Below are 254,419 nucleotides of genomic sequence, written 5' to 3'. Positions count from 1 at the left end.
AGGCCAGCTTGGGGAGTCTGTTGGGACATTAATAGCAAACAGGTGGCTGATGGTGCTTACCCACCTGAACTTCTTTCAACATCTTGTAAAAATATTGACAACAGGTGCATTGGTGGTGAGGAGAAGGGGAGCTCGTTGGACAAAAAGTCCATTTTTTTTATCAGAACCTGGTCTGGTTGCCTGATTTAATTCACCACAGGGTCACACAGATGCCAAGCTCCCCCAAAGGCTGGAGAAGACAGGGAAAAGTGGTCTTCAAAAACTGCAGTGGCCTAAATTACTCTTCAGATTTCAGTGCCAGGTAGACAGAGAAAAATATGCCATGTGTAGAGGAATATTGAATTTAATCATTTCTGAAACAGTCCTTTCAATAATTTGTGTGGGTTTCTGAGGCTAACAGGTGTTCTGGAATGGAGGCTTTAGAAGTGATAAAAACACACTGCAGTGGGTTCTGTAAACATTTTGGTAGGCAGGCTCATGTTTTGCCAACGAGTCAATGCTGCAGAGCTGTGCTAACTGCATCTCACTGAGTTATCACCTAGATTCAGCACATTATTTAGACCACTCCAAACTCCACTGGAACTAAAAAATTTTGGCTACAACCTCGAAGAGCAACAAACCTCGCAGAAATGCTAAAAATAGGGTGAACGCTGATCTAAGGCTGGGCAGAACCAAACCAGTTTTGTCAGTGTTCTAGAAAGTGTTTCTGGCATGAAATCCCACTCCTGGTGAGATGGAGAGAACTTTTGTCAGCCTGGCCAGGATTCCAGCCTTGAAGTGGCCCCTGTGGAGCACATTTGGGCTTCTGAGAGTTGGGCACTGCTGCCCACTGACACCTGAAGGTGTCACGAAGCTTCCAGAGCTGCTTTTCAGCCTCCTGGCTCCAAAATCTCCCCCACAGCACATCCTGCATCACACCAGGAAGGTCTGGCAGTGTGTGTAATATGCTACAGCCTGAAAGGGAGATCCTGCAGGTGCATGGCCTGCAGCAGGATATCTGACTGTGGCTCAGAAATCCCCCTTTTGGGTGAACAAAAGCTGTCCAGCATGTTTAGTGCGCAGCACAAAGAAGATAAAAATGCAAACATTAAAGTAAGACAAAGCCTGCCTCTTGAGCGATGAGGAAACTCAACCAGTCGTCTGAGAAATAAAGAGGAAATAAAGGAAACACTCAAAGAGATCTTAACGTTTTTATCGCTATTTATGGTAACGCTGGCTTTATGCTCCATAGGCCTTGACTGAAAAAAATAATCTGGAAATGTGTCTTGAAAAATATGGAGATGCATTAATGTGTTCCTTTCTAGACACAGCTGCACTCACTGTGTTCACGGAAAGGGTAAGGGATGTATCAGAATGAAGTTTTAAAACACACTGTATTGTTTGGAGGAAAATGAAAACCTCCTTCCTGAGCTGCGCTACTGCCAGACGGAATGTTTGGGTTCTTAGAGTAACTTGTGAATTTTAATGAGAGTACCCCCATCTCTGTACCTGTTAGGTAACATTTTAATGTATATTTCAAGGACTGCTCAGCATTGTTAGTGTTTGTACCAGTTGTGGGATGGGTCACTATAGAAATCTCACTTCGCTCACCAAGGTAAATGATGAAGGGCCTAAAACATGAAAATAAGACACAATAAAACAAGGTGTGCTTCCTTACTTTGAGTCTCCAGAAAATACTGCTGGACTCCTCAGAATGTGCAATCACAGTTAAAATGACAATACTGTGTTAAGCTGGGAAAAGACAAAATGTCATTTTATTAGAGAATTGATCATGTTACAGTAGTTCACAAAGAGATGCCTGTACAGCTGGTTGCTTTTTCCTCATTGTCCTTTGTCATGCAATTTGTTAACTGGATAAGAGAGCAAATACATTAAATGAGTCATTTTTATGGCATATGTTATTTACAAAGGCCCATTATGAAATGAATATATTTACTTTTACAAGCATCACTTGCTCCACCACCACCAGTGCTCCAAAGTCAGTCATGCCTAAATGCTTGGTCTGTAACTGGATGATGTCAATCAATTTTGCACTGAAAACACACAACCCACTTTGTTCTGGCCAAAACCAAGACTTTAAGATCTGCTGCTGAAGACAATTTCATACGTTCACAGCCTTTGCCTCAACACATGTGATGGTGGAACTGCAGCACATCTTCGGGTTTTAATTTTACACCCCCTAATTTATGTTTTCCCATTTTAATCACATGCGTTGTCCCATTGAAATCGGAGTGCGCAGTCTGTGTGTAATTCCTGCATGCCCTCACACCCACCCCAGAGTCACCAGGCACACCCTGGGGGCTGAGCCAGGCCTGCTGCTTCCAAACATAAAAAGCCACATATAAACCCAGCCTTTTCCAGCACGCATTTATCACCTTTTCCTGCTGCAAGGCCTCGTTGTGAGACAAGCTTGAACTATAGCATTAAATAACCCTAAAAGGATGATGTGGGGTTTGGAGCGTCTCTCTTTTGAGAGCACGTGGGAGCTGGGTCCGTTTAGCCTGGAGAAGGCAGAGAAGGGATCTCATTAATGCACATAAAATATCCCAGAGGAGGGGGCCAAGGATTTGGTGCCAGGCTCTTTTCAGCACTGCCCAGCAATAGGATGAGGAACGACGCACATGAACTGAAGCACAAAAAGCTCCACCTCTGCAAGAAGAACTTTTCATTGAGGACAAGGACGGCAGAGCAGCAGAACAGCCGCACAGGGAGGTGATGGATGCTGCCTCTCTCCAGACATTCCAAACCCACCTGGACGCGTTCCTGTGTGCCACCTGCTCCAGGTGACCCTGCCTCGGCAGCGGGCTTGGACTGGGCGATCTCCAGAGGTCCCTTCCAACCCAAACGGTTCGGAGGTTCTGTGAAAACCCCTTGTCGTAGAAAGGGGAAAGAAAAACCCCAGAACGGCGTCGGATTCAAAGCGGGGAGAGGACACGGGAGGGGAGAGGCTCCGCATGCCGCGGGGTGCTCAGCTCCGGCCGGGCACCGTGAGGGACCTGCCGGACACCCGGCCGGGCACTGCCGGACATCCTGAGGGACCTGCCGGACACCCGGCCGGGCACTGCCGGACATCCTGAGGGACCTCCCCGTCACCCGGCCGGGCACTGCCGGACATCCTGAGGGACCTCCCCGTCACCCGGCCGGGCACTGCCGGACATCCTGAGGGACCTCCCCGTCACCCGGCCGGGCACTACCGGTCACTCTCATGGACACCCTGAGGAACTTCCCCGCCACCTGTACACACGCCCACACACCCATACACACACCCACACGCCCACACACACGCCCACACACACGCCCACACGTCCGTACACACGTCCGTACACACGTCCGTACACACGCCCGTACACACGCCCATACACACGCCCACACACACGCCCGCATGCCCCCACGCCCGCCCCCACGCCCGCCCCCACGCCCGCCCCCACGCCCGCCCCCACGCCCGCCCCCACGCCCGCCCCCACGCCCGCCCCCACGCCCGCCCCCACGCCCGCCCCCACGCCCGCCCCCACGCCCGCCCGCCGGGGCTCCCTCACGACCGGCCCAGCCCCACCGCTTCCGTCCCGCCGCGCCCCGCTCGGCCGCCTGACGGCTCGGAGGGCGGAGTGACAGCGCGCTCAGCCAATGGCGCTGCGCCGCTGCCGGGGGCGGGGATGGGCGCTGGAGGAGTGACGGCGCCCTCAGCCAATAGCGCCGCGCCTCTGCCGGGGCGGGCGGGGCCGGCGCCGTCGGTGGGCGCGGGTCCCTGAGGGCGGGCCCGGAGCGCGGCGGGACCGCCGGGGGAACGCGGGGCCATGGACGAGGCCGAGCCGAACGAGCGCAGCCCTTTGCTGAGCAGCGGCGAGCGCGGCAGGGCGGCCGTCAGCGCCTTCCAGGGCCGGCGGCTGGCCTGCGCCGCCGTGCTGCTGGCCGAGCTGCTGGAGCGGGTGGCCTTCTACGGCATCACCTCCAACTTGGTGCTGTTCCTCAACGGGCCGCCCTACGGCTGGGAGGGCGCGCAGGCCAGCCAGGCGCTGCTGCTCTTCATGGGCATCACCTACCTGGTGTCGCCGTTCGGGGGCTGGCTGGCCGACGCGCTGCTGGGCAAGTTCGGCACCATCCTGCTGAGCATGGCGCTCTACCTGCTGGGCATGCTGGCCTTCCCCGTCATCGCCGCGCCGCACACCCGGCAGGGCCTGTGCGGGGACGTGCCGCTGTTCCCCGTGGAGAACTGCTCCTCGCCGGCCGCCAACGCCACGCCGGCGCCCTGCTCCCAGGTGGGAGCCACCCGCTACTGCGCCGCCGCCACCTTCGTGGGACTGGTCCTCGTGGGGCTGGGCGTCGGCTCGGTCAAGGCCAACATCACCCCGTTCGGGGCGGACCAGGTCAAGTATGGACGGTGTGGCAGCTGCTGCTGCGGGTGCCCCAGGGGCGGCAGAGGGGCTTTGCCTCGGTGGGGTGGACACTGCCCGGCTGGCTGATCGCTCTGGAGGTTGATCGTGTCCTCTGGCAGAGGATCGCACCATCCTGCTCTGTTCCCTGCGGAGTGCAGGCTGTTGAGTTGTGCCCTGTTCGGTGGAATTGTGGTGCCTGTGCGGTGTCAGATCCATTATGGCCTTTGGTTACCCTGCCCTAGCGGTGCTGTCTGCATTCACTAAGCCATCACCGTGTTGAGGACTTGCGTGGGACACTCAATGGCCATTAAATGGACTGTTAGTGATCCTCCCTGCTGAGTTTGCCCCCAGTTAATTTGACCTCGCAGCCCATCAGATGCAGTACAGGAGACACGTTTGAGCTCTGACAAGGATGACTGGGCCGCCTTTAAGGCAGTGTCAGAGGCCTTCACCATCCTGTGGTAAAGGAGGGCGACAGAACAATCAGTTTCTGTGCTTTAGGAATCTGTGCACTGCATTGCCCTTGGGTGGTATTTTCGTGCAGGCTCATGCTGCCTCACATGACGGGGGGAAGCTGCTCTGGCCGTGGTAAATATCTCCTGGGCTGTTCCCATAAGGACACGTCCTGTCAAATGACCTTGTCCAGCCCCACTGCAGTGATATCATCCATTGGGTCATCCCTGCAGAGCCCGGTGGATTCACAGAAAACATCTGACAGGCCACTTGGAGTTCAGTAGCAGCTGGAATGCTCTTCTGTGCTTCTTTTACAGCCCTGTGCTAAGGCGGTGTGCTGGCTGTGGGTGTGGAAATGTCATTTCTGCTTTACCAATGGAGAGTTTCAGTGTGCTCAGGTGCTGCGGAGCAGCTTTTCCAACCAAACTGAAAGTCCAGCTGCACATCTGTTTACTGGCTCGCTGAGTTCTGGTTAGAGCAGGCATGAGAAATGCCATGAGTTCTTTGTAAGAACTCATGATCCACCACGGGATCACTGCCAAACACACCTCTGTTCTCTGCTGGGCCGTTTGCATTTGTCATTCTTTGGCATTTGACGTATTCTGAATCCTGGAGTCCTGGCTGAAAGGCAGTATAGAAATGTAAAACATTATTACAGCCCAGGATTGTGTGTCCCCAGTGCATTAGTTCTGCTTAAGCCAGCCTGAGCCCATCAAGTGAAATAGCTTTAATATGACTTTATCTTGTAAGGTGTTTTTCAAAAGTGACTGCCTATCCCCAGAACGCTTTATGAAAGTTAAACATGGGAGATAAATAATGGCAGGAGCAGAGCGAAACAAGAGCCACTGCCAATGGAAGTGGAGCTGTTGTAGCTGGATTTTGTGAAGGCTTTCCTCCCAGGATTTCAAGGAAAGCAGTTTCTGGCTGGGCTTGCAGATAATTCACAGTGATTTATGTAGGGTGAAGCAGAAGAAATACTCCTTTCTGGGCCATAATAATCAGTGGAGCTCTGCTGAGGACTGAAGTTTTCCCCTTCTCTCTTTTCCTGGCTTATCTCTTGTTAAATCTATTCCAGCATGCCACTTACCTTGGAGTGCAGTTTGGGGCCCTCTTGGTGCCTTCTCCCTGCGCAGGGATGGAGAAAACTGCTGGGGAGATGAATATATATCTCTATATCTATATATTTATATAGATATATATCTCTGTCTGTCTGAGAATAAAGTCTGTCTCCCAGAGCCACGTTCTTGGGAGGCCAAAGCACATTGCAGACGTGTTTTAGGCTGGATGTGTGCTGATAAGATTTGTCCTCTTTCCCCTAAGGACCAAAGGAAAGGATGGACTGTATGTCATGTACTTCAGTTGGCACAAGCTGAAAACATTTCAGGGTATTAGTTACATTTCATTGCAGATCTCTTAAAAATGACTGTGTGAGTTTTTCAGCTTTAATGCGTGTATAGAATTTGGGTGGAGAGCTCTAATGTAATGACAGGTTTCTTCATTTAGGATCACTTGGTGGAAAATCAGAAACTGAATTGCAGTACTTATTTTTCTCTGAAGTTGAAAGATGTGGTTTCTAACTAACTCTCTGTTAAATGTGTGCTGTTAGAAGTGCTGTTAGAGTAGAGTTAGTATGGAGTAACTTCCACTAGTCAGCTTAGCAAAAAAAAGTTCCTGCAGAGTTGGGACAGAGCAGCTTTTCTCAGCTGTTCATAAAGGTTTTTCTGGAAGCTGCAGGCTGACCCATCCTGCTGCTGTAAATGTGAGCTGCTGGTTCTGGGAACAGCGTTTCTGTCATCATGTGATCCCATAAGCTGGCACTTTGCAGTTCCCCTTTCAGGAGCAGTGCTCTGCTGTCACTTCCTGTCCACGGAGCACTCTGTGACTTTCTGCAGTGAGGAAACAACGGGGCTGTTGGTCCTTTATTGTGAAAGCTGCCTCAGCTGCACCACTGAAGCCAGAATAGAGCAGACTCCTAATCCAGTATCTGCCCTAATCGTTCTAATTATAGCTGGGTCTCTTTCAGGGTTCCAGCGATTAGAGAGGCTTCCCCCACACTGTGCCTGCCCTCTGAGCTGCCTTCAGAGCTAATAAATTACCAGGCCACAACTGCCAGAGATCTCCTAGCTCTGCTAGAACTGTTGTTTTACAGTTGCTATTGGAAATTGCTGCTGTAAAGATGGCTTTAGAGTGATTTTCAGCCTTTATTTATCTGCAGAGCACAGGTTGTTCAGCCTCTGGATGAGGATGGGGAACCACGGATAAAGATTTGAAGGTCCCCTGACTGCAACTTATTTTGTTGTTGCTGCTGTCAAACTTCTTACAAGCCCGTGGACCTCGAAGGATGTGCAAAGAACAAGACTGAAACAAGCTGTGGCATTCACAAGGCCAGTAAGAACAGATGGGAGAGGAAGCAGGCTTGGGGACTTGCCGAATTTCAGTATAAAACTTGGAAATGATGTAGCAGCTGAGTAATGCTGTAGCTGAGTTAACTGTGGAGCCCCTGGCCACGGGATGTTGTGGATTCTGAGAGCTGACCTGGCTTCAGAGGCAGGTTACACAGCTCATGGAGAGCAGAGCTACTGCATTGATTTAGCAGAGAGGAGCCATCCTTGGCTCAGGTAGTTTCTCAGGAGCTCATGGTTGGAGGCTGGGCTAATGCCTGACAGAAGCCTCATGCTGTGCTTCCCTGTTCTTATCTGCATCAAAGTTTGCTTTCTTCTCCCAGCTTTCCTTTGTGGAGATGTCAGCAGGGTCATGTGCAAGGGGGAGGATGAGAAGTCATCTTCCTTGCAGAAATAAAGAGAACCGAGACTTTGTGATGGAGAAATGGAAACTTCATCAAACGGATTGCCAACACTCGACACAAGTTGGAGCACTGTGTTCCATGTAATTGTTTGCTCATATCCTGCTGCTCATTGGGCTTCAGGAGGAATCCCTAGATTGACACACTGCTGCAGTTGATGAAAGTTAGGAATTGAGTACCAAGTTGGAGCTGGAGAGGGAGAATGTCCTGGGTTTGGTCTCCAGGATTGAATTTGCCATTAACTATGCACAGGAACAGAGACTTCAATATTTCCTTCGTTGGGCTTGGCTGAATGGTCCAGATGGGTTTGTGCACCACAGGGAAACCTGAGGCTGCTAATCAGAACCGACAGTGTTAAAAACTCATTTTAACACACAGCTTGTTTTTCATATTGCAGACTAAATACGGATCTCGTGAAGATCTGGCAAATGAGGGGAAACTTTCAGTTACAGATGAAATTTAACTGACTTGCTGGTCACTGTTAGTGGCTTTCAGTCATCAGCCACTGACAAATACAGTATTGGGGATTCTTCTACAGACTGCTTGGTCTTTTTAACGTAGTTCAAATTTTAATATGTGTGATTTCTCTTACATCACCTTTTATGAGTGATGCTGGGTTCCTGGGACTTAATTACAAAATGTGGGGTATCTTACAGCAGCAATATTAAAGAGGGATGGTGAAAAGTGTACAGGATAGTTCTGTAAACCAGGGATGTCTTTCCTTTCACTGGAGAGACACTGAGAGCTTCAAGCAGAAAAATAACACCATGAACAGCACTGGCTTAGAGGCATAAATACTTACTGGGGCCTGGTGATCCTCAGGCAACCCAAATTTAATTAAATTTTTTTAAAGATCAGAATGACAAGTCTTCAATTTATGTTCTGATAAGAGGCATTAAGACTGTGTTAAAATATAAATTTGTTGTTTAATTAGCAAGTATTCATTTGAGGCTCAGAAAATGGAATAGTATTAACTGTTATGTAAATACTGTTAGAAGAAGCAGTTGTGGCAATACGTGAACTTTTAGGTAGCTTAACTTTTTGTTACTAAAAAAAATAGTTACTTAAACTCCTGTGGACTCTGGGATGTTAATGTGAGGGAGCTTTTTGTAGAGAAAGGACCCAGTGAGAGTCAGTGCAGTAGAAATAACGATGGCCTGCCTGGAGAAGCTGTGTCTCTCAGTAGTGTGCTTTTTTTGTCCCTGTGCTGAGCTTCTGGAAGGTTTCTCACATAATGGTGCAGCTCACTGAGGTGTCGTTTCATCAAATACCACGTGAAACCCAATACTTAAATCATTCCAGTGTGACTCTAAACGAAACCCGAGCTCTTCGGTGTGTTGAACTTGTTTGAATTCTAACTCCAAGATTCTCCTTCTGTTTAGCCTTATTTCCTTCACAAACCGAAGGCCTTGCTTTGCATCTTTCCCAGGTCAAAGACCGGGGCCCGGAAGCCACGAGGAGGTTTTTTAATTGGTTTTACTGGAGCATTAATCTGGGAGCCATCGTGTCCCTGGGAGGCATTGCATACATCCAGCAAAACGTCAGCTTTGTCATCGGGTACAGCGTCCCCACGGTCTGCATCGGCATCTCGTTCATGGTCTTCCTGTGTGGGCAGAGCTTCTTCATCACCAAACCCCCCGATGGCAGCGCCTTCACCGACATGTTCAGGATCCTCACCTACTCCTGCTGCTCCCAGAGGGGCCACGGGGAGCACTCAGCAAACAGGTTTGTCATGGCCTCTGCTCTGGGCTTTTATCCACTCAGCCTGGCACTGGAACTCCTTTGTCACGATGGGACATGAAATACATGCTTGACTCCAGTCAGGAGGCAGGAGAAATCAGAAGGTTTATTTACAATTCATTCAGCCCTTTTATAACATGCCGAAAAAGCACATTACTGGTCCATAGGACTGACACCTCTCCCATTGGCTCAGTAACAGAACTAGCAAACAACTCCTGTTGACATGGGAAAGGAATGTTGTTTGCACAAGGTTGTTTTGGGAAAAAGAAAAACTGTTGAAAAGTTTCCCTTGGGAAGAGCTCAGGCTCAGAAAATACCGAGTCCACACTCCTTAGTTCAGGCTGGCTGGGAGTAACTCCCACCAGAGGCTGCAGGAGAATGAGCAGCTTTGCTCTGAGAACTGGAGTCCTGGAGATGTTTTCTGGGAGTTGAGGGCTGGAAGACAGGCACACTGGCTCTCTCTGCAGCCAGATCCTGGTGTCAGCTGAGCCCTGTGTCCTGCCAGCTCAGGCTTCCTCAGAGTGTCCTGTAACCTGACTGTGCACCAGTTAACTTTCTTCTCTGGTAGATGTGTTTGTGGATGCCTTCTGGTTTGAAAAGCACTCTCCTCTGCATTTAATGCTGTAAGTAGCTTGATGGGGAGCCAAAAGTTTGCCACTCCTAAGGGCTGCCCGTGGAATACTGGTGGTGGAATTGAACCACCGGTGAGAGATGTCAGGTGCCTCCTCTGCAGTGTGTGTGTTCACATTGCCCAAGAGCTCCATGACTTAACAAGCAATGTCACAAAATACAGGTTACTCCAAGTTCTGCCAGTTATTCAGTGTGGGAAGTGGATTTGTAGGGAATTCCTAAAGCTGGGCTGTGTGGGGAGGACGGGAAATCAGGAAACTCTGTCACAGAAAATTTCCCCTCGTGTTCCCGCCTGCTGGGGATCCATTCTGGCCCAGCTGCCTCGCTGTAACTTACACAGATTACTTCTTTTGGAAGTATGTTAGCTTTTTGTAAGGAAGACAAGGCACCAGCTGTGTTTAACTGAACACTTCCAATCGTTTTCCCAAGTGAAGGCCAGGGAGTGCTGCACCCACCTCGCAGGCAAAGCCTCTTTGAGATGGCCAAGCTGTCTCGGGGGGGGCCCTTCAGAGAAGATAAAGTAGAAGATGTCAAAGCTCTTGTCAAGATCATCCCTGTCTTCCTGGCTTTAATACCTTACTGGACAGTGTATTTTCAAGTGAGTAGTTCCAAATGGTTGCAGTTATATTTTACAGAATTTCTAATTTTAACTTCTTTTTGGGGTGTCCTCTCATAAATGGGAAACTTACCTTGAAGGTGAGAGATGAAAAACGACTACTGAGGAATACTCTCAAATAATGTTTTGACCTAATAACAGAAAAAAGATAAAGTCATTACAGTTGTGATTAAGACTCAGAGTTGTACAAATTCACAGATTTTAAATGCTCTGCTGTGTTTCACCTTGCAGTTGTTAGACATAGGTTAGGGTAATTCATGATTCATTTTAATTTTCAAGTTCTCTCTTATGGAGATGATTTGGGCTATCAAATACATTTTGGGCAAAAAAACCCCAGTGCAGACATTGTTTTCAAAGACACACAAAGGATTCTTTGTGTTTTCAGTAAAAATAACTGTAAGGTTAAACAATTCTGACCATAATTCTTTTCAGTTTGCTGTGTTAGCATTTTCTCACCTGTGGTATAATCTTTGTTAATTGTTATAAAATGAAAAACACCTTGCTCTCAGCAGTCCTTGTCCAAATAATCTCAACCCCTCTTTCCTAATGCTAGATGCAGACAACATATGTACTGCAGAGTCTCCACCTGAAAATTCCTGAGATTTCCAACGACACCAACTCCATCCACACGGTAAGCAGAGCAACACAAGGGCAAAGGACCTTTCCTTAGCTGAAATTCTTTAGTGTTGTACAAAAATTCCAGGAAAATCAAGCGGTGCCTTTGGGGATCAGTGGCCTCAGCCTCTGGGGATTTGGGAGCATGATGCTCATCCCAGATTTTGTCCCACCACCCTGTGCAGGTGACTCTTGCTGCTTTCACCCAGAGTTTCTTTATCCTTCAGTGGCCAAAGGCTGACCTGTGAAGAAAGCTGATCAGTCTCCATGCCCTGGGTTTCCACACCAGGACAGAAACATTTCTGCCAGCCCAGAAGGAATGAATATCCTCAAGTGATACATCAGCATTTGGAATTTGAGACGCATTTGTTACTTCAGGCTGCCTGATCAATAATCACTTTACCTTTAGCGCATTGAAAGGAGCTGTTCCATCAGTATTTTTTGAGAGAGGCTGCCTGGCATCATGTGATTGCAGAAATGGTGCAGAGGAGTAAAACCAAGGGATTTACAGAATATTATATGTGCTACACCACCTTCCCTATTCATTGGACAAGTGTAACTTGATTTTAATTGAATTTTGCATTCACATTAGTGAGACTCTGTTTCTACTGTTCTGTGGCATATTTCTGATAGTTCTAAGCCTAACAGAAGATCTACAGAGCTTGGCTATTAAATACTTCCCATGACTGAATTAGGTAAAAAATTTAATTCTATCAAATGATAAACTATGCTCACAGATGTACAAGCAGCCAGATTCAATGAAAACCTGAACAGCTGAATATTTTCTTCCAGCTTTTAAACACTCTTATTTGACTTTTCACAATGTCTGCCAGTGCATTGTTGTTTATTTCGGATCAAAGTGTTCAATCAAAATCATTTTTTGTAAAATAACAGTAAAAATCAGCTCCTAAGTATGAAAATGCCAACTGGAGTCGTCTCCCCTTTCAGTTTCCAGCAGCCTGGCTGACCATGTTTGATGCAGTGCTTATCCTGATCCTCATACCCTTAAAAGACAAGCTGGTGGACCCCATTTTGAAGAGGCATGGCTTGCTGCCCTCCTCACTGAAGAGGATTGCAGTAGGAATGTTCTTTGTGATGTGCTCTGCCTTTGCTGCAGGTAAGAAAACCAGCTGGAGGTCTCCTGACATTGTGAGTTGTTCAGCTCACTGCAACTGCATTTAAAAAAAACCCCAAACCCTGTGTGGATATATAATTCAGCATTATTCAGATCTTTATTCGTGGGATAGTTGGAATGTGCCTTCATGGATGCATTTCCCTCAATAAAGGGGATTGTATCCAAAAATTTACTAAACTGTTCTGAACACTTGCAATAAAATTGGAGCCTTTTCTCCTGCCTGAAGTAGACTTTGCATATACCCATTAAAAACGTTTCTTCATGCATTCTGACTTCCAGGTATTAAAGAGCTGAAATTTGACCTAGAATCCTTTCCCCCTGCTCTGAAATAATAAAGTTAGGTTATGGCTGAACAAGAGTTTGCTCCCACTCCGGGTTTTCTCTCCCCTCTCTTCCTGTTCCCTAATGTTTGGGAATTAGTGTAGTGTAAAACAGCTCAGCTCTAGCACGAAAGGGAAAAGATGGCAACTCTGCTGGCCCCATAAATCAGCTGCTTTTGAGGTGATTTCAGGTTGTTAAATGCTGCTGATGTGGAACTGAGCATCTCTGGGCACTGCTTCACAGGATCTATTGCCCTCGCCAGCATCACTGTAATGAACATATTGATAAAGCATTGCTGCATTAAATAAATTCATTGCAGCACTTGGGATCCCCTGTATTTTAGGGAGAGGGACACTTTATGTGGTTATTAAGATTCCTTTCAATGAGAAAGGTAATTATTAGGCCAAGGTCACTTTGTGGGCAAGCAAAGTTCTTAAGGCAAAGTCATTTAAAGTTAAACTGGAAGTGTTTTCTCTTAGTCCACGTTTCTTAGGGCACTGCTGCTGCAGGAGAGGGTGATGTAAAACACGTAAATGTCAGCTCCTTAAATAGAACCTGTGGGCTCACATGTAAGGGAATTCAAAACCAGCAATATCTGTCTTTTCTCCTGCTGGGGAAGAGCTCATCAGGCTGTGGTGGCTGAGTTGAATGGGTTCATACAGCAAAATTCCTTAAAATTTCAAATGCTTTGTTCAGTTCACCTGCAACATGATTTTCTTGGTTTGATCCTCCTCAGCTGCTCCCCAGTAGAAACTGAAAAGGTGAATTCTTTGGGTGATTATTTGCAATCTGCTTGGAAAGTTTAACCTTTTGGAGTATCTTAACATCTCTCTATCATGGCAGGAGTTTAAGAGCTGCACTTGTGACAGATTTGGGGTTTAGGAAAGTGTTTATTTCTATCGAGGTTTATATGTTTCATTCAATTTTTATTTCCTCCACAAATATCACTATATTTATAGCTGCAAATTATTACATATTAACATAAATATGTATTTTTTTTAACATTCTTGAAACACATTATTTCTTCCAACCATTGCTGCCTTGGAGAGGGACACTGAATAAAATCTTAAACATGAAAATGTCCAGGATTTGCAATCATGGCAATACCTTAATGATTTCTTTGTGCCACATTTCCACTTTGACTTGCTTATCTAACAGCCATGAGCTGTGGACACTACTCAGGCTGCCCATTAGATCGGTTAGATTGTATAAAATATTTTATAAACTGTGTTAAAATACAACTGATTAGATTTAATGAACATCTGCTGTGCTTCGTGCATCATATGGTGAATCCTGAGCAGCAATGTTCAAGGTTATTCAGCTGGAAAATCTACTTCATTTATAGAGTTTAAACCATTACAGTAAGAAGTTCAGATTATTTTAACTACTCAGAGTGTAAAATGAAACATGAACCTTGTCTATCAAATTCTTAGAGGAAGAAAATCAATAGATTCCAGATTCTGAAGTACTTGGAAGATGAATTTGTGAATTTATGAAACCAAAGTTTGGTGTATTGTGCTCCTAGGTGGCTCAATGTTTATTTTGTAAGAGTATAATAAATACATTAAGATCACTTGATGTTTTGAGGTGCAGCAATTCCGTGTTGAGTGTAAATAAATGAAATTACATCTGAGCTCTTAGATGACTCTACTGCTTTGTTTACGTTTTAATTAAGTTCTACTCTGAAATGTTTGGCAGCTGTATTAAAACGAAAACATCAGGAAACCCAGTTTTATTTTAATTGCAGCAGCTCCTCATAGTTCAGAGGGCACTGAGGTAGCTGAAGAGCTCCAGAAAGAGGCATAAAGATAAGATGGGTCACCTAAAAAGAGGTGAGGAACACAGAGAAAACGTGGTGGCTGGCCTGGCATGAAGAAGGAAGCAGTGTCAGTACCTCAGTCGTGCTCCTCTGAATTGTGATGAATAAATTCACCTTATTTCCAAGGATAAGAGATGAGAGTTCTTTTATAGAGGTCTCTTTTGGGTGAAGCAGGGAGTTTTATTAACTATTAGCTATTCTGTGTGTTTTATGTAATTCTGAGTCAATTGTTTCATCTGGGCAACTCCAACAAAACCCCACAGCATTATCTGATATTCACTTTTCCTCTAAACTGTTGTGCTGAGCAAGCTAAAAATGCTGATATTTTACCCTCTCATGTCTCTTTTTCACTCCATATGAAGTACTTTCTATGCAATGTATTGCTTGTAAATCAAGCTCTAATGAGCTCCTGGATCTCTTTGGATGAAAAGTGTCACAGAAATGTCATAATCATATTCATAGAGGGTTTTCAGAGCTCTACAGGACTGCTGGAGCCATTTCCATAAGCAAAAGAGGTTCTAATTTATGAATAGTGTGGTGGCAGTTGAAATGGTTCAACAGTGCAAAGTAGTAGTTTGTGGAAATGAGATTGTCTTTAAAAAAACCCAGCACGGTGTCCAGGGGAGCTCTGAGCTGATCCATCCAGAAATGGGCTGAGTGCTTGTGTAATTATTGCTGCTGAATGAGAATATAATCACTAATTCTATGGCAGAACAACTGTATGTCTTGAAATAACAACCGCAGAAGCAGTCTGCAGTGCTTTATGCCAGGAAATAAATACATATTCCTCTTGTACCATTCCTAATTGAAACGCAGGGCTGAAATCCTAATTCAATTCTTAATATGGAGAAACAGTGTTTGCATCTTAGCTCAATCTTTTCCGCCCCCCCCCTCCCCTTTCACACAGGAATTCTGGAAAGCAACAGGCTGAAAGTTGTGAAGGTGAAAACAATTAACCAGACAATTGGGAATGTGACATACCACGCTGCAGATCTGCCAATCTGGTGGCAGATCCCTCAGTATGTGCTGATTGGATTCAGTGAAATATTTGCAAGTATAGCAGGTAAGAGCCTTGGTGTGCTTAAATCTGCTTTTGTGTCTTATCATGAGAGAATCTTGGAGAAGAAATAGTTCTCAAATCGTTGGAAGTCAGCTCTGATGTTCCCAGATACATTTTTATACAATATTCTCAATTGAAGTGGCAAAGCTCACCGTCGTCTTGCACATTTGAAGCCTGGCTATGTAAGATTGTGCTTCCAAAATTGAATTTCAAGCAGAGTAACACCTAAAATATTTGTGTGGCATCCAGTCGGCGCTGGATATTTGCAAGCCCTAATGGAAATCAATGCATTCTTTCAATATTGTATTTTAATGCAGTTTTGAATCTTCCACGGTGTTGGAAATACAATTTGTGCTTTTTGATTTCTTTTTTGGTCTTAAAAACTGAGCTCACAGTTTAGAAAGTCGATTAGTAAGTGGACACACCTTTCTGAGGGCAAAGGGAAGAAATAAACCACATTTACAAAGACATAAATTCATGTTACTTGAGCTTTTTCATCTCCAAAATAAGAAAAGTTTTTGTGAGTATTAATAATGAAGTAGCTATTTTTACATCATTTGATCTATTTATTTCTGGATCACTTTTTCTGTAGCTGTTCCAGCACTTCAGCATGACACTAAGCAAACTGAAAGACTCAAATTCTGTGTGTCTTGAACAAATGCAAGAGCTCTTAAATTCCCTGATTGCCTGTGTGGTGTAGTGGACAGCTGTGTGCTCACACTGATTTTTCAGCTGAGAGTGAAGTGGGAGGAGAGGGTGAACAGGACTATAAAATCAGATTTTCTGGCCTGTTTCCTGTTCGTGCAGGGCTCATCAGCAGGAGGGCAGCGCTCTGTGCTCACTGTGGCTTCCCTGACTCTGATTTCCTGGTGAAATAAATGCTCCTGGGAATCTCTCAGGAGATCGGAGCAGGGCTTGGTTACCAGTAAGAGAAACACCTCTGAGTGTCCAGGTGCCTCTTCAGTGGAATTGTGGAGCTCCCTGATGCAACCCATCCAAACTCCTCCAGTGACTCGGTGTAAAAATCATTTCTTTTTTTTGCTGGACCACAGTTACTTCTTAAAGTGTTGAAATTCTCTGAGCTGTGAGGATGATACACTCAAACTGGCAATACCTGCAGCTCTTTTCCCTCCATTCCCCCTGCCAGAAGCTGCTGTTTCATTTCCCCTCTTGGGGGGAGTTTACTTTCATTCCTGGGCAGTCCCAGGGAGGTTTTCTGCTTGTGGAGGATCTTGCTGGGCCCAGCTGTCACGTGGCCCATTTGTTCCCCTCCCAGTGGAACAGAGAATTCCTGCTCCCTCAGGTTTCTGGTTACACGTGTTCTGCTGTCATCACACTTGTTAGGAAATAAAATAAGGTGCTTGGGTTGCTTGGCAAGGAGGACAAAAGTGGGGTTTGCTATTTTTTCCTCTCAATTGCTGGCCATTTCATTATGTGTGCATGGCGCCTGTCACAAGTGCTAACACACAAAAATCTGAAGAGAAAACCTTGCCTGATTTCATCTCTTATTCAAACCAAGGCTGTGTTTAGCATTTTTATCCAAAGAGTGACATGAATTTCTTGTAGCCAGTTTAGTGATTGCGCCACTTAAATCCTAACTCAGGTAAACAGAGGACTTATCAGAAATACAAGTGTTCATGGAAAATTAAACCACTTTCTTCCCTCTTACACAATCTTCTTTCTCTCTCAGGTGCTATTAATAGTTTATAGGTGTTTGCAAGGAGAAAAATAGCAAACCTGTCTGCAGGCAGTGGAAAGGTCTTGGAGCATTCTGTGTTTGCTGAACTCCAGGCTGAGGGGACTTCAGTGGAGTTCCTTGTGCGAAGTCTTTCAGGCTTACACAATTCTTATGAGAATATTCAGCTCCTTCTTATGGGAATGTTCTGCTGTTCTGCACTGCTGGGTCTGTACCAACAGCGTTAGAAACTTCAAAAACTCTTGGTCAGGGTTTGAAAAAAATGTACCAGGAATTCTGTGCAGAGCTCAATTGCTTTGTGTAGTGCACTTTCATTTGATTTTTTTTTTTTTTACAAAGGCTCTTTCCTGTCTTCTGATTGCTATCTGAACATAATTCTTAATATTTTTAAGAAGGCCTCTCAAGACTCAGGGCGTGCTTCACCAATTCAGGATTAAACTTGATAAAGGCATCTGCTGTGCTATGCAGTTCAGCCTTAAAACAAGCAAAGTGTTAATGGTTCCAAAACCATAATGATGTGGAAATGTTTGTTGTGAGCAGAGAGGGACTAAACATCACAGGAGCTGGAACACACCTCTGTTTTTCTGTTTACTGTAAAACTAAACATGTTCTTATTAAGCCACATTAGTTACACTTGAGGTACCTTCAGGAAGATGACACACACACTGCATTAATCTTTTGTATTATCCTGTCAATCCTCCTCCAGCAGCCCTGTTTAACTGGGGATTGAAATCCCACATGACAACACCAGCCAGGGGCTTTGGTTTCGGAGGTGCTTCTTTGCAGGAGCATGAAATCATTATCAATGGCTGCCAGCAGCCTCAGGAGCTCTGAAGGCAAAGAAGAGGTTTCATATTCTTTATGCCAGATTAAATATTAGTGCTGCTGTAAAAGTTACCTTATTTTGTTGCAAAAAGTGCTGGGTTACACTCCTGTTGGTTTTTGTTCCGAGTCTAAAGGTCTTTTTCCAGCTGGGACAGTCAGATCCTGTGTATCTGTAAAATGAACAAAGAAAGAAACAGTCCAAACTCTTTCACATGTTACACCTGAGCTTAACTTCTACAGAACATTCAGAAGCCTGCTGACCAATGTGCCTGAGGCTCAGGAGACCTGTGGCAGCTCTGATAACTTAAATCACCCACAAGCTGCTGTGTCCTCAGAGCAGTCTGCTTATTTTTTCTTAAAATGCAATTGGACAGATAAATAAATACTCCTTGGAAAATCTGAATTGTTGTATTGGTGGCAGAGCCTAGAAAACAAAGGCACTTCTAATTCTGGAAAGAAATCTCATTTTTCCTCCCTGCCCTGCCTGTTGGCAGCTCTCTGTCTCTGGTTAGGTCTGAATTTAGGGAAGCCTGTCCCATCCTCTGGTTAGGTTTGAATTTAGAGAAGCCTGTCTGATTTCTTTGGTTGGGGTCTGAATTTAGGGAAGCCCCACAGCTGAGCTGGGTGAGGAGTTTCAGTTCCCCCCTGGGCTCACACCCAGCTCTCTGCTGGCCCATCCTGCAGAGGGAAGGACAGCAGGCTGGTGGCCCCAGCTGTGTCCCAGGTGTTGTCACATCCCTGAGAACACCCAGCTCTGCTGCTTGCCCTAAAACAAAGTTCCTCCCTCTCAGCAGCCAGGTTCCCTGTGTGGCTCCAAGCGTTAATCCTTTTGCTGAGAAGAAATGCCCCTGGGTTTCTGTGAAAGCCTGGCTGGAGCAGTCACACAGCCCTGCTGGTGTAAATAAAGCTTGCCTTTATTCTGCCAGACATCAGAGTTATGCAATTTCAGGTCTGTAATGCTCCCCTTGCAAAGAAAAATGTTAGATGAGGTGGCATTAATTCTCAGTGTGAGCAGACTGTTTTGAAACAAGCATTTCACCTGTCAGAAAAAAAGCTCTGCAGTGGAAGGTATTTGATTGTCTCTTGTGAATAATCCCATTTGATTTTTGACAGGAGTATTATTCTGAAAAGGAGAGTTAATTGTGGGCATTAATCTTTGCGTGGCAGAGCCCAACCCAGCGTGTGCTCTCGGTAGACAAATTCAGTAGCACAGATTTGCAGGTGGATGGTCACTGGTTTGGTTTTCTGGGGTTTATTGGGTGAAATTTGAGGAAAGACAGCTGAAAGTTCAAACCCTGTATCTACAAATCTTCAAAAGAATCGCTTGCCAGCGAGCAATGAACTCAGAGAATTCTAGCTCAAAAGTAAATTAAATTAAATTAAAATAATGACTGCCTTTCAAGTTCCAGTTAATTTCTCTGTCTGCACATTCAGAAGTAGAGACACTGAGGCTGTAAGAAATAAATGTTCGTGACCAATGCAAGAGTGACTTTTTCCTTTGTCCTGCATGTTCTGCCCAACACACAGGGACCAGGGAAGCAAGGGAGATGGGAACGTGGAATTGCCGCGTTTGAGGTGGTTTAATACATTTCTTGGAGGGATAATTTTAGACAGAAAAATGAATGTGTGGGTTGAGAAGATTTTTTGATTTTACACATGGAATATAAATAAGATCAAAGTCTGTGTCTCAAATTTCGTCCATTTAATGGGTCCATTTAATTTAATTTAATTTAATTTAATGTCCATTGAGGACCTTCAAGACAATTCATAAAGCAATTAAAAGGACCTGGGAGCTGCTGGAGATTCACTCCACACCTGTAACTTCTAGAACACTTCCAGAACAATCTGCTCTCATCTCTTACATGCTCCAATAGCATTTTTTCCTCTTTTAACACAGGCCTAGAATTTGCCTATTCAGCTGCTCCCAAATCTATGCAGAGTGCCATTATGGGACTGTTCTTTTTCTTCTCGGGCATCGGGTCCTTTGTTGGCTCTGGACTGTTGGCACTGGTGTCTATCAAAGAGATTGGCTGGATGAGCAATCACACAGATTTTGGTAAGTGGATTTTCCAGTGTGGTCATGGTCTGGAAAGCAGAAGTTTCAGTCAAGCATCAAGGATGTGGCACTGCTGAGTTTTAACACTGTTACTATTTTCAAAATATTAATTTGTCTGCTGCTCTGTTGAAGTTTCATTTTGCTTCTAAGTATGAAATAATGTGACTGTGCTAAAGAACTCACTGCCCTCGTGAAAGCACGAGAGAACACCTCTGTGAAACCTCAGTTACTTGCTCAGCTCTTACTGCATTTCATCACTAGAAATTACAAATATTTTCATTTCAGTGAAAAAGCATTTAAATCGCGTGCGGCAGAAGAATTTATTTGGTGTAAAGCACTGAAATTGCTTTCTGTGGTTATGGGAAGTAAAATGTACCCATCTCTCTCCAGCTGATGATTCAGCTTCCTCATTTCTGGTGACTTCATTGAAATTACCATGAGCTAATTCTGCATTTCTGTCCGCCAGCTATTTATATTCCTAAAGTTCAACAGATCACCTGCTTTCAGTTAAAAATAATTATTGGCACCAGTAGGTGGCACCTTGGGAATTTCAGAAAATCCTCCCATCCTCAGTGGGCTAATTAATTGGTTCAACCAGGAGGAGTGTGAACAGTCCTTAAAATGTCTGCTGGACCTGCTGGGTGTACATGGCTGAACTTTACATTTGCTCTAAGAGAATTTGCCATTTCAACTGCCCAAAAGCAATTGGTGTCTGATTCCTACACGTGCCACCAGTTGGCATCTGGGGCTTAAAGCTGTTCTTTAAAAACTGCAGAAGAGGACAAGTGGCCTGAACCTTATGGAGGTGTCCTCCCCAGATGAATATTTCACCCCATTGAGGCTTCTTCTCCCCAGTCCATTTCACAATTAGAAAAGGAACCTTTCCTGCAGCTCCCTGCAGAGGGAATTCAGCTGATAAGGGCTCGATGGGGGATAAGAATTTCACACAGATAATATTGATGGTGCTTTTTCAGCCCCTTGCCTTTGTTCTCTGAGGCAGCTGATGAGAGGACACTGCCAGCTCTCTCTGTAAGATCCTTGGGCTGTGTTAAATCTCCCCAGCACTGGAAGGGGTGGCCTTTCCTGAGCCATTGATCATTTTGAGGAGGCTGCTCAGCTCCTGGCCTGTGGATTTTGTGCCTTTCAACACTGCAGGTACAGACACACCTGGACCTGCAGCTCCCCCAGCAGCCCCTGCCTCAGCCCTTTGGAACTTTATACCTCAAGTTTCATGTGGTGTGGCGTTATTGAATGCTGCCAAATTCACATCTGAACTTCAGCTGGGTTTCCCAGGGTGGGAATTGCACGGAGGAGTCACTCAATGAATGATCTCATCTTTTTCATGAGATGCTGTTTAATGACTATACCCCAAATTTCTGCTGTTTCTGCCAACTCATGACATCACTGGGGATGTCTGACTGCCTCCCAAATCTCCTGAGGAAGTTCCCTCCCTGCCAGCACTTCAGGGGTGGCTGCTGCCACTGAATCGACTTGTTTCTGCCACCAAAAGGAAGATTTCATGGGTTTAATATCCCATCTCATAAAGGATAATTACTACTCTTTAAACACATCTGCTCTTGGAATGGGGATGCACATGTACATTGTATTTTAAATGTCAAGGAAAGGCTCAGTTTAATTTTATTGCTCTTTATCATAAGTTCATTTAATTGAATCTTAAGTTTCAGTAATTAAAGTAATTGAATCTGCACGTTTATAGGCTTGCTGCAGGAACAGCTGCTCAGGGTCCATGTACACATCACTGTTTTAGTCCCTGCAGCCCATTTGATAATTGTAATGGTCCAGTTGGCTGCTCTGTGCTGGAAATGAGCCACAATATATTGTTCTTGGAAGTACAGCGAGATGTTTCCTAACAGAGGAATGATGTTTTAGCAGTGAGCTTTCTTCATCTGACATTGTTTCATGTCCAGAGCACTGATTTGTGACAGCTTGGAGGGAGCAGCAAAGGTGAAGTCACTTATATTTTCATGAACTCTAAACTATGTCCCCAAAAAGGCTGAGAAACAATTGCAGTCGTGGCTTTTTTTTTTAATATATCTATGGAGTTGCCAACTTCTTCCTTTACAGAGTTCATTTTTTGGTTCTTTTACTTTCTTTTGACTTGATCTAAGGCGTTGGAGAACAAAAGAAAACATTCCTTATCCTGTGCACATCTTCCTCAGCAGTGCCAGCCTTTGCTGTGGATAATTAAAGATGACCTGTGCCCTGGGATGGAGACGTGAGCTGGGTTTGGTTTGCAGAAAAGCCTCCACCACTTAAACCCGACGAGATTCACCTTTTCATTTGTACCAGATTCATTAATTTGTTTGTTTGTTTGTTTGCTTTCTCCCTTCCCCAATTCTTTCCAGGTAACATTAATGGCTGCCAATTAAACTATTACTTCTTCCTGCTGGCTGCAATCCAGGGAGCCACCCTGCTGCTCTTCCTGATCGTGTCGGTGAAGTACGAGCACCACAAGTCCAAGGGCAGCGAGGCGGCTGCCAACGGGAGGCTCTGAGCCCTGTGCCAGCAGCCCCCAGGGCAGGGACAAGGGACACAAGGGACAGTGCCAGGAGCTCTCGGCCTCCCCAGGGGACTGTGCAGCCCTGGGGGAGCTCTGGCCCTGCCCTGTGGGATGGGGAAGTGCCTTAAGGCAGGGGCTGTTCTCTTGCACTACGTCCTGCCAGGGGACAGCAAACCTTGGGAGTGAATCCGCTGCAGGCCCTGCAGCTGCTCTTTTGGTCCTGGGGAGATGTTTACTGCGCTCCTGAAGCTGGGACACTTGGAAGTGGAGCCTGAGGAGCCCCAGGGACTGTTGTGACCCAAAGAGAAACACCCAGCAGGTCAAGCCTTCCCTGAGGACACAGGAGAGAAACCAGCTGACAGAAGCCTCAAGCACTGCGTGGATTTGCAACGCTGGGAGTCATTTTGGGAGGAGACACAGGGACAAATTCAATTTCAAATTAGCCAGATTAAAAAGGAGTATCGTTTTGTAACTGCCCTGTCACTGACAGCGTATCAGGGATTTAAATCCAGACTTGCAGTCAGGTGTGGGTCTGATATTTCGGGGTCTGAGAGAGTTCAACCTGCTAGCAGCTGCTGACAGACTAAAATCCCTCAGACCCAGAAATACCAGGCCCACAGTCAGGAGTTTCCATGGCTGAGGACTGAATCCTAAACCCCAGCAGCTTGTCACACAGCTGCTGCAGACTTTGGTGCACAATTAATGAAATTGTTTGACTGCAGCAATGGTTTTACTTTTAAGCCTGCATTAGATGTATTAGGACAAGGCCCTGTTCAGTCCAACACTGTTACTCCCCTAAAGACTATCCCAGATATCTGCAGGAAGCCAAGTGAGCTGGAATTCTGAGCAGATCAGTGCACAGTAGCCATTTAGCAGCCTTTAGCCAGGTCCTTCAGTCTTGTCTTACTTTTAGTTAACGCGCTCCAAGGTTTGGATCTTTCAGCAACACATTCCTCCAGCAGAGCAAACAAATGGCTTTATGTTCCATTTTACTGATTCTAACAGCTGTACTTCAGAGTGTGTGCAGACTGGCGTGGAAGGTGCAAGGAATTATGCAGAAAGAAAAGAAAACCTCTTTATTAATGTGTTGAATTTTTTTATAGTTTTCCTTTGTCTGCAGTTCTGTTGGTTTAAAATGTCCTTATTTTGTACATGGACATCTTTTTAATGAGTTTACAAAATAAAACGAACCTCCATGCTGTGACTTTTGACCCTTTCTAGGTGAATAAAATTATCCTGGAGCTGTTTTGTTCTTTAGCCTTTATTTCCTGAAGGCTGAGTGGAATGGGCTTGGATTTGTGAAGGTGCACAGGTACCCCGTTAATGCTGCCAGGCACCACAGCAGTGTCCTGTCCTTGCCCAGATAAATCAGCCAAAAGCCTCCAGCCTTGCATCCCTTAGGATGATTTAAAACTGGAATGACTAAAGAATAATGTCTCAGTGAGGAAAAACTAATTTCTTTTTCCAGCTCTGTTTGAGAAGCTCCATATGCTGCGTTTCTGGAATATCCCATTTACAACCAGCTAAAAAAGCTTTAATATTGAGGGAGTGGAAGCTGCGTAAGGGACAGAACAGGGACCAAAGAATTTTTCCCTTTTTTTGGTCGTTGTTCCAAAAAAGAAAACCACCCCAAATTTGTGTTTTTACATCTGCATCGTTGATTCCCAAAGCTCCCAGAGGCCAGGAGAGAGCTGGGCTGTGCCTCCCTAAGTGCAGTTCTGGGAGAGTGGTGGAGATTTGGCTTCCAGAAGTGTTCCTTGCTCTGAAGGACTGGCCCTACAGGCAGAGCCCCCAGAGGAGCCCTGATTCTGCCCCTTCCTCATCACTGAACTTAATTAAATGCACTGTTTCCCCCCGAGTTCTTCAGTTTTACCAACAGCGTTCATAAACGTCCCATCTGATAGGGGATAATCAAAGCTGACTATAAGGACAGGAGAATGATCTGCAGATTGCCAAAGAAATCAGGTGTCTGACAGTGTGAGAGGCAGTGCAGGCAAGGAAATGATTCAGTACAATTATTATTTAGGGGAAAGGACAGTGAGTAACTGCTGGCTCAGCCTGCTCCAGATTTAGGCAGAATCTGCCCTGGTCCAGGCACGCTCAGTGTCAGTGTGGGGCTGCATTGTCCCTGCATTGTCCCCAGCAGAGCCCTTCCACGAACAAGGGAGAACAAGGAAAACGCTGCCCAGGCTCTGCAGGTGGCACTCCCAGCAGACGAAGCAGTTTGTGACAGCTGAGAGATTCCTGTGGTCACCCTGAGTGCCAGCCCTGGGACAGCCCTGGGACAGCCCTGGGACAGCCCTGGGACACTGGTGGAGTCTCCTCTGGAGCTGATCAGCCTGGGCCACCTGCTCTGGGGACCCTGCAGGGCCTGCACCAGCTGCAGAATCCCCTGCAGCCCCCAGTCCTTTCTGATCCACCCTGGAGCACTCCTGGCTGTGATCCGAGGAGAGCCCCAGGCCCAGATCTGGCTGCTGTAGCCATGGAAACTGGTTAGCGCAGTGCCGGCTCCCAGGGACTGGGGCGTGTTTAAGTTATAATAACAAATAACCTGAGCCTGATGACAACTGGCTGCACTGTCAGCAGAGATGCTCTGAGTGCAGCTCTGAGAGCTCAACATCTGTGAGGAGATCTGCTCAGCTGGGAGAGGGGGGCTCCAGGGAGGAGATGCTCAGGGCTGGGATCTCACTCCCCGTTCCAGGCAAACACTGAGATCAGTAAATTGTGGGAGAGGGTTCCCATTGACTGATGGCACACTTTGGAACTTTGTCAAACATACTGAAAGTCTAGAGATGCCTTTGCCAGAAAACCCCTTTTTCTGACTCAGAGATGGGGCTCCTATTTCTCCAAAATATCTGCTCTATTTGCAAAGTCCTCATGTGAAGCTCGTTCCCAGTTCCATTTCTCTCTCAGCAATGTCTGTCCTGTCCCGTGGCCGTTCTCAGTCCCACACTTCATCTCAGAGTTTGCACACAGGTGCACAAGGCTGGGTGAGCCTTCTGCCAGGCTTTGGGAATTCCCCACAAATCCCTGATTCCTGTTCTAACAGACCTGAATCTCTCTGGTTTCACCTTTACACCTTCCTCCTTCACTGTCCCCACTCAGCTGGGCAGGGATGAACACCAGACACAGCCACAAGCCCTGGCACTGACGCCACTGCAGGCTGGCCAAAGTTTAATAACTCCAGAAATTACATTACACACGTGCACAATCCTCGTCATTTCTGAATTCCAGCTCATCGAACTGATGAGCTTTGACGCGATGGAATCGTTCTGTGTGACACAAAACTGTCCAAACTCGAGTCCTTCTGAAAGCACAAAGCCCTGGGATAATTTCAAGTGGGCTTTTCAAAGCACTCTCATGCTGCTGCAGCACTTCAAATATTTTTACAAGGATGTCAAAGCAGAATATGGTCAAAAAAAAGCAGAATATGGTCAAAAGAGCAGAATATGGTCAAATAGCCTTTTGAAGTAAAAGCAGGAGACATCAAAACATCCTCCCCAGACTGAGAAAAACACTTGGAAGTGTCTTGAGGAGCAATAATCGCAGCTCATCTCCAGCTTGCAGCTTCCTGGAGCAGAAGTGTGTTGTTGGTGGGGTTAAAAGCAGGAGGTTTGGTCCCTGTGGGTGTGGGAGGAGGGTTCAGGCCCTGGGAATATCCACCTGCCAGAGCTCTGCCCATCCCCAAAATCTGCTCTCACACCTGTGCACACACAGCAGCTCCGAGATCCTCACAGGACTCCTCACAGGATTCCTCACAGGATCCCTCACGCTGGATCCACAGCCTGCTTCTCAGGGGGTTGGGAGGAGATGGCCAATTTGGGGTACAAATCCATTCTGTTTGGTGTTGCAGATACCAGTAGGGCTTGACAGGAGCTGCTTCCAATTAAATTCGTGCCGCAGAGCTACGGAATGTAGTAGGAAAATATGCCACGATAACATCCCCCTTCAATTTCCTCTTTAATTTTTGGTACAATAGCTGGATCTTTCTCCTGCCTTCTGGAGAAGAGACTAATGCATCCCCGGAGTTAATAAAATGAGACGGGGTCATTTTTATTGAAAGAAAGTTAAACATCTGCCGTGCCTATTGCAGCATATTAACCAATATTTTATTATTCTCACTTCCCTGACATGATTCATGTCCCTGGCAGGCAGGGAGCCCCGTTGTTTGCTTTTCATATACATGTAGCGAGTTAAAAATGTGCCTGTGAAATGAAACCTGGAGATAAATCCCGGCTGCAGACACGCAGCAGTCAAGGACGGGGGTGGGATGGTCCCTGGCTGTGCCCAGGGCAGGGCTGCTGAGCTCATTCCTTCCCCTGCAGCAGCTCTGGCAGCTCCTCCATCCACTCCGGGGGAGCACATGGGCAAAAGGGGAGGCACATGAATATCTGGAGTCGGTTTTTTTCATGTCGTGATGGAGGCTGGGAGCAGGAAAGGCAAGCACTTCAGTTCTCATTAACATTTCCTTCCTCCCACTGGGGAGGGCAGGGGATGTGCCAGCAGAGGCACAGAGCTGCAGCAGCCCTGGGCTGAGCTCAGGGGAGCCAGGGCAGCTGCCTTGGTGGGTTTGGGGCAGGATTTCCTTGACCCTGAACCCTCTCATTCCAACACCTGAGGAGGCCACAGAGGATCAGCTGCCACGGGAAGAGAAGCGCAGCTGCTCTGAGGTCTCCTGAACCACCCCTGGGCAGATCAATCCTTTCCTTGCCTTCTCTCAGCGATGAGGAGGGCATCCAGCTTTTCCTCAAGGGGCGCAGTTGAATTTCAGACTTGCACTGACCCTGTCCTACCCCGTTCCCTTTTGCTCTCCCGTTCCCAAAGCTCTGAACCAGCCAAGGAGCAAAGGCACCTTGTGCTCCCTGCAGAAATTCAGGAACAAATGCGGGAGTCAGTGCTCTCAGCGGCCTGCCTGGACAGCAGGGACACCCGAAGGAAACATTCTCCCTCCCCCGAGTTGTTCCCACCTAAACCCTCCACTAACATCAGCCTGAAGTCTTCCAGCTGGGAAATCCAACCTGGTTTTCCCCCGGGGCAGCTCCAGCAGGTGAGAACTGCTCAGCCACCGGCAAATTCTATTACACCGCGAGCTCTCCTCTCCTTTTGCTTCCCATCAAACTGATTTTCCAGCTCTGCTCTGGATCAGTCAAAGCTTTTGCTTCTCTCTTCGGTGCTCGTCAGGCACGCCGAGGCTGGGAAGTGCTGCTGTCACCTGGAGGGACACGGGCAAGGCAGACATGAAAACGCATGTCCCGAAATATTAAAAAATCATCTGGCCTCCGGGTGAGCTCTCAGAGTTCCCGGTCATCCCGAGGCAGCCACGCATTAAATCGGAAAGCCGCTTTATTGAATGATATTGGAAAGGTTGCTTGGGAAAAAAAAAAATTAAATAAATAAAGGATGGAGAGTATTGAGCTCCAGCGGTGGCATGAATCCAGCTCAGGCAATTCATTAACTCCCACAGTCCTGGGATTTTTACCTGAATCAACGCGGGTAGGAGAGGTGTCGGTGTTCCTCGAGCAGCTCAGACAAAGCCAAAGCTGCGCTGGCATCACTCAGAGCCACAGCCCTGGGGGACAAGGGACAGGGAAAACCAGGAGAGGCTGCCTGGGCGGGGATTCCTGCAGCACACGGGATCCCATTCTGCGGCCACTTCAGGCTCTCAGAGAGAAGAAATATTTAGCTGGAGTGCTGCTTTAAAAGAAAGGGAAAAAAAAGAAAAAGGAAAGGCAGCACTCAGAGAGTGTGATTGTCCCACAGGCAGACCTGGAGCAGGACTGAACACAGAGAACCCCCAGGAGACCAAAGGGAAGCAGGTGAGGAACCCCCAGAGATATTTTGGTGTCTCCAGGCTTGGCCTGGGTCAGTTCTAGAGCAGGACTGAACACACAGAATCCTCAGGACATCAAAGGGAAGCAGGTGAGGAATCCCCAGAGATATTTTGGTGTCTCCAAGGGGCTGAGCAGCCTGGCTGGGGCAGGGGACTCCTGAGGAGAGCTGCAGGAACTCCTGAGCAGGGCTGGTGCCACCAACACCATCCCAGGAGCTTTTTTCCTGCTACTGAACCAAACCTCCCGGGCTGCTGCATTTTTAGAATATTTCTTTGAAGTAAAACAGAAAGAAGAAAACTTCAAGGCAAAGCAGGAAAAGTTTCCTCTTCTGAGGCTCCAGCCCTTCCCTCTGACATCACGAGCAGTGGGAGAGGTGAAATAAACTGGATAATGAGGAACAGGAAGATTAATAAGGAATGGGAGAGCGAATGAGGGAAATAACTCCTGCACTGTTCCAATGGCGCTGGTGGCAGCTTTATGGCAACTTATCATTCCTATTTAAAGCCTGCTTTGGGGGCTGTAATCTCTCAGCTGTTTTCTGTACCATCTGGCTGAAATTTAGCATAAAATTTGTTATCTCGGAGGTAAATTAATTCTTTTCCCTTTATCAAAATTGCTGGATTGGGGCAAAAAAACCCCCAAGATACAGAGACCCACATTCAGGAGTGTTTTTATCAGCTAAAGATCCATCTTTGCTTTCCAACAGCTCGTTGGGATAATCCGTGTTCTGAACACTGTCTGTGCTCCTCAGGAGCTGCAGGTGAGGGCTGAGAGCTGGGACAGCCCCCAGGGCAGTGCCAGGGGACAAGGACATCCCTGTCCCCTCTGTCCCCTGAGCCCACGGGGGCCACGGGCTGGGGCTGCCCGGGGGACAGACAGCAGCACAGGCTGGGGCTGGGAGAGTCTGGGGCTGCCAGGACAGCTCTGTCAGAGCCAGAGACGCCTTCAGTTTTATCTTTCACGTATTTCAGGTTCTGGGCTGCCCAGGGGTGCAGCTCTGAGCTCACAGTCAGTGTCACTCAGCTCTGCACACAGCAGGGACACAAAACTGACGCTGTTTTACACGACAACGACACAGATCCCGAGCTTCAGGAGGCTGAAATGACTCCTTGATTTCTGGGATGTGTCTCCCTTTTATACTATTTCACACAGACCAGTTGGATTGGTGACACAAAGACAAACCTCTTCACTCACACTGGTCAGAGCAGAGGGACAGCAAGGAGAAGCCCCGTTCCACATCTGTAGCCTTGAGATGTTTTGTTTTTCTGAAATTCCTTTCCCAGGGAATTTTCTGTCAACAGGAGAAATGTTTTTGTAGCTTTACCTTTGTTATTCATCCCTTTCCCTAGGAGGGACTTCTCCTTGCTGTCCCTCTGCTCTGACCAGTGTGAGTGAAGAGGTTTGTCTTTGTGTCACCAATCCAACTGGTCTGTGGGAAATAGTGTAAAAGAGAGACACATCCCAGAAATCAAGGAGTCATTTTCAGCCTGCTGAATCTCGGGGTCTGTGTGGTTGTGCTGTAAAACAGCGTCACACATCTAAACCTTTCTTTTCCTGTTAACTCCCAGACTTTCTGATTCATCTCACATTAACCTCGTTATTTCACTGCTCTGCTCCACTATCATCTGCAGCCATGCCTGGAGTTAGAGGTGTTCAGCTTTATCTGCTGAGAGAAGTCTTCATTTTCCAGTCTGGACTGCGATTATTCAGAAAATAACACAGCTCAGTGGAGGAGGTTTGCCGGAATAATTTGTATCTTTCTATACAAACTGATAACAAAAATTCAGCTCCTTGATGTATTTTTCTCCCTTAAACTGTAGCTGTGTTTCCTTCAATAGAGGAATGCAAGATAAATTCAATTACAGCATAATTTCTCCCGGGGTGAATAACCTTTAAATCAGCTCTGATCTCCAAACACGCTCTGAGATAACACTCTGTCCATTGCATTGCTGAAACCGGGGCTACGGCACTGCCTCCACTTGTCACGGTGAATATCAAATTATTTGTGTTCCTCTTTGCATCCCTGAATGCCAAACGAGCTGGGGAGCTCTGGGAGGAAGGAGCCCAGTCCCAGGGCTGATTTTCAGAGGAGGGAAGAGGCGTTTTTGCCTGGCAGCTCCTCACACTGCAGGGCACTCCTCTGACCATCCCAAACCCAGCCACAAAAGACAAAACATCTCAAATCACAAGAAACAGTGAATCCGAGTGAGATGGTTTGTTTGAAAGGCGGAGCTCTGCACCACAGTCAAGAGAACTCTGCAGAACAGGTTTACATGTATTGATGGTTACAGTGACAGTGTCAGTGATGGTGCCTTGTGGACTTCACTGTGCACAGCAAATGATAAATAAAAGCCACCAGAGAGGTTTTTTTCAGTTCAGGAGAAAGGGGGAGACGCGGGAAATGGGGATTTGTGGGGAATTCCCAAAGCCTGGCAGAAGGCTCACCCAGCCTTGTGCACCTGTGTGCAAACTCTGAGATAAAGTGTGAGACTGAGAACGGCCACGGGACAGGACAGACATTGCTGAGAGAGAAATGGAACTGGGAACGAGTTTCAGATTATTACTTTGCAAAGAGACCAGATATTTTGGAGAAATAGAACTGTGAAAGATGCACTGCAGGAGGACCCACGTGGGGTATTTTAATAGATGATTGATTTAGAAGCATTAACAGCATTGTGTGGCAAAAGCTGACAGGCCAAGAAATGCTTGTCATGGATTGTAATTAGGAAATATTTTGGCTTCTGATTGTGATGGCGTGAATTGCAACATCTGTACAGTCTCACCCTCCTCATGAGACTGAAAATGGAATAAAAGTCTTTAAAACCCTCTCAGGAGCCCCGTCTCTGGGTCAGAAAAGGGATAATAGGACAGAGCACCATCCTTCCGAGGTGCAGCCTCACCTGAGCTCCTGCTCCTGGCTCACCCTGCGGGGACAGGGCTCAGGGGGGACACAGCAAAGCATCCTGTGGGATTTCCACCCCAACAGCACTCAGGGCATGAATTTTTCAGCCAGCATCAGCACTCAGAACCAAATCCCTGACGTTTTTTTAATGGAAGAAAGGGAATAAAAATGTAAAGCCATTCCCAGCAGGGTCAGGGAGAGGAGGAGAGGCACCCTGGCAGGGATCAGATGATGGACAGACGTGGAGCCAGGGGAGGCAGCACCATCGGGGCACCAGCGGTGACAATCCAACTGCAGCAGCCTGATCACAGCCCAGCCCTGCTGAAAAGGTCACGGCATTGCTTTCACTGGCTTTGTTTTTTCTTAATTACAATTGTCTCTTCCCCCCCCCCCCCCCCCGCCTTTCTCTGCTACACAGCATCTCACTTTGCCTGTTCCAAGGTTTGTTTTCTGTGTTTCCTATCAAGGTTTGAACCCTGCCAGAGGATGTGAAGCTGGCGATGTTTTCTTGCCGCAAAGAGCTGCAGCTCCACCTTAAGCACGGCACATCTCCCTCATAATTACACTTTTCATCTTCGTTTTTAAAATCATTCCCAGCTCAGAACAAACCCCTCTGCTCCTGCCCACACACCCCCGGTTATCCCGGGGCTCCCAAAGACAGCACAGCCATCATTTCCCAGGGGCAGCTGGAACAATTGACAATTCCAGTGGAGCTGTTCTGTCCAGGGAGGCACAGGGAGATCCCTGGTTTGTGATACAGAACCTGGACTGTCCCGACTGACCTCCCCAGGTAAGTATTTCAGCAGCGACTTCTTGCAGAAAACACAGAATAAAACAGCAATAAAGGCATTTTCCTGCACCGCAGATCCCTTTCAGGCACCGAGGGGCCCCACAGCTGAGGCTGCACTGGGGACAGGGAATTCCCTCCTGGGGACAGGGAATTCCCTCCTGGGCTCCAGGAGCGCACAGAGCATCGCCCGAGGGACGGGAGCGGCTGCCGGGGGAGCCGGGACATGTCGCACGTCGGGCTTCGAGTGCCACCTCCTGGCTCCCGGCCCCGGCATCCCCGGCAATCCCGGCGCGGTCCTGCCCGGGGAGCGCCCCGAGCTCCCTCTGCTCTGCCGGGCTCACCCCGAACATCGCCGGAACTTTCCCCCGGGACATTCCCCCGACATCCCCAGGGCATCCCCCGGAACATCCCTCGGACTTTTCTCCTGGACATCCCCCGACATCCCGGGTGTCTCTCCGGACCCAGCGGCTCCCCATCCCCATCCCGGTTTCCTCGCCCCCGGGATCTCGGCCCTTTTTGCCCGAATGAGCTCCAGAAGGGTTTTTCTGGCCCGGGACAGGCAGTGCCCAGTCCCAAAGGAACCAGGGGATCCCAAAGGAGCCCGGGGGGATTTCAGGCAGGAAATCGGGAATGCTCCAGGGGAGCGGCCCCAGCCGAGCTGCCTGACCCAGAGCCGGGCACTCGGCACCATCCCTGAGCTCCCCTTCCAGCAAAGGATCCGGGCACGGCCGAGGGAAAATCTCCCGTCCCCAACAGCCCCGGCAGCTGTCCTGTGCTCGGCAGCGTTCCCAATGCACCCCGATTCCTAATGCACCCCAATTCCTAATCCTAATTCAGCAGCGTTCCCAATGCACTCCGATTCCTAATGCACCCCAATTCCTAATCCTAATTCAGCAGCGTTCCCAATGCACCCCGATTCCTAATGCACCCCTACTCCTAATGCATTCCTAAAGCTCTCCAATTCCTAATGCACCCCAATTCCTGATGCACTCCCAATCCTAATACACTGGCAATTCCAAATCACCAGCATTTCCTAATGCACCCCAATTCCTGATGCATCCCTAATGCACCCCAATTCCTAATGCACCCCAATTCCTGATGCATCCCTAATGCACCCCAATTCCACCAGCCCGAGGCTGCGAGAGGCATTTCCTGCAGCTCTGCTGGTAACGGGGGGCTGCACCAGCCTTTAAGCCGCATTTTTAACCATTGCCTCACCAATATCTGGAGGGGATTCAGGAATTCCCAGTTCCTGAATTCAGCAGCGCTGTCGGAAGCTGAAACAATTTCCTTTGTCCAGTATGAAGTCACAGGGTTTGATGGGAAGTTGGCAGGCAGCAGATCTTCAGGCCTCTTTAGAGCCAAACCTTGTTCAACAGTTCCTGTTTAACCCCACCGGTGCTGGGTGCTCTGCCCTGGGCAATCCCTGCATTACCTGGGAGCGAGGCCCTGCTTTCCAGCAGACTCTGTTTGGAAATCCAGTATTATTTTGGCTCCCTTAGTTTGCCATTCCTGCTGAAGGGCCACCAGTTTGTTTCTGGACCTGGGGTTCCCTATGCCATGAAATCCTCCAGTCCATACAGGCCTCAGATGGACAAATTTGCAGAGAGAATTTGAATTTAATTTATTCTAAAGAGCAAGACAACCTCCTCAAACACCTCCAAAGCACGGATGATGACATTACACCTTTTAATTTCCTACTTTAAGGCACGGAATAAATGTTGTAGAAAGATGGTGGATGAGAGAGGAGACAAATGGGCTAATTAAGTTAACACTTTTCCTTAAAGTGGCTCCTCAGCACACGGAGGTTTTTATGTCCATTACCTCAGCCAGAAGCTGACATCAAGCTTCCTGGCTCTCAGAGCGTCGCTGCAGGAACATTTGCTCTCTGGGCAGGTTTGGGGCATTGGGAAGGTCACTGCCGAGTGCTGGGCTGGGCTCTGGGGGGACGTGCAGGCTCCTCACCCCTGCCCGAGCTGCCCGGGGTGGGCTCAGCCTCCGCCCCTCACACACAGCCCCGGGCTCCCCCTCTCACCCACCAAGGGTCCAAGGAAGCTGGGGTTGATATATTTATTTATACATATTTCTATATTTATTTCTATATTTCTCTAGAAATACATCTTTTTATATTCTATATGAATGTATTCTTATAGATGCAGACGTAAATAGACTTTATATCTATAAAAATACATTTTTATATATTTCTCTGTACATATATAATATATATTTATTTATATATTGATTTTATATCCAAAGATATTTATTTAGATATTTTTAAGTATATTTATATAAATGCATGTTGTTTCATATATTTGTATATTTATATAATTCTTGTATTTTAATTTACGCATTTTTATATATTTAGCTATGCATTTTTATATTTATATATTTATTTATGTATTTATTCGTATGTTTTAGATATTTATTTGTGTCTATTTTTATTTATACATTTTCCCATATCTATTTTCATATTTTTGCTGTATTTTTATCTATCCATCTGGAAAGCTGCAGCTCCCTCAGTGTCTCCAGGGCCAGGCTGCTGCAGGTGCCAGAGCAGGGCTGGCACAGAGCAAGCCCCTCCCAGGCCGTGCAGGTGCTGCCGGGTTAATTCCATGTAAAACACGCGCCAAGCCAATTCCTGCCCCCGTCCGCAGGGAGGGGCTTTCCTGGGAACGCCGGATTCCCCGCCCGCAGCAGCCCGTGCTCCTGCCCTGCCCAAAGCTGGGGCCACCAGCTCGGGGAGCTGGCCTCTCCACAGGGTTTTTCAATGAAAATAACTCGGCAATCCCTCTTAGCATCACCCCGCGCCGAACCTGATCACCTGCTGCTCTCATCTGGGGAGTGGTTCATTCGGATCTGCTGGTTTACGGACTCAGTTCCAACCGCAGCCCCTGACGGATGCATTATTCCCCTCTGGTAGCTCAGCGGAGCTGCACTGGGGTAGTTTAGTAACGTGCCCGTTCTCTTCTTTGCCTTTTTTTTTTTTTTTTTCTTTTTTCTCTTTTGTGCTGTTGGGCAGAAAGTTGTCCCTGGTGTGCAGCAGGAGGAGGATTTGTTTTGTGTCCCTGCTGTGTGCAGAGCCCAGTGACACTGACTGTGAGCTCAGAGCTGCACCCCTGGGCACCGCACAACCTGAAACACATGGACGATAAAACTCAAGGCATCAGTGGCACTGAGGGCAGAGCTCGCTCAGTTCCCTTCCCTCCCTCACACCTGATGGAGAACACATCTGGATTTATCCTGGTTGTTTCTTCCCAACTGGCAACAAATCCCTTTCGCTCCACATTTGGGGAAATTCCCATTTTAATTCTGCTTGAAGTGGGTCTGCAAAGTCCTCGAGCCGCCCTGCTCATTCCCCTCAGCCCCCAACGCGACCTTGCATTTTATTTTTGTGATGGCAGGGCTGTAAAACGAGACACAGTTCCCTCCAAAGCAGAGAAGACCTTCCCGGAGTGCTCCCACCAAGCCTGCCCGGCCGATGGGTGTGGGATGACGAAGCCGTGATGGAAAAAGCAAATGGCACATCCCAAAACACGGGGCGGGAGTGGAAGAACGGGAAACGGTGCCTGGATTTGCCAAAGTGCTTCTGCGGGAGAATATTAATCCTTTCAGACAAGGCCTGGAAAGGCCCTGTAGCAATATCATATTAAATTAATGGAGTGCCATCGTTATGGGGGGCTCAGCTCGGTTTTATGGGATGTACAGTGTCATCACACCCGAGAGGAGTCCCTGGGTGATCCTGCTCCTGCGGCAGCTGCTGCTGAATGGCACTGACGTGACAGTCCTGAACGTTTGGGGGGCCTGTGTCTCACCTGGGGCTTTCCAGCGGCACTGCAGCCGTCCAGCAGCGGCCTCACAAGCTGCACAGCTCAGTCTGGGAACCAAAACCTTCCCCAGCACCTGAGAACACTGATCTGACAGCCCTCACCATCCGTACTGCCCACCCCAGAGCTCCCCAGGGGCTCACCCCCAAAAGCAGGAAAATCATCGCTCCAAACCAGGAGAGACCACAGCAGGGATGGAAATGACCCAAAGATGGCAGAAAGCAAACTAAGCAAACGACCCCGCCCTTCACACAACTGCTCCCTCCTCCTTCACTTCTGCAATAAAACCTGCCCGCGCCTCTTTCCACCTCCCCTCTCCCCAAAAACACGAAGCACGAACTCGTACCAGTTTCATCAGCAGAGCTGACAGCTCAATCTGCAACCGCAGGACATGAACGGCAGCTCCAAACCCCCAGCAGTGCAAGGAACCGTCAGGGACCCAGCAGGGTGTGACACAGACCTGGCAAGCCCCAGCCAAGGGCCCCTTCCACCCGGAGATTGTGGCAAAACCCCCCAAAACCTCCTGCGAGGTTCCCCTCCCACCCGCCCTGGGAGGCAGGCAGAAGGGCCCAGATAATAACAGGGCTGCAGTCTGTCCACAAAGGGTTCCAGCATGAACTGTGGCTCCCAGGAATTCAGCTGCTACTGCCATTATTTGAATTCAGGGCAATAAACCTGTCCCGGGCAGTTCAGGGGCTGGGAAAGCTGCTCCAGCAGCCACAGGTGCCCCAGTGTTTGCTGCACGCTCAGTGGCCACGGAGCAAAGCGGCTGCCCCAAAACCTTCAGCTCCAGGGGAAAACGAGGGGGAAAGAAGCCACCAGCTACCTCGGAGCACATCACCGCACCTCCAGAAACGGGCATGGGAGTGCACAGGGCGACCCCTGCAGCGGCCCAGGGACGGGCACGGGATTAGTTCAGGGGGTCTGAATTTAGCTCAGGGTGCCTGCAATTAGCTCAGGGTGCCTGCAATTAGCTCAGGGGCGCCTTTGCAACTTGACGCGGCTCAGCTGAACATCAGACAGGCTCCGAGATGCTCCAGGCTGCCTTTGACACTGTCGCTTCACACAAAGAGCTTTAATTCTGAACATAAGCGTCAAGAAGAATGGGTCTGAGTTTGTCCAAAATAAGTAATCAGGAGGGAGAGTCACTCGGTAATTTCCATCATTATCTGTCTGCTGCCGCATCTCTGCTGACAGCTCGTTTTTGAGCCCTGAAATCCGGCCTGGGAGCATTTCAAACCACGGCAAATCCTCTCGTTGCCGTGGCCGCTCGGTCTGGGAGCACGGCAAGGGAAGGAGGAGGAGATGTGGAAGCTTTGGGGGTCAGTGTCCCGTTCCCACCCCAGCACAGCGGGTGGAGCACCAGGAACTCACCGTCCCCCTGCTCTCCAAAACCCAGAGCCTGGTCCAGGTCACCTCTCCCATTTAATCGATGTCAGAGAACTTCCAGAGCAGAGTGAGAGTGCTGGGGAAGGAGCGTGGAGTGGCCAGCAGCTCAGCAGAGCCTGGAATCCAGCAGGATTCAGGATGTTCCCTGTGGATGCAGCACTGGGCAGGGGCACAGCCATGGGTGTGCGCCTCATTCCCTTGTCAAAGGCATGACAGGACAAACACAGCTCCTCCTGCCGATTCCCACACTTAGCACGCTAAAACCATAAAACTTCCCCGTCCCTCCAAGCAGAACTCAGTAATAAAAAAAGAATAAAAGCAGGACTCACTTTTTTTCCCCCATGGAGCGTCTCCTGTCGCAGTGCCTCGGCAGCAGAGGAGCTTCCCTGCCCTTCACCTGCTCTCCTGTCCCACAGCTGCCTCTCCTCACACCCATCACAGCTCCCACCAGTCCCGGCTGCCCTCCCCACCTGCCCGGGCTCGTGTTCCAGGTGATTTCACTCGGCTCCCCTCCAGCAGGCAGCTCCAGGAAAAGGGGAACGTGTTCACCCAGCCCTGTCCCCTTTGGGGACACACAGAGTCACTCCAGCCCGCTCACATTTTCATCCTTTACAACGGCAACTCACCGAGCTCCTCGGACGACAGGCTGTCCTCTGAGTGCAAATTACGATTAATGAATTTCTCTCCTGGCTCCCTGACAGGAAGATGTGCCTGGGAGCGTGTTATCTCTGCAGCCACGCAGGGCTGGCAGGGGCAGGTGTCCTCTCCTGGCAGGTGAGCACAGAGGGAAGCTCCAGCAGCTCCCGCTGCCCCATCCCAGTGCCTCTGGAACCCTGGCATGGCGCAGCTTCAGAAATGGAAATCCTGCCATTTGACCCGGTGGGAATTTCTCAAATAAATGATATTTCACGGCCCAGTGGTTCCCTCCCTGCTGAGATGGTGGTTGATGGTGGCTCGCTCGGAACGGGGCCGGGACAGGATTTTTGGTCAGTGCAAGAAAATTGAAAAATTTCAGTGTGGGCCTCTGAAGGCCCATGCTCTGTAGCTTCAGAAAAATTAAATGCAAAGACAGGGCTCAGATTTTTTTTTTCTTTTTTTTTTTTTTTTACCTCCTCCAGTTGCCTTTTCAAATGCAGCCTGTCCTCCTCTGCACAGAGCCACGATTTGGTCACCTTGCTCCTGTCCAGCCACCAGCACTGAGCTCCTGGAGGTGCCACCCCTCGTGGGTGCTGCACAGGACACCTTCCTTAAAGATGCCCCTGGAGCTGGGACATTCTGTGCTCCCACAGTGCATTATTTCGTATATTCTGTGCTCCCACAGTGCATTATTTCGTATATTCTGTGCTCCCACAGTGCATTATTTCGTATATTCTGTGCTCCCACAGTGCATTATTTCGTATATTCTCTGCATTATTTCTGCCCCAGCACTGTATTTCTCACTCCTCTGCTGTTGTCTGCTGGAGCTCCATGCTGTAAATGCCTTTTCCACCTCAGGGACACCTGTGTTCTCCCAGAGCCATGTAATTCATTAATTAATAAATTAATTATTAATGAATAAATTAATTATTAATGAATCCCAGGTGTTGCCCAGGCCAGAGGCAGAGCCCTGGAGCTGCTGGAGGCACGGGGATGAACGAGATGGATCGTGGCTCTGCCCTGCCCTGTGCCTGGCTGAGCTGCTCCTGCCATCCATCATCATCACCACCCTTGCTTCACCAAGGAAGGGTCAAAAAACTTCCCATACATCTCTGTTCTCCCTCCAGAAAGTGACTGAAATCATCTCCCAGGGCAGCACTCCACAGAAACGACAGAGCAGCCCCCGCCCTGAGGAAAGAGAGGTTCATTTGTCAAGCCGTGTAAAGCATTTTAATTACAATTCATATAACATGTATAAATAAATATTACATTCTTTCAGTCTACAATGCATACTAGGCATATCTTGTTAAAACGTCCATCTATGTTATTGGGTGGCAGGATTGACTTTGTCCAAGTAAAATAAAAAAATAAAATAAAAAAAAAAAAAAAGAAACAAACCAAAAAAAAAAATCTACGGAGTTTAGTAATTAAAAAAAAAAAAACCCCAAAAGAACCAAACACGTGGCAAAGACAGGACGATGCAAGTGCTTCTGGCTAACAGTCAGGACATAATGCTGCTCTCCAAAGGCTGGATCCACCACCTCCTTTCACTCAGGAGAGGTTTGGGAGGACAGTGGTTTCCTCACTGAATAGATTTTGATCTGTGTCCTCCACGAGTGTGAACTGGCACCGAGTCAGTTCTGCCAGTTCACACCACGAATTAAATCTCTGTTTTGTATCTGCTTCCCATTTGTTACTGGGTGGGTGTTTGTTTATTCAAAACATCAGATTTACAGGCTAGTCTTAACTTTTCAGTCTTAGCTGGTCCAATGGCAAAAAAAAAAAAAAGAAAAAAAAAATCTATAAAATAGCTCCAGATATTTCCTGACCTTGCTTCAGGAATATTTCCCTCCCTCCCAACACTGTTCCCAGAGGCCAGCTCTCCCAGCATAAGGGAATAAAAATTTGGGGGCAATCAGGGTCTTTCTGTCCATTCCTCTTCTGGCTTTCAGAGCTTGATGAGAGCTGGTGACATCAGAATAAACAGCAAATTACAGCACAAAATGATGAATTCCTGAACCCAAAAAACAACAACCCAACTCCAGGCTGTGGATATTCATATTTGGCCCGTAACATTCACCACACATTTGGCCTGTGAAGGTCTCAGTTCCAGGTACATTCAGGATGCACCAGTGGGGCAACTCCCATTCCTTGGTACTTGTGGAAAGCTTTAACAAAACCCAGCACCTTCTTCCCTTGGTGAAACGCAGGAACTTTGGTTGTGGAAACTTAAAACGAGCAACTAAACAAACAATTCCAAACCTGAAAGGAAAAAATGAAACTTCTTCCCAACAGAACAGGGTGAGATGGAGGCTCAGGCTTTCAGAAGAGACACCACGTGGAAATTATTAGTCAATACTTATCCCCTGGATTCTGTAAATGACAGGAGACTGTTTACAGCTACCTTAGAAACAGAATGTTCTTGCCCCACCGTGAACTTACTGAATTTTAAATTTTCCTGTTTTCAAGATATTTAAAAGAAAAATACAAGAGGGAAAATGATTCTGCTTCAATTTACAAGACAAATGGAAAAGTAAAAAATGAAAATAACCAGGTATTTTCTTCCTCCTTCACGTGTAATGCCAAAGACACATCTTCATTTCAAATGAATGAATGAAAAAAGGGCTTGAGTACCAATATAAAAAGTCTCCTTGTGGGTCGTATGTCCGTAACTGTGATGTTTTATTGGAACCAGAACAAGTTATTGTTTGCCTCTTGCTTATTCTTTTCATGCTCTTATGTTCTCTTGTTTCTTTTCTTACAGATATTTTTTGGTACTGTGAAATATTACTACCATTATTACTTGTATGACCCATAGAAACGAATTTTCACCACCTCATCTTGCCCAGGTCATCATATTGGTCATACCATGAACTTGTTCCTTTCTGCTATTTGTGTTCCACTCCCTAAATCCACCAGTAGCAGAATAACCGCTGGGAAAGAAACAAACAAACAAACAAAAAAAACAACAACAAGGAAAAAAACCCAAAAAACCCCCAACGAAACGAAGCGAAGAACAGAACCATGGACAGTTTGGCAAATTTCTTTCCCTGATTATAAAAACTGCCTCATCACTTCTCTTGGCGACCCCTTCCCCTCCCCATCGCCCATCCCAATATATACTGTAGAACTGAAGGCATCAAGGTGTGGTTAAACCCCCCCCAAAAAAAAGAAAAAAAAAAAACAAACCCAAACCCCCTGGGCGGGGGAGCTACGCTTTGTCCTTGAACTTCCCCACGTAGTTTCGTATCTCTTTGGAGTCCCCCAGGTCCATGTCCTGGCACACCCACTTAATGTCATCGTCGTTGCCGCCCAGGATGGAGTTGACGGTGGGGCAGCCGTCGTCGGGCGGGATGGTGGTGAACGTGGTGAACTTCACCCGCTTCCTCTTGGACGTGGGCGAGTGCAAGGGCTCCCCCGCCTTGTGCTGCTCCTTGCCCGGCCTCCCCCCGGGGTCCGCGGCCCTGTGCACCTGGCCCTGAACGTTCCTCTGGGCGCTGCCGTTGAGCAGCAGCAGCTGGCCGCCCTCCTGGCTGCCGCCCGAGCCGCGGTCGATGACGGTGGTGCGCTCGTCCTGCTGCGGCGACGCCGCCTCGGCCGCGTTCTCCAGCAGCTCGGCCTCGTTGCCCAGCCACACCCAGTCGTGGGAGTGGGTCATGGCGGCCTGTCCTTCCACCAGCACCTGCTTGTGGCGGTACTTGAGTGCAAATGTTGCGCAGTTGATGAGGAACACCAGGATGGCCAGGCAGAAGACGCCCAGCAGGGCGTACATGCCGATCTCCAGGTCGCTCAGGCCCCGCGGCGTCTGCACCAGGTCGCCGTCCTCCAGGCCGGCCCCGCCTTTGGGCAGGTCCACCTGGGCCGGGAAGTTGGTGAAGTCGATGGGGATGTTCTGCAGCTGGCTGTCGTCCGACAGCTTCCCGCCCTCCAGGCGGTTGTTTTTGATGACTTTGTTCTTGAGGATGGACTTGGCCGTGGTGCTGGCCTTCCTGAGGGGCCCTTCCTCCCTGTCGGCCGAGGAGCCGCCGTAGTGGCGCCCATCCTGCTCGGGGCCCTTGTTGCGCCGGTCGCTGGCGCGGTTCTCGATCTCGTCCGTGTCGTAATCGCCGCCCGCCTCCGCGTCCGCGTCGTTCTGCCCGAACTTCACCCTGATGCTGCCGCTGCCCACGGCCAGCACGCTCTTCCTCTTGGATTTCTGGCAGGCCTCGGAGATCATCATGTCCACCTTGACCAGCGTGCCCTGGCCCTCGCCCTCCGCGGCCACCACGGGCCAGGGCAGGGCCGCGCTCTGGTGGACGGAGACAACGGCGTCGTCCAGCGACACGGCCGACAGGGAGAAGTCCTTGGGGTCGTAAATGTCCAGTGGAGTAACAGAGCTGTCGCTGAACTGGATCCAGGTGCTCACCACGGCTTCCTGAAAGGACAGGGACATGGTTTAAAGACAGGGCCCTCAATAAATCAGCTCAACACGCTGCAGCTCATCAATCTCTCAGCTCGGACCGGCAGCTGGAGGAAATGGGACACGGTGACTCTGCACTGCACGAGCCTCGACTGACGGGGCACAAAACTGGCCACATCTGTCACTAAAGGTTCCACTGTTACCCTCCCTGCAAATGTTTTGCACAAGGACATAGAAAATAACTGATAAGGGATGTCTTTATTACCAAGGTACCCATTAGCAAGGTACAATTTTACAGGCTCGGGAAGGAGAGTCATTCCTGTTGTACAAAAGCCAAAAGAGGCAAATCACAGAAATTACTAGAGGCACTTGACAGAACACTTATTTTCCTCGTGTTCCACATGCACAGGTGTCATGAGGAGCTGTCAAATTAAGGCATAAGTATCTCAGCAGGAGCAAGGAGCTACCACAGGATCCTGGAAATGGCTGGAGCAGAAGATTCATCTGGAAGAAAAAGACTCACAGAACAATTGCCACTTTGCTGGAGAAAGATCTGTTTTAAGTAAAACACATTTCATCCTCGAGATAATTAGAAAGTCTGTCTTTCTGTGTCAAGAAGAGGAGGAGGATGGGGATTCTGGCATGATCTCTACAATAAACATACAAATGGCCTGGATTTAATTGGGCTGTCTTCGTGCCCTGCAGGTAGCACCGTTAGGAGTCATCATTAGAAGCAAACACAAAGCCAGAGGTCAGCTCTTTGCCATGTGAAATCCCATCCAGATGACACAGATATTCTCTTCTCCACACCTCAGTAGCTTTCTTTGCAGGACATTTCCTTAATTTTTCATTTGTTCTGTGTCTTGCCTGCGTAGCCAGCAGACGGCCAGGCAGATTGCCAGAGTGCAACTTCCCACAGAAGTGAAGTTCTTTCCTTCCCACACTTCAGCCACAAATGGCTCTAATAACTTCACACTTGGGCACATCAGAACAACTGGGCTGAAAATCCAGCACTGGGGAAAAAAACACTGCCACCCCGTTAATGTCCAGTCATAATACAAATTTACAACTTAATATGGTTTTCAATTGGCTGCAATTTGTTATGCCATGGTTATCAACAAAGGGAATTGCTACCCTTCCACTTGGATTTAAAGCTTTTCAATGAAAACAGCAAGGGGCATTTAGCTGGGCAGAAGGTTGGGCCTTACTGAATGTTTGATTTCCAAAGCACTATCAGCAAGTACTGGAGGGACTGAAAGAAGAAAAATAAGTTGTGGCACGACAGGAGAGAAGACGAAGTTCTTGGTGATTCAAATTTACTTCAAAGAGCTGAGACGGAGCCAGGGTAGCTCAGAAGGCGGGAAGGGAGAACTGCATAAGGAAATTAAAACATCTGATCTTTCACTAGAGAAACAACCCTGAAATGGCTGAACAGACAAACACAAAGCTGCAGGGCACAGCTCGAATTTCTATCATGGAAATCCATAGTAGAGCAACCCCGGTCATAGGAAAGCAAAGGGTTGTTTTTTTGTTTTATAATGGATATGTGCAGAGAGAAAAGGATTCACCTCCTCAGGCAATTCAGTTCCCTGCTGCCTTCCTTCTCCCTGAAACAAAGGTCAGCCTCATGTGCCGCTGGGGAAGACACACTGACTTTTCATCAGCCAGTGCCAGGGAAAACACCAGCATCACTTGCAGCACATCCTGCCAGTGGTACCCTCTTCTGGAGAGCAGGGTGACAAAAGAAATGCAGGGTTTTGTGCAGGAAGGGCTGGAGATGATGACACCTGAGCCTCCTTCCCAGCTGGGAACACCCACAGCTCCTCACCTCCACCGAGGGATTGACGTCACTGAACCCTTGGTGCATTTGGACAAAGTTGCCAGCAACTTCAAAGCAACTTTTGTTCTTTACGCCGCTGCTCTGCAATTCTGCATTCCTGGTTTTATGAAGCAGAGACAGAGAAAAATGAGATGGCAGTCAGCTGGAATTTGCAGGCACACATGTGATTTACTGTAGATAACAGAGGTGTGCACTGGCTTAGCCATTATTTTCCACCAGCATTGACGTTTTTTATTTCCGAGAGAATGTTTCTTCATAGGAGGAACCAATTTTTTTTCGCAGAACAACGTTGTCATGCTCATACTGTGGACAACATTAATTAAAAGGGAATGAAAACAAACGAGAGGAAGAGGGAGAGAGTTTAAAATCCTGCCAAAACACATTGTATCAGCCCAAATATTCTATTTGGCAAGAGATCATCTCCTCTCCCTCACATCATTAAAGGAAAGCCAAAGGCAGGGCAAGGAAGTGAATTTCCCAAATGATTATAAATTCTGAGAAGCTAAAAAGAAAAGAAGAGAGAAAAAGGAAGTGATTTAGTGCCATGTCCTTCAAGGAGCTGTTTCTGCAAATCCTGTGTACCACATCCATAAATCCCCTCCAAACCTCTGACAAGGTCCTCCAGTTACTCCCAGAAGATGAAGATGGATTGGAGCCTTCTCACCTGCAAAGCTGCTGCCCCTCGTCTCATGCCCTCAACACTGAGGTGACAAATGCTTGTGCTCTTTAATTATCAAGCACAAACCAGGAGTTTGAGAGGTTCTCTTGTTTTCCAGCCTTTCTTTACCCCGATTTCCCTCTCTTCACACACAGAGGTGCTCAGCTGCACCCCCAGAACAGGTGACCCTCAGGGACACATCAGCGCCAGCGCTCCCCTCAGAGCAGGAGGACCTGCAGCGCTGACTGCGATGTGAATTGGTCAGAGAAGGTTCATTAGGTCACGTTAATGACAGCAAAACCCAGCCCAGACATGTAAAAACTGCCTCCCACGACCACTGTTGGTTATCACCAGGCCTTCCTTAAGCACATAAAAAGCTTTATCAAGACGTGTTTTGTCTGAATGTTCCCTTGGTGCCTTTGCTGTTCTCTTCTCCCATTTCAGGTGTAATTTCAGCTCTTGATCTGTGGCAGGTCCGCCACCTTCTCTGGCCTTGAATTACATCGTGGCTTATCACTCCCAAGACACCATTTGATAAATCTTCTTGGATGAACTGGTGGCATTTTAGAGAATTCTGCTGCTTAGAAACACAGGTCAGGATATTTGATTTTATTCCACGCTCAGAATAAAGCGGCCTTTTAACGGTCTTCATTCACTGCAGCACAAATAAAAGTATTTGTGAATAAGCCCTCAGTTGCTGGGGTCAGCTGCAAGGGTCCTGGAGTGAGGAAGGACATCAGAGGAAAGAAATGGTTGGCTCTGCAGAAAACAAATACATCCCTCCCTCAAATAAAGGCAAAGGAACCCTGTTCCCAGCAGCTTCTCTTAGACCAGCTCTGATTGCTCTGTCTGGGGACTTGAATGCTGGAATGGATTTCCCCAGCAATTTTATCACACGAAATATCAAAGTATTACATATGCATTTATTTTCAAGCCTGTGGCTTGTGTAGTAAAGATTGGGCTTGATGGTTATGATGTGGAAATGAAAGGCAGCCAAGACTCAGATCTTAATTCAAACCATGCATTCCCCCACTGTGTATTTCTCTCTCTCCTTTTTGTCCAATCTGCTAATGTGACATTCCTTTCCAGTGGGAATTTGCCTGTATTTGCAAGGGAAGAATTCAGATTCTTATCTAACAATGCAGCCCTTCTCCCTTTCCCATGCTGCTGAATTCCTTTGTCATTCCTGTGAGCCATTCCATTGCTCTGCCAGCTGAAAGAAGATACAAATACAATTCAAGTGAAACCTACACTGCCAGGATGGGGTAACGAATGCACACCATAAAAACACTCCTAATATCTGTTATTAACTGTGAGATGCCAGTGAATTCTCAGGAGTGGTTTGAATGAAGGTTTGCCACGAGCTGAACCAGATCATCCAAAAGGCCGGGACAGAGGAATGACCCCAGGCTGTTCCCCTGACCAGGGGAACGAGGCTTTCAGAAAGCACCAAGATTGCTCTTTTTCCCTGAGAAAACCTCTGCAGTTCCCCAGCAGCACTGAGAGATCCATTAATGCATGCAGCTGTTTATTAAAGGCTTTTTCCTCCTCCCTTCACTGACCCATTTCAGCTCATTAGACCCCATGCAATACCCCACAGTGACAAAAAAAAAAAAAAATCTGGATATGACTGTGAGTTTCCCTGCAGAGCCAGCTGAGCTTTGAGAGCCCTTGAAGCTCACTTAGATCAGGGAACACTTAAACGCTGTAGGTTTTCTGTTGTTTACATTTTGGAGAAGCCTTTAAGATGATGGCGTGGATTTAACAACCCTCAGCAAGCCAAATGGAACAGCTTTCCTACCTGAGCAGATGGCCACCCAAAATAGATCACTCACAGCTACAGTCTCCAAATTTTCAGAGGATACTTCATCTTGGATATTTAAAAGTTGGCCAACCTGTGTCTATTTTTAGGCACCTGAATCACCGATCCACTTTTCAGTGCCCATGAGCTCCCTATTGATTAAAAAATAATATATAGGCTCAGCATCCCTCAAGGTCACCTTGTCACAGCAGATAATTAGTTGCTCAGCTACAGATGAAGGTATTTAACTGAAGGTAAAAAAAAAATATTGCCTTATCTTCCTCACAGAGTGCTTTGTATTTATGGAGGAACTGCCAACTTTTCAGGACTTGTGTTTTGGCTGCTTTGTGCCGCCTGTGCAGACAAGGCGTGGTCATAGCAATTAAGGTACATTAATTAAGGTAATCCAGTCATTATGGTCACTGAAAGAAAGCCACAGCAAGGATTCTGAATTTTGTTTTTTCACTTGCCATCAGTAAGGTTTGCGTGAGTTATTTGGGCCTTTTTATAAACTTGCTTGAGAGGAAAAGACACAAATAATGAAGTCCTCACAGTGTTCAAGGACAGGCTCAGTCCTGGGCTGTCTCCTTGGAAAAAACCCTCTTTCAAAAGGGCTTGATTTTCAGAAAACACTCAGCATTTGCCTTCACAATTCGAGCTCAGTCAGGATCTCAGCTGATGCACTCCAAACCATGAGTCACTTCTTGCAAAATTTAGCCACAAACATTCCCACATTTGCATTAATTTTTCTAAGGGAAAGCGACTCAAATCCTTCATTCAAGCTGCAAATGAAAGGAAAAGATGTCTGTGCCTCTGCAGGTCACTCCTACGCCATTTCCCTCCATTTATTTCCCACTGTGAAATCTATTCCTGTCTTGTTTTTTTGGTGGTGGAAACGCACTGCTCAGAACCCGAAATTGTCCTGCAGAGGAACAGCACCTTAAACCAAACATCTCACCGCAATAATTTCAGGATTCAGGTGCCGGGAAAAAATAATTTCAACCCAAACCACGTTGACACGTTTTTCACTCTTTGTTTTAGTTCCTAGCTTGCCAATTGCAGTGACACATCCTGACATGTCACATCACATTGCCACGAACAACAGGAGGTGTCACCACGGGCCCCACTGGCACAATCTGCCACAACCTGATGCTGATAAATGGCTTTGCACACTCAGGACGGATCATCCATAAATCTGAGGAGCTGACAGTGGCACTGGGCAGCCTCTCCAGATTCACCAGCTCTGTTATCTGCACTCAAATCCACAGTTCTTCCAGTGCTGCTGCAGATGGTGCTCTGTCCTACAGGACAGGATTGGGCTAGGAAAGCTCCAGTTTTTGTTTTCACAGCCTTTGTCTAAAGGCAGTGTGCCAGATGTGGTTTCTAAGCCCTGAAGAAGGGTACAAATGGGTTAATTACATAAGATCCTTATTTTTACAGGATGCAACAAATGGAACAGACGGGCACCGTGTCCTTCTGGTTTGGACATTTTCCTGTCACTAAGTTATAAAACAAACTAAATTATTTTTATGTCCCAGAAAATTAGGTAGCAATAATCATGAAAATGGGCCATAAAACTTGACTTGAGATCTCTCCCTGTCTATGAGAGAGGAAAAAACAGTTTCTGCATGAGGAGTAGCTGTGGACAGATTTAATTGCATGGCCCCCAGCCCCAATCCTCAAATTAACAGCCCGAGGAAGCAGGTTCCAGGGCCGACCCTTGGGTTTACTCTGGGCCACAGCCACTGCTTGACTTGATCTGGGGCTGTTCTCCAATCTTCTTCTCCACAGAGGTTGTGACCTGAGACAAGCTGTTTGAAAGACCCCCTTTAGGGAGAAGGGAATTTGCTGGCTTATATTAAGATCAGCCCATGAACTGGACGATGAAACCCCCGAAATCCATATGAAAAATAAAAGGAGAGATGAGCCTGGCAGTGTGCCATGGCTCCAGGAGGGAAAAGAAATGTATGTGGCCATCTTCTGCCTCTGTTTTACAGCTCTTCAAGATATTGTGACACACTGAGTGAGCTCTGTGCTCCCCAGCACAAAAAACAAGGGCGTGCTCGTACAGCAAACCAGGAACCGTGCAGTGAAAACAACTCAGGTTCATTAGCTAAAGCAAGGGCATTAAAACTGTAAATAGCACAAACTTCAGTGTAGTTGGAACTCTGACTGCAGGTGAAGTCCCTCCCCACATTGGAAGGGAAGAAATGACAAGGCAATTCCAGTATCTGGAGGGAACAGGAATTAACATGGACACGGACTACAGCTGGAGTCTGAATTCTAAACTTGCTGTGAGTTACCATGTGTACTTTACAGTGATAAAATCCTGCCCCACCCCAGAAGTAAACCCAGCAAATTCAGAGTGTACATCACCTGCTTGGGAGTGTGCAGCAGCTCTTGGGCCACGGCTGTGGCCACAATGGCCCTGCTGGTGGCTGCACTGGGCTGCAGGAACAGGGACAGCCCAGACACCAGCTGTACCCCGAGGTCTGTGATGGTCACTTTGTCATCCAGCACAGTCACTGTCTTCTCCGCCAGGATGGAGTCAGACAGAGGAGACAAAACCTTCGGGGAAACACAGAAGAAGCAACTTAGGAAAAGGCTGATCAATGAATGGAACCTTCCTTAAGGTCATCGTCCATTCTTGTCTCCAAAGCTTTATGTACAGAAATGAAGGGCGCATGGAAAAGGGAGTCTGAATCCATCAGCAGGGTCAGGAAACCTGAGTGGAGAGTTATGGCTGAGAACCACCCAAGACTGACAACTGTCCTATCCCACCTGTGTTATTTGCATTATTCCACCACAAGAGTGGATGTAAAATTCTCTTCTCCTGTTACTCTGTCTTCCCATGGGGATGAGCTCATTAAACCTCCCAAGTACTTCAAAGGGAGGTCACCAGCCTAGGACCTGTCCTTCATTTCTTGGCTTGGAAATTCTTGTTCCTCCATTTTTTTTGTTTCTGATGGAACACCAAGACAGTAGAACATCCTTCCCTTTGCTGAAATCACGGGCCATGCTGCTCTCCTTAGGGCACTACAGAGAGCCAGTTCATGCACACGCTGTCTTCTCCACCCTCCTCACACCCACAAAGATTATCTCCATTCCCCCTCTGTGCCCTGGCTGTAGTAAGGATTGGCAAGTCCAGCCATGTCCATGTTCATACACATGCTGTCTTCTCATACCCACAAAGATTATCTCTATTCCCCCTTTGTGCCCTGGCTTTATGTCCAATGTCCAACCCCACCCCGAGGCTCTCTGTGGGGCTGGCAGTGTGTGGCAGCCACAGAAGCCCCCCAGGAGCCCTGCCCAGAGCAGTACCTGCATGGTGGTCATCCCCACTTCCCGGCCGATCAGGATCCTGCCCTCCTGCAGCTTGGCAACGTGAGGATCCTCCAGCTTCATGAAGTCCCTGACCAGGTCTGTGATGTCAAAGTGCCAGTCAGGGCCCAGCAGGTAACTGAGCTGTCCCCAGGGCCCCGAGTCCTCGGCCACGAACTGCGTGAGCACCCTGACCATGGCGTGCTGGTACTGCAGGGTGCAGCCCCTGCCCCTGCGCTCGTCCTCCTCGTCGTCATCGCTGTCCCTCGTGGGCCTGGTGGCAGCACGGAACAAAGCATGAAGAGATTTGAGAACCTGAAAACTTGAGAACTGCATGAGAATCTTGAGAACAGCATGAGAATCTTGAGAACTGCATGAGAATCCTGACAACTTGTTGTCAAGAACATCAGTGAAAATTAACACTCGGGAGTGCTGATGGAGAGTGTCCCCTTCAACAGAGCTCCCCCGTTCAGGATTTTTGGACTGCAGAGGACCCTCGGCCACCTCAAGTGACGAGGGAACATACAACTGGGCTGTGCCACTTTTTCCTCTGTGCTGCCATCTCCAAACAACGGCTCTGCTAGGGGACCTCACCAGAGTTCCACGCTGTGTTTTGTTGCCCTAGACAGACACAGAAGGAAAAATCCCACAGCTTTTAAAGCTTTACTGCCTCTGCAGACACCCAGTGCACAGCTGGGGGTTCCAGTACTGCTGCTCCTCAGGGGAAGAGGCTGCATCGGGGAGCGTTTCCTTTTACAAGTCACCCAAGAACTCAAACCCACCTTCTGTTGGACACGACGGGGACTCTCCAGCCTTTGATCTGGCTGAGCTCGGTGTCAGAAATGTCGATCTGGAGGGGCAGGCGTGGCACCCACACGGTGATCTGCAGGGGAGCGCTCAGGTACTGATAGGTGAAGTTCACCAGAGCGTTCACCTTGCCTTTCATCTCCTTGCCGTTGACAAAAACGTAGTCACACCTGTCAGAAACCTGAGAGGGGGGAGAGAGAGGGGAAGGAGGAAAGGTGACGGCTGTGACACGACAAGCTCCCAGTGTAACCGTGCCAAAACAAGCCGAAAAGGCTCCCTCCTCTTGGTGCATGTCAATGGTGGCCTTTCACAGAGGGAACACGAAATCCCCCCTGGCTCAGGAGGCAGATTACGCTGGAGACGCCTCAGGACTGCATGCTGTTTATGAAGCCCGAGGTTGATTTTCCGCCTGCGATGCAGCGAGCCACAAACCCAGTTTGTGCTGGGGAATTCCGAATGAGCAAAGCTCCTCCCCAGCTCGGGCAGGAGGAACCCAGCAAACCCAAACTGGGCTCCACCGCGGCAAGCAGCCCATCAAAGCTCTGCCCTGAACACGACCTCCTTCAGGGGGTGATGCTGCTTTCAAGGCTGGCTCCGCAGTAGATTTCACCCACTGAAGAGTAGCAGAAGTCGACTCATTTCCTCTGCAATAAACATTATCTGTTTATAAATGTTTACATTTTGATTAAAGCTGTAAAGTATTTCTAAGCACTACAGTAGATTTATCATTAATATGTAAATGCTGTCCTGAAATATAAGCAAGCATTATCATAGCTGTGTAAGAGTTATATCAGTAATCACTCCCTTAATCAGTGTTGTAATTTACAGACCATTGAGTTTTCTCATTTATTATGTTACTGAGTACCAGTGATAAAATCACTCCTGGATATATAAATCATTAAGAGAGATGCAGATAGTATGAAGTGACTCCATGTGATAAAGTCATTGTCATTTCTATTCCTAAAGGTGTCATAAATGTCTGGGGGAATCCTGTGGCACATTAATCATCCATTAAGTGGTGAGCAATGGGAGCTGTTACATTACTAAACGAGCTGGTATGTCTGCAGGAATTAACAGCAGATCCCAACTCCTGCTCCCGCTCCCATCCTGTCACAATTCTGTTTCATCTCCCCTAACGAGCATCGGTGGTGGTGGAAATGCATCTCCCCACCTGAACGTACACTTATATTATCATCTGCTCCCTTTTACCCATTCCCAGTGCCGTTCTATTCAAATGAAGACTATCAGCCGGCAGTGCTGATGTCCCCAGACCAATCCAACAGATGGATGTCCTCTGTGGCCACAGAGGCAGGAGCTGAACCGCTCCAGTCTGACACACACTCCCCGTTTGGTTCCTCTCTCGGGTTCAGGCACGGCTCATTTTACTACAGTAAAATATTCAGTGATGAGATTGCAAAAAGAAACTTCAGAGAACATAACACAGACAGTTCTCTGCCTCCTCCCCTCAGAGGTTGTGCTCCAACAGCTCTGTTGGCTGCAGCACCACCACGTGCTGCAATACCCGACCCATCCCTCTCTTCAGGCTTCTCCCTCAGACCACCCGAGGCCGGTTTAAAAGCCTGAGGGGGGCAGAAACATTTTCATTTTAGCACTAGGAATGAATGGCGTGGCCTAATTTCCCATCATTAACTTGAATGGCAATAGAGAAAGGGGTTCCGCTCACACCAGGCTGTTTCAGAATGTCTGATCTCATCTAATAGCACCGTGCGGCAGAGACCACGAGGAACCCAACAATGTGTATGATGTCCTATAGAACACCAGGCAGCAATTCAGAACACACCCCTCGGTGGGCTGCTTGTTCCTCCTGTGGTGTCTCTGCAGCAGCTTCACCCCGGGAGAGGAACCATCCTCAAAACGTTTCCCGTTAAACAGCTCCCACTGCAGCGAGCAAGGGCTGCACTCAGGAGCCCCAGCCCCGAGCTCCTGCCCAGGGAGGTGTTTGTGCCTGGAGCAGCGAGCAGGGACACTCAGGGACACTCAGGGACACTCAGGGACACTCAGCCCCTCTCTCTGAGCTGCTGGTGTCCATCCTGGCTCTGCAACATCCGACCAAGCAGCTCCAGATCGACCTCCTGGCTCTTCAGCCTCACCTTCCTTCGAGCAGAAGTTTTTGGGAGGCTTGTCAGCAAAAACCTAACTGAGCTCTGTCTGGAGCGACAGCCATTGCTGCCCTAGAGCTGGATCCACCCCACTCATTTCTATCCAGGAGTTCAACCCAAAGACAAAGTGAACTTTCTGGTTTAGCTGTGCAAGTTGCTTATTTATGCATCGTGCAAACCACTTGCACGTGCCGGTAAAAGATTTCTGACCACATCCTCAGCTTCAGACTGGTCAGGTCTGGCCCAGATGTGTGATTTTGTATTGTCTAAGGCTCAGTGCTGTCAGTAACTGAACAAATCTAACTGCTGGGGAAAGAAAGAGAATAACAATAGCAGCAAAACTGCAATTCCACAATGGTTCGGGGCTGACATCCAGGAGGAGAGAGGAGAGGAGAGGAGAGGAGAGGAGAGGAGAGGAGAGGAGAGGAGAGGAGAGGAGAGGAGAGGAGAGGAGAGGAGAGGAGAGGAGAGGAGAGGAGAGGAGAGGAGAGGAGAGGAGAGGAGAGGAGAGGAGAGGAGAGGAGAGGAGAGGAGAGGAGAGGAGAGGAGAGGAGAGGAGAGGAGAGGAGAGGAGAGGAGAGGAGAGGAGAGGAGAGGAGAGGAGAGGAGAGGAGAGGAGAGGAGAGGAGAGGAGAGGAGAGGAGAGGAGAGGAGAGGAGAGGAGAGGAGAGGAGAGGAGAGGAGAGGAGAGGAGAGGAGAGGAGAGGAGAGGAGAGGAGAGGAGAGGAGAGGAGAGGAGAGGAGAGGAGAGGAGAGGAGAGGAGAGGAGAGGAGAGGAGAGGAGAGGAGAGGAGAGGAGAGGAGAGGAGAGGAGAGGAGAGGAGAGGAGAGGAGAGGAGAGGAGAGGAGAGGAGAGGAGAGGAGAGGAGAGGAGAGGAGAGGAGAGGAGAGGAGAGGAGAGGAGAGGACATATGCAGATCCACTGACTCTGCTACAATTTACAGCTCCAGCAAGGCCCAGGGAGGGTCTGATCTGCTGAGCAGATCCCCCTCACAAAAAAAGGGGTACAGGTGGTGTGGTGGCTCAGCAGAGCCCCAGCTCAGACCAACTGAGGTGGAAATAACATCCCAGACAACTTGGTGCTGGAGTTCTTCAATGCAGGCCTGGCTAAACTGCTCTGATCTGTAAAACGGAGGGAAGACCAAAGGCAATGTCACGTGGAATCATGGAGGAAGGACCGAAAGCAGATTTAAAAAATTTAAAAAAATTTAAAATGGGTCACATTAGAACTCAAAATATTTTTTTTTTTTAATTAAAAAAGTCTATTTGTTTAAGAGTTTTTGACAGATGGAACTACTTTCCTGTTTTCCTCCGGGCTTCTGGGAGGTCAGGGAACAGGGCATGGACAATCTCTCAGCCGTGGGTCCTGCCCACTCCAGGTCAGGAAGTTTCCAACAGAAGCTGGAGACTCTGGGAGCAGCGATGTGTCTCTCATCTCCTGGAGTATTTATGCTTTTACTATGAAAACATCCTCCCTCTCAAAGTGCTTTTTATCTCTGGCATCAGAAGAAGTGAGCAATGATGAAGGGAAAGCCTACTTCGCCACCACCTTTAAGTGATTGGGATTTTTCTTTCCTGCTTAGCAGATCAGCACGAAGTTTTGCATTTTAAAGAGCTCTCTGATGCCGTTTCAGCACTTTCTTTCATTATTAAGCTGCATTCAGCTACTTTTCCCTTTTTTCTATTTTCCTAACTTCTTTCTCCAGATGAAAACTAAAATAAAGAAGCAGACAACAGAAGACAGGGCTAAGCACCGTTCCCTGGAGGCTTCTTCTTTGTCCTTTTCCTGGCATTATATTTTTGTGCCCCCCTTGCAACAAAGGCCACTGCCTTTCCAGATGACTTGGAGAGAGTCTCTCTGCAACAAATCACATTTTATTGAGCTGACAGAGGAGACTGCTGCCTGGAAATCCAGGGAGAGCCACTCCTGAGCCTCTCCACCTGTGGCACTCTGTGATGTGGGGAGGGAAGGTCCCTCTCCCCTTGGCAATCAGCAGATTGGCTCCAGGGAATTTACAGGATAAATTCAAAAGCACAACCTCTGGGTCTCCCTTCACCTCCTCACTTCAGGTGAAGGTTTTGATCCCACCTCTGTCCTGCAGGGCTGCAAGAAGGGAGCACGAGCTGCTGGAGGTCACCACCAGGGAGGTGACACGGACACCACAGAGGGGCTGGTGGCACCTCTGGAGAGCACTGGTTCTGCTGGGTTAAATCCCACTACAGATTCCCGAGAAATCTTCCTTTCCATTACTGGTGGAGTCAGGCAGTTTTAGGAAGACAAATTTCCCGTCAAACACAACGTTCAGGCTGCCTGTCAAACCCTGGTGAACCCAAGGCACACTGTCTGTCCTGGCTCGTGTCTGTTGTACAACGCAGTGGGAAGAATGACAACTATAAAACCTAAAAATAAACGAGTGATTGCCTCTGTCAGTCTACTCTAGTCCAAGCTTGTTTATTCTCCCAGCGGTTTTCACCTCCGGAGAGACCAGCCCAGTCTCAGAAGGACAAAAAAAGAGAAGTTTTTAATGCAGCAATCCTGGTTTATGGAGACTGAAGAGCTGAGAGGCATCAGTCCATTTTCTAGGGAGAGGGCTGTGAGGTTCCAGGACCGAGCAGCAATGAGGAGATGTGGTCACCGAGCTCCAGGGCAAGTCCAGTCACTGGAGCCATCAGCAGCTCCTGGAATGGAGGTTTCCATCCTAAAGGCTGCTCTAGCAGTGGCACAAAGCTGTAAACAGCATGGAAGAGCTCTCAGGTCTGCAGCTTTAACTTTTATCAGACTTAAAAGAGTTTAATTTGAAAAAAACGAGTAAGTGTGGGCCTTGAGACAGCTTCAGTTTTCCACGAGGTTACTGATTATTCAGGATTATGCAGCCAGGCATTGAAATCCTTCTTAGGAAGCCTAATGTTCCTGTAGCAGAGGATTTCCTTTGTGTGTGAGACCATGGTATTTAATTGGAACCAAGGCTAGAGAGCTGCACCGAGTCTCTCTCTCAAAACCTGCAGAATTTAATAGAGGATAATTCCCTTTCCACAGAGGACGTTTTTCAAAAGAAATCTCGGGAGGAACTCTATAGCAAGGACACAAATATCCAAAAAAGCTCGTGGTATGATTATCAGTGTCTAATATTTCCTACAAATGACGTGTTGGTCTGGGGTGAATCAGTGATCCTGGAGCCCCATGTTCCTTAAGGGAATGAGTGGCTGCTCCCAGAGCTTGACCTCCACGAGCCTCAAGCGCCTTCCTGCTGTGCCAGAGTGATGACACCGAGCTAAACACAAGGAGTCTCATGTCTGAAAATTGCTGAACACCACTATTCTTTACTGATTATCCTGTAATTTATTTTTTTTTCACTGAAATTGAGATTCCTTTAAGAGGCACTGGGAAAAAAAGCTCTCTGCTCACAGAAGTGCTGTCATAAATATTTAAACATTTATGTAACCTTTGAATATCTTAGCAGCGTTTACGTGAGTGTAACAGAAGTGGGTCAATGGGTTTACACACAGAAATTCAAGATTCTGAACCTGATGGATACAAGGAGGACAATCCACTGTCCTGCCTGTAGTGGTTTGGGAGGTGCAGGCAGGGGCTGCCAGCACAGGGGTAAACACAGCCCTGCAGGCTGCCAAAACTCTCACCCCAGCACAGGGAAGGCTTGGCTTGCTCACATTAAGTCCAAGAATAACCACGAGAGTTCCTTTCACCTGTGACCTCTAGCCCTGGTTCCGTGCCTGAGGTGTTTTGGTTTTCTGAAATTCCTTTCCCAGGGAATTTTCTGTCAACAGGAGAAATGTTTTTGTAGCTGTACCTTTGTTATTCATCCCTTTCCCTGGGAGGGACTTCTCCTTGCTGTCCCTCTGCTCTGACCAGTGTGAGTGAAGAGGTTTGGCTTTGTGTCACCAATCCAACTGGTCTGTGTGAAATAGTATAAAAGGGAGACACATCCCAAAAATCAAGGAGTCATTTCAGCCTCCTGAATCTCGGAGTCTGTGTGGTTGTGGTGTAAAACAGCGTCACTGACCCACCCAAAGGATGAATCTGTTTCTTGAAACAGCTGAGGAATGATTCCCATCCTGGGCACAGGGAGCAGGGCAGTATCACCTTTATTAACTGATTTCAGTGCTGAGCCCCCCAGAATTAATCTGCAGCTCTCAGTGGGTGCCAGGGCTGTGTGCTGGTGGAGCTTTGTGCTGCCACATCACAGAGGTGGCCTCAGCCCCCGGGGCCAGTCCTCAGGCAAGGCTCCCAGCAATCCACATTAACACAGCACAGGGATGGAGCCCCAGCATTGAAAAGAGGAGAACTCTTCCAAAATAAGTTTAAAGCCAGGGCCACGGTTTGGCTGCAATTTGGGCTCTCTCTGCTGAGCAGGGCCCGCATTTTCAGTATCAGCAGCCAGATTAGCAAAACTGAGCAGAAAGCCCCCAAAGCAAGAGAGCTTTTCTTAGGGAGAAGGCTGTACATTACCTAATCTCATTACTGAGATTTCAGAGGCAGCCTTGCAGAGCAGCAGCAGTACATTTAACTCACTGAATATCATTCACCACGACAGAACTGAGAGAGTAAAAGGGGCACAAAATGCCAGCTGGGGCTGGAGGGCATCTCCTCGCTCCCAAATGAGCAGCTCCGGAGGCTGAGCTGTAGCTGTGCTGAGCCACGGGAGCTCTCTGCAGCTCACATTATCACAGAACCCAAATCTGCCTTGCTCTGTGCACTCTCCAGCCAATTTCTGGGAGTGGGGACGAGCAGAGAGCTTGGCTCCAGCTCACTGGGGATAGACCAGCCCATATATGCAGCATGGCCCCAAATTTCTTGCTTGGCAAGGCAGGATCCGGGGTGAAAGGACTTTTAATTCCATTTACACTGTTTGGGCAGCAGTTGTGCATTTGAGACCACCACAGTGCTTGTCATTTCTTAACTCAGCGTGTATCCACAGCACAGGGATTCACAACGAGTAAATTACAACCAGGGGCAGAAAAGCAGAGGAGAATCAGACCATCCTGTCCTCTGACTGCATTTCTCAGGAAGGTCTGGAGCGAACTGATCATCCTCCCGTCAGACCTGCAGCTGCCACAAGGCTGCTGCTGTTTCTCCCATTTCCTCTCCCAGTCTCGATCTCGAAGCTTTGGAGGTGATGCTGAAGCACTTTCTGTGGAACCTGAGGTGCTGTTACTGCTGCTCTGATTCTTCATCTGGGCTGTTCTGGTTCTCCATCCCCAGAGCAGGTCGAGAGCTGGATAACAGGCAGGGAAGTCTGCGAGGACACGGTTTAAAAGTTTCTCCAGCTGCCCTTAATTCTTTTTTTTCCCCATTATGTGATGGCAAGGTATTTACAGCTTCTATTGCTGGATGTGTCTCGGTCCATGCCCATTTTGAGTTTGAATTTCCACAGGGGCTGGCTGCTGGGGGAGTGGTGGTGGCCGCTCCTGACAGAACATCTCCTGTGAAAGCTCCATTTTTATAACGCTCCTCTGAAGTTCTGCTGCTCTGCTGCCGGGTATTGATCCCATAAATCACAGGACCATGGGAAGGATGGAGGAGGGCAGGGAGGTGGACTTTCTATCTGTTATCCAGTTAAGAATATAACATAACGGATTTGCCAGAAGGAAAACCTTCAAAGCCACGGGGCTGCAGAGCAGCAAAAGAATGGCATTTCCATGCGGGGGCTTTTCTTCCCCGTGTTTTAAAGCTGTTCAGCCTCACACAAATGGCTCTGTGTTCACACAGCATCAGAAGGGGAAGGAGGAGCCACCACAGAGCCAGGCTGCTGGGTCCGGGCTCACAGAGAGCTGCGGCTGCTGCTTTCCAAGGCTTCCAGGCTATTTTTGGGTGTGGTCAGAGGGAATTGTATTCGCAGCTCATCAGCTCCTGAGCATAAACCACAAACCTTCAGGGGAAGGGGATTGTTGTGTTCTCCGCGGTAGGAAAGCAACACCTGTTCCTGCAGGGAACCCTGGGCAGGGTTTGCTGCCGAGCAAAGAGCACAAAAGCATCAGCAAAATCAGCCACGTGTCTCCTGAATTCCCAGCAGATGGGAACTTGCCCGTGCAGGCAACTGCAGTTGCTGTGAATGGATCCAGGCTGATGGATTCTATTGGTAAATTCCACCTTAGCGAAATGGAATTTGGCTTTTGCTTCCTCTTGAGCGCCAGCGTAAATTTCGTGTCCACTTTTAAGAGGTTGGACCTCCGTGTGAAGGTCCAAGAGCACTCAAAGGCATTTAAAGTTCATGAAATCGGCTGTAAATTCGGAAGTAAAGGCTGGGAACTGCGAGACAATAAAAGAAGTAAAAAAGGAGTAGCAGTCAGCACATTCAGACAGGACACAAACTGTGCACTGAGCTGCCCTGGGACCATCGCTGGGAAAATGTTACCTGCTCTTTGCAGATGGATCTTAAATTCAGATTTCCACGGGGCTCTGAGAACAATCCAGCCCAACTGAAGTGAAAATTAATACAAATAAGCTTCGAGCTGTTGGTCAATTGCAGGGCAGGAGCATTACCTTTAAGCTCTTTACATGAACCACACAAAGGGAATTATTAATTTGTTTGATAATTAAATGTTACAGGCCAAGTGCAGACAGGCACTGAGCATCTTCAGCTCCTGGCCTCACTCTGTCAGGTTTGGCTGAATCCAAATTACCAGAAATTCCACACAATTCAAAGCACACAAAAATATCTGCCTGAGCCTCTAGATGATGATATGAGCAAGTATTAAATAGCTCCCAATAGCTCTCATCAATAAATCCTTTTTTTTTTTCTCCTAAGTTTGTGGTTTAAGGTAATCTTCAGGCTTTACATGAACTATAAAGTCATGCACACAGCCCTTGTACCATGGGCTTTGCCCAGAAGACATAATTTATCATGACTGGATTTTATTTTTAAGCAGAAAAGTTACTCCCAAAAAGGTCTCTACACCAGGATCTCACAGAGGAGGATATTTCTAAAGAATTGAACATAAAAGCTTGATGGAGAATTTCAAAATGAATTAGGGATGAAAGGCCTCTGCGCTCATTTGAAGCTTTCTGAGTGCTTTTTAAAATCTGAACCAACTGAAGATGTCAATTTGCCTTGAACCCCAAACCACTTCCCCATGCAAAGAAAGAAATCTCGTGGAAACGAGAACATTCTAGATGGGGGGAAAAAACCATAAAATTACAAAGCCTTTTTCCCCTTTCTGATGAGATGAGAAAACCTCTTTGTTCCAAGCATTTAACGGAGCCGTGTTTTTCAGCCAGCTGTGTGTTTTACAGCAGTTAGCACTCATCCCTCCAGAGGTTCTGCATGTATTCCAAACACACAGGAGACAGCTCCTCTCAGCGTCTGAGCAATTTCCAACCAGCTCTGAAGAGAAAGGAATGACACCTGGAAAACGTCCCTGGCTGATGGCAATAACTGCTCGGTGTTAACCTCCGGTTATTTGTTCTACTTCAACTTCAGAGTGCCCCAGGCACTCTGATGGTGCAAACATCGTTTTAAGGAGCCCTTTTAGTTGCAGGTAAATTATTTCTGCAGAAAATAAGAGCAGAGCACAGCAGGTCCCCCCACCCAAGTGCTAATGAAAGGACGAGGTGCTTCAGGAAAACATCCTTTCCAAACAAATTGCTGGAGAAGTGCAACAGCCCGGGCTGTGCTGCAATTACTGCAGGAACATGCTCTGCTCCTGTAAGGCTTGGGGGTTTCATTTCTTCTTGAGGAATATGTTCCAAAGCTGGAACAGCCAGAAGCCATTTCTCCAGAAGGATTTTTACTTGAGAAATAATTCTGCTGTCATTTTCTATGCATTACGTATCACGTATTTTCTTTTTCCCCTGACTTGAGTCTTTCTCTGAGTGGAAGGACTTAATACTGGTCATTCTCACTGTTGGAAAGAAGGAAATCCCCACGGGGCTGGAGTTATTTGGTGGAATTGTGTGAGCTCTTAAAGCAAGATGGAATCACAACAGTCCTTTTCTGATTTTTTGATATTAGTATTTGTTGTAGCCCTGGTTCCGTGCCTGAGGTGTTTTGGTTTGCTGAAATTTTTTTCCTCAGGGAATTTTCTGTCAACAGGAGAAACGTTTTTTTAGCTGTACCTTTGTTATTCATCCCTTTCCCTAGGAGGGACTTCTCCTTGCTGTCCCTCTGCTCTGACCAGTGTGAGTGAAGAGGTTTGTCTTTGTGTCACCAATCCAACTGGTCTGTGTGGAATAGTATAAAAGGGAGACACATCCCAGAAATCAAGGAGTCATTTTCAGCCTGCTGAATCTCAGAGTCTGTGTCGTTGTGGTGTAAAACAACGTCAGTTTGTGAATGTTATCCCGTATTTTTTTTTGTTTTGACTCAGGGAAGTGGTTTCTGATGAGGTTACAACCAGGACGATCCCTAAACTAAATTTCAGTTCTTACCTCCATTTGTGATTACGTGACTGCCTTAGGAAAAAAACATCAAACAGGAATTTAATTCCAAAGGGAGGCTCTGGCTTTTCCCTGGAGGACACCTGTCCTTCCCAAACTCAGACACCAAGGCCATTTTCCTTTGGTGTGAACACGAAAAATAAAAAAAACCCCAGAATTCCGCAATGCAGAAGCCACTGGGTGCGGCATGAACTGACCTTGATGACGTCCTCCCCGGAGGATTTGCACTCCACGGACTCGGAGATGTCCGTGACAGCGCTGTTCTCCTCAATGGACACCACCTTGATGGGCACTGCCACCGTCCTGCCCGTCAGGATGGCCGTGTTCAGGATCTCCGTGTCCTGCACACAAAACAAAGCACAGCTCTGCTCACACTTGTTCCGAGAGGATGAAGGCCTCAGCTCATCTTCAAAGAGGTGCTGATGCCTTGGGAAGACACCTGGAACAGAGATTGGACGGAGCTGGAGAAGAAAGTAGAGATTTATTAAAAGGCCTTTAAGGTACACCTTGGGCAGGACAAGAGCCTGGCCTGGGCTACACCCAAGGTGGACCCAAAATAGTCACAAAATGGACCCAGAATGGTCCCAAAATGCCTGAGATGGTCACAAGATCTTACATTTTTATAAGTTCTGGTCCATTTGCATTTTGGGGTTTAATTGTCCAGTTCCAGCTCCAGGCTGTGGGGTCCCATCCTGCTTGTCCCTCCCTCCAGCCCACCCTTGTTTGTGCTCTTGGGCAGAAAGTTGTCCTCGGTGTGCAGCAGGAGAAGGATTTGTTTTGTGTCCCTGCTGTGTGACTAGACCTGACTAACGCTTAATATGAGGCTCAGAGCTGCACCCCTGGGCAGCACAGAACCTGAAACACAGGGAAGATAAAACTGAAGGCATCCTGCTAAAAGGTAATGAAAGCCCAGCCGTGTTTTGGCTGCTCAGTAAACTCCCGGTGCTGCACTCTGTCCAACAGCACCATCACTGCAGCCAAGTTCAGGTCAGGCACACTCCATAAGCATCTTCTGCTTTTGAGACACGTGGGGTTATTCCCAATATTCACCTTCCAGCCTGTGATTTCAGAGTTTTTACCAATGTAGACTTGACTGGCAATGTTTGGGTAAGGATTAAAGAGCCTCCCCAAGTAAAAATGTGGCTCTGTGAATCCAAGCCCATTGCAAAGACCTCTCCGTGAACTTTGTGTCTGGAACTGTTTCAAGATTATTTAATTTCCTTGATATGGCCAATGAAGCAATGTAAGGAATCCAGAAGGAGTCAGTGATGCTGTTAACTGCAGAGGAAATAACAAGGAAATTTGAAGTCTGAACTGGGGTTGTGGCACATAAAAGCCTTTCAATGCACCATCGACCAGGCCAACACTTGGAACTCCTGCACTGTTTCAGCATCACTGTATTCCCAAGATTCCCATGCAGGAAGAACTTCAAAGTTTTCCCCAACTTTTCAGCTTTCAATATAAAGTGAATAAAATATTCAGCAAATTCCTCAGCACTGAAGTCATGAGGACTGCAGCCCCTGATGTCAACAGCAGCAAAACGGGGACTGATGCTGATGATGGTGTTTTCAATTCAAGTTTAGTGAGTCTGAAATTTAGGTCAGGTTTCCTTTTCATCTGGCAACTCGTTATTTCTCAGGTTCTCCTGCAGCTCGCACAAGAGATCCCATCAAACTTAAAAGGAAATGCTAAAAAGGAACGTTGACTGTTCCAGAAATGCAGGAACCCTAAATTATTTCTATTTCAGCATTAAGAGATTCCCCAGCACTGGAAGGGGTTGGTGCCCTCCCAGCCACAGCTCTGAGCACAGATGGAAACCTTCTGCCTCCACCTCCACTGAAAGCAGCCATAACTCCTGGGTATTTAAATAGATTAAGAAATACTGATGTACAAGCAATTAATATATTACACACTATACTAAAAGCAATTTTCAGCTCTGCCACTTCCCTTCCTCAGGCTCTAAGTGCCCTGTGATACTTAAAATAAACCAGAAAAAAAAAAAAAAGACCAAGGAACAAAGCTTTGATTTTATTTTATTGTCTTTTTTTTTGTTTAGAACTGAAATAGAAAAGGATGTATCCTCTATCCCTGGATACGGAATAGCCTCATGGCACAACTGCTGCCTCCTCTGTGTTCCCTTTTTATTGCTGCAATAAAGCCAAAGGCAATTCAGGGAGAAATCACCCACTGCCTGCGCCACACAAACTGACAGAGAACTCTCAACAGCACAGCAAAGCATCCGCAGCCTCCACTCCTCAAAAGCTGGACTGAAACAGAGAAAAATGAACGGAGCTCAGACAGACTCCATCCGTCTGTCTGTCTGTCTGTCGGAGCTCAGCACACAGATTTGTTTCCTGCATCCTCACACCTCCTGCAACAGCCCTGAATATCCACTGCTAAGGACAAGCAGCAGCCCCATCTTCAAGAGAAAACATCAGGGGAACAATTGTTCTCCCAGCAAGCAGCACAGGAAATCCACCAGCCAGCAGAGCTGGTGGCTCCTGGGTCCCATCTTTAAATGCAATATACTGCCCTGATTGCAGGCTGAGCACACAAACAACATTCCTAAGGAACTTTCCGAGAGACTGGGAATTCATTTAAAAGGAAGGCACTTCTCAAAATCACAATATCTTGGCCATTTCCACATCCTTTAATTTTTAAAATCCCCCCAAGAACTAATCTACTTTCCGGTGCAGGCAGCAAGTAGAGTTTTAAAATGAAATTTATTTTGTGTGACAAAAAGACTGAAAGCATCTGACAGCAGCGTTTGGACTTGTTCCCCAAGAAATTCAAAAATGTAGAGTAAATTGAAAAAAAACCGAAAAAACCAGAAGGAAGATGCACCGCAAGTCAGCATCGATATCCAGGTCAGAAAGAAGTTTCTGTAAGGGAAGTGCAAACTCAGAAAAAGCCAGGACTGGCACTCCCACAGCTGAAACAGAGAGAGCTGCACAGATAATCCTCGTGGAAACAACGGAGGTTGGAGCTTTGGAAGCCTCCAAGCGTCTTGGCAGCACGATGCCCAAATCCCAACAACATGTGACTCTGGTATCACAGACATCAATTGCTTTTCTTGCCTGAAGAACATCTACAAACTCCCAGCTAGGATGGCTCTTTCCTCTCACCAGGGCATGCCTTCAATGGATGCAACATACAAAGGAAATAATTACTATTTAAACGCATTTAATTAACAAACAGTAGAATTAAAGCGCAAATTTTCCTCTAATGATTAGAGGAAAACTCTAGTGGTTGTGCTCAAGGAGGTATCAAAGCAGATATCTGAAAGCAGATCACTGAATTTTGTGTGTAAGGAATTACTTTAAAATTTATTGACAGGATTTGATGCAAAGCCACCACTCTTGCAGGAGATCTCCAAGCTTTACTCCTTGGAGCTGCTCTTACAGCTCAGAGCACCAGAAACCTCCCCTCGCGCTCTGGTCTTGCCCGTGTCAGGGTTAATTTGGATAAAGTCCACTAGCAGCAGTGCTGGCCTCAACGTTTCCTTCCACAGCTGCACTCAGAGCAAACTCTGCAGGACTGCTTTTCAGAAAAATCACTTCTTCCTTAGAAAGGGGGAAGAATACCCCTAAAGCCAATGTGTTCCAGGCAGAGCTGTGCTCACATTTGGCCATTCAGAGCCGGGTAACCCCAGGGCTGACTCTGCAGCAATCCCACTTTTTATTCCCTCCCTTTTCAGCCAGGCAACTTGCACTGCTGGCAGCGGGAGCTCTGCACAAAGAGCAAGAATACAAAGTATTGCTCGGGCTTAGCTGAAGAGCAAACCCGATGTCCATCCAACCTCTCAGCTGTGAGAAGGCAAGCATTCAGCCATGACTGATTCAGGAACTAATTCAACATTAGATTGTGGCAGAATGAGGAAGCAAAGTGACAGCTGTTTAATTAAACTCCAAATCCGATTAGATGGTGTTATCAAGAGAAATCCATGGCAGCCTGAGGTCATGAGAATGGTCCAGTCTGCTGGCTGAAAATTCTGGGAGTGGAGTCTCCCAGGGTGATGTTAATCATGGCCCAGCATTCAGATTTGTCCCGCACACAGCCACGACACCTCTCCAGTGACAAACCTGGGGCACAGACCTGAAGGACTGACACAAAAATGCCATTTATGTTTGGAAAGGGGAAAGTTGCTTGAAAGAACACGTGGGAAAGGGGCAGTTGGGCACTGCCCACCTTAAAATGAGCCCAGCATTTGTCTGACAGAACCAGCACAGAGCCAGGGCTGCAGGCAGTGGAGATAAATCCCACCCAGGAGAGCTGCAGGAGCTGGGCTGTGCTTCCAGCCGAGGTTCCTCCATCACTCTGAGGAACACTGACACCCTGGCAGCACCTCTGCAGGAGGACGAGATGGACACGTGGGAGATGCAAACACCCCGGTCCTGGTCACTCCAAGGGACTTCAGGGGAGGCAATTAGGATCCAATGCTGGGCAATTAATGATTTCTTATCCATAAGAAAGCAGTTGAGATCAGTGTCCCCACCTCTCCTTCACCTCCCTCCCCTCGGGAGATGTGTGATCATGTAAAGGAATCAGACTGCCGGTACAACTTTGCCTTAAAGCAGACTGAGGAAGTGGTTTGTCTTTGGAGCCATGATGCCACTGGGCTTTCATTCAAATTTAGAATAATTTATTTAGAATAAATGCCGAAACCGGGCCTGTTACAACCCACACCAGCACTCAAGCCTGAACCCAAGTTACGCCACTTAAACTTGAGCCTAAAATTTATGAAGCTGGCCCACAGGTAATTAGAAACTCACGGCAATAACAACAACAACTGCCGTTTAATCCGGAGTGGTCCCTTAAACGTGCTGGACTGTTAATGTAAATCACTATTTCAGAGGTGAGGCCAGCCCGCTCTCCATTCCCACAAGCCTCTTTTGGGGGCACGGAGCTGCGTGCCCAGTTCCAGAGCTGCACTGCACTGCAGGCACTGCGGTGCTGATCCCTGGGCACACAGCGGGTGTGGATCCCAGCCATTCGTGCCGCTCAGATTACAGCTGATTAACGGAATCACATTGTTAGGCTGCAGACTCCGTTTATCTCCATAATCCCCCGATTAACAGGAAATTATACGTTGTGCTTTCTGCCAACTGGGTCCCCTGGCGCTCCACATCCACAGGCACCGTGCACAGGAAGGGAAAGGAGCTGATATTCTCCTTTCTCAGTTCTCAGCACAGCCTGAAGAGGATCAGGAGCAGGAGTTTGGATGACTGGGGACCCACCGAGGCAGAGTCACCCTCTGGCAGGACTGGGGAAGGGCAAATTCTCTTGTTGGATTTTGGGCTGCTCTTTCACTTGATTCCGACACCATTGGCCCATCACATCTCAATCCTGCTGTGCTTCATTTACCACTTTATAATAAATGTAAGGGCTTTTACTTCATGAGCGATATCAACTGCAGAAGAGACAGGGCAATGCTGCTCAGGAGTGACAGCAAAAGGGGACAGCCTGCTGCTTTAACAGCATCCCTGGGTACCCAAACACGGATCCAGGAGGAATCCAGGTCTCTCCATCACTCCAAGGTCCACACTGCCAAGGAAAATGCCAGCTAAGGAACAAATTAACTGCAGAGAAAAATCAGGCCGTTCCAAATCTACATAAGAAACAGACTTAGTGAACACAAGCTGCTGTTTCTGCAGTCTGCCTCTGACGGGGACAGGAGAACAAAGGGGCTCAAAGTTTCTTTTGGATGCTGATTCCACCCACAGCCAGCACTGTGAGCTGTCCCCTCTTTGGGAAAAGCCTTTGTTAAACGGCACAGGAATGAGGGGCAGCACCTGCCCCAAGAGCAAACACAGCCCAAACACCTCCCGTGGGCACACCCAGAGCTGCAGGCTCTGCTGCCCCAACAGCTGGGACAACACCCCAACATCTGCCCCAAGAGCAAACACAGCCCAAACACCTCCCGTGGGCACACCCAGAGCTGCAGGCTCTGCTGCCCCAGCAGCTGGGACAACACCCCAACATCTGCCCCAAGAGCAAACACAGCCCAAACACCTCCCGTGGGCACACCCAGAGCTGCAGGCTCTGCTGCCCCAGCAGCTGGGACAACACCCCAACATCTGCCTGCAGACCCTGATCAAGGTGAGTGCTGGGGGTCTCCAGGAGCCTTGGAGAAGGTGGAGGGAGGCCTGGTGATGTATCTGAATAACTTTGGCCATTCTGTGCACCAGCCCAACTGTAAGTAATCCCATCAAACCACCTGCAGGTTTTGGTATCAGAGCTCTCCAAAATTCATCGAAGTTACTGAGACAACAACAGGGCCAAAAATAAGAACGAAGAGCCTCAAAAACTAACTGCCAAGAACGCAAAACCTAAACGAAAGAAGCACAACATAGTAATAAACTGTAACCAATTCAGTATCCTGAAGGGAAAGCAAAGCTGGGACGGGAATTTGTTGGGCTCAGCACAACCTCCCCTGTAGCTCCTGTGGACGGTGTAATTTACGACAGAGATCCAAGTGTCTCTCCAAACTGGGGACTCGGTGTTCTGCAAATGCAGTGCCCTTTTTCAACCAAGGATCTTGTCTCTGTTTAGTCTCCACATTAAGATAAATCTTAATTACTGGCCCCCTACATTAGCAACGGCCCGTCCCGTTTTCTCCCCTGCTCGTGCAGTTTTCAAACACCCTGCTGGTGGAATTTTGGAGCCCTGATAAATGACGCTGTGCAGACAGAAAAGGGGGGTGCAGAACACATTGACAGGGATGCAGAGGCACATCCCTGGCTCCCTGGATGACTGATCCCCACTTTCCCTGCAGGGAATCCACCCCGTTAGCATTCAGACGTGCAAAAGGGAGCATCACCAGTGATTACTCTGATTTAGCAGAGGCAGATTGTGTTGCTCAGTGTGATTCTCTCACCTGTCAAAAGTGAGCATCCCTTACAAAAGGAAGAAGAGACTGCAGCGCTTAATTGCTTTGTTCTGTTTGCAGTTAGTGACGTAAAATGATTTTTTTTTTAATTCATTTTTTACTCACTGTGTGTGGGCACCAAGGCCACGCTGACCCAGGGGCAGGGACACAGCTCTGGGCTCTCCCCAGGGTATTGTGACAGCAGGGATTTTGTCATTTGGAATAAAAAAGTTCAGTTTTATCAGCATTCCATCTGAAAAGGCCATAAAAGATGTTGTGGCCTAGCAGGAAAAGGAGCAATGGGCACACCCCGGGTTAATGATCAGGATGAACCTTCCAAAAGGGACAAACTCTGAGAAATTCTGCTTTGAGCTGAGGGCTGATGAACGCCCCTCCTGCAGAGCTCATGGGAAAGGAATTACCCTGGCAGACAGGGCAGCTCTCTGTGACCTGCTGAAGGGGGTAACCAGCCCTTCTCCTCGCTTTCAGCTTGGGAACCAGGTGGAATAAAAACCCTTAGTGCCCAGCAGGTCCAGAGAGGCAGAACCACGATGCCTCTGAAGCTCCTGTCACTTCTTCCACTTCTGAAACAACTGAGAATCGAATTCAGATTCCTTTCAACAAATTCCTAAGTAAATATTTACTTCACTCTATTTGTTATACTAACTCCATGGTATGCAGTTCATAAAACCAATTCAGAACTTCATTTTGGAGCTGTACGAGCTTGCCCCAGGCACTGAGACTAACCAGGAAATCTTATTTCCTCTCCCTCGTGAAATAAGGATCTCAGCACTTGCATTAATATTTCTACCAGTAAAGTTCCACTGCCTGAATGTGAATTCATTATTTCTCTGAGAGCAGCCCCACGCTGGCTCCACGTGCTGGGTGTCAGTGCTGAGCAGAGGCTGTGGTGACACTTTGTGCACCAAGGAGGTAAAAAAGAGCACCCAGACACTGTTTGGGTTTTCTTGCTGAATAAAACACTCAAAAAAAAAATATTGTTCCAGTTTGCTTCGGTTTGTTTTCCAAGTATATTTGGGGAAATGCACAGCCCAAAAGTTAAATCAAAACAAAGGAAAGAAATTGATTACTCCTATTTATAAGGTATAGACCTCCAAGTACCACTATTGCTAAGTGGGTCTTGATTTGATCCCTTATGGCTTTTGGGGTTTTTTTGTTTGTTTGTTTTTTTTGTTTTGGTTTTTTGTTTGGTTGGTTTTTGTTTTGGTTTTTGTGTTTGTTTTTTTTTGTTTCTTTGGGGGTTTTTGGGGGGTTTTTGGGTTTTTTTTGTGTTTTTTAATATATTAAACCTCTACTTTATCTTAAAACCTGCAGAAAGCTGACAGGAAAAGTGAATTAATAAGGACATGGAATAAAATCAATGTTTTCACGTTAGATTGTGCCTTCCTCCAGCATCTTTAAAGCTGTGAATGGCTGCAGTTTGTTTTTTGTGAGTGTCTCACCAGTGCTGAGCCTCTGGCTGGGGCCTCTCTGCCCTGCAGCAGCTGTGGCACCAAACTCCACCAGGAGCAGCTCAAATATTAAATAATAATAATAAAAATAAATAGAATTAGGTCTATAAACCCCAGCTATTACACCAAAGCTGTCTCTGCTGACTGGAACAGCCGTGTCAGGATTCAGTGGCCAAGCTGTGTTTGCAAAGAAAGATGGTATTTATTTCCTGCTGGGGGGAGGAAGAGTCTGGAGCTGAAAATTACTTCAAAGGAAACAATTCTGGAACCTATTAAAACCTAAGGAAAAAAAATCTTAAGGATTTTCGTTGCAGATGGGAAACAGAACGCCACATTTCATCTTTCTATAGCCACTTAAAATATGGAATAAGGAGATAAAAGTGACTGGAGAAGATGGGAAGCAGAAGCCTACAGTCCATTTCTCCAAGCATATACATAAATTTAAAAAAAAAAGACCCAGAGTTTTTTGAAAGATGCTTATTTGTAACACAGGGAACTACCTGCTCCCCTTTGTGACATTTCAGTCCTCACTTTCAATATTTTGCTAAATCGACTTAGAAATGAAAATGAAAGCACTCACAGAGGAAACACATTGCCTGGAGAGAAAAAAACCTGTAGTTATGGCTTGAAATGTGAGTGATGACCTGAGATATCCCAACTCCAGCACCATCACTGGCTCTTTTTAGCATAGAAAATGGAAACTGATGAAAATCTGTGAAGTGACAGGTTAAAAGCCCTTATCCTGAGAACCACTGCTGCTTATGGATGGAAGTGCACTCGCAGGTACTTCTGAACACACTCCCACTTGATAAATACAAGCAATAAACTGCCCTGAGTCCTCTTGAAAACTTCTTTTTCATGCATTTATGCAGTGCATAAATTATACACATTTCATCTCCGGCAGACACACAAAAACACCTACAATACGTGGAATTATATACAATTATACAGATATACATGTACACAACACAGAATTTTTTATCTAATAACCCTTAGACGAGTGCTTGGAAAACAGAGTGGAGAGAAACGTATTAAGGGGATTAAGTGAGTGAGTGCAGCCACTTAGAGCATTCCCAGGAAAAGAGAAGTATTTCTTACAGATACCAATGCCAGAGCCTCAGAAAGTGCAGCACGTTGTGGCCTCTGCCATCACCAAAACACCTTTCCATCTGCTCACACACCCCAGGGATAATTGTCTGGGGCTCTCTCTGGTGTTCTCTGAGCTGCTGAATGGTCCCATCAAGGCTCTCCCAGACGGGAGTGGGGATTTGGGGATGTTTGGGGGCACAGGGGGCTGATGTGCCCAGGGCTGCTGAAGCTGTGCGATTATCTCCCTGGTGACATTCATTCCAATCCATCCGGATTTCAGTGCGCGGAGACCAAGTTTCAAACAGCGCTGCAAACCCCACTGATGGTGAATGCATCACTCCGTTTGGAAAGTCAAGGCAGAATTTTATCCAGCCTGGTTGTTCCAAGGAAAAGGCACTGGACTGATCGGAGTGACGGGTGGCCTGAACCCTGAAACTGAGGTGAAGCCGTTTTAGATGCTTTATGGACTTCAAGGATGAAGTCTCAAGGACAATTCCTGGTTTTAAGCCTCTGGGGTCCTGCATTGATACATGGATGATTTTTATGGCCGCTGTGAACTTGTTTTATTTGGGTGGGTGAATATGCCATGGATTATTAATGAGTTGCTTTCTCCTTCTAATAGCCAATGTTCACGTCCTACAAGTTCCTGAAGTCCCTCAGCTCTTGGCCATGCACTTGGCTGAAGTCTGTGGATGTCAGAGCCCTATTTAAACCACAGTGGAAGTGAAGCAGGCAGCTCCTGCTTCAGTATTTCAATTTAATTTAATCAGCGAGAGGAATTTTCTCCTCGCTCTTTTCCTTATTTTGGCTGCACAGTTTTAATTTTCGATAAGCAAAAACCTGTAACAAAGAGAGCACGAATTGTTGTGCAACCGCCATGAAAAAGTGGTGATAAAAAAGCAGCAAATAGTCATTATTATTTCCTCTCCTTGTACCTAGATTATTTTTCCTTTTCAAATAGTTTATTGATTTCACAGCAGCTGAAGCTGTGCTTTTACATAAGCAAAGCACACGGAGGGCAGGGCCAGGATTATTGCATTAATGCGAGCAGATACTGCACAGCCATCAGAAACTCACTGAGGTTAAAAAGATGAGAGGGTGACACAGGGAAATTAAATTATTGATCAGACACACGCCTGATAGACTGGTGGGCCTCATAGAAACTAAACCTGGCATATATCTGGAAGGAGGAAAATGAAATATATCCAGTGTGTATAACCGCAGATGCAATTATCTCCCTCTTCCTCAAGCAGAAGTAAGTTTTACCTTCAGGGGGTAAATGTCCAGATCCTGCTGGGGGCTCGTGGCTGGAGCAGCATCCCTGAAGAGTTTGCTCTGATCGTTGTGTAAGCCAGGGATGTGACAGACAAAGGGATCAAACCCATTTCGTTAAAGCACCGTTTCCTTTGTCAGCACAACCCGGAGCGCTCCCGGTGACCATTAACTTTATCTGGGCATCTCACAGGCCGAAAGAGGCTGGAAACATGATCTGTGTCCTCGGCTTTTTGTCCCCAGCTCTACTGGGTGGCCTAATAAAAGACATCACCTCTAGCCACAAACTTGGCCTCACCTATGGAATTACTCTGATTTTCACTCTTCAGGGCTACAACTGCCCTGCCAGTGCTGCAGCAGGGCAGACCAGCACCCGTGTCTGAGCGGGGAATTTTCCTCCCTGAAGGATCAGCAGCACAGGATGATGCTGTTGCACTGTACCACAGGAAACACGTGGACATTTTAGAGATGACTCAACTGCTGTGGGTCGGAGCCAAAGAGCCAGGAGAGGCAGAAACCAACTGCAGACGGACCTGTGGCTCCCACCCCGCCAGACAATCCGTTTTTGTGTTTTTGCCTCCCAGGGCTTAATGAGCAGCCCATCATTTGGATGAGGTAAGAGGAGGAATGACTGTGCCTGGAATGACTTATTTATCACCACACCCGAGCCGACTCCTGAAGCTTGCAGGCATCCTTCAAACATATGCCCCGGGCTACCTGTGCCAGCTGGCAGCTCCCCTCTCAGCCCTGCTTTTCCACTGACATTTTATCCCAGCTCCAGCAGCCAAACCAGAGGCTCCTCTGCTGGCCCAAGCGAGCAGCAAGCCGTGGAAAAACTTCAAATAATAACAATTTTTAAAAAATGCACGCAGGACCCCTGGACAAAATGATTGCTGAGGACTCCCAGGTCTGGGATGGATGGCTTTGGTTTGTGCTGCTGACATGATCTGTGCTGCAGGAGGCCTCCTGCCTTCTGTCAGCTCCCCAAAATGAGAGCTTCAAGAGCACAGAGAGGTTACAGCAACCTCCTCTGGACCTCAGCCAGCTCCTGAACACGAAAGGAAGAGAATTCACCTCTCAATCACACCAGGCGGTTTTTGCCCGCCTGCTTTTCCCCCAGGCTAAGTCCTGGTAAAGTCTGGTTTATGCAGATGAAAATAAAACTGCTATGCCGAGGTAAAGAAACGTCCACATTAAGGCAGGGAAAGAGATGAAGTGGTTCTCCCTGGCATGGCACAGCGAGGCTGGAGCTCAGTAATGAACCTCGGGGCCTGAGCCGCCAGCAGCACTTTGGGGGCAGAAGGTGTAAATAAAAGTGCAATTCTGCAGAGCCATCCTGCCTGTGAGCACATTATGTGGCGCAGCAACACTCTGCCGTGTCTCCAACACGGCATTTACAGGCTAATGTTTCCCTCCGTCGTTTTCTCAAACTTCCCAGTGAACCTGAATTATTCTGACACTTATTTCGTTCAAGCAAAACCCTCGTCCCCCAGCCTCCAAAGGACACGGAGCTCTGTCCCTACAGGACCTTGGGGAGCAGAGCGCAGCCCAGTCACTCCTCTGGTACTGACACTCGGCATTCAACAGTCACCTGCTGCAATTAACAGAACTGCACTGCTGCTATTTTTCACTAATAGAGGATTTCCAGAAGCAAATTACGGCCATAAATTACATCATTGCAGCCCGTATTATTGTTCTGTGAGGTAACAAATCTTGCAGAAAGACAATCAGCTCTGCTAGAGGAAAAAAAATACAGAGGACAAATCAGATGTTGGGACCTGATTAAAATTAATGTCAGTGGTACATTTTTCTTTCCATTTGCCTGCTGAAATTCCCTCTCTCACCAGCGTGCTGGTGGGTCATGCCATGGTGCTGGAGCATTAAATATTTAATGTTTCTGAGGGGGAAACCCATCTTGAGCAGCCCAGTGTTTGCGTGGACACCCCACAGCAATGGGGCCATGCAGTGCAAGGGTTGGGATGGAAATTCTTTCAGTATTTGGGAATAACATGAGGACCTGGAGCATTAAAGACTGTTTTAAAGGGTTTTTTTTGGTGGTCCAAGCTTTGGTGAGGTTCTGGCACCCTTCTGGTTGTGGGATTATGGATAAATCAAATCCCATCCCCACTGCTGCTCCCCATGTCCTTCAGCAGCTGCTGCAGAGGAGGAGAGAGGCAGCAGCTCAGTGCCAGCTCTGTCCTCTGCACTGTGCTGAGCCCTCTCCTGCCTTTTGTGCTTTATCTCCCTCGAGCAGAGCTACTGAGTCTGAAGTAGAGATTCCTAATGAATTCCACGACAAACATCCTCAGTGATGAGCATCTGTCTGGATAATGAACTGTAAACTGAGAGCAGGGGAAGGCAAACACGCATCCCCGCAGCAAATTGAAGGTGAAAAGTTCCCGGGTTTTTAAGGTTTGGGGGCAGTTCATTAAAACACTGAGTTTTATAAAAGTCAGGGTGATTTTTTAACCCCACGCTCCCTCATTATTTCCCATTAGAGTAAAGCATTTCCTCGTTGTCTCCATCGTTTCACTGGCCAAGCAGTAACACCTCAGGACCTCACTGATTAGAGTCCAGCCTGAACAATTCACAGCTCTGCTCAGCAAACATTTCACCTGCTTGTGACGAGTGAGGCATCCCCCAGAAACATCAGAGCTCTCTTTCCAGATCAAAATCCTCATTAGAAGTTGCCAATTAAGAGAGATCCCTCCTGTTTTTCTCTATGGGTCACAGCTACCCCAGCTAATGCTCTGTCTGCAAACACACCTGGCTGCTCTGGCAGCCCCTGCTCAGCTGCCACCTCCTGCAAGTGACAGCGTGAGGAGGTGGAGACCATTCACCCTCCAGGGAAAAATCACCAACGCGTGTTGCCTGCAATCAGTTCGGACAGTGGGTGTGTATTTACCAGGTAAGTCCAGGCAATTAGCTAAAGCTAATGAGAAAACTCCAGTTTAGGGAGAACTGGTGCATTAATCCCAGAGGAGAAGGCAAAATCCAGCAATGGAGAACTGCTGAGTGCAAATCTGTAGCCCTGGTTTGGTGCCTGAGGTGTTTTGGTTTGCTGAAATTCCTTTCCCAGGGAATTTTCTGTCAACAGGAGAAATGTTTTTGTAGCTGTACCTTTGTTATTCATTCCTTTTCCCTAGGAGGGACTTCTCCTTGCTGTCCCTCTGCTCTGACCAGTGTGAGTGAAGAGGTTTGTCTCTGTGTCACCAATCCGACTGGTCTGTGTGAAATAGTATAAAAGGGAGACACATCCCAGAAATCAAGGAGTCATTTTCAGCCTGCTGAATCTCAGAGTCTGTGGTTGTGGTGTAAAACAGCATCACAGCTCCCTTTCCCAAACAAAGCCATGCAATGTTCTCCCAGCTCCTCTTTCTCCTCTGCAGCCCCGGCAGCAGCAGCAGCAGCAGCTCTGTGCTGCAGGATCCAGCCAGGCCTGCAGGGATGGCCACGGGTCAGCTCTGCTCCGAGCCCGAACTGCTCAACACACGCTGCAGCCTTAATTAGGAACTTCTCTGCCTTTCAATTCCAGTTCTCCGTGTTGGCTGCAAACTCCTGCCCAGCAGCAGCAGCCTCTGAAGTTGTTCTGCTCCTCCTGGGCAGTGCCCCTGTGCCCTCCTCCATCTGCTCTGGCTGGGAGGGCAGCAGGGAGGGCACACAGGCTGGGCATCACAACCCCAGCCCTGGAGCGTCACCCCCACGTGTGAGCACAGCTCCCTCTCTGCTGGCTCCGCTGGCCTGCGTGGCAGCTGTGAAATCGCCTCCGTGGTTATGTTAAACAACCCGAATTTTAATCAGCTGTCACTACAGATATTCACTGTTGTTTAAGACGTCTCCTTCCCATGGAGCAGTACCATGGGTTTCTTGCCTCTCGAGTGTTTGCATTTTTGTATTTGCAGCTCCATGTAAACTGTGTGTATATTTAGGATTATCCGTTTTGTTTACATATTTCTCCTCTGGGAGGAGAAATGTGATTGATGGTGATGTTCACCTACGAGGTCCAAGAGGCGGCAACCTGTGCAGCCAATCTTTTGCCTCCTGTTAAAAGTGTATATAAACGGAGTCAGAAATATTAAAACAGAGCTTTCCTACCTAACCTTCTGCTGCCTGCCTCGTCCTTTGTGTGTCCAATACAGCGACGCCACAGAGCTGAACCAACACCTGAAATAATCCCCAAAGTGCTCCACAGGAACGACACAACCTCCAGACTTCACACATTACACAAGGCAGGGCCATGAAGTGACACGAGTGGACCCTGTGTCCCCCTGTCAGCTCTGCTGTCCCTCCTCTCCCTCTCGGTTTCACTGAACCTTGACCCAACAAACACCCTGTTTGATCAGCTTGCCTCACACACAGAATTTTCCAGAGGCTTCTGACACTCCTCTTCCAGAGGAGCATTTTGGTGTCAGCACACCAAGCAGCCAGTAATTCACTTGTGCCTGTCTCACTGCTCATTCTTCTTGTTCTGCAGTTTTTTGTTTGGTTGGCAGGATTTGCCTCCTGTCGAGACTAAGGAGCATCCATTAAGCCTCATATTAACATTTCTCAGAGAGCTTTAAAAAAATCTGGAAGTCAGCTGTCCTCACCTCTCCTCAGCATCTTAAAAACCCCAAAGCAATCCATCCCATAGCACTGTCAGATATGGGGGATGCTGGAAGAGGAAATTATACATTCTCATGGAAAATGACAGACAGCTTGATCTGACAGAAATATTAATTCCAGGCAGCTGGGATTGCCTTACTGACCCATTCTCATTTCCTGCAGAACCCAGGACTGGATGTGACTGTGGTGAAGAAAAGGCAAACAGAAGCTGGAGGCAAAAGTGCAAGGGTTGTAGGAATGATGTCTGGGACTTAAAAAGGCAGCGTTAAATGGAGTCGTTCTGGAGTCTTTATGCTGCCTGCATCTTCTGACCGATCTGAGATCAATGAACAACAGCTTGTCCACGTTTTGCTTTTGTTTCCTGATGGGCAGGCTGCAGAAAAAGCCAATTCTTCCCAGATCAGATGGATCAATAAGCACTGCCAGTCCCAGACAGACACACTGGGTGACACACCTGATTTACAGGCAGCTACAGAGGCCGAGTTCAGCTGACAGAAACACAGAGCAGTGGCACAATTAGTGCCATTATATCCCCCATTATATACATATATATCCCATCTAGCTTATATATAAATGCAATCAATAATCAATACAAGCTTTTTTCAACGCTAAAAAATACCAAAATCCAAACCCCAGTAAACCATGAATACAAAATCCCAGTCTTCCTCTAAATTCTTCAATCTAAAGTAAATTTAAACAGTCCCTCCCCCCCCAAAAAAGTCCAAAAAACTTCTTTACCTCAACTAACTAAATGTAAAAAAACCAACTCTTTCTAACTGACTGTGCATCTAACAAACACACTGTCCCAAAAAAAAGCAAAAAAATAAACACTGTTTTTCAAAACAAGCTGCACACTTCTTCTTTCCTCGCTTCGCTTTGAAAGCTAATTTTAAAAGCACAAAGCACAAAATACAGCACACGTGAAGCCAACAATTAAAAGCACAAACATCATGATCCCCCTAAAACCTTTCCTTCCGCAAATGGGAGGGAAGCAGTGCTGTCCCCGTTCAGATCCCTGCAGTGGGAGGCACAGGAGGGATCTCCGTGTCCCCCTGCACATCAGGGGATTATTGTGACACAAACACTCCCTCTGAACTCCAGAAACTCCTGACTTCATGCTGCTGCTCAGGGCTGCAGAGACGATTTCAGCTGGCCCCAGTTAGAACTATTAATGGAACAGCTCGATTTTACATAAAATAAATTTCCTGAACTCACGGTGTTTCTTTCATGAGGTTCCTAACTGAATTACCTGAGACAATTCCTGTCAGCTGAGAAGTCTGACACGTGGCTGATCTGTTTGCTCGTTTGTTTGTTTGTGATAAGCAAATCAGGAAATGGATTTTTCCTTCTGGAAAGCTCCTCGGTGCTTGTTGCCTCCACTTCATCCAAGACTGAAAGATGAACCCGAGTGAGAATTCTGCACTCGTGTGACCTTGAACTAGACAGAGCTTTATGGTGTGAACTGACAGACTGTGCAGGGATGAAAACTCTGTTTATTCAGGTCCATATTTTAAAATGGGATTGCAGGGACTTCATTACAATGAAACACCTTAAAAAAATCCTCACCTCAGGGAACAGCAGACATAAACGTGTATATAAAACAACAGCGCTTTGGGAGCTAAGCTTTTGATCACCTCTGTTTTAATGGCAAGCCAGTTAACAAGCACGCATAAAACTGTCAAAAAGTGGTTTTGGCTGAGTCACAGCTCTGCAGCGGATCCATCCCCTGCTTCTGCAGCAGGAGCAGCAACACTCTGAGCTCAGGATGTAAAGAAACACGCAAACCCAGCACTTCCTGAAGAACAGCTCAGCACTGAGCAAAAAGCACACGAAGAGCTGAGAGTCCCAGCCACACATTAATGCTGGGACTGCCAGGTTAGTCTGCATTAAAAACCTGGATTAAGCAGCAAGTCCACAGGATGCTGCTTCCCGGGGGAAAGATTCAGTTCCCACCAGTGGAAGAATCATCTCCCATCAGTGGAAGAATCAGTTCCCATCAGCAGAAAGGCAGGACACGTAAAGCCAGATTATTACACCCTTTATGAGACCCACTGGCACAGCTGAGGAGAGCAGACAAACTCCTGGGCACGCGAAGCAGCAGCAAGGAGCCTTCAGAAATGCCTGAGCCTGCTCCAAGTTTGCTTGGCTCGCCAGGATCACGGAGGCTGAGGAGTGAAACCCGAAATGCCCACTGAAAACGAGGGCTGTTTGAAAGAGGAAACATGCATGGACGAGCAAGCGGCATGGCTCCCCATGGTGACAAGCGGCCTTGGAAGGAAACCTGGAGTAGAACTCTCAGAACAGAGCGCTGACATTGAGTTTATGCCTCAGCACTTCAATACCTGCATTTCATGCAGGTCACAGCTGCAGATCAGCTCGGAGGGAGCGCATCCAAGGACTGCAGCTCCAGCTCCACACACAGGGACCCCGATGGTCTTGAATAAATATTCCATCAGTGATTCCCCATCTCCCTTTAACACCAGCATTGAGCAATGCGCTCATACACGGGTTTTGCACCTTGTTCTGTCCCAAAGCAGGATTTGGGAGTGTTAAAAAACATGCATTCCAAAAGGAATCTCTGGCTGAGCTTCCCAAAACTTGTGTGGCCTTGTGTTGGACACAAACACAGAGTGGGAGATCTCCAGTGGGATTCCTGTGTGCACGGATGTAAATTTTGGGGTATTTTAATAAAGTCAAGAGGCAGAACCTGCATTTGGCTGCATTTGCTCACGACAGGAGGGAAATCTTGGAAAAATCTGTGGAAAGTAAGCGAGGCAACCCTGTGCACCTTAAGTGGCTAGTTCTGAGGTTACCTGTGACTAATTGAGGAGGTTTTCAAAAGCACTTAGCAGATCGTTATTTAAGGTCCTCCGAAAGGGCTTTGCTAATTAATCCTGCAACAAGTGATGTGAAATTCAAAAAAGCCAGAACAGGGCACAGTCCAGCCAGTAGGTTTTTCCTGTCCACACACAGTGGGATATATTTTCTGCTTTGCCTAAAGAAATTGTTTTATTTTCTTGTTTAACTCTCCTACCTGATGAATTTTACCAGCCCCACTTTCTGTAGCTGTGCTATCTCTCCCAGCAGCTGTGATTTAAGTGAGACCAGACATCTGAAGGAGGGAGTGGGTGCCTGAAAGAGCATCTGTTTTCTCCCACCTCTATCCAAAGGTCTAATAAATGACATCACCTCTTCACAAGTCCTGCCTCAGTAATTGTTGCTGTTCAGGGATGGGAATGCAACGATGCAGATTTCATCTCACACTTGCAGTGAGACACACACAGACCTTCACAGAGCCTGCAGGGAAGGTGCACTGAGTGGATGGCTTCACTCAGGAATTTGGAAAGGAGAGGAGATGTCTGACTGGAACCTAGTTTGGTGCACAGGACCCAGCTCATGTTCTGTTACGTGAGAGTTAGAAAGCAACAAACCAGTTAAAACTGTGTTTTTCTAAATTTCTGTCTCATTTTTCCTCTCCAACTACCTTGAAGGGTGACACGTCCTCCAAAATTACTCAGACTGATTAACTTCTGGGCTTGGGAAAAAACCCCAGACTTCCCTCAAATTAACATGTCATTTTTTTTTTACTGGCAAAAAATTTATCCCAGTTACTGTCAGTCCAGCAGTTTTGATGTCTCTTGCTGCTGTTATTTCCCTGTAGCACATCGCTGTGTTGCTGTTCCTTACTTGCACACACCATTTAGGCAGATGGAATATGGATTCTGCTAAAACCCTCTCTTTTGATTACATGAGGAATTTCCATCGATCTCTCAGCAGCTTTACCCTACCTCCTGCTCCACTGATCCAAGCCCTGCAAGGCTCTTTTAAAATTTCAGGTTCAGTTCTTGCTGACAATGTCAATTCTTTAATCTCTTTCCAACTGCCATAGCAACAGTTGCACTAATCTTTTGAAAACCACTTGGTTTTTTTCATCTTACTACTCTTTTTATAATGTAATCAGGCACGGGGCAATAAAAGATACATGATCTTTCTTGCTTCATCAGTTTGGAATGGCTGACATGAGACGAGCTTTAGTCCATGGGTCAGAGACTTTTTTACACCCAAACCAGGGAGAAGGTTACTCAAAGACTTTGCAGGGTGTCCCTCAGAGCAGAGAGGAGCTCCTACACCCTGGGACACTGCAGTGTCTTTGGGCAGCTCCTTTCCCTGGTCACTTCTAAAAAAGTGCAGCCACAGCTTTGGATGACTTTGGACGTTCTCAGTGTTACCCTGGAACGCGCCGCGCTTGAATCAACAAAAACCTCCTTTCCCCTCCAGAGGATTACAAAGCCCTCTTGCTTTGCTAAACACTGAGATCTGATTTCTGTACACAGCCATGTGCTGCTGCTCCTCTGGGCAGTGCAGATAAAGACTCAGATCTGACTCCTCAGCAGAGACAGCGTGGCCCTCTCTCAGCTTTCAGGGGGGCTCCTGTTCCTGAGCAGGGGAACTGCCAGGTCAGAGATTAATGCATCAATTCAGCCTGCACGGAGGGAGCACCCCGGCTGGGCAGGCAGTGTGAGCCAACAGAAAAGTGAAAACTCCCTTTATCTCCCCATATCCTGCCAGTGAAGCCAGCTGTACTCCGGTGTCCTGTCCAAGGGCACTCTGTTAACACAGTCCTGCTAACACGGTGTGTTTTGGCTCTGGCCAAGTGTTATCACAAGGTACAGCAATGAGATAAAGACCAGAGGGCTTTGTGGAGAGAAAGGTTTAATGATTCCACTGTTTGAACCCCCTGTCTGAACCCCCAGTGCCTCCTGGCAATCTGTGGGGAATAAAGGATCTCGCCTTACATGATTTATACAGCACTAAACTCCTCCTTTTAGACCTCCAGCTCTTACAGGAACCCTGGCAGGCAGACGAATTTTAATGCAGAATAGACACAAGTCTGCAAGAACCCTGTATGCAAGTGCAAAGGCATTACACCCCGACAGGAGATATTAGAATCTCCATTCCCTCAGACACGGAGTACAGAGAAGAAGCTGATGGATTCTTTCATGAAACGAGCAAGAAGACACAAAGTCTGCCAGCAGACACATGCCTGTTCTTTGGGAGTGGAAGGCATCTATCTCAAAATAAAACCTGACCACAGAAATTCTTCTTCACGCACGTTCTCCAGTCCTTAGAGGACAGATGCTCCAATAAATATTCCCTGTTGAAGCTGACAGGTAATGAGGACAATTATTTCCCCCTCAGATCTGGAATGCAGCACAGGGCTTTCTGCTGACTTAACAGCCTGTGGATCAGGAAATTGCTGGGCACGACCTCATTTGATATGAGCAGCAGTTTCACTCTTCAAAGGGGAAGAATATATTGAAGATTGGGACTTCCAGGAAATAATCCTCATCTAATTATCTGCTGAACACTGCTCCAAGACAAGACTGCCAGGATTTTGCCACCAAGATGATGCAAAATGCCCAAGAAGCGCAGAGCTGTGTCCAACCCTTCTTCCAAATCCTGCCCAACAGAAAATAAAATGCCTGCCTAACAACAGCACAGCAGAAATGCTGGAGAATCCAGAGAAACACTGAGCAGAGAGAGGAGAGTTTAACCCAAACCATTTATCCACAGGAAAGCCTGCACTTCATGATTCTTAAATATATTACTGAGTCTATTGTTTTCTATTTTTGACTTGAAGCAAAAAGTTCTTACACTATTAGGCCATCAAGCGGAAGAATCAGTATCAGCCTCAGCCTACTAAGGACCAGGAAACTTGGCCTTCAGCAAAAGGTCCTTGAGGCCCTCTGGAGTTGCTCCGCAGCTGGCAAGCTCAAGGCCATCAGAAGCAGGCAGGAAAATCTACTGGGCTTTGTGGGGAAAAGCCAAGAAATTCAGGGTTTAAACCTGAGGGAGATGGTTGAAGAGGCAGCATCCCTTTCCTCTGAGCATCCCTTTCCTCTCAGCATCCCTTCCCTGTGAGCATCCCTTCCCTCTGAGCTTCCCTTCTTTCTGAGCATCCCTTTCCTCTGAGCATCCCTTCCCTCTGAGCTTCCCTTCCCTCTGAGCTTCCCTTCCCTCTGAGCTTCCCTTCCCTCTGAGCATCCCTTCCCTCTGAGCTTCCCTTCCCTCTGAGCATCCCTTCCCTCTGAGCTTCCCTTCCCTCTGAGCATCCCTTCCCTCTGAGCTTCCCTTCTTTCTGAGCATCCCTTTCCTCTGAGCATCCCTTCCCTCTGAGCTTCCCTTCCCTCTGAGCTTCCCTTCCCTCTGAGCATCCCTCTCCTCTGTGGTCAGTGTGTAGTTCTGTGTAGGTGCAGGTCAGTGAGTACATCAGTGAGTAGGTCAGTGTGTAGGTGCAGGTCAGTGAGTAGGATGGTTCCAGGGCAGGCAGCACTCCCCGCTCAGGCTGTGGATGTGCCCGGAGCAGGGTGAGGGTCGGTTCCAGGGCACTCCCCGCTCAGGCTGTGGATGTGCCCGGAGCAGGGTGAGGGTCGGTTCCAGGGCACTCCCCGCTCAGGCTGTGGATGTGCCCGGAGCAGGGTGAGGGTCGGTTCCAGGGCACTCCCCGCTCAGGCTGTGGATGTGCCCGGAGCAGGGTGAGGGTCGGTTCCAGGGCACTCCCCGCTCAGGCTGTGGATGTGCCCGGAGCAGGGTGAGGGTCGGTTCCAGGGCACTCCCCGCTCAGGCTGTGGATGTGCCCGGAGCAGGGTGAGGGTCGGTTCCAGGGCACTCCCCGCTCAGGCTGTGGATGTGCCCGGAGCAGGGTGAGGGTCGGTTCCAGGGCACTCCCCGCTCAGGCTGTGGATGTGCCCGGAGCAGGGTGAGGGTCGGTTCCAGGGCACTCCCCGCTCAGGCTGTGGATGTGCCCGGAGCAGGGTGAGGGTCGGTTCCAGGGCACTCCCCGCTCAGGCTGTGGATGTGCCCGGAGCAGGGTGAGGGTCGGTTCCAGGGCACTCCCCGCTCAGGCTGTGGATGTGCCCGGAGCAGGGTGAGGGTCGGTTCCAGGGCACTCCCCGCTCAGGCTGTGGGTTCCTCAGCCCACCCAGGGCGGTGCCGCACCCGAGGGAGCTCTCTCTTACCATGGCCAGGGGCACGATCCCCACCAGGTCCTTCTGGCAGATGAAGATCTCGGCTAGGGCGGGGTCGGAGGAGCCCCGGCGGGGGTACTCCACCTGCCAGCTGATGGGCTGCGTGCCCGACAGGCTGCTGAAGCTGGCGATCTCAAAGTCCAGCTGCACGACCTCGTGGAACAGGCTGGTGCTCCTGGGGAGAGCAGAACAGGCAGAGGGAAGAGCCATTACTGGGGCTGAAGGAGGCCGATGAAGTCAAGCAGATCAGTCACTGGAAATCCAGATGTTTACATGCAGTTATCATACTTTTAGGAAGGCTTTTTTCCAGTCTACAGCTGCCTCAGAGCACACAGACTGGAATTATTCAAAATTACTCACAGCTCTTACTACGGGCACTGTGGAGGGATGGAACCCAGGGTATTGTAGTTGATGAAGGCAAAACACACCCATCCCATTCCATCCCATTCCATCCCATTCCATCCCATTCCATCCCATTCCATCCCATTCCATCCCATTCCATCCCATTCCATTCCATTCCATTCCATTCCATTCCATCCCATCCCATCCCATCCCATCCCATCCCATCCCATCCCATCCCATCCCATCCCATTCCATTCCATTCCATTCCATTCCATTCCATTCCATTCCATTCCATTCCATTCCATTCCATTCCATCCCATTCCATCCCATCCCATCCCATCCCATCCCATCCCATCCCATCCCATTCCATTCCATTCCATTCCATTCCATTCCATTCCATTCCATTCCATTCCATTCCATCCCATCCCATCCCATCCCATCCCATCCCATCCCATCCCATCCCATCCCATCCCATCCCATCCCATCCCATGTTTTGCATGATTTTGCAAATCTCTTTCATTCTCTGAGTTGGATTTGAACCAAATTTAAGGCCAGAGCAGCTCATGAAGGCTGAGGAGCCCAGAATTGCTGCAGTCAAAAAGAAAACCAAGGTTTCTGCAAGAAGTCCACCACCAAAATCACAGAAAGCCTCAAACATTAAAGGATTTATTTAAAATATTAATTTAAAAATTAACATGATTCAATGAAAAAATTATTAGTCAAATCTTAGAGGTGCTCTCTGGAAATTAAAATCTCAGGCAGCTGAGACCAAACAAGGAAAAACAAGCTGTGGCAGGTAAAATATGCCACACACTCAGTAAGAAAATTTGAAAAACAAATATGAAAAGACGTGCTGGAAACGTTTCCCTCACATTAAATTTTCTTTAACTACACCAGAAATAATACGAATAGATGAAAGAAATTTGCTGGGCTAGCTGATGGTTTAATTAAAAAAAAAAGAAAAAAAAAGTTTAAATTCCCTTCATTAGAAATTATCCATTAACTTTTCTGGAGCTTTCCAAACACCTTCCCCCAGTGTTAATATTCCAGTGACTATTACTGCAATCTCACCCCAGGCTGAAATGATTGGAAAATGAAGGGAATGACAGGTGACTTCCTGGCTCAGTAACCCAGTCCCAGCCTCATCACACCTTTGCCTGCATTCATCACAAAACAGCTCCAATTTTCCCTCTCTTCTTTACATACAATACATGAAGGCCCATTTCTGACAAAATCCATCAAGAAGTGATCAGCTACAAAGCACTCAGCCTTCTCGAGCGCTAAACTTTCTTTCTCCCCCTGAACAGAAATCACCGGGGTTTTTTTTTTTTTTGCTACTTAAGACACATTCTGTGCTTTTACTCTGCGTGATTACTTTGAAAGCAAATGGCTCCCCTGATAATTATTATTTTGATTATGGGTTTTTCATTTGGATGGCTCCCTCTGAAAAGTCTTAATACTGCCTAATGCTCGAAATTTATTTCCTTGCTGTTTCCTCGCTGTGTCGAAAGAGAGACATTGGAGCATTTTTGTGCTCGTGGCACATTTCCTGCCCGCATTTTAGAGTGATTTTGGGCAGTAATGTGATAGATGGATGCGTTTAGCAATTCATAACTCAAGCCCAGCCTATTGCCAGCTGAAGAGCTCCCACTAAATAAATCTCCCAGCCTGTAAATACGAGGCAGCTGCAATAACTGTGCTTTACACGCTTCTGGGACACCTCAAAGTGAATATGTGCTGGGTGGAACTCGGCCGTTTATTTGCAAACATCATCATGTGGCAAAGACACCTGAACCACCTGAGCCGCAGCGTTCATTTGGCTGCTAAAGGCACCTGAAATGACTTTATTTGCACCGTTCCTAGTTCTGAGCCTTGGTAACTGACAGAGAAAAAGTTTTTTTCCATGTGATTGACTATCCCAGTGCTTTCACTTCCACCAAATGGAGAATAAATCTCTGCGCACATCAAAGCTGCTCTAAGAGTTCATGAACGCCAGGGAAGTCCTCCAGATCAAGGAGTCTGCATGAATTTCTCCAAAGATCCTCTGAAAATGCGCATCCTTCCAACAAAAGCCCCAAAAACTCTGCTGGCAGCTGCAGAGAGCTCGAGGTGGCAATCTGGAGGTGGGAAGAGCTCATTTCCAGCCAGCCCCTGACTCCTGAACCCCTTCTCCTTCTCCCTCGGTGTCCCAGGATTCAGGAGGGGCTGGTGGCACACTCAGGGGCACGTGGAGGTAAGGAACACATCTGGGCGTTGCCAAATCTTTTATTAACCACTGCCCCACCATTCTGGTCTCAGCAGCTGGTTCTAGAAATGGTCCTCAGCATCCCACCGCCATCCAGCGCCTGAGCGGGGGTTTTGATGAGTTGTTCTGTGAGAGAAATCACTGTTATCACCTTTTACACAACACCTGCCAAGCTGGGATGTCCAGCTCTCCCCAGGCACTGGGTTTGTCCCTCTGAGCTATTCTGGCCAGATGTCCCCACCACCAAGACAGGCTGCTTTAGTGGTGGAGGGCTAAAAAAAATGGCACCAAAATTCATCTACGCATTTCTGACTGAAGCATTTTTTTCCCTGTGAAACACGAGATACGAAATCGTCAAAAAACGTGCGTTGTGCAAGACGAAGCTTCTCTTGGTGCTCCTCCAGGCTGACCTGCATTGTTATTCCAGTGCCTGCATCTTTATGCAGAGCAGAGCAGCCTTTATGCAATGTCACACCATCATCAGTTCCCTCCTCCTCTCTTCACACAGAAGAAACAGAGAGACGATCAACAGCTGGGAAAGCATCCACTTGGAAAAAAAAAAATGCCTTCAGAGATGTGTAATGGCTGAGGAAAAAAACGCTCCTCGGGAAGCACACTTAATGTTCAGGGCTTGTTCACTGACTGAAACAGCAGTTCCTTAATATCCAACATTTAGAAGTGCTCAGCAGCCGGAACAGCAAGTAATTATAAAACTTTTCTAAAGTACACAGCACGTAGTGATTACAAATGAAGCTTCCTCAAGGAAGAGCTTCTAAGGAATTGCTCCGGGGTGGAGAGATGAGTCTAATTTGATTGGATTGAGAGCTCCCCCGGGCCAGTTCACTCCTTGGATTTATTTTAATTTATAAAAATGCTAATCATTCAGGGCTAGACTGGAGCACGTGCTAGCACAGGGGAGCGAGGACTCCTCTGGAAGTGCTGAGCAGCCACTGGGAGGGTGTGAGGGTGGGTGTGAGCACTGAGACATCCGCCAGGAGCGGATCCCACAGCTCCTCCCTGCCGGAGCAGCGAAGAGGAGCTGCCGATGGTGACAGCAGCTCGGGGATGGGGGGAATTCATCCTGGCAGCGGCTGGCAGCAAAGTGCTGCCCCAGGAGAAGGGGCAGCAGAGCCCCTGAACGCCTCCGAGCAGAGCAGCTTTAGAAAAAAAAGAAGGTGGAATGGAAATGTGCTGTTAATGGAGAGATAATAAAAGATGCATAAAAGGCAGAACCGAAGTGACACGGGGAGAAAATGCCGGGGAAGTGGCCAGCTGCTGCCAGCTGTGTGGGCACACACACCCCTGGGGGATCAGCCGGTCTGAACTGCACCAGGACTTCTCACCTGAGGGGATTTTTGAGTACGATGTTAAGCATTCCTTTGCAACTACTTACTGACCATTCAAACCTTCAGTGAGTGCCCTGAGAAATGCTAACCCTCGGAAGGAGATTTTTTTTTTTTCTTTTATTCACATCTAGGACTGGCTCTATCAAAAGCTGCACTCAGTGTAGGAGATTTAAAACGTGGTACCACGGGTGTGTAACCAGCCAGAGCTCAGACTCACAGTGGGGGTAACACCACAGACACAGAACACAAAATAGATTCTGCTCCTCTGCAGGGGCCTGGTGAGAGGGGGAGCAATGTTAAACCTGGCCAGGGCTGAGCTGAGCCCACGATTAGTGACCACTGAGCCCAGGATTAGTGACCAGGCCCCTGCTGCAAAGGTTTCCCAGGGGCAGGAAGAGGCAGAGAATCACCAAGAAAAGCACACGGAGAGCTGAGCTGACGCCAGAGCCATCAGCAGCCAGAAATCTTTGCTGGATGCCCATCTGCAGGTGTGGACCAGCAGCCTGTGATGAGAGCTTTCACCGTGCTGGGTTATTGCTCCGAGTAATAGAGCAGTTTCGACTCCTAAATGAGTGAATCTTAGGGCTGCCACGGGCTAAATCAATAATTTCGATTTATTACAGCGACTCTCAAAAGAGAAATTTTTAAAAAGCCCAGATTGAAAACATTTTTTAGCCATCCTTTATTGCAACAGATTTTTACTGAAAGTGCCTAGGGATCCGAGAATACTTCGACCTGCTGGAAGTCCAGCAGCTCCTTTCTCCTCTCATGCTATCCAGTCTGACAGTGACATCTTAATGCAAGCTCAGCACTCACCAAGTGACATAAAAAACGGAGCAGAGTGCAAACCCCATCGTCCCCCAGTCACACTGCACACCCTTCTCCTCCTCACTGAAAGGAATGCATTGAGGCACAAGCCCATCCAAAGCTCCTGGACAGACTGGACCCCGGAGCAATCTGTGCCTCCTCCCACCCTGGGAAAGGCCGGGATGGGGTTCAGGGCCGGTGCTCCTGCAGTTCTCCATCTCCTGCTGTCCACACCTGCTCCCAGCCACCCTGGCAGTGGGGATGTCTGTAATGAACTCACCTCGGGACCAGGGCCACTCACAGCCACCGAAGAAAAATCAGCAACACACAGAACTGCAGGCTGATTGGGAAAGAGTGACTGATGGTGGCTTTAAAGAATGGTTTGGGGGGGGACAGGACCTTAAAAATCACTGAGCTCCACCTCCCCTTCCACCAGACCTGGCTGCTCCACCACTGCCCACCTGAAATATTTGTTCACATGGCGTACAAATGCTCAAAAATAAGTTTCTGTCAGCAGGTCCTCAATAAAAGCTGCTACAAAGCTAATCCCCTTGAAAAACTGGGGAAAGGATGTAGTAATTACAGAGTAATGCTAACTGCTGGAGACAAAATTCTGCCTAAATATCTTATTTTGCAATAGTAAGCTTTAAACCATAAAAACCAGCAGAGGAAAAAGAAAAGGATGATCTACTAGGACACTAACAGCCAGGGAGGACATGATTTCATGGAAATCTACCACACTGAAAGTATTATGAAGTGCTCCAAAGGAAAATATCCAAGGTATGGCACTGAGCAAACTCAGGATCACCAGAACATAATATACATGTGTATCTTCGGGAGGATGATATAATGCTGCACTCGATTTCTCTGTACAGCTCAGATCAGAGTTAGATTAGTTAATAAGGTTTCTTGGCTTTCTTGTCATAAACTGTGATATAAAACATCACTTTTTGATTAAGGTATTTGGACCAGGACAGGAAATCTCATTTCACTTCCCAGCTCTTCCACGGCATCCTTGAACGACCTCGGGCAAGACGCGAAGATACAGATCCTTAGAGCTAAAATAAAATCAATAGGCATTAGGCACTGTGGAGCTTTCAAAACCCTCTGGGGCCTGTCTGCTGCCCCTGGAGGTGGCACCTCTGTCCTGTTGTCATCAGCCCCAGGGCCCCGGCCGGCCCCAAGTCAAAGACTTGGAAACCACTCCAGGACCAACGGCTGAGAGCTGCCCTGTGGGAGGGTAACTCTCAGCTGGTTAAACCTGCACTGCCTGCCTGGCAGAGGGTGGACAGAGCCCAGGGTGGGGTATTTCCGTGCCTTTATTCCCCAGGGGAACGAGGCGGTGAATAATTTTTTTGTTCCGGTCACAAAAAACCAACTCAGCGCCTGAAATCTCTGTCCAAGCCATGCCTACAGATGCTAATCTCCGTGGAGTTACGCTGAGAACAAACAGCAGAAGTCGTGTTGCTCATTAGGGTACAGAAGAGCAGAAATGCTCCTCTCTCAGATGGGCAGAGGGCTGAACAAGACGGGCCCTGAAGGAGGGAGACCCGACTGGGGACGACAATAAACCCCCCGTTCCTTCCTTCCATGCTGAGCAGGTTTTAGAGTCACTAATCACCAGCAAAGGCTGCAGTGAGGACAGCAGGCTCATTAGTCTTCTGTGATTCTGCATCACAGGGTAGATGAGATTGATTTTCCCCTGTTCCCAAAGGCACCAGGTGTGCAGGGCTGTGCATCAGGCCGGTGCCATCAGAAAAAGGCTGTGAGCAAACAGCTCCTGAGCTGCCTCCAGCTCCCACCTCTGTTCCCTTTCCTGTTCTGTCTGCTCAGGATCTGAGGCTGCTCATGTCTTCATTACAATTCCAGATAACGAAACACATCGGCAGATTGGTCAAGAAATCAGCTTTCGCAGCGATTCATCATCTCCTCCTGCCTCTGAGAAGGACATTTTCTACTTAGTAGTCATTCAGTGCTGGCACCTCGCCAGCAGCACCGTCAGTAAAGCAGCATTTTCCTCTTTTGGGAGACAGCAAAAGTGCAAGCCCTGAAAAGCTTCCAAGGGGCATCACTGGAAAGGAGACCCTGAGCTGATCTTTTCGCTCCAAACCCAGAGCTTTCAAACGGAGAGAGGAAGGCAGAATCATCTCACCACCAGCCTCAGGTTTTATGGCTCTTTCAGCTTGATAGATGCAGCGAGATGAGATAAACCCCAAAGGAGGTTTTATCATTCCCATTTCATTGCTGACTTTATTTAACGGTTTGGGAGCAGCCAGTGAAACACTTTCAGAGGCAGGAGATCTCCTCTGACAAAGCAGCCTTAGATAACACATTTCCTGACCAGAAACACCTGGCACACGTGTTTTATTCCACTCAGGAGCAGCAGTACCCCTGGAAACGATGCAGAACTCCGTTTACTAAACCCATTTGTGAGCTGGATGGGCTCAGCCTCCACCCTCAGCCCAGGGAAGATGTGTCAGCTGCTGGTTTCTGTCCTGTCTGGGCACAGAGCTTTGCCCTCAGGGGACACAGTGACCACAGGGAGGGACACAGCCCCACTGCTGACTGCTGTGCTCCCCTGCAAGCCAGACCACGACACAAACCCCCACTTTGAAACAAACTGAAGATGAAGCTGCATCATGAATCAGGTGGCAAGAAAAAAAAAAAATCACATTTAGATGGAACTGTGTATGCAAATCAGATGTGGGATATGCACATCTCATTTTCAAGTCAGGTATCTTCAGATTCCAGCTCCTGTAGCTCTTGGTGGGTTTGGTTTGGTTTTTTTTTTCACAGCTCTGCCAGTGTAGCTGCTTTTTGGCTGTGTTTAAAACTCCAGAAACATTTGTGCATAAAGATCCCCGTTCCTTCTCAACAGAGAACCTGCCTGCTGGAAAAACACCAAGTCAGCCATTCACCAGGCATGTCAAGCTGATATAATATCTGCATTTTGCAGAGGCGACGGATTTAAAGAAAGCACACACTGAATGGCTTAGTAAGGAGAGTAACAGCGTGCAAGTGTTGCATATGGTGGTGAAACAACTAAGAAAGGAACACCAAGGTGAACTGAAGTGGTTTTTCACACGGACAAAGTCCATGGGGCAAGGAAAAGTCAGGTTTGTGGGTGCCAGCCCCAGGCTGCCCCTGCACTCCCTGTGGACACCACTGCAGCTCTCCAAGTTTCCTTTTCCAAGGGCTGTTTCGGAGCAGAGGCAATGGTCAACAACTGCCCGATGGCAGCTCTCGGCAGAGCTGCTCTGGGTGTCTGTGGAGCTGCCTGAACAGAGAGAAAAAGGCCTTGAAATGAGCCGTGTCCTCTGAGAAATAAACTCAGCAGCTGCAATTTCATCACACAGCAAACCCAGTTTGTGTGGAGCCCCTCGGGCTGGGAGCTGCAGGGAATTGAATAATGCTGTGTTCAACCCAAAGCCGGGGAGTACCAGCCTGGCGAAGGCGAAGAAGCAGTTTTCTTTCTAGAAAGTCAATGTATTCTTGCAAACTTCACTGAGGAGCACTGTGCAGCGTGGATGTATTCCTCTCTCCCAGTCTCAGGCTGGATCTCCTGTCTCAGACCGTATGATTCCCTTAATTAGTATTTGTAGAATGTTTGTGTTACTCTTTTAACCCGAGTCTTTTGCTGTAAATTCCCCTTAATGCTGTGTGCTGCTCTCATGGTCTCTCCTGTGCCGAAGTCAAACACAAGTAGAGGGAAGCAAAAACCCAAACCAGTGTAAGGAAAACACCGAGGAGATAAAAACCAGTGGGATAAATCCTGAGCTCGTGGAACTCCATTTCAATGGGAATGGCTGGGTGAAAGCTCAGAGCAGCCAGGCCAGTGAACCAGATGGGTTTCAAGCTCCCTTCCAACCCAGGCCATGCCATGATTCTACAATTCCCTCTCTGCTTTTTGTCTTTTTGGGTTTTTGTTGTTTTTTTTCCTTCTTATGAATGTTTAAAGCAAAAGAGAGCGAGCTGGTGCTACTGAATGTCCTGGGGAAATCAGACAAAAATGTGACCAACTCCAGGCTGCAGTTATAAACCAGCTCTTATTCAAATTTACAAAAACCATGGGCCCTGGGGCTTTCAGTAGCTGCAGTTCTGGAAGTCTGATGGACAAACCTTTATTTTACAGTTCATAAAGCAAAGCTTAACAACGCTGCCTTCCTAATGCCATCCAAAGCTCTGGCTCATTGTAAATTTAAAAAGCAGCTTATTGAAAGTGGAACCAGCATAAATACTGGAGGTAGATCCATTACATTTCATGATACAGTTATTTGGTGGCAGTTCACTCCTCCTGTTCAAGGATAATAAAAGGGAAAATGTCCCCATGACATTCAGTGGCAGAAATGTCACTGCTGAAGTGCCTGTGATGTGCAATTAACATTTTTAAGGATTCATTTAAAGGGATACTGTCACGGCTGATAGATCTGAGATTACACCAACTATCTGAGCTTGGATTTCTGCCTAATTCAGCATCTCACAGGCAAGTGCACCCTCGCACTTCTGGATATTTATATTTCTCTCTCTCCTTATGCCTACTGCATTGAGGCTACTATAAAAAACTGATCGCTTTATAGATTTCTCATTTGATGATTCATCATTCAAGGCCAGGCTGGATGGGTCTCGGTCTAATGGGAGGTGTCCCTGCCCATGGTAAGGGGTTGGAACTGGATGATCTTTGAGGTCCTTTCCAACCCAAACCATTCCTGGATTCTCTGACTATTCCCCCACTCCATCACTAATGTTGTGTCAGAATCAGAACTTCTATCAAAAAGAACCATTTTTCTGTTTTTAATGTTCTGCTTCCCACAAACAATTTGCAGTTTTCGCAATGAAAAACACTTTGTTTCGAAAAGTGAATTGTGAGGCAAAAGCTGTTTGGTGTTGGGGTGGATTAAAGAGGAAGTCACTGTGCATTGTGAATGGAAGCACTGTCATGGTGATGGAGATTTCAGGTCTGGGCTCTGTGTTTATGAGGAGAAGTCCTGGATCTTTGCTCCTTGGCATTCATCCCTGACCCTGCTGTTTAAAGGAACCAAAAGGAAAATCCAGAAGCTATCTGCTATGGCAGAAAATCTGTCTTTCAGCAGATCTTTCTGTGCCTTTACTCATTATTATTCAACTTGATTATTTAACATCTTTCAGCAAAACGTTCATCCAAGTTTGTAGGAGACTTTTGCAGCTACTTCTGGAGGTTTCCCTGGACGTGTGAGGCTTTTTTCGTGCTCCCAGGCAGGGCCACACCCAGAGCAACGTGCCCTCAGTATCTCCACCAGACAAACGAAGGAGACACGATCCTAATGTGAAATGGCCGGGAGAAAAGCCAGTGCCTCCTCCAGTGACAAAACACTTGCAGAGAGACTGGGAGAGCAGCTCTGAAGCGATGGCTCTGACATCTGTGCCTCTGTCCAGATCTGCCTTTCCCCTGCAGCACCTCAATTAGAGAATTGCCACGTCTCATTTGTGGGGAAAACCTCAGTTTTAAATGTGCTAAATCAGGCAAAGCGAGGAAACACGACGGACTCGGAGGAGGCTTTGGGGAGATGTGCTTTACAGAGGTGACTTTCCATTGCCAGGAGAACAATTTCATCTTCACCTGACCCCCAGGAGGAGTGCAGGAGTGCCAGGGGGAACCACGGGCTCCATGATATCAGAGGACTCTTTAAACAACAGCAAGATTTCTACTGCAGGGAGTAAAAAGAGCCTGGCACAGAATCCCTCCATGCAGCACAGATACACATTTGCCTCACTGCCCAGAGCAAAGATTTCCAGCCCTGCTGTGATTTTTTTCCAAGCAATCACTGCTGCCTTTTTATGCCCTCCTTCCTATGCCTTTTTCCACTAGGTGAATCAAAACATGTTTCTGTGTAATTAGACAAATGACATTTGGGGGACACTGTCCAAAAAGTTTTTTTTAAAAAAAGGAAAAAAGATTCTAAAGAACACAAGCTTTCCCTTTGTTGTTGAAACCTTCAATAATATTAATCACCACTCCTTTGAAGGCTTTGTTTGATCACAGGCAGCACTGGACTGATGGAAGCCCAGCTTCCCAAGGCTCTGGGGAAGTGCAAAGCCAAAATCAGAAGCTCCTCTGGACCTCTCAGTGGCATTTACACCTTTGCCTGCAGGTTAGGAAATTTGCCTGTTCTGCAGCCTCCTCCCAGCGTATCCTCCGTCTGCTTTCCTGGAGCAGCACAGCCTCAGAACCCCCATGAAAGGAGTCAGTCCTGGACATGGTGTTATTGCCCTCAGCCTGCAGCACCTTCAGCACCGAGAGCAGAGAGGGCAGGAAACGACCCACCTGGGAAAACCTGTGTCAACATCTCTCCAAACTCCTGCAGCTGCACGGTGAGTGCTGCTCACCGTCCTCCTGTGCCTGAGAAATCCGCGTGGTGACATCCCCGGCGTGACACTCTGCTCCTGACCTTCCTTTGGCTCCAGTCAATGGCTGTTCTGCTCTTGATGTTGATGGCAGCGGGGCCGCTGCTGCAGTGTCACCTCCCCTGTGCCCTCGAGGCTCTCTCTGCAGCAGCACTGTCAGCTCAGAGAGGGCAGGACAGTTTGAAAGTATTTCCCAAAGCCCAAGGCAAAACCAAGAGATGACCTTTTCCACCGGCAGAGAGCTCTTACGGGCTGCTATTGAATATTCCACCGGCTGTGATGCTCTGCTCCCACAGATGACCTGCACTGCACCAGGGATGGGTTTTCCTTCTGCTGTCCCTGTCCTCACCCCTGATTCCATGAATTGGGTCACAGTGGGTTTTCTTTTTGCTGTCCCTCTCTGTGGGCCTGATATTTCTGGGTCTGAGAGATTTCAGCCTGCTAGCAGCTGTTAACTTTTCCCTAAGAAGAAATTCTCAAGAAAGCTTCTCCTCAAAACAATCCTGGCAAACAACTCTCCTTTCTCAGAACAATCTTTCTCCAGGTGGTGTTTTGCTGTTTCTCTGGTTTAACCCACGGGACCAGAGAGGTGTCGTTCCTGTTCACCAACCACGTTCAGTCTGGATGGGAACACCTTACAAAAGGCAGTAAGAATTAGACAATAAAGCTTTTTTCTCTATGCTCTTTGCCTTCTGAAAGACTTGGAGTCTCTCAACTTTCTTTTGTGTCCTACAACGACACCTCTCCTCAGCCTGATGCCACGAACTGGGGTCCCACAGCGTGGTTCTCCTCTGCTCCCCACCCGTCAGTGCCCTCACAGGGAGCAGCCCTGTGCCGTGGCATCGTTGTCCCCAGGCTGCAAAGGACTGCACAGGACACAAGGACGACTCTTCTCTGCTTGGGGATTGCCTCGACAGAAACAAAAACTTCCCCTTCCAGGTACCTAATTCCGAGATAAAACCTGATCAAACCTCTGCAGGGCAACACGGAGAGCTGAATTTCCAGGAGTGTTCTCAGCTCTGCTGCCCTGGTGAGGGTGAGCTGCGCTGAGCCAACGTGGCACAGGCAGACCTGGCAAACACAGGGCACAAATCTCTGCAAACATCCTGCTGCGGCTGCTGCAGAACACACAGTTTGCACCAGAGACAGAGAGAGAGAGAGGATTCCCCCATCCTAGATGGGAGAATCTTCAGAGTCTGTTGTGCATTCCAAACGTGCTCATAGCGCCATGACATTCAATCAGAAAGCTTCTTGAGAACAGACAAATATTTTCTTAATAATTTTTTGCAGCGTTGCCAACTCTTCCAAGAATTGGTTTTCACTAGGAAGTTGGCTGTTATTTTTGCAGACAGGATATCTGTGCTATCCAGTTATTTCTATAAAGAGACTTGGCCTTTAGGACTAATTTAAAGGGTTTCCCGAAGCAGATGGAGCTTTTTGAATATAGAAAAAAGGATTTACAGGATTACCGAGCTCCGAGTATTCAAATAAAAAGACAAAATTATGCCTAAGGCAAGGAAGAAATGCTCTAGGCTATCAGAGATTGTCTCTTCATCCTCAGTAGATGACACCTCGTGTAAATTGACATTATTTCCTGGCATCAGTCGATTTTTATTCAATTCCTCTTGATGATGTGGTTCACAGATCATCAAGAAGACACTAAATGTCTTGGTGAGGAGGACAGAGAAAGGGAAGAGAAAAAGCAGAGGATGTCTAAACTGGCTGTATTAAATTACCCTGCAGTACTCCCGTGTCCTACCTGTGCCAGCAGACAAAAAAAGGAGCTTCTGGAATCACTGATGTAATTTACTGGCAGGAACAAAAGCATCAGTGACCAGCCAAGGGCTGAGGACATGGAACTTGTGAATGAAATCTGTGTGTGTGCGCAGTGGGCAGTGACACAGACACAGCAAACACTCTGGACAGGCTGGATTTGTCCAGCTGAGGTTGTATCTGCTCCCCTTCCCCACTCCCAGCTCCCAAATCACCCACCAGGTTCATCCTCTGCTGGCCCAGCCCCTGTGACATTAACCACACAGCGTCCCCATGCAGGGGAACACTGCCAAAGGGGATCCAGAGCACATCTTCTGTTCACTGATAAATTCACTGATAAATCTTCTCTTTACTGAGAAATTCTCTCCCTTGCTCTCCGCTCCTTCCTCTCTCTCCCTCCTGCCAGGCTCTGGAAACTGGGATGAGGCAGCTCCAGGGAAGGTCCCTGTGGTGTTCAGAGTGTGTCAAAGCCCTCTGTGGGGTCATGGAGTGGCTGCAGTGTTGCAAGTGTATATTATAAAGTTGGCTTTTTGCAAGATGTGTGCTGCATGATTAATAACTTTATGGTAAGGATATAAGTTTTTATTTCTGCTGTTAGTGAAGGAAATTAGGCAGAGTGGTAGTAGTTGATATAGTAGTTGCTTAACCTGTCTGTTTGGTGGGGATAACACCCAGTGAGCATGTAAAGGAGACCCTGCTGTTGATTTACCAACTGTCAGCATCCACCATCTGAAGAAAGCACGGACCCAGGCCCAAGCTGGAGGTGATCATGAAGACACAGCCCACAAACACGAATGCTCTAAAAAGGCAAACCCAAGGAGGGGCCATGCAGAACAGTTCCTGGAATATGGAAACTAGTTTATGGAAGAATATGAATATTCAACAGACTGATACAATAGACAGGGTAATTAAAGAAAGCCTCTGGAATAGCAGGGTGTGGCCTCGGCTGAATGCCAGGTCACCTGGCCTGGCCGGACTTCCTTTTGCTTAATCTGTTTCCTAATTGTCTTACTTTTTATCATTAAACCTATTTCTTAAAATTTACCAGGAAAGTGGATTCTGTTTTTCACATATGTGAGCTCACACCACTCCTCTGTCTGCTCTGGCCTCCTGTTAAGCCTGCCGGAAGAACTGGCTCAACGCAAAAAAAACCCCAAAACAAACCCAGGAGCTCCTTAAAAATGTATTGGCACATCCGCGCTGAATTTCCTCGGGTGAAGGAGTGATAAAAAACGGCTCTGCTGCGAACTTTGAAGCATCAATTTGTTAAAGAGGCAGCGATTTCCCTCTCTGAACAATGCTCTTTGTGCCGTGGAGCCTTGCAGAGGCAAATGATGTGTGTTGGAAACATTTTCAGAGGCATTGATATGAAGGACTGGGTGATGCACAGTGTCTCAAAAACAAATGAAGGCTGTCCAAAGAGCTGCTCCCCGGCAAGCCGAAGTTACAGTTTAAACCCTGGCACTGTATTTATCAATATTTTCATTCCCCAGCCGCATTTCCTGACATTTATGCCGAAAAGAAAACTCTGCAAAAGGTCAGCACAGGACTCAAGCGTTATTAAGTGTGTGATCTAACAAAAGAGCAGGTGACTTTCCCTCACGCCTGCCTGATCATCCTGTGAACTCACAAACAACAGGTCCTGAGCAAACAAAGATCCATCCTGGGTGAAACCTTCCACCTGCGGGGAGCCAGCACTTGGAATGCCTCCAAGGACTTCAGAGCAAGCCTGAATTACGGCTCAGACTTTGCCTACCTGTCCTGCCTTCTTTCTTTTGAATGCCGGCACCACATTGTCCTGAGTGGTGATTTACACTGAAAAGATGGTTTCCGTTCACAGGAGGCTTTGTGACCACATGGGACTAAACAAACAAAAGGTGTGAGAGGATGAGTTCCATTGATAAAGTGAAAAATGAGTTGTTCCGGATCCCACCAAACACCTGCAGAAGCTCCAAACTCCAGGGCTGTGCTTCAAAGCAAGCCTGAATTACGGCTCAGACTTTGCCTACCTGTCCTGCCTTCTTTCTTTTGAATGCCGGCACCACATTGTCCTGAGTGGCGATTTACACAAGATGGTTTCACTCAACTTTGTGACCACGCTGGGACTAAACAAACACCAAGTGTGAGAGGATGAGTTCCACTGACAAACTGAAGAACGAGCTGTTCCAGATCCCACCAAACACCTGCAGAAGCTCCAAACTCCGGCCCCCAGGGCTGTGCCTGGATTGCAAGGGCAGCCCCTTCCTTCCACTCTCCCCAAAAACGGGCGCCCAGGAACAATCTGTGTTTGAACAGAAGCTCCACCTTCTCCACCCCTCTCTGGTGGCTTTGCTGCAAGACTGCGCTTGCACTTCCTTTTCCACGAGTACATTTCACTTTATTTTCCCCACACTGCTTCTCAGACTTTTGGGAAATTCCATAATACCACACCAAGAGCTCCCCGTAGGAGCCAGAATTGCTTTTATTGCTGTTTAACACAGTGCTGAATTTAAATGGCTAATGTATATATGCCTCTCTCACACATGAATACAAACTGCTGCATAGCAAAACTTTATTTTATCAAATTAAAATGCACTACAGCGTGAATTTATTGTATCTTTGCTCATAAGTGGTTTTATGCATTTGATTTTTTTTTTTTGTCTTTTAGGGTTTTGGCAGTAGATAGAAAGCAATCAAAGTCCCATTTGAAGCAGCCGTGTAAGCAATTCTCATTTACAGAAGACAATGAAAAATTAATCTAAAATGAGTGTAACTAAGTTTTCATAGAGACAACAAAACCACTCAGACGTTATCATTTTCAACAGCTGTTTACTGTCTTCATCTACAAAATCACCTGTCAAATTTTACTGTTGCCTCCAGGGGGGAAAAAAAATAAAAGCCACCCCCAAGTGCCTGTGTGAGTTAATAAAATGTTCCACGTGTAAGACAGACACCGAGGGTCCCTTCCTTTCAATTATAACTCTTAGCAGGCATGATTGAGGTGATGTTCAACACCCCCCTCTCTCCTGCGGGTTTGAATTCCACACGTTTAACAAACCCAGCCATGGCCGGTGGGTACAGCTGGGTGCTCCCTGGAACATCCACCTGCTGTGCCAAGGGACAAAGCCACATCCGTCCCTCCTGGAAAGCTCCAGAACACACCTGAAAGGCAGGCAGGTGAAGGGAGGACGGCAGGGATGGCAGCAGAGTGGAGTGTTGCTCTGGGGAATGGGGATTCCTGTCCCACTTTGTGAGGGATTTGCTCAGCTGGCAGAGCACGTGGAGCTGGGGAGTTCCACGCAATTCCCGTGGTGGGAAGGGTGCCAAACAAACCCAAAGGGTCCAGGGGCCGCGCTGCTGGCAGTCTGATCCCCTGGCATGGGAATGGATAGCCCAACCTCCGCTGGTGGAGGAGCTGGGGCTGACCCAGCCCAGGAAAGGCAGGCAGACAGCAGAGACGAGCACACGGCAGCTCGGTGAATTGTCCTCCACATGCAGATTCTCGGGCTGAACGGCTCACTAAGCGCTGCTGCTGTCCCCAGTTTCAGATTTAGGAGAGGGGAAGGAGTTAATTATTGAAGGGCAGCTACGGGGAGTGGGATGCACAGCTCCTATCGACTTCCTTAATGGTGGTAAAATGTGCAAATCCTGCGGACTGTGGCTGAATTTAAATTACAATGATTACAAAATATAAAGCCTAAAAAAGAGGATTTATACACGAGCAGATTTAGCCGAGACACAGACTCCCTCAAGACCTACATTTTGTTTACATGCAAAGCAGACTGCAGCCTCCTGAACGCCTAAATCCCGACGACGATTATTTATATATCCTCCCCACCCTCGTCACGGGGCTCTGAACCATCACTCCTGCTGCTCAGTGCCCTGGGGGATATCTCCTGGTTATGGGTTCATCCCTGTTTCCTGGCCACTGTCCAGCAAACCACTTTCAGTGTGTAAACAGCCCAGCTGCCTTCAGATGATGCCTAAGTCCATAAGGACACGTTGCTTGAACAGATCCATAACATCAACAACAGTGGCAGCACATTTCTCCGGCTGCTTTCAGACAGAATTTTCGTGCACAGCTCTGGGGAGGACAGGACTATTTAACCCATTTCGTGTTATCAGGGCTGGGGGGACGGATAAATGAAGTGACTTGCCCAAGGTCATGCGGGAGTTCATGGGAGAAATGAGGACACAAACAATGCACCCGTGTTTAAATTGAGTCCTGAGGAGTTGGCAGGGCTCTGCCTCCTGCGTGAGGGGGGCTTTGAGTGCCCTGACATTGGTATAAAGCAAATCAGTGGGTTAGATAGTAGGAACCAAATATTTTAAAAACGATTTGCATCGACTCTCCTGTTAACCAGTCCAGATCCACCTCAATCAGAAAGTCTGGTGACAGTTCAATTCATGTTAAATCCAAGAAATCATAAATCTGAGGCTGTTCTACACTCCTGACCCAGCTGCAGGAATAAACTCGAACACAAGCCATCGTTCTAAATTCCTTACGAACCATCAACACGCAGTTACTTATAATGGAATTTAAAAATTGCAGTTCCATCTTTAACCAAAAACTAGCAGCCGCTGCTCAGCCCCAGGTGGAGCAGGTCCCTGCATTTCCTCTCTTACTTTCCCCATCTCAATCTCTACGTAAATGCGCAGTAGGAGGTCCCTTCTATGAATGCTGCCATCTCACACCTCACTTTTTGCCTCTGTTTTAAGAAATATACTTTGCTGTTGAGTTGAAGTCTGCGGCAAGATTCTCGTTGGGATGCAGGTGAGGTTTCTAGAAGTACCAAAGTGCTGGGGTAGCTCTGGGGTTTTAAAGAACACAAGCTCCTTTCAGACTCTGATTGCTTTCAAATGCATCTGCTTTCTCCCAGGCACTGGGAATTCGAGGCCCCCAGAAGCTCTGAAAACTCCAATAGGTGTCAGGCTGTTGAAATAACTTTTTTTTTTTTATTTTTTTAAATTTAGGTACTACAAACTACAGTCATCAAAGTATTTATGCACTGCTTCACTTGGCACTGCAAAGCCTAAGTGAAACAGATGGCCGGCTCGGGTTTCCAGAAGTGACTCAGATACTCAGGAGCCCAACTCACACAGGAAGTCAATACCAGTTAATCTTCCAAATGTCAAATGGCACTTTGGAAAATAGCACTTTCCATTACCAGCAAGGACCCGAAACTCCGCGCTTCCTAAATGTTTGCTTTGTACCAGGCAATACCCCAGGCTCCACCTGTCTGAATTTTCCTGTTCAAAGGACAAGTGAGCGCTTGGGCAAACGCAGTTTGTGCAGGCAGGTCCCCAGCAGATCTGCCAGTCCCGCAGCCCTGTGGCTTTTTTTCCTCTAAAGGACACTTTGAGGCAGCCAGCTAAAGGTGGGGAGGAGAGAACTGAAGATTAAAGATGCTCAGAATTAGCAGCAATTTGGCACAGAGACTGCACCCATCCCACACAAGAGCTCTGATCTTTGGGGGCTTCATCAGGGTCCTGTAGCCCTGGTTTGGTGCCTGAGAGGTTTTGGGTTTCTGAAATTCCTTTCCCAGGGAATTTTCCCTAAACAGGAGAAATGTTTTTGTCGCTGTACCTTTGTTATTCATCCCTTTCTCTAGGAGGGACTTCTCCTTGCTGTCCCTCTGCTCTGACCAGTGTGAGTGAAGAGGTTTGTCTCTGTGTCACCAATCCGACTGGTCTGTGTGAAATAGTATAAAAGGGAGACACATCCCAAAAATAAAAAGGTCATTTCAGCCTTCTGAAGCTCAGAGTCTGTGTCGTTGTGGTGTAAAACAGAGTCAGAGTCCAGCAGAAATTGAAGGAGAGTGAAGAAGGGCTGCATCAGACTATAATGACAACATTAATTAATGCAGGGCACGGCCCAGGTGTCTCTGCAGCCCGTGACAAACCACCCAGCTCTCCTCCACCCAGCCCCAGAGCATGTCTGGGCACGGCTGGACAGAAACAGCGCCCAGGACAGACCGCAGGGGGGTGAAGGGAATGTTCTGGATTCAGGAGATGGACCACTCCTCCTTTCTGACCCCAGGGACCTGAACTGGCCCAGGCCAAAGCTCTGCTTGTGATGGAGAGCTCCCAGGCTGCAGCAATGCCACGATCCAGAGGTGACCCAGAAACTCCCAGCGCATTTCTGCTGCTGGTTAAAGGGGTAATTAATCAGATCAATGTCCTTCCCAGAAATTGACTGCAACTGGAGGGAGAACTGAGCTGAGTGCTTTTGGTATTTTTAACCTGGAATGTCAAGCAGAGGAATAAGGGCCATTATCTCCAGTATATATCTTAGGAGAGGGAGAAGTTAGGGAGGTGATTTCTACCCACATCAGGAGCAAAATGACAGATGAGTGTGGAAACTGGTTTAGAGAAGAGACTAGAGGGACACCAGTCCTACGAAGACCTTGAAAGTTAACTTTATCCGCCTTTAGGAAAGCCTGCAAGTTCCAGACTTGAAAATCTAGAGTTTTCAGGTATCAAAAATACCTGAATATCAAAAGCAGAAACAAATTTGGGGTTAGATACCTCCACAACCTTGGGCAAATGTGAAAACGCTGTCAATGACTGACCGCAAAATGGAAACTCTGTTTCTATAGCAGGAATGCACAGAAGGAAGCCAACACCGGGAATGGCAGACTGCGAACTATAAAATTAGCAGTGCATAGATCTCCCTCTAATAACTTCAATCTTTAGTCTTTGTTTAGCACTCTGTTGTTTTCAGTACAAAGAAAGAACCTTATGGCATCAGCCCCAGGAGAAATGTGACTTCCCTTAGAAAAAGAACAGCCATTATCCTTTTCAATTCCCTTTCAGGAGCAGTAATTTCAATTTTTTTTTTTTTTAAATTTAAGTTACAACTACTTAGCAAGGAGAGAATGAATGTTGACATATCTTTCCTGCATCTAATAATCCCTTCCTTTCACTTAAACTATCTTTTTTCCCTGCAGAGGATTATTATCATTGAGCTCCTTGGAGTCTGACAATAATCGAGATGTTTTGGCTATTGGAGACAGAAGCATTAAGACTTTTAAAAAGAGCAATACAGAGGCATGGAAGACAGAAATTGAAATGCCCAAATCATCTACACTTGATTTTAACGAGAGGCAGAAAACTTTTAAAGGCTCAGGAGAGGTTTGGTCTCTTCATTTTCAGCCTACTCAGAGCCCTCCTCCTGCCAAGCCTGAGCACTTGGTGACCCAGCAAATTATCCTCCTGCTTCTTGTTTTCCTTCAGATCCCGCCTGCTGAGCCAGAGCCTGGTGACCCCTGCAGAGCCCAGGGCCACCCTGCACAGCCCCTGAGCTCTGAGCCCTGGAAAAGCCTCGGGATGTGAATCCCCAGCCCTGCCCTCAGCATCACCACGAGGAACACGGGCAGGCTGCAGCCAGGGCTCCTGTCAGCTCCAAGGGCACAGCTCCAGAGCTGCTGGTGCTTGATTTGATCCCATAACCAGTGCTCCAGAGCTGCTCCTTGTCCTGATCCCATCATCACCCCATAACCAGTGCTCCAGAGCTGCTGCTCCTTGATTTGATCCCATAACCAGTGCTCCAGAGCTGCTGGTGCTTGATTTGATCCCATAACCAGTGCCCCAGAGCTGCTGCTCCTTGATTTGATCCCATAACCAGTGCCCCAGAGCTGCTCCTCCTTGATTTGATCCCATAACCAGTGCCCCAGAGCTGCTGCTCCTTGATTTGATCCCATAACCAGTGCCCCAGAGCTGCTTCTCCTTGATTTGATCCCATAACCAGTGCCCCAGAGCTGCTTCTCCTTGATTTGATCCCATAACCAGTGCTCCAGAGCTGCTCCTTGTCCTGATCCCATCATCACCCCATAACCAGTGCCCCAGAGCTGCTCCTCCTTGATTTGATCCCATAACCAGTGCTCCAGAGCTGCTGCTCCTTGATTTGATCCCATAACCAGTGCTCCAGAGCTGCTGCTCCTTGATTTGATCCCATAACCAGTGCTCCAGAGCTGCTGGTGCTTGATTTGATCCCATAACCAGTGCTCCAGAGCTGCTGCTCCTTGATTTGATCCCATAACCAGTGCTCCAGAGCTGCTCCTCCTTGATTTGATCCCATAACCAGTGCTCCAGAGCTGCTCCTCCTTGATTTGATCCCATAACCAGTGCTCCAGAGCTGCTGCTCCTTGATTTCATCCCATAACCAGTGCTCCAGAGCTGCTCCTTGTCCCGATCCCACCATCACCCCATAACCAGTGCTCCAGAGCTGCTGCTCCTTGCCCTTCATCCCTCACACTCAGTGATGCTCATCCTCTCCCCCCAAGGTGTCTCCACCAGGATTTTGGCTGCCAGTCTCTGATAAGAAAACAAAAAGGGGCATCCAAGGGCCACAGTTGTGCTGTGTACGTGTGAAATGAGGGAGTTCTGCTGTTGGGAAGAGGGAATTATCCCCGAGGCAGCACAGACCAGGCTGGGGTCCTACAAAAAGGAGCTGCAGGCTACAACCAACTCTTGAATTTCAGGAGCAAGAACCTCATCGCTTCAGTGCCTTGGAAAATTCCATCTTTCCCTGCTTAAGGTGAAAAACCAGCAGCAAGTATAAAACTAAAGGGTTTTACACAGTTCCCTGGATCTGATTTCAGCGGTATCTGGAATAGGTCTAATAAAAAAAGCTAAAGAGAGTAGGAGCTGTTAACAATTAGCGACTAATTACATGTGTAGACGCTTAAATAGCAGCATTTCCAAATCTTGGAGCCCTGCATACTGTAAATCTTTCATGTAAAGGATTCGCAGAGAAAGGAATCCTCAAACCCTCTTTAACATCTTCAGTGGAACAAAAGATCTTTCTGTACACTCTCTGACATTACTCAGGAAACAGCAAATTATCTGATTCAACTGGCTCATGAGTAAAAGAGCACGCAGCAATTAACTCCTTAGAAACCGAACGCCCCTTTGACAGGATTTTTTTAAAAAATTAAATACATAACAAAATAAGAAATGCAAGAATTTAGAACTAAAAGCACAGTCAAAATTAAGAAAATATAAGAAAAAAAATAGTGTAAGGTAGAAAAGAAAAATAGTCTTAAAGTGTAAGAAAAAACTCTCAGGCAGGGCTGAGCCACTCAGCAGTCATTAACATCACAAGGGGATGAAGTCTCCGACAGTCGAAGTAATCTGAACAGATAAGTTACCCACCACCGTCCACAAAAGACGTGGCTTCAGAGTAGGCAGGATTAATGGCCTTGCTTCCTGGCAAAATGAAGTCATGCCTGTGGATTTGTGAATGATTTTCCAGAAGGCAGGAACAGCTATAACAGAGCCCGACAAATACCTCAGTCAGCTGCACACCCCACGGAGGCTGCGGTTTAAATTCACAGTGTCACTGAAACGAAGAACTCTGCTCTGTGTCTCACACGAACGCAGGGAACTGAAAACACCCAGAGAAGGTGGCAAATAACAACGACTAGAAAGGATTTACTGAGCTTTGGTGGTTAAAGCAGCTCAGCATCCCATGTGTGGGTGACGCCCAAACTCTGGGGGCCTGGAAGGATTCTCTTGCCATGGTGCGCCCCAAATCAAAGATACAAATTCCCACAAACACCGAAATGTTCTTCCCTGCACTTCACTGAACGCTGAATCAGGCTCCAAATTCAAAACCTGCTGATTTCTTTCTGTCCTCATAGCAGGGTCTCATCTCCTGCTGCCAATTACAGACACATCTCTTCAAAACGTGTTGCTGAGGTCAAAGCAAAGCCATGGAAATCAGGAATCCTCTGGGAGCAGATGGTGGTGAAGAGTTCATCCTTTTCCAACATTGCAGAAGTCACAGGCTGTTTATGCACAACACGTAAAAGCCACTTGCCCTCCAGTGTCCTGGGTTTGCCCTAAATGCACTCTGCTCTCTAACTCTGGCTATCTTGTGGGATCTTTTTGTTTAACAAACCCACACCATGAATTAATGTGCGATCCACAGCGAACCGCAACAAATCTCCACTGAATTGCATCACTGAGGGACGTGGCAATTATATCAGGCTTGATGACTTTGTGTTTCACCTCACCTCAGCAGCCCTGCCAGCCCCAGAAATACTGCAGAGAACAGGAGAGGCCGCCTGTCAAAATAATTAACAGAGCTTTGATTATCAGAACGTGGCAACAATCCCCTCCTTGGGTGGTTCTGGGAGTGATGTGAGCAAAGGCTGAGTTCCCGGCCAGTTCTGAGTGATCAAGTCCCCTGCACTCACCGTGACATTTCCAGGGTGACTTTTCCAGGAGTTCTCTTGGGGATTTCCCCTGCATTTAAACGATGTTTGTCTGTGATGTACAGGAGTTTTCCAGCTGGTGAGGAAATCACAGCAGGAATAACCCAACTGTGGAGCTGCACACACCCAGCCAGCCAAACAGCAATGAACAGATTCTGCTTTTAAATATTCCTTACCGGGCTCATTAAATCTCTGGGCATTTCTCAAGATAAAAATTGACAAATAGCATCTCCAAGTGGAGAGGCTCACCACGCTCCTGCACTTTCTCAGACATGACAAAAAAACGCCACAGGAAATGATAATCACATGCAATTAAAGCCTCCAAAGCGAAGTGAACAATTGCTAAACTAACCAGAGAGATTCTGCTCCTTTGGGGATTGTCAGTGGGACTCGCTGAGCTCTGCTTTGGCTGGAATCTTGTCCTAGTGGAGCGCAGCATGCACATCACACACATCACAGATTTCTCGTGCTCAGTGCATTCCAGCGAATGAATTCCACGCCACGCAGACACTGGGAGCTGCTCTGGCTAAGAGAACAGATGTAAACACTGAATTTCTCATCAGCTGGCCCATCAGTAATGCTTTGGTTGACAGGACACCTTCTGATGGCACTGCTAAACATGCCAGTCTCATTAAAACGAGTCGAAACAGGGATGAATTCAGTGTCTGAGGTCACTTGAGTACTCTGGCAGAGTCATTATTGAATTTCTACCAGTGTGATTACAAAGAGTGCGTGCTCAGTCCATTAATCTGCAGCGTGGAAACCAAAAATCAATGGGGTGCTGCTTCAAACTCCTTTTTGTAATAATTACCATCATGTATGAGGGGGTGCACGAGGGAGGGGAGCGTGGATGCTGTTGTCACAGCCCTGGAAGGGAAAGGGATCACCTCGTTTTTTGAGCTGTACACCAGAGAGGAGAAACGAGAGAAGAGTCAAAATTTATTCTAATCTGGGCTGAAATTCAGCCTGCAAAGGAGATTTTGCCATTTGCAGAACGTGACACACCAGAGCTCTCCCTGCAGCCTGAGCTTGGGACAAATTATGATTTGCAAACGATGACTTGGAGAAGCCAACAGAGTAACTCCTCTGCCAGGTGCGAGCTGTGTGCAGAACTGCAATGATCTCTGACACAAGACAGTTCTTTAAACTGCAGGAGTTGCTGTTTTTCTCTGAAAAGCAGAGATTTTTACTTCCTAAGCTTGTAAAAGGCCATGTATTAACCCTGCTTTACTGTGTAAAAGGTGCAGGGGGAGCTGAGCGGAGTCCATCCTCAGAGAAATGTGGGAAGGTTTTGCTGAGCTGTGCTCTGTCCAGCTTGAATTACACCGAGTGTTGTGTCTGCTGACAGCCTGGCAGTGTTTGCAGAGCAATAATACAACAAGAGGCACTGCTCAGGGGCCTGCTCCCAGTTATGCCACAAATTCCTGTTATCCCTGTGTCAGCCTGCAAAGGATGCACCCAGGTATCTGCAGGCAGGGACAGAGAATTAGCCAGGTGAGGGATGTGATTATTTGTTCTTGTGGTTGTCATATGCTGGGACCCTGCTGCAGATAATGAGGGACAGCAGACAGCAGGGCAGGGGACACCGAAAAAGTCCCGGAGGACGAGAGCCCAGCAATTCCCCACATCTTTCTCTAAAGCTGGAGAAGAGCAGGGTTTTCTGTGCCTGAGGTGGTGGAGTGTGGGAGAAGCAAACACACCTGGAGTGATGCACCAACACCCCCAGGCAGGTCAGCCCTTCAGACCGGGTTTAACCGTCCCCCACTGCAGGTCTGCCAGGAGCTGATGGAATCACACAGCTGGGAATTGAACTCGATGGTGTGACGCAGAAGGACAGGCAGGAGTGGGGACTGCAGGAGTGGGGACTGCAGGAATGGGGACTGCAGGAGTGGGGACTGCAGGAGTGGGGACTGCAGGAATGGGGACTGCAGGAATGGGGACTGCAGGAGTGGGGACTGCAGGAGTGGGGACTGCAGGAGTGGGGACTGCAGGAGTGGGGACTGCAGGAGTGGGGACTGCAGGAGTGGGGACTGCAGGAATGGGGACTGCAGGAGTGGGGACTGCAGGAGTGGGGACTGCAGGAATGGGGACTGCAGGAGTGGGGACTGCAGGAATGGGGACTGCAGGAGTGGGGACTGCAGGAGTGGGGGCTGCAGGAGTGGGGACTGCAGGAGTGGGGACTGCAGGAGTGGGGACTGCAGGAGTGGGGACTGCAGGAGTGGGGACTGCAGGAGTGGGGACTGCAGGAGTGGGGACTGCAGGAGTGGGGACTGCAGGAATGGGGACTGCAGGAGTGGGGACTGCAGGAGTGGGGACTGCAGGAATGGGGACTGCAGGAGTGGGGACTGCAGGAGTGGGGACTGCAGGAATGGGGACTGCAGGAGTGGGGACTGCAGGAGTGGGGACTGCAGGAGTGGGGACTGCAGGAGTGGGGACTGCAGGAATGGGGACTGCAGGAGTGGGGACTGCAGGAATGGGGACTGCAGGAGTGGGGACTGCAGGAGTGGGGACTGCAGGAATGGGGACTGCAGGAGTGGGGACTGCAGGAGTGGGGACTGCAGGAGTGGGGACTGCAGGAGTGGGGACTGCAGGAGTGGGGACTGCAGGAATGGGGACTGCAGGAGTGGGGACTGCAGGAGTGGGGACTGCAGGAGTGGGGACTGCAGGAGTGGGGACTGCAGGAATGGGGACTGCAGGAGTGGGGACTGCAGGAGTGGGGACTGCAGGGACAGCTCTGCTGCCACTGGGGACCAGGAGCCCAGAGCACCAGCAGCACATCCCAAAATCCTCCCAGGGAGCACTCACCAACTGGTTTTCTAACCATCCTTGCTTAACCTGTACCATTTACAACAAGGACTCAGCATTTATGGAATAATTCTCCACCTGTTTCATAGGGCAGTTCCTGTTATTATATAACAAAAGAAATAAGGATTTTTATCAGTACCTCAAACAGGCAGTAACACATCAAACCAAAGTAACTTTGATTGGAAGAGTAAATCTCAGAAAGTCAGTGCAGAAACAAATGGTTCAGCTGTCTGATATATTGTGTTTTGTGTAAGGAGTGGAAAGGTTTCAGATGAATGGTGGTGCCTCACCACTGGCAGGTGATCAGCTGGGATGGATCTGACCGAGACACAAGATGGAAAAAATATTTAAAATAATCCAATTGTCTTTTATGATATTGTAGGCAGCTTTCTTGAGGTCTCTCCTCACCAGCTTTAAGTGTCTTTAGCTCAGAGGAGTTTTGTTATTACAAAATTCCTCAAGCAGCAATGGCACTGAGAGCTTACATGTGTAAGAAACACATTTCAATTTGCTTCGCCGAATACTAACAAAGTTCTTATTCACTTTACTCTTGAAAGGTTTGGCTTTTGGCACTTCTTCCTAAATTTCCTCCATTCTTTATTGCCTGACTGATTTATTTCCTCTGCTGTGAAAGTTCCAGAGGAAAGCAGAGTTGCTTGGCAGTGTGATGGGGTATTGCTGAACTCAGCTGTTTGTGGCTCTCAGCAGATGTTTCTGCTTCAAAGGCAGGGTGAGAAAAAGAAAAAAACAAAAAACACACACAGGCACAAATTCCTCCTCCCCAGCCCCGCATCTTTTGTCTCTTATCTTCCACTGCCTCCAAATCACAAGGAAGGCTCTGTCACAACGGCTCCTAAACCATCCTAACAGCATCACACAAAAATAAAGAGCTGCCCCTGCCCCGGAGCAGGTTTAAAGTGCAAGGAGGGAAGGAGGAGAAGTGTCCTGGGCTGCACCAGGAGGAGTTTCTCGTGGATAACTTCACTGTGAATTACAGGTTACTGAAGTGGGGATTTCTGTGGGCAGGGGGAGTGGGCAGGAGATGACAGAGGCATGGGCGGCTTCTCCTCCTGCATGTTCCACGAGGGCCTCAAAGCACCTCCCCGAGCCGAAGCGAAGGCTGAACAGCAGCCGGTGTGTTTGCACCTCGCTCCTGACAAATGATTACCTTGCCAGAGAGCCAGAAAACACTCTGACCCTGCACATCAGGAGTTTTTATTGGTTATTGACTATTGAACCAGCGATTATTGAACCTGTCTGTCAGTCCGGGTGGATGGAAAGCTGCTGTCCCGTTATTCCATGGCTGCACCTCCATTCTGTTCGTGTGGGCTCTGCTCTATTTACATGACAGTGAAATAAAACAATGCATCCAACCTGCCCGGAAAGCAGGGCAGGCTCTGGCCGCAGCTCTCAGCAAGGCTGGGTTACTGCAGGCATCGACTGAGCCTCCCGCGTTTGGGTTTAACCAGCACGTAAAAAGCTTTTCCAAACTAAACAAATTTGCTGTGCAAACAGATTTGATGCTTTCATCTGGGCAAGAAATATGTGAAGAAGGCCCTTTCTCTTGGAGCTTCAGCCCTTCTGCTTCCCAACAGACCCAGGAACTCCAAAGTAGATAAAAATAAAAAAAAAAGAACAATTACTGCAACTGAAAGCTCTGTAGATATCATGGATGGATCTCTTTAATGCAGTTTCTTATCTCATCTCTACTAATTAATTCCTTCTCTTAGATAAAAAACTCATGGGCACACTTTACTCCTTGGCTAATACTATTTTAAGCTACGTATGAAGATTATTGTAGCGTTTTTTGAATGGTCAGGACTAAGTCTGACAGAGGTTCTGTTGAAATCCAACAAGAAAATTCCTTTTCAACAGCACCCACGAGCTTGGCCTTGAAAAACCTCAGGTGAGATTACAACCCCCCGCCTGGAATTTCCAGCAGAAGAGAGAATTTGAGAAGTATCTGATCAGGAAGAAAACAATCATAAATAAAATCAATAATAATAATAAATGTAATAATATATTATTATATTATGATAATATTATAATGAAATATAATCGATAATAATAAAAACCACGGTGTTGCAGTTATTATCCTGCCCCCCACTGGGGCAGAGGCAGTTTGTTTCCTGGGCCAGGCTGTTGGGAAGGAGGGATTGCTGCTGCAGTGGGACACAGCCTGTGCTGGGCGCAGTGTCTGCTGTCCAGGGCCGCTGGCACGGGGCAGCTCGGCAGGAAAACCACACAGACCTGTTGTTGTTGCCATGACAATTGCTCCGGGTACCTCAAACCGTGTCTTTCTGAACCTGCAGTACGGTGAGCAGTGAGAAGAAAGGCTCCTTCTGGCTCTGGGAGGCTCCTCACCCACCAGGGCTCCCGTGGAATTAATTCACTTTTAACCCTCGGGATGCACAAGGTTCAACAAGCTGCCCTGGTCCCACAGGGACCCGGGGCACAGCCGGGTCTGGGACACAAATCACGAATATTCCCTCCCGAGGCAGAGTGTGCAGGTGATGGATGATTTACACCACAACGACACAGACTGACTTCAGGAGGCTGAAAATGACTCCTTGATCTCTGGGATGTGTCTCCCTTTTGTACTATTTCACACAGACCAGTCGGATTGGTGACACAGAGACAAACCTGGTCAGAGCAGAGGGACAGCAAGGAGAAGTCCCTCCTAGGGAAAGGGATGAATAACAAAGGTACAGCTACAAAAACGTTTCTCCTGTTGACAGAAAATTCCCTGGGAAAAGAAATTCAGCAAACCAAAACAGCTCAGGCACCAAACCAGGGCCACCTGCAGGCAGGGACAGCGGAGCAGCAATTCCTGAGAGACACCAGAGCCATTCCTCCCTCCTCCCTGCCGGCTCAGGGCTTTGATGAACGCTGCTGACGCTCAGAGCAGCCCAAGAGGAGCCATGTGAGAGGCTCCCTTGGGAAGGCACCTCCTCACCCCAGCCCTGTGTGCCCCAGAAGAGCTCTCGTGGCACGGCACAGCTGGCTGATGTGTCCCCACGCGTCCCTGGCACTGTCCCTGCACACTGCACACAGCTGGGCCCCGCTCGGACCTGGAGCAGCATCCTGACAAAGAGGAACCTCCCAGGACAAGGACAGCAGGCAAAACGGGGTTACTTGGGAGGGGAAGGATGGTGAAAGCAGCAGGTGAAGGCTCGGCTGGAGCTCCTGATGCAGTTGTGGACACATATCGTTACGATTCAGGACGGCTAATGTAAGGACACATGGAACTCTGATTTCTTCAGAGGGCTCAGAGCAAAGTTTGTTGAGAGACAGATTGTTTTATGCAGTGTTTGGGTACAATGAGTAGGGCTGGTCCTTTAGGGCAGCACCTTTCTGTAAACATCTCTACCAGGGAACAAGGTGGGAAAGCACCAGGTGTCGGGAGGAGGAGATCTACAGGGATCGTTTATAGGGATTGTTTTGGGTTTGGGTTGTTCCTCCTCGAGATTTCCCTGACTGAGAGAGTTCTGTCCTTGGCTTTCCCACGGGCACTGCCTGGAGCCCAAAACCCATGTTCTGCCCACCGTCAGTTCCCACAGTTGTGGACACACATTCCCAGTGGCACTGCAAGCACACAGATGCTCAGCACAGCGACGACTCCCAGTCACCTGCCAGCAGCCCAAAAGGCTGCACTGAAATGTGCACCAGGCCGCCAACACAGAGCCAGAATCACGGACTGGTTGAAGCTGGAAGACTTTTAATTAAGATCCTTGAGCCCAACCATTCACCCAGCACTGCCACGTCCATTACCAAAGCACGTCCCCAAGCACCACATCCACTTGTCTTTCAAACCCTCCGGGGACGCCTTCCCTGGGCAGCCTGTTCCAGTGCTTGACAAACCTTTCAGGTGAATGTTTTCCCTCATATCCAATCTAAACACCCCACGGTGCAATTTGAGGCATCCCCTCTTGCCCTGCCTGAGCACACAACTGGCTCACGTTCAGCCAGCTGCCAACCAACACCTCCAGGCTCTTTTTCCAATTTTCCCTTGAATTATGGAGGCTTCATTCCGCTCGGCTGAGGGCATTAAACGCCTCATCCTCTGTCACCATGTTTCCTCCACATCCAATGAAGAATGGAGATTCTCCTGAGCTCTCCTTTTGTTCATATATCTATATCGAATGCCTGCTCTTCTGTGAATTTCTCGTAAATGAACAGAAATTGTTTCTGTTTCAGGGTTTAATGGTGTAAGACATCCATTGCTGGTGCCTTCCCCCCAAAGTATCCCTACAGTTTGTACAGCTCAGCCCCTGCAGACACAAATGTGACCTCCTGTACAACCTGCCAAGCAGCTACAGCAGTGGCATGTGCCAGCTCAGCTCTGCTCCTGCCTCAGTTATCAGTCAAAAGGATAAACAACTGGCAGGAAAAAATCCTGACCCACAAGCACTAAACCTCTGAATCTTTGTGAGAACCGTGCTGTCTGCTCTGGCTGCGGGGTTTTGAGGTCAGCAGGCACCACTGCCACTCTGCTGAGCTCTGCAAACCACTCTGACCCAAAACTGCCAGGGCAGGATGACCCAGATTCTGAAACAATTAATAACATCTTCCCTGCTTATAACGTGTGACTGCTCCTGTCTGTTCACATCCCGGGCACAGCCTGGCTGTGCTCTGGTGCAGGCAGACACTCTCCACATGGCTCACACTTCCTCGAGCCTGACTCATGTTGTACAGACACGCTTCACTTTTGTTTTTCAATCACAAGGGAGTTGATTTCACTGACACCCCTCGGCAGCATATGGCGCTACCAGACAGAGCAGGGATCCGCACGGAACGGCAGCGGCTTTGTTGCTTTTCCTCCACGTGCTAATGATACGAAAAAAAACCCCCCAGCCTGGTAACATCACTGCTGTGACACCCAGACTGTGCTACAACACAGCCACAACAACCCCAGTCCAACAGAACGTGCTCACATGTGGCACAGGAGAGGGAATCAGTGACTGTGGCACGGCCTGAAACATCACCACAACATCTGGAAGCACTCTCCCCCAGCCTGCCTCTTTATCAGACAGATGGCTGCAGGGCTGGGAGCCCACAGGCCTCTCCAAAAGGTTCAAGGCCAAGAGGATAAAGTGCTACATCACAGCAGTTTTCCATTCCGTCAGCTTTCCTGAACCTCTCTGTTCTCCCACGCTCGGTTCCTGTGCCCGGCTGACAGGAATCCCCGGCGCTGGGATTCCACAGACGGAGTTTTGTGGGATTCCATTCCCCCACAGCCACATCCAGGGGCAGAAACGTCAGGCCCAGAGCAGGCTGGGCTTGCTCCTGGACATCCCAGGTTTGCAGGAGCAAGAGGAGTTATGCCTGGATCAGGGTTCATGTCTCAGTTATAGGATGCTCCGGTGCCTTGGCTTTGGCAGAGAAGCCAGCCTAAGAAATTCCCTGTGCCCTCCTTGCTCCTACCCTTCATCTGCCCCCCTCATCCCCACAGCTGACAGCAGGCCAGCAGGTGGAGGAGCTGTGCTGGAGTTTGCTGTGTTAAACAAAGAAACAACACAAATGGCCCTGGCTCTGCCTTGGAACAGCTCTCCTCCCCTGTGGGACGATCCAGAACTAACTCCCCAGCAAACAGGAGCCTTTCCACTTCTCAGGTGAGTGCGGCACCTCAACAATCAACCACGCCAGCCTGGAACCAAACAGAGGCAACGCTGAGAGACGGAACTGGTTCCAGCAGTAACCAAAAATATCCTTTTGTCTGCCCCAAGCACACACATCAAGTGTCCAGAGGCAGAAACAACAAAGGAAAACAAGCAACCAAGCAGTTGTCTAAGCCTTGTTTTCACTAATCAACACTGTTGTTATCCTCATCAATAGCTACTCCAGTCTCAGCAGAAATTGCATTATGAGGCACACAAACATTGCTGATTTCAAGCTGTTTGCAGTTACTTGCCATAGTTGCAAAGGCTTTTTGAATCATTTTAAGCCAAGCTCTGGCTCCTGGCTTTAGCACCACAAAGTATTTCTTAGAAAAGCAAAGAAGCACGACCCACTTAAATTCTCCAAAGGTAATGGTAAACAATTACTGATGTGATGTATCTAAAATATCTCTTGTGTTCTATTATTTAAATATTGTGAAAGGTGTATTAGCTGCTGCTGCATTCAGACTCAAAACTGCTTCTTTCAAAGTGCTTACAGTGTAATTATATCCATACACTAATGACACAGAAATGTGCAAGGGAGGAAAAGCTGGAAAGGAAAAATCAGTATTTTAACTGAGTCTGGGCACTTGTCTCTTGGGCTATGAAGGGGAAAGAAAAATCAGTATTTTTATTGAGTCTAGGCACTTGTCTCTTGGGCTAGGAAGGGGAAAGAGTGCAATGGTTCTCCACGGTGCAGCAGGGAGATTTCTGAGCAAACACAGTGGGAAACTCCTTCTGCTACATGACTACACCAAGATATTGGTGAGTTTGCTGCAGGGAGGACGAGCCAGTGCTGGCGCTGGAAGCGCAGAACTGCCCCTCAGAGCCCCCCTGAGCTGGGCACAGAACTGCACACCCCAAGAGGACCCACACCCTGACCCAGCCTGCACAGACAACTCCCATCAGGGACTCGCAGCTCTCCACCAAATTAAATTAGCTGAATAATGTCTGTAATTAGCCGAGTAAGAGTATTAGTGCTCTGTGCAGAGGGCACCAGGTGACACTCGGGAGCTCAGCAATGCCCCCTGCACCACCGTGGGCTTCCCCGCAGCTTTCCCCACCCAGTTCTTCCCTGCACAAAAACATCTCGCTCAAACCCAAGGCTCATCACGATTTCGGGAGACAGCGACTACTTACATGCACAAATGAGAGAGGCATTAATTAAAACGTGGAGTTTTATTTGCATAATTAGCGCCAAAAATATTTTTACGGGTTAATTAGGCTTCATGCAAATTGGATCGAGGAGATTTAATTTGGGGTTTGATAACCTGACTATTATAGTTCTGCAGTCGCAAATCCGCTTGGAGCTACACGCTGTTTGTTCTAAAGCCACGTCCTCCCTTTCAGACTGGTTTAGTTTCTACTCCTGCCAGCCCCAAATGATGTGTTTTTCCTTTCCCTTTACCAGTCCTGAGGTAGGCTGACCCTGGTTAGATGCCAGGTGCCCACTAAAGCAGCTCCATCTCTCCCCTCCTCAGCTGGACAGGGGGGAAAAATCCAGAATGAAAGGCTCAGGGTCGAGACAAAAGACAGGGAGAGATCAGTCACCAATGGAAATACTCAGACAATCAGCTCAGCAGGAGCTGCTCGTGGCAAGAGGAGTTTCTACACTTCACACATGTCCAGGATTTGGGCACGGGATACAGAAGTTGAAATCTGCTCCGGTTCCCTGTGCCTGAAGGCGCAGTGCAAGGCAATCACCAGCCCAGCAGCCCCCAAAGATCTCATGATGCTCTTCCCCCAGCCCAGGTTTGGGGCTAACAGCAATCACAGAGCTGGGGAAGCGTTGTTTGGATGTCTGGATGTTGTACAGTGGAAATTCTCTGCATGGACTGAGGTACAGCAGTGCTGTGACAATTCTTTATGATACCTGGGGACGAGTAAATCATTTCCACTGAAAATATCCAACTTTGCTGTGTGCCATGGAAGACAATCCTAATTCTGGAGAAAGCCCTGCAGCAGTGTCTGTGGAACAGCCAGAGCAAGTCCCCAAAACCACAGCAAACAGGGAGGCAGGCAGTGGCAGCCCAGCTCATCCCAGTCCATCCCAGTGCCCCTCACAGGGCTTTGCCTCAGACACTCACCCAGCAGGCCAAAGCAACCTCCAGAAGAATCCAGAGTTTTCTAAAGAGGATTCTTCTCTATTACACACTGGGGGGTTTGAATTACCCTCCCTGGGGAAGAATTCACTGCCTGCTCCACGAACCAGCCACAGGGGCCGGGATATGTTCAGAGAAACAAGGTCAGAACTATCACACCAAAAAAAATTCAAAGGTTCAGTAAAGCCCTCTGAAATGAAGAATATTCATATGGCTGCCAAAATGACACCGCCCCCCAGCCCCAACGCAGGTCTATGCCATTAATGACGAATTTTATTACCCATTATAGATCAGCAGATGGTACCACAGTTACCTTGAGTGTCTCCAGATTTCCAGGCCACAGGTTTAATAGCTGTGAGCAGTGCTAAGATCATCCTTAAGCCTCCCAATCCCTGAACGGTACCACGGACATAAATTGAGTTTAATGTGCCCAGAAGATGAGGTTCCATACCTGTTCCTTGAACTTGGGGCTATCCTCTGACAAACAACTGTGGTGGTGGAGTGCTTCCCTCCATTGCCCACCTCTTGCCTCACGTCCCACTGCCGGGGGTCACTGGTCCTGGCCCCGAGGATGTTCACTCCTTTCTTCACCTTGGCCCTGTGGGGAACAGCAATTGGGAAAGGTTTACAGGCCTCATTCAGGACTGGGATCCCTGGGGGCAGCTCAGGCATGGGCATCTCAGCAGAGCAGTTTGAAAGGAACTATTAGACATACTTCTAATCCAGCAGTAAATAAGAGAGGGACACCATGAATGCAGACCTATGGCAACATCACATTTTTTTGGACAGGACTGGAGTCAGGAGTCAAACTGAACCTGCACTCAAGTTCTTTTCTCTACTCAGGCAATATTTTTTTTTTTTCCCAAAGAGAAGCTTGTCCCAACACAGAAGACTCTGCAATGTTTGTCTGTACCAAGACAAAATTGTGACTCATCATTGCACAGAGCAATGCTCCACTGGAGGCTTTTTAATAACCCATTTTTATTCCAGACGATGTTCTAGATTATCAGTGGACAGGCTGTTGCTCCTCTGCTGGACAATTTCCTCTTCCCTACAGATTCCCAAGGAAATTTCAGTTTGCAATCTCCAGCCTGGAGAGAATACAGCTGTGGGTTAAGACAAGACTCTGTAACCCAGAGATGTTCTCAGAGGACACAGATTTCTGCCACCCTCAGTCGTTATGCCCTGTGGAAAAGTTAACTCTGTTTATCTAGTGCTGCTAATAACATCAGCAACAACCGCGTGGAAGGTTAATTACAGAACACTTGCTAATTAAAGAGCATTTGCACAAAGAATTCCCAGCAAAGGTGTTGTTTGGGTGCAGAATGTTGAGCTGCTGATGCTCAGCTCTATCAGGAAGCACCAGGAATGGGAAAGAAGAGAAGGAGTTTGGCAGCCCTTGTCTTCTGAACACAGCCAGGGACAAAAGGATGATGAGGATGTGGGGAGGAAGGTGCCGCTGAGGAGTTCCCAGCCCCGTGAGCACTTTGGAGTCATCCTCAGAGGAAGAAGGGAAAGGGCTGCCTGACTCCAGTCACCACCAAAGCTTCTCCAGCAGGAACTGGCTTCACCACAGCAAGGAGGACAAACTTAAAATCACAGTTTTCTAAAACTTTTATGCAACACGAAATGTTAGTCACTGAGCAGAAATCATCATTGAGCAAGACGCTGGTATCTTCTTGACGTTTATGAGGACTTGGCACCAAAGTTTCTTTAAAGAAATGGTCTTTTTGCATCTTCAGCCAATAAAACACTCAAAAGCTGTCGTTAGGAATGACTGAGAGTACCTGTCTCCTTACAGTTTTTCAACAAAACACAATTAATTTAAGGTATTGAAAAAGAACAGCGTTTTTGTTTTTGTTTTTGTTTTTTTCTTCTGGGCATAAAAGCATAAAGGATTAATTCTCTCATTTGTAACATGAAACACCATGGAGCTTTACAGAATCCTGTCCTGCCCTTGTCAAAGTAGCCTGATGAATCTCTCCTGCCTTCAGCTGAATTACTCAGAAGCAAAACCAGAAAGGCAAAGGAAGAATCAAATTCATTCCTGAAGGCTCATTAAAGCTTTAAGTCCCATGAAGTTTTCCAGTATATTACAGTTCAAATAAAGGAACAATAAATTAATGTTTCGGTATTTATAAAACACTCCTGCTAATCTCGAAGCTGTGTAAATCCAGCAGGATTTCAACACCAATCTGTATTTTAGGAGATGTTTGGACGTATTTTAGGACACTGCAATTTAGCAACGGGAGAGAAGTAAAAACCCATCGTTCATACTTTGTTCAGCTGCTCCTTGAGACGGGCTCTGAAATGACAAAACACCCCCCAAAATCGAGGTTCCCCTGTTTGGATTCTCAACAGAATCACAAACTCTGTCAGCAGCTGCAAATTGCTCTTTCCACCACGGAGCTTGACACAGTCAATACCTGGGCTCCTGTTAATTAGGATGGACACTGTGGATGGCCAAGGTTAGTGGTCAGATAACACTGCCAGAGGACCAGACCACAGCCACAATGCCGTTTTGTTAATTAACTACAGGATGGGGCATTAAGTGGAGTGCTTTTCACGTACGCCATTATATAAAGCCCATTAAAAAAAAAAAAAACAACTCCATCCCGGGGTAAAGTAGGTTATGTTTAGTGAGAAAAATCAATGTTGTGATTGCACTTAGGACTGGAATGAGGGTATGAGCGCCCAGAAGATTGAACTTCCGAAATAAATATGCAGAAGCACAATTTGCAACTCTCCCTCTAAAAAGGGCACTGAGTTTTACATAACAAGGTCAGTGGATGAATGAGAATTAAGGCAGAGAGAACTGAGCCCCACACATTTCCAAATGCAGTCTGTACACACATTCTACAAACGTTTTCACTCCAATATTTATTTACTTGGTGCTTGAGTGCTAGCAAGGAAAAGTCTATTTAATTAATTACCAAAGATTTGTTGACCTTGTTGGATGCTTGTGATTAAACATTCATTTTTTCAAATCGATAGTGCCGACTTTGTACATAAAAATTTGTAAGTTCCACCACCTCAATAAACCCCAAGGCCCAGGACCTGGAGGCCAAATGACTTGCCAGCCTCCTGTATTTACCCAGCTAACCTCACCGTGTTTATAAATTGCCTGTGTTTATTTCAGGTTGGCAGGGAGGGCGACAATAAACGGAGAGGACGAACAGCTGAACTGCTCCAGGTTTCCTCGTTCTGGGACTGGGAAGTTCTTTGCTGTTTCTGCTTATCCACAAGAGATGGTTGTCCTCAGCCAGAGGCTGTTCTGCACAGCTCCATGACCTGCCAGCAGCCACCAGCCAGAACTCCTCAGCTTGGACTTCCACCCAAAATCTTCCCCTCCAACGTAATCCCAAACAATCTCCTGGGAGTGCCCCGAAATCGCCCCAAACTAAATATGCACAAAAACCCAAGGGCAGCAGCTCGCTTATTTGATCCCCTGTGTGCTGGAAGTCGAGCGCAGCTTTTGATCTCCTTTCCAAAGCAAAGCCTGGATGGATAGATGGAGCCCAGCCCATCCCTGAGAGCAGCACAGAGCAGCCCCAGCCCTCACTGGGGAAAGGACTCCCTCCCTCTCTCTGGATGGGGTTCCAAGCTCTCTGAACACATGGCAGCCACGACACCGGGAGATTTTCTCGCTTGAACATCTGAGGTCATTAATTCACGGCACAGGAAATCTCTGCCTCGGCTTTGTCTCAAAAATAACTGTCTCTCTTTAAATCTCTCAAATGGGGAATTAAAAGATTCTGCTGGCATGCAGAGCAAGCAGCGTCTCAAAGACATTACAGAGAGTCTCCAGCAGCTTACCTAGGAATCATTGCTTCATTTGTGTCGAGACCAAGTAAAAGCATTCACTTACTCACACAATCACACAGCAAACGTGCAATTTCCAAGCAAATATTTCATTTTCAACTTGAAGCTTTCAGTTATACACGAAGATTTCCATTTAGCGCCTCGCCTTCCTAACATCTCAAACCTAGAAATGATGCTCCTAATTAATGCATTCTGATCAACTGCAGGTGAAAATCTAATTCTTCCATTTCACTGTCCTCAAATTACAAGAAATGTCAGCAGTATTTAGATATAATACTGTACAGCTATTAAAGACAGCAACCAAAAGGCAATTGAATCAGCAACCAGCCAGAGCTGGAGATGTGACTTATGATTTGAGGAGCTGAAATTATAGCTTCCTATTTAAATTTAAATTTTTAATCTGGCAGAACTGCTGTGGCCATGGAAGGGCCCTGCTACCTGCAGCAGAGCTACAGAGAGGGCAGAGAGCGGAGTGCTCCCAACAGCTCCTCCCACGCATGGCTCTGCTGACGTGGGCTAATGCCAGAGAGCATCGCCCCTCTCATTCCAGAGGAATTCAGGCTCAGAAGGCAGATCCAAGCTCTGTCTGGGAGTGCAGTGTGGTGAGACATCCCCCACTCCCGAGTGGGCATCTCTGTAAGGAAAAAGTTTCAGTTTACCTTTAGACATTTTAGGAAGTTTAACTGGAAAGTTCTGTGCCCTTCTCATTGTAATCGGCTCAGGGCCAAGAGAGAAGAGCCTGTTGGACCTTGTCACTGTTCTCCAAACCCTGAACCTCTCCCTGCTGGCAGCAGGGCAAACTGTCCCTCCTAAAACACTCCGGATTTAGGAAGGGGCACAAAGGAACTGAGGGGCAGCAAGGGTTCCAAATACACACAAACCCAGGGGCAGCAAGGACCCCAAACACAAACCCAGGGGCAGGAGGGATCCCAAACACAAACCCAGGGGCAGCAGGGATCCCAAACACAAACCCAGGGGCAGGAGGGATCCCAAATACAAACCCAGGGGCAGCAGGGATCCCAAACACAAACCCAGGGGCAGGAGCGATCCCAAACACAAATCTGCTGGCCAGGCAAGGATCCCAAACACAAACTCAGGGGCAGCAGGGATCCCAAACACAAACCCAGGGGCAGGAGGGATCCCAAACACAAATCTGCTGGCCAGGCAAGGATCCCAAACACAAACCCAGGGGCAGCAAGGATCCCAAACACAAATCTGCTGGCCAGGCAAGGATCCCAAACACAAACACAGGGGCAGCAAGAGTTCCAAACACAAACCCAGGGGTTCCAAGGATCCCAAACAAACACAAACCCCGGGGCAGCAGGGATCCTGTCCGGGGCTGTCGCTGCTCACCCCGGGCACGGGCAGCTCCCCGGAGGATGCTCCTGCTCGGCGGTAATAAATCCCCGGCTCCTCGCCTCTGTCAGGCTGCACTTTCCGCTGAACAAATGCTGACCCCTTTTGGTCAGTCTTCTCCGGAGCCTCGGAGTCTCTCCGTGCTCTCTGCTCACCCTCCCTTAAGAAGCCCTTGACTTTTCTGGCTGTAAAGGTCACTAAGAAATTCCTTTAGTGACTCTCCTGGAAGCCAGGGAAGCTCTCCTGGTGGAGAGCACGTTACAGTAAGTCTCAAAACTTCTTGAGTTCTGCCAGAAAAATTTCAGCTTCTTCCTGCCGTGATTTATGTTCGCTCCTCTCCTCCTTTGTTCCCAGAGTAAATCAGGAGATTAAAGCCAGCTGCAGGAACCCATAAAACCCAAGGCAAGAGACTGACCACAGCAATTAAGCAAGATTTGCTTTATGAAGTAAATATTTTTCCTTTCATCTTGCTGCACGAAATGATTTGCAGCTCTGAAGGAACAGGACAAACATCTGCCTGCAGAACATTCCTCATTAAAAGCTGAGTGGAAGCCTGGAGTGGAACAGAAGATGACCTGGTTAGCCCTGTCAGCCTTTCAGACACGATCCTTTAATTCGCAAAAACACACGGACAGAGTAAGTGTGATTGAGTCGGATCATACCTGAGGGATCAGGAATCAGCTCCAGCTTCCTGCTGGGCTCCACACAGGATTTCTGCCTGATCCACCCCCCTCCAGCAAGCAGATGGCCACCAGTGCTCTCTGTGGCCACCTCTTTCCTCCAGGAAATTTCATTTACAAGCCACAAGCCACGTAATGAGGAGAAGAGAGCGCTCTCAACTGCAGAATTTAGGTCCTAAATGGATTAGGGAATAAATCACTGCTAAGAGCAGCATTTCAGGTTTGGTCCCCAAGTCAGCAGCTGCTCCAAAGGGCCATCCATGCAAGAATCATGTAAAAGCATGATTATCATCAAGTAAAAGCAAAGACCTTGCTGCTCAGAGCATCCTCCCTCCTTCAGGCGTTTCTCTCTCATGGTGTATATCCAGAAAAAAAGCCTTCAGGAAACCACTTTTGTAGAGAGAAGAGAAAACAGCCTTTAAAATGTCAAAACAGCTAAACTCTAGGTAGGCAGTTCTTGCTCTTTGCTCCTCACAATTTTCCTTTCACTTCCAATAGACCACAATGTTGGCCTATTTGAAATGACTCTGGGAAAAAAACAACACGTCAAAACAACACAAATGGAAATATTTCCCTTTGAAAATGCAGTCATAAAATCCTTTAAGAACCTCCCAACCAGAATGTTTAAGCCTCTTGAGTACAGGGAGCAGCTGAGGGAGATTTTGGTATTTCTGAAACCTCCTCGGTCTGGCAAACTGGACTAAATTCAGCTTCCCCGAAACTGCTTTTTTTTGGTGACTTTCATGTCCATCAAAAATGACACAAATTCTCCCCACTGCCAGTGAGGAGTGCTGGGATCTAAAATAGCTCAAGGGCTGATCTTCTGCAGTGTCCCTTACATAACTGAAATTCCCTGAGACCCTTGGAAAATCAGCGGTCCTCTCTTTCAGGAGGAATAGGTGCTTCACATCCCTGAGGAAGCTCTGAAGAGCTCAGCTGCAAGGCACGAGGTGGATGCTGTCAGCTGGATGTTAGAGGGTTTTTTGTTGTTTTGGTTTTTTTTTCCAAAAAAGAAATCCAATGTATTTTGGGATGTTCCAGGGACAGAGCTCTTTGCTTTGGGCTGGTATCTGTGGTTAACTCTCTGTTAAGATTACCAGTCCTCTTGAAGAGTCAGGTGTCCCAGAATTGAGTTTTAAAAGAAAAGCAAGAAGAGGTGAAGCTTTCTGTGAAGTTGGGATAACCCAACTCAAGGCACAGCCAGCCACTGAACCTCCTAACAGATCTCATGGCAAAAGTGCTTTCCCTGAATTTCCCTGAATTTTAACAGCACTGGTTAAGGGGTTAGGAAAGGGGGGGGACCCCAAAAAAAATCTCTAAATAAAAGCAGGATGGAACTACACAACACAGAGAAATCTGGATTTGCCTTCCAAGCTGTGAGGAAAGCCAGTCTGAATTTACAACCTGCGAACATCCTGCCTCCAGCTGAGACAAACACTGCAAACTCCTGACGTTCCCAGCAGCTGTCACTGAGCTGCTGCTGCTGCATTAAACTCAGCTCCTCCTGCAAACAGCCAGCGCAGCCCAGGCATGGCCCAGGGGCTCTCAGACCCACTGCTGGGGCACCACTCACACCTGGAGGAGGCTCACAACTTCAGGGAGCTCCTGCAGTGCTGCCAAAAATCCTCCCTGCCCTCTCTGCCTTGGACAGATGATTCTCTGGGGCCACTTGGGTGGCAAAACCACTGGGACTGAGCTCAAATTGCCACAGCAGCAGCAAGGCAGGAGACAAGATGAGGTAGGAGAAGGCAAAATCGTGCACCAAAGAGCTGCAGTCCAACACACACCTTCCCTCCTTCACTCCCCAACCCACAGCCTCAAGAATTCCTTTGGATGTAGCAGTTGTTGCCAAATCCCACAATTTTGCATGGAGTACAGCAGGGTTTGATACTTATGGATTTTTAAGCCTCAGCTCCCAGAGCCATTGGCAATGAGTCCTCAGAGTTATCAAGAAATGAGGAAGAGGGAAAGCTGAAGGCAGAAGAATAAGTGTTTTCAAGGACACGAACCCCTTAATTTTCTCTTTTTGCAACACCTGAGCCTGGCATCTCAGAACGGAACACCCCGTTCCTGTTAGGCAGGATGGAGATGCCTCCCGATAAACACTGTGCCAGGGTGGCACAGAAACTTCTCCTTCTCAGCATTTACAACGCACATGCCAACCAGCAGGTTTGCTGATTTATTATCACGTGTCATTCGAGACAGGGGACAAGGCCAGGATGTTTAGCCCTCTTCTCACTGCCTCTTACGTTTTACTCGTGAAATCAGCAAAAAATCTGGGTTCACAAGAAATGCGAGGGGATTGCAGAGAAGTAAAGTCTGCAGCAGTGCTTTAAAGGCTCTGCTCTCCTCATCCCAGGCACTTGACCTCAGCTGACACAGGGACAGTCTGAGTTTGCAGTTCTCCATTTCCTTAAAGGGTGACCGAGTAGCAGCAAAGCTCTTTTTCTAATTTGAAACTCAAACTTATGGCTACCAGTGACAGATCCATCTCAGGGACTCTGCAAGGAATGGAAGAAGTCGATGCATAATCACATCCAGGTGAAATCTCTGGAAAGTCTTTGCCGTGGGATCACTCTTTGCTGGGTGAACACTCATTTATGAATTCCTCACATGGGGAGACACTGCAGACCGGGCTGGCTGCTTTGCTGTCACAAAGGGAACTGGAATAATCTTTCTCACACCAACACATACCTGCTGAGAGAGGCAGAACAGCCAGAGATGGGTGTTGTGTAAATAAAAATCCTACCAGGGCGAATCCGGCGCAGATTCAGCTGCACATGCTAAACACAAGCTCGTGGATCTATTTTATAGGACCAGGGACACTTTTTAGATAAGCAAATTCTTCGAGATTATATTTCCCTACTACATCCAGTTTCTATTATTACCAAAAAAATCTCTAAGCTGCATATTTGTGACACTGCCCCAGCTGGCAGAGCAATAGCAGCGCTGAGGAAAATACTTACTCTTTGCAGTGGTTATTAGGATTATTACTTAGACCCCAAGTGACTTTCTGAAGTAATCTTCCCATGCAGTCCCTCTGTGTTTTTAATCCCATCCTCACTCCCCCTTCAGCAACTGCTGTGAATACACTTTTGCCATCAGCCACGGAGACACGAGGGTTGTTTCTCCTTCTTCCCCGAGGGAAATAATTTTGCTGAGATCAGCTGCTGGGAAGAGGAAGGGGGCAGATGTCCTTAAAGCAGAGAGAAAGAGAGAAGCCTTTCACTCAAGTAATTGTTCCAAATGCACCTACGCTGGCTTCCTGTCCAAGCAGCTAAAAAAGCACTCATCACCAGGTGGTTCAGGCCCAGGATGCAGCTCTGTCTCCTCTGTAATCTAATCAGTGTGACTTACACTGACGGAAGGGTGGAGGTTTGAGCAGAGCCCCGAGAGAGCTCCCTGCAGGGTGTGCTGGCTCTGGGGGGCTGCAGGAACGTGTGCCCCAAACCATTCCTGCCTCCTCTTCCTCAACCTGTGCCCCAAACCATTCCTGCCTCCTCCTCCTCAACCTGTGCCCCAAACCATTCCTGCCTCCTCCTCCTCCTCAACCTGTGCCCCAAACCATTCCTGCCTCCTCCTCCTCAACCTGTGCCCCAAACCATTCCTGCCTCCTCCTCCTCAACCTGTGCCCCAAACCATTCCTGCCTCCTCCTCCTCAACCTGTGCCCCAAACCATTCCTGCCTCCTCCTCCTCAACCTGTGCCCCAAACCATTCCTGCCTCCTCCTCCTCAACCTGTGCCCCAAACCATTCCTGCCTCCTCTTCCTCAACCTGTGCCCCAAACCATTCCTGCCTCCTCCTCCTCAACCTGTGCCCCAAACCATTCCTGCCTCCTCCTCCTCAACCTGTGCCCCAAACCATTCCTGCCTCCTCCTCCTCAACCTGTGCCCCAAACCATTCCTGCCTCCTCTTCCTCAACCTGTGCCCCAAACCATTCCCGCCTCCTTCTCCTCAACCTGTGCCCCAAACCATTCCTGCCTCCTCCTCCTCAACCTGTGCCCCAAACCATTCCTGCCTCCTCTTCCTCAACCTGTGCCCCAAACCATTCCTGCCTCCTGTCCCTCTGATGTCTGGAGAGGCTCCCTGGAACAGGGGCTAGACAGAATTAAAGGAATAAAGTAGATATTTATTTAAAAAGTCCTTCGAAGGACACACCTTGGGCAGTACAAGAGCTTGGCCATGGCTCCACCCAAGGTGGACCCATGATGGACTCTGGGTCAGAGTTTTCACACTTCTGTAAGTTTCAGTTCATTTCCATGTCGGGGTTAATTGTCCAGTTACAGCTCCAGGTGATGCAGCCCCATCCTCCCAGATTTCTCTCCTCAGTTCCCTGCTGTTCGCACTTTTTGGGCCTGAAGCTGCAGAGGTCTCCTGGGTTCTGGGGCTGGGAAAGGATTATTTTGTCTGACTGAGCCGTGAGGAGCACCTGCTCACACTTTATACGGAGTCCAGAGTTACACACTAAGGCAGTGCAGAATCGGAAAAATATGACAGCTGAAACTTAAGGCATCACCACGCTCTGAAGTCCTGAGCAGCACCAACCAGGGACAACCTCTTGGCACGGCTGCGCGTCCAAACTGCGAGGAGCGAGGCAGAAGGGCTGCCCAGAGAACTGCAGAGCAGGAATTGCGTGTTTTCTCCCCAGCCCTGGGAGCCCCACTCCCACGCCTGGGAGGTACGGGTCTCACTCTGCCCATCACAACCCTCACAGCTGTTAATGGCCACTTCACAAGGTAACACTGCTAACGTTGATTTTGTGTCACAACCAGCGCGCCCTGCGCTGGCTCTGCGCGCAGAGTGTGCTAACAATGCTACAGAGATGGGCTGGCGGATAGAGCACACCGAACCGACAGCTTCTGCCACAGAATTGAGTCCTCATCTAGAGAATGCTGGCACTGATCTGTACTACAGCCTCCAAATCCGGCTCCTGCATGCTCCGAGTTCAGCCAGCAAAAGCACAAATCCTCCTGCCCCGAGGCAGTCGCTGGTAGTTTGTGTAGAAGTTTGCAGAAAGCAACACTAAAAAACCACGGCTGGGATGTGGCTCAGGGAGCTGAACTGCTGTACAGAACTGCTCTCAGCCTTCTGCTGCTTTTTTCCTCTTTTTTTTCTTTTTTTTTTTGTCCCTGAAAGTGACCGAGAGACAGACACACTTTTTGAGTCATTAAGAAATTCTTCACAAGCTGGTGGGCTTTACTAATTACAGCCTATCGAAGAAAGGGCTCCTCCTAGAGAAACTCATGAGCAAGAGAGAAAGGGAAGAAAAGCTGCAACCAAAATGAGCACACGACTTGACACTTTAAAGGAGGCACTGTTTGCCCTTTGGGAAAGGCTGAAGGGCTTCCGATGGAGATGCCTCTGCACACTGGAAACCACGAGCTTTCTGGACCAGGTTTTACATGTTTGATTGGCCAGGCCCATTTATTTGATCATCAATATTATCTCAACAACCACTGCTGGACACAACCAAGAGCAGCCGCCCCCGCGGGTGATCATCAGCCATTTCAAGTGCGCATTTGAAGGACTCTTCCTTAAATTATTTTTTCGAGGCTGTGCTTGTGCTTCAAGAGAATGGAGGACTCTTGAAGCCACAGTGAATGGAGTGAAGTCTTGAGAGGGCAACAAACTGCTGAGCTCCTTTGACACGTTGCAGGAACCAGCAGGAGGGTTCTGGGATGTGTCAAAGGAAAACCAGCTGTCGGAGAAAAGCCAGAGGCGACAGCTTGTTCCTGGATGCAGATATTAGGTCACGACACACCTAAACCAACATGAAACACCCACAAGATCAAACAGATCAATACATTTGGAACTCACATTGTGTTCATCACTTCCTCCTCGTGAGGATTCCAGACCAGCATAACTCACATTCCCTTCATCATCTCCTGGGGAATCTCTTCTTTCCCCCTCGATGACTCTCCCCAAAAAGTCATTTCAATTCATCCAGCTCCAGCCAGCAACTAACTGCAGGGATGAAAATCATTTTGTTTCAGCTTGATGCGGCAGAAACTCACTGGAGCCAAACAGCAAATGACAAGGGCCCAACACGAGCACCTGATCCAGGCTGCAGCAGCAACAAAGGACTGGCTCTCCCAAAGTGCTGAAGCAGCTTCTCCCAACACCCTGGGAACATTCCCAGGAAAGGCTGGGAGAACAAGAATGTGCATGGACAGGTGAGCACAGGGAGCAGCCCCTGCAGCCCCCCCAGCTCCTCCAGTTCCCGCCTGGAGATAAAGCCAGCTCAAGAGTTTGGGCTGAGGACACAAGGCTGGGAATGTCCGGAGAGCAGCAGAATGGCTCAAACAGCAGACGCACAACTAAAAGAGCACTAATGGACAGGATTAGATATAAAACTATATATAGGATTATATGTAGCATTATATATAGGACTATATATAGCATTATATATACGGTTATATAGAGGTCAATCCACAGGATTATATATGGGATTGCATATAGGATGATACACAGGATTGTACATCCTCCTGCCCCTCCCTCTGAGCACTGACGGCTGTCCAGGTCTTGCACACTCTGGTCTGGGCCAAAGACAAGCTCCATTTCCGTGCTGCTGTGCCATGTACCTGCAGAAGCGGGTGACAAACACTCGGTTTTCAGGCTCCCTCTCGCTGTGGTGCCGAGGCTGTCCCTGTGAGGGATGCTCAGCACCAGGCCCCACAGAGCAGGGAGATGATGAGGAGCTCTGCAGCCTCGGAGGGTGCTGGTACAGGACCTGCACACTCAATGTGCCAGCCCTTTTAATGCCTCAGCAAAGCTCTCCCTGCCTCCTAAGCCATCCACTTCCTTATTTGAAAGGTCTTAGATAAAACGACCAAGAGTTATGGGGCACACAACAACCAAGGATATAGAGGAATGACAAGTACAAAGAGAGGGATATGAATAATATACAGAAGAGGCCATTATTCTGTGTACCCAGGGAAAGTGTTTCTGCTCCTTACAAAAGGAAGGATTTATCTTCCCCTGATCAAAGGTGACAAAGCTGGAATGTTAATGCTAGAAAAACACAGGGAGGGCAGGAAGAAGGCTGCCAGCAATTTCACTTTGATTTCATCAGCTGATGGCACAATTATACATTTATTTTTTCCTGTGAGCAGCAGACACTTCCACACTCGGAGTACACCAGGAGGGGAGACAAATTACTGAGTCTCACAGATCTTTCCGCAGAATTCCTCACGAGCAAGACTCTGAAGTCCTCAGTCTCGTGTCCTTTGGGGCTGACACAGCTCATGTTACTGACAGGACGGGGGCAAGCCTGGCCATCAGGTACTCAGTCTTCTCCCAGCGACAGGAGTTTCACACAGACACAATTCAGGGCCAGCTCGGAGTCTGCCTTGCTGTGCTTGAAAACCAGGTCAGGCCTTTAGTTACCTCGAGCTCCCCCAAAATTCCAGCCCCTTCTCCCCTGCTGCAGCCCGCACCGGCTGGGGATGCTGAGGAGTCTCAGCAGCAGCTCCAGTGTCGGGAAACACCCCACGGTGGGACTGGAACATGCACCCCTGCTCTGCTTTAATGCTGGGTGTGATGCAAACACAGCCAGGTCACCGTGGGCACGTTTTTAGCTGGCAGAGAGGTGATAAAGGCAACCCAAAGCAGATCAGAGCTCGGACCCTGTCGTTACTGTCAGCAGAAACAGCAGCCTCGAGAGGAAAGCTGGGAGCTCTGCTGTGCTGTCACACTAATGCATTATCACGGAGTTTATGCCCCAGAAGGGTTTGTTAGAGGCAGAAGAAAGGGAGAAATTCACATCATGAACTGCTGGAAGAGCCCTGATTTTGTTTGGATCAAACTACTCAACCTCCAGGTATTATCTGTTTGCATGTGGAGCTGAAAATTCATCCCAGTCCCAGAGACCTGCTGTTCCTGTCACTGATGGGGCCGATTTTCAAGACAGAGAAGCACCAAATTGAATAAACGCCAACAGCAGAGCTGCACTGCACTGGAGCAGAGCTGCCAGGAGTTAGCATGCAGAGCGTGTGGCAGCCTCGCAAGGAGCCCACATCACCAGAGTGTCACCCTGAGCCACCCACAGCACTGTCCCAGCGCACAGGATCACCCCTGACTTCATCTCATGTCATCGCCTACAAGGACATCTCACACCTCATTAGGAAGCTTTAAGGCCACGTTTTCAGCATGTTAAAAAAACCCAAAAATTCAAAACGTGTAATTGCTGTTATGGAAAGGCAGCAGGGGAATTTATCCGTAAAAATCCCTCAAAGTGAGCGCTGGGGTAAGAACTTCAGTTGGGCGTGAGGATTTCAGACCCAGCTCTGATGAGATGTAGCTGAGATCCAGGGCTGCCTCCATCAGCCAGCCCAAATCCAGCTACTGAAACGTGCTTTCAGTGGTCATCTCATTTAGTCTTTCACTACCAATCCAATTTTACTAATTTTTAAGAACCTCTGCCCTCCTAATCCCATTAGACCAGCAATTTTTAAAAAAAACACTTTACTGCAAGTGATGCAGAAAACAAACACCGCCCCCACCACGTGCTTTTACTCCTTCCTCCCTCTTCAAAATGACAACTCCGCACGTTGTGCATCTTTAACACTTGGGAATGTATCTGAAAAATTGTTATTTGCTTATTTGGGTGTTCTAGCAGAGCCCTCCTCTTTTGCAAGGGCAGCATTTGGAGGAGCAATGACCTATTCATTTGGGGGGGTTTTTTGGGTTTTGGGGGGTTTTTTTGGATGTGTGTGTGTTTGGGGGTTTTTTGGTTGTTTTTTTATTATTATTTTTTGTTTTTAATGTTTTATTTCCACCTCAGCAGCAGGCCCCGGGATGAACCCACCTCTCCCCGTGGATGTGGGATCCTCTGGTGGCCCCTGACGTTTGCCCGAAGCTCCTGGTGAAATCAGGAGCACGAGCTGAGCCGAGGGGAACGGGGGGTTCCCAGGCAATAAATCCATCCCAGCACCGGGGAGACGGGAGGATTTCCTTCCCTAAAATAAAGCAGAGAGCCGAGAACTGGGAGGTTATGAAACCATTACTGCACCAGAGAGGGGTCTGAAGGAAGGAAATTGCGTTCCTGCGTTTGTATTAAAACTTCAGCGAGGGAAGAAGAAAAGCAGAGAGGTTGTGTTTGCGTTCCCCTGGCTGAGCACTCCCAGAGTATTTCAATTATGAGGATTTTGCCCTCTATATTCATGCAAAAAGAGGCTTGGAGGCTGCAGTAAATAAACAGCATGAACCTCATGCCAAGGTGGAGTCACCTTGCAGAGGCTGATCTGTGGAAATCTCTGATTTCCATACAGCAGTGAAAGGGCTCCCACAGCCAAGGCTGAAAAATAACACCACCTTTTCATCTGTAATCTGAACAAATTCAGTGTACCAGCTGTTATTGATGGAAAACCAACGCAGAACCTCACATTTCTCTTTTTTTTTTTTTTTTTTTTTTTTTTAATTTTTTTTTTTCCCGGGGTAGGGCTGCACTTTAAGTCGCTGCCTTTATTAATGGAATAAGTGCATTTGTCTCTTGCAGGCCTGAAAAATAAAAGCACTGAGCAGTAACATATGGAATATGCCTCAGGCAAGAGACTTTCTTCTGGTATTGCTATTTTTCTAATAAAATTGAAACCGTGGCACGAGTGCACATGTTCCTGTGGAGTGTTTCACAGGGGGTGGCCTAAAATAGATGCACCCAGAAAAAAAAAAACAAACCCAGACTTTTTTAAAAAATAAAATTGCTAAATTCAACAGCTCAAACCACAGTGATCTGAGATCCCAAATCTCATGGGATGGAAGGAAATAAAAGAGAACTCCACAAGTTCTCCTCTTCCGAGTTTACCCTTCAAATTCTTGGGGAAATTTCCTCTGTAAATATAAAGGCTCAAAACATGATTCTCTAATGTGAAGTTCTCCTGCCATCCCTCAGCTGTAGCAGAGGATGCTCCTATTAAAATAATGAATGAGACTGAAATTCCCGAGGAAACTGTGATTGTTTAGAGCAACACTGATGTTAAAAACCAAGGCAGGGGCTGATTTAAAATTCTACAACTTGCATTTTTTGAGTTTGTTTGCAGGCAGGATAAATAACTGAGGGGGTGTCAGGCCGGGCTCTGGCTGATACCTCTGCACACACAGAGCAGATCCCAGCCTAAAAAATTGTACAAAACCTTTATATTTTGGATAAAAGTTAAAAAGTGTAATAAAAAGATAAGAGGCGGTAAAGTAAAGGGTTAAAGGGTTGGGTGTTTGGTATTTAGCCAAGAACGTATTTACTATTTTTGGACACATTTTTAAAATACTTTTTTTAATTACATTAACTTGTTGCATATTCATAGACTATTATGCATATTTGTATTTTTTTCACAAACTAATTTTTGTATTTTAGGAACTGTTTAGTATGGCTATTTTGGGGGTTTGCTCGTGTGTTTTTTGGTTGTGGTTTTAGCCTGGGGTTTTTTATTATTTTAGTCTGGGCTTTGTTCTGTATTTTTTTTTAGACGGCAGATGTTGATAATTGGTCTGTCAGCAGTAGGGTTTTTATTGTATGTTTACTGGACGTTCTTTTGATTAAACCGATATAGTTTACATACAACTATATTAGCTATTACTATTATTATGTTTAAGTTTTGTTAATAGTAGAAACAAAAGTATTTTAAAGATTATATATATAGAGAGAGAGCATTTATCTTAATATTTGCGAAAAGCCAATATTATTTATGTATTATATATATAAAATACATACTATTTTATATATATTTATATTTTATATCTTTATATCTTTATATATTTATTTATTTATATACTTATATATTTATATATTTACATTATTTTTAGATTTATATTTATGTTTATATTTATGGAATATAAATGTATATATTATACATTTATAACAAACCACAGATCTTGCAGAGTGTGGATCGATTTAAACCTGCTACCTCTGTACCTTTGAAGCTTTGCTCTGGGATTCCCCTGTGCTTTGGGCAGTTTTCTGTCTGAATTTCCCTGTTCTCCCCTCCCTGCCCCGGAGCTGTCTCAGCCTTTCACAGGTATCACTCAGGAGCTGCAGGGCAGAGGAGCGATAAGCACAAACCCCACATCTCAGCCTCAGGCGCTGAGATTATCTTTACATCGGAACATCTTTGATGCCAGCTCCCGGACAAGAAATGCAGTTGACTTATGCTCAGTTAAAAAAAAAAAAAAAAGAAAAAAAAAAATCTGTGTTTCTTTCCATGCTCAATATCAAGCTAAATCTAAAACTGAACAACCTGGAGAAAAAATATCTCCAGTAAAAGGTCATGACATGCAGGAGGGTTTCTCCTCCTCCAAACTCTCCTGCAGTGGGTCTGCCTGGTTAAAATATTTCCCGAACAAACAGCATCGTTTCCATCGAGCCTGTTTGGATTTCATGTCAGCAGCTCCAAAGGAAAGAGCCTCTGGTTTGTTGTTTCACACTTAGAGAGTGGCTGCTGGAAAACCCGGGGAGAGAACTGGGAGTCTCTGTTTTGTAACAAACAGCCTGATACAACACCAAACCACTGAGAACTGCAGAACACATCACTGCCTCTTAAATTAGCTCTTCTCTTGCCACTTTTTGCCTTTTTTTTTTTTTTTTTTTTCCCCATTGGCTGTGATAAAACATAGAAAAGTCTCATCCCTCCCCCTTTTCTACCGGTAGTGTCAGATTCCTCGAGAAACATCCAGCATGGAACCTTATTTGTTGAAACAGACACCAGGAGTTTGTGTTTCTACCATTTGTGTACGTGGGAAACGGGGCACCTTCTGCAGGAGCTTTGGAATCGGCCAACACGTGAACTGCAAAGTATGAAAAAATTCCACCCGGTGAGTGCTCTGACAGCAAAAGCTGTTTTGCAGCAGCTCCAGATTCCACAGGTGCCTATCGCTGAAAAGATCCTCTGAGTGGGAAGCAGAAATACAATTAAATAAACGGAGAAGGCAACGAGTGACAAAATTTAACAAGGCAAGGCACGATTAATGTCCTGTTCCCCTTCCCAGGATCTGGGCAATGAATCAGATTTTACACCTCCGAGTTTCCAACTGCAACTTATATCTGCAGAGATAAAGTAATGGAATGTCCATTACCCTGGCCTAAGATTGACATATTCTCATCAGATGCTTTGTGATTGTATAAATAGCGTGGAACAAGGGGAAATCAGGAGCACACAGCACGTAGAAAACCTCCTCAGACACCTCATTTTTTTCTATTCAGCAGGAAGCAGCAATGCAAGCAGAGCTGGAGGGTGCGTTAAGAGGCATTCCTGCATTTCAGCACTCCTGTCTTACCCGAAGGTGCTTGATAAATCCAATGCATATCAATAAAAAGGAGAGGGGGTGGAGTACAGGCAGTTCCTGCTGCTGATGCTGACTTTTCATTGCTGAGGCTCCAATTCAAACAGGATCCATAGGAATATTATTTCTAGGTGATTATCAAAGGTGGAGGCCTTGCAGGCAGGAAAAGCATAGCTGTTCGTGATCCAAGCGGAGGGCAGGGAGCTCAGAAAGGTTGGCTTGCCCAAGGTCACAGCGTCTAAATTGCAAATAAAAGATCACTGCACCTGATTTCCTCTCCTCTGCCATCAAATCCAGTGTTACCCATGTGCACGTTTGACCGGAGAGTCTCTCCACTGACAGCAGGAAGGATCTGCTGTTATTGGCCTCCCCACCAAAGATCAAAGAACAAGTAAACTGCAGAGTTTAAGCAGTTCAGCCATGAAATGCCTGCGTGAGATATTATTGATTCAACTGAAGGTTTTCCTTCCTCACACTCCACAGCCATGTAGGCAGATAAAGAATTCCAGGGCGGAGGCACTTCCCAGACCGACTGTGCAATCCCAGACACGAGCAAACAGCAAAAGCCAAGCTTTCTGATGGCTCCATCTGTCCAGAACATCCACCTGCTGGTTTTGGTTACAACTGACACCGACACGGGAATTTCCGCTCTTATTCCGCGAGTTGTTCAATTTACAAAGCTGTCAGTCCTTCATGACCCCTGTGGCACCTTTTATGAGAACGTTTTTAGTGCGTCAACATCAAATATTTTGTGAATATTGGCTGGATGATGCAGCAGTTCCAAAAGAAGCTTTAGAAGCCAGGCATTTCCCCTGTCCGTTCCCGGGCGGGATAAGCTCAGTGGATGGCACGGATCTGCAGCAGAATAACCCCAGCTTTGTTCCTGACGTGACTTTAACTCACCTACAGTGAAATTCACTCCCTCGCACACCCCCAGGCTGAAGCCTATTCACCACTTAAGTCTTCAAAATAGGATTAGGGGATTTAAGAAGCGCAGAAGCTTTGCATTTTCCATCCAATTCCTTAACGATTTTTTTTTTTCATTAATGGGAGCCAGCACTGCAGCCAAGCAGTCAAGTCTCTCAACTTGGGCTGTGTCAAGGCTTTGGAGGAGACACTTCCATCTTTCCCAGGGCTGAGCAGCAAAATATTGTTTGCTTTAGTGCTGAGGCAGAGTTTGACCTCAGATGCACTGAAAATAAGCAATGCTTTTTTCCCTACCTTTTCTTTATTAAAAAGGATTTTTTTAGCGCGATGTTTTTGAGTTGATACTCAAAGCCAATCTTGAACGGCTCAGTCCAAACTATTCTTTAAACAGGTCTGACTTAGAAGGAGTTCTTGACATCCTCAAGAACGCAGGAAAAAGGGGTTTTTAAGACAGCAAAACGAACAGCCCGCATTAATTAGCAGCTATTTACTCCTTTTTAGAAGCAAACGCATGAGAATGAAAACTGGGAGCCACCCCATCATCCCAAACCACCTCAATCTGAGACACCTTGCATCACCAAAAGTTTACAGACTCCTTCTTGGCACCTCCCGCACGCCGGTGGGCAGGCTTTTATCTGAGGATCTGAACGCCGTGTAGGAGCATTAGCTAATTAGATTCCTTGCAACTCCTGTAATATCAGAAGCACTTAGAAGAGAGATAAAGGCGGGATTAAACCACAGAGCCGGGGCTCAAGAGACACCCACGTGTACACTGAGCTCCTCCAGCATCAGCTCCAGCACCGCAGCTTTTCCCAGCTCACACGGAGGGTTTTATGTTTTCTCTGTGTTTTACCTGCCCAGAGGCTCCGGCCACCATGAAAACACCAGAGGAACCGGCAGGAGGGGGAATTTCTCTACCTGCACGTCAAGGGGACGAGCCCAAAAGATCGGTGCTGTGGCGTGCCCAGAGATAAACTGCTGCGAGGGTCTTACCCAGTCTCACAAGCTGTGAGTTCTGGCTAACAAGGTGAAAAATCCCTCTGTCTCTAACGCTTTCCAGGGTCTTTTAAGCACAAATTGTCCAATAACGAGATGACATCTCGAGATTACTTTTACTTTCAACACGATAACCAAGCACTCGTAGCCCACAATGTGAACTTTTTCACCCTATTTCAAAACACCGCCCAAACCCATGAAGAAGGTGAAAGAAGAACTTGGCCAACACCCCAAATCCTCCATCCTGCTCTAGATACGTTACTATTTACTAAAACCTTAAACTAAGTTTTAACTAAGTTTTACTAACCTTATACTAAGTTTTCCACCCGGTGATATCGCACACTTCTCTCCAAACCCCACACCCACACTCCCAGCGCTGTCACTCAATTTTGGGAGCCTTTTCCACGGCCTCGGGTCCAATGCAGTGTTTGCCTGGGGGTCAGTGCCTGTCAGCACAGAGAGTCTGCAATTCCCAGCGCCCAGGGTTCCAGAATTGTTGGACACTCTCAGGGATGCACGGGGGGATTGCTGGGGTGATGATCCTTGGGGGTCTCTTCCAACTCAGAAGCTTCTGTGAGTTTCTGACCCTCTGAGCTCTCACCATTCACACAATTCATCTCCCCCCAAGGGCTGCTTAATGCTGCCTGGGAGGAGAGAGGCAAAGCAAGCAGAAAGCAGCAGGCGCATGGAAACCTGCGAGAACAGCAGCCGAGATGAAAATTTCCACCAGGCATGAATCCTACCACTAATCCCTGAGTGCAATCGCGGCTTATTGTCATTATTTCACATTTTTAAAGCGTTCAGGAATTAAAATGTAAGTGCAAAGCGGTGTCATTAAATCGCAGCTCACTGAGGAGGAGAGCTCGGAGCAGGAGCAGGGAAGGGAAGGGACAGCTCGGGATGGAACCGCCCCAGTTCTCCTGTCGAACTTCACGGCAGGTTTGGGGAGGGAAGAAAAGAAGAAACGCAAACTGAGCATAAGGAGGTCTAGGCTGGAAAGCAGACATATGCCTGCCTCTCATTAGAGTTCCTGGGAGATGTAAGCAAGCATCTGTCAGGAGAACCAGACCCTGTGAAAAAGGAGGGATATAAAATCCCCGATCGCTTCGGAGAGGCAATAAAAACAGCACGGGAAATTTATAACAATCCGGCGTAATTGTTCAAAGGTAACTGCTCCAAGGACTCTTAGGAGGCTTGTAAAGGGTTTTTCGACTGGATAAAAAAGGAACAGGGTTTTTAAGATGGGATAATTTAGAGCACGATTCAGCCCAGCTTTGCAGGAGAACAGGGCAGGGATGAGCCTGTGTTTGCCGACCTTCCAATGGAAAGGTAAAGGGAAACCATTCTTGCTAACGAGATGTTGTGATAATTCTTTTTGCACAAAGCGTTTTCAAACTGAAAAACCCTCCAGTCCCTTTAAAACTCGACAGTTAAACACCGAAGAGCAAAATTTGCGGGTCCCACCACTGCCAGCTTTGAGTGCAAGGAGACACCAAGTGGCTCCATCAATGACATTTTCAGAGCTTTATGCAAGGAAGGTTTCGGCATCTCCACTGATCCACGGGCTGCAATTAGAGTTTGGCATCTTTATCATTCAAGAATGCTCATCTTTGATCACACAGGTGAGGGAAGGCACACTGAGAGCTGGAGCCAAGGACTGTGAACGACAGGTGTGCTGTTAAAGCTTAAAAGAATTAACAATTAAAAGAATATATTCCCTCTTTAATCAGAAGTTACTTTAATGATGCTTAACAAAAATCTGGAAACAGTAATTTTTTTTTGCAGAGTCCAGCCCATTCTGAATTCTGCTATATTCTTGGAAAATGTACTGTCACCTGAAAAGCTGTTTTATAGGTCTATTTTATAGGTTATATATAAAATATTTCCTAGCTTCTGGAGATTTGAATTTAAGGTATTATTTTTCCCTTGAAAGTATTAATTTTCTTCTGAATAATTTCTTTGGCTATTCAACTGCTTCCAACTTTTGGTCTGTAATTAAAAATACATCATTTAGCCTTATTTTTGCTTTAATCACAACAGAATCGGGCCAGGTGTCTACACCTTTATTTGATCAATGTCTCGTTCCCAAATGGGAATATATAAACATTAGCAGAAACCAACATAACAACTATTTATACTGAAAAAGAAGTAGTAAATATGGTGGGGTAAAATATCCCTCCCTGGGAAGGAACATTAATCCTGAACGTATAAAACACACACGGGGTCTTTTCCAGCAGGTTTATTTACAATAATAGAGTTGTCACCTTTATTTGTTTGTTTCCTCCTTTGAATTTCCTGAAATCGCTGCTGGAAAACGTTCAAGCCAAAAAGGTAACTCCAATTAAGCAAGCTCATCGTCAAGGACTCCAAGAAATGGAGCACACTTGGAAATTACAGAGTTAAATCGAGCTTGAGCCACCAAAAGTGGCACAAACTCCAATTTTCCTCTTTGGCCAAGCCACAAACGATGGGAAATCAAGAGAATCCCTCTTTGCAGAACAACCTCTGCAGGGAGACAAAACCCTTTCATTCTCCTGCTGCAAAGGGAGCTTTTATGTGCTGGAAACGTCGGGTTTTAGACAGAACTACTTAAAGTTAGAAACACAGAATGCCAGGGAGAAGACACTGAGATCATGAAATCTTTATGGCTCCTTTAAATCCTATTGACAAGAAGTGACAGAGATTAAAAGAAAAGGATGGAGATGTGGCAGCCAACAGCCACTGTATCACAGATGGAAAGCAGGGAAGGGTCAGAATTATTTGCAAAAGTCCCTGGTCACTCCTGCTCTGACTTAACTTGCTGATCCGCTTTCCCCATTAATTGGAAGAAGAAAAGATGATGCATTAAGATAGATAGTCCTTAAGTGATCCATATTTTATTCCAGTCGGCTTTATGCTCTCTAATTGATTTTGTACATCCATACTCACATTCCCCTTCAGCCTCCTCCAGGTCCTTTTCCTAATGAATTCCCATTCATTACAGAACAACACAAGGTCAGGGACCCTCATGCCGTCCCCTCCTCACCACTGAACTCACAGCAGGCTGCTCAGGGCTGCTGGATTTTGAAATCCTTCAAAGACAGAAATTCTACAACCTGTCTGGGCTTCCTCTTCCATCTTTCCTCTCCTCCAGGACACACAAGCCCTTGTTTGGTTTTTTTTTCCCCTCAGAGAGGCTGTTGCACAGGAAAAGAACTTTTCCCATGGTTTTCTTCTCACGGGAGAAGAACTTTCTGAACTCTCCAGCAACAGCCACGTTTTCTTCCCTCTCCCAGTTTTTTGCTTTAATTCCTACAGTGAGTATGAAGACACAGCAGTGCAGGTGAACCAGGAAAACCCAGTGACGGCACACTCGGGAAATCCAGATGGGGACTCTCAGCCCCCTGACACATCCAGAACTCCGCTGCACTTGTATCTGAAACATGCTGGTTTTAAAAAACCCAAAAACCTCCAGAAGCAGCGGCTTTGTAGGTAAACAAATCCCTTTGCCCGCGTACACGACGTCTGATCATGGACTGTGTTTGAAAAGTGAGTGCTGAGGTTGAGATCAGCCTTTTGACTCTCTGGATGAATCACCGTGGTGTCCATTTCTGAAATGAAATCAACCAGCAGCACATCAGCGCTGTCTCCCAGACATGAACTGAAATATTTGAGTATCCCTGGGAAGGCAATTTTTTCTTGACTCAACACTTGGCCATCTAACCTTGAAATGCCAAATGCTGTAAATATGATCTAGTGCTGCCATAAAAGTGGGGGGAAAGTGTCTGAAACTCCAAAATGAGAAGGCAGTGGGAGGAGGATCTCCCCCCCACCTGATTGCTATATCATCCTGAGAGTTAAAAAATGAAATCCCCCAGCCTGATCTCGCACTACACAAGTGGCCTTTTGTCCCCACTGGGAGCTGCCTGGGGTGATGTACGCTGCTATTCTCCCAGTCACAGCACATTTCACATCCCCTCTGCCTGCCTGGGAGAGCTCAAATGGGAACTGGCTGCCATCAGCGGCCATCCAGTGGACTGGGGGAGCCTTTGGAGAAATCTGAGGTGTTTGACAAAGCACAGGGATGCATCTGAGACAAGCAGAAATTCATCGGTTTGGGGTTCTTCCTTCACATGTGGTACCACCAGAGGGGATTGCGGCACAATCAATACCCCCAGGGCGGATCCTGCCCACAGCTGCCTGTCAGGACTGAGGAATGGGAGCAGCTCCTGCGCTCAGCCTTCCTCCCCTCGCGGAGGGCTCAGTGCTTTAACAGGATACGTGTGAAATCGGGAAACAGCCCGTGGTGCCGGGCTTGTGGCACTCCTGACATTTCAAGCCTTTGAGGCAGAAATGGCCACATCTCTGTCAATGCAGGGTGCTGGTTTTCTATGTCTTTAAAGAGCATCTTCAAAAGAAATCTTGGTTAGGCTCTTTCCCCTTGAAGCCTCTACAAAACCCTTAAAGTAAGTCCTTCAAAGTATCTTGTCAATCATCCTGCATTCCCCTGACTAAATATTAGCATCACATCCACGAAGAAGACTCTGTTGGACAGAGTCTTGAACCAGACAGAGCCCGGAGTCAACGCCCAGACACCTCCAAAAAAAAGGGAAGATAATCAAAACCAACCTGTGGGTCACTCCCAGAGCGAGATAAACCATTTATTACAGCTTCCGTTTGCCTGTTGGGAAATCAAAGCTTGCTGGGAATCCCAGGCTGCTCAAAAAAGCAGCAGAGAAATCCCTTCTAAGACACTCTGCCCCTTGACCAGGTGTCCTCCCAAGCCGCGGATTTTGCACTGTCCATTCAAGAGGTGAGCCACAGATAGAAAGCTTAGTGGGAAATGGTTTAGCAAATAGAACGGTGAGTTAAAATCAGCGATTCAGAGCACAAGAGGCAGCAGGAAAACCAATATTTAAGAATTTAAGAAAGTCTCTTTCACTGCCACAGTGTCAGATCCACGAAGAGCAAACTCACCCTCTGATCCTTGGCCTAATTCCAAAGCAGCAACAACAGATTAGCCATAACAAAGACTTTATATGGCCCTTATCACCGCACTCATCAGCAGGTTCGGCCTCATTAAATAGTTCAGCGCTGTCACATTCCCAGACAAACCCGTGATGAGGGAAGGGACTCGAGATTCGTTCACCACCACACGGAATTCAGCAGCAAACCAGAAAAAGAAGATGAACCCCCGAATTTCAGGCGGGTGCAGGTGATTCCTTCCCCTCCTCTCTGAGTGCAGAGACAGAACAGAGGGATTTGCACAGGGCAGGGAGCTCTGGGCATTTCCCTGGGAGTGCAGAGACAGAACAGAGGGATTTGCACAGGGCAGGGAGCTCTGGGCATTTCCCTGGGAGTGCAGGAGAACAGAACAGAGGGATTTGCACAGGGCAGGGAGCTCTGGGCATTTCCCTGGGAGTGCAGGAGAACAGAACAGAGGGATTTGCACAGGGCAGGGAGCTCTGGGCATTTCCCTGGGAGTGCAGGAGAACAGAACAGAGGGATTTGCACAGGGCAGGGAGCTCTGGGCATTTCCCTGGGAGTGCAGGAGAACAGAACAGAGGTTTAAGGAGCTGCAGCTCAAATTTCACAGGCTTCATCCAACTACACCTGTTCGTAGCTTTTGATCAGCTCTAAGTGGACAGAAACCCAACGTGGAAAGCAGCAAACCTGCTGTATTTTTTAGGGTTTTGCTTGCTTATCAGTGGGTTCAGAATGTGGCCTGAACTTGTGGCTTTCAAAGGAGAGGTCCCAGCTGAGAGGAGCTGAGGTCTCTTCCAAACCCAAACCCTCCTGTGACTGGATGATTTAATCTCTGGAGTTGTGCTCCAGTGCTGAGATCCACAAACAGGCACAAGTGGCTGTGTGCTTGATCCAGCCCTTGAACAGGAATTTTTAATGCTGCATCCAAACCTAAAGCAAAACTGCTTAACCTCTGATTTTACTACCTGACCCTGTGAGCTGATAAAAGCATATTTTTCCCCTTGAAAAGGAATGAAGCCATTAAGGGAGCCAGGAAATGCTTTATCTCCATCCCAGGACTCTCATCCAAAAGCCTGCGTTACGTTTTCCCTTCTCCTTTGTGCCAGTTGGGTAATGTGATTAAGGGATGGTATCACTGGCTCAAGTGTGGCCACAGCACAGAACAGCAGAGACTCGCCCTGCCTTCCAAAAGAACAAAATCCACGTGTAAGACATCTAAACGAGATGACATTGACCTGAAGACTCAAAGAGACATTTTGTGGAGATTTTGCCAGCGTAATCGTGTTGAAATAACGACGGCTGGATTTCTTTCGTGCATTAGGATGAGGAAAATTCTCTTACAGATTGCTTGCATGGTCTGTAAGAGAATTTACAGAATTTGCACAAAAAATACACCAAGTACACACTGCTGGCCAGTGACCTCAGGGCCAAATCCCATCTGCACATCATCCCTGCAGAGCTGTCCTCATCATCACTCTAATTCCACGTTAAACACGAAATGGAGCAGATTTGGCTGACTCTGATGAAGATTTTGGGAATCTCACCCAAGGACAGTTGGTTCCCCCCGCACTTGAAGCTGTTTGCAACAAGAAGTGACTTGGAAAAAAAAAAAAAAAAGCCTCAGCACAGGAGACAGTCATGGTGTGGGATCAGCAGGAACACAACTGCAGGAACGCTGCTTGCCCCAGGAGGATGCTTCAAATCACGAAAAGAACTCCCAGCATTTTTACAGGATATTAAAAAAGCAAAAGCTCAGAAATAGAACTTGGTGAGTAATGGATTTGGGGGGTTGCTGGTCAGGCTAAACCACCGACAGAGGTAAAATTATTACTGTCAACAGAAAATGGTTTTGAGGGTTGCTATTTACCAGAAGGCAGGAAAAATGTTACTGGATGAAATGATTTTTTTTTTTTCATAAATTGAAAGGCTCTGTTTCATTTTCGGGTTGTTCAGCTCTTTCTTAAATTAAAATGTGACATATTAATTTCTCTGGCTGCCTCAAAGTTGTACTCTTCACTGAACACATCATTTTGCCAAGAATTTCGGCCAAACTCAGCTCCTAATAATCCAGAGCTATAAACACCACAACAATGGAGTTTTTTCCATTAGTGGGAAGAGGGAGCCATATAGCATTTCATGGAAATAGGATTGGAGGCAAGAGCGGAACTGTTCCTAGAATTGCAGCCACAGAAGAAGGATTTTGAGAAGATAAAAGGTCTGAGGCACCAAATATGACGTTAAAACATTACCTCTGAAAAGGAGCAAGAAAGAGTTTTTAATCCACTGTAGACACCGAGGGTTTGGATTGCACTTCACCTAGAAATCAGCCTCTATCACAAGAACTGGACATTTTTAAACGCTTAGAGGAAAAACCTCTCTTTCCTGTTGCTCTCTGTACTTCCATCAAGCATCATTTATCTCTTCAAATGGCCCACCCATCTCTCATTATATTCATGAAAATCATAAAGCAGAGAGAGTTCAGACTTTTTTTTTTTTTTTAAATTTCTGTTCTCGTTTATATAACTCCAAACTCCATTTTTATTTTGCTTCTGTCGCAGACCATGAACTGCCCTAGCAGTGGTATTGCAAAATGATAAATACTCGAAGCTGGCATTATGTCTCAGCCTTTGTTACAAACAGAGGAGTTCTCTGTGATTGTGCAGCCCAGTGCTTGCAACCGAGCAGGCAGAGCCATTTGTTCAGTTCAAAGCTGTTAATAGAATATTCATACCTCATATCTTTTATGTTGATGGAGTATGAACTAATCAAATTTTCATATTATCTGTGCTCCGCGAAACAAAACCAGTCTTTAGACACATTAATTTCTAGCTGAGGCTTTGCCAGTTCTGAAAACATCAGATTCACAGGCCAAAGGCTTTGGGTGCCAAGGATGTTGCCATAAAATGAGGTTCTGGTTGTGTTTTCAGCCACGTTAAAAGTTGTACATACAGATTTACTGTAGTGCTATATATATGTAAAAATATTGTTAATATAATATAATATAATATAATATAATATAATATAATATAATATAATATAATATAATATAATATAATATCTATTGTGTATATGTATTATACACTACATGAAGCTTTTCTGCTGGATTCAAAAGTTACACCCCACAATCCCGCTCTGGCCTCCTCAAAGGCAGCACTTCTTTCCTCTCTGTGCTTCCACCCCTTTGCAGATGGGATTTCTGCTTTGATGATTGAATTATTTTTGTTTACGTTTTGATGCCGTGACTAATCACAGACCGACTGTTGTGGGCTGAATGTTGGCAAAATTCAGCTCGAAAGTCTCTTTTCGCTGGCCTATAATTAGAAGCACTGGTGGTAACGTGCAGGTTGGTCTCTTCCACATCTGTCATTTCTGCTGTGAATTTCCACTTGCTTCTCTACTTTGGGTTTTTTCAGAGCTTATTCCTGCTTTAAAAAATGTTAAGAAGAGCTTTTCAAATGACTACTGGGCAAAGTGAGAATTAGTTCTAGGCAGAGGAACAGCGCTGACCATTTGGGGCATGGTACAAAACTCTACTGCTCACAGAAGGACAGTAAATTTTCCAGTGAGTGAGGAAAACGCCTGACTTACTTTTCTGCCTTCATCATCCTGGTAAAGATACAGAAGGAATGTTGAGTTCTGAGCTGACAGAGCCTTTTACTGCTGTTTCAGTAGCAGTTTTGCAAGATGTAAATCTCCTTCCCTTAGAGCACCTTTTGCTGAGCTCACAAATCACACCGAGACCTGCTCACATTTCTAAAAGTATTGCACCAGTTGAACGCACAGATGATAATTAACAAAGTCCAGTTCTAAAAGATCTGGACACTCATTCTGTGTTGGATGCCTTATGACCTCTCTTCAGGCACCTCTGAAAAAACTGGCCCCTGGTTAGTTAATTAAAAGAACCCACACCTAATGACCCTCCACAGGGAATGGCAGCTGGAACTGCCTTGCACTGTCCAGGGTAAGAACAGGAAAAATGGTTGAAGTGATGGAAAAATAAATGTTATCTACACATAAAGTGTGAAATCCTTTACGACCCTAAAAGACTTTGCAAAAGTATCTACAAACCGCAACGTGGGGAAAAGTCAGAGATGAGGGAAAGATGCTCTGGTTCTACGTTCCCTTTAAGCCTGTCTGATCTTAAAAAGGAGATAAATGGGCCGCAAGTATCCTTGGAAGGAGGGCCAGTGATGGTGAAGGAGACACAGAGGATTCCGGTGCTTTTTCCTTAAAATTCCGGGGTGAAACTGAACCCCCTTGGCCTTATTTGGAAACATTATTTGTTTGGGTGTGAGGATACGATGCAACACTGGATGTGTTTTGCACTTTCTCCCTGCTCAGTGGTCAGGGAGGGCCCTGGTTGCCTCTGGGTGAAAAATACAATAAATAAAATAAAATAAAATAAAATAAAATAAAATAAAATAAAATAAAATAAAATAAAATAAAATAAAATAAAATAAAATAAAATAAAATAAAATAAAATAAAATAAAATATATATATATATATATAAAAAAATAAAATTATATATAAGTGTTGTCTCTCACTGTGCTACACACACCAGAGATTTTTCAGGGTGCTTTTACCCCTTGGGAAGAGAAGCAGGAAGGGGCCAACGATGAGGTTTGATGTGGTTCCTCCTGTGAGTGACACAGTCATTTATTTGCCTTTTGTTCCCATGAAAACCACTGCAAGGAGGAGCCGTGCGTGGGCGGCCAATTAGGATGTCGATAAAAGTAAATACATTTAAAGGGGTCAGGGCCGGGCATTATGCAATGAGGGGGGGAAAAAAAAAAAAGAAAAAAAAAGGTTTATATTTGTATCATGCTAATTAAATTGACGTGGTTATTGCAAATCATTTTGTTTCACCTGGAGCTGTAATTAAGTGACACCACTTAATGAGAAGGAGCCAGTGCTGATTGAACGTGCCTCCGTAGTGGAGCTGCCCTGACAGTGAAGGATGTTTCTGTTTACATCTCCCATCATTTCCCATTCCCAAATGCCAATGTCTCTCCAGTGAGGTAAACACCGTTTTTAAAAATAAACAATCATTTGTAATTTTGGGCAGCCCTTATAACCCAGCTTTTCACTAGCTGTTCTGCATGAGAACAGCATTAAATAATTTAAGTACCCGACAGTATTATTTCTCCTAAAGACAGATTTTTTCACAGTAAAACACTGAAGTAATGAACACAAAAATTGAAGCTTTAAGTGCCTTTCCAGCAGGATTTATTTAATCTGGACATACTGGGTTAAATTCCGTGGTGATTTTAGCAGGATTGTTCCACATCTAGAGCAGGTTTGTTCACCCGTTTGGCTGCAGAACTTCTATAAAAGTTGGGATAACGAGAAACCCCGAACTATTTGTGTGAAGAATTTATATAATACACAGAGAGGGCCCGGGGAGGTGCTGGCACAGCTCGGTGTCACTTTGTATTTGAGCTGCAGCTGCTCACTGAGCTCAGAACTCGCCCTGAGCTCACCTGGAGCTGCAGCAGCAGCTCCTGCTCTGGCCTGGGAGTGACACCTGGGACCTGGCAGTGACACCTGGGAGTGCCACTGGAACCTGAGACCTGGGAGTGACACCTGGGAGTGGGAGTGGCTCCTGAAAGTGGTACCTGAGACCTGGGAGTGACACCTGACAGTGGGAGTGGCACCTGGGGACCCAGGAGTGACACCTGGGAGTGACACCTGACAGTGGGAGTGGCACCTGGGACCCAGGAGTGACAGCTGGGAGTGACACCTGACAGTGGGAGTGGCACCTGGGACCCAGGAGTGACACCTGGGAGTGACACCTGACAGTGGGAGTGGCACCTGGGACCCAGGAGTGACAGCTGGGAGTGACACCTGACAGTGGGAGTGGCACCTGGGACCCGGGGTGACAGCTGGGAGTGACACCTGACAGTGGGAGTGGCACCTGGGGACCCGGGGTGACACCTGGGAGTGACACCTGACAGTGGGAGTGGCACCTGGGACCCAGGAGTGACAGCTGGGAGTGACACCTGACAGTGGGAGTGGCACCTGGGACCCGGGAGTGACACCTGGGAGTGACACCTGACAGTGGGAGTGGCACCTGGGACCCAGGAGTGACACCTGGGAGTGACACCTGACAGTGGGAGTGGCACCTGGGGACCTGGGAGTGACACCTGGGAGTGACACCTGACAGTGGGAGTGGCACCTGGGGACCCGGGGTGACACCTGGGAGTGACACCTGACAGTGGGAGTGGCACCTGGGACCCGGGGTGACAGCTGGGAGCAGCAGGGACGGCAGGGAGACAGTGCAGCCTTCCCAGGACGCTGCCAGCAGCAGCCACACCAACCACATGTCCTCAATCTGCACAGCCCGACTTGGCAGAGCTCCTTTATCCCGGTTCATTCCGCGGGCTCTGCAGATCCCATAAATATTTCCCTCCCCAGAGAAGCCGTGGCCACATTAATTATGACGGGATTGCTTTGCTGGGCAAACGGGAGCACTGCCAGCCCCTCACAATTTGGCATCTCGGTGCTGGATGCTGAGAACAGCTCAAACACGAGCTGGAACTTTAATGCCTGCTGGATCTTTCAAGTGCACCATCAAATCTGGATCTCCAATTTATTTTATTCTATTTTTTTTTTTTTTAATGCTTTCAAACTTGAAAGTGAATCCAGGGCTTTTAGAGAAGCAGGATAAATAGAAATGCTCTGAGCCAGGAACGCTGTTGGCAGGGTCTGTGAAAACTCTTTCACCCGTTTCTGTGAGAAAGATACTATTTTTATCCTGGGCTGTCCTTTAAAAAGACCATCCTTCAGGTTTACTGTGTAACACAGGCAGAACAAGACTGGGAGGGGAGTCTGACGGATTTCGAATTATTATGGAAATTGTCTTTCCTAAGCAAAACCTAGGTGTACCTGGAGAGAAGTCAGACTACTGGGAAAGGCTCATTAGAATGTTTCACCCTCTTTATCATCGCTCCTAGAGGCAGCTCAGAATCTCCAAATATCTCTGTGTTAGCAGGGATGAGTTTTCTCAAATCTGTCCTCAGCCCAAAGGCCAAGACCCAAAAGTGACAACACGAAATTTTCTGATTGTCATGACATCAAGATGGGTCTGGAGTGAATGAAGACGAGACCCAACCCAAAGGGTGGATTCCTCCTAGGAGGAAAAACTGATTCTATTATTCAGTGTCATAAAAACCTGGAGCACGGAAATACCTGAGCCATTTGGGACTCACAGCTCAGGAGACTTCAAGGTTTGGAGAACCAAAGTCCAGCACCCACCAAGTTCAATACAGAAAACCAAGATTGGCACAAAGATTGGCAGACGACTGAATCTTTCAGCTTGAGTTTAGCTGCAAAGAAATATTTAAAGAACATATTCCTTCTGGGTAAAGAAGCCCAGCAGTGGAAGAGATTTTTATCTCAATGTGTGTAAAACACAATCTGTGCATATTTGCTGCCTTATCAGTCACCCGGAATCACGGATATAGCCCTGTCAAAAGAACAAAATTACACGTTGGGACACAGAGCACGGCCCTGCCGTGCCTGCACACCTGGTTTAGCTTAATTAAGAGTCATTTAATACCTGAGAGCCAGGCAGTGTCAGGAGTCAGAGCAGGGGATTCAGGCAGGGCAGGACACTCGGTGTCCTCGGAATCCTGCCACCATCCATCCCTCAGGGGCAGATGTCTGCTCTCTGCAAACCCCTCGGCAAAGCGGCCAGCAGCCAGACCCCTGCTCCTCCTCTCCCTGCCTGGTTTTGGGGCTGGAGAGGGAAAGGAAACAGAGCCAAGACAACCCTGGCAATCGTCCCCGTGGCTGTGGCTGCTGGCTCTCGTTCCCCCGTTAAAAGTATTGCAACGTGCGTGAAAAGGCAAGGGCAGCACCTGCGTGGAGGGGAAGGCAAAAGCTTTGTCCCATAAGCCCCAATCCCAGCCTGAACCGAGTCCCACGTGCCGGACAACGTGTGGAGAGTGACAGGACTCTGAGCAAGCAGGGACAGTGGAAGGTCCAAGTCCCTTCCAACCCCAAGCAGTCTGTGAGTCCATGATCCAAAAGGGGCCAGTCTGAAGAACGGGTATCATCACACTCAAGCACAAACATCAGGGGTCTGGCTCTGCTAAGCCCCCCCTCACATATTTATGTGTTTCTTTGCACACAAACATTTGTTTCAATAAGCAGCAGGAGAAGAAAACTCAGGACACTGCAGCCACTCCCCTGCAGGTCCGAGGCTCTGAGTTTTTGAGTGATTCTCAAATCTGAGAACACACTCAGATTGAGTTCAACTCTGTTTGTGTTTATTTTCCCATCCTTTTTATGTTTCCGGAAAAGACAAATGAAAGGTAAAACCAGTTATCCGTTAGACAGACACCTGAGTCCACTTCAGACTGGCAACCGTGAATTTCAGCACAACTGACCAATGTTCTTACATTTGGAAAGACTCAATGACCACGATCCTCGTGCCTTTTTCTCTCATGTTGCTGAATCAGTTGAGTATTCTGCGAAAAGGCAAATCAGAGCCATGAGCTCGCCCAGCTCTCGCACCAAGGCTCTGAAAGGCTTGTGGCAATCCTGCTGACTGCAGCCCCCTGATCAGAGTCCCCAGGGGTGTTTTAAATGCACTTAACTCGATTAGGTCTCCCTGGATTGTTTGTTTTTTTGGGGGGAGAGTGGAACATAAGCCTGGCCAGCTCCCAGGAGTCCCTTTATTGATCCCAATCTCATCCTGAAGGTGCTGAAGCCCCCACTGACATCAATGAGAGCTCTTTGCCTGGGTGAGAGATGAGTGTGCCATATGTTTATTTAAAAATAAACAAAGTGAACTGAAGTAAAGAGAGAGTGGTGGGGGATTGGCAGCACCATTTGGGGGAAAAAAAAAAAAAAGAAAAGGAGAAACTGCTTTATCCCAGCCCAGGGAAGGCTCTGGGACCAGAATGGTTCTGTGATTAGGGGCTGATTTGACTTCATCCTATTCCTGCTTCAAATTTCCACCCTGCTAATGGATATTCTTTGGAAAGCAGAGCCAGAGAGGATTCCTGAGTTACAGCTACCCACATGTTCTCTGTGAGAGCCAACCAGTCCTAATAACCACTCTCAATAACTGCAGACCTCGGGTGGTTTCAGGCCCATTGCACCCTACAGAAAGGTTTTGTATCTCGTGTCCCACTCCTGCAGACCGTTGCTCAGACACCAGAACCCCTGACACAGATTGATCTTCACCACCTTGTCCTTCTTTCTCTTCTTAAAAAAGCACTAACAACATTTTTTTTATTATTACCAAGCCCTTTTAAAGCTTCAGATACAGCCAATAGAGGAAAACAAAAAATATAACTACAAAAGGCAGCCCCACAGCTGAAACTAATAGAGACCATATTTCTGTAAGTATGTGTATTTAAGTGTTTCAGGTTCAGGATGAGATACCCTTTGCCAAAAATGTGGCAGCTATATTTGCTTGTCTCTATGGGAAACGTTATAAAGAATCAAAAGCAAACAAATTTTCCTTTCAAATAAACTTGACCCATATGCTTCAGACATGTGTTTCCCTTTGAGTCCTCGTCCCCCTCTGATGGTGTTACATACTTTCCCCTCTTTAAGAGCAAATAGTTTGTTGTTAGAGCAATTCTTTCCCACAGCTCCACAGTGAGAGCCCCCCTGCTGTCCAAATCTTCAAAGTCCTCCCTCCTTGGCCACAGCTCCTCCAGGGATGCCCCAAGCCTCTGCAACAGACCTGCAGAAAAGCTTGGGCCACTGCACTGCCAGCACTGCAGCTGGGGACAAAATACTCCAGGTGGCAGATCCCTCAGTGCAGAGGAACTCAGGATTCACTGGGCAGCTGCCTGTGATCCCCTGCCCTTTTATGTCCTCTCTTCTTGCACCCACTGATGCCCTTTTTTCCCCCGAGCAATTTGTGTGGAATTAGTTCTTGCCTTCCTCCTTTAGCTAGGAGGAGAATTGTTTAAGATATCTGGAAACAAACAAACAAACAAACAAACTCCTTGTTTCACTGCAGCTTCCACAACTTTTGGGTCGTTTACAACGTTCCTGTTGGTTTAGAAGTGAACACCACCCAACCTAACACGTTGGGCAACACGTTGCCAAAGTACCACACTGGACTGTTCAGCAGGATTGAGTGAGAATATAAATTAAGTAATTCCTGCTGATCTCTGGATACTGTTCTTCTGGATAGCACAAATGGAAGGAAAAAGTCCTAGCTGGTCTCTTTGCAAGGGGAAACAGGCAGCTCTCATGAGAATTTCACCTTCTGAAATAAATAAGGGAGGACCTCTCACATCAGTTCCATGTGTCATCTAAAAGCTAAGAATATTTAATGTCTTGGACAGGCTGGAGGCTGCAAGAGAAACCTGTTTTATTGCTCATCTTCTCCCTTTCCCTTTCCTTCCTCACAATGGAAATAAATTTCTCTATTATGCAGCCATTGCACAGGACTCACAATCAGCCCTGAGCTTGGGGAATGCACATCCCAAAAAATGTTTGGGAATGTCCCGGCCTCTGCAGGATGGGAACACCACCAGCAGCCCTGGAAGAAGGGAACACTGGCTTTTGTGAACTCTGCTACATCTGCCCTCTGCTTGCACCACCTTCCTTGAGGCTCAACACTTGTCAAAGTCCTTCATACCTGAGACAAGATATAAAATAATACATTTTAATTTCTATTTTTCATCTCTACTACATTCATATCGTACACAGAAATCTCTTAGCAGCAGGCTGGCTGCCCAGTGAGATACTCTGGGTCTCTCACAAATTTTCATTCAATAAGCAAAAAAACCCCCAGAAAACACCAGGAAAACCTCCTTGATAAATGTGCCTGTTCACAGGCCTCTCACTAGCTGAGTCCAGGATGACAAATGAAAGCTTCAGATCCATTTTTTGTTTTCAATAAAAATCTTGTTTAACAGCGTCATGAATATTCATGTTTTTGGCACAGCTCCAGATGAGGCAAGGAGAGCCGAGTCCAAGGAGAAAACAACAGTCCACTTGGCTCCACAAAAGGATGCCCTGGGTTTTGGACACTAAACCACACGCGCAGGGAAAGGTATAAATCTCAAGTTCTAGTGCAACCAACTTACTCACTTACATAAATGTACCTGTATCAGAATAAAAAAAAAAACTTAATTGAAATGAAAATTGGGGAAAAAAAAAAAAAAAAAGAGAAGTCTGATTATTGCGCACAATCAGCTTTACCCACCAGGTCAGCACCACTCATTTGGAATCTTACAAGGAACTTTTCTCTAAGGGTGCTTTAAGCCTTAGAAACGCACTAGGAAGATGTTAAAAAAGCATAAATGGCCAGATTTAAAGAATTCCCTATAAAAATCAATCCAGATTCCAATTTTCTCCAAAATACCCATCTGAAATGAATTCCCACACATGGCTCTTTCTGCTCTGAATAATGAAGTTCTAATATAAAACAGAGAATAGCTGGCCTTTTTAATTTATTTTTTCTTTTTTAGCTACTGAGAACATGCTCAGATTGAGTTAAACTCGATTTGTGTTTCTTCTTTTCCCATCCTTTTTATGTTTCCGGAACAGACAAACAAAAGGTAAAACCAGTTATCCATTAAACAAACACTTGAGTCCACTTCAGACTGGCGACTGTGAATTTCAACACAAGTGACCAATTCTCTTACATTTGGAAAGACGCAATGACCGCAACCCTCGTGCCTTTTTTCCCCTCTTTTCTCTCACGTTGCTGAATCAGTTGAGTATTTGGTGAAAAGGCAAATCACAGAGCAAATGTAACCAGTCCAGCAGGCCCCTTAAGCACCATTTAAATAATTATCAAACTAACCTTGCTTTTATTAATTTTAATTATCGAAGTAACGCTCCGAAGTAACATTATCCTTTTAGATGCTTTTTGAGAGAGAAAGACGCGTGGATGTTTCACCTGCGTTCGCCATGGATCTGTTAAATTCCTGATAAGAATCTGAGATAAGAACAGGTACCAGGAGGGAGCAGCAGAGGGATCGGTGGAGGCAGGCACAATTACACGGCACAACAGGACAATCGCCGCCTTCCTGAACAAGCTGAGCCTCCTGGAACAAGAAGTCCCCGAGTTTTTCCCCTTCCCTGGAATTGCTGTTGCCCGCAGCTGGGAGCCGGCCGTGACTCACCCTCATTCTTGGAGATGAGAACAGAGTTGTTCTGATGTGACAACAGGAGAGCGGCTCTTACCTCACCCCTCTCCTTCACGGCCCCAGAACACCTTCCGCTCCTTCTGCACGGAAAAAGGAGCAGCCCCAAAGCGGGGTCGGGAATATTTAAGCCGCAGCAAAGCGCAGGGTTGAAATAACCCCGCAGAAGCACAACTGCAGCGCCCTATCAACTGCTTATCAACCCCATCTAAGTGCTCTCTTTGGGGCGAGCTCTCAGACCCCTTCCAAAGATTTTCACTGCGGTGCCAGCACGTTCCCCGTTATAAATGCGTATTATAAAGCTGGCTTTTCACAGGATGTGTGCTATATGATTAATAACGTTGTGGTAAGGATGTAAGCTTTTATTTCTGCTGTTAGTGAAGGAAATTAGGCAGAGTGGTAGTAGTTGATATAGTAGTTGCTTAACCTGTCTGTTTGGTGGGGATAACACCCAGTGAACATGTAAAGGAGACCCTGCTGTTGATTTACCAACTGTCAGCATCCACCATCTGAAGAAAGCACGGACCCAGGCCCAAGCTGGAGGTGATCATGAAGACACAGCCCAGAAACACGAATGCTCTAAAAAGGCAAACCCAAGGAGGGGCCATGCAGAACAGTTCCTGGAATATGGAAACCAGTTTGTGGAAGAATATGAACATTCAACAGATTGATGCAATAGAAAGGGTGTTTAAAGAATGTCTGATATCGCAGGGTGTGGCCGGCTGGCTGGACTTTGCTTTTTTTCTATCTCCTAATTTGTTTATTTTTTTAAATTTTTATTAAACTTATAAATTGCTGTAAGAGAGTAGAACTCGTTTTTCACGTTCCCCTCTGCAGGATGAGGCATTTCAGAAAGCACAGCCCTGATTCAGAGAGTCCCTGCACACGAGGACACAGGGAAGCCTCCACCCTGCAAACACTGCTCCCCACCTCTACTGCCAGCCCCCCAATAAAACGCTCTGCCAGACTAAACTCTGCCTGATTTTAGTGCAAGGTGCTGCGGAGTCATTTCCTCCTGGGAAAGCCCTGGAAGAGTTAGGAGAGATGAACCTAAGAGGGCTGTAAAGATGTTTAATCAACGTTTTTATATCCACTTCCATCTAAAGCCCCCATCCACTTCCATCTAAAATCACACAGAACGTAACCCAGAACATGCAAACCCCTCTTCTTGTAGATAACGATTAGAGGTTTTAATTATTTCTTAATTTATTTTTTTTACTCTAAGATGAAAAGATAACAGCCACGTTTATCAGATAATTGTGACAGGGAGCGGGGAAAACCCTAGAAAACAGTTGCAGGAAGACTTTTTTTTTTTTCCCAGGGGGATTTTTCCTCTCAAGAAGAGGCGGACCTCAGAGCTGTCCCTGGCAGGACAGGGGTGTGTGTCACAGGGGTGTGGGGACTCAAAGCCCGTGCTGGGAGGAACTGGGAACACTTTATTCTGCATCTGCATCACTCACAGAGGACCTGAGGAGCAGCACTCTGCAGAGAACTGGGTAGCAGAGCCTCGTGGAGGGGACTTGGGCTACGGCAGCTCTGCAGAGCTTTTCATGAGACATCTGGGGGTTTTAAGGCGACAAACCACAAGTACTAACACAGGGAGAGAAGCGCGACTCCCTTCATTAGCGCTCACAAAAAGGTTGGGAGGGATTTTGAGCAACAGCCAAAAGTTCGTGGGATCAATTCCGCTTCAGAACGGAGCTGCTTAAGAGCAAAACCAAAGTTCAGACGCCTCGTCTGCTGTTAGATCCCGCTGCCCCACAGCACTCACCAACAGCCAGCCGGGGACTGTTTCCCCCTCAAGCTTCTGAAATCTAATTAAACACGGGCAGGGAATAAAAGCAGAGCTGAAGGAGCTGTCATAAAACTCCCCGTGTGCTGGAAGGCGACACCGGTCACACACCGGGGCAGGAGCCCTGCAGTTCACTGCTCCCCGTCCAGCACCACCGTGACAGGTTTGCACAGCCCTGGCATCCATTAGGTGTGCACGGTGAATAAAAAAGGACACGCTGCAGCGGGGTTTATGTCAATGTTTTCTTTGAGTGAGAAATAAAGCAGCAGTTACCATAGCAATGGACAGAGAGCCCATCACCTGACGCTATGAGAATTAAAGAATGCAGGCTGGAGATGACAGCACAGCCCCACTTCAGCAACACAAAGAGGGATGAGGCGTGTTAATTTCTGCACGACTATTCAAGATTTCTTTAAAGATCTTTCAGAAGATATTAACATTAACCAGCTGTCACTAGCTATAGCCAGCTGATAAAATCTTCATTCAGCCCTCTCAGTATTTCTGCCCGGTACAAATTACAGTAGCACTGTCTCAGATAGATAAGAGAGAAATTCTTCAGCAGCACCCTTGAGTCTGGAAAAGGGAGATTACACATGGTCCTCAGGGGTTGTGCCCAGGCTGGACTGTCCCCTGCAATAGTGTCCTGTCCAGGGCTGGTTTAGGGCACTGGCACCCAGCAGGAAAGGCACTGGGGGTTCCTGGAAGGTCATTGTCACCCAGCTCAGCCCTGAGGAACCTGGTGCTGCCCTCCAGGCTCTGCTGCCAGGCTGAGCTCCTTCCCTCTGGAATCTCACGGATCCTGAGGACAGCAGGACCCTCCCACAAGCCAAAATCCTGTCTCAAGGACCCAAAACCACCTCCATGAAGACTGCTGGGATGTCACCTGCGGGGCTGTGACACTCCTGTCCCCACAGCTGACTTGTGACACGCTGCCTGCTCTTTCTTGTGTTCTCCCTGAGCGTCTGCTCGGGCCAGCCCTGTTCTCTTCACAAATGAATTACAGCTTTGACACCAGCCTTCTATCCTCTCCTGTCTCAAAAACCAACATTACAGGCGTACACTGTCCACAATCATCACCACACAACCAGCAGTGACTAAGTACACACCAAAAAAACCCGGTTCTGTCGTTCCTTTCTACTGGAAAACTGTAATCAGGCTGCTATAGAAGGGGAAATCAGAAGCTGCTGCTAATGTGGCCTCTCATGGATGTCTGGAATCCAGAGGAATAAAAAGTAGCCTAAAGCCTGTGAATATTCTCATTACTTTCCACAGGACTAAATTTGGACCTGTTCCTAAGTGACAGGCTCCTACTGTGGGCTGGTGTTTCCTTTCCACAGGAAGAATTCTCAATGCAATCAGGCCTTTTTCTAAGCCAGACAGAACCTCAAGCAGAAAAATATTTTTGTTGCTGCCGGTGGTATCTGTACAACCTGCTGAGACCAGGCACAGCGAGTGACTCAGTGACTCCAGCAATTACCATCACAGCACCTCGTTTTTGAAAAGCCATGGCAAAGCTTAGAGCCCTGAGCAAGCAGCCATGCAATGCACAGGAAAATTTCCTTTCCTCTAAACAGGATCCACAGATGTCCAATATGCCAAATAAGGAACCCTTCAGGCTGGTCAATAACACGATTTTTGCATCAGTGATCACCTGGAGGGCTGAACTTCTCCCCCAGCACTCCTGGGGTGAATGGAACATTAAGCGTGACTTTACGGTCTGGCCTGCCAGACACTCCGTTATCTGCTAAACCAAGTTCTGATTCATGATCCACACAACTATTTATGTGTTCTGGTTAACAGCTAATCAGGGAGGTTGAGGAAGCAAGCTCGACATTTTGGTAAGTGCCACACGTTCCCCTTAACGAGGCTGTCTGTCTTGTACAAAGTGCACTTTGGAAATGAAGGGTTACATCTCAGAGCCGGAGCTGGGATGAAAAAGAGATTCTTCTAAGCAGCCTGACAGCTGAAAATGCAGCGGGCTGTATCTGAAGTGCTTCCCCCCATTTTTCTTTCCTCCCAAGATCCAGGCTGTTCCTCAAGCCTTCCTTTCTGTGCTCTTGCTGATCTAAGCAGCAATATGAAATCCTAAAACCGATGTGGTGGGAGATGATGAGGCTGTTAGTGTAAATTAACCCCCTGGCAGCTTTGCTAATGCAGACACTTTGTAACGCACCAGGAACCGGGCAAACAAACAAACAAAAAAATGCTGAATTTCCTTTTGACCCAGTCTCACCTCAACTGTGAATTAATCAGCTCTTCCGCGCGTTCAGGGTCTGCAGAAATGCAACTTGCTTTTCCAGAGAATACGACACACACCTCCCTCCAAGACAGCACAGCCAGGGCAGGGGGGGATTTTAAGGAAACGCCCAAAGGGGTCCCAAAGGAAATGGTGGCAAAACTCGGAGTCAAACATTCTGTAATTTATAGGAAAGCTCAGCATTCTGTAGAAACTAACTCCTGAGTGCAGAGCAGCTCTTCCCGAGATCCTCGTGCCTTTTGTGGGAGTTTTCACTGCGAAGTGCCGTAAGAACACATAAACAATGTCATTTCTTTGTGTCTGCGCTGTCAGGAGTGAGGAGCGGCATTCTGCCAGAACGGAAACTTCAATCAACCTGACACTTTCTGTCTTAAACAATGAGCCCCAGAAGCACCAATAAAACAATAAACCCATCAGACTTTACAGGTCTGCTAGCACAGGTACCTGCTCTTGGATTATCCCTCCATTCATCCTTCCATCCCAAATGGTCCTCCCTGCGAGCTCCGAGCTGGGGGCTGCTCCCAAGTCACTCCTGTTTCTGCAGCTTGAACAGAAGCACTCGGGTTTTAAAGCCTCGATTTTTCTCAGGGATGCTCATTTCCATCCAGACCCACAGGCTCACACACTCCCTGGAACCCAACAGCCTGTCAGATAATCACACCGAGGATTCCCAGGGGATCCCCTAATGCATCGGATCGCTGGTTTGTTGTTGGATTTTTTTTCAGACAGCCACAAAACATTGTCTCGATCCAACCCAGCTCCCGGCAGAGAGGAATTGCCCTCCTCACTGCTGGCTCGGGGTTTACGCGGTGTGATCTCCTAACGAGCCACTCTTGTCACTAATTAGGCAGGGAACCAAGGATTTAATTACGGCTCGTAACTCGAGTCACACAAGTGGCTAATAGTCTAAAAACAGGAATTCAGTGGCCGTGCCTTATCTCCGAGCAGCCTTGCAGGGGTGGTACAAAGGGGCAGAAAGGAGCCAGAGGAGCATCAGCAGCACCTGGGTCGGCCAGGAGTGACCTCACCAACCTGGCAGAACTGGAGGGGACGGGAAGGGGAACACCTTACACCGGGGCATTTTGAACAGCACACCTCAGTAGGAACTCCTACAACTCCGACGTGCCACGGGTAAAGACAAGACTCGCCAGAAGCAAAGGCAGCGCCAGCAGGCAGGAGCTCTCTGCCGAGTGCCGATCAGTAATTTTGTTCTCTCCCATTCATGGCCAACCCCTACCACAGCCCCCAGCCACTTCTTCTGCTTTTCCAGTCAACACTCTAGGAAAAGTTTTCAAACGCACAAACCTGAAGTGCAAAAGTTCAAACCCATTTTATAGTGTACACATAAATACATATGTAAACATATATGCTATGTTTATATATGTATTTATATACTTATGTATAGTTATATATGTTCATTAACAGTTATATATAGTAGCGTATATATATTTATATTTCATTTATATATTTATATATAATGTATAGACATACATATGTATATTTATATATAATGTGTATATATATGTGTTAGATATATATATTTACATTTATATATAGTTCAGGTTTGTTTGCAGTCCCGTGGAGATAGCCCTGGACCCGGCTTAGATAATATATTTATAAACACAAATATATTCACTATATATATAGTATACATATACACACTATGCTTATATCTGTATTTATTTATATATTTATGTATAGTTATATATAGTTTTATATATATATATATAGTAGGGTATATGTATTTATGTATAGCAGATATATAGCAGTGCATATATACTTATGTATAAATATTTATATATAGTTCAGGTTTGTTTGCAGTCCCATGGAGACAGCTCAGAGAACACACAGATCCACACTTTGGGAACACCTGCTCCCACGAGACAAAGGACGTTCCTGCCAGTGCTGCCCCAACCATTCCGTTATTTCTTGCACAGCTTCTGCACGACAGAGCCCCGCTGCACAGGAGCTGAGCGAGGTGGAAATGGAAATGTTTTCAGAAGGGGAGGCTGTAACTTGAATTCTGCACGGATTTCAGCACCACGGAGCTGCCCTGCAGGGGCTGAAGTCTCCTCCTGCCCCCCTGGCTGCAAATTTGCTTCACCAACTCCGAACTGATCAATCAGCGAACGACTGCCCGAGTGTGGAACACAGAATCGGCCTTCTACCAATAAATCCGGCGTTTATTCTCAGCGGTAACCAGTGCGTTCAGTTGGGGAGTTGCTCAAAAGATTTCTCAGGCACCGCAGATTTTTAGCGGCATTTAAAGGGAGTCAGGGGAAGAGTGCCTGATTTCTCTTTCCTAGGTAGCTTCAATTTCAGGTTAAGAATTAGTTCCTTTTAAAACTTTATTAGAAACTTCATTAAACTTCCCTCCTTCACTTGCTCTGGTGAGAAGCACCTTTCTCAGATAATTAAGGGACATCCTCCCCAGCTTAGCACTTCTGAGAAGGAGTTTGGAGGACCCAGCTGCTCCATGTCCCTGAAAAGTGCCTGCTAAGGGCTAATGAACTTAAACTGGAGAGCCATGCCGCCCTCTCCAAATAGCATTAACACAGTCCCTTCTTTGAAGAAGTGCGTTTTTTCTACATCACAGAGGCTTTTGGGAAAAATTCCCCCTTCGGTGTGTCATGTTCCCCAGTAAATGGTAATTAGGAGTGCTCCAGCAGCCTGCCCCCGTTGCTTACTGGAGCAGAATATCCAAACTGATGGCACCACTGCTCTGAATTTCCTTCGGAGAAATCTCGACGAAGCACTTGCAAGGTGATGCTGTACCTCAGCACTTGCTAAAACCATAATCCCCCCAGTGTATTCTTCTTCCAATAACCTGCTCCACTACAGACGTGTGGCTGAATTGTTACTAATCGTTCTATAGAAGGGAAACTAAAACAAACGAACAACCAACAACAACAACAACAAAAAAATCAGTAAGATTTAAAGTTTCACAAGGCTGAACACCAGACAGTGAAGGATATAAACCTTCATCAATGAAATAGATAAAACCCCTTCAAGTCATAATTCACAGATCTGGACGTTTTTGCAAAGCAGCTCTGGACTAGCACCTGGCTTTAGAGGCCTTATCAGTGGCAGAAAACAACTCCATTTTCCAATTAAAAGTATACCTACCCTGAAATAATGAGACAACAACAAAACCAAGTCCAGGGGATTCAAACTCCTCTCCCTTCAGATGTCACCTGCAACGCTTTTGTGCAGTGAAATGACTCTTAAATGCTTAAGCAATGCAAAGCTGTACAGGACATGGAAAATGTTTTGTTGCAATTCTTCCCATCTGGAGATGCAGATGTACACCCAGAAGAGCATCCCACCAAACTCCTCTGTCTCTCTTCATTTCACTCCAAGCTCTGCTGGTTTTAAATATGAATCAGTGTAAGAAAGCACAGTTCACTTCAGAGCTGAAAAAAACCGCATTCCATTTACTGTGGGAAATACATCCTCGGGATAACGCATCCCAAATTCTGGGTTTCGACCCGAAACCATCACATCTTTTGGCACTCGTAATAATGGGTTAATGAATTGTGGGTTAACACAAAACTCTGAGTGATTCCAGCTCTGGTTTAGGGTTTGCATGTTTTGATACCCTCTGGCTTCAGTTCTTCATTACAGTGCCGCTTGTGTTTGCCACCATGGCACCACACTGCAGTGTCAACAACTAATAAACCAACAATTAAGTACAGATTGTTATTTCATCATATGATAAAATTTAAATGCCACTGTCTAAAAGCAAACAGTAACTGCTTGAAAATGCTCCTATTTTTGGTTCTTCTAGGTACAGCTGAGGGCAGTGCCAAGCTCCTCAGAGAGGTTTTCTCCCTAGGGAGGCTCAAAAGAGGCAAAGTTGGTGTTGAAGATGCCCCTTTTTCATGACCAGTTCCTCCAAACTGGATTTTTACATTGAGATTCCCAAGCACCTACACAGATGTCATGACCATAACAACCTTTTCTACCTCTGGTGCTGCTCTTCACCTGCATCCTCGTCCAGGTCCCTCCCTGCTGCCAGCACCACCCAGCACAGCCCTGCTGTCAATACCCATTAGGCACTGAAATGGAAAAGCTGTCCCAGCTCCTGGGTTTAATAGCTTTCCTCACTGCATTTATCCTTATCCAATTTGTAGATTTATTATTGCTCCAAATTAATTATCCATTGGGTTGGGTTGGTTTGTTTGGTGGACAAAGGCAGCACTGATTACAACCTACACCCCTCCAGGGGCAGCGAGCTGCAAAATCTGTACTAAGAAGCCTGAAGGGAAGAAAAAAACCCACAACTGTGTTACACCTCTTTTCTCTAATCAGGATGGAACAACTTCATCCTCTTTCTCTTGACTTATCCTGCTCAACAGCTCCTGCAAATCAGGTTATCTGCTGGTTCAGCACCTTGCAGGGTGAGTTAGAGCCGATGCGCTGCCCAGCAGAGTGACAGAGGCACTCAGCACTCCCACACCTGTGCTCTGCCAGGGCAGATGTGGCACGGCATGGCAAACAGCTGGCAGGATCCTCTCGTGGTGAAATACCCGGAGAAAGTATTTAGAGCTCCAGAACAAACACAGCAGTGCATGCAGGACAACATTTTCAAAGCTGCCTGATGCCTTCAGCTCAGCCCTCCCCAGTCTCCTCCTCACCCTCAGGTACTCCAGCAATCCCATCCAGCTCCCTGGAACCAGTCAACCCCCCCCGAACACCTTCTTTTCAGTATGGCTGTGGTTCTTTCCCTTCCCTGTAGCCTGCTGGGTGTGAGGGCAGTTCAGGAAAGCACTCAAGGACAGGGTTGTGCCCTAAGGATTCCGATTTCTAATCCTCACAGACAACACACCCCAAAAGCTGACTCAGAGAAGAGAAGAGTGTGACATCAGTCCTGTAGCTCTGCTGAAGCCAGTGGGAACAATTTGTGGCAGCTCCGGGAAGGACACAAGACCTCAATGATGCTCGTTTTAAAAACTGCTGGGCTCTTTTTTAACTTTCTTTCCTATATTGATGCTTCTTTCCTTCTGTTCATACTTTACCAACTGCTAGAGGTAACAGCAATTTTCCTCACTGTACCACCAGCTGCAAGTGGAATTCATCTCTCTTTTGGGAGCCCAAAAATCCAGTGGTAGGGAAGCAGGGCAATATTTTCCTCCCCCTTCTCTAGTCCTTCAGCTCTTCTATCAAGATTTTCCCATTCAGTATTATTGTTGACAACCTGAAACCTGAAACCCCTTCCATGAGAGGAAATCAAAGTCCTGCAGTAACAGGACTGAACACTCCCAAGGGTGATGCTGTGACCAATGTTTTTGCATTTTCTGTTCTGCAGACAGAAAATGCCTGTAAAGACCTGCCAGAGGTGACCCAGCAGGACGGGAACAGCACCGACAACCTCTCAGGATGGTTTGAACTGCTCCCACAACAGCCCTGTGCTCTCTGGGTGCGAGAAATGAGGAGCTGTGTTTAGCCACACGGTGCTCCTACAGCATTAATGCACAACCCACCTCACTCCCTGCCACACCAGCCACCCTCCTGGACTTTACTGGGGCTCCTGGGCTGATAAATGCACAGACAGCACCAGGACTGTGAATGAAGACACAGTTTAAGAACATGGATAAATTCACAGATAGCACCAGGATTGTGAATGAAGACACAATTTAGGAACATGGATAAATTCACAGATAGCACCAGGATTGTGAATGAAGACACAATTTAAGAACATGGATAAATTCACAGATAGCACCAGGATTGTGAATGAAGACACAATTTAGGAACATGGATAAATTCACAGATAGCACCAGGATTGTGAATGAAGACACAGTTTAAGACCACGCTCTCAATCGCCATGATTTGTGGCTATGAGGTCATTTAGACCAGTCTGCTTCCCTTTTGCCAGAGAAGATTTGTAGCTATTATTTCCCACCCCCCCCAAGCAACGATCACATGCTGTTTGCTTCAGCTCTGCATGTTGCAATACCTCAATGAATAATATACAAGGAGCAGAAAATAAACAAGCCCCCGGTGCCCGGGGATAATGTGTGGTGTGTTTTTTCTTTAGGATGATTAAATGTGAGTGCATGTCACAGGATGTAGGGCTGGGAACCCACGAGGATGAGAGCACACAGCTCTCTCTGAGCAGGCAAATGGCCAAGGAGAAGGTTAAGGGGGCCCCCAGGCAGCCCCAGCATATGCACTGCTGCTACTCCCTGGCTGCTCTGCTCTCTGGGCTCTTTCTGAGGCACAGACACTCCACGGGATCCTGCCTCACTCTCCACACCTTCCACGCCTCGGAGGTGGCACTGAAGGCAGCACATTTCCACCACAGATCTGGGAACCTCCACCTGGCTTCGCCAGCCTTTCACTGTTACAGTTCTGTTACAGTCAGGATGAGAGACACGGGAAATGTAGAGTTGAGTTCAGTCTTGGTTGTTTTTTGTATCTTATCTATTTACAGTATTTACAGCGTGAGCTCCAGCCTGCCACTTAAAGAAACGAGACAAAATGGAGAATACCTAACTCCTACCAGAATCACCCAATGCCAAAGTGACACCCACGTTATTGATGCTTTTGGCCCAATAGTGACCATTGGAGGTTTGCAATGCAGACATCCTTCACCCAGTTAGAGAAAACCACCCAAATCTGGGAAGAAGAGGAAGAAGAAGGTGAAGAGGAAGAACGCAGACAACGCCCTGAATCCTCCATCTGGGCCCACACACATCACTACATACCAAAACTCCAGACCTGTGTCTTTACCCTGTGAGATCACACACCGCCACTCTAACTACACACCCACAGCCGCTGTGCTGTCACACAATTTTGGGAGCCTGTTCCATGGCCTCAGGTGAAACGCGGTGCCTGCCTGAGGGTCAGCACCCCTCAGCTCAGAAAGGCTGCAATTTTCAGCCCCCAGGGTTCCAAAAACCTCTGCAAAAACCTCTGCAAACAACAGAACAGAGTTCCCAGCTGGTGGGATGGTCCCACACAGCCTCTGCCTGGCAGCAAAGCAGTGAGAACCATTTCCTTTCCTTCACGTGGAGTTCCCCTCCTGTACACCTCAAGCAAAGCTCCCATTCTGGGCCTCAGCAGCTGCACAGATCCACAGCCTTGGCAGATCCACCATGCCTCTGAGAGCTCAAATCCAAATTGCTTTGCAACATCTCACATTCATCGTCTTGCCAGGGTCGTGGAGAGGAGGAAGCACACTGAACAGGGCTCATTTCCAGAAGTCTGGAAGACAACGACCACCTCCCCATCCCCACTGGAAGTAAGAAAAAGCCACTTCAAAAAAATTTAGGTTTTCAGCCTCTTCTGCTCTTGCGTCTGGTTCAGAGTAACGTTAAGCAAAACTGCAAATCAGCTTTCCACCAAAAGGGTGTTCTCAGCAAGAGAACACAGCCTGAGCTCTGCATTTGTGCTGGCACAGAACCACCAATACACCAACCTGTGTCAGGCTGCATCCCAGGTAAATGCTCCCAAACCAAACGCCAGTCCTCTCTGTCCATAACAGCAAAGTCACACAGGAAATCCCCAGCACCCCACATTCCCACCTCTGCCTCCTGCACCTCCCAGCCAGATCCATTTCTGAGCAAAGAAATACAGCCCCAGATTTCAACGAGCTTGTTTGTCTCCACCTCGCTTCTCAGGAAAATAAAGGCAGTGCCAAGGACCTTCCGAGAGTGATCCCCACTCCCAGTCGCCCAACAAACACCCAGTTCACTGCCTCGGGATTTCTCCTTTCACCACAGCTGTGTCTGTCATGTGCCGAAGCGTTCTGTTTCTACTTTGTGTAAAGGGATTTTCGATAGAAGAGGAGTAACGACATCAGAAAATACTTCTACCGCCGAGGTTTCACTCAGTAAACAGGTGTCTGGGAGATTATCTCACCAATTTAACCAAAGCTGCAAACACCACAACGGTTCTGGGATGACTAAAATCCGCCTTTTTTCAAATAAAAGCCTTTTATCTGCCAAGCGACACTTCCTGTTCTAAAGGCCATTCTCCTCGGTGGTTGTCAACTATGTATTAATCTAATTCATATAAGCCTTAGAAATAAATTCTTTCATGTGCACAATCTTTTGGGAAACTGGTTCCCTGAGGCTTTAGAGAGCAATTGTTGCTTATCACCGTGGAAATTTCCACTGAATTTAAAGCCTGGTAACAAGTTAAAAAAAGATACATCAAATTTTTCAGTGATTAACAAGGTTCCCAGTCATTGTCATCCTCAAAGGATTTTCATCTGATCGGTAGGGAAACTGCTAAAAATGAAAATAAAAGGGAAGTGATCTGACCCAGTAAGGCAGTTCCTGTGTTCCCACTCCTGTCCAAAATAATGGCACTCTCTTCTAACAGCCCCTTGCAGGCAGCAGCAATATCAAACACCTTGGGCTTTATTTAAAGGACAAATGTGCTGCCAAAGACAAACACTGCTTAACTGCAAGTGGATAGTTAAACCCTCCCTACAGAGCTCTCCCAACAAAACCACTCTGTGTGTGGGAGAGGCAAGCTCTGCCAGAGCACTTACAGAAAAGCAGGTAATTGAAGTTTTTCTGCCTTCAAACTCCATGCCTGTGCAATAAAAACCTGATTTTAAAAGCGCCATAAAGCAGAGAAGTTTTCCGATGCCTCGCTGTCTGTCGTGGCGCAGGAAGGGCCCTGCTAAAGCAGCAGTTTTGTACCTTGCTGCACACTGTGGGCCTGCCATAAACGGCACGGCAGACACGCTACAAACCCCCCGGTGGTGGCAGCTTTCATTCCTCCTCAGAGCATGCAAGGAGGAAAATATTTCCATGCCTAGGAGCAACTTTCAGAGGGGATCAGCTTTCAAGCAGTTGAGATTCATCCCGCGTCCCCACGTCAGAAACGCGCCCAGCCGAGCTCCTTACCTGAGGATGAACTGATCCACCGTGGAGTTGTTGGCGATGGTCACGTAAACGTTCACCACCTCCCCCTGCTTGACGGGCTTGGAGGGCAGCCACACCACCACGTTGCTGTCCAGGCGCAGCTCGGTGAGCTGGGAGGCCTCCTGGCCCCTGTAGAGGCTGACAGAGCCGATCCTCTGCAGGTGCGCCATGCTCTCATCCACTCCGTCCTTCCCGGGCCGGATGGCGTTACCCTTGCGGAGATCCTCGGCCGTGCACTCGCCCTTCTCATCCCCGGGCTGCACCGTGTAGTAAAGCTCCACGGGGCTCCCTTCCAGCTGCTCCGCTGGCTTCTTCCTGCCCGTGAGCACGGAGGGAGGGCTGAACCAGCTGGGCAGCAGCTCCAGCTGGGCCACGCAGAGCCCCAGGTCCCCCGCGAGGCGGCAGCTGCCGCGCACCTCGCGCGTCTCGCGGAAGGCGAACACGCGCAGGCAGGGCAGCCGCTCCGCCGGGCTGTACTCGTCCCAGTCCCTGCCCACGATGTAGAACAGCACCTGCACCCGCGGCTTGCTCAGGTAGATCTTGGTGCTCAGGATGTAGGCCTGCAGCTTCCAGTTGTAGGTGAACTTGTTGGCGGAGCCGAAGGAGCTGGAGGTCGACATGAGGTCCTGCGGCACGGCCTGTTCCACGGAGAAGGGGCCGTAGCTGGCGTTCAGCACGGGAGGTCTCTTGGCTTTGTAGGGGAAGAATGACTCCACCCTGGACTGCAAACTGGAGTTTCTCATGAAGTCCTGGTTGGCTTCTTTGAGGAAGAAAGACGTCTCGGCGTTGAAGAGCCGGTAGCTCACGGGGAGGTACGTGGGCAACGAAGAAAATCGCTGGTTATTGTCCAGGACCCCTCGACACTCTGTCACTAATAGAAGAAAAGGTGAGTTAGACCAAGTCTGCTTTTGGCTTCAGTGGAGGCACATGGAAAGTCAGGGGCAAGCACTATTCCATGCAAAAATTATTTACAGGGTAGCTACATCTTCAGATAGAGATAATTCTTTTCTGCATTACGTTTGCAAAAAGAATATAAAATGCGGCACGTCAGGAGAGCCCAGTGAGCAACAGCCCCCAGGGCTGCTCATCACCAGCCCTGCAGGATCCAAGGGGATTTCTGCTCTATGGACAAAGCTCTTTTCTAAGGACTCACACACACACAACCATTTCACTCCCTCTGTCAGGTAACCTTGCTCTTTTATTTCTGGCACTATAGTCCATATCTCCGTGGTAAAATACTGACAGTATCTCAATTCCCTAAGTTCTTTAAATGCAGATGGGCATCACTACCCAGAAGTATTTCAACCAGTACTAATATATAAGACGCACACAGAGAGAATCAGCACGTGCTGGCCAATTTCAACTTTTCAGCTACACATCAGATTCCTTTTGACCTAAATGTTTTCCCATAAAGATTCATAACACACTGCTGAAAGGCAAAATGTATTGTCTAAATTAGGGCAGATAACAGGGGAGGAGAATTAAAATACGAGTTGATTATGTCACACAGCTTACAACCCCTCTTCTTAACTCCTACTGAAAGGACTGACTATAGGTACAGAAGGGAAAGGCATCTAGTGCTGCACTTCTTGAGTACTGAAGAAACAGAGCTTCGCCCTCAGTTCCTGTGCTCTCAGGGAATCAGGATTTAAGGTTCTGTGTAGGTCCAGCTCTTTAAAGAATAAATGTAACAATAAGGACAACACGGAATTCATCTGGAACTCAGAACACCTGAGGATCCCAAAACACCCCACAGAGACAAGTCTCACCACCTTCCTCACAAAGGGCTGCAGCCTGGGGATTTCTGCGAATCACATTTGCTGCCCTGGCATGTCTGGCTGCTAACGTGCTAATTATGCAGTCAAATGTAATTAAATGTTTTCAAGTAATGAATAAACAATCGATCCCTGTCATGACACCAAATGGCTGCTGACAGACAAGCCCACTGCAGCCCTGCAGAGTGTGCAATGCCAGAGCGCAGGGAAGGGAAGAGCTTTGGAAGGCAGGTGTGAGGTAATTAAGAAGAGAAGGAGACAAATGTAGAGGAGGGGGAAAGCAGAACTCTCAAAGGACAGCAGCCATAAATTTGAAATAAGGAATTAAGATGTGTTCGCTCATGTTTAATTCATGCACCACCACTGGATGGTAGGAGTTGTTCTCGCAACCGAGCAAACTGCCGTGACTGGGCAGAAATTTAAACAAAACAAAAAGGTAAAAATAGGAGAAGAAAGAGTGAATTAGCAGCACAACACCCTCTCTGTCAGGCAGAATCACATTTAAAACATAAAACACTGGCTTAGCCCACTGTTACAGCCCTCCAATCCTCGGGCACACGCTTTAATTCTGCTAAAAAAGACGGGACAAATGCCACCTCCTGACCTGAGTCTGTCAGCCTTCCATCCCAAAGAGCTCTGACACTTCTAAAAGAACACAAGGAAGATCCACTTTGGACCATGGGCCTTGCAAGGAAAGAGGAAAACCTACAGATTTCTTTGGTCCAGCAGCAGAACAAGAGTTTGGATTCCTCATGCAGGAGTTTCCTCTCGAAGCCCCTTCACCCACCTCCTGCTCCCCTCCCTGCAGCCCTGCAGGAAACAACCACTGACACCTCACATGACAGATGCCAACGTTCCTTTAAATTAAAACACCACGTTTGCTAGCCAAGAAGTCCACTTCTTGGTGGCCAGTCTGGCTACTGAATTTGGCGTGGTGACTGCTGAGAATTCCTCTCTCAGGTGTCCTGCTGCTCAGCCAAAGCCCCGTGGTTCCAGAGGGCTGAGGCTAAATCCCACAAACGCTCGGTGAAGGAAAGCACGGATTGATTTAAGCACACAGACAGTTGTGCTGCGGTGTTTCCATGAGCAGGGATACTCCAGACACGGCCCCACCGCCGCTCCTGAGGGAATCTCTGCCTTCCACAGAGCCACACAAATCAGAAATAAACAAACTCAGCAGGCTGCAGAGACAAGTGGAGTCCTGGGATTTCAAAGGGTTGTTGGTCAGGATCTGAGCTTTGAGACTTAGCAGCTGTTCTGGTGCAATTCCCGGGACTTTTGCTGCTGCACATTATCCTCAGACAGACAGTGGGCTCATTTTTGCAGGCACTTCATTTATCCTGGGTAATCACATGCATGAGGTATGTAGGACTTGGCCCAATATTAAGAAGAAGTCATGCAACTTCTGCCTTAATAAGCTGAACACAAACAGCAAAGCCCATGTGGCCAGACTGACAGCAAAAAGAGAAAAAAAGGCTTCACTCTTTTTTCTCTTTTTTATTGTAGTCTGAAGATTTCCACCCACTTTCATACCATACATAATGGATTCCTGTATTTCTATACTGAAGGCTGTACTTTAGACAATTTATTTAAGCACTTTAAGCCTTTTACTGATAAAACTGGTAGTTTAAATTGTCCATTTTATTTTTAGAATCTCAACATCATGCATCAGCAACTGCAGGCCATCACTTAAGGGATTTGTTCTATTCTCTTCATCTCTACCCAATAACTTTCACGTCCTGGTATAATTAATTACCAACATTTCCTGAGAACATTTCTGTATGCTTGATCAGCTCAGTTTCAAAGTTCTTTAATTTATCAGAGAATCTATTTAAACAAGATGCCATGGGTTTTTCCTGAGTTCCACATCACAAGTTATTATTTTAAAGAACCATTAAGCCGTGTTTACTTTATCTACCTGAAAAACTAATTTTTAGAAGAGCAGCTCTGCCTATCAGTGCTTTTTTTCCAGGTGCTCTGGAGCAGATTTTCCCATTTTAAAATCTGTTCCATCATCCAGCAGGAGTTAGAGCTGCCCAGAGATGAAGTCCTGCATGGAAGAGGTTAACAACCATCAAACAAAGCCAGTATTAGCCAAGAACAAAAGAGAAGGCTTACAAGTAATTACTTCTTCTTTCTAACAGCCTGGTGACTTTTTAATCCTTCTTCTGGCATCATATGTCTCTGCAGCACTTCATCTGAACCCAAGCAAGCATCTGCTAAGCACATCACTGGCTCCAGTGTGACAGAGCAGCTCAAATTCCTGCAGCCCAGTGGATGGGAAACAGTGACTTCTGATCTGTATTATTATTATTATTATTATTATTATTGTTATTATTCCTTGGATTCCAGCAGAAGAGGAATTTTCTTTGGGGGTATTTCACACGGAGCTGGAGCCCTGGGTGCTGGATTCACTGGAACAGTCATAAAAGCTTAATAATCTTTGAGCTGTTCTTTTATGAGGTCGGTTTGAAGTGACTTTCTTTTGGGCAGGGAATTAAGGGTTTAGCTCTTAGTGGGTGGGAGATTACTGGCCAATGGCCACGGATCTTCAGTGCCTGATGTTTGATGAGCCACTGAGCCTTCAAGGCAACCATCTGCCCGTCCCCTCAGCCACAAGGTCCTGAGCCAGAGGAGGCAGGGAGGGGTGCGCCTGATATTTCTGGGCCTGAGAGATTTTTTTTAGCCTGCTAGCAGCTGCTAACTTTTTCCCAAGGAAAAATTTCTGAGGAAAGCTTCTCCTCAAAACAATCCTGGCAAACAACTCTCCTCTCTCAGAACAATCTTTCTCCAGGTGGTGTTTTGCTGTTTCTCTGGTTTAACCCACGGGATCAGAGAGGTGTCGTTCCTGTTCACCAACCACGTTCAGTCTGGATGGGAACACCTCACAAAAGGCAGTAAGAATTAGACAATAAAGGCTTTTTTTCTGTGCTCTTTGCCTTCTGAAATATTTGGAGTCTCTCATCTTTGTGTCCTACATGACAGGGAGGAGCAGAAGACATCTGCCCATGCAAAGGAGGAGTGATGTGAGAAGCCTCCCCTGCACCTTGTCTGGCCCTCAGAGGCACAATTATTATTTATTTTGCCCCTTGCAGGAGACAAAGCAGAGGAAAAGTGCTGAACAGATCCCTGTGTGTTCTCCTGTGAGCCCAGCACTGCAGCACAGCTGAAGCTCCCACCAAGAATTCTGTAACTTTTAAGGCAGGATCTTCTCCCTCCTTTTCCCAGCAGCTTTACCAGTCCCCTTCCTCCATTCCTGAACCTGGCTGTAACTGAATGCTGCACCATACGGATTGTAATCTTTGTTCCACTTCCATGCCGCCGGAGTTTTAAGAAACAAAATATTATCCACAGCACCACCATCACCTAAAATCCTGCAAATGCTCTAAAAGATCGTCCCAGTTCCTTCCATGGACACCCATTCCCAGCTGCCCCTCGGTGAGCGCCTTACACCAACCATGCCCTCACAAAACCCCCACCCTATAATTCTCTTCTGACTCCATCTTCCACGACAAACCTGTCCTGCCCTCGCAGAGCAAATCACAAATTCCAGCTCAGGAACTACAGAACAGGGAAAGAATGAAAGTCGGGAAGATCCACTTCAATCAGCACAGATGTTTCCTTCGCCACCAAATGTCAGCAGCTATGTTTGCTGCTTCATTTTCCCTTCATTTTCTGTGCCAGCACCACATTCAGTCCCATTTAGTGACTTCCCAGTGAACGAAATCTTTGCAGCAATGTTTAGCTCAGAACTGGAGCTCAGCAAATACATTCACTTAGACCTCAGAATGACCTTAGCTGTACTCTCATCCCCTCCAAGTTCCCTTTCCTTAACATCTAGAAATAGAAAATTCTGCTGATGCAAAGGCTGAGTGGAATCTTAAACCAAACAAGCTCAAATCCAGGACATGGAGCAGATTTTGAACTGTGAGGTTGATTAAGTATTGCAACAAAGGGAGCAACAGCTCGTCCATGTCTTCACATCCAGACTGGATTCCCCCTGAAAGGTGGAATTGGTTTTCTCAGCACAAGTTACAGGGACAGCTGGAGCCTCATACTCCTCTCTGGCTTAAAAACTACAGTTCTGTGAGAATTCAAAAAGATCAGCAGGATGGCAGGGTGGCTGCAGAAGGCACAGCTGCTGCTCCTCACGTGTGCCCATCACGTCTGCGGCCTCACCCTCTGAGGGGTCAGAGACGCTCCTGGACTAATTGCACACAGGCAACGTCAAGTGTCAAAAGCTTCTGATGATCAATTTGTGAAGCTAAAAACAAACTCTGCAAAGAAATCTGGCAAAGAAATCCACAGAGCAGACAGTCGAGGGAAATTGCAGCCTATTCTCAAATATTCCGTCAGCACCTGGTGAGGGCAATTGCATCAAACAAAATTAATGCCAACAAAATTATTTCAGCAGTTCTTTTTTGAATCCAGAGTTCCCCAAACTGAAAGCTGAAGTCCAGGGATAGGTTTGTACCTGCAGTGGTTTGCAGATTGACCTGGGATGGGACATTCCTGTTCACATTTATGGGAGTACAGAGTCTGCTAACCAACCGGACACGTTTTAAACCCAGACAGAGACACAAGCCTAGATCAGAGTTCAATTAAACCACATTGAAAAGCTTGTTGGGAGCCATTATAATCAGGCATTGTGAAGAAATTTCCTGTTTTATTTCAGCGGGAGAGATTAACTTCGTTCATTCAGTATATTGCTAAATGAAAAACTGCAATAACATTCCATTAAATAGACTTGTCTCACATTTTGGGAGTATATCCTTAATGAATTTATCCTTTGTATATTACCACTGCTCGTATCTCCACTGAAGTTCTACAGACAGTCCTGGATTTAGTTCAGAAGGGAACACTTGCCCCATTCTCCAGCAGAGGCAAAGAGTGGCATTTCAGGGCTGTCAGGAACATGACAAGGACCTAAAGCAAGGACGGAACAAAGGGACACCAGGAACCTCTGCACTCCCTGGAAACATAAAAACAACGGGATGGTCACCGAAACTGAGCGATGGGGGGAAAAAAAAGTATTTCAAACAGAGCATGATTAGATGATGGAGCCCATTGCCAGGAAACTGAGCCAGAATTAAAAGGGTGATCAGAACGCTTGCACTGATGTGCACACCATCCACAGCAGTGTCATTAACCACATGTAAAACTCCCTGTTTTAGCTGCATCGATTAGAACCCAGGATTAGACCTCTGCATTCTAAAGCCTTATCCAACATCTGTCAGGTTGTTCCATTTTCCACGGGATTACCAACACAACAGACACGTGTACGAACCACAAATAGCTGCTTGGGAGGCACAGCCTTTTCACCAACAGGAAAGAGAAGCTTTAAAGTCTGATTTGGAAACACAGAACTCTCAGAAAACTGCATTTCCAACGTTTTAATAACAGCCTCCAATGTTTTGGGGTTTTTTTTTTTTTGCAGTTCTGTACATCCCACCCTTTGGCTGCAAAATACCCTTTTTATTACAGGTCTATCTTCTCCCTGACCCTCCATTCACGGAGCTGCGTTAGTCAAAGACTGCCTGACATTCAGGACTGAAATCTATAAATGGTTTTCTCAGACTGCCTGATGACCTTAAGAGTCTGTAAAACAACAGTGTACATGCAAAGGTCAACGAAGATTTCGGGAATCACTCCCCCTCCCAGCGCTGACATTCCCAATTGTCTCCACTGCCGAGCCCATCTGACCTATTTAAGCCAGTTTGCTGCGTGCAACCGGAAGATAAATACCTGCAAACCCGATTTTTCCACTAATGAAAGCTTTTGTTGAGAGAGAAGGCTCGGAAAACTCCTTCTCTACAGGCACCGCTCAGGTTTTGTGCCGGCCAGAGGCTGGAAATGTCAGTGTCCTGTGAGCAGCACACGAAATGTCACACGCTGGCCTTTCCCTGCTCGCCTCATTGTGGCAAACTCCGTGGATTCTGCACGGAACAAAGCAAACAGCGCTTCGAGCCCGTCCCTGTCTGGTGGTTGGGAAGGAGAGGAGGATTTAGGACACCCGAGTTTATTGCCAGCTCCGTCAAAAACATGTGGTAGCCACAGGAAAGCTCTGCAACCCAGTTTCCTCCGGCGGTGAAATGAGAGGAGCTGTCGTTCAGTTTGATTGACTTTTGCGAGTCAAAACCACGTCGAGTTCATCGCACAGAAGACTGAGTAAAACACTGTCTGGGGTGTTTTTCTCCTGGTCTTTAAAGCGGGCAGAAATAACCCAGTGGCGGTCATGGAGTGGGGAAAAGGCAGACAGTGTGATGGGTATTTTCTACCTTCACCAGTACCTTTTCAGAGACCTGGGCTGATTATCTTCCACTCAACACAGGCAGCTGAAGGAGCCTAATTTTCATGGCACTACAATTACATAAAAGACACTTCTCTGCAGGGGATGTATCAAATTTAGCCAAACAGGACGGCTCACCAAAGCCTCCACACCGTTTTAAATTCTGGCCAGAATGCCATCCTGAGAGAAATACGCAAATATCACAGTTAGCTGGTTGGGTTTTTTTTTTCCCCCAAGTACTCAAGTGTCATAAAAATGGGAACTGGCAAGATGTAAGTTACAAACTTGAACAAGTTCTGGCCTTGGCAATGAATCAATTCCTTGTCCTGTCTCTCCTTCTCTAGTTTTTAATAGCTCTGTGCTTTCCTCTGCTGTTTAAGTCTCTGTCAGATGCTGATAAGCACTCACTCCTCTGTTTAGACACTGAATTGCTTTGACGGCTCCTTGTTTAAAGAGAGATTAGGGTCCTAGAGCCTCAATGGGGGCAATTTGCTCAGCACTCTTCAGTGCCACGAAAACCAACAAGAGCCAAGAGCACCCAAGAGCTCAGACCTGCACAGGATGAAGCTTTCAGCTGCCAAAGTGTAGAAGGAGGACACAGAGGACTCAATAAATTAATTACAAGGGTTTTCCCCTTACCATCCAGAAAGAAAAAAAGAGAATTTTTTTTTCTCGTAAACACGTACTAATTTAAAATAAAGGCAGCCGGCAACACAAACAACAGGACTTTATCTCACATTGCCCCACACTGAGCCCCAGCCTCCACTGGGCTCTGCATCGCACTGCTACAAGGGAAATTACTCAAAGAGCCAGGGATAACCTGGCAGTGAGTAATTATTCCGAGGCTGAGAAGGGAAAAAGGGTTTCTTGCAATCAGATCTGAGCCAGGCTCTCCCTGGGGTTTGTAATAACTTTTAGGACACATCTTGGCAGGTTCCTAACTGGCAACTCACATCCCAGGGCTGCTGTTCCCAGGGTCCTGGACGCTTCTGGGAATAAACCCCTCCAGACCTCCCATCCCTGAGGCTGTTTTACACTCCAACGACACAGACTTCGAGATTTAGAAGGCTGAAAATGACTCTTTCTACTTTTGGGATGTGTTTTCTTTTTATACTATTCCACACAGACCAATCTGATTGGTGACACAAAGACAAACCTCTTCACTCACATTGGTCAGAGCAGAGGGACAGCAAGAAGTTGTTTTTCTTAGGAAAAAGAATGAATAACATAGGTACAGTTACAAAAACATTTCTCCTATTTACAAAACAAAAAAAAATTCTAGGAAAAAAAATTTTCAAAAAAACCCCAAAACACCCCAAGCATGAGACCAAAAGCTACACATCCCACCTCAGCAGCTGAATATCCAACAGCTAAAATCATTTTTCCCATTATCCAGGCAGGGAACTCGGGCAGCGTGACCGAGTTCTCCAGGAGGTTCCACCAAAGCCAAGCACAGACACCAGACAGGAGCAGGGGCTGGGGCACTGCAGGTGAAAGCAGCAGGCGAAAGGCACCAAAGCGGGGAAGGAAAGAGGATGGAAGAGCCTTGCTGCTGATGGATGGAACTTGGCAAGGCAGGGTAGCAAATGCTGCCAGGATTAGACTCCAGTCTGTCAGCTTTCCCGAGTGGGAACCAGGAGCCTCAACCTCCGCTGCCTGGCGTCTCCGGGAATCTGCAAACTTGGTGTAAAACATCTAAATCGTGGAGGAAAAAAGGCCCTGGAAGTACTGACTTGGATCGGCACTAACTGTTGCAGAATTTCACCCTCAGGAAAGTTTCACCACTGGTAGAAATCAATAAACTTTTGCAAAAGACAGAAAAATCCCCATTGATATACCAGCAATGAGCCGGCCCCAAAAAATATTTTTTAATTGCTCCTTGAAAAAAGCCAAGTTTATTATTTATATGAAAATTTAATTTCAGAGTAAAGCAGCCACTCATCCTTCTTTACTTTGTTCTCCTCCTCTGCCTCATGGAGGAATTTGGAACACTAACAGATGCAGTGCACTCACATTTTTAATATCTGCATGTATTAAATAGTTGCTTGTATGCAAACTGTGACTTAAACCGTGCCAGAACATCCCAATATCCTGGCTACAACCCTGCTAATCATCTCCATTTCAAAAAAGCAGCGAGGATTTACGAGAAGATTAATTGAGAAATGAGGCTGAGGGGGTGGGGGACGGCCCTGCCCGTCCGGGAAATGAACTCGGCGTCACCTTTAACCTCCAAGTAATTCTTTGTCACATAGCACAAAGCAACTCATCATTCCAGAAGAGCAGCAGGACAGAAACCGAGCGGAAATCTATCTGCTTAAACACCTTCTTTCCCAGGGATTCATCAAAAGGGACGGTTGGAGCACCACTTTGGTGTCTTTGCGCTCCCAGCACCTCCACGGGCTGGTTTTAAAGTGCCCTGGCTGCTGCCAAAGAGAGCAAAGGCCACTGTGGATCTTGGGGTGAGAGCAGCTACTCCCCAAACCCCAAATCCTGTCTCTCAAGTATCCTGTCCTGACTCCAAAGCTTTGTGGGAGCATCCCAGCTCGGTGGGTGCTGTTTGGTGACCCCAGGTACCGAGGGAAGGGGCTCCTCAAGCCCCAGCCCCCAGTTCAGCCCTTCTGCCATCTCTTCTCCCCAGATTACCTGCGCCAGAAACCCGAGTGGGGCGAGAAACGACAGGGAGAACAAACTGGTTGTGGTGCTGGCAGTGAGAAGGGGAAAGGCAAAACTACAAAAGGAAAAATGAGATCCAGAGAGGGAATCTTCCAGGGGAACACAAGCAGGCCTGACAGAATGCTAAATCGCAGTGAGAAAATGGAGCAGAAGAATGATGAACACGTGGTTTTAATTCCGTTTTTAAGGCAGAGAAGACGATTGAGAAATCGCTCTCTGAAGTCTCTTTTATTTGCTCCAATGTCTCGCTGTAACCTGCCCAGGAAGGTTACCAAACCACTCCATCAGTGCCACACCTGAGGAAAGTGTCTGGCAGAACACATCTGGCAATTCCAGCCCTGGAATTAGGAGGCAGAAGCCAATGGGACCAAGTTGTGCTTTCCAAGATAAGGTTTATACAAAAGGAGCACGCTCAGAAGCCAAAAATCAAGGCCTGCCTAAGACGGAGATGAGAATCTGGATCCAGTTTATGCTCAAAGCAGAGCAACAGTCTGGTGCAGCTTCAGGGAGGGCATTAATGCCCGAGGCAAAGCTGGGCTGTGCAGCTCTGAAGGTACAACAGAGTCATTCAGTCGTAATTCTGCGTTGTCTGGAGTGGGTGGAAGACAGAGTCCTACCTTCCTGTTGCTTCTCAAGTGTCCCTAAAGTCATGGCAAAGACAAACGACAATGATGGATGCCAGTCTGTTATGCTGAGCACCACAAAACTGCGCACAGCAAATGACTCGCACCATCTTTTGAAGAGGTTGAACGTGTCGTGCTCCCAAAGTGCTGTAGTGCTCAAGAATCACTGAGAGCTCCCTGCAAATCAATGCAATAGAGCCCTGCTATACATTTTGCAAGCTCTATTTTTATCCCTTCCTAATATAACTTCCAAACCTTTCTCCTCCCCCACGTCCCTGCCACGGATCCCTAACTCACACAGCTAAAAAACCACCCAGTGCCTCCAACAATTTCTTCCCAACATGTGCAGCCCTTAACAACAAATTTAATTTCTTCCTTTCTTTGAAACTCATCTTCATTCAGCCTGGCTCCTGAGGGAAATTAATGAGGGCTCGCTGAATATGTTTACATAAGATCTCCTCCAAATTTATGTTATTAAGCATTAGCAGCGGTTTTATCTGCCCTCTGAGGGACGGAGGGGCTGATGTGTCTGGCCAGAGATGTCTCAATACAACGTCTGCTGTCCACTCACACCCTGCTGGCTTTTTCACAGCAGCTCTGGTGACAGAGCCTGGAGCAGGGGATGGGGTGACAGCTGAGGAAAAGCTGATTTCATCAGGGAATTCCATCATTTCTGGGCTCCATTGGCAGCGAGGGGCCGGCACTCCGAGGCACACTCAGGGCTGAGGAGGCTGGAAGGGCCTGGCTGTCCCCAGTGTCACCTGGCTGTCCCCAGTGTCACCTGGCTGTCCCCAGTGTCACCTGGCTGGGACTGTGCCCAGGGCCAGGCAGGAGCTGTGACACGGCCGTGGTGACACAAACCCACGTGTGATCCATCCACACCGAGCCAAGCTGCAGCCCAGCTGCTCATCCCCAGGAACGCCTCTCTGCTGCAGGAACTCCATCGCTGAGGGGAATTTGAGCTCCTGCTGGACTCCACAACCACATCTTGCTCTGTGATATTCAACAGAGGCTTTGGAGTTAGAAAAAACATCTTTCTTCTCATTCTTACTCATGTAAAAGAAATATTATGGTTCTTTGTGTGTATCATCACAAGCGCAGATAAAACATTTATTTGTGCACACACTCACAGCTACAGCTCATTTCTGCACGACAAACTGCAAATCCAACCCTTGCACTAAGCTAACTCTCAGCCTGACTGGTCCCATCGAGTCTGAGCGAGGCAAAAGCTGCTCCCTGCTGGAACGTCTCTGGTGTCAGACATCTGGCTGCAGTAAAGCTGTGGTCCAGCACGGCTATTGGATCTAGACAATGGGATTTCGGCAATGATTAAAGATGCCTGTGGCTTCTGGGCAGGCAGGAACAAAGGAAACCCTTCTGCTGGAAGAGGGGTTCGATAAAATTCACGGCTGTCTCCACTTCTGCACTTTTGTCTCCTTCATTAGCTCACAAAGCAACGAGTGCAATTCATGAAAAGGAAAAGAAACTCTTACCATCCCGACCAGCCTATCCTGCAGTTCCTTTTGGCTCCATGTCTCCCCAGGTAACCCTTGCCAGCGAAGGCAGAGTGGTACAAGAGCCATTACATCACCCACATTCAAGAACCAAAACTTTAACAGGGATCATTTTTCCTTCAATAAAAAAAAAATATATATAAAGCTAATGCCACCCTGAATTCCCAATGCGCTGTATTAACACTCTTGTCAGCTGTAGGGCTTTTGGACTGCTATATATTTATTTTTTTTCCCCCTTTATAAGTCTATTTAAACCTGTCTGCATTTCAGTTTGCTAAAGCTGTTTAGCCAAGTATGAACTCCATTGATGGCCAGCTGTAATGAACGTCACAGGCTGGAACCCAGGCAGGCAGTTGTGCCTGTTTGCTGGAGACTCTCATTCAAAAAACCAAAGGGAACAAGAGTAGTTTTAGAGATGCTGTAAATGCTGAGCTGCTTGCTCTGAAAACTAATGCAGAGCCCTGTTCTCTGTGCAGACAAGGCCTCCAAGGGAGGGAGGGAAGCCTTATTTCCACCAGGCTCCTCTGAGCTAACCACTTTTAAGGGATGTTTCACTTTAAAGGCAATAGCAGGCATTGATTTGGAAGACAGATTTCAGCATCTTCTACCCTGGATGGACGCAGAGCAGACTATGGAAAGCTCCTGCCCCTCTGGTAAAGAGCAGAGCACGTCTCTTCGTGGTATAAATTTAAAGGGAGGACCTACAATATGGAGAAATCTTCAAAGGCCAGTCAGGTTTCCAGTCCAACAACCCTGCCAAGTGTTCCTTTAATCCTTTATTTACCAGTAAATCTGCCTCTCTCTGTTCAGCAGGCTTTTACTGGGATTGGGTTTCAGCCTGCAACCCAAAAGCTGTAAGCATATGCTCTGTAGCCCTAATGAGAAACTCAATCTATTAATGAGCAGACCTTCTCCACAGGACCAGGTCTTGGCAACATGAGTCAGTTCCTGAACTTTCACCTCCCGCCTGGCAACAGACCAGACTAACTCCACATCTCTCAGCTGGCTTACATTATCAGCTCATTATTAACATACATCAGGGCCAGATCTCTTCTGCATGCACCCAGCAAACAGGAAACTACACGAGGGGAGGGCTCCTCGTTTTTGTCTGACTCTGGAGCTCATAAAAATGACTAATTAGAACCAGCTCTAGCGGAGGCGCTCTGCAGATCACACATTCCCTCTGAACCTTGGTCCTGACTTGGGATAAACACCCTGCAATGCCACGGCTGCAAAAATCAGCCTCCCCCTTCCCTCTCCACAGAACCTTGCAGCTCTTCCCCCCAAAAAAAAGCTGGTGTGAGGCAGAGGAGGTGTGCTGCTCTCCTCAGCGTGGAGTCTAGACATCACAATTCAGATGGAACAAACAAAGCATCCAACATCACACCAAGGCACGCAAAGCTGAACTCCTGCGGGCAGCCACCCCCTGCAGCAGGGAGAGCTGTGGGAACCCTGTGCAGCACTTTCAAAGGACGCGGGTGTGTACTTTAGATGTGCACGCCTGCCTGGGCTGGGAGACCTGGGCTCTGAGCGCTGCTTTGAAGTGTCCTGCGAGCCCCCAGCAGTGTACACAGCACTTTGGGAAAGCTTCCCAGGGCTTCTCTCATGGCCACAGCTCTCATGGAGCACGGGGCAGGATCCTCTGGCACAGTCAGCACTGTCCCCAGTGACACACGGCTATTTGCCGTGCGTTGTCTCACTTTATCCTCCTCCTTGCACCATCAGTGTTTACTTTTGCCCTCCAGTCCCCTCTCCTCAGCTGTCATCCTTCAGCTCAGAAATCTCAGCAAACAGAAAATGAAGGATCTCTCCTCCTCCAGATGCCTGGTTCAGATCCAGTCCAGCCAGGCAGCAACGGGAAGTTGCACCAGCCTGGTAATTGCTCCCATCACATCTGGGCGCAGTCAGTGCCTACATCAGCAAATGCACATGGAGACCCAAGGGGCAGAAAGGTCAGCAGAGCCTGCTCAGGTCAGCCAGGTGCTGTTAGTGATGTGGATCAAACTGGAGCTGTTACACAGCATTCTGTACCTGCAGTCACCCCAGCTCAAGGTACAGAACACACATCCTCTCCTTGCAGAAAACTCACACCCACTCTGAAACACCCTCTCAAGCAAACCAGACTTAACACGAATCAATACGAAATCTGGCAAAATCTCAGAGCCTACACAAGCCCCTAATTTTCCTTGGCTGCTCAAAAGGTAGCAATTTATAGTCCTTTTCCTTAAAAAAAAAAAAAAAATTAGCTGTGGTTAGAATTACTTTTCAGAGCTGAGCTCATTTCGTAACTCGCCTCCTATTCAGACGGAATTTATGCGCAGATGCTCGGAGCCAAAACTCTGTTCTCATTTAATCCGCAGCAGAACAGGTAAAGAGCAAATCCATTCCAGCCAGGTTGGTGCCTTGCTGCTCCAGCCTCCCCTAAGACAGCAGCAGGCACGAGGAACTCACAGCTGCCAAAAGCCCTGCTGCTCCACGGGGCTTTTGTCAGCTCTGCTCCTCTGCCAGTTCTCATGCTGATAACTAGAGGGGAGCTAAAACAAAATATCCTTACAGGACCAAGAGCTTTCAAATGCAAAAGAGGTAGAAATAAGATTTTTTTAAACAGTTTTAAATGTGCTGTCTTTCCCAAACCTGCAAAGATCAAGAGCTGAGGGATCCTTCGTGGGAGCGGTGGTGGTAAGAAAAACCAGAGTGTTTCAGATCAACTGGTCAAGAATAAACCATACAGCTCCTCCCTGTAATTACACCAAGATGATAAAACTCGGAATTCAGATGAAGGGTTGTTATCCAAAATAAGGTAATCCCACAACAGAGGCACCGGATCTGTAATTCTCCAAGGGATGCTGAGTTACCTGAGGCCACTCATTTCTAAGTAGGTAGAAGCTAAAGGAAAATAACCAGAAGTCCTTTTGCAGAAAGAAATGCCTGGGGCTTTAACTTGTGCTCCAAGTTACCCTTTGAAAGGGTAATTATTTAATGGCGAGTGATATTATTCAAATTATAAAACCAAAATATGTTAAGGTACATCAACATATCAATGGCTGACTCAAGCAAAGGGAAAATGTACATTTAAACATATTTTCATTATTAGTTCACATGGTTCCACACGGTAAGAGATGCCAGCAATAGCACAGGTGGTGGAAGAGGAGACAAAAATTTGTTGGCTATTTGATACCAGCCCGACTGCAAAGAGATGAGACATTTCATTGTCAATAACATTTACAGAAGGCAAAGAAAGTCCAACTCAATCTTCAAAATAAGGGCGTGACACCACCTCAGTCACAGTAATGGACTTGCTCCTTCTGGCTTTCTTACTGCTGGGGACTGACTGAAAATCCGGGCAGGATTAATTAAATTTCCCAATATATAAAGCTACACCTTCTTATCATAAAAGAATAACTTGGATTCCAGCAGCAATTCCAACGTTTTCCCCAAGTATGCAGATGGAACTCCTTGCCCCCTTGGAAGGCCCCTACAGCTGAGAATTGAAGCAGCCTCTTTAAACTGAAAATACCTGCGCAGGCAACCTGATTTGTGATGCTCAGGTCCCTCAGGTCTCAGCAAAATTAGCCCCATTAAGAAACAAAGCACAGTCTGGTGCCTACATATGGATTTAGCAATTTCACTTTATGTTAGCCAATTAGAAAACACTGGCTCTTTTCCTTTCCCAAATGCTTTCAAATTAATGAGGGAAAAAAAACCCCACCCAAAACACGTAGGGAAGGCTGAACAAAGATTGGTACTTGATAGAATTTCCGTGTAAATCCTCCAAGATTCAATTTTAAGTAGAAGCAAACAGGCAAAATATTTACTGCTCAGCGTTTCACGAGCACGCCAACCCTTATCTCGCATTTAGAGGCACTCACAGGACTGTTGATGGTGTTTTCAGGGTGAAAGCTGGAGGAACCACCAGACAGAATTAATAAAATAATAAAATGACCTGCCCTGAGAGCAGAGCCTGGCTGTCCTGTCCTCTCCCCAGCCCACCTCACCCCACAAACCCACACTGGCTGCTCCCATCTGCTCCTGCCTCCTTCCAAGATTAACGGCAACTGCCAGAGCTCCCTGCAAAGTCCCGGCAGAGCTCTGTTTTCTGTGAGCTTCTCCCAGCCCCAGCCATGCACAGCAGAGCTGATTCATCTTCCCTGGCCATCCCATCCATCTGGAGCACAGGAAAAACCCCGTCAACGCTGCCTCAGAAAATGTCTGTGCTCAGAACAGACCCGCTGAACGCTCTCTGTTGGAGATATTTGAATTTGATGTGGGCTAGAAATAATTCCTGAGAGTTTTGAGCTTCATTTCCTTTCAGAGGAACACTCCTCCCCGTTTTCCTTCAAGCTTATAGACTTGAATTACCATATCTCCTTAAGCAGCAAAAAGCAATAACTTCACCAGATCCAGGAAATATTAGTGGCATTATTAATGTAAATAAAGGATTGTTTCATAGCATTTTTAAAGTTATTACAACGAGAGCATAAATCAGCCCCACTGATGGAATATCGGTATTTTATGCTGGTATGATTATTATATGATACAGTCAAAGTAGGGAGTTTCTTGGGCACATGTAATTCCTGTAACTGCCAAATAACCACATGAACGACTCTGTCCTGTTAAATCTCCTTCTGTTTTGCATTTTCCATTCATTTCCTTCCAGCCTCGACACTGTCCCCAACTCAAAAAGCTTCAACTGAACCATAACGAGCCTCACAATAAAGCACCTCGAGAACTAAAGAAGACAAATGTCCTTTTGGCTTTGAAAGCTGCACTTCCCATTAGAAATGCTGCCAGGTGAAACAAATCTTGAAAGGTGAGCACGGGCTAAGGGGCAGAGAAGTAAGATGGAAGTTGGCACAGCCAGGTTTGATTCCTGGGCTCTTGATTGTTCACTAAAATACTAAATACTGGCTGGTTTTAATCTCATTAAGAAGTAACGACTCGCGCTCAGGATCACATTCCTCACACAAAGCAGGATGGAACCCTTAATTGGATGACACGGAGCAAATCAGAATTTTCTGCTGTCATGAGATAATCATCCAGCTCATCCCAGCTCCACTCCCAGCATGCTGCAGGGAAAGGATCTGAGACCATTCCTTCAGTCCCTCAGAACGGCCCTCCCAGCTGAAAACCAGGAATTCTCCGCAGGAAATCGTGGGATCTAAGCATTTCACCCAGTTAATCTTTCCTCCTAAACCCCCTCAAATCCCGCATTTCACACAGAAATCCTCATTTCCACCTCCCAGAATTCCCTTGCACCCAACTATGAAAGCATCCTGAAACACGTGGGGGAGCGAAGAGAAACAGCTGATAAGAATCCTGATTAAACCAGCACGTTTCCATGGTAGGTTTGGATTCCTCCAGGTTTTGGTAACTGCAGATACGAGGGGGATGACTGGGTGCGTCAGACCCGGCACTCAGGAGCAAAGGAAAAGGATTCGAGAAGCAAAAAGACAATTGCTTCAGGAAAAATGAAACACAGCCCCCTAAGCTGCAGCACATCTCTCCTTTCTCAGTGTGAGGCTGACAAAGGCCCTCTGCTAATGGATAATAATTCATTTATTTATTTTACAGTTACCTCTGCCCGAAATGCTGAGAAATAGGTGTTATTTCCTCACAATAATTCCCGTAAGAATGAGAAATCCCAGGCAGCCTCGACTCTAGGTGGCGTTGGCAGCTCCTCTTACAATCCAGGAACTTGCTCCAAGGTATCAAACTCCTGGAGATTGAGCCTGAGCTGGTCTTGCTGCAGACGGAAAGAACTATTCCTCCTGCACTGATCAGACAACTCTGCTCAGCAATTCCAAAAGTGACTGGATAATTAACAGCGTGTATTCGTTTTGTTGGGAATTACTATTATATCCACAAAGAACTGAATATCTATTAACAAGTTAGGAAGCATTTCTCTGTTTCCGCAGAGAATGATGATGATGCCAGGGGGGCTGAACAGTGACAGTAATTCACACCACACGGGCACAGGTTAAATGCTGCCATTTCCCTGCCCTGATTACACAGTTTGAGCGAACTGCAAACTCCTCAAGCGGCGCGTTTGCACATTTCATCCTGTGGCTGAGAATGAAACAGGATTCCCCAAAATTCCCCAGGGTTCCCAAGAGACTGAACCCACAGAGGAGCCTGAGTTAGCTCTCATCTCTACTCCTGCCAAGGTGGGGCTGTTTAGGTCCCATCTTTGGGAGGGTCACAACTCCCACAGCTCAGCACGGGGCAGGAATATTTGATTTCCTTAAAGCAACTTGAATTTCCCACCGTTCCACAGAGCTCCCTACTCCTCAATCCTAAAGGGAGCACCAGCATTGGCACGGAGTCCTCAGGCTGGCTGAGCCCTGGACAGGGAAGGTTTGCAGCAGGAGCACAGGACACAAGGGAAAAATCTGGATTTTCCGCAGGCTGAAGGCTGCTTCGGCCTCAAAAATCACTTAGTGAGTGCCTGATCCCCCAGCCACATCACACACATGGCTCCCTTCAGTCAAACACTTCAGAAAGTGGATATGAGAAACAAAATGTAAATGTTCTCCCACTTTGGGCCACGACAGTGACTGGTTTGAGTTGATTGCTGCTCCGCTGCCACAATTCCTCACTGTGGGGAGTCAGCTCACTGACAAGCAGCTCCCACAGCAGCCAGGACTGGCACACACACTTTGGGGCCAGATGCCAAGAGAGGTCTGGTCTCACAGTCTCCCAAAAGTACATCTGAGATAAATCACACCCAGGTAACACCTGGCTGCCCAGGTGACTATGACCAAGACCTGGCGACCTTTTCTTTCTGACTGGAGGGGAATTCTGGAATTCCCAGCACTGCAGTGCCTTTGATGCAACATTAAAATGCTGCCGGAGTCTGCTCCTGTGACAACTCTTTATTTCAAATGATTGTTTATGAAATTTAATAGCAGCAGTTCGTTCCCGGGTGATGGTGTCTGACACAGAACACTTAAAGTGAAATGTGAGTGGCATTTTGGTATGTCTCCTGGAGTGAATATGATCATAGCCCCAGTTAATTAAATGAGCTGTCATTAGGTCTGTATGAGTTAATTGGCCTTCCCAGGGGCCAAAGTTAAAGCTACTACACATCCAAGGTGCAGACTTTCAGGCTGAACTTGCATTACCACATTTGGAGTCTGGGAGCAGCCAGCACCCAGAGGCAGCAATGCTGAGACCCGACCTCCAGCGCTCTAGAAATTTGGTCATTTCTTTCCTTTGCAGCTTGTAGGCTGAGCTCTTTTCTGAGTGAAAATCTGGCCCCTGGGGTTTAAGCAAAATGCAGTCTCTGTAGTGTAAACTCCTCATTTTGCAGCTGGAAGTTGATGTCAGTAGTTTTCCCACAAACTGAACAAGGAACAAGCCAGGAGCCTCCTTGCCATAAAGAAAGAACCTGACAGGTTTTTTTAACCTTTTTATTACTGGCCTTACTGAAGTTTGCTGTGTCACTGTTCATTTACTGGTTTACACAAAGTGAGCTCAAAAATACCATAAATTCTTTGCCCAGAACCTAACATCCAAGCCTGAAACTTCTTTCCTTGGAAACAGCTTGGTTATTCAAGTCTGGTAAAAAATTTGCATTTCTTGTTCCTAACCTAGATGAGAAGCATAAAACCATCTACATGAGAAAAAGCTGAGGAGGAGAAAAAAAAAAAAAAAAAAAAAAGCCCTCCAGTAGCAATAAACAGATCCCAACCTATTGCAAAGTATGAAAAACTGGCTGCAACAGAATGTGACTGTAAAATGGTCATGTTGTTATGCAGCCTCAATAGCTCATTTAAAGAGAGTGCCCAACCCTTCCCTCCTCTAGACTTTTTGTCTTTTCTGCTTTCTGTGAATACGAATCTCTCAAATTAAATTCAGGAGAAAAATCACTCAGGGCCTGGGCAAATATTGGGGATCTCAGAGCAATTACAACCATGAAGACTGAAGACAGTATTTAGGGTAGTCCATTGATTACAAGCAGCTTTAAAAACACAAAGCTCCGATCAAACTTTTTGTCCTTTACAAAGGACATTTTTATGACTTTTTTTTTGACATTTTCCCTTGAGTGAGATGCAGGAGAGAGAGCCCCACTGCAGCCTGAATGCTGCTGCTGGCTGCCTTTGGAAGCTGCACAGAACGTCACCTATCTGCTGCTATTTTCCCTGCGAGTTTAATTCATCCACCCGCCTCTAAATCCACTTGGCTCGACTCGTTCATTTACTTTTAGTTTTGCCTTTAAGCGTCTCTCTAGATGTCTGAAAAGAAAGAGATAAAGCAATTACTTGATTTCATCCTTGGGATTTCAGCTCTCAGCCTCGGCATGGTGCCTCTTTAGTGCTTGATGAGTGTCTAAATTCTCCCCAGATTAAAGAGGGTTGTCTTCTTTCTCCGTGCATTACACACACTGAAGAGAAAAGGAAAATCAAAAGGGGTCCAAACTTCTGTGGGTGGAAACCCACTCGGTTTCTTTCTGCTCTGGAGAGGCTGTGCCAACTTACACACGACAAAGATCCACCTCAAACTATTTTTCAAGCAGATATAGACATTTATACGCGGTATAAACCCTTAGCTGTGACTTTAGAATGAATTCCATAATAAACAGCCTCTTTGAAAGTTGTAAATATGGTGACACTGAGTCATCTTCTAGAATGAAAAACTCCCCAGGATGGTTTGAATCTGTGCCCCAGAGATCACTGCCCACGAAGTGGAAGAAGAGGAATGGTTTGCTCAATACACAAAGTAGGGGCTGAGCACAGAAGAAATAATTAGAGAAAGCTACTGTTGTAGTTCTTGGGTTTATTTCTGTCTGGAAGTCCTTGAATAATGATCCCAAACACAGCACCAAGTGATTACTGTTTCCCAGTGATTAATCAGCTGCAAAGTCCTCGTCTTTTCTCTTCTTCATCATCTCCCTGAGAACAGAGAGGGGAGCTGAGCAGTGGCTCTTGGAAATGAAGCATTTTGTTCAGCTGCTCCACGTGAAGCCCACATGGGGGCCATACATTTCAGACTTGAGCCTCTCTTTCTCGGCCAAAATCCTTAATCTGTGAATTATTTGTACAAATGGGAATTAAAAAGAATTTGCCCTCTTTCCCCCTCCCCCCGATCCCTTCAGAGCCTGTGTTTTTTAAGGCAGCTTTTCAGCAGCCCTCCTTCTCTGCTGGGTAAAATGTGCACAAAACTGAGGTGTGGGAGGGAACCTCAGAGATAAGAACTCCCCTGGACGAATTCCAGCCTCACCAGAGAGAGCAGGGCTGACCCCTCTGGCTATTTTCACATCTCTCTCCATCACAGGACTGTGGCTTAAGTCCTTCTGTGAAATATTGAGGTCCCCAAACTTCCAGGGTCCGATGGGATTGGTTCAAAGGACTCCCAAATTTACACTGCCTATTTAGCAGTAATTTTCCCTTTTCTGTGACTTACAAGTACCCAGTTATCCTGCAATAGTTATCCTTAACGTTTCAACCCAGTAACAAGGGACCAAATATATCTACATAGGTACAGGCAGGGTAAGCAATAATCCACTCTGTGATAATATTCTGTCACATCAGAGTTTGCTTTTTCCACATTTTCAGTTTTTGCTGTGAATAATCTCACCTCTCTTCCAGAAAGCCCACAAAATAAAACAAATTAGATCACAGACAAAGATGATTGAGCTAAGTGATAGAAATGCACCAACTAAATCTGAATAGATGATAAAATGCAGAAATGCTAAATCTCCCATTTTCCTTAAGGAGGAGGACTTTAAATGAACTTAAACTGCTTTTTTCAATGGATAATCTCCTTTTATCAGCTAGGAAGAACCTTACTGATGGTAGACTAAGATGCACTGTGCAAACTTTCATTATGGAAGCTGGGGAGACAGTTGTAACATCACTTGTACTCAGAAATAGCTTCAGCTTGTACTTCCAAAGCCTTTGCTCTCACCAGCAAGAAATCTCAGAGCTGGGAGCCCTGGAGTGTTTTCTGCAGGGCTGTAAAACTCTAAAATCCCTGTCTGCAAAAAACAACCTCAGAGAGACAGAGACAGACCTGGCAGAGCTCAGCCCTGCTTTGATTCTCCAGGTACAGACACCAAAATAACAGAACCAAATGTTATCCCAACCCCACATCTCTCAGAAGAACATTCCAAAACGCTGACATTTGGTACTCTGCTCACTGCTAAATCACACGTGGAACAGGACGAGCACAAAGTTAATACCAAACAGCACGAAACGCAGGCCTGGAACTTGTGAAGGAAAGGACAGGATATAGATTTCAAAAATGAGAGCTGCGAGAGAAGGCTGAGAATCATTTCCAGCTCCACGGTGCAACGTTACCTGATGTTTGCCATTTCTGACAATAATGCTTGCAGTTAACACATTCCAGCTGGGAAGCAGTACCAGCGTGATGTTAAAAAACCCTCAGCCTTTGATGCCTTGATGAAACAAACCTTGGATTTTTTTTTTTTTCCCCTGGATTTGCACTGTTAGGGAGTGTAATCAGTCAGCCCTTTTGGCCATTCCCAGCTGGGACAGAATTATGTGGCCACAGAGTAACTCCCCTCTTTATGTCTGGAAATACAAAAGTAATAAAGGTGTAGTAACCTGTGGCTTTAAAAAAGAAAAGATGGAAAGGCAAGGGGTTTAAACTGCGTTCCTAAAATAATAGCTGGTGTTCTAGTTCAGCAGCTCTAGCATTAAACTATTTAATTGGGGGGGGGGGGGGGAATAATTTACTTTATAACACCCATATTAACTGCCCTGAAAATATTCAGAGGTCTTTAACACTGTAACTTGAAAGGCACATCTCAACTTGCTCCTCATGTCCCCGAAACTGTGACAAAAACCTGCAAAACTCCCTCCCATCAGCTGTTGACACGGTTTTGTTTTCTGCAAAGACCCACATAAAAACTGATAGCAAACCTCAGTGCTTCTCTCCCTTCCTGACATAACTTGACCAGAGAATTCAAAGGGGTCAGACCACACAGATGCACGAATCACGTTTGATCCTGCTCTATGGAAGTCAATGGAGTCATACCACAGATGGCCTTTAAATCTCCTGTGACCTGGAGGACTGATCAAATGCACTGCTCAGAGCACTCTGTGGGGTTTTTTTCCACCACTGTCACCATAATATTTTAATCTTGAACGTGCTTAGTTTCAAAGCACCCTTCTGAGGCTGTGGTATCACTTCTGGTGTCAGGGGAGAGCACAGACGCGGTCTGCCCCAGGTTGTACAGCCTGTGGGGCAGAGCAGGGAAATTACCTACATCTCCTAATTTTACATTTACAAATGGAGCAGCAGCAGCAGAGCAAGATACAACCGTTTTCTTACTCATAGCAGTCAGTCCTTAATCATAAAAATGGCTGGTGAGCATGGCACAGAGCTCTCTAAAGACTGTGATCACCAGTCTGCAGCCACCCAACAGCACAGAATTCTTTATGTTCTTAACACAGGAGCCCACAGGAACTCCTCACAGCTTTTATTTAATACAATCTGAGCGAGGGCTGCTCCCAACTCTGCAGTTTCAAATCTCAGATTCCAGGTTTGTTTTTTTTTTTTTTTTTTTTGATGCTCGTTTTAGGACTAAGTGAACGCAAAGTTGTATTAATGAGGTAAAAACGTTACTCTGCATCAGGAAAACTCAGCCAACATGAGAATTAACCTAAGAAAGATCAGAAACTGAATGTCGCAAACTCAAAGCCACAAACTCAGATCAGATGCTTTTATACCTTAAGGGCAGTCCAAGCTGGAAATTTGTAATGAAACTCAAAACCAGGGAAAGCCCTCTGTGCTGCTGCCAGCACAGCCAAGAGAAGAAGAAAAAGCCACAGAAACTATGGTGCATTTTAAACAGAAAGATGATCATGGTTCTGGAATTGTATCAGCATCCAAACTTTCAGAAAGGACAGTCCATGTGAAAGCTGCTCAACAGAAGACAAAATAAAAACAAACAAAAAAAAAAGGGGATGGGAGAAACTGTATATCTCCTAAAAGGAGATAAACTCAATTACAGATCAGAATTATTTTGTCTTCCCCTCTCAGTTTTAGGCAAAAAGGCAGGTCCAGCAGCTTTCAGTGGAACTAGGTGATTATCTCTGCTAGTCCCTTTGGAAAATTCCACCCCCATAAATTCCACCCCCATCTCCTCTACACGCTCATCTACACCAGAGATTTTTCCTCCTTTCGTGTCTGCTCTGAAGGCAGCACATATTCCTGAACTGCCCTCGCCCCATCTTCTACTTCACTGAAAACAGACACACACACACAAAAAAAAGTACTCAGCTTAGTTTTCCCTTTTTCAAATCCACATCTTTGCTCCCTGCACTCAGCAATGGGAAACAGATTCAGCCAGCCTGAAAACACTATCTCAGCAACAAAGCATGCAATGTGCTCCATCTCATCTCGCCACTCCAACTGAGTTTACAGCAGTGGGTGGTTTTCAAACCTAACATTTGATCAAAATGAAAAACCGGGCATTCCTTTCACCCCGTGACAGGCAGGCTGATATAAATCACAGCCTTCCCAGCTGGGGTTCTTCCACAGACAATGAGTTGTGGCAGTGCCTCAAAGCTCAGCCCCGGCCATTGTAAGAGAAAGTTTCAGGTTTTTAAAGCGGGCCTGGGCTTTTTACAACAGTACTAAAAGCAAAAGAGGGGGAGAATTTACGGTGCGGTTGTTCGAGGGGCGAAGAAGGTGTTTCCCCTTCTGAAGTTGGATTTGCAGCGCACTACTCTGGGCAGGTTTGTGCCAGTGCCTGCTTTTAACTTTTTCTACTTCAGTAGCACTGAAGTATCTCCAAGCTGGGGCAGCATTTTGCACTCACATTTACACATCCCACAAGTCAGGGTTCGTTCACTGTCCCCTCATTGTTTCATCAGGGGAAAGAACCTCTTCCTCAGCCCCCAGCAACAGACCCTCTTGCTCAGCTCTGGAGAAAAGCTCTGGGATGTATCTGCTCAAGGAAAGGATGGTATCACACATCCTCCAGCTCTGATTTAGGAACACAAACAGCGCAGGGTAAGCATTAACCAGCAGATATTAAATTGGTGTGTGTGTACACAACACCCCCGAGCGTGATCAAAGCAGAGCTGACCCCATGCACAGCGCTGCTCCCCTCTCCTCCCATACCCAGTAACCCAGCAGAAATGCCCTCCAGCCTCAACAATTTTAAGCCTCGACTTCAAAAGATCAGCTTATCCTCGGGGGCTAAGCCGAGTGACAGCTGGGGGTGAGGACGGAGCCGGTGCCCTGCCCCGGCCGCGGGTGTAGGGTCGCGCAAGGGGCCGGGCGCGCTGTGGGGTCTGGCCGCGTTCCTGGGGCCGGCGCTGGGACAGCTCTGCCCGAGCCCCACGGAGCTCCACCTGCCGCCCCAGCCCAACAGGGGCCGGCTCTGCCTGGAGCTGTGCCACGCAGGGCTGCGAAATCTGCATTTATCTGCCCTTAGAGACCCGCGCAGTGCCGGGCTGGAGGGTGCCAGGGGCCGGCTGCTCCCACTTGAAGCCCTCATGAAACCCTCATGGAGCACAGCGAGTGTTTACGGGGGGGGCCTGTCCCAAAACTCTGCTGTGCTGCACAACACCGAGCCCTGCCAACAGCTCAGAGGACCAGGAGTACGGCCCGTGAAAAGAAGAAAAAGCGGAATGTGCACTGAGGGAAGAGGAGCTCCGGGTGGAGAGGTGTGAGAGGTATCCACGGGCAGAGACACTCACGGGTTTGCCCTGTGGGGTTTGTGCACCTGTGACCAAAAGGTCAGGAACCACTGCGAGGGGCACCATGGCACGAGGGCTGTCACACAGACCCTAAAAGAGACCCCATGGCACGAGGGCTGTCACACAGACCCTAAAAGAGACCCCATGGCACGAGGGCTGTCACACAGACCCTAAAAGAGACCCCATGGCACGAGGGCTGTCACACAGACCCTAAAAGAGACCCCATGGCACGAGGGCTGTCACACAGACCCCAGAAGAGACCCCATGGCACAAGGGCTGTCACACAGACCCTAAAAGAGACCCCATGGCACAAGGGCTGTCACACAGACCCTAAAAGAGACCCCATGGCACGAGGGCTGTCACACAGACCCTAAAAGAGACCCCATGGCACGAGGTCTGTCACACAGACCCCAGAAGAGACCCCATGGCACGAGGGCTGTCACACAGACCCTAAAAGAGACCCCATGGCACAAGGGCTGTCACACAGACCCTAAAAGAGACCCCATGGCACAAGGGCTGTCACACAGACCCTAAAAGAGACCCCATGGCACGAGGGCTGTCACACAGACCCTAAAAGAGACCCCATGGCACGAGGGCTGTCACACAGACCCCAGAAGAGACCCCATGGCACGAGGGCTGTCACACAGACCATAAAAGAGACCCCATGGCACGAGGGCTGTCACACAGACCCCAGAAGAGACACCACGCACGAGGTCTCACCTTGAATTTTGCGAACTAAGCAGCACCAGGGTTATATTCCAGCAATACAGCATTTGTTTCCCTCAGCTGTTCGCACAGGTCTGCTGATGTTACTGTTCAATAACACACTCCCATTTAGTCTAAGAACATGAGAGATGCAACAGCCAGGCAAATAAGGCTGTTAATTACCTAATGAATGTAAAGCGGCGTTTCTCTGAGAGACTGGAGTCTGCCGTGCAACCACATTTTCTGCCTCAGAAATATAAAAATCTAGAGGAAAACCAGCAAAATTATTTACTCAAAGTCCAGATTATGGGGTGGGAGGAGCATGTCAAAGTTAGGGGGAAACCAGTTAGTCTGTCTTTGGAAAGAGGCGCACACAAAGCTGACTCTGAAAGCCTTTCCCTGTTTTCAGACATGAATTTGGATTGCTGTGGCACATTATGACCCAAAGCAGGCCACTGCTTTAAATTCACCAGTCAATCCAGCAGTCCCAGCAAATTAAATTCAGCAGTACCAGGAACTTTCCAGTCACTGAACTTGAGCTGTGTGTCAGTTCTGTGAATGGTAACTGAGGCAGGAACATGAGCGCAAGGCTTGGAGCAGCGAGCTCCGAGTCCTGCAGCTGTGCTGGAGCCACTGGGAGGGACCCCAGAGCATCCCTCATGTGTCACTGCACATCCCCAGACGTGTGTAAGAACCCATTTCTCAGATACGAGAAATCAGCAAAACGAGCCAGAGGAGATGGGCAGGAAAATAACAACACAGGCATGTGCCAAAATCGGCTGCTAATTTAAATTCTGCGACTGTCAGCATTTCAAAACTTACACAACAGATACACCAGGCTCCCTGAAAAGTCATCATAATGAGGCAAAAGACAATACTCTTCTGTACTCAGATTTAACTACACTTCAAAATACTATCTCCTTTCTCCTATCATGTCAATACAATCTGGAGTGGGAGCTGATGCTCGTACACAGCACCAGGCCTTCAGCTTATTTCCACCGCTAACTTTAAATAACAATGCATGAATGGACAAAGTGCCTGCTTTATAGCATCCTCCCTTTCAGCCTCTCCCTTGTCTCAGTTCATTTCCCCGTGGCACGCTTTGTTCTTAAAGCAGCCTCAACCACTCATACATCAAAATATTTAATCAACATTTCTCAGCCAGAAAATAATCCCGCTTTAGACCGATTCGGTGGGAGACTCTGCAGCGGATTCAACATTAAAAGAAAAAAAAGAAAAAAAAAAAGGGTCAGAATGCATTTCCGAGGGTGCTTTAGAAAAATCAATGCTGACATGTTTTTAACGAAAATCAATAAGTGACATTAGCTAATGAAACAACCAGGCGGCAGCCCTGCATTTAGACAGCCAGCTCGGGGAGGGATCCGGCGAGGCGAGCGCTTGAGCGCAAGGCGGGCTTCAATACAACACCGCGCCTTTTTTTTTTGTTTTGTTTCTGATGAGAACCTCAAACTCCGCTTCCTGTGAACGGCGGCTTACAGGTTCCCCTGCTGCCTGCTCGCTGAGCCCCGGGTGAACGAGGCCGGGGGAGCGGTGCGGCGGCTCCCGTGACAGTGTCCCCGCATTGCCGGGCGCTGACCCGTGCAGCCGCCGCCAATGCTTTGACAAGCTGCGCTGCAGCCCCAGCGGGGCACGGCCATCCATTAAAAGCCCGAGTTGTGAAACTCTTTACAAGAGGCCTGTCCCTTCCCGGAGTAATTAATTCTTTGACTGCCACGCTGAGATGCGGTGAATGAACACATACTCTCGGGAGTAACAACTTATGCTAATGCGGAGGAGCGGCGCGGACAAAGAATACAAGCGCTCGCTTCAACTGGGGGAGACTCGATATGCAAACTCACCGAGCCATACGCATGCCTGAAAACCAACACAACTCGTGGAAGCCCGGCCTTCTGAAAAGCAGCAAACTCGAGTATTTTCAGGGTAGCAGAGTTTCAGAGCAGCAGACTCTTCTATCCGTATTCCCATCACTGAACGACTTGAACTTTTCCTGCGCTGCTCCCTGTCTGTAGTTAGAATTGTTAACTCTTTCTTGAAGCTGGGTGACCTGCACTTGGACAGATATGTCAGAAGTCTGGAGCTCGTTGTACCTCCAGCAGAAGGGTTCTTCACAGCAGAGTGGGAGTGCCATAAATTCTGAAGCAACCCATCTCACAGCCCAACATTTACAACAGGCATTGCTTTTTTTACACTTGCATATTCCTGATCTGCACCCTGCGGGACCTTCTGCAGCATGACAACAATCTTTGCATGGCTCTGTGACCCACAAAGCTCAGCCCCAAAGCTCAGGATGCCACGAGGATGTGATGATCTCTGTGGGATCAGCGCAGCCACCACCCCACCAAAATTCAGTCCCCAGCGCTGCTGGCTGAAGGACAGTGCCTGGGGGACATTGCTCTGGCCATTGTGGGACTCTCTGCAGAGCACAACTGCAGCAGAACTGTCCTCACAGGCTTCTCCTGCAGGGAAAGAGGAATTCCACTCATTTGATTAGGATTTGAGTAAGTCACCCTCAATACCAACAGCCCCTGAAGTCAGGTAGTGTCGTCCTGGCTCTGACTGGACCTGTGCCAAAGCGACTGCTCTGATTGCAAGATTTCAAATCGCAGCTCAAATGAACAATCCAAACAACGTCGTAGCAGAGAATCATTTGAGGAAAAAGAATGGAACAACAGCCCACGCACAAAAGTTGCTGATAAGAACGGAGAAGCAAGGGCTCATTATTAAATGACACTAAGAAACTGATAGCTACAAGAATAAAACTTTCCACCTTGAGATACACAGCAAACCCTTATCTCTGCTCTACATGACTCACAGCTTAGAAAAAGAGAAAGAAAACAAAATGGAAACAAACAGCTGAAACATAACTGACACAGAAGCAGTCCTAGTCAGTTCCACTGTTTTCAATCCCTCTGTTCCAAAACTAACAAACAAACAAACAATTCCCCCAGCGGTCTGAAACGTTCACGCTTTCCAGGAAAAGTTGGCAAACTGAGCAAAGCCCAGCGCAAGCGGAGGAAGCTTTGTGGGTTTCAATGAGAACGTGCAATATCTGAGGGCACGTCGGGAACAAAAGCCTACCCACGGAGTCAACAAGACCACGGCGAGATTCATTACAAAGTCAGACACGGTGTTTTGGCTCCTGCCCGGACACAAGGCTGTAACATTAACACATGCTTCATTACAGCAGAATTAGAGCCTTGCTCATTCACGACTGCAGAAATTAGGGATGGGACACATCAAACGGGTTTTCCCAGGAAAACACAGGGCCTCCAGCCCAGCCCTAGAAAATCACTAATTATGGTGCAGAACCTATTTACATTCACAGAATGCAACTTTCTGCTTGGCAGTTCTTTGTCTTGATTTCTTCCACTGCAAAGGATTTCAAAGTCATCTTCCTGACAGAAGCGATTGGATATTTTTTTCATATTACAGCAGAAATTCGAACAGAATCAAGATACAAAAACACAGAGTAATGGGAATGAATTCAATATTTTCTCTTAGCAAGCACACAATGATGCTTTATTAGGAAAGATAAATGACTTTACACCTCATAAGCAAGGGCTGCTACACTGAACTGCTGTTGCAATTCAGACAGTTACATGTAATCAATCAAGGAAGATTTTAAATCGGTGCTATTTAATGGCTAATTCCTCAAAACACAAAATAGCCGAGCTCCTGCAATCAGTCTCCTACAGAAGGAAAGTAAAGAAGATGTAACTAAGCAGGTAAATGAAAGCAAAGTAACCCAAGTATCTTGAGGGAAAAGGGGAGCTTCCTTGGTATTAACAGAAGAGTGTTTAGAATAGTTCTAACAAGTGTAATATTCTACATTGATTTCTAGTGAAACCCTTGTGGTAAAATAAGCTTTTCAGTGGGACGAAGCACGCTGCAATCTCATTTTGCAAGTTAGCATGCATTTGAAGAGTTTTCACTGAAAATAGGTTCAAGTCACCAGAACTGGAGAACGTAACTGTACAAATGTCTCCGTTTTCTTAACCATTATTTGTAGCAAATTACAGTATTTAAACACCAGCACCGAAAAAAGTCTTCTTCCACTTAGAAATATATTTTAAATACCCAACTTTAAAGCATCTTCCTTATTAACGGTCTTTCTACATCATCACATTCTCAACTGCTGTAAGTCAAAGGGCTTCTTCAATATTAACAGAGATTCCACATTTCTTTGCTCCAGCTAAACTCTTGTGGCATTTTAATTATATCCAGATTTTAGAGAAGATACCGATAAATGAGGCAGTGTCTCAATGACATAGATAATTTTCCCTCTGAAAAGAACCAAAGTCGGGTTTTTGATGCTGGTTCCAACCCAGCGTTCGCAATTCCTTTTCCAGCGAGCTCATGAGCTCATTTCTGAGCCTGCAGCTTCCCACCCAGCTCCTGCTCCCTGCGGACTGTAACGGGAGCCCGCCCGGCTTCTCGGGGACAAAAGCGGGATAAAAAGTGTTAAGGGATACAAACCCAGGTGTTTCCAGGACTCACATGAGAAAACGTCGCTCTTCTCTAAGCCTGTAAAGGAGGTGAGAAGGGGGAATTGTTGAGGGATGGTTGAACCCTAGAAAGCGATACCAAAGCAAGCAGTGTGGGAGGACCTGGGCTCAAAACCAATACAACTACAAATACAACCAGTTCAATGGTCTGAACTCCTCCAGAGTGAGCCACAGAGAGGTACTGACATGCACGGGCAATGAAGAAATACACCGAGTATTTATAACATTCTCATGGAAAATACCGGTTATTACACTTCTTTCTTCTTCTTGTTAGGGTGGACACGACATACAGAGTGACACGGTAAAATTTTCAGAAGGCTCAGGAGTATTTCATCATGGCTGCATGCTGCCTTTCATACAGTTTTTATCAACTTTGAGGGTAACTTCTAATTGGTTAATGGCTTTCTTGTTAATTATTCTCTTGGTTAGTAAAAGACATTTTACTTGTTTAATAAATCTATTTATTCTTGTATTGTTTATTTATTTTCTTTACTGGCTTTCATGGGACAGATCCCTGGTTATTACAGGTGCACTTCTTTTTCACTCTCAGAATAGATCGTTGTGTTAAAGTAACTTTTTATTTTTAAAACAGCTTCATGTGGGAACTTCATATGGGAAGCAGTTCATCAAAATACTTCTGTAAATATATTTACACACTCAACTTTTTTAATTTTTTTTTTTTTTTTTTTTTTTTTTTTAGGGAGGGAATAGTCAGGAACACAGTCTGAGTGTGTGTTTTAAGCATAAAGAAGTACCAAAGCAAACGGCTAATAAACGAATGTACTGCTTTCTGTGACATGTCGCATCTTGATTATTGCAGAGGTAAAATGAAGCCTCATCCTCTTACCAAAAGAAAATAAAAGAACAATGACTTTGATAGCAAAGTACCCACCCTGACAGAATGCTCCATGTTCAGTTTAGGTTTTACACTATTTTCAAGTGGGGAAGAGCCAGATTAGAATAAATCTTAATCCAAAGCATCAGCTGAATCTTGCTCCTCACCTATGGGCCCAAGTGTCACCCTGACCCTCTCTGGGATGCAGAATTCCCCAAGTCAGACTCCCTGAGAGCTCACAGCCTTCCACCATCAACACCAAAGCTCCACAAACTTCTCAAACTCCACCATCTGCCACCTCGGTGATAAATTCCAAGGGATTTTACTAAACAGTAGCAAATATTTCGTTGCACAAGAATGATTAAAAAAAAAAAGGACTTGGGCGTGCGAGAGGGAGAAGTTAAAAGATTTTTCTCCTCTTCCCTCCTCCTGAATCACAATTCCACTTCTGAAAGATCAAGAGGGACCTTCTATGCCAATCTGTGCTATGGAAAGTATAATGAAAAAGTCAGTCACTGCCTCAGTTATCGGGAGGGAACGTAAGTGAATTCCACAAAGGAACAACTGAAAGCAATCAGATTCACTTTCTGCACAGCTGAGAGAAAAGCAATGCTCTTAAGGAAAAAAGGGATTAAAAACCAACTTAAATTTGCTTTCTTCAGAGCCACCAATCCGTCTGAATGGAGAGAGCCCACCTTTCAGCTACAAATTGGCAGAAGTAGTGAATCATCACAGCAAACGCTGTGCCCTTCAAAGCTCCAATAAAAAGTCCTCGAGGCTCTTTTTTTCCCGGGGTGGAACTCCCTCCACATCTTGAACAGTCAGCATCCTCCTTCAGCCACCGTCCAGCAGTGCCCTTGTTTGCTGCCGTGGCTGGCAGAGGTCACCACGGAGCACACGGCTAACCAGAGGCTCAGTTTATTACCTGTCTCACGGCCACACTTATTAGATCCATTTCCTTGCGAGTGACATTTGAGAGACTCCTCCCGCACGTCAGCTCCACCGCTGAATGGCTCTGAGCAGCCCCTCCTTGGGGAGAGCATCTCCACACCCATGACAACAGAGTCCCAAACAATTCCGGCAGTGCTCCTGTGAGGGTTTGCTGCGCTCTGCAATTTGGGGAGAGAGCTGGAGAGCCCCCGGCTCACATTTCCAGACCTGGCAGGGCATGCAAAGGCAGGGCAGGAAAGCAGCCTGGGGCAAAAGGCAAATATTGCCCCGCTGGGCTACTGCTGAGGGAATTCACACACGTGCCTCAGCCCCACCCCCGGCACCCAGAGACAGGGACAATGAGGGAAATACATCCATGGAGCAATTCAGCAACCCCCACGGGCAGTGAGTGACACCTCACCTGGGCCGGCAGGATCTGCCAGATGTGTCACCCAGCCCAGCCCTGCAGCAAGCCCGGGTGCCCCAAAACACAGCAGTGGTGCTGCAGGCCAAGGAATGCACACTGCAGTGGTGCTGCAGGCCAAGGAACGCACATTGCCCTTAGAACTGCATCCCTGCACACCCCTGCAGGCAGCAATGGTGCTGCAAGGCAAGGAATGCACTCTTCCCTTAGAGCTGCACACGCCTGCAGGCAGAAACTTCTGAGAGGGGAGCTGAAGAGCAGTGGAATAACCAGAACTCGCCTGGCAAAGACAAAACCCACGGTTTAGTTACTCATGAGCTGTGAAAAGCCCTAAGGAAATGCTCCAAGGGAAGAGAGTGGATCAAGTCAGTCCTTCCCACCCCGAATTCCGCCTTCGCTGCCACACAGCTGCCCGACGGGACTGTAAAAAGTTAATCCCAGGCTGAGGGAGCTTCTCACCTTGACTGAGTGAACAGTTCCTACTCACAGCAGTGTCACAGATGGCAAATGGGATCAGGAGAAGAGCAGCTTCCAGCAGGCACCGGCTAAAGACGGGGAGTGATGATGTCCTGTGTGCCACCAGGATCCACTCCTCCCTCTGCCTTCCCCACTGCCATGCCCCTGGCAGTATCCCAACGCTGCTGGAAGGGAGGACACCAACCCTGTGCAGTCTGACTGGGGCAGGGGTGAAAAAGGGAAGGGGTGCAAGGGAGACGCGGATTTACTTTCCCATCCAAACGTGAAAATCCGGAGATATGCATGGGTACAAGTAAGGGCAGAATAAAGCCTTAAATATTTAGTCTTCTTTGAAGCTTTCACACTAATCACTTAAGCCAACACAACATCTTAAAAATCTACGGAATTATCCAAAGCCTTTCTGTTAAGCCAGTTCTAAGGATACAATCAGTTCCTCTCCCGCCCTGACATCACACAAAGCGACTCAGGCAGCAGTTAATAAATCTAAGCCCCTGTGACAGATTTCATCTTCCACGGGGGAAAAAAAAAACGCCGCAGAGGAAACCGAAAAAATAAAAGAGGATCTGAGGGAAAAATCTATTCATTGATCAGGGGAAGGAGAATGCTAAATTCAGCTGGCAAACAGCAGCCTGGCAAAGGAGCCATCGAGACACTTCCGAGTGCGCTGGCACAGCTTTGTCCTGGATCTGCTCAGCAACCCCGGCTGCAAGGGAGCTGCAGCTTTTAAATGCACCCCTGCAGCACTGCAGAAGTCAGATCCAGGGGGTTTTTGATGCACTGAAAACAGCGCTCTCCCCTGCAAATCCAGACTGGCATCCTGAAATTCCTCAGTGCCAAAAAGGTGCCGAATGAAGCTCCTCTGTACCTGGCATTTTGTAGGGGAGAAATGCTCACCTTCCACAACGGAGCCAGCTTCACAACTGGAGAGGTGGGCACTGTCTTTTCACTGATCTCTCAAACAATTCACAGTAATCCCACATGTTAAAATACTTAAAAGCCATAAAATTAAAGCAGAATTCCTCCTCTGCTACGGAGGAGTACACACAAACTCAAGCAGACTTGCTGGAGAGTGGAAGGGGCTAAAAATCTGTGTTGAGAATGAGAGAAAAAGGCTAAACAGCAGTACTGCAGTTAATGTTAAAAACACTAATTTCAGTCCATTTGTCCATTCAGGTTTGAATTTCTTCAGCGAAACCAGATGTCTCCAGCGACCATCAGAATGCACAGACTACACAGCGTAATCAGCTTGTCCCGGGCACAAGTTCCAGCACAACCGAAGAAGAAACTGGGGGCTCTCAGAGAGGAAGCAGCTAAATGCAATAACCTGGTGACTGCTCAGAAAACACAACTCTCAGCGTTGGAACTGGGAGGGGGATGGAAAAGGACGACAGCAGTGATGAACCCTGAGCAGTGCCCGAGTCCCAACACAACCGTGAGAAAAGCACGTAATCAAGAGACAAAAAAAGCTTCCCAGGGAATTAATGGATCTGCTTGCTCTGTCATTGCACATAAGCAAATAGATGTTGTAAGAGTGAGACAGCACCTTGCAGAGACAGCTGTAATAATCAGAGCTTTAACAGGCTCCAGCACAAAACCCTACAAAACATGGCAGTGTCATGATCATCTTCCCTCTCAAGCTGTCCGGCTGAGAAGAGAGGTTGTGCTTTTATTAGCTTATATTAGCACACCACTTATCTAGTTTCTAAAAGCAGAATTAAAACCTTCTGCCATGTGCTGACACCTGGCTGCTGTCCAAGCTCGTACTTCATCTAGCATTATCGCTGAAAAAATGGGAGGCTCAGGCAATACTGGAGGGAGATGGGAAGACAGACTGTTGCCCATTACTGTCAGCTCCTTTCATGGGCTCACTTCTCCAGCCTTGAGGAGACAGGAATCTGCCAGAAATCACTGCAAGAAAAATTAACTTCCCTCAATTCACCAATTCAGGCTTGTCGGATCCCCTTTTTTTTTTGCCCCCAAAAGCTTATGCCAGCATCAATCCAGAGCGAACAGCCTGGATGCAGAGGTGATCTCAGCGAGGAGCTGTCTGTGCCTGACGCACTGTTTGTGTCCCTGCTGATGCCTTCCCGGACTTTGGGAAACCAGAGGAGCCTTTTCTGGAAATGTGAGTCCAACACATCAGCTCTGCATGAAGGTTCTGCCACCGTTTCCCACAGCTGACTCCTCCTAGCACAGAGGATTTTCCAGCTCCACCCCAGCCCAAGCAGGACACGATGGGCACTGCTCACTCCAGGCTGGGCTGAGTGCACTCCCTCACTGCCAGGCAGTGGTTTTCAGCTCCAAAACCCCTTTTTTTAAAATTGTAACCACAGCATACCCGCTCCATTATCAAATCCCCAATTCCCTATGTTCCCAAGAACACGGAGATAACAGGGGTAGAACAAAGCTGCAGAAGAACTACCTTTCAACTAATTTGTGAGCCTCCAGCTGCCCTGTTCTCCCATTCCAGAAGTCCCCTGAACCTTGCCAGAACAGCAGTGTTTGACATGCTAAGCCCAAGTAGAGGACAAATATGAATATGGTGATTTGCTCATTGAGCTGCATACATAATCATTAGAAAAGTAATGAAGAAAGAACACAGCAGGCCAGGAAAAAAAAAAAAAAAAAAAAAAAAAAAAGATTGAGCAGGCAGGGTCATGTATTTCAGCAAAGCTTCCTACCTGTTTATTAATTAATTGGGACAGCTTTTCAGAAACCTTATAGCAACAGGGGCTCCCATTTATTCCACGTGAGCACAGTTTAACTGCTGAACATCTCTACCTGGGAGAGGAAGTGTTTTTGATGTCAATGGCAAGAAAAAAAAAAGAAATTAAGAGTTTGAAGGGAAGAACAAGTTAAGAAAAACACCATCAGAGTCTGTTATGAGCACATAATGGTCCTGCAGCAGGGGGAGGAAATCTCTCCCCCTCTCAGCGCTGGGTTATCTGAGCTGCTGGATAAAAGTCCCCGGAGCCACCACTCTGCAGTGGCCATTCCCATCCCCTCAGACACTCAGAGCAGGACCTACAAAGCACATCCACCCCAACACCTCTTCCCATCGGGAATGCCCTTCCTGGAGAAAGGAGGGATAATAATAGCCAGGACTTACAGTTTATCATTCTTCTGACAGTCAGAAAGTAAGCTTGAAGTGAGCTCCTTTCATCCCTTCCCAGCCTTTCTCTGTGCTCTGGCCGGTGCAGGGGGGTAATTAAAGTATTTTACTGCCTGACTGACAGCCCAGTGCCCCACGAGCCACAGGCCAGGGAAGGGCACGCATATTCCACCAGGAATGTAAACACAGCCATGGCAAAACAGTCAGCAGTCACCTCCACCAGCATTCCTAAAAATCAAGGAACACTCGGCAGAGCTTCCTTTCCCTCCCCTCCATCGATTTTTTTAATATTAAAACTCAAACCCAGTCTCGAAGTGGACAGAGATAAGAGCGCGAACGTTCTTATTTTGCTCCGAGCATTCAATTTGCTAACGCATTTTTAGCTAAAATTCCTGCTTAGTCACGCCCGACACAATCCAGTCTTTTAGGCAAACATTCCCTCCATTCTGTGTGCTGTGGCTGCCAGCCAGCTTTCAGTTGATGTGCCCAGGGTTTTTCTGCTGGTGTCCAAGCACAGCGAGGTCTCTCAACCCTGCTCTCACACAGCGCTGTCACCCCTGCATATGCTCTCCATTTATACAACAAAGCAGATGCAGATTTCTGCATAGGCAGGTCTGAATGGTGAATATTAATTTTGGAGGTATCAAACAGAAAGAAAAAAAAAACCCAACAAAACAACAAACTTCTAAGTCAGGTTACGCACAGGAAATAACTGTATGTCCTGAAATAAATAAATCTGTCTGCAAACAGCCAAAGGGCATTATTCTTCACCTTGGAATTAAAGCTTTGTTGTTCTAGGTGGATTTAAATGAAAGGATGGATTTTGTCTTTATGGAAAAACACCAGTAGAAAAAAACCCATAATTCGTTAAACAAAACACAAACAAAACACAAACCAAACACAAACCAAACACAAACCAAACACAAACCAAACAATTTCCAAGGCTCCTACAAAAGGAAAGTGAAAAAGGACAGACCCAAAGCTTCTGATTATAAATGAGGCTCAGAAATTCTGTCACTGAACACACTGTTCAGCTGCATTTCCTTCTCAGATGACTCCTTTAAAGTCCACTGAGTTTTCTTTAAAATCCCAGACAAGATGTTTACCAAAAAGGAGAAAAGATGCCCAGTGTTTTTTGGCCAACCACCTGACCGTTGTCCTCACTACCAGGTCCTGCCTAACCCACAGCCTTGAAATTCAGGACAAGAATCTGCTACAGCAAAGCACACAAAGAAAGAAAAGAGGAAATGAAGTTTTTTTTCCCTGTTACCTGAAGCTCTTTGGATGCTGGGTGGCAAAGCAGCTCCCAAACCAACTCAAAGGCAGAGAGGGAAACCAGCCCAACAACTCACAAGCAGCTCTGCTTGATGCAGAGGTGAAACTCTTGGCAGGCAGGAGGAAATCCCACTGGAGACAATCAAAGCTGGCGAAGAAATTCTCTGCCTCTCAGGCCACCGGGAAGCTCTGCTGCTGCTGGTGCAGCACGGCCATGCCCTGTCCTCATCAACACTTGGGAAAATCGTGACATCTCCAGCTCCTCCTGGGCTGCTCTTGGGTTTCTTGTGCCTGAAGCCGCGAGCAGATCGAGGTTCCCCAAGTTGAAAGAGCACTGAGAATGTCTCTGAACATTCAAGTCCTTCTTTGCTTCTGATAGCAGCAACTCCTCTCCTCGTGCCTGCTCAAGGTTTGTCCAGAAATGCAGGAGAATGGAGCCTCCTCTGAAAACTGTTAATTGTTCCCCAAAATATCATTAATTTCTGAGCGGTTTCCTTAAGATAGCTGGTCTGTTGCCTCAGCTCTAATTACATTTCTCATGTCAATTAATTAAAACCATGCTAAATGAAACGCCAGTTTTTATTTAAAGTTTAGGAGGAAAAAAATCATGGCGTACAATTAGATGTTACCAGACGTGATCTCAGCAGGTTTTCAATTATTCTATGGATAATACATCTCTAATTCAATACAAAGCTGTAATTAAGAATGTAATTAACTTGTGGCATTCTACTGATGTCATACACCACAAGAACACACAACAGTGCAGAACCCTTAATGGATTGCTCTGTTTCATCGAGGATGAATTAGGCACATAAAAATAATTTACGACGGGAGCTTGGCCAACATAATGGCCACGTCCAAAAAAACAAAAGTACAAAACCAACTTTGTTCTGTCGAGGATGATCTGGCCGGAACCCAAATCTGCACCTGCGGCTGAATTGGTGGATTTACCTTCCGAGGGAGATGGGAGCTGTGTGTGCAGGTGTTGGAGGTCAGGGCATTCCTGTGGATGTCCTGGTGGGTCACAGACCTCGGCAGAGAGGACTGGGACCCCAGCAAGAGGGTTTGGGATCTGTACAAGAGGGTTTGAATCCTGGACAGGGGGGTCTGGGGTCTGTCCAGGGGGGTTGGAGACCCTGGCACAGAGCCCAGAAATACACAGGTTTGACTTCAGTCCGTGGAAAAAAGCTTCTAACACTGAGAGAAGAATTACAAACCACAAAGGTGTGAAAAAAGTAGTTTAGTTTGGCACAGGATGAAAAACGATGCAGTTTTGAGTTTTTAGAATGTTGGTACATGCGGGACGTGATGGAGGATTTAGGGTGTTGCCCTGAGTTCTTCCTTCTTCTCCTCTGGCCTCCATCTCTTGGTGATGGTGGCACAAGTAGTTCAAGGAGATTGGGTCAGAGTAGAGTGGACCCTTTTAGTACAGGTGATAGGCACTGGCACATAATTGTAAATAATATCTACACGTAGTTATCTGTAAAGAAGGCAGCGACCTCCCATCGAGGGGGAGTCACTCGTGTCCCAGCTGCTGTTCAGATCTCGGCTGGGCACAGAGAACACTGTGAGGTATGAAATAAGAAACAACACGAGAAATCAAGAGAACCAGACATTGAAGACCCTGCTTCTTTTTTGCGACCCGGCTCGGGGCTTTCAGAGGCAGAAAAAACTCTTTGCCACCTAAATCTCGGGTGAGGGAACCAAACCCAAGGTGCAGGGCTGGTGAGGAGCTCAGGCAGGTCCCTGCTGAGCCTCTCCGGGCAGGAGCAGCAATGGGAGCAGCCTGGTGCTGGACTGAGCTGCTCCCTGTGCACAGCACACCCGCCTGAGCTGCTGGGGCTGCCGTAGAAACCTGCATTTCAGCCTGGGTTTTATCTGCAGTGCATCCCCATCTCCGTGCTATCACACCACTCCAGCTCAGGAGGAAGCCTCCAGGTCACTGCTGCTTATTAAAGGAAGGTTCCTGAGACAGACTGCTCCTCTGTGCTGTCGAAACCAAAGATTTCCCTTCTCAGTTACAATTATTTGAACACCACCATCCCCTCAGATGTTTTTAATAGATGACATTTAAGGGAGGAAAAAGAGAATAAGGTACGTTTCCTGAGGAAACCAAAACAGGACCCAGAAGAAAGGCCTCAGAACTACAAATAACTGCTCTCTGTTCACATAGTAAAAAAGAACCCACAAAATATTTATTTTTTTCTTTCAAGTAAGCCCTCTTTCAAGAGGGATAGGAGGATAAAAGTTTGAATTATCAGCTAAAGAATCTCCTGCACTATAGTTCAGTGGTGATGTGTCAGTAAACAGATGAAAATATGATCAGGTAAAGCACTGACAGCCACTCTAGGAAGTATCAGCAACTCTAGAGCCACTGAACAGACTTGTGTGAGACTTTAAAAGAGGACACTTCCGTTTATCTTTCTCTCTAAACACTTAGCATTTCCCTTTCTTTGAAATAAATTAATTAATGGAGCGCCTTAAGCCTCTTTCTGCTCCTTGCCGAAGGAAATGACCACTTTGACGTTCAAATAAAGTTTCATTCTGGAAGCTGAGTGTAAGGAACTTCATGCAATGGACAACATAATTCTCAAAGCCCGAACCACTACGCTCAAAAAAATCTGTAAGTGAATTCTCTCAGCTTCACTGTCAATAGCCTAATTAGCAGGAATATTTATAAAGATCTTAAAGGAACTCTGATTTTTGTTGTTGAAGCCTAGAAAAAATTTAAATTCAACCCTAAAAATGCACCAGTTTAAAAACTGGGGGAGGCTCTTGTAATACTTTTGTCAACCATCCAGGTCAACACCATTCCTGACCTTCAGTGTGCTCAACCTTTTGTGCAGTGGGTTGAATCCTCATTCCCTGACAGCTGCAAAGAGCTTTTAGGGGATTCTGTAATTTTCTGGGGGGGAAATGATTTCTTCTGCATGCAGTGTGCGGAAGGGGAAAGGCAGATCCTCCTGGCACTGCTCAGAGCACACCCAGCAAGCCCAAGGTGGCCACTTGATGAATTTATAGGAAAACACTGCTTTGAGGTTCCTTTTTTCCTGCCCTCTGCTCAAAGACCTGAAGAAGTCAAAAAGCCACAGGTTTTCCTTGCCATGACCTAAATTATTGGTAAATTTTCAAAGCATGCACAGCTCCAAGTTGTTTGCATTAGGGCCCAGCACCACCTCCTCCAGGTCTGCAGGGATCCCAGCATCCTTCCACTGATGGATTCCGTCCTCCACTTCCATTTGCTTTGCTTTCCTCACAGCTTCCCTCCCCTGCGCTGAACTCTCTGCCAGTGAAAGGGAAACACACCCCAACCAACCCATCCTCTGCCGACCAGCACATTAATCACTGAACATCACCAATGTAAAAACATTCTCGAGCTCATCCAGCCACAAAAGAGTTCTTTCCTCTGAGCAGTTATCACATACAGACACACTCAAAAATTACCAGACATAGCTCTTTCAGTTCTCTAAAATATCACTCCCAGAAACCTGAACCAGATGTTGCCTTTATGTGTTTTGCTAATGCTATCAGTTTTTAATCAAAATGGAGCTGACTAAATTCATGGTCTTAGTTAACAGCAAGGCTCCTTTGAATCACAAGATGTCTCTTTTCAGATCAAAGTGGCACAGAAAGAGTCTGAGTTCAAATTTATTCTCGTGTATCCAGGGTCTTTCTTTCGGATTCTTACCCTTTTTCCACAGCTCAAGATGTTGGCACTTCATGAATCAATCTCAAAGGATATTAAAAGCAGCAGGAATAGCCTACAATGAGCCAGAAGGTTCCTTCACACACACAAAAAAAGGAATGTTAAGTTTGCCAAGGAAAGCACTAAAAAAGTAATAAGGAAATCCAGACTTAAACTTAATTCATCCCCACATACATATGCATTAAGATACAGCCTTTAATGACAATTTATTTCTTCCAGAGCACTTGTGAGTCAGGCTGACAGAACAGACAGCTGCTCACCATTTCTTTATCATTATGTACAACCCCATGCAGTCATTCAAGACACAATATTCAAGCGCCGCCCTGAATTATGAACATTCTGATAAACTTTTTGGGCAGCTTATCGTGGTACTGTACAGCACACTTCAGAAATATTAACACATTTACTTACACAGCCCTTTGCCGGAACAGAATTTTCCATGGTTTTAAAAGGCTGAGCTGCGGCACAGCAAAATTAGCAGCTACACTCTCAGAAGCATCTGCTAATACAGATGCCTAATTTAGAAAACCTGTGGCCTGATTTTCTGAAGGATTCAGTATTAGTGCAAGTTCTGATCAAATCTCCTGCCTCCATTAGGGACAGCTACAAAAATATATCAAAGCAGAACAGAAATGTGCCTTTTTTTTTTTTTCCCTTTTCCCCAGCACAGTGCTGTGCAGCAGGAACATGAACAGAATATAATTCCCCAGACTGCTGCTCAATTTCTCTTTGTCCTTCTACAATCTTTGCTCCTTCCATGAGACACAAGTTAACCTGCAAACTTATCCAGCACGTCTGGCTCCGACAAGGGAAGATAAAAGAAGGATTCAGAAAATGGAATCCTGAAGGCTGAGGGAAATTTCAGGGAGGAAATACAAGATGCCCAGGACCAGATATCCCCTGCCTATTCTTCCCTCTGTGGCTTGCATTTGGTTCCTAAGAACAAGGCTGTGGTCTTGGAAGGGTTGTTTATGGGAACCCTGGGCACAGGGAATTCCAGACTCTCTGTGCTCACAGGCACTGACCCCCAGGCAAACACTGCATTGGACCCGAGGCCGTGGAAAAGGCTCCCAAAATCAAATAACAGAATTAGAATTATGGGTGTGTAGTTTGAATAGAAGTGTGTGATATTACAGGGTGCAAAACTCAGAGTTTAAGGGTGCAGAATACAGTAATATATATATAAAGCAAGATGGGGGTTTTAGGGTGTAGGTCAGTCCTTTTTCATGGCTCTGGGTGAGGTTTTGTAATTGGGTAGAAAAATCCACCTTGCGGGCCATGGGTGGTTGGTTCTTGGGTTAAAAGTAAAAATAATTTAGGTGTCATTTCATAACTGGACAGTTTATCCTTAGAAAGGCCTTGTAGAGAAAGAGATAGGAGCCATTTTTTACTTTGCTGGCCAGAAGTGCTGTAGAACTCAGGGTTTGTGAGACTGTAACACAGATAAGAATTAATAAACATCTGAGTCCCAACAAGAAACACAGTCTCGTGCATTTAACCCCGACTCTGGCAAAAGAAGATAAAAGCAACAGCTGCTAAAACCACGTTCTAGGATGCTGCCACCAACACTGAGTGGGAAAAACAGCAAGAGCCACATCACTCACCCAAATTCCAGAGCTGCTGTCTCGGTTAAACCCACGCCGAGCCCCTGCCATCCCCACACCTTCCTGATTCAGAGCCCGAGCCCGCAGACAAAACCCTCCTTCAGCCCCAAAACTGGGATTTTTTCCCAGGAAGCTATCCATCCTGTGTGCAGAATGAGACAGCAGGCCCCTGGGCGAGCACCTGTTCCTTAACCCTTGGCGTGCCCTGAGTGTTTCCTCCTCCCTGGGGAAGGGGGCACTGAGAGCTCTGCTGCTCTCACCCTACAAACTGAGCCCACCACGGCTCAACCAAGAGCACCAAACCCAGGAAAACCCATCCCACAGGCAGCCTGCTCCCCCAAGACAACAATCCCAGGGTAACGCTGCTGCCACCACCTCAATTCTGCAGCAGGAGCAGACTAAACCCCATTTTCAGACTCGAAAAGCCTGGCAACTTGGAATGGGGTTTTTTCGTGGAGTTGGACCAAAAAGCTTCAAAAATATTTTCATCCCCATTTTCACGTGCCTTTTTGTAATGCAGGGACGTGTTTGCAGGAGTTATCTGCAGCCATGAATCTTACTTAGCAAAAATGAATGCTAGCATTCATACATCATCATCACTTCAGAAAGAGAGATTAAGGAAAACACCATCCATCTCTGCCTCCAAAAGGGAGAATCACAGGATTTAACCCAAGCGGTGCTGCTCCTGGAAATGATTCTAGCTGCCTAGAACTCGGGATTCTCCAGCTGCCTTTGTTCTCAGAAACAACTGAACCACTTCACAGAGACTCTTCTGAATCAGTCAGAAAACACACAGCATGAAAAGCCTCAGCTAAAACTGCTACAGCTTGAGAAAGAGTCGCCTTAAAAGTATTACAGTGCAAAGTGTGGAACAGTTACTCTAACTGTGACTTTCTGACCATGAGTATCTGCCACTTTTTCAGCTAGAAAAACGTGACTAGACTCATTTTACAACTACCAATCCAGACCCGAACCCCCTCAGCTTTACTGCACTTCCCTGGCTTCTTTTTCAACGTAACACCTATCCACTAGGAAATATCACATATGCCATGAATTAGACCGTGGGCCTTTCATCTCCAACTGCTTTGAAATGTCACTTAGTAAACCCAGCAGAGTTTGTTTTCCCAATGAAGAAGGATTTCTCCACTTAAATCTTCACATCGGGAATGGACCATGTGGTTTGCATTTTCTCTTCTTCAAAACAGTCTCCCAAAAAAAGCTCGCACTGTTTGATTTCATTCTCAGTTAAGAGGGGCTAAACCCTGAAATGTGGCGAGACAAATTAAAAATTACAAAAGGGAGGCTGAGGGGTGTATATTCACCCTGTACTTTTGTAAAGTGCTATTTACTTTTGTGCCGTTTTAGCACAGTAAATTTCAATATAAACCCAAGTGTATTTCTTCAGTAGCAAACAGAAATTGAACAAAAGCAGAGGCTGGCAACCCCCAGTTTGTTTTCTAAGAAGGTTGGATGACTTATTAGAGTAATATTTGGATAACGAAAGGCACAAAACAGAGCACAGGTAACAGAAAATGGAGCTTTTCACTCTCATTTGATGCCCAGAAACATGAACTTACTCTGCAGATGGAAGAAGAAAGGTCCTTCGGGAGTCAAAACATCCCATCAATGTGAATTATCCTCTGGAAGCATTCCTTGCTCTTGTGTGATCACTGGAGCAGAGAGCAGTTTAGGATCTTAACTTCATCTGGAAGCCTGTGCAAGTGGGATGAATTCCCAAGAAGTGCTGGCCACTTACCAGGAAGTGCAAGCCCCCGGTGGCCACTGAACAATAACTGTGTGGAACAAAGCTCACCTGTGATCAGCAGCACCTGTGTGCGCTTTAACTGTTCCCACCAGTCCAACGGACACAAAACACTCCCAGCTGCTGCTCCGACACCGAATCACTCTCTCCAAAGCAGATTTCTATATTTGGTAACCCAAATTATCCTCCTGAACAAAGGCCACTCACCTGATCACCAGTAACAATAACTTGAGCCGTTAAACTGACACCCAAAACTGAATTTAAAACTGATTTTAAGGCCCAGTAAGAACCAAAACACCCAAACTCCATTGTCCAGTGATGGAAATACTGTGCTTTCTTTCCTCCCGCTCTCATATCACCCCGCTGTGTCAGGTGGAAAGAACACGGACATTCAGGAGTTCTCAGCATCACGTGATGCCAGAAACCAGCACATGAACTATTATTTGATAAAGCCAGAGATGAAACGGGTAACTGCTGTGCTGATAAAACTCCAGAGCAAAATTCCAGAAAAACTGAGCTTCTCTCTGAGTCCAGAAAGACACAGGCAGAGTAAGGAAAATTCTGCTTACATTTGATTTCTTTAGAGGTGAAAACCAAATCAGTAATCATGGATAAATACATTTAAAACGCCTCTAATTTGTAACAGCCAAATAATTTGCATTAAATGGGCTTTAATAAGCTGAGCTAATGGACTCAGATCAATTGTTTCAAGCATCCTCTCATGAAGGATACTGAAATACTTCTATTTGAATTGCACCTATCACTTATAAAGAGAATAACCATCGTGAAAAGAGAGAAATTTCCAAAACCACTCCAACTCTGACAGAGTCTACTGGTGCCAAATTACACCTGGCACCCTGAAATTCCCCTCTTCCAACAAAGGAATATGTAAATGCTGGGTAGGGGAAAAAAATCATCCTAAACTATTATCTGTCTGTGAAAACCACTCTCAGTGTCTGACACATCACATCCAGTTTTGCTCACTGGAAGGGAAATTGGATGGAAAACAAGGTGGGCTGAAGGCACTTTACCAAGCAACCATGACTTGTTAGATAAATAAACTCCGTCAGCCAACACCTCGTGCCAGTGACTTGGCAGGTGCTCGTGTGCAGGTTCTAACGCTAAAAGCTCATCTTTAACTTCAGGAAAAGTCCACAGTTAAAATAATGAACTAGGAAGAGTCTAGAGGAATTAATAAGCCCTGCGGGCCCAGGGCTCCAACCTGACACACCCTCATTAAAGGAAGAAAGAAGGGAGGAGCTGCAAGAGGCACAGAGTGCACAGAAAGGTCAGAACATTGCTGCGGTCTAAGCGGGTTTGGAAGCACGAATTGATTTGCTCTATAAAGCTGAGAGATGCATTTCGGGGTCCAGATCAGCATCCAGATTTTCCAGGCACTCGGGACTGTGGATTCAATTCCACTTCACACATCTCGGCGACTGACCAAGGTGGATCCTGTTCTCCTCAAAACATCAACAAACCACTGTTAGTTCTGTTCAAAGGAACCATTTGCATTTTGTGACTTTCCTGAACGGTATCGCCTGGAGGCACGGGGTTTTTTTACCTCAGACCAGTTCTGACACGACTGCACTGCAGGATCATGTTTAAATGTCATCTGATGATTCCTATTAAAGTGCCACGGTTTCATCGCCACAGCTAATTTAATTCCAAATGAATTTTCAAAACCAAGACTAAAGTTCAATGGAAGCCCGAAGCTTTGAGGACTTGTGAAGCTTTGAGCCTGAACTACAGCGATATCCAACTTTAATCCGTGAAACAGCCACGGCAACACACGAATCCCTGGTGCTTTGAATAAGGGCATAATGCAATAAAGACCTTCCAGACGGACCTTGCACCATAGGTGTTTCCACTTTTGCCTTTCAAGCCCAGTCAGAGCCACCCTTTTATCTCCAGACTGCTCACGACGCTCCAAAGGAAAAAGGAGAATGTTCTAATTCCATTATGTCACACACACAATCGGGAAAAAATTTCCTTTGACCAGCTTGCTGACATTCCAAAGCACAACACATCAGCTCGTGGAATCAATATGAAAATGGAACTAATGGGCACCTGCAGGGAATTGTTGAGCACTATCATGCGATCCTGATCCTTTTATCAGAGTGGGGCTGTCCCTCAGTAAAAATGGAACAGCAATAATTCACAGCGCTCCCTAACCAGCTGCAGGTACTGTTGTAAAATGAGCTTGCAATTTACCCCAAAGTAAAAAAAAAAAAAAAAATTTCCTATCCACATTATGATAAAAAAGGTAATCAAGTCGTTTTCCTTTTACAGATGAAGAAATGAAATCTGACAGGTTACCTCGGCGTTCACAGCTGCACGTACAGCTGGGCAGGGAATTACAGAAAATAGGGAACACCACTTGGAATTCCTTGCTCTTCCCTTTTCTCGCTGTGATGGAATGACAAGGGAGCATGTTCAACACATAGACATGGGAAGAGAGTTCCCTATTCCTGAATTCCTTTGATAGATTTCTTTCTGGAATTACCAAGGGTATAATTACGTAAAAAGAGAAGCACAAAGGCATTTGCTACAGCATGAGCTCAGTAACATCTGTCATGAAACACTGTCTTTCTGAGCACCTACAAAAGATGGAAAACACAGCAATTAGCCACCCTGCCAGATAAAACACAACTTGTTATTTTTAATAGTACAAATAAGGCCATCCAAAAGACAAAGACTTGAAGACACAGCAGGACAGACACGAGGGACCCAGCCAAGAAGGATCACAAGCTCATGCAGTGTCACCTCAGCTTTTCCAGGAGGCTTTACACTCAGGTCAGGCAGGTGCAGCTCTCCTCGGCTCTTGGTGACAAAGCCCGGCACACACAGAGTCACCCAACAAACATTTCACAGCACAGACGCTGCCCAGAAAACCTGGGGCCTGTTTTAGTTGTACCACCCACATGCTGGATGAGTCGAGTTTAAACCCCAAATTACAGCTGGGCCCAAAGAGAAGCATCCATTCCATCTGAACAGCTCAGTGCTGCACACCTGGAGCCACGAAACATCATCAAATTTCACAGCCCACCAAGAGAGCAGAGATGGAGAAAGCCTAGATTAAGCTCATCATTAAAAATGTGGGAATGCAAGGAATAACAACAGAGTATACTATGAAGTATGACAAAGCTGTAATACAAATCAATGTTCTATAAGATTTGGCATAAATCTGTAGGAAAATTGAAACCCCCGGTGAGTTTTTAAGGTATTATTCACAAGTGGGTATCCACCCCTCACTAAGGGGCAGCCAGATTCAACCTCCCTCTTCCCCCATGTTCTGATCAGTGAAAATTAACAGGTATTGAGAAGTCAACACTGTATTAACGTCCCCACAGTAGTTATTTGTTCTATTTGCTACTCTTTATTTCATGCCAGCAGAGCGAGAGGTCATTTGATTCTACACCGCAAAAAATCAAACATTCTGGCTGTTTCCAGAGAGATATGAAAATTAGAAAGTTAAAAAAAAACCCCGCCACTTCAAGTTGTGAAAAAAACCAACAACAACAACAAAAAGATTTAAGAGAATAAAGATGGATAAGGCATAATTATTGTCTCCAGCAGCACACCCACAGCACCAACCCAAGGATGGCTGGAAACGAGCACGTGGATCAAACAGATTTTACAGCAAACACAGGCACTGGTCAGGCTTCAGTCACCAAACAAGTCTGATGGTGTTGTGGTGCTGTACAATGAGTGACGGGGTAATTCAGCTGCAGACAGCAGCAATTAACATCGGTAATTAAATCACAAAGCAGTAGGGCTGGACTCTGTGCCCACCTGAGGGAGGTTCCGCCTGGTTACAAGGTGTAGCCCTGGTTTGTGCCTGAGGTGTTTTGGTTTTCTGAAATTCCTTTCCCAGGGAATTTTCTGTCAACAGGAGAAATGTTTTTGTCGCTGTACCTTTGTTATTCATCCCTTTCCCTGGGAGGGACTTCTCCTTGCTGTCCCTCTGCTCTGACCAGTGTGAGTGAAGAGGTTTGTCTTTGTGTCACCAATCCAACCGGTCTGTGTGAAATAGTATAAAAGGGAGACACATCCCAGAAATCAAGGAGTCATTTTCAGCCTCCTGAAGTCAGTCTGTGTCATTGTGTAAAACAGGGTCACCCACCTGTCCATCCCTGCCTGTCCCAGGAGAGCACCCTGCAGGCACAGAGCACAAGGATGGACACTGCCCCAGAGCTCTCCTGCAGATGTTCCCTGCAGAGAACATCTGGAACTGCCAGGAGGCCAGGGCCCACCCTGGCAGGCACGCACCCAGGGCACAGCAATTCCCAGAGGTTTTAGCTCTAAGGACACATCCACTCTCTCTCCCTGTCATAAGCAAAACGATCCTTTCAAAAGTTGCTAACTTGCCGTCCCATCAAATCCCTGTTCTCTCAGCAATCTCCCAGGTCTCCTCCTGGCACGGTTCATCAGGGCTCCTCCAACAAGAGGTCAGCAACTCCTTCCAAACAAAGGAAAACCCAGAGTTTCTACCCCCCGCCCCCCTCCCTGAGCTCTGTTCTTGTAAACCACTGAATTCTTGGCTGAAGTTCTGGAAAAGGAAAAAAAAAAAAAATTATTCAATCTGAGGCAGATGCTTGGCACGGAATACTTCAGCTGAAACAGTTAATGGCTGGGGAGTTTATAAGAAACTAAAACCAAGCTCTCCTAATGACAACTCTAATGAGAAGTGGTGCTACCAATCCTGTTTGAAGGAACAGGGCAAGAAACTCGGGGTTTGGGGCTTTTCTTGGTTTATTGTGGGGCTGGTGATGGTGTGTGTTTGGTCTGAGCTCAGGAAAACAGTTTTATCTGAAGCATCAAAAAGCACATTCTACCTGCACGAGGAAATGGCAGTATATTAATGCAAGCCTCACTTTTATTTGTTCAGCACGATACAGAACCAGCAAAATGAGAAAAAAAAAAATAAAAACCTCCACCCGATACAGAAATCAAAGCTGCATCATTTACAGATTGCCTCTCACGTTCTCTAACCTCTCAGTGTTTAATATCCTGCAGTGGATATATGATGTAAGCAACTCCCAGAACAATCCCTTTTTTTTTTTTTTTCCCCTGGAGTGTCCCAGGCACAAATTAAAACCAAACCACTGCAACTGCTGCAGGACCTAGCTCAGCTCTGCTGTCCCTGCCCCCTTCTTGCTTATTCCAGCAGTAGGTTGATCCCAAGGTGAGACAAACTCACCCTTAATTTTTTTTAAAAAGTGAATTTTCTGTGCTTTATCTCCCCTGCAGCAGTTTCCAGAGGAACTAGAGGCAGGCCAGGGTTGGCACAAGGAGAGGGTGGCTCCCTTTGGGAGAGGGCAGAAACCTGGCAGCATCAGTTTCCATTGGCTCAGGCTGGTGAGGAACAGCCACCCTCAGGCAACACAACTGCTGAGAAAACGGAATTTCACCAGGACAGAAAGCAACACTTCAAAAGTTAACTTTCACTCTTAATCAGAAGGGAAAATTAAATGGCTACACGAAGTTACAATGCTTTTCAGAAGTCCTTTGGAGTGACAAATCTTTTCACTGCAGTTAAGCAGTTCATTTTTGCAACAGCAGTACAATATTAGAGAAAAACATTAATAGAATATCCGTCAGTTTGTAGCTGAATACATCTTACTTGAAGTCAAAATGGTCCCTTTATGTGAAACAGTTCACCAAAAATAGAGAAATCATCTAAGTAAATTTGGGATGCAAGCCCAATTTGAAAAGCAAACTGTCTTGTAAATTACATCAGTTTCAAAACTGTTTTCAGATGAAGAGCTGCCCAGTTGAAAAGTGGCACCGAGCAGCAAAATGCAGCAGTTAGCTAAGTAATAAAACTTTAGACATCTTGGTGGGGATTTTTCAACACCTACACCCTGGGACTGCTTGCTGCAGTCAGTGAGCAGAACCCAGTGGTGCAACCCCTCTGTTCCATCAGGGGACATCAGCTTCCCTTTTGTTTACTTGAGATTTCCCCTTTGAGCACAGAAAATCTGATTTTTAAATGTACTCAGGAAACAATTAAGTCTTTTTTTTCTGCCCAAAAGCATAAACTTATTCCAAAGTTTATTTGGTTGTTTGTTTTTTTTTTTTCCCCATCAATAAGCAACTCTCTCAAACTTTACCTTCTTAGTTACCTTCAGAGTCTTCACATAAATGTCAAATTCCTAACCACTGCTTTGGGGCTTAGTGTTTGGTTTCATGGTAGTGGAAAAGGGCAGGTCACTCACAGCAGCGTGGTGGTTTTATACAGAAATACATAATTCAAAGCACCAAACACAGAAATTTTGGCAACAGCCATCAATGTAATCATGATTAAAATACTGTAAATTTCACATTGCTCTTCTACAAAATTATAGAAACTTCACAGCAACTGGAGAATATTGAAAATAAGATGTGAGAAGAAATTATTAACAACAACAACAAAAAAGACGTTTGACCTCACCCACGACTCCTGTAACCCCAGTGGATGGCAAAATCAGGTTAAATTCTTGCAGCAGGGTACAACAGAAGTGCCCACTTCAGGAGACTTGTGTGGCTGCTCACATCTAAAGCTGCTAAAACTGCACAGTTTTAAGAGGAGGCTTTGGCTAATGACAGTGGCACTACAAGCAGCATGATCTCTGTTATTCAAGCAAAAAAAAAAAAAAAACTGGCAGAAAAGGCTGTCCCCAAGCACCAAGTTACTGACCCAAGATGTCAGCGCTGCAACTGGAAGACATTAGCACATTTCTTAAGTGTAGTGCAAAGAACCACTTAGTCCCCGTGTACTTTTCCCCGAAGAAAAGTTCACTTAATTGAGCAGGGCTGCCAAGCTGCCAGTGATTTTAGTGACGGGGATGACACTTCGTTTATGGGACCCAGGCTCTGCAGATTAATATGCTTTGGACCAGGCAAGGTAAATAGGAGAGCACGCTCACTGGGTCATTTCACTGGATACAGCTGAAAAGAAAAATGCTGACCCGAGGCTGTGTATTGACCCAAAAAAATGTGAACAAATAGATAAAGAGAGAGAGAGAGAGTATTTCCATTTGCTAGCTAAAACACAGGCTCTGCTGGGCTGAAATCCTTTCCAGAGCGAGATGCATCCGCAGGCTTTTTACCAGATACCTCTGAGTGAGGAGACTGCAGAAGCTCTGAACTTTCAATGCACCATTTGTCCGTCCCTGTTTCAAAGGGGTCACATCTGTCACTGGAGCCTGAGCCAGTCCACGGAACACAAAACAGTACAACTGCTTGAAGAGCTGAACACTGTGAAACTGTTTTGCCAGGGTACTGAGTCTGTAAGGAAGGCTGAATAAAATATAAAGGACTCGGGCCTCTAAGAGCAAGTCAGGACAAGACTTTGAACTAGACAAAAACAACTTTTTCTGGCCAGAAAGTTATTGCTAATGACTATGGAGGACAGGCAAGCCAAATTTCAGCCAGATACCTTAAGCTAACACCTTACAGCATCCCAAAATACTGCCGGTATTTTCAACACTGGAGTGCTTAGATAATAAATAAACCAAAAAGCCCCACTGGACAAGGTGGCCAAACCAGGGTCAAGTCCTTCACCAAAGTGGCAATCGTGGAAGTCACCCACAACATGCATTTGCTTTCCCTCACATTTACCTTTTTAACATCCCTATTTTACATGTTTTTTTGGGTTTTTTTCCTATGACTGCCCTTCCACACCAGTTCTCTCAACTTTGTTGCCATTTTACATCTTTTTTATCGTAATATGCCTTTTGTCTTCCTGGGAATAGCTGGGACACATCCAGTGGGGACTGCCAGATATGAACCACTGCCAAAATCTCCCTGTGGCAGCACGAACTTGCATGCAAAGAAAAAGTTTTCCCTGGAGAAAAGTGGGATTCTGCACGAGAAATCTCTGACACCTCTTTAATGGCACTGATCACACCCTGGAGATTGTGGGCTTTAATTTACTTACTTGTCACTTAAGTGTCTCAGACAGACACAACCTAAACCACACCTGGGAACAAAAGCTCTGAAAGATTTACTGCAGAGGGGCATTACCTTGAAAACTCTAACCAGGAAAGTTTGCATCCCAACACTTTTGGCAAATTTGCCATGATTCACAGAATTTCTGGCTATTCCTTACACGCCACCTTTTCAGTAGCGCTGAGCTTCTGCTTTGTCATTAGAGTTTAAAAACACGGAACTAAATCCCAACTCGCAACAAAACCCCATCCCTTCATCCCAATGAACAGGACTTGTCAACACTCTCTGATATTTGGCCATTTAAAGGAAACATAACGTTGTGCTGTTTGGTGCCTAATTTCACACAGGTATTTAATTCTGCAACTCAAGAGGCAGACACACATTTCTGCATTAGAGAAGCGACTACAGGGATGATATTTTATATCACAGTCGTGCACTTAAAGCAGCTTTGAACAGCCATTTGTAGTACAACTGCTGGGTGTTTTACTAGGTAAGTACGGTGTCTAATAAACTTTGATCTACTACCAAATATGAAAACAAAGTGAAGTGGAATATTAACAGCGCTACCTCCACTTTGAAAGGGTTCTATCCAGAAGAGAGATTAGCCACTTATAAAAACTCCATGCAGCTATAATTTAACATAATGCAAGTTCCCTGCTGTGCTCTTGGCGAGCGCTAACGTGATGAAATGGAGAAAAAGGAAAATTTAGGAAGCTCTCCATAACAGTAGGGTGTGCCATGCGACTGAACTTCCAAAATAAGATATTAAAAGAAAAGCACCTCGCTGCTTGATTAATTTCAAATCAGAATGAATATTCAAGATAAAGAGCCTCCATCAGTGCCCACTGCAGTGGAACCAAAACAAGGACGTGCCGCAGGGCTGTGGGGTGAGGAAGGGCAGAGCAGAACCCTGCCAGGTGCTGTGCCAACCCGTGGATGCACAGCTGTGTTTGCATTTGTGCTCAAACTCTGCTTCTGGACCCAAAATCCTGCCAACTGCACGCACCTGTAACAGCTCAACCCTTCCTTGCACTTACAGACGCTTGTGCAAACAAATCAGTTCTCGAGCTGGGCATCCTTAAAAGCTTTTTTTAGGGGTTACTGTACCTGCAGATCCTGTGAGCCCTGTTCTAGCTCGCTGCTAATAGGAAAATGAAGATTCCCACTTATCTCTCCATTACAAAATGAAGTAAATCTGTGCACGTGTGTTCACATTTGCACTCTGCCTCAGAGAAGCTATTAAAATAAATAAATAAATCTTCCCTCAGGCTCATGAATACCTCCTATAGGCCATAAAGGGGCTTAAGCACATGCATTAGCACTTTGCTGAAAAGAGGTCACTTCCTGAAAGGAATATATATACACTCGGGATTTACTTATGTAAATACAATTTCACACACATCCTCTCCACCTAAGGAGCAAGCCATCCAATAATTGGTATGTAAAACACGTGCTGGCACCCAAATGCAAGAGCACTTTTGCACGCTGACTTTTATACATCCTGGTCTGACTAGAGGCATGGCTTAAATGAAATGCCAAGCTTCCTTCTTGAGATTGAATGAATTAACATTATTGGCCAGATAATAAACCCCGGCATAATGGCACACTGAGGCCTAAGGCAACATTTCAGGAGAATTTTCTTAGAAATTCAAGCCTGATAGGAGATGCTAATGAGTTTAGAGAAGTAAATATAGCTCTTTAAATAGCAAATGACAACTTGTCTATAACAGTAAGTTTCTCAGCACATTTACAAACGTTTTTGCTTGCGAGCTATAAAGTGACTTTCATTTAGTTGGACTTTAGCTCTCAAGAACAATCACTATCCTCACACGCCAACAAAGGGAGTGCAAATACACGAGGGGAGCGCCAATGAAACGCTCATTAAAGCTCCACAGGAAACTATACAAACACCTTATTAAATAAGTTTAATTAAGTGGCTCTTTTCTAAATCATACAGCCGCCCGACAATGCTGAGAGGCCAATCCCCCCCCGGCTCAGAACCTCTGCTTTTCTTCCCTGAGAAGGAAAGTAATATTTTTGTCTTCTGGCCCAGCAGAGCCCCGGAGCAGCAGTGCCTGGCTGGGGCACCACTCCCGACTCCTCTCCTGTGTGGATGAGCCAGGTTCCAGCAGGGAAAAACGGCTCAGGGAGTTGGGCTGTTTGTAAACTCTCCCTGGAGCACTTTCTCCTACCTTTACAAACAATCACAACCTCCTATTTCTGTACTTTCATAGGGAAGTGTCCCTGTACTGGTGCCTAACTCAGCTCATTAAACGCTCCTTGCACAGGATGCGCTTGTGACTGTCAAGGCAGCCCCACAAAACTTACCAACCTTCATCCCCTGCAGTCTCTGAAGGCCAGCACGAGGCTGATACAACTCTCCCCTCCAGGCTACAGCAGTCGCAACACAAACCTGCATTTTAGGCTCTTCACATCGGCACTTTCAAGTCGCTGGGGCTGCCCGTTAATTTCAATGCACGTTGAAATGACCGGCAGGAAGAGGCCGTGCCATTTTCTGCCAAGCGCTTGTGTTTTCCCTGCCCACCGGGGTGGGAAAAGTCCCTCTATGGATTGCTCCTGATCCTGCTCTTGCTTCACACTTGAGACACTTCTGGATCTCTCACGGCCGCCTCCACCACCGCCTGCCCTGGGAAAGAGGTTGGCAGGACCGGACCGAGCTGAACAACGAAGCGACTTTTAGGAGTAATCTTCTTATCACATCCAAAGAGCACCACTAATACCAGCGGGATAAAGGGCAAACTCATGTTTTTATTCCTAGGCACTGCAGATAGCTTAGGAAGTTTCCACACCCCCCTCCCTACCCAGACGGGGAGGAGGGCATGGTTTAGTAGAACATCCACAACCATGGTGTTCCGTCTGAGCAAGGAAACAAGAAGTGTTGAGACACGGCATCACCCACTGCTCTGTATAGAAATCCCCCCCCGGGAGCACGCACTGCCTGCACCCCTGAGCCACTGCACAAGGGATTTGCCTTTGTCAGAGGAACTCCCTCATCACAGAAGTTCAGCGAGGAGAAAAACCAGCCGATCATTCAAATGACCTCTCTGCTAAGCCGAACCCGCTCCTCGGCTGTCCCTTTAATCAAGATAACAAGCGTCTTGTCCAACCCAGGTGACAGCTCTTCCATCCAGGCTCGGCAGCCAACACCGCACAGTTCCAACAGAATTGAAAGGATGCTATTCCCAAACACTGTCACCGCGCTGCTCTCGGAGCTCTCCCCGCTGCCCAAATTCCGCTCCAACCCCCTCCCGCAAGGAAGCTCCTTTAACACAACGCAGTAACTAACACGCATCTGCAACATCACCATCCTTGAGGACCAAAGTAAACTTTGCCCGTTTCTCTTCTCAAACGCGAGCTCGGCAGGGTTTCCCACCATTCACACAAGCGGGCAGAGAGAGGCAGAGGAAGGATTTAAGGGCAAGGCAGGGGGAAGAGGAGGAGGAAGGGACGGCTCAGTTCACACGGCTGACAAGAGCACTCCGGGCTCGGGAAGGATCAACTGGTGCCCGCTCCGCGCCCCCCGCGCCCCTCACCTCCGCAGAGCAGCGCTCCGAGCAGCAGCCCGGCCGCCCGCGCCATGCCGAGGGGCTGCCGGGGCACGGCCCGCCCGGCCCCGGGGCTCCGGGGGCTCCTCCGCCGTTAGCTCTCGGCTCCCGCCGCCCGCGCCATCGCTGCGAGCGCAGGCCCGCTCCGCGCTCCGCTCTGTGCGCCGATAAGCGCTCCGCTCCGCGCTCCGATAAGCGCTCCGCTCCGCGCTCTGAGCTCCGCTCCGCGCTCCGCTCCGCGCTCCGATAAGCGCTCCGCTCCGCGCTCTGTGCTCCGCTCCGCGCTCCGCTCCGCTCTGTGCTCCGATAAGCGCTCCGCGCTCCGCTCCGCGCCCTCCGCGCTCTGTGCTCCGATAAGCGCTCCGCTCCGCGCTCCGATCCCCGTCCTCCGTGCTCCGCTCCGCGCCCCGTGCTCCGCTCCGCGCCCTCCGCGCTCTGTGCTCCGATGAGCGCTCCGCTCCGCGCCCCGTGCTCCGCTCCGCGCCCTCCGCGCTCTGTGCTCCGATGAGCGCTCCGCTCCGTGCTCCGCGCCCCGTGCTCCGCGCTCCCCTTCGCGGTCCGTGCTCCGCTCCGCGCTCTCCTCGCTCCGATCCGCGCCCCGCTCCGCGCTAACCCCGGCGGGCACGGGCAGCGCCCATGGTGGCTCCCCCGGCCGGCACCGCCGACGTTCCCTGGGCAAAACTTTGGAAGCGACGGGTGAGCAAAAGGGGAGGGAGGGGGAGATGCGCGCAGCGGCGCGGCTGGCGCGTCCCCACGGCCGCTGCCCGGCTGCGCTGGCCCCGAGCGCCCTCCGCCGCTCTCCCCGCCTTTATGAGCGGCCGCGGCCGCGGCGCGCTCAGACACTTTTCCCTGGGAGGAGGGAAGGAGGGAGGAAGGGAGGGATGGAGGGAGGGGGAAGCGCCGAGCCCCACCCTCAGGGGCGTGAGAGGACGGGGACTCCGGGAGCCATGGAGCGGGACCCGCCGCTCAGGCTCGGGGATGCTCGGAGGGCTCCGAGGGGCTGAGAGGGGCTCACAGGGGCTGAGAGGGCTGAGAGAGGTTCAGAGGGGCTCCGAGGGGCTCACAGGGGCTCACAGGGGCTGAGAGGGCTGAGAAGGGCTCCGAGGGGCTCCGGGCAGCGGGCACGGCAGCGAGGGCAGCCCCGGAGCGGAGGGACGGACCGAGCGGTTCCTCCCCGCGCCGCTCCCGCTGGGCAGCAGCGCACGGTAAAAACTGCAAACCGCAGGAAAAGAGCCCTGTCAAAACACGGGAGTGCCCTGTGCGCCTTCCTCTCCGAGCACAGGGAAACCCACCGCGAAATCCCTGGGGCCGCCCGTGTTTGTCCCCTCTGAGTGTCCCCACCTCGGCCCCGCCACCGCCTCCTCACCCTCTGGTTTTGCCTTTTGTACACATTTTCCGTCCCACCTTCCGAACATTTCATCCCTGTTTCAGTCCCATCTTCGGAATATAACTCACAGGCAGCCCTTTCATCCCTGTTCCTTTAGTTTTTGACGCTTTCCCTTGGGCATCCTGGTCTCTTTCCTCCTTCTTTTGGCCAAAAAAAAAAGGTAAATATTTGTGGCCCAACAGTAAACATGCTTTCAATAATGTTTACTACAGCAAGTCAGGGGCAGGTTGGTAAGAAGCAGTGAGTATTTGAAATGTACTGAGGGCAGAAATCACCTAAGCAGGGAAAAAATAAAACCCTCCACAAATACTCTGACAAAGCAACGCCTTAAAATGGTGGCTAAACCCATAATCTGCTGGTTTTCTCCTGAAAAATCAGGCTCTGATCCTTCAGGCAAATGCAGCCATTCCCCTGTAGCTGGCTAAAATCACTGGGGTTCTATCTGTAGTCAGTTCCTGAACAAGGTGTCAAAGTTTATTAGTAGATATTACCCCAAACAAAACGAGTAAAGCCTATTTTGGCAGGTTCTAAAAAGCCTATTGTTCGTGCAAGACATTATCCCTGGTTTGATAAAGCCAAGGCAGGAAAGAGTTCCTTAGCACAGAGATTTCCAGGGAGGAACTGCAGAGAACTCTGTCAGCTTTGTGCTGTCATGGTTTGCGTGATTTTATTGTCAGTAGCAGCTAATTCAAATGTGGAAAAAAGCAGAGGGAGGATATCATATGGATGCAATTTCAACGTAATTTTCCCCACAAGAGTGTAAAGAAGCGTTTCTCATTGAAAAACCCATTCAGAAATGTGTAACTGCTTTAGTCTCTTCTGCTTGATTGTAGATTTTGCTAGACACTACAGATACTTTTTGGATGAGTTTAAATATAAGAACCCAGCAGCTGACAGTAAAACACAGCAGCTATCAAACATTTATGTCCTGTATCTTGAATTTGTAGATAATGTAGACAATTCATCTCATTTATAAGAAAAAGCAGACAGGGTGACAAGAAATGCTATTTCTTTCCAAGGCAACTTTCACTAAGGGACCAAAAACCCAATCCTATCATAATTCATAAACTACCAACATCTGTCTTCTTTGAATTGTGAATTTGATGTAAATTAGATGGAACATGAGATTATTCAGAAGTACTGACAGGCAGTAGAGGTCTCATTTATCAAGTCTGAGCTGGAGTCTATGCATTACTTGCAAAAGAAAACCAAGTTTTGCAAGTTGCACCTTGAGTCCATTGGCAGAGACTGTCATGGATATGAGGCAGAAGTCAAATAACAAGGTGATAAAAATGGTAAAGAAGTCTGGACAGAATAGGTTCTGCTCCAACTGTTCTTACTCCTGTGAAATTTGATTTCATGTCCTTCTAGGTACAGTAATTTGGTACCAGAATTTTCAGCACAAGCTCTGCCTGAGATGATTTGTTCAGGATTGTATTTTCAACCAAAGGAACCGAAGGAGTTAAGTACACAAATCACATTCAAAGAACCCAGATTAATTTCTTCCTTAACGCATTTAGAATGAAAATATGGGCTGCTGTGAACAATTTATGACAGCAGCTCAATTAGCACCAAACACAAAAACAGAGCAGTGTGTCTGAAGGCAGGGGACAGTACATAGGGAGTCTTGGAAAAGGAAACTGTAATACCAAATAATGCAGAAAACGTCATTACCACATTCTGTCTCTAAACGTCAATCAAAGCCATTAAAATTATCTGTCATCCTGAATGTGTTTGGATTTTTTGTGATGTCTGATTGATCCAGTGTAAGTTTGTACATTTAAAGGTAGATTCTGACATTTTATTCACGGTGATTATTGTGCTGCTCCTCAGGTTATCCAGCTGGAGGTTAGTTTGCAGAATCTATCGACCATCAGAATCTCAGGAGTTTTCAGTTTTGAAGCCTTTTTGGGCTCTTGTGACTTTTAATAGACAAAACCAAAACTTTCAGTCTCACACGTAGTCTTACATTCCCTTCAAAAACTGTAGGGAAATAAGGATCATGCTTAGAGGCAGGGAGAGTGACTGCACCAAAGTTGTCTTCCTGAGGTCAGTCAGCCTCTAAAAATGTTCAAATGTACCATATAATGTCCTTTAGGCTGAAAATGCAGCCTTTGGGGGCTCTCAGCTCCCTCTCTCTATTTTGCCAGCTACGGTGTTGAAATCACGTGCCGATTCGCTGACCCAACGCTAAAAACTGAAAGCAGAAAGAAAAACCCATCAAATCAAAGCTCCTTACTTCCATGTGCAGGTAGCAATTGCCAGAGGAGCTCTCCAAGCCCTGTGCAGGCATTGGGGTGTTTTGTGCAATTGGTATTTTGTCATGCAGAAGTTCTGTTCATCAAATACATCTCACCAACATTTCTCAGGTGAAAACATGATCATATACCTGGAGAAGTAGCATTTTGTGTAGGTGACTGAGCATGACAGCAGGTACTATCGCTATCCAAATTGCTATTTTTTTTTGTTAGGGAATGCAAAAGCTATAAAGATATCTCGTTCTGTGCACGGGATGGAGAATGTTCATCAAAGAATGGAAAATAGTTGAAGTATAAGATAATTTCTTAATATGAAAATGTAGGGAGTTTAAGGCAAAAAAAAACCCACTAAAATTTGTGCTAACTAGACCTTTAATATTAAAAGAAATTCAGAAATCTGTCAACCCACCCCAAGACTGGCCTGGCAGCAGAAGTGGATCAGGAGGAATAACCTGACAGAACTTCAGGAGCAGGTGCTGGGACTGTGATGTTGCCAGCACTTCAGCACTCCTGACAGACCGGAGTACAACACACACTGCAGTCTGTAACTGTGAATTTAATAACTCTGTGGTGTAAGGTGGGCCTTGCTCAGGACAGGATTAGACTGCCCTGGGTTTGGGTGTGATCCCTCAGCAGTGGCTGCTCCCCCAAGGCCCACTGAGCTGCTCAGTGTGAGTGTTCTCCTGGCTCTGCACCACCCCAGTGACTCCGGCTTTTTGTGGGACCTTAAACAAGGTCCTTGAGTGTCCTCAGGTGGGAAATGTGCTGATGACACCACGTGGCTTGGGTACGGATGCAGAGAGGGAAAAGCTACACGTGCATTCCGCTGTTCTTTAAACTGGGTGAGTATCTGTCTGATTTAATGTGTGTCCCTCTGCTCACTCATGTAATTATTCATAATTACAATTTTGGTAACTCATTCTCTTTAAATATAGAAACTGAAATCCTTGGAATGTGATTGTGGCCAGCCCACTGCAGGTGTCCATACAGAAATCACATCCTGTGTTGTCCCCACCTATCCAGGATTCCAAAGGAAAGAACAGGAGAGGAGTGCACCCCAAATTCTGCCAGAGATCTGAAGTCACACGAAGGAATAGAGTGAAAAAATGCTCAACATTCAGTTTAATGCCATCCCTGTGCCTGGGTGCGTTATCATCTCTCTTCTGCCTTCTGTGCTTTGTTTGCAGTTAGGAGTATTGCCATTTAAAGTGATTTTATTATACTCCAGTGTCAGCATCTATCCTGGTAATAGAGATATAACTTGTATCTCCCGCAGTTCCTCACCGGTGCTGCGTGCAGACAGCGTGGCCTGGCTGTGCATTCAGAACATCTGAAAGGGGTTTTTCTGCCACAGGGCCTGCCATTGTCATCTCCTTGGCTGACAAACGTTTTTAACAAGCACTGGGGATCACCAGGCACTGATATTTGCAAAAGGAATCAGCTCACCTGGCCACTGATCTTTCCTGGAACACAATCAGTGTCTGCTGCCTGCATCAAGAACTGGGGCGCCACGGGTGGATACCCCTCAGTCTGAAGAGGTGGTGGCTTTTTGGACCAGAAAACCACTCCTCAAAATGTAAATGACCACACAAGAACCCAGTAGATACTGAAATTAGGATACCAAAGGGATTAAATACGTGGCCTTCCATCCCACCGTTCAGCACTGCTACCAAAACAGCCACACTTGTAGTAAACACTCAATTTCCAGTAAGATTGGGACTGTGAGCTTCCAGAGACAAAAAACACAGACACAATTTTAACATTTTGGGGACAGCAAATGCAACAGAATTTGGACAGAGCCAAGAATGGGTATTTATTTTCGTGTAGCAAATGCTTACTGAGGTTCCTGGCAGTATTTTTCTTTTCATCCTGTAATGATTCTTCTCTTTGTTTCTTTGTTTTATCCAAGTATTATAACCTGGGACTACATGCTCTTGGGAAGGAGGGTGCTGCAATAATTATGAGCTCTAGGTTCTGTTGCAATGGAATTCTATAACCCACTGAGTCTGGGCCTTACACAGCATTTTTCACGTGTGCTTTTTGTAGTATTTACAGATGCGAATGACCTTTGGAACGATTCACCCACAAGTGTTTCTGATCCCTCTGACTCCTAAAGTAAAATGAATTAAGATCTGTTGGTAAGCTCTAAGTATGAACACCGTGAAGCACTCTGGGATGTTTTCTGCAATATGGATTAGTGTCCTGCTTTCAGTTCAGTTCGGAATTAGTCCCTGGTTTAAGACAATTAATTAGTTGTCTTCATACGTACCTACTAAAGAACCAAAATATCTGTCAGATACAGTATTTGCAAAGATGTTTGTCACCTCCCTGCTGCTGCTTTGGATTTCCCTGCAAAGCTTTGGAATACTCAAGTCCCACGTGTTGCAGGCTGCACTGAAAATGGAGAGCCGCTTCAAAGTGCAGAGCCCAGGATAAATTGCTAATCCGGGGGAGCCCCCTGACACCGAGCTGGAGTTCAACCGCTGCTTCCAACTCGTGCTGACAATTGCTGCTCCTTGGAGCTGCATCCAGGGATGCGCGGAACGGACCTGGGCTCTGGGAATGCCCATGTCAGTCCTGGATCCTCGGACGGGATAACCGAGGCGCAGCCGCGGGCCAGGAGCGAGGAGAAACCTCCTCCAAGGCGGATTAAAGCGCCGAGCTGCTCTGGGGCTGGGATTGCAGGGAGATTGCCGGCTCGGATCGCGGGGCTGGATTCCAGGGATGCGTTCCCGGGCTGGGTTCGATCCCCGGGCTGGGTTCGCAGCTCTCGCAGCTCCCCCTGGCGCAGGAGGAGCGCCGTGATCGCGGGAGCGCTGCGGGAGCGCCGCGCCCCGGCCGGGCGGCACCGCCGCATCCCGCGCCGCTCCTCATCCCGCACCGCTCCTCATCCCTCATCCCGCACCGCTCCGCATTCCGCATCCCGCACTGCTCCGCATCCCGCATCCCGCACCGCTCCTCATCCCGCACCGCTCCTCATCCCGCATCCCGCACCGCTCCGCATCCCGCATCCCGCACCGCTCCTCATCCCGCACCGCTCCTCATCCCGCACCGCTCCGCATCCCGCACCGCTCCTCATCCCGCATCCCGCACCGCTCCTCATCCCGCACCGCTCCTCATCCCCGCTCCGCATCCCGCATCCCGCCCCGCTCCTCATCCCGCACCGCTCCTCATCCCGCATCCCGCACCGCTCCTCATCCCGCACCGCTCCTCATCCCCGCTCCGCATCCCGCATCCCGCCCCGCTCCTCATCCCGCACCGCTCCTCATCCCGCATCCCGCACCGCTCCTCATCCCGCACCGCTCCTCATCCCCGCTCCGCATCCCGCATCCCGCCCCGCTCCTCATCCCGCACCGCTCCTCATCCCGCACCGCTCCTCATCCCGCACCGCTCCTCATCCCGCACCACTCCGCATCCCGCACCGCTCCGCATCCCGCACCGCTCCTCATCCCGCACCGCTCCTCATCCCCGCACCGCTCCTCATCCCGCACCGCTCCTCATCCCGCACCGCTCCGCATCCCGCACCGCTCCTCATCCCGCACCGCTCCTCATCCCGCACCGCTCCTCATCCCCGCACCGCTCCGATTCCCGCACCGCTCCTCATCCCCGCTCCGATTCCCGCACCGCTCCGCACCCCGCGCTCATCCTTGGCCACAAGCGGCGCATTATCGCTGCCTAATGAACGGAACGCGCCGCTCCCGCCGGGGCATTGTCGGGCTTGGATGCGCTACAATTAGAAGAGGTTCTCATTTAATTACCCGGCACAATAGGACCTGAAATGCTGAAATTCGATCTTTCACGTAACTGCTGCTTTTCAGCGGCCCTCTGGGCTGATGAGGATAATGTTACAAACTAATGCATATTATTTATAAAGAAAACGTTGCCAAACAAATACAGTCTTAGAAGGGTATAATGCTTCAAATTGCTTTAATAGCTGCTTGATTACTGTGGCCAATAACTGTTGTAAATCAGTGAAGACGCAATTAAATAGTCCTAGTTAGAAATTAATAATAGTCCAGCAAGAAGCAGGAACTTTTAGATGTTACTTCTGCCTGTTTTTATTTTTTTTCCCCAATCAAATGAAGGAAATTTGCAATAAACAGATTTTAAATGACACTTTAGATACAGCTGCCTTTTAATAATAAGAATGCTGAGTCTTGCCTGTCTTAGGGCAGATTAAAAAAAAAAACAACCAAAAAACTCCAAAACAACAAAAAAAACCCCACACAAACAACCAGAATTAGAGAATTATTAGGAAAACACTTTAGGCATCATGGACTAGGACAGCCATCTAAACAGGTTTTGAGAAACACGTGCATGTGCTGCAGAAACTGGTTTGTTGCAGCCTCTTGGATCTTCTGAAGGTCCCAAAGACTTTCTTGAAAATTCGGATTTACGTTTTTACTTTCAAAAACTCCCTCCACGTGTCAAAGTCATGTCACAAAAGGATGCGTTTGCAGAGCTAAGCCCGACCTTATGAGTGTCTCCAGAGGATAACAAATTTGAAACTTCAGTTCACTGTGCAGTGTTCAGTGCTCAGGCATTTTGTTCTACACCAATTAATTAGTTGGCCTGAAGCAGGCTATGAAGTTCTTGTACCAGGGCATTCCACTGCTCAGCAGAAATGCTGGCATCACCCCAGACATGACTCTTAGTGTCTCAGGGCTTGTGTTAGATGACCTCCAGAGGCCTCTTTCAATCTGAAATACTCCTCAGGTTCCCATATCCTTTACTGGGAACCTGAAAATCACCAAGTTACATTATGAGAAGAAGAAGAAAAGAGTGATAACTGTCCATGCTGAGCTCTCCATAAATATGTCTCCAGACCAATTGACAGGAAATGACCAGGGCACAAACACAAATAACCTGGATGTATTTTGATTTACGAGTGTCACCAATCCTACAGAGGTCAGTGAGGGCAGGATGTTCGAGTGAGGGATGAACTCAAGGCAAGAGGAGTTAGAGCAGCAGGTTGTTGGATCAATGGATGGTAGCTGAACGTTTCTTGCAGAAACCACCACCACTGTTACTGCAATGAGAATTTTAATTAGAAATGGAAGACAATATGACTCTACAGATGAGCCACGGTCCATTAGTTACGTTCCCATTAGGTAGCTGTGGTCTGGAGAGCACAGTTTGGCAGGCTGTGACACGCAGAGTGATGATGTAAACTTCAGAACATCCCCCAGGGACCGACAGGAACTCCTGAGGGCGTGTGTGAGTCTGCCTGCTCTTCCCTCCTCGGTAACACACACCAGGTTTTGTGGTTACAGCTCGGTTTCCTGAAGGGATGTGTTTTATTTAGATGGAACAGACCGAGGCAGAAAGCTCTCCACAGAACCGTTCTCTCAGCACTTGCTGCTTTTTTCAACGTCTTTGCCAACAGAAGTTGGTAGAAGAGGAACTTCACGGTGCCCAAAAAGAAGCTGAACCTGACTGAACCTGGAGCTCTGTGGATAATCTTTGGTGCTCTGGGCCCCAGCTCTGTCCTGGGCTGCTCCAAAAACAGCGTGGGAAAAGATCCAGGGAGGGGATTGTGCCTCTCTGCCCCTGTGCTCAGGTGAGACCTCACCTGCAGAGCTGCCCCAGCCCTGGATCCAGCACAGGAGAGACCTGGAGCTGCTGGAGAGAGCCCAGAGGAGGCACCAGGATGATCCCAGGGATGGAGCAGCTCTGCTGGGAGGAAAGGCTGGGAGAGCTGGGACTGTTCACCTGGAGAGGAGAAGGATTTGGGATGACCTAACTGCAGCCTTGCAGTGCCTGCAGGAGCTCCAAGAAACACGGAGAGAGAATCTTCACAAGAGCCTGGAGTGACAGGACCGGAGGGAATGGATTGGAACTGCAGGAGGGCAGATTTAGATTAGACATTCTGGAAAAATTCCTCCCTGGGAGAGCGAGCAGCCCCTGGCACAGGGTGCTCACATTTTCTGTGACTGCCCCTGGATCCCTGGAAGTGTCCAAGGACTTTGGGGCTTGGAGCACCCGGGACAGTGGAAGGCATCCCTGCCATGGCACTGGATGGGCTTTAAGGTCCCTTCCAACCCCAACCATGCTCTGATGCCTTCCACAAATTTGAAAGCTTCTAATCAATAGTTTAATAGGGCCCATATGTGAAGCAGACAGACTTGTTTAACTCCTGAGTGTCAAAGATAAATCACACTATCAGAACAGGAGGACTTTTGTCTGCAGTACCAAGATGGAAACTTGGCATTTTAGGCTGAGAGTTATCTTTCCATTGAATGATGGCTCACACATTTAGTGCCAGGAATAGATTGTGCATGAAGTCATTTTTGTCTGCTCACACAAAATGAAAAAAAAAAAAACAGCTTTAGAAAGACTCATGGAGGAGGTTTTATAAGTTCTTGATTTTACTGTGCTTACAAATTTAGACTTAAGGCTGACATCATGATTTTTATAATATCAGGGGTGCTGTTCCTCTCTGGCCCTGCCAAATGGAAAGGTAGAAAGGGAGGGATTGTCCACATTTCCACAAGTGCATTCAAACATTTACTAATTCAAAGCAAAACTGCTCCATGAGACAGCCTTGCATTTTGCCTAAGGGTAGGGTAAGAACAGTTAACACTTAAATTATTGCTCTCGGTAGAGATGATTAAATGGCATAAATAATGAACAATAATGGACAGGTAAATCAAGAATTTCATTAAATTTATATTAATGTAAGGCCATAGAGATATTCAATATAATTGCAGTACAGCAATTTTAAAATTGCCCTTCTGAATAGAGGCAATGTCTGTGGAACTCCTTCCCACAGACACCAGCAGTGGAAGCGATCAGCAGTGTTAGAAAAGTACAGGAAATTTATATTGACAACGTCTGAAATTACAACAGGAGCGTTTTCAGAAAATTTAAAAGCTCTCATTCATCAGAGTATTAATCACCTTTTAACCAAATAAATTGAGGAACTTTATTTCAGGGGCAATGATCTTGTAACAATACACTGCATTAATCTGAATCCCTCACTGCAACTGCTTCTGAGAGGGTTGAACATGAGAGCTTTTGCTGCTCAATTCTAATTTTATTATGAGGCTTCATTGAAAGCTACTTGTGACACCACGGAGAATACTTTGATTTTTATGTCAATGCAATGGAAGCATTTTTATTAAGGATGTATTTTGATTGTCATTTGTATTCTCTGGAGTATTTATAATAATATGTGCTACATGTTGTATTGTTATGCATTATCTTAGTAGTCTTTTGTTATTAAATGATTAAATTGGCGTTGGCACCTGCAGGTTGACATGCCGTGTTTGTCCAAGGCAGGGTACAAACTGCCTCTGATAAGTCTGGATACAAAAGCTTGCAATCAGCAGCGTAGGAATTGGACTTCTCTGTAATTTTCTGCTAAGAAGGCTTGTGCTGTTCTTTCAAAACAATCATTGTTCTGATTTCAAACATCAACTGCATTTTCTTCTCCAAAACACAATGACTTCCATCCAGAGGAAGCAAATAGCTGCGTGCTCATAACCTGTCTATAAATAACCTGTCAATGTCTTTTGTGCGGGACTTTCTCTCTCTGTTCTGTGGAATGGTTTTGTTTTCCAGAATAGCCAGGACATGGTTTAAATGCCTCTTTCTTTTCCTTCCTTCCTTCCTTCCTTCCTTCCTTCCTTCCTTCCTTCCTTCCTTCCTTCCTTCCTTCCTTCCTTCCTTCCTTCCTTCCTTCCTTCCTTCCTTCCTTCCTTCCTTCCTTCCTTCCTTCCTTCCTTCCTTCCTTCCTTCCTTCCTTCCTTCCTTCCTTCCTTCCTTCCTTCCTTCCTTCCTTCCTTCCTTCCTTCCTTCCTTCCTTCCTTCCTTCCTTCCTTCCTTCCTTCCTTCCTTCCTTCCTTCCTTCCTTCCTTCCTTCCTTCCTTCCTTCCTTCCCTCCTTCCTTCCCTCCTTCCTTCCTTCCCTCCTTCCTTCCCTCCTTCCTTCCCTCCCTCCTTCCTTCCTTCCCTCCTTCCCTCCCTCCTTCCCTCCCTCCTTCCCTCCCTCCTTCCCTCCTTTCTCTTTTGATCACGCGAATGTTTCACTCCAACTTTCACAGACAAACATTCGCCTTAGACAATGTGAAGGAGCCTTGGGGTGTCCCGAGATCCCATTCCAGCACCGCAGACCCTGAGAGCGGCCCCGTGTACAAGGTCAAGAGACATCCACTCTTTAAACACAGCCACCAAGGCTGGAGGAGCCCCGGCCATGGAAAAGACCATCGTCTCTCCTTCCAGGGGCTGGGAGTTGAGTTGATGAAACAGAAATCACACCAGCCCCAGCTCAGCCACACGGCTCTGCCTCCCGACCGGGCTGGGAGACGTGTGACCTCGTTAGGAGCCCGGGCTCAGTGGCAAATAATGCCCCAAAGAGGATTTTGAAGCCCCAAAGCCATCAGTCCTGGCTTTCGCTGGGTTTGTGCCGTCCCTAGCAGGGCTCGCACGGCAGAGGGCCCCGTCGCACAGCTCCAGATAAAGAATGGCTTTTGTGAAAGCGCCCTTCGTTTTCGCATTTAGAAAAAAAAAAAATGGCATTTGGAAAAGCACCCTTCATTTCCCGGAGGGTTATTTTAAGCGGCTCGAGGCTTGCTTGTGTTTGTCAACACGAAGTTGTTTTCTGTCGTGTTGGAAGCACCAGCCGGCAGCAAAAAGATGAGGAAATGCAGGTTTGTCGAACTAAAATTCATTGCTTTGTTGAACAAATAGTGTTTTCCGAGTGAGGGCATTCTAACAGGCTCCTGAAATAATTCCTGTCATCTTTTACACCCGTGCAGAATATGCAGTGCGTTACAAAATCAGAATTGTTCCATCTCACCCCACTTGAAAAGAGACACAAAAAGTTCAGCGGTTTTGGAGCAACAGAGTGACAAATAGAAACGGGAACAGCTGGAACAGCCACCAAAACACTTCTGCAGAAAGCTGTGCAAACATATGCAGAAATCACATGTTATCCAAAGAGTTCTGGCCCCCAGAGCAAGTCAAACAATCTGAAAATCCTGGCGATCTGCTCCTATGGCACAAAGGAAAAATGAAGCTTTCTTTGTAACTTTAAATATCTTTTTGACACGGTGAGTGTTAGACTTCATTAAAAATTGAGTGATTCACTGCAGTATTTTGCTACTAAGGAAAAGGACTAAACAAACTTCATCATGGCATTGAGAAATTATTTAAAATCTTTATATGCATATTTCCCCACTTCTAAAGATGCTGGTTTGCGATCGAAGAAAATAAGATTACTAATAGGTTAAAATCAATCCTGTATGAACGGGTACGGCGAAAATATTATTGAATTGTATTAAAATGTCTTTTTTGTTGTTATACTGTGATTAATGGTCCTGATCAGACTGAGGTTCCACTTCAGCTGGCAGATTCCAACTTGAGAATACAGCCTTAGTTAAAAATGTAAGAAGTAAAGGAGAAGCAGGGGAGCAAAGCACCTTCTGCAGCCCCCTGGTATGTCAGGTAAATGATCCTGGTTCTAGGTGCAAGGACGCAGCCAAAAGCCTGGCTTGTCTCCTTGGAGCTGAGTGGAGGTCAGAAAGTCCACCGTGTTGTTCCTGGGGAATGTGAGATTGGGGTGGGAAATGCCTTCTCACCATCCTGCAGAACAGATTGCTCAGAACCTTTGAGAGAAGGAGTGGTTGCTGGAGCAAAGTCTTTGTTTGATAAGGGCTGCAAACCCCTGCCATGGCAGGACAGGGTTCATTTAATGGATGGGAGACTTCGCGTTGAGTTTCAAACACAGGTCTGGAACTGAGGCATCAAAACTGTCCCTCCAACAACCTGAATGCCTGTCCCAGCCAATGAACATCTGGATTCCAACACACTTTTCATGATGCAAATTTGAATAGTAAGATGTATAGAGTTGCAGATGGAAATAAATAGATTCCAGGCTATTATTTGTTAAACCTTTGCTCACAACACTGCAGCTTAGCTGCCTTTATACAGAACTACAGCTGCAGGGAGGCCAGAAGAATTCAGCAATCAGACAACATAAGAACAGTGATTTCCAAAACATCCCCAAAGATGCCCATTTTATTCATTTTCTCCCCTTGTGTCTTCCACTACCAAGAGCAGCAGTGGCTTGGATTGGGTTCCTCTCAGAATCCCTGGAGAAAGAGACACCAGTAAAACCAGTATGAGCACCCTTTTCCCATTTTTCCGAAGCTCAGGCTGTTATTGGTTTCTGAGAAGAAATATCCATAAACAGCCCTTGGCTTGCCTGGGCCATTGCTGTTCCCTTTCTTTCCCAGCCTCAATCCTGGGTATGGGAAGGACCCGAAGGATCTCTTCCACACGAAGCAAATTCACTCCTCCCTCAGTCCTTCCTTTTAAAGCCTGGTACCTTTCCTGCCAGTTCCTCAGTGTGGATTTTCGGGTGTGGACTCTCTTTCTAGGTCAGCAGTGTTTGCCCAAAGTTCATCACAACCAAAAAATGTTTTCTTTTATTGTACCGCATGGACCTTGAATCGGTTTTCCTGGAAAACTGATACTTCCAGATAGTTTCATATCAACAGAAAATGTTGCTGACCTCTGTATTATCTCTGGAAGTGCTTTTGCACTTAGACATGCTTTAGAGATATCAGGGCTTTGGTATTACATGAAGCTTCTGGTCGCTGTGGAAAAGAAAATTTAATTTTCTAATACAGAAATCACCTTTTAAAGAAGTCATTAATTGCTAAGAGATGTGGATAATGCCTGAGATGTCAGACAGAGCACAGAGTTATTTAGCTCCCACACTGAGAGCTCAGGCAAGCACTGACAGTGCAAGTTTAAAGATCTCCCTTTGCCTTCTCCTCCAATCCTCCAGCTGCCCACAGATGGGAGCCCTGGTAAATCAGTGTGTGCAGAGTGCACTGACATTGATGGGATGTGAACAAGAAAAGAAACACTTAAAGATGGTGCACTGCCTTGAAAAATACATCTTAGCCATCAGGAGAGAGGCTTGTGAGCCTTTGTACTTCAAAGGCGTGATGATAAACCTCACTTCTTAAGGATTACACATAAGTGTCTTATGGATGCCAGGGACAATAGGTCAGGGAATTGCAAAAAAAAAAAAAGAAAAAAAAGAAAAAAAAAAAGACAGCAAAAAAAAAAAAAAGGTGCAGCAAAATAAGGAATTACTGTTATGAGTCATTAAGCAAAATTCTAGTTATGTTTTATGTACTGTTGAATAAAGAGCTCATTGTTATTTGTTAAAGTATCGTCATTACCTGATAAACCATGTTAGAAGAGGATGGATTTATTGTTGTTCCCCACACAACTAAAAGGTTAACACCCTTCTGACTGCGGAATAATACACTTTCAGCTGATGGAAGCATTTAACAGTGCTGGCAAAAAAATGTCCTTGATATTTATTAATAGACCAATACCATTTGCTAGGCCCAGCTTTTAAAATGTTCAGGCGTGTGCATGAGCTTTAAAGCTTTTCTCAATTAGTTTATCTTGAAATTAGTTTAGCTACTTGCAAATATGAATATGTTAAAAGATCAAACAAAAAGTGTGGGCTCGTGCTGCTTCCAAATTTCTTTTAATGCAATTCCAAACAACAGGTCAAATTGAAAAATTCACTTTGTTCATACATCTACTCCTGTTGCAGGTGTAATGCGGCAAAGTCAGGGAATGGGGTATGAGAACTGAGTTTTATCACAAGGAGGATATATAAATTCTGTGATAACAACTGTAAAAGAAAATGTTTGTGCCAGAATATTGTTTTATTTGCATCCTTTGGAGAAGAACCGCGAGACAGCCAGACCTGTCCAGGGCAGTGAAACTTCCTGCTCCAATAGATGAACCTCCTGTGGTGCTGAGATCTCCAGCCTGGAATTACTCACCTGTAGCCCTGGTTCCGTGCCTGAGAGGTTTTGGTTTGCTGAAATTCCTTTCCCAGGGGATTTTCTGTAAACAGGAGAAATGTTTTTGTAGCTGTACCTTTGTTATTCATCCCTTTCCCTGGGAGGGACTTCTCCTTGCTGTCCCTCTGCTCTGACCAGTGTGAGTGAAGAGGTTTGTCTTTGTGTCACCAATCCAACTGGTCTGTGGGAAATAGTATAAAAGGGAGACACATCCCAGAAATCAAGGACTCATTTCAGCCTGCTGAATCTCAGAGTCTGTGTCGTTGTGGGGTAAAACAGCGTCATTCACCCTTGCAGCAATTCAATTTTTGCAATTGTAATTCAATCATTAGTGCCTGTTGTCCTGGGCACTCAGAGTTGTCCACGGCATTCCGGGAGGTGCTTCAGGCACTCCCTCAAAATTTCTGCTTCTTTCTTTGAGTAAAAATCTGACCATTTTCCTGCACAGGTAATGGGTGTAACTAGCTCTGCCTTTTCCACAAAGATGAATTCATGTGCAGAACTGCTTGGGTATCACCAGTTCCCAAACCAGTGTTTATTTCATTTGTTGGGGGTTTTTTGCGATGGAAATCAGCTATAGCCTGTATCTTCTAGTTAATGGACCGCGTTTTGAGGGAGTACAGACATCTTGTGGTAGGTGTGAAAGAGTTTAAGATGAGAGTGAGGTGAAATATGCATTTCCTTTCTCTGGAAGAAAGCAAGAAGGCAAAGAAGCTTTGCCTGGAAGAATTCAGATGTGTGTCCTTCAAGTTAAAGAAAAGGAAAAGTACTTTGCTTGAGCCTTTTCTCCCCCAGCCTTCTTTAGAGACTGAGAAGATAAAAGTAGGAGCTCTTTGAACATGAACACCTTCAAGTTAAACACGGTTATTTGGTATTTAGTAGAAGAAGTTAATGAACTCTGGCGAGTACACTCCTCGTACATCTTCACTCGAAGCACTTGCAATATCCCCCAAAATACCCAGAGAAAGTACTACAGGTGTTCAAAGGAAACTGCTTTCCACTTGGTGCTTTTGTATGTAAATTAAATTGCCCGAGCCATTAACACATCGGAGAAAGCGTTGGAGATGATCGTTGGAAGCTGCAAATATTATTTTACTCCCATTGGAGTTTCACCGAAGCCTTTTAGACATTTAAAACTGGGAGTTTGGATGCTGTGTTCAAAATTCTAGCCTGAATTACGGAAATCTGTGTTTCCCAGGGACTCTACGTCCTTCCATCACTGCAGCAGCGCTACCCATCATTAAAACACGTGGATATTTGCTGCAGGCAGAGCTAGAGGTAGAACATCTGATAGAGACCCTGCATTAAGCATGACGTGATCTGGTCCCCATTTGGAGGGAGCTAATTAAATGTGGGAGAGCTGTAACTGAAGTGAGGAGGTGAGAAAACCCGACAAACTAAACAGAAGCTGCTATTTAAATGTTTGCACTTTAGAAATGCTTGTGTGTCTTGTGTTCTATTTTCTTTCCTGCGGGGCCTTATATAACCACCACCATGACAACACTTAAGTCAATTCTTTTAGTGTCTCAAGCGAAATAACTGAAAGTCACATTTCAGCTCTTCTAGCCCTCTTCCTTTCCAGTCGTGGACCTCAGAAATCTGTGAAAAAAATGATGGTTGATATCAGCTGCTGGACGCAGGAATGTGTTTGCATACCATTAATGTAAATATCTGTAGATGTTACCTGCAACTGGAAATTAATCCTGTAAAGGAAGCTCATCCCTGTCCCAAAGGAGGGGCAGAATACTGCAGAGGTTATTCAGGGGCCTGCTGAAATGAGGAATTTGGGCTCCATAGTCTAAGAAAGTTTGCTCTGTGGTTTGCTAATCCCTCGTGGATTGCTGGTACAACCTCAGAACAAAGATGTTCCATTGGATGGAAGCCCAGCTGAGGAGAGTTTTCAGTTGGGTATGGGGAGAACACCAACACGCCTGAAGAAGCTATTTTGGAGAAGATGGAACCTTGCAGAATAGTTTTGGAGAGGCCAGGACAGGCTAAGAGTGTTTTATACACCTGAGGTAGATCTCTGTTTTAAATCCTGGGGATTTCCTTTTCCTGAACCAGTGAATTTTTTTTTTTTTTTCCTGAAGCCGTCTCTGTAAGAGAGACGTTCTGCTGGAGTGTGACAAATCCATGTTCTGTCATCTCTACCCAACCCCAGAGGTCCTGAACGCTGAGCCCCAACACTGAGGAAGTTTCAGACAGTTGTTGCATAACCAATGTGCCCAATCCACAGAGGGCAGGGAACCTGTCAGCCCTGAGGTGCTTTGATAAACCGAAACCGGAGTGAAAAGTAAATTAGTGAGATCAGAAAGCCTTTTCCTTCCTGGCTAACCTCCGGGAGGATGACAGGAATTTGTCATTCCCTCACCCTGATGGACAGGGAAGGACACATTTATCAAAGAAGGGACACGTTTAATCAGTTCGTGCCATGCTCCACACTTGATGGAGTGCTTTAACATGGTGGTGCAACATAGTCACACCCACTTGAATAATAATCGGTGAATAATTCATTTTCCACCGTGGCAGCCACAAAAAAAAATCAATGAGCCTTGATGTGCAATAAAATAGAGGCATAAAAGGATCTATAAAACTTCCAGAAAGGGGGCTGATCCTGGATTTGCTGAAGGCACAGGCAAAAAAAAATGTGAATACTTAATAAAAAACCCGAGTCCCATAACCAAAAAGCCCACGGTAACTTGTAAAAGGCAAACCTAACCAGAAATATCTGAAGTACTTCGATCTCTTTAACTGAAATATGCTGAGTAGATGTCATAAGATGTCATAAGAAAACCTGATGACTAGATAGCTTTTTTTCATTCATCTTGTATTGTTTGATTAATAACTTACACTCAGGGCAGGAGACATCTAGCTCTTCTGTACTGTTCCCCAAACCGCACGTGAATTTCAGCTGTGGGAGAGTGAATGATTGACTCTTGGTGAAATTATTCTTCCTGAGCAGCTCATTACAAAACTTCCAGTCTCCTGCCTCAAACCCCATTAGAGAGGAGCAGAACCTCCCTGTGACTTTTGCACTTTTTACACCAATGACTTACACTTCCACGACATTTACAAACCATCTGGCTCATTTTTCATTTCAGTCAGGCCAAACCTGTGGAAAGAATGAAATTATCTAGAGAAACAGCAGTGACAAAAAACCTTATTTTGTTAGAGATCCACCAATGCCTTCGTCACACCCAAAGGTAACTGCAAATTGCTGTGGTTGCTTGAGATTGTGGTCGGTGTTTTCAGGGTGCCTGAACATTCTCTTTTAACTTTCTTCCATGTTGAGTGAATATATTTGTTTTTAGGAGGGAAAGAAGGCACTTCGCGTCTTTGAAAACTCGGCTGTTATCTTTGTGATAATGTTATTTTCTGAACGGGTGTTCTCTGAACTTTCAGTGTGAGAAGGGAAGAACTGCGCTTAATATTCACGGCTGAATCCAAGGAAAGGATTCAGTAAACCCCTGATCCTGATTTAACAGAACTCTTGGGATACTTGGAGGAAATTTACTCATTGATGATCTGCGTATGATTATGGCTTTAGAAGAATGTTTCAACAGCTCAGGTGAAACAATCTTTCAAGGTCCTTGTAAGAATATTTCAGGGGATACCACAGAGTTTGACCTGATGTATTTGTATGCAGAGAAAAGAAAAAAAAAAAAAAAAAAAAGGTCTTATTCTGGATCAGACCTAGTGGAAATCATTAAACACTCCCTCTTACCTCTCTGGTTTCATAACAACAGAGGGAAGACGAAAGAGATGTTGGATAAAAAAGAGAAAAACTTATTTTTTCTCCTCAGGAATACTTTTCTCGTTCCTGTTAGAAGCGTTTCCATGTCCAGTTGAGGCGCGGAGGGAGTTAACTGAGAGCTGTGAAAGGAGCAAAGAGGAAATGTAAGACAATGACACAGATAAGAATAACTTCAGATAGGTGCCTTCAAAGGAGCTGGGCCAGAGCGGCTGGGTCATCACTAATGAGCCGGCTCCGTCCCGCCTGGAACCAGGGTTCTTCCCAGGGTAAGAGCGGGATCAAAGAAACCTGCAAACCTCAAAGAGCTGGGGAAGGGAGGGAGCTCGGGGTGAGCCAGGAGAGGCTTCCCGGAATGTGCCACTTACGGGGCTGACAGGCTGGGAAGGCTCACAGACAGAAAGAATGTGCTGCGAGCGGCGGAGCTGTTCCTCTGGGAGAGCCTAAACTGGATTTATGTAAATTACAGGCTCTGCAAGCTCAGACTGTGAGCGCGCTTATAAAAGAAAACCTTTTTTTTTATTATTTTTTTTTTTTTGTATTAACACCTGGGCCTGCAATCTTTGTTTCTTTGAGTTAGCCAACAAAGAATATTTCGCTATTTAAGCAAAGTGCGGTTTGAAACTTTTCTAATGAGCTTTTTTTTTTTGAGCAGAACTCCTCCGGTGACCAAAGGCCGGCAGAACGCATTGAAGTGATGCCGCTGGTTACCCGGGAGCTGTTCCCCGGCTACACCAGCCAGAGCTGCCAAATTCCTGCTCGGGGAACGGAGCACCCCGGCCTTGACACCGCTGTAAGGACACGACCTTGGCGAGGGATGACGTCCAAAAACCTTTGTGAGGCTTTTCTGAGCCCAAGGCAGCAAGATGGGCTGTGCATTTTTAAGCGGATCTTCTCTGAGTGAGGAACAGCCCCAGCACTGATGGGTTGTTGGGCACGCCATTTATTTTCTTCATTAGTTTATTTTATCCAAGGTACTTCACCTTTTTCGTAATTTTTTTTTTTCTCTCCTGTTCACCATGTATTTTAAAGTAACTAAGGCATGAAAATAAAAGATTGTGAGCACCGCCCCGAAAGCTGGATGATGGCACGGAAGGAGGGCAAGGATGTGAATGTTCAATGGGCCACTTTCGCAAAACATTTTTTAATTTTATATTTATTTTATTGTTATATACTCACATGTACCATCAGCTAGAAAGAGGCAAATAGTGGTTTTGGAGGGAAGGAAACCTCTCTGGAGGATTGTTTGACTACAGAGATGAGCTGTGGCCCTTTGAAGGCATCTGTGCAGTAAACCCCTCTCCCTTTGTGCTCACTGGGAATCACCAGAGTCCTTCCCAGCACACACAGAACTGCAGTTTCTGGTTCTGAGATGCGACGATGCCCTGCAGTGCCAGATGAAAAATGCAGCTGCTGTCCCCATGTCCTGCTGCCGAGGATCCAGCACAGGCTGCTGGTCCCAGGGAGAGCTGGGATGGAGATTTGCCAGCACAGCACGTGGCACAAGGGAAACAAAAGAGCATCGAAGGACACCAAAATGCAGGAAATTACTTTTTTTCGACTTGTTACGTTATTACTTGCATGATTTTAGACCTTGCTCGTACGTATGTATTTAGAGAATCCATGACTGTTATAATTACAATCACCAGTGATTCAGTCATTACTACATGATTTAAAAAAAAAAACAAAACCTGTTGTCTTGTAAACTGAATTCTGCCATTAGAGATGCAGCTGCTTTCCTTGATGCCAGACCTTCCTTCTCTGGATCTCCTTCTCTCTGGAAGCTTTTTTGTGAGTGGCAGTGGCTCTAAATTAATGCATCTTTTTTTTTTTTTCCAAGTGGGTTCTTCTCTGTCATGGAATTGTTTTAGTGTTGTTGTTATCAGCTTCCATAGAGATAATATTTTTAATAGCCTGTTCTATTTTAGCTCCGTAGCCCATGCCTCAATTCTGTCAGCAAATGGTCTGCGGAGTCACCAGGGTATAAGAATCTGATTAGCAAACTTGGTGCTGCACTGCCTCTTTAGAAAGGATCTTTGTGTTCTCCAGAGCAGAGGAATATGAGCTATGCAGTGAAGTTACAACACACAAGACTAATTCAAAATCTCAATGACTACTCACTTATTCAAACAGCCATCCCTGGGGAGAATAATTGAGCAGAGTGGTTAGAGGTAGTCGTATGATAGTATCTTTGCATTCCTGCAATGCCTTTCTTGCCAAGATATTTTACAAGTAGATACAACCCAAGGGTTGTAGAAATAAAAATTACTTCAGCCCAAGTAACGCTGCTTTCGGTGGTACAAGTCAGGGTTTAATTTTTCCTCCTGATTTTTCGTTTCAGGCTCTATCAAAGACTTGACATTGTTTATCCTGAAGTCCCATTTCTGATTGACTGATGGCTGTGGCTATAAGGAGACGCAAATTGAATTAAATCAGTTCTTCACCGTAGGAAATCACGCCCATTGTCTTAGATTCTGACCTTCTACGCTGATTTCTGAGAGACATGAAATAAAAGGTCTAAAATTCAGTATGCTAAACACACCTTCCACATTCTTATGAAGATCTAATTATAGTAGAATTACCATCGATTTACTAAAAAGAGCCTCAATCTATTGCAATATCACACTGGCCAAAAAGTATTAAAAAGTTGGGCACAGTATTAGAACACTTTTAAGAGCTGGCATGTTGGCCCTCATCATTACATGCACAAGCCATTGCCTAAGTGAGCCAGCGACTGAATAATAACTTGTTTAATAATCTTTTGTCAACTGTAGTATCTCATCTGGAGGGTTATCATAATAAAGACAGTAATTGTTTCTTCTAAAGTAGCCATTAGAGAATTGTGTAACCACTACCAGTCTAATTAGAGCATTCAAGATTAATTTCAAGAAGAGCATTCCCTGAGAGTTCAGTCACAGGAGACACTCATTTAGAAAGAGATAAAGTTGTTGTCCATATATATATATATATATATATATATATATATATATATATATATAGGCTGGTCCTCATTAGCTGGGATACTGCACACTCTTAATAAAGCAGAATACTGCAGCAAGCAGAGAGGAATAAAGCACTGAACTCACTTTTCCAAGGTCATTGATCTTCCTGGGAGCTGAAGAATGATCTCCTTAGCGTTGCTTAATGCCCACATCACCAAGATCTGCATTTCAGACCTGCATCCCTGGAGGAAAACTCTTCTTTGTATTCTGAGAGCACCTGGGCTGCAGGTGCACCTTTGGAAGTAGCCAAGAGTGAGGGTGGGTGACAGGAGCTTCTCCAGAATTGCCTGATCTAAAACCTCCTTAACTCACTCAGGCTGATTTGCAGAGGTGATGTCACAGTTTCCTCATGCAGCCCAAGTTTGATTGTAGGCAAAAAAAAGAGATATAAATCAGCCTCCTTCTGAAAGGAAAGCAAACCCTAAATTCACTGGATGTGGACAACAACACAGAGAAAGAGACAAATGGCACCATTTGTTCATGGTGAGAGCTGGGACGGGGCAGTGGAAGCGCCAGGAGACGAGGGTTTCATGCTGGGCTCATTTCTGTGTGCTAATTCCTTTATCGGCAGCACTTTAGCAGGGTGATGAAACCACCGAGAGACACCAGATGCTGCCGGTGGAGATGCTCGTGCTGCTCTGGGTGCCCTGCTGAGGTGGCAGTTTGCTTTTGGAGGAAAGCTCAGGGTCAGCTGTGATGGATTCAGCTCTGGAAGATGAATAAACGAGAGTTTGCTCTGTACTGCTCAGGGACTGAACTCTCCCGAACTGGAGTGGTGGCCTAGGAGCCCAAATAAATTCCCGATTTAATTTGTTTGGATTCCAGTGAATTTAAGGGAAGCTGGGATCCCCGTTTGGACCTGAAGCTGAGTGGAAGAGACATTTCTGCTTAGCCAGAATCACCTGCTGTGATCCAGGATAACATAAAGCGTCCAGAAACCAAAGTGAATTCCAAAAGCTGCAGAACTTGTTGCCTTCCACCAGCTGAGCAACAGTCCAAAAGCTTTTCTGTGAAGACACTGTAGAAACCCTATTCCCAGAGAAACAAGTGCTGTTATATCAGCAGGTGTATGAGCTAAACACACAGGGATCCCCTTCTGAGAGCTGGCAAATTGTGCTTCCTCATGCATGAAGGTGTTCATATTGCTGCTCACAGTCCAGCACATTTAAAACATCCTTATTCTTCTCAATAGCTCTTGAATTTCATTTGAAATGCAGGAGACATGCACACTAGAGCTACATTAAATTTTCTACATGTGCTGTGCTGATATGCTGTCAGGTCCCATTGCCTGAATAATAATCCCTGTTTTTGATGTGCTAAATTTTACATTTCAATCAAAGGCTCTTATTTTTCATTGCCAAATTCCTCCATGACCAAAGCTTTCACAGTGTTCTTTTTATGTTTTATATAAACTTACACTTTATACTTTACCTGTTTTCTTGCTTGCTCCCCCACACCTCTGCAAGCAGCTACAACTCTGATACATCCAGTGAGACAATTTATCAGCCAAGGGGACAGTGGCAAAACCAGGACTGTACCTCTCCAGAATTGTTATCTGGGGGTAGGTGAGCCCCTTCAGCCAACTCACTATCAACAGGAAAGGAAGGATGTCCACAACATTTTTATTTCAACTCCTTGCTAGTCTAGAAATGGAAATATCCTCTCTCAGGGCACTCTTTTTATTTTGTTCGTTTTAAACCATTGGATGAGCCATAGATGAGAGAAAAATCTAAAATTTCACGAGCGCTGAAAAAAACAATACAATCACGGTGTTATATAACTTCTTTCCACTATCTGATCTCACAGGATAGAAGGAAAAAGGAAATATAGTTGAAGATGATTCATCACATGCCCGAAACAGATGTTCCTCAATTTGAAACATATCATCCCAGGCAGGGAAACGGAGCTGTGCTGGATGTCAGAGGCAGTTACATTTGCCTGACAGATACTCCACGCTCTGCAATAACATTACTGCTAATGAGAGCCTGCTGCTGATGTGCAGCTCTTTGTTTTGCTGTTGATGTCGAGCAGTCAGGTCTGCTTGGTGCATCCATTAGCAATAGAGCCCCGTGTGTGTGTGTGTGTGTGTGTGTGTGTGGTATTTCAAAATTGAATTATAATGCAAAACACAGGCGCCGTCCTCACTTCATTTTTCAAGCCTTGCCTGTGCAGTCTCAAAACCAACAGTTAATAAAGGCAGTTCCTCTGCTCCGTGGAGTTAAACCACCTGATTTATTCCCCTTTAGGAGAACAACTTCCTGTGGCTGACCTCTGAGCAGAGCTGGAGTTCCAGCCCCTGCGGCAGCCCAGCCTTGGTGTGTCCCCGTGTCCCAGTCTGCTGTCAGTACAGATGGGGCTGGGCCAGCAGCCACTGAGCATCTCCCTGAGCTCTCAAGGCTTCTGGATGAGGATCCAAAATGATTAAATGCCAATTTTCACGTGCTCCTGTACGGGATGCTGGAGTGGCTCTCCGTGTTTCCTCAACAGGCTTCTGCTGCTGCTCTAGAATAGAAAGCCTTTTTGATGAAGGTAAGGTGCTTATTTGCACAGCGAACAGGATGTAAAAGACAGCTACAGGATGCTGAGATTCACCAGCACAGCTGGCCAAAACCCAGTTTAAACCCAAGACTGAAGATTTCTACTAAAAAATGCTTAATAGGGATTTTATGAAGACAAAAGACAGGGCCACGGAGGAGCCTGTCCTTCCTTGCTGCATGGGCAAGGTTTGGTGAACACTTTGCTTTCCTGTTTGCTGCTAAATTCTCAGGCTGAGAATTGTGTGAAAGCACCGATAGAGTTCTCTGTTCATTATTGAAAAGAGTTAGGGATCAAAATTGCCGTTTACCAATTGTTTGTGGCTCCCATGATACATTCTGTAGTACACATAACTGAAGTTAGGAATTTTGGGCTTTATTTAGGGTTATTTGCCTTTCAAGGCATTATTAATAGGTTTGGGAGTTTCGTTCTTGGTTTTGTTTGATTTTATTTGTTTTTTCTGTAGCGGTTCCTTATGAGAATACTTGCAAATCTTCCTGGGAGATGCCTTTAAAGAATTTCTCCTTATTGCTGCAGGAGGTAAAAGGGTGGGAAAACAATTGTTAAAAATTATCCCATTTTTAAAGAACATCAAATGTTGAACACTGTCAAAAGCCAGTCATTCACCATTGCAAACAGATTTATACTGGTGAGCAAGATCATCTTTTATTGTGTAATATAAAGGGGCCTGACAGCCACAGAAAATTCAAAGGACACTTAAATTGCCAAATTCTTCCTTTAGCAACAGATAAATGCGCCGGGAGCAGCCTGGAGGCAGGGGCTGAGCAGTTTGCTGTCTTACACCGGCTCTGATCGCTTGGAAGTGCAAATAGGCTGATTTGCTGAGCACACTGATGGCAACCCCCACAGTGAGCTGGCGCCGTAGGACACGAAAGAATGACTCCAAATATTTCAGAAGGCAAAGAGCACAGAAAAAAGCTTTTATTGTCTAATCCTTACTGCCTTTTGTAAGGTGTTCCCATCCAGACTGAACGTGGTTGGTGAACAGGAACGACACCTCTCTGATCCCGCGGGTTAAACCAGAGAAACAGCAAAACACCACCTGGAGAAAGATTGTTCTGAGAAAGGAGAGGTGTTTGCCAGGATTGTTTTGAGGAGGAGCTTTCCTGAGAAATTTGTCCATGGGGAAAAAGTCAACAGCTGCCAGCAGGCTGAAAAACTTTCAGACTCAGAAATGTCAGGCCCACGGTGAGCTCTGAGGGGCTGCCAGGACAGTTTGGAAGGAGGGAAATGTCCCCCGTGAGCTGCACCCTCCGTGCTGGGGACACTCACCTGTGCTGGGGACACTCATGCTGGGGACACTCACCTGTGCTAGGGACACTCACCTGTGCTGGGGACACTCATGCTGGGGACACCCATGCTGGGGACACTCACTTGTGCTGGGGACACTCACCTGCACTGGGGACACTCATGCTGGGGACACTCACCTGCGCTGGGGACACTCACCTGTGCTGGGGACACCCATGCTGGGGACACTCACCTGTGCTGGGGACACTCACCTGTGCTGGGGACACCCATGCTGGGGACACCCATGCTGGGGACACTCACCTGCGCTGGGAACATCCATGCTGGGGACACTCACCTGCACTGGGGACACTCATGCTGGGGACACTCACCTGCGCTGGGGACACTCATGCTGGGGACACTCACCTGCGCTGGGGACACTCACCTGTGCTGGGGACACCCATGCTGGGGACACTCACCTGCGCTGGGGACACTCACCTGTGCTGGGGACACTCACCTGTGCCCTGCAGCCAGGGCACTGCAGGGGTTAAAGCAGGACACACAGACCTGTCCGTCCCTAACATCTGAAATGGAAATCGCTCACTGCTGCTCAAGATTTAAAAGCCTGGTGGAAGGCTTCAAATAGGGTTAAAACGGAGCGGAGGGAGGGGGGAGAAAAATAAATCCTTCTTTGTTTTTCTCGCCGTAAAAGGAACTTCAGCACTTCAAGGAGTAAAATTTGAAAACGGCTGCTTGACAGTTTAACATAAACAATTCCAGTGATGAAAGCACAATATGGGGATAATTATCTGTTCAAATAAATCTGATTGATGCTAATGAGCATTTGAACAATTCATCAAGCAGCCAGGGTTTGTTTTTTCGGTTTTTTTTTTCTGTCCAATTTTCTTTGGTAAGCAAAAATGACACATCCAAACCTTTCATGAAGTTTTACATCTCCCTCCGTACTTTCCCATCTTCCACAGAAATCCCTTTTCCAAGAAGGTGCTGCATCTTCCAGCAGGAAGGACACTGAATTTAATTCCCACAGAACATTCCCAATATTCCCCCTTGACACAGGGCCAGCTGCTGGAGCTGAAATTGGGGTCAGTGCTTCACCCTGGTGCTGCAGTTTGCAGATGTGCTGGAGGGACTGCAGAGCCCCTGGGGGGTTTATCCTGTGGGGTGGAGCAGCCTCCTGTGCCTGGGCAGTAATTTAGGAGCTGGGAGGAATCCCACAACCGGTGGCCTCTGTCTCTTCCTTCACCCCGTCCTGCTCTGCTCCGGTTTTCACTCACTTGTCCACTTGCAAGTGGTCAGTGAATTCTTCCTCAGAAAACGTCCACAGCCACAGTAGGAAAAGATGGATTTCTCCTCAAATCCAAAAAGCATTGACCAGTTCAACCCCTGACTCCGAAACACGAGGGGGAGTGCTGAGAAGAAAATACTTTGTCATGGGACTGTACTCCTAATATCTGTTATTTAAATACAGCAAGCAGAAGAAATTCCAGAATGCACTGGATGCCAATCAGATGCAAATTATCTTTAGCTGCCTATTGCAAATATCAGATTATTTCATTCCATTTGTCCATCCCCTAATAATTTATCTTTGAAACTCTCAGTTCCAGAGCTCATGGCAACCGATTGCCCAGGAATTTGTGCCCAACGTTGTTTTCCCCTTCTTCCCTTTTAGTCAGACAAAACAGAAATTTTAACTACACAGTCCAAGACGGAGAAACAATAACACATTATTCAAGGGACAATTTGCATGGGGATATGATAGGAAGTGTGGCAAAAATTCACAGAATATCCGAACTCCCAACGAAGTGCTGTGAATATCAAGCACACAGTAATGAGGATGGGACTGCACATAATTTCTCAGCCAGGAGAGGGCTGAAGTGGTGGTTGTGCCTTACCAGCGCCACTGTGAGTCATTCCCTCCTCACCCAGCGCAGGGATTGCCTTGCCCTGTGCATCCCAGGCAGTGTCACCTCACTTCCCTGAAAAACTCTGCCCAGGCACTGGTATTTCTCTGTCCTGCACAGCACATTTGTGTCCTATTTTTTCGTTCTAAGATGCCCAATATTCTCAAAAATTCTTAGAAGAGAATGCCTCCAGCAGGCAAGGATCTTCCTGAATACTAATGAGCTTTCTGGTGTGTGTTCCTCATGCTAAAGAGTAATTTTAGCCATATTTGTATTTGTATTTTTACTTAAGGAAGTAACAAAAAAAATTCCTTCTGCAAAATCATTCGATTAGCCCGGGTGTCCACTTCAGCTCGTTGGTCTGCAGTGAATAAACAGGGATGTTGTGTTTGAGTGAATGTTTGCAACTCCTGCCAGTGTAAATCCATTTATCTCCCAGTACTTGGACATACCCTTGAGCACCATGTATTTAGACTGCACAAAGCTTTGTTTGTTTTGTTTTGTTTTGTTTTGTTTTGTTTTGTTTTGTTTTGTTTTGTTTTGTTTTTTAAGTGCTCTTTCAGGAGGCAGCACCATCCAGCACTTCCCTGAGTAGTACCTGACACCTTCCAAGGGGATTCAGGTGGGATTGTGGCAGCAAAGCCCCCTCTGATGCTCAGGAGGTGCAGGTAGGGGGGTCAGGTCTGTTCTGCAGCTGAGGAGGGAATTTCCTCCCCACAACCAGCACAGGGAGTGGAACCAAAAAAACACAGTTTATGGTGGGGACCCTCAGCTGCGGGATGTGCTTTGGGATCCAGCTGCAAGAACTCCTGTGTGTCTGTAGAGATGGATGGATGTGAGCCTGATATCTCTGGGTCTGAGAGATTTTCAGCCTGCTGGCAGCTGCTGACTTTTTCCCAAGGAAAAATTTCTCAGGAAAGCTTCTCCTCAAAACAATCCTGGCAAACAACTCTCCTTTCTCAGAACAATCTTTCTCCAGGTGGTGTTTTGCTGTTTCTCTGGTTTAACCCACGGGATCAGAGAGGTGTCGTTCCTGTTCACCAAACGTGTTCAGTCTGGATGGGAACACCTTATAAAAGGCAGCAAGAATTAAACAATAAAGCCTTTTTTTTTTTTTTTCCTGTGCTCTTTGCCTTCTGAAATATTTGGAGTCTCTCATCTTTCTTCCGTGTCCTACAACAACAGATGGTGATGTCTTTTCACTCCATTTTTCACTCCATTTCTCAGGGGAAACAAACCCATCGTGCTGGCAGAGGGGTGGATTTCCCTGAGCACAGCTTCAGGGTTTGTCAGCTCCTGCAAAAGGATGCTTTAAGAGCCTTGAAAGTACATCCAGCTTCATCCAAGTCCCAAAAAGAGAAAGTTAAAAACTCTCATGGTTCAGCAGATGAGACTTTTCCCTCTCTCTGGTGAAGCCAGGACAAGGCTCCAGTGGTTTAATGTGTTTAGAATTGGATATAGATTTTTAGGAATTGGATATAGATTTTTAGAAGAAGCTCAGAAGATGTAATTCTTGCCATCTCCTCGGTCATAAGGAGCTATTTATTACAAAAGAAAGATGAAAGATTTTTAATTGAACTCTGAAATAATTTCAAAATACATTCTTTTCTTTACATGAAAAGCAATTTTTTGTGTATCC

At 46.9% G+C, this 254,419-nt stretch overlaps 2 protein-coding genes across 2 annotated transcripts; one reads left to right on the top strand and one right to left on the bottom strand.

Annotated features, from left to right (window-relative positions):
- Nucleotides 1-3,751: 3,751 nt before the first annotated feature.
- Nucleotides 3,752-23,904, top strand: SLC15A4 (solute carrier family 15 member 4). The gene is made up of 8 exons (XM_066199509.1): nucleotides 3,752-4,364; nucleotides 9,059-9,354; nucleotides 10,429-10,597; nucleotides 11,169-11,246; nucleotides 12,179-12,347; nucleotides 15,413-15,568; nucleotides 19,984-20,142; nucleotides 22,509-23,904. The coding sequence occupies exons 1-8, from the start codon at nucleotides 3,795-3,797 to the stop codon at nucleotides 22,655-22,657; spliced, it is 1,746 nt and encodes a 581-aa protein (XP_066055606.1). The 5' UTR covers nucleotides 3,752-3,794; the 3' UTR covers nucleotides 22,658-23,904.
- A 15,179-nt stretch (nucleotides 23,905-39,083) lies between these two features.
- TMEM132C (transmembrane protein 132C) lies at nucleotides 39,084-213,321 on the bottom strand. The gene is made up of 9 exons (XM_066199508.1): nucleotides 213,156-213,321; nucleotides 167,420-168,308; nucleotides 117,819-117,965; nucleotides 83,702-83,885; nucleotides 61,574-61,717; nucleotides 50,837-51,042; nucleotides 50,055-50,328; nucleotides 49,110-49,301; nucleotides 39,084-42,449 (listed from the first exon to the last, which is right to left on the bottom strand). Coding segments are annotated over exons 1-9 (3,240 nt in total). The 5' UTR covers nucleotides 213,157-213,321; the 3' UTR covers nucleotides 39,084-41,246.
- Between the last annotated feature and the right edge of the window lie 41,098 nt (nucleotides 213,322-254,419).

This window comes from Chamaea fasciata, unplaced genomic scaffold (genome assembly GCF_029207755.1).
Source record: "Chamaea fasciata isolate MVZ Bird 193981 ecotype frontalis unplaced genomic scaffold, bChaFas1.0.hap1 SCAF_18, whole genome shotgun sequence".
Classification (NCBI taxonomy): Eukaryota; Metazoa; Chordata; class Aves; order Passeriformes; family Sylviidae; genus Chamaea; species Chamaea fasciata.
This window is presented reverse-complemented; position numbering and strand designations above follow the sequence as displayed.

What these genes read in the sequence shown, in the direction of transcription:
- TMEM132C (XM_066199508.1), bottom strand. An exon ending in GCCCCAAGTTCAAGGAACAG is followed by an intron (nt 83,886 to 117,818) that starts GTATGGAACCTC and finishes TGCTCTCCCCAG; the next exon opens with GAGCACCAGCCTGTTCCACG. An exon ending in TGCTGCACACTCCCAAGCAG is followed by an intron (nt 42,450 to 49,109) that starts GTGATGTACACT and finishes CTGTCCTTTCAG; the next exon opens with GAAGCCGTGGTGAGCACCTG.
- SLC15A4 (XM_066199509.1), top strand. Translation starts at nt 3,795, where the DNA reads ATGGACGAGGCCGAGCCGAACGAGCGCAGCCCTTTGCTGAGCAGCGGC. An exon ending in CCCCGTTCGGGGCGGACCAG is followed by an intron (nt 4,365 to 9,058) that starts GTCAAGTATGGA and finishes CATCTTTCCCAG; the next exon opens with GTCAAAGACCGGGGCCCGGA. An exon ending in AATATTTGCAAGTATAGCAG is followed by an intron (nt 15,569 to 19,983) that starts GTAAGAGCCTTG and finishes CTTTTAACACAG; the next exon opens with GCCTAGAATTTGCCTATTCA.